The sequence below is a fragment of the Micrasema longulum genome, unplaced genomic scaffold (genome assembly GCF_059751315.1).
Source record: "Micrasema longulum isolate JH-2025_06_02 unplaced genomic scaffold, ASM5975131v1 h1tg000718l, whole genome shotgun sequence".
NCBI classification, from domain to species: Eukaryota; Metazoa; Arthropoda; class Insecta; order Trichoptera; family Brachycentridae; genus Micrasema; species Micrasema longulum.
This window is the reverse complement of record NW_028277914.1, coordinates 1-273,033: the sequence shown is the minus strand read 5'-3', so window position 1 is coordinate 273,033 and position 273,033 is coordinate 1. Positions and strand designations below refer to the sequence as shown.

Below are 273,033 nucleotides of genomic sequence, written 5' to 3'. Positions count from 1 at the left end.
TGAGGGTTAAATCCAGTCCTTGAGAAAAAAAATTGACTTATAAAAAAAAATGTGTAAGATTTTAGAATATTTCAGACTGATCATCTTTCCTTCATCCAACAGAAAATACGCTACTTTTACACGTAAAGCCCGATGATTGAAAAAATAACACAGGTGGCGATGTAAAGACTTACAGATTCAGTTAAAAAGTCGCTGTTCTGTGTTTTTTTTTTATAAAAAAAAAAATGAAATTTACATTTAGGCATTGAGATGACACGTCATAAGTTTTTTTATGAAATTTCTTACGTTTTTTCTAAATATAATTAAAAATATCGAAGCGACGCAAATAGCCTTTAAATACGTGCTATGCGCTGAGTTTTTTACGTCGGACCGCGTTATCTCATTATTGTCCAGTCGTGATACTTCAGTAATCATAAACATTTTTTATTGAATGCTGTGAATAACTTGTACTCTTATTGTTTTAACGTTATCTAAATAGATCATGAATCAGGATTAGCAAATTAGCATTTCATCTTTGGATGAGTTACATGAAACCGATACATTGGAAAAGAATGGTCTTAATTGAGTAATTATGTTTTCGTTGGTAAAAGATTTTCTTTAAACGAATTATTACTTAATCCTTTAGCATACTGTGTTCTCATAAGTATCGTCTGTGAATATTTTTTTCTTAATTTTTATTATTTTATGATTTAATAAACTAATATCAATATTACAAAAACTTGGCGTCAAAATTTGCACTTAATAATTGCAACACTAATATTTTCTTATTGACAATTAATGCGCTTTAAGCAAGATTCAAAACCTCTTTTAAAGAATCTTTATGTATACACGACGCAAAAACCTTTGCCATTTTGTCACGGAAGTCATCAAAAATATGTATTTTTTTACGTGTTGCTTGTGCGAAAGTTTTAAATACCCAGAAAAATCTGACTAGTAAGCAGTGGCTTAAGGTTTTTATTTATGCAATTTTGTTTGTATAAATGTAAGTTATTTCTACACTTCATGAAAATGATATAAGTTTTTTTTTTTATGTATGGTAGAATTTACTCTGCACTTTTTAGCCATTTTACTGTAATCATTTTACCATACTGTCCATTATTATTATTGTTATATTGTCGTTTATTCATTCATAAATTGATATTTTGTGAATAATTATTGTTATATTGTTCTTTGAAATCGGCAGTTAAAAATAACACGTGCCAAAGGTTGACAATATCTGCTAATCCTTATGGTGTTTTATCTTATGTCCGCGGTGGCGACGGTGGATGCGATAAAGATAAGAAATACGGCCGACGCGCGTTATAAAATTTGCGGGGACAATCGAACAAATATTTTTTTTCCCCATTTTTTGTGTTTTCTCTCCGAAAATTTTCATTTTTGTCTTGAACTGAAGCTCATTTTTTTTAAAGATTAGGCCTATCGAAAATTACGTATTAAATTTATTTATCGCGTAATTGATAATTTATGCGCCATTAAGTCAGGATAGAGAATTAATGATGATGATTGAACTACTTCTTGAGAACCCTGATATTTGTATTGTTTTAAGAGCGACTAATTAATTACCCTTTGTAAAGGTGGCGTCTTATTATTTATGAACGTCAACAAAGTTTCGTTTCTGATAACATTCTGTGGTGTTTTCATGTCGTAAATTTTTTACCGCTTTTCCGGGAGTCAATTAACCATCCTTTACTGTTACTTTGACACTAAACGTAAAATCCGAATGTGCTTTGAGCGGGATTTTCAAAGATCTTTTACTTAAAATAGATACGTAATACTTTTGAACCTGAACGATAACGTGAGTTAGATGTGTGTTGCCTCTAAACAAACTCATTGGGATGGACTGCTGTGACACAGTATAGCCCAACAAGGCTTGGGTAAATCTCACAAGTTAAATTAGTCAAATATTGGAAAACTGCTGAGAATCGAGTTTGTGGCAGCCCTGAAAGTTCTAAACTTATTTGATATATTCTTAATATTTAAAGCACTAAATTTATGGTCAAACATTTTACCAAATGTTATTAAATATTTGTTTATTTTTATTTAATTTTATTTATTATGTAAACGGTAAGCCAATCACAACAGTTAAACGAAGAAACATAAATACAAGAAACTGAACAAAAAGAACAATAAACTATGTAGTAAAGACAAACAAGGACAATACAATAATGGTATACAATATATTCATAAAAACGAAAGACAAAAGACTTCGAGCTAAACCATGCCAATCCAACTGCATCCCACACTGTTTTAGTCGGAAAGCTGGAAGATCTATCCCAAAGAATTCCAATTTGCGTGATAAATTGACTAATCTACACATTCTAAACATTGGGGTATAACAAAAGTAGGTCTTAGAAGATTTAATAAATAGCAGATTTTGACTTCTGGTGACATGGTTGGGAACATGAAAAGAAATTGATTGCAACAGAAATGGGATATCACTAACAGCATAAAGTACTTTGAAAATGCATATAAGGTCCATCTCAGTTCTACGTTTCTCCAATGAAGACAGATTAAGAGATTGCTCTATTTCAAAATAGGAATAATTACCTCTTTGTAATCCGAGCAACCATGCCATTTTTCTTAGAAAACGGTGTTGGATAGACTCATTATGGTCAATATGAGTTCTGTAGAATGGAGACCAAATAGGAGAAGCGAATTCTAGATGGGGTCGAACCAGTGAGCAATAAGGAATTTTGATGGTATTAATATTTTTAAAGTTCGTCGTCATTCTATTGATAAAACCGAGAAGTTTGAGAGATTTGTTTACATTATTATCAATGTGTTCACGATAGGAGAGTTGTCTACTTAAAGTAATGCCAAGTATGTAACCACTTACCAACGTTTCGATGTCTATTGGTTTCAAGACGTATCCGTTTATTTGTCAGGACAAAAATTTAACATACATACAAAAATACAGGAGTTAAAATCTTACATACAAATATTAAAGGGTTAAAAGAAAATGAAATGAAAATATTTCGTGTTATGAAAGCTTTAAAAACAATCTTCCTTTGATCAATAATCAATCAACCTTTCAATATAGCCCGTTATACAATGTTCCATTGCAATGATCCCTCTAAGCCTATTAAACCCAAGTTCCTCCTTCTATCCCCTCTCCCTTTTTTCAACTATTTCTTAAACAACATAAAATATTTTCATAATCTAATCAATTCATCTGCTTATTGAAACGCATGTCGTGTTGGTTTTTTATTTTTGTGCAACAACTATGGCGAATGTGTATAGTGGGTTTAGCGTGTTGGTTTATTTGTTGTCCTGACGAATAGACGAGTACGTCTCGAAACTGGTAAACATAGAAAATTTGGTAAGTGGTTATATACAAATTATTCTATGTAGTTATTATGATTAGTGTTTTATCATATATTATTTATTAGATGTATAGTTTTTATTTGTTGATTAATAATAATATTGATATGTTCTTAATGTACCCAAATTACCTGTGTAGGTACCTGCTAATGACTGTGAAGTGTGGTTGGATTAAGTTAGGTTATTATGATTATATGTGTATAATCTCAGAGTAATAATGCGCCAAGCTATAGAGGAGCCCAAATGTAGGAAAACCATTCTGTAAATATTGGGTTAAGTTAGCTACAGTTCGCAGCAAAACAATGGGCCGTACTCAGGTCGAGAACTGCCAAATGGATATTAATTTGCATTGTAAATACTTTTGAATATGTACCTGTGTATTTATTATGACAAGGTTATTCCAATTTATTTTTACAAGGTTATTCCAATTTATTTTTCTATAATTCGACTATATTTATTTTATAAAACTGAAAATAGATGTGTGTGTTTAATTTTTAATTTTTACTAATAATACTTACATTAAATTTATTAGGACATAAATCATAACTCCATGGAACCAAAGTCCTATGTTGAGTTTGTTTGTTTGTCCGTTACATCTCCGAAACGGTGAGTCGTAGCGACATGAAATTTGGACACGACATTTTAGATACGATTTCAAGGCTAGTTATTTTCGAGTAAAATTTGAATCAACCTCTACTCGATAAAAACTCACAGTTTATATGGATGCCTAGTGCGGCCCTGACATATTGCGTGTAATCAACTGTCATTATCAACAGTAAACGTATGTATTTCAATTAACAAATGTATCCCCTAAATTGAGAAAAATGGTATCTAAAGTGAATATGTTGATATAAGGGAAGTTTTTCATTAAAATAATACACATTACGTTGTCAAATGTCAAAATTATTTTGTCAAACAAAACAAAATGGTCGTCAATTTGTTGCTAACTTTCATCGCTTGCGTTCTATGAAACATAGTGATAGGGCTTCTTTATAGGTTGACGCATTATTACTCTGAGTGTAAACTTCATATTTTCAATGGATATGATAATGATATCCGTATATAAGTATTATTTTTTATTTATTTAACTTTTGTACATAGTGTTATTTGTACATTGGCGGGCTTATTGCCAAATGGGAATTTTTTCCAACCAACCAATAAAATAAAAGTTAAATTTTTATAATTCAAGTTAAAACATATGCAATAGAAAATATTGATAAAAAAAGCAAAAGATATATAAAAATAGAAATAAATGTATTTGTATATAAATGACCTTTAATCAATACTATTACTCAACGGGAAAACGGAAAAAAGCGGAAAGAGGAAAGGACGAGAGATTAAGGAAGAGAAAGGAGATGTTTCTTAAGATGTAATTTGAACAGAGATACTGATGTAACATCTTTGTTGGTGGATGGGAGATGTTCCACAGTCGAGCGGCATGGAAACTTCATGAGTTAGAGAAGAAAGAGGAATTGTGGATGGATATTAAGAGAGTGCCCTAAAAATTAGAATCAATAGGTAAACCATGAACTTATAAGCGTTAAAATTTTTCACGCAGGTATATAGAAGCGTCAGGACTATGAAGTACATTAAACAGAAGTAAGAGGGAGTGATAGTCTCTCCGCTGTCTAATTTTGAGCCTTTTTAGTTGCCCACGATAATCAGAAATGTGGTTATATATATATATAGTTGGATAATTTATATAGCGCCGTTTTTGTGAAAATCACCTTCATTTTTCTTTAGACCAACATTTTACCTTATGCATGTATTCTGAAGTCGTTCAAGTTAATTGAGTTGCTCTTAGCTTAAATCAGTCATGGAAACATCAGCGTAATCTAGAATGGGTAGTAGTAATGCGTGTACCAGAGTGCATGTAGTATTAATGGGTGAGAATTTTTGCAACCTTCTAAGTGCGTGTAGACTGAAAAATATTTTGCGGCTTAATTCATTAGTATGAGCTCGCCAGCATAGATCTTCATCCATTAGTACTCCTAGATTTTTTTCGGATTTCCTGTATTAAATATTGGTACCATTGACATTAAAAGGATTGAATAAAGATACGTCTAACTTACTAAGCAATCTTTGACTACCCTAAAATACTATTATTGATTTTTTTTGCATCACAACAGGCCAAGAAATTTAATAACAGTGATGAATTACAGCAAAGAACACCCAGTATTGAGAAAAATCCCATCGAATTTTTGTGTTCTCACTAGGAATTGGAGTGCGAAGGTCGATTATCTCTAGTTTTTTTTCATGTAAAAACTAAAACGTTTATTTATTTATATTTTCATTGAAAATGTTAGGAGATATCAATTATTATTTGTCTGATATAGGAACTTGAACAATCTTTGCTAAAACGTAGGAATGAAATTTAGAATTTTGAAATTTTTGCGTTATTTTTAATATTCATTAAGAAAATCCTACAAAACAAACATGTTTCAGCTCATAGTATTGTGAATGTCTAAAGTCTAGATGAAATTACATTCTCAAAAATGTCTGTATCTCCTTGAAATTGAAGTTGAAATATCCATCAATCGTGATAAATTTTCATTGAGTTTTTTTTTTGAAAACTTTGAACTTAACGAAATGCATAAAAGTCTTCGTGTACATGGAATTGAAAAAAAATGTATGCTTGTTACCTACATAAAAAAACCAAGTTGGGTATTTTTATAGCTCTTAATATCTTCAATATAATATGTAGAAAAACAGTAAGGAGTATTAATATTAAATCCATCGACTTACCAGGGTTGCATTCGACGAGAATGCATATACCGTACTAAACAATTGAGAAAACGTTATTTTTTCGTACATGAATAAAGTTTGTATTTAAATGTTTTTTTTTGTTGATAAAAATACATAATTTCGTTCTTATAATTTACTCAAATAATTCAATTCTGGTGCCATTTTCAATGAGTTGTAAATATTATTAATATTCAAAGCATTAACTTTGTGGTCGAAAATTTTAATATTATGTTAATAAAATTTATATAAAACCACTCACCGACTTATCTGTCTACCGGTTTCGAGACGTAACCCGTCTCTTCGTCAGGACAACAAGTAATATCAAACCTGCCTTCTATACTAATAATAATATTGGTAGATTTTTACATAATAATAAAGACAAAAATAATGTATTTAATAATTCGGGTGTCTACCAATTAAATTGCATTTCTTGTTCTTAAGTCTACATTGGAAGAGCGTTAAGAAATTTCGTTCTTTCGTCTTAGTAATAATAACTTCTCAGAATTCGCCAACCACATTATAGACTCGAATCATGAATTTAATAAAGATACCGGTGTTCAAGTTTTACACATAAATAATAAAGGACTGAAAGTAAATAATATGGAGATTTTTTACATAAACAAGGCTTTGAAAAATAATGTCCCATTAATTAATAATCAAGTAACTTTCCAATATAGTCCATTATTCGATATTTCATTGTAATGATCACCCTACCCTCCCCCTCTCTTTTTCCTCCTTTTCCGATTGTTAATCCTTTTGAAATATTAGCTTCATAAGTCATTAACCCTCGGTGGTGGCGTAGTGAAGCATGTGTCTAACCTGCATGTCGATTTTATATTTTTGCAAATCTTCTATGGTGAAGGTGTGTAGTGATATTTGCATGTGGGTGTAGTGTTGTTGTCCTGACGAAGAGACGGGTTAGGTCTCGAAATCGGTAGACAAATAAGTCGGTGAGTGGTTTTATACAAATTGTATTAACATAATATTGAGTTGTATATAACTCACTATTAAAAAATGGAAATCAAGTTGGGGTAGATTGAGGCTCGAACCTCGGATCTCGGACCGCAACAGCTCAATTTAATAACGATTTAAAAACAACATTTGTTTTTTACGTATTCCAATTTATTTCTTGAAATTCCCTATTATATCTACCCATTTGTTTCTTTTTATTGGATTTTTTGTAACACTAAAATATTATCAACTGATATTCCATACATTTTTAAAATCATATTCCTACATTAAGCGCACCCCTGTTGGCGAAAGAGCAGAGTTTAATATTTACAAAAATAATTCTATATTTAAATATTTATTATTTTAAGTAATAGAATTCAATCATAAAAAAGTAGCTAGGTACCTTCTTACAAATAAAAAGTTACATCATATTTTTAACGTTTATCCGAACGGTTTCTACAGGCTATCACTACACAATCAGGCATTTTGGTTTCGATTTAAATGCCAAAGTTACGTCAAAACCTAGTTGGTGGTTAAAGAACGGCTAAATACGCGTTGGGCATGACTGAGCGTTTGGGTATGAGTTGAGCGTCATTAAAGGGCTCAGAATGCATCTATGTGTATTATTAGGTCGATGGTTTTATTAAAAAAACTCCGAATCTGATTCTATGGTTACATAAATGCATTATGTAGTAAAGTTTTGTGAGTATACTTAAAAATGTTTAATCTTAAAAGGAAGCACGGTCTAAATTTTCTTCATACAAACGTTTTCACGTATTTTCTCCATGAATTCAGATACCAGAGAAGCGATTTATTTATTTTATTTAGGCATAAAAGGCCAGACATGCATTTATATTTGTCAAATGCCTATTAATCAAAATTCCTTGTCTCGCAAATCCTCACAATTTACGTAACGTAATCCGAAACACGAAAATAATATAGATTGAGTTTTTCTACTGACATTTTTTGATGCAACTGCATTTCAATTAAATGATAATGTATATGTACATATTCAATCTGAACAAAATATAATAATTGAAATAAAATTTTGGATTGTGTTCATTTGATCTATTTACGAGTAAATACTTAAATCGAGAAAAAGCAAAGCATTGCCGGGTTCAGCTTGTATTCTATAAAGTGTATTGCTCACCTGTACAGTTGGACTGACGGCACTCGATTAAACCAACGAATAACGAATTGGTCTCATCATTGGTTGAAAAATCTGGAATCAATCCGGAAAATATAAATTTGTTTTAATTTCGTTTTAACTACTGGTTAGTAGTTGATCTTACGGTGTAGGAATAGTGTCAGAGTAGTACGAATTGCCGCAGGTTAAGGGTTATAGGTGGTTTATTTTCCCCCCTAAACAACTATGTACTAATATGTTTGAAAGTTGTAAGTATTGGGGATGTAGAGAATCCTGCCTGAACTAAGCGAAGTTTGCCTTGTTGAATCCACAATCTCTTGTTTGTTCAACTTTCAATCTTTGGCCTCAGAAAGTTTTGATTTCAAAGCCTATATGTATACTCGTATATACTTAATATATTTGACAAAGAATTTATGAATAAATATTTGTTACGTTCAACAGTATTTTGTAGAAATCTTTGAAGAGAGTAAATATTATATTCCTGTAGGAATTTCAATAAAATTGAGTAATCAACAGACGAAAAATTTAAGTCTCTTCTTTTCCAAGAGGAATAAGCCTCTTGTAAGGCCAATTCCCAGCAGTTGATTCATCGTTTAGGTGGTCTGCCCGAGAGTCGTCTTAGGGTCTATGAAATACCATCGAGTAAAAACAAAATTTATTTGTACTTAGTAGCATATAAAACGTTTTTTAAAAGGAATATATTTAAAATCCCGCAAAAACGGTTAATTGCATTGGTCACGCCCCTTATACAGCACGACTCGGTTAAACTTGAACAGAACATCGTCACAAATCTTGACGTCACAATCGTCAAGGCCTGATTTTGGAAACCCGCAAATTTTTCTAAATCCGTTTTTTCGGTATGCGTAGTATGTGATATTTTCAAATTATGTTTTTAAATAATCATCAAAATAAAATAAAGTACAAATAAGCATCGCAATCGTATTTATTGACAGTTAAATCAATCTGAATGTTGCGATTAAATCGATGTGTATGGAAAAATAAACACAATAATAACAATGACAATGGTTTATCAACAAACAATGTCTTTGTCTAATACACTTTTTTTTTGATAATAAATTACTCTCTATTATGCATAGTCTGCCTAACAAGGTACAACCTGTTTCAAGGCAGACGTTTTTACGTGTATCTACTAAACAAAAACTCCTGGCTTCTCCATCAGCTGCCAGCTGCCCGCTAATCTGCGTCTTTGCTACGGTTCAGCCATGAATTATTGCTGACAGACAGACTGTTATCAGTGGTCGTCTAGGGCTCGAGAACCGGACGCATAGTAAAGTATGCAAGCATGTTTAAAGCTCTCAAGAGGCATCCGTAGTATGTGGATTAACCAACTGAATCGCTTCCTCCTAATGGTAGTAATTATTCGTTGTCTTATTTCTACATTCATTCTTGGTTACTTGGCGTCTATTCTAAAATCGCAATAGTTTATACTTCGGACCCTAATAGATAGTTAAATATTATGTAATTTTTGGAGACTCGTTAAGCGTTTTCAAGAGGAAGGTTTTCCAATGAGGAAGTTCAGTGCTTTTTTTTTATTTTTTGTTAAAAGACTATTAAACTAATCCAATATTTTTTTCTTAATTTTTTATATATCGTATTATCAGCGCTATGACTTTTTAAAGTTTTGTATTTCCGAAATAGCACCGCGTGTGACGTCAGAGGTTTTTAACCGGTTATTCTCGATCAGTTATTTCCGTTGGACAATCAGCGGCAAGAAAACCGGAAGTCTTTCTAACTCTCTATATCATAGGTTGGTTTATATGAACTAGTGACGTTGTTAAAAGTAGTTTGTTTTAATTAAAATGTTTTTTTTTTTTTTTTGTACATTTTCAGGAAAGTTTGGTGTACAATTTTAACAGCGCGCAAGAAAACATCTATCGTATCTAATTTCCCGGAGAGCTAAAATTCCTCATTACTGCACCCTAAACCAGTTTTTGTATAAAGGTACTCGTATCTGCCCTTTGCTTTGATCTTGTTTCATTTTCAACATGGGTGTTTTATTTTTTTATTTTTTTGTGTTGGTTCACGAATGTTAAAAAATGTGAAAAATTTGTATAAAATCACGTACCGACTTTTTTATGTCTACCAGTTTCGAGACGTATCCGTTTCTTCTCAGAACATTCTTCAAATATTATTTTCATAACATTAAACATTTTAAAAACTTGCACATCGTTGTAAGTTTATAATTGCATGTGCCCAATCAGCACATTGGTTTGTGTAAGTTCAGTGAATGTGTAAAGTAGGATTTGTTGTGACATTTTCATGTAGATGGCTTTAGCGATTAGTAGTGGTCGAAATAAATAGATCATACACGTCATGCAATAAACTTGGGCATTTGTCAACATATTTTCAAAGAAGAATTAGTCGATTTGTGTCCGCATCACAAAGTTATTATCGATTGAAAATGTCAGTTTTTTGTCGTTCGCGGGATTTTTTAATTTTCTGCTTCAATATAAAGAAATTTCTAAATGAGGCTCATAGAGTGCTTTCAAATCTTAAATGCTTACGGTAAGGCCATTATTAGTAAAAAAACGCTTCGTGCTGCGTTTTGGAAAGAAATTGGCTGCAGTACGCGTAGAAACCGAGAAATCTGGACAGCGTTTGTTTGTTTTTGGACAGTTGCATGAAAGGAAAAAACAAGAAGGATTTATGCTTCGCATTGTGACTGGGGACAAAAAATGGGTCTATTACGATAATCCCCAAGCGAAAAAGTCGTGGAGATTTCAGCCAAACCAAATACTCACGGCTCTAAGGTCATGCTCTGTATTTGATGGGACCAGCTTAGCGTAGCGTATTGTGAACTGTTAAAATGTGTAAAACAATTACAAACGATCGTTATCGAACGCAGTTGCATTTGAACCGAGTATCGACAAACGGCCGCAATACAACGAAAGACATGACACAGTAATTTTGCAGCATTACAATGCTCAACCCCAAGTGGAAAAAGTGGTCAAGACATACTTGGTAAGGTTGAAATTAGAAGTCCTACCTCATCCGCCGTATTTTCCAGACGATGCTCCCTTTGTCTTATTTCGATCAATGGCACACGGCCTGGCTGACCAGCACTTCCGGTCTTATGAAAAAGTAAAAAATTGGATGTATTCGTGTATCGCTTCAAAAGATGACCAGTTTTTTCAACGCAAGGTTTGTACGCTACCTAAAAGACGGGAGAAAGTAGTGGCCCGCGATAAACAACATTTTCAATCATAAATGTTTAATCATTTGTTTACAATAAGGCCTTGAATTTCGGAAAAAAACAGCGGAAGCAAAGTTGTCCAGCTAAATAATAATAAGCAAGGTAAAAAATAAGTAACTCCCATAATTTTTCTTTTTTTAAACTGAAGTGGACAGTTATAAAGAACAACTGCCTTTTGTTTTGTAGGTATTTTTGTAAGTGTTGCTAGTAATTAGTTTCAAAAATAAATAAATAACGAACTAAATTAGGATCTCTAAGACATCTTTTTTTACTTTGAATATCATTATTGTGGGGATATTTTGATGATTATCCAATGGCTGTCATCAGAACTGAGATATTAGAGGTTAACTTCGGATTAACGAAAATGATCAAGTAATGAATAGGCAAAGCTTAGATTAGGTTGGGCAAGGTTAATCAAGTCAAGTAGGGCTTAACCCAGTTAAGGGACATAGTTTACGTTCGTATTTAAATTATGTAATTATTGAAACTGATATTATTGTGATCAATTAACCCTAAAAAAACTTTGCTAAATAATTTCTTTACATTCGGTGATGTAACTAGAAAAGTAAGGCGGTTAATGTATCTCGGTATTTTACGGTAATTTTATCCGATTTTGGTAAAATACGGTATTTAACGGTAATTTTCCCTAGAAAAAACGAATATGACAAGAAAAAGTAGCTTAGTTTTAAGACACGTTACATGACAGTGAAAACCAGGTTTAAATCCATCGAGAGGTTGTCAAGATTTATTATAAGTATTAGAGGTTTTTCACTTTTTTTTATTAAAAAGGTTATGATATTTTGAAACTTGACAGGATCGGTGGACATAGGACCCTTAGTAAAACTTTAAGTTTGTGTCCTTGAACGACTACCGGTTATGCCATGGTTTTAAAAAAATCATAAAGTCATTTGCGTATAATTACGTCCCTATAGATTTCAAAGAAAAAAATATACAAAAGTCTGCGAAAATAAAATTTATTGAAAAAACATTTTTTTTCTTCAGACCAATACTATTCAAGATTCACGTTTGAACATCAAATCGATTTTATCAAAATAGCAGAAAAGCGGTATTTGCAATAACTATTTACTAATTATCCGATAGTTGACCAACCTTAAGTCATCATTATCGTTATCATTTCATGTCCGCCCTCCAGTTGGAGCATATGATGTCCAAGAAGATCCTCCAAGCGTCTCTGTCTACTGCCAGCTCCAGTGCATCCTCCCGAGTCAGGTGCGCGCTCCGTAGTTCTGACACAAATTGCCGAAAAACCGTCAGCAGTGCATATCCAGGACGTCGAGAGCCTGATGCCTTGTAAAGCAGGCAAACTTAAAGTATATAGAATTAATTTTTATATTATGATGTACACTGTTTGAAGTATTTGTAATACTTACCACCTGTAAATTTGTAAATTTCGATTCTTTTATCGAAACACGTGACTGCGAAAAAAAAACTCTTTTAAAAACCACAGGCGGAACCTTTTTTTAGATGCACTCGAAAGTATAAAAAAAATCATCGTGACATACTCGTAGATTATAGATCGTCAACGTCTTGAAATATAATTGTAAAAAAAGCTAAAAACTTAAAAAAAGTAACGAAAAACAAATAAAATGATTTTAACTTCGCAATTTATAAAAAAGTACGTCATCTTAATCGTCAGTAAACATATTATAACAGAGATGAAGAACATTTTAGAGAACGTAAAATAGAAGTCTAGGCCTAAGTGGTCTTTTTAAACCAGCTAATGACAGGTCAAAAGCCCTGCCAATGCCCAAATTTCAATTTTCCCTTCTCAAATTGTTTTCCTCTCTGTTGCAACAAATTTAGTTCTATATTACTTCCGAAGGAGGAAATCCAGCCTGTCTGGAAACATTTGGACATACTCAAAACATTAGAGAATTAACTAAATAGTTTAGGAAGAAGCATAAAAATTGCAAAATTGTTTTCAGGTGTTGCCTAGTAGGTGAATTGGTTCAGCCGGATGAATCTCACCGACATGATAAAGGTTTTACAAAAGTCAACAGATGGAAAAGTTGAGGAAATGTGGATGTGGATGTTAAAACATAGGCAGAATGGTGTGTAAAGTGGCCGCTCAAACCAGAGGTTATGAGTCTTGTTAATGCTTAGACTTATAAATTCCTTTCTCAAAAAAAATTTTCCCTCTCTGTTGCCACAAATATTATTTTATTTTTATATTAGGATACTTAATGGCAAAGAATTGCTTATTTCATTTGTTATACTAACTTGAAAATAATTTGACTACATGTTAAAGGAATATTTGTAATTTTTTTAAGTCTGGCTGACCACGCAACCTAAAATCTGCATTTTGCAGAAACATTTAGATCCAATATTGAATAATACCCCATTCAAACTTTTTGAATTAATGAATTTATAAAATTAAAATATATATTTTTCAACTTAAATTTATTAAAAAGAACTAAATTTTTGGAGGCATTAATCTTCCCATCAGTATCTTTATCGTAATATTTTCCTAGTGCTATGGTTGTTTTCAGCAAATTGAGAAATGCCGTTTTTAATCAACACTTTTATTAAAGGGGATTATCACAGTCTTTTTTAAGAAAACGGTCAGGCTGTTTTTAGCAGAATATCAAATTGACCTTACGGCACCCGATAACACATTTTTTTTTTTTTTTTAATTTGTGCACTGGCTGCTGTCTGCATAACTACCTTGATTTTAAACGCTAAAGGGCTACTAATCATACGTAACGGACCAATGACTAATTCCCTTTAAAGGTTTCCCTTTACATCCCTCATAAACCCTTTTCCTACTCTGCCGTGAGCTGCGCAGTCAAACCATTCCGAACAATAACCCTACTCTCGAAACCAAAAAAATGCAGAACAAAGAGGCGTTATTTTAAGATTTAATTAACAACATAATAACTTCATCATTTTGTAGAATGATTGTCGTAAAACGATCTACATGAAGAGAAATAAATCTTGAAGAATTCGAAAATTATGGTTACGAAATTCAACATCTTAAAGTTAGTGTATTTTATTACTTTTTTACAAAAGCTAGTCCAGATACTATTTTTAAAATTATTATTTATTCACAATATATTTTTTATCAAAAACATTCAAAAATTAACACAGAAATTATCAAGTCTTACTGAACTGCATAAAATGCAGATCGTCATCAGGTGCTTATAGTTAAGTTCTATTATATATACAAAATCTTATCTCTTACATTCTATAAACAAATAAAAACTCTTATTACTATGGAGAAAAAGAAAAATGTGTACATTGAAAATAAAAAACTGACCAAATAAAAGAGAAAATACAAAAAAACTTTAATGTAAAAAAACACGTTTTTAAAGCCAGATTCTCAGCAGACGTCTTTCTCTTGGGCAAGATAAGTTTTTAATTTTTTTATATTTAATGGGAGCACATTATACATTTTTCTTATATTGTACTCCAGTGTTCTTTTCCCGATTTTATTATTGAATTTAGGGAGAGCTAGTCCATCTACACTAGTGAACCGAGTATTACTCGTATAAAAAATATTCTCACATCTCACAAAATCTTCGAGATTTGCACTGGTTAAAAAGCCCAGAGAGAATAAAATACAAGCTGTGCTGGACAGTATTCAAATCCCTTCATGAAATGGCTCCAAAATACCTATCGGACCTTTGTATTAGGGAAAATACATGTAAAAGAAAATCTACTCTTAGGTCAGCATTTGATTCAGGAAGAGGAAAACTTATTGAAATCCGGCGCTCTCCAAACACTGGATTTGGAGATCGTGCTTTTGCCGCCGCCGGCCCCTCTGTCTGGAACCAATTGCCTTCAAACTTACGAATCATCGACAGTCCCAGTCAATTCAGATTCCAACTAAAATCCCACTTCTTTAAACTATCATACCCTTAATTTTAAATCTAGAAATATAATGTATCACTTAAGTTTAGTTAGAATGTAAGTTTAGATATACAATTGTAAAGCGCCCTTGAGGTGATTTTTTACAAAAATGGGGCTATATAAATCAGCCAAATACTATTATTATTATTATTATATATGCCCCAATTTATTTATATATTTATTTAACAAGTCAAGTCAACAAATCCCAACTGCATGGAACTAAAGTCCCGTGTTAAGTTGGGACTATGAATTATTCCAGTGAACGATTTATAAATAAATGTTTCCCGGTGACCTTGCCGGTAATTGGACTAAGGACTTGCATGTCAGGTAAACGTGGTAAGCATGCTAACAATCTGAAGCGAAAAACAAATAATCATGCCTCCATGTAATATTTATTATTATACGCTGCTATCTCTGCCAATGCAATGCCCTATGCACAATTAGGTGCCAATAAAGGATGATGATTGTGATGAATAATTAGGTAAATAAAAATATTTAAACTAATTTCGGAAGCAATAACATCGTTGATTGTCAACAACTTTATGATTTTTACACGAAATTTATTCTCAATAAATAAAATCTGACCTGTTTCTTTGTGTATTCTTCACGATGCAATAAAGTTTTTTTTGTAAAGGGATAGCCGAAGAGCTTAGAAGTGACATAGGCTACTTTATATCGAGAAAAATAAATACCACTACCAAGGAAGATTCTTACTGGAAAAATGAATCGAAATTAAAACAGAATAACGATGCTTCTTTGCTATAGACTAAAATATATTATTTTTTTTGTAAAGCGATAGTTGTAGGAGCGGCAATCGATACGGGATACTTTTTATTCGAAAAAAAAAATATTTTTCCGTCGTCAAAATTCTTATTGTTCAACGATTAAACGAATTAGTAAACTTATATCTCCCTAATACCACGCGGGTGAAAGCTAGTTAAAAATCGAAATGGTGTTTTGAAAATGATTTGGGAATTGTGTAGTTTTTCAATGAAAAAAAAAAAATTTAAACGTTGTAAATTCCTCAAAACTGTTATAAAGTCATATTGGTGTAAATGTTACTGACTGCGTAATATTTGTCAACAACATTTGCAATTATTGATACTTTTTATTGCCTTTATTATGTCTATCATGCATGATGTCACCTCTCTTGACAAGTCCTTATGACTAATTACTTCATGAACACCGGATAAATTCTCATTTACGCTTCTGCATCGCGCCACCGGAAATCAATGTATGACAGGGTTACGAATGACGAAATCAGGCAAGAGTGTAAATATAAGTCAGGTTTAATTGATAAGATTAAGAAAGGGTCTCTGAGATGATTTGGTCTTGTAGAACGAATGCATGACAAAAGAATGGTAAAACAAGTATAATTGGCAAAAATAAACTGTAACGTGAGACGACCAAAGAAGACGTGGTATGATCAAGCAGGCAAAACCGAAGAGCATGTATTTATTTATTTTATTCACTTCATTCACTTCATTCACTTCATTCACTTCATTCACTTCATTCACTTCATTCACTTCATTCACTTCATTCACTTCATTCACTTCATTCACTTCATTCACTTCATTCACTTCATTCACTTCATTCACTTCATTCACTTCATTCACTTCATTCACTTCATTCACTTCATTCACTTCATTCACTTCATTCACTTCATTCACTTCATTCACTTCATTCACTTCATTCACTTCATTCACTTCATTCACTTCATTCACTTCATTCACTTCATTCACTTCATTCACTTCATTCACTTCATTCACTTCATTCACTTCATTCACTTCATTCACTTCATTCACTTCATTCACTTCATTCACTTCATTCACTTCATTCACTTCATTCACTTCATTCACTTCATTCACTTCATTCACTTCATTCACTTCATTCACTTCATTCACTTCATTCGTTTCATTCGTTTCATTCGTTTCATTCGTTTCATTCATTTTATTTATTTTATTTATTTAATTTTATTTGGGAAATCAACAGTTCTACATATATATTTTTAGTAAACAAACAGATATAGTGTATAAACTCAGAACTAATAACAGATTTCCACATAGTATACAAAGTTGGTAAAGAAAATATATTACATATAAAATAAATGTTATACATATAATAATGTTATTTTCATGTATTCAATAATCAAAGATTTTTTTGTACATTGAAAAAGTCCTACGAAAAAAAGCATTTTTAACATACGATGTTTTACTTATTGGTACATGAAACTGGTGGTACCGTCTACAAATCCTGGCTGGCACATGTATTGTTATTAAACCAAGCAGATCTGTACAGTCAACCATTCCTGTCATAATTTTGTAATGTATGACATGTATGTTCATTCTCTCTGCCTACTCCTATAGGGAAATAGCGTGATGCTAGTAGTAGTAGTAGGTGTAAAGCTCTTTATTACAATTTTATGAAGTACCGATTTTTGTGCAAAATAATATTTTTTCCGAAAAAAGCTCATTCATATTTTGTAATTACCTATTCTTTCATACAACCGATAACGATGTCTTATTTTCCACAGTGAACTTCCGGTTTTTGTAAGAAAAGAAAAATCATTTTTCTAACATTTGACATTACAGCCATTGTAAGAGAGAGTATTATTATAACAATGAATTCTTACTTTTTACCGTTTTTATTTACCTGCTCAGTTTTATCACTTACATTTTTTCACTCACTTACAGTCTGGATTTTTTTAATCTAATAAAAAAAACAAGTTCTTTTCTGAAACTGGTATATATTATATTCTACTATGAAGCGTCAATAACTGCTCAAACTTAATCATTTTCTAGGTAAGCATACAAGAAAGTTTATTTTGTATATGTTTTACATTGATGTATAAGAATTAAGGATGTGTTAATATTTTTACGTGTTATCAACTAGAAAGATCATTGAAATAATTAGGTAAAAAAAAGTACTTTAAAAAAAAAAAAAATATATGTGGTTATTCTGCTTAGTAAAAAGTTACAAAAACATTTTGTCGACCATTAAAAATAGTATGAATACTTGGTAAATAATAAAAAATACATAATTAAGATTTTAAAGTGCAAAAATTCAAACCAAACTTTGTATTTAATTAATATACGTTATTCTTCTTTCTTCTTCTTCAGGCTTGTTCTTTTCATTGCCTATTCCTAATGTTTCCATTCCTTTCTACCACTTGCTTTAATCATCCATGTTCTACCGGCTATCGGGGCAAAGTCGTCGGCCTATCTTTTTTGAGGCCTTTCGACACCTCGTTTCTTTGGCTATGGTCTCCACTTTATTATTCTGGATGTTCACTGTCTACCTGTCATAATTTTGGCTCACTAAATTTCCTGCCTACGGCCATTTTGATTTTGCTGTACAATCCATGGTAATATCTACGACTCCGGATCAGCGCCTAATTTTTTCATTTCTATTCCGTCTCTAAGACATTCATAAAAAATCCGTCTTTCCATAGATTGTTGCGTGCATTTTAGTTTCTGACTACTTTTCTGTGTCACAGACATGCTTTTAAGTTCGTATGTTGTTGCTGATAATATACACAAGTCGTTGACTTGTTTTTTAAGCATTTGTTTAAGGACTGGTGTAACATAAATTATTATAATAAAATTCTACAGCAAGCTGTCAATAGTTATGGGTAAATTTGAGTACTCTATTCAGTACACGAGGTTTCAATGTGGTGAATAATCAAAGGATACTGAGGTGAGATGTGAACAGTTGTTGTGAGTAAGAAGGATTTTGAAGTAATGAAAATATTTTGATGCATACCGACATAATTCGCAAACAACTACGTTTAAACATAATTATATATTATTTTCCATACTGCAGATTTGATGAAATAAGGTTCATTCTAGCTAAGTTCAAAATTTAGTCCAAAATGCCCAGGCTCAGCAATAACTCTTCAAACATTCCAACGTGTTTAATTCTTACATCTGTTGATTTTTGTAAAGAGCTTTAACTTTTGTTTATGTAAATAAAATTCTTCTGCAGGCGATTACTAGTACTTAATTTAACTCGGAAGAGTCTTAACTACATAAAATAAAGTAATCTGCTTAATTAAAAATACTTAACTTCAATATCAATACATAGATGGCGCTCCAACTCGCTTGTGGATGGTTTCTCAATTCGTAACATAAATACAAAAATCAAAAATGTTACCTGGTGTGGATATTCGCTAATAAGCGGAATGGGGAATGTTGTAGTACTTAAAGTGGCCACTTAACTCAGCCAATGACAGGTCATAAGCCCTGTAAACGCTCGAATATCCATAACCCTGAATTTGAAAAAAATCTACCTCATCTCTGTAGGGATATAACTAAAAATATATACCCACTTCCCCCTTGGGAGAAAATCCAGATTTGTGTGTGTACAAGTACACGTACCAAAAATAATGTTGTGTAAATAAAATTCTTTTAAATTCTTTCTCTTACTATGAAACACCCGAAACAATATTTAAAGATGCAATAATTTTTGTAAAAAAAATTGGAGTAACTTGGAGAAAATATTTTTGTAGCACCTGTCATTGATTGTTTTAACAGGTTAAAACACCCGTGGAATACAGAGGCAATATTTTAATAAAACTAAATTCAAACGTTCAAAATGAAACTGTAAAGGTGTAAGAAACTTACAAAGGTCACAGTAAAAATAATATTCAACCTTACAAAATAATATTTGATTACATCACAGGCACAGAATTCATCAACTATTGGACCGTGATTTTACACCTGATCGGTTTCAATATTTGGCTGACTACCTGTTTCATATTTTAACATTTATATTGTGCGCATATTTGCATAACTTTAGAAAGTATAAAATTGTTTCTATGAATATTTTTTATGCACGTTCCAACATTTTGTAACCTTTGAATTACATTACAACAAAAAGTACTATTGTTAAAATTTTTTCTTTGCCCTTATTAGGTACCCATGTACAAGACGTCTAAGTCATGATAATGGAATTTTGCTGACACGTCTTCTCTAAGGGAAAAAGATGCTCGTTTTTAGAGAGGTAGACCGTTTTACAATGTTTAAAAAACATATAATATATATATATAAAACTCAAGCTCTTTTTTGAAAAAGCTATACAACAATGTAATAAACAAAATTAATGAATGCTGGAAAAAGATAGGTTGGAGTGAGTTTCATGTATTTTTTAGTCCGAACTTAAGTTATTTCTTATTTTCAATTCATTTAAATTCAGTGGGTAATTTATTCAAATATTTTTTCCCCGAAGGAATAATGGTTTTGCGGTACACTTATAGTAAATTATAAGGATGTCTAGTTTTTTAAGGATATTTTATTAAAAAGTTTTATTGACACTTTATATACATATACAATAAATATACATATAAGGGCGGGCATATTGCCTTAAGGCAATTTCTTCCTACCTACCCAAACCGTTCAGTTTGAGAAAATTATAAATACATGGACATATTGAATCTCAAAAAAAAAACAAAACAAAAGCAAAAACAAAAGTTCATCCAACCATATATATACTTTTTTTACACAGCTAGTAATAATTTAAGGAATAGGCAGAGAAGAACGAACGCCATTTCACTCAATATGTGCATACGAGTACATACCTCACTTCCTTTACACTCATACGTCTTATCACGCACCGACTTTTGACATGTTTATTTTCAAGTATTTGGTGCATTTGGTCAAGTCATATCTTTCTCGGTCTTTATGTATACCGCATTTATCAACATTTGCATTGGAAATATTTTCAGCCGTTTTTTCGCCATCCATTTGCTCTACACGTCTAAACCGACGCAGAACTCTTTTCTTGATTTTGTCGACAATGCTTGTCTTCTCAGCCGTACATAATGTACGGATTTCGGCATTTGTGCACCTACCGTAAAAAGTTTTACCACGCATTCGTCTGAGGGATCGTACTTTTATCCTTGTTTTCCGATTCTATACTCCGCTTCCATACATTGGGGTTGACACAACTCCTTTGTTAACGTTGTACATCTGTAATATTAATAAAGGGGGTGAAATGAGTGCACAATGAGAGTAGGTATATTTTTTAGAGTACTTAACATTTGATTGAAATAAATACAATGAGGAACTTCAGCCCTGCGGGAAATTGGATACAAAAAATGTTTTCTTGCTCGAGGTAAAAATTCGAGCATTCAATTGCATCGCAAAGTTTCTTGAAAATGTACGGAAAAAATAATAAAAAAATATTTCAATAAAATAAACCAACTTTGTTTTTTGCCACTAATTTTTATTTTTCACCGACCGGTTTCAAAGCAAACAAGCTTCTTTGTCAAGGTTTACGTAACTGACAAAGAATCTTGTTTGCTTTGAAACCGGTCGGTGAAAAATAAAAATTAGTGGTTAAAAACAAAGTAGTTTTATTTATTTTATTATAATGAATAACCACAAAGTTAGTGCTTCAAATATAAACTTTATATTAAAAAATATTTCAATTAAAACGCACTACTTAAAATGACGTCACTGGTTCATATGAAACAACCTATGATATGAAAGCTATGGAAGGTTTCCGGTCTGTTTGTCGTTTCTGGACCAATGGAAAGAACTGAATGAGAATAGACGGAAATGAATCTCTGACGTCACACGCGGAGTTCTTTTAGAAATACAAAACTTCAACAAATCATAGCGCTGATAATACGATGTATAAAAATTTAAAAAAAAAACTTAGTTTAATAGCCTTTTAAAAAATAATAAAAAATAGAAAAACCACTGAGCTTCCTCATTCAGTCAATACAGTTTAAAATACGTATTGTTTTTGCCTTTAATACTTGTACGTATAGTACAGGAATCTCATTTGCACCGAGAAAAATTTCGCAATGCTTCTGGAATCATTAAATTTTTCACGTGTAACGTAATATCTCTGTGAACTTTTGCAAACTGGTAGAAATGCACGCTCGTAAAAGTACCTATTTTAATAATAAAAAGCACACGTGTTGCATAACGACAGATGGATGTGTGAGTGTGACAATCCTTATTGCAATCCCACATACATATAGAGCGAGAAGGTTCCACCCAGTTGAGTTACCCAACGCGGATCAATTTGAACTCCCCAGTATTAAGGGTAGTCAAAAGCATTTTGATTAATTATTGTATTTATTTTCATTACAAATATTTAGGTTGATAATACAGTCTATATCACAAACCACACGAGTTTCGGAGGTTTCACCCAAAGACATTTTGGGTGACACCCATCGCTTACGGACGATCTGCGTTCTTTTGTAAAACCTTTTCTTCGGAGTTCTTTTATATGAAAACAAATAAAAAGACACCGTCTGACTGATAAAGTTAGTGAAATTTGTTATATTTTAATTTACGAAATAGGTTTGTGGAAAGGATGTTAGTTCGAGGCATGCTAACTTTGAAAAGTTACATACAAAATACGATTTAAAAAAAGCCTTTAATACGGTACATGTTGAGACCATGATGGAAAAAAAAAATTGTCATTGGAATAAAATTTCAAGAATATAAACTACTAAAATCAATATAAAATTTATTTCAAAAGAGAGGGAAAACATTTTTGAGAAGGAAATATAGAAGCAGTCATTGGCTGGTTTATGTGGCCACTTTACACACTGTGTAACCTTCACCATTCTGCCCATGTTTCGGTATCCACATTTCCTCAAATCTTCCATCTGTTGACTTTTATGAAGTAAGCAGCTCTTTTAATTCACAAAAGTCAAGAGATGGAAGAGTTGAGAAAATGAGGACGTTGAAACATGAACAGAATAGTGAATGTTACACAGTGTGTAAAATGGCCACTTAAACCAGCCAATGACAGGTCATAAGCCCTGTAAATGCCTAGACTTCCATATCACCTTCTCAAAAATGTTTTCCCTCCCCATTGAAATAAATTAATATATGAATTACTCCCTTGAGAGGAAATCCAGCCAGTCTGCAAGCATTTGGACATACTCAAACATTACTGAAATCATACTAAAAAATCGGAACCAATATACATACATTTAAAAATGAAAAAAAAGTCTAATAAAAACAGTGAATTTTGGAGTACCACAAGGATCTATTTTGGGTTCACTATTATATATTTTATAAATGGATGACTTATCACTGTAAAATTTTACAGGAAAAATTATGATGTATGCCGACGATATCAGACTATTCTATTAAAATCAATCTGACGTATTAACAAACAATGACATGAACGAAGATCTAACTATATTGACTAAATGGACAAACACAATCTTACTTACACTTAATAAAAAAAGTAAAATCATCATTTTGAATACGGAATTTTTTTTTATAAAATAGATGCTTGTATAAATGTTGAACTATTTACTGAAATTGAACATGTAAAATACTTAGGACTTACGATAGACATACACTCGGACAATTCATATCAATAATGTAATTAGCATTTTTTTTTTAAATCAAAAACTTTGCTTCAAAATTGGAAAAAAATATTGTGTATTATTTAAAAACTAAAATATGTTATATGTAACTACTATGGGGAACAGGAAATCAAAATGACATTAACAGACTACAAATACAGGAAAATAAAATTGAAAGTAGTATATTATCTCCATTATCAGACTGCAACTAAAGAAATCTTTCCACAAACAAAATAATTAAATTAATGTAACTGAATTCTTTCAAATAGAAACTTTAAAATTTATTCATAAATAAGCTACGGATGTAATTGTAAACGAAAAACTAAAATTTGAAAAAAGTTTTAGTAAACATGGACACATTACGAGAATATCAGAACGATATCATATTCAACTTTCTAAAACGAGACACGAAATCGAGACTAGTAAACCAGGGACTGAAATTATATAACAAACCACCAGAAAAAACTAAAGAAAAGACTACGACAACCTTTACAAAATATGTTTAAAATATTATCATAACAAAAGAAAATTAATTTTAAAAATACTTTTTTAAATAAATGTAATCTGTAAGGGCTTATAAATATTTTTTTTATAAAGAAGGGGAGATAATTAAAATGATCAATGTTGCTGAGTCTAGACTTAGACGTGAGCTTAGACTTAATACTAGAATCATTATTGCATGTCCTTAGCTTGATAACATGTTAAGCATATTCTCTATGAAGAAACTTCCCCTTGGTAAACATTAACCTTACACGCTTGTAACCTTCGTCACAATCCCTTCAACAAATAATGTTCCTTCACATACTGTTTGTTTAGAATGTTTAGGCTGAGCCCGTACGTGGAAAACGTGTTAACATTGGTTGAAAATATTATAATATTTTTAATTGAATCGGCATTCACTTCGTATTATATTTTATTTTGCATAAGTACGAAGTTCGTTAGGTTTCACGTTTCCCTAATTATTATTTGAAATTTTCTAACGTGTCTGGTCAATTGCTAAATTATCCAATCTCAACGTATTCGTCTATCTCTAAGCAAAACAAGAATACAGTTTTATTTGTGAAATAAAACCAGAACCTTGGACATGTGTTTGAGACTCGATGGGTAATGTCGAGGAGTAGACGAGGTGTAAAGAATACCCCGTCTTAGGAGGAGGAAAATTTAGTAAATGGACTGTATTGTTAGAAAGGAAGGTTCCGCAACTCCACTAACCTGCTGATGATGAGGCGTGGTGAATGCTGGAACCTGGCTGGTGAAGCTAGCGGTCGTGAGACGCTGGCACAGCTTGTATAGAGCTGGTGGTCTAAATGGACGCTCACACAGCTCGCTTGATGAAAAAAACCGCACTTCACTCGTAGAATGTTATTTGTTTAATGATAATGTAATGTTTTTTCTTGAACTCACACGTAGAATTATTGTTACACGGAGTGCGCTAGGAAATGGGAAAGATGGATAGGTAGATATGGATTTGGTTGAGAATGAGGAACTTCAGCCCTACGGGAAATTGGATACAAAAAATGTTTTCTTACGCGGGGTAAAAATTAGAGCATTAAATTGTAGCGCAAAGTTTCTTGAAAATGTACAGAAAAAATAATAAAAAATATTTTGATAAAAACGCACTACTTTAAATGACGTCACTGGTTCATGTGAATCAACCTATGATCTGAGAGCTATGGAAGATTTCCGGTCTGCTTGTCGCTTCTGGACCAATAGGAAGAACTGAATGAGAATAAGCGGAAATGAACCTCTGACGTCACACGCGGAGTTACATATTTCAGAAATACAAAACTTAAAAAAATCGTAGCGCCGATAATACGATATATAAAAATTAAAAAAAAAAAAAAATTGACTTAGTTTAACAGTCTATTAACAAATAAAAAATTTGAAAAAAACCACTGAACTTCCTCATTGGTCAGCTGAAACAATTAATCTCCTAAAAAAGGAAATTGAGTGAAGTTAACCCAGCCTCGTAGTGTTTGATTCCTGGCAATACGTGAAATATTTGTTTTAAATGTGGTTCAACCTTGCAATATTTCATTGTCCCTGGACCTGGACTAGTACTTGAAGCGTAAAACTGATCACCTTACCTTTATGTACCAAGTAATTAAAGTACGCTGCATTTTATGTTCCAATGGAGTGCGCTTTGCACCACCGGGTGCGTATAGGGGCGTGATGATGATATATGACAATGCATCTTACATAAACAATGATATTTCAAAGCGAAATTATGCCGATATGACATCTTATTTAAAAAAACAAAAAAGAGGTGTTATTTTGTATTGAAAATTTTCTGTTTAATTACCAATTCTCCGATTTAATTTTGTTGGCCACTCTTTTACATTAGTAGCTGCTTGATTTTGGAATAATCTTTACAAGTCCCAGTATGCTTAAAAATACAAGTCTATGCATTATATATATTGCCAGTGACGATATGCAAACTAGAAACCATGTCTGCGACTGAAAAGTATTCAGTGACCAAAATGCACGCAGCGATCAATGGAAAGACAGATGCTTGGTGTACGCCTAAGACATAAAGTCAGTAATAAAGAAATAATGCACCAAGCCGGAGTCGTAGATGTCATGGATCGTACAGCAACATTAAAATGGCAGAGGGCAGGACACATGGCTATACAAAATTATGACGGGTGGACTATTCAAAATGATAAAAAGGAGACCACGGGCAAAGAAAAGAGGTGTTGGAAGGTCACAAAAAAGATGGGCCGACGATATTGCCTCGATAGCGTGTAGAACACGGATAAAAAAACGGAGGAGACAAAGTAATGAAAATATTTGGAAGAGGTCTTCCAGCTGTAAAGAACAAGGCTTGAGAAGAAGAAGAAGAACGATAACGAATATGGTTTTATTTAATGCATTATCAAATGTCTATAGTAAACTATCCGAATTTTTAAGATAGCTTTAAAATACATCAGTTATCCAGTATTTGTTTAAGAGATTTATTGCCATCACATTCAACCCCAAATCTTCTCTTTACGTCGTCGTAATCCAAAGTATCCACATCGCCATTAAATGCGCTATCTGCCGAGCAATTAATGCCCTAAAGCCAAAGGGTTTATAGAAGATAAATACATTCATTCGAACTTGGGAACCTAATCAATGTTTTGATAAATAGTTTACCAAATAAATAACAATCCAGCAAAGTTATAATTTCATTCGGCTCAAGCTAGGCTGGTATATTTTAAAGTTGTTTAATTTTATTAAACTGTAATCAGGAGAAACCCTAAATATGAGATTAAAGGGTCTTATTGAACATCGTGGTTACGTGGTAAATATTTAACAATACTGTGGTAATCAATTTCCCCAAGATTCAATTTATTTTGAAATATAAATGAATTATTTTCATTATTTTTACAACATTAATTAGTTTTTTAGGCAAGTAAATATGCGCAAACAATAAAAGTACTGTTTTTTTATCCCCTGTTTTATGTTGAGTTTTATTTTTCACCTTTTCTCTAATTTTGTAAACGAAACAAGCTAGGAAAAGGATTCGTGTTGTTTGAAAAAGTACAATAAAAATAGTAAAAGAGGTACATGAAAAATAGTATTGTTTATTTATTTATTTTTGCATCACAGTTAACACAAATAGGATATACATATATATTTTTTTCATTCTAAACAAACATTAAAATTCGTATCCCTCAGCGCACAACTCGGCTGCAGCAATTGTTTCATGTTGGAAGATCAAGCACAAATAACAACAAGAATGCACCTTTTCCCAGAATCTTAAATAGTTATAACAAACATTTTTTTGAAATTGATATATATTTTCTAACTTTAATTAACTATAAGAAAAATGCCAAGGCTATAATTGCAGATAATAATCATTTAACTTAATCAGTACTATCTATTTAACATTTGTAATTTGTTATATACTTGGACATTTGTATTTATGTCTAAGAGGAAAAGCTGATCTGAAGCTACTCCGTGGGGATCCGTAAAATGATTTTTTTTTAAAAATTATTTAAAAATTATAATAATAAATTAAATTTTGTACCTTTAGTTATTATTAATTTTTTTATTTTTTGCAAGTGATATGATACGGAGTAGCTTAATACAGGTACGCTTTTTTTTAAATTTTTTACATTTTATTTAGTTTTTATATAGAAAACTATAATTGGCCTAAAATTTTGGTTTATTTGTATATACTGTATTTTTTGTTGTAATGGCTGTTGTTTTCTTTAAATAAATAAATAAATAAAGAATAAAATTGATTAAAAAAATGTAACCTCACTATTTTAAAAATTTAAAAGTAAGTTAATTTTTTTTTACATGTGAGAATAAACAAAGACATTTTAACATACTAAGATAATTAACTAAATGTTCAGACAGTTTCTAACACTACGCATAATTTGCTAACTATAAAAAATAAATATAAGAATACTTACAGTATTTATATAATATATTATTTCGTAGTCAGCAGGTAGTTGAATATATTAAGTATATAAGTACCATGGTACGCAGATACAAGAATGTATCTATAAGTAGTAGCAACTATGTAGGTAGGTCGAATATTGGTAACAATTTGTGATGAAGGACAGCTCAGAATAACAACTGTCAATGCACTTTTTGAAACACACTTAACTGAACTGTGCTGTAGTTTTTTACTACAGAAAATACACTGGTTTGTAGTAGAAATCACACTGATCAACTACACAAAAAATAATATTGGATTACTTGGATAATTAACTTGAAATATTTGTTGTAAATAAATATAAATTGACTTGAAATACTTTATTTTGTCATTTACATATACATATATGATTAAATAAAGTCTTCTTCTTTTCCACATCCACTCTTAAGTGGAGCATGTGGACATCACCAGTTGTCTTCAGGAGATCCTATCGCCAGCCAGAATTTTTGCCTCACCCCACGTCAATCCAGCGCTCCTTAATTCCGTCGAATAAAGTCTAAAGATCGTCATTGACGGCCTTCCGTGACGGCATGAGCCCGCAGGCTTGAAGAAGAAGGAACTTTGGTTTAGGTTCTCCTGAGGTATGCGCAGCACGTGTCCAAGCCCGGTCTACCACCGCATCTTAGAGACGCTCGTCATAGGAGGCTGCTAACATTGAAGTCCAAGAACGAACGTCTTGGACTTCAATGTTGGTTATAAAATCGAACCACCTTATACCCAATATTCTTCTCAAGCACCTACTCTCAAAACTCAGAAGTTTGGTATTTTGAGCTTTGGTAAGGTGTTAAGATTCGCACCCATATAGGAGTACTGGCCTTATACAAGAATTCAATAATCGACATTTCAAGCAGTAAAAATTTTAGTTCTAGACAACACGTATCATGTTAAAAGTTGCTCCAGCAATTCCTAGGCGGATTGCGAGCTCTTTGTGCATGCTTCCATCCTCAGTTATGTGAACTCCCAAGTATTTAAAGCTGTCAACTTTCTCAATCCTCTGCCCATTATTATAGAGAGGTTGATCAGGGTCAGGACAGGATTTGTTGCACATAATCTGAGTCTTTTTTGTATTAATATTAAAACCCAGACGAGATGAGTTTTCCTGCAGTGTGTCAACAATTTCCTGAAAATCACCAACAGACATTTCAAAAAGAACTGCATCATCTGCATACTCCACGTTGCACAACTTTAGGGGGGAGTTCACTTCTATACCTCGATCAGGTGGTATTGATTTGCATAATATAAAATCCATCAGTATGATGAATAAGAACGGTGCAAGGACGCAGCCTTATTGGGTCATATAATAAGTAATAATTGAAAAGAATAAAAAAAAATAAGCATAATAATTAAATAGCTTATTATGGAGTACTCTAGTAAGTTTTTCCGAATTTTGATTTATTTCTTATTACGTTAATGTACAATTTATATGTACTTACCCTTTTTTGGGCCCCAGTAGGATAATACCGTATGTGTTTCAATAATTTGTGAAATTGATTTGATTAAATTTACGTGACATATAATTAATTAAAACACTTGGTCTCTTTAGAGTAGTTATTTAAACGTTTCCCTCACTTAAAGGGGTTTAAATCAGATTCCTGGCAAGATCACTATAGTTTAAGATTTATTTTTTCTATCCCCGAATTTTCTGTGTGTGAGTGTGTAATTTTTTGCCTGTGTTTCGACGTATGCAGAATACCGTTTTGTATAAAACCAGAATCTTTGACAAGTGATTTTAACTGTGAAAACTACTCTCAGGTAAAAATATTGAAAAAGAAAATCGAATGAAAAATACTCCGCTTTGCAGTGTAGTGATTGTTGTGTTCACCTACCACGGCAGAGGTCCTTGATTCGACTCCTGGGAGGATCGACAGATGAAATAATTGTTTATAAGGTGGTTTTACACTGCAATATATCCCTGTCCCTGAATTGGCATCTGAAGTGTAAGAAAGATCACCTTATCTACTAATCAAACCTGGAGTCAAGTGTTTTATCTATTATACCACGGAGGCCGTACAACTATGCTTAGTTGGGGTCTAAGTTCTAGGCGCACGGAAGGAATGCGGTATTGTGTTTTGACGCTGCCCGTTTGAGGTTCAATAAAAATTAGCTCCTTAGTATTTAAGAATATACTATATTTGAGGGGACTATTTGCAAACCTGAAAAAATCTATCTTTTTTTATTTTGAGCAAATCACAAAAAACTGATACAATACTTCACTTCAACTTTTTTTAAACTTAATTTTTTTATGATAATCAGTTATTTTTATATACGTAAGCAGTCGTAAAATAAGCATGATTATGTTAAGAAACAGTAGTGATATAATAAATTTAATTTTATACATTCCAACTTTACAATACTCAAGTAAAGGTTGCCATGTTTGCAACAACCTTGATTATTTAAAAGTCAAGTTCTTTCAAATAAAGCCGTATTTTTAACTGACAATGTTTTAATTATTGTAAAAAAATGTATTTTGAATAAGTTTCAATCAATATCTATTTTTTTTAGATTTTGGATTTTGCCGGGTTTGCAAGTAGTACTCTCATTTGTGAATATCTACATGCTAATTGTTATTTAAACTCAACCGGAGAGCGTCGCAACACACTATCGCATTCCTTCCGTGCGCCTTAAACACAGATTTCGGCTATATTTATTGTAATGATATATTTGTATAGTTATAATTTGTCGGTTTAGAGTAAAAATGATTGAAATAACACATGTTTACCATACTTAAATTGAGCAGGAGTTGAAAATGAAAAATGAAGATAAATGGATTTATTTGATGAAATATTAGCTATCTTTCATTTGAAAATATAATTAAAGAGAAATAAAAATAATTTTAGATCTTCTGAAGTTTAATTTGTTTTCCAATATTGAAACTGCCCAAGGCTAATTTATGACTCATTGAGAGAAAAAGTATTTGTAAAATAAAAAATACGGTTTTTGTATTTTTGATGATTTAAACAAAACCACATCATAAAATAAATAAGCATTTTAACTTTTGCAGCAACCTAAAAAATAATACAGAAAATTAAAAAAAATGTACATCAATATTTTCCCTTAAATATAAAATAAACCATTTTTAAAAATGAATCATGGAATTATTTTTCAGGAAAAACAGACAATATGAAAACTATTCCATAGATTTGAGCAATCGTGATAAGCGCTATTAACAACCAACAAACATTTTTAATTTCCGTTTTTAAAACAATAATCTGTTAACTCTGGATTTTCAGTTTTTAGTACTGAGTTATTTACAACTCGTTAAAAATGGCCACAAAAATTGAAATATTTGGGTTGTTTTTTTAATAAAAAAAAGGACTTAACCAAGGAGTTTTTATTGATAATTTTATCGAAATAATAGACTTATAAACTCTGGACGCTTAGATTTAATATTGAAAAGAGACTTTAAATATAAAAGGATAATATTAATTACTAAATAACATTTTGATAAGGAGGTAAAAAAATATAAGCACTTAAAAACGCAGTTGTTTAAAAATAAACTTTAGTTACAACATCCAAAAATTTTAAATGTAAATATATGGATTGTTTTCGCCTAATTTCTGGTTTCCTTGTTGACAAAACAAAGCCTTGACTTATCCTTACAAGACCAGAAAAGCTGTGTTTGTATTCCCCGGTGCGCACATCCTTCGCGATATAAATAAATAATTACCATTTACCCTCCCATCCACATGAGCGGCATGAAATTGCCTACTGATCCGTGTGTCAGCCATTAATTCTACACTAACCTTACGTAAAACTGCTGTGCGAGGAAAATCGATACCAAAATATATTTGGAACACATCAGTAACCAACCTCCGAATGGATTATGTACAAGAGATACATTATTAAAACGAAGAAAAGTCTCTCCGCCAGCGTCCAATCGCGAATCGAAAATAAGATATTCACGAGACTGTTTCTAGTTTTTATTTATTTCCTTGCAAATACGAGTATACACCTATCCATTTTAAAGCCTTTCATAATTTCACCGAAATTATTATTGAGAATAGCATTCCGGCGCTCTCCAACATACTCATCAGAACAGTTGTTCCAATACATGAAGGTGCTGGATATGAGACAACTGTACCTAAAAGAGCACTTACACACTTCTGATCGTAAACTAAGGAGAGGTCTCAGCAAAATGTCCGTACGAGGCTTTCCTAGAGCATGAATTATGTCATACCCAAAATCCGTACAACTTTCGCTCAGAGACATCTCTCATTTATCACACTGAGAGTGTTCAATATTTCGGATGAGCGTATTAAGCTCTTAAGGACAAAAACTATTTTCAAGAAAGTAGTTCAGGACTGGATTTTCCTTAGTGGGAGGGATTTGAGTAGGAAACTCCTTAATGATTTTCCGAATGTTTGAGTTTACTGTTTACCATATTGATATGTCATATATATTGCCGTATTTCAATACGTATTTAACAACAACAACAACAACAAACCATCACGCCGTTTCCCCGTAGGGGTAGGCAGAGAGGATAGAACGCTATAACACTCTATCTTGGCATACAGACCTCGCTTCCTCTACATTCATACATCTTCTCATGCACGCACGCCGATTATTCCTTCTTTTGACATGTCCATCTTCAAGTATTTGATGGACTTGATCGTGCCATGTCTTTCTCGGTCTTCCTCGTTTTCTGCATCCATCAACATTTGCATCGTAGATCCTTTTAGCCGTTCTTTCGCTGTCCATTCGCTCTACATGTCCAAACCAACGCAGCACCCCTATCTTGATTCTGTCAATAATGCATGTCTCAGCCTTACACACTTCACGGATCTCGACATTTGTGCACCTATCATACATCGTTTTACCACACATTCGCCTGAGGGATCGCATTTCGACAGCATTCAACCCACTTTCATCATTATTTTTCCAATTCCATACTTCGCTCCCATACATTAGAGTTGGAACTAGAGCTCCGTTGTGAACTGCTAGTTTAGCCTCCTGCGATAAACATTTGTTTGCCAAAGTAGATTTTAGTGCACCGTTTACCCTGTTCCCGGCACTCACCCTCCTTTCAATATCTTTCTCGGCCTTTCCGTCCCTAGTAAACATACTTCCCAGGTACACAAATTCTTCTACCTGATTCAGAATATCTCCGTTCACGCTGATCTCACATTTAGTTATATTTTCATCCCTTTCAAAAACCATCACTTTCGATTTATCAACGTTCATAAGCTAATCGCTTTCCTTGCATACGTATTTAAAATAAATAAATTATGTTAGTGATCCTATATTTGTGGTGATATACTCATGTGTCTGAATCAACTAATTGCTAGTCCCATCTCAACACCGGACTTTTAGTCCCATGGAGTTGGGACTTATGTTATAAATAATGTACAATAAACTTTTGAATGTAAATAATTTAATAACTAAATTAACAAAAATACTTCTGTTATACACATTTTTATGAGGAATGAGGGATTTTTATTCTTATTCTTAGAGATAAGGGGCAGTGCAATGCAATCTCCTGATGTCACTTGGACCTGTGAAAATCTATCGTGACGGGTCCCCGTGAAAAGATCTCGGCCTCCAAGCCCAGGTCTATAAAGAGTGTGGAAGGCGAGAGTTCTCATTTTGCTAAATCACCCTTTCCAAGCACATATCCGTAAAGTATCGGGCTATTAGGTAGAGGGTGAGTTTTTTAACATTTAACCAGTGGTCCCCTGAGGATGAGGCACCTTTTATGATGTAAATCATCACATTCCCATAACATATATAGGTATAGGTGTTTCCTTTTCTGCAATGCAGAACCTACACCTAAAAGTTTCGGAAAAGTTTATTCTAGCAAGGTGTTTGTTCAGTTTCAGTGCTGCAGAGAAGCGTTTATTTAATAATTTAGAATACATATATTACAATTTGTTACCCACTTAGTCTAAAGACTTTTCGGTGTTACACATTTTTTTGTTTTTATGACCGGTTTATTTCACAATGTTTTATTTATTTTAAACAAATTTATTTATTAACAGACACTATAAAGTATTTTAAAGATATTTCTCTAGTTATTTTTTTTTTGAAGATCTTTCATGTTAATGATGGTTTATTGTAATAAAAATAATAATATTTGGCTGATTTAAATAGCGCTATTTTTGTAAAAAATCACGTTAAGGGTGCTTTACGATTGTATACCAAGCTTCCATTTTAACCAAACTAAAGTGACATATTATATATTCAGTTTTAAAATTGAGGGTATGATAGTCTAAAGAAGTAAAATTTTAGTTGGGATCTGAACTGACTGGGACTATTGATGATTCGTAAGTTTGAAGGCAATTGGTTCCAGGCACAGAGACCGGCAACGGCAAAAGCACGATCTCCAAATCTAGTGTTTGGGGAGCGCCGAATCTCAATAAGTTTTTCTCTTCTCAAATGCTGACCTAAGAGTAGTTTTTTTTTTACATGTATTTTCCCTAATACAAAGGCCCGATAGGTATTTTAGAGCCATTTCAAGAAGGGATTTTAATACTGTTCAGAAAAGCTTGTTTTTTATTATCTCTGGGCTTTTTAATCAGTGCAAATCTCGAAGATGTTGTGAAATGTGAGGATATTATTTTACTCCGTCAATGATTTTAGCTGAGCTTTATTAGGTCAATAGCAAATCTTTTCAAGTACTCTTTTATCAGTTCTTTTGCGTGATGCTGACCAGGTACTTTTTGTTCACTCTGCTTCCTGGCCGATGACCTAAGCTCGTTACGAGGAACAGATTCGGGCAACCCACAGTAGAGCTCAGGGCCTATCAGGGCTGTCTCAATTCATCAGCTTAATTTTTTTGTTACTAAAGATATAACTTAATCGCACAAAAAATTCAAACTCGTTTTAAAAGTACCGAAAAGCAAAAAGCACTCCGCGGAACTAATTACAAAACAAAGTGCAACTCACGCCCTTAGATGTTTATTAAATAAGGTCAAATGCACATTATAAAATTTAATTGGACTGATTTTCTTAATTAAATACGAAATGACAGCCGGTTTTCGAAAACTTAAAGCTCTGGTTGAGGGTCAAAAGTAGAATAAAATATTTAAAAAAACATTTTTTTGCATTCCGAGTAATCCAAAAGGCAACTTTTTACGAACCTTTCATTTCAAAATTTGGGAAAAAAAATATTGGCCCACCCTCATGTACATATTGTACATACATGGAAGCACACTTGGCAAACACAATGAAAACGTGAGTATTTAAAAAAGTGCATAGTTGTAAGCAAATTTAAACACGATACATAGTTAGAGAGGAAGAGTCTAATACTGATAATTCTAGCTTGGAAAAGATTCACCTCTCTTTGTAGGCTGTTCAATAGATCAATCATCCACCTCACAGGTATCATTCAGGGAATACAAATTATATATGTTGCCTATCTTGTAAGCTGGTTGGTGCCAATAATTGTATCCACTCAATGTTGGGATTATTATTTAAGTTTGTACTAAGGATACCAGTATTAAAGATGACGCGAAAGCGATGAAACCAGTCACTGGTTATTACGAATTTGTAGATTTAAGTATAACTCGTTTTCTATTTCTTCAACAAATAATAATTTAATATTAAGATAAGTATTCTCTCCTCTCATATAATTTCATGAAGGTTGTTTATAAACAAAAATGCCCCAGTAAATTAAAGTTGCATGTGAAGGAGTAGGAGCGGACTTAAGATGGTGGAAAAAGTTAAAAAACAAGTCACGTCCTGTAACTTGACGGTCCTCAAGCCAAGACGAAGCGACGTTTAACTCAGTTAGCTGTCAAAAGTACGTGTGGCAAAACTTTTTATTTACTGTTTCAGACTTTTATGAGATATCATACCGAATAAAGTATTATTTTTCAGAAACAGACGGAACCGTTTGCGAGAGAGATACAGAGCTGGTTATTATTACTCGTGAAAGGAATTTAACTTCTGGTGTAGTGAAAGAAAAAATAATCCATTTTGGTTGTTGAGAAAAAAAGACGAAAAAAATATTTTTATATCAAGAAATGTTTTAGCGTTTTGATTATATTGAAGACGGAAAGGAAATACCAAGCGACAGAAGATTAAAGTTTTTTTCGTTTTTTTAAATTTGATAAAAAAATCTCATACGTACGTATTATTTTGGTGTGATTCATAGATAATTTAGTAAATAACAGCATTTATCGATATTATTCCTGACCGATTACCTTTCTTTCCCATCTTTCCTTTGACCCATCCTTATGGTATCTACCTTACATCAAGATAGAAGAAATACAAAATTAAAACATTTGAATTTGGAACAAAACAATTTGACATTACAAAATATGGCATACAAATTATTGAATTCGTCGCGCGTCGTTGTAATAGTTATTATAAATCGTTACATAATTTATGGTGAATTTCATCATCAAGTGCCCAAAATTGAAGAGCATCCTTATCAAATTAAAGGTAGGTCCATTTACATGTTCTTTTCCCTTTTAAAAATATTTCTAACCTTTTACAAAACTGAAATAGTCAAATTTTTAATAAACATGTAATCTATTAAGGAAACACGCCCTCCGGTCCTTTTTTTCTGGATGTCTCTATGATGGAGACGAAGTTGATGCATTCCAGAACGTTGCACTGGAATTGTCATGCGATTTCGTTACTAAGAGTTAGCGTCCTAGGCCGCGATTACAATGCTAAGTTAAGGACGTCATACCTTCTCCGTGACGGTATAAAGATAAATTCTCCCAAACGTTTACGAAGATACACCACCGACCCCTACCTTCAAGTTTTGGGTAAGTACATCGATATGTACCAAAAGATTGCGTACGCCACGTTACACATATCTACGCACTTAAGTGACATACCTTCATTGTGACGTCATGGTTGAAGATACATTCCCGAGCGATTACGAAGATACACCACCGCCGCTCTGTTTTCAAGTTTTGATAGGTACATCGGTATGTACCGACGGGTCTAGAATCCCTTGGTACAAATATTGAATTAAAAGTGAAATTTTTATCCACTGAGCAATTTTTGTACAGCAAAATATAATGTATTTAATATTTTAATCGTTCTGAGATGGCCAGTTTTTTTTCTTAAAAGCCTATTTTAAATATGAGACAGAAATAAGTATAATTTCGAAGTCGAATTAAATTTTGACGTTACTATCAGTTTTGAATGCGAACGACTAGATACAGTGGCTAGATGCAACCCTATTAACATAAGTGCATTTAGCCGTAAAAACATTGTGACCATAGATTTTCTAGATCTGTGGAAGAGATGCTAGTCCGAGACATTAAGGATCGTCTACATTTTAAAATAATATAAATACGTTCTTTAAAAAAAGAACAGAGATTTTGAAACACCGTGTATAAATCCCCACTAATTCCTTTGTGAATATGTTTTTTAATAAAATATTTTATGATTACGGATTGCTCGCTTTACACATTATGTCAAATGCAAACAGTAGAGAAGTATTTCATGTTATAATCTTCAAAGAGAATGTTTGTATGTATTTAAGTGTAGCTATATGATATGCATACATGAATAATATATCGCAGAACGTCGACATTGTCCATTTACATTACATTACCTTACTCAGATTAATTAAATGAATAAGATATGTTCTTTGGTAATTTAATAAAACATGGATCCAATAAATTGTTATAACAGCTTTCAGAACTAAATACGTAATGTAATGAAAACATTTTTTCAATGTAAAAAACAGATTTTTTAGACTACAATCTGAAAAATGTTTCAAGTTTGTGGATACTGAGATTATTTATAATAATACGTGTTATTAAGAATTCCTAGTTCTGAGAGAGCAAGCCTCGCTTGTTCACTGCTGACGGTCCTGAACGACTGCAAGTAGCGACATTTCTGTGAGAGTTTCTCAACTTCTTTACTCTAACAGGATATCTTAAAAAATATATTTAACATTTGAAGTAGATTTTTACAATCCGAATGATAAAACCACCAATGCATAAAAAAACCAGTTTTTATTTAAAAAAAACGAGTTTCAAAAGAAGTACCTACACACAAAATGGCTACCATTTTAACGTTACACGTCATGCCTGCCGAGTGCGCTTTTACATAATATTTCGCACAAGTATAGCGCAGTAACGTAACACGTTCCGTTTGTCTCATAAGTCACAAAACGTCTCGTTTTAGGAAGGTAATTCAAATATGTACATTTTAAACCTTTGTGGAAAATTTACCCCATCATTTTTTTTCTAACAATTCTTTTTAAAGGAATAACCCGCTGAGCCTCTATTTTAGAGGCTTGTCAGCAGGTGGAAAAAAGGGAATATGGAAGGAGGTTATAAAAATACACCACAACACGTTCAACGTCCAAAAAAAATCTTAAGGTATAATATTTAAACTTAGAACCAGTCATGCATTTTTAAATTACGATTTTTTATCAAAAACATTAAATTTGTTAAAACTTAATGATAGAAAAAAAATTATAAACCTTTTAAATTTATTCAAAATTGTAAATTCAATATGGGCATGCCTTAAACTGTTATCTCTCATCAACTTCAGGGTGCCTGGAAGAATGACTAGACAGGTGCCACCGTTTTGTAGCAACAATTCACGGACAGTGTATACTCGTAATGCCGTTTTAAATAGACTTCATGAACTCGGCAATAGTTATTCCCACGTATCTGATATATTTAGTGTAGGGTATTGTTCCTATAGAACAAACCTTTTGAACTTTTTTAAAGATGGTGCATGGTAATTATATTTATTTATTTATACATTTCATAAAAGCCACAATTTTTTGTTCACTTTGCCTGGCTGTATGAAACAGTACTACGATTTTTTTGTTTTATTACTTAAAAATATTTTATGACATAATTTGTTTTTTCCTTTATTCTTAAATTGTTTAAACTTTCTACCAAATATGTTGTATCATTTTTAGGTTAATTTTTTAAATATAAATCTTGGGTAAAAGGAAATTTATGTTTTAAAAAAAAAATTTAAGCCAAATATGTTAGTATTATTAATTTTGGTAAAAGGCAGATATGCCTACCAACATAAACATGTTAATAAAATAAATAAATTAACACCCAGACAAAAAGAGAACATATTTCTTGGATTTTTTTGCAACTGCGAAATCGAACCCGTAACGCTAGATAGTTAGACCTTTAACTAACATATAATTCTGTACATACGTCTGTTTTCTATGTATTTACATTTGTAATGTTATTTTACTTGATATTCACGATCTACACTACGCAATGAGTCGAATTACTCCTACTCCTACCTTACTCCTAAAGTCATGCTGACTTCTTTTTTATTTCCTTTTCCACATCCGCTCCTAGGCGGAGCATGTGGACATCATCGGATGCTTCCAGAAGACCTTATCGCCAGCCAGCACTCTCGCTTCTCCCACTTCAATCCTTTGTTCCTTAGTTCTGTCGGACAAAGCCGAAAGATCGTCATCGACGGTTTTTGAGGACGGCGAAGCCCGTGGCTGCAAAGGAGAGGAACGGGTTTAGGTTCTCAAGAAGCATGCGCAGCACGTGTCTAAGCCAAGTCCATCGCCGTGCCGCATCCTCAAAACGCTCGTTTTAGGAGGCTGCTTTGCCCGTTCTCGGACTTCAATGTTAATAATAATAATAGTAATGAAATCAAACCACCTTATGCCCGATATTCTCCTTAAGCACTTACTCTCCCAACTCAGAAGTTTGGTGTTTTTAGTTTTGGTAAGGTGCCAAGATTAACACCTATATAAGAGTACTGGCATTATACAAGAGTTGAACAATAGCTGTGTATAAATAAATGCTGATTTCAATGCTCAAATAATCAAATTAACCAACAATGCTTTGAATATGTCCAAATGTTTGTAGACAGGCTGGATTTGAATTAAACTAACTAGTATAAGAAGCATGAATAATGAAAAACTGTTTTTAAGCGTTGCCTAATAGGTAAAATGGTTCAGCCGGATGAATCTCACCCACATGATAAAAGATTCAGCTCTTTTACTTCATAAAAGCCAACAGAGGAAGTGTGGATGTTTAAATATTTTCAGTAAAAAAATTCAGTGGTTTAAATAGGTAAAATTTATGATATTCAGGTGAGACTGTTGAGGGGGATTGTACCGGATAGCATAATCCGTGAGACGAAACATATAGGCGAAGGTGTATATTTTAAATTCTGCAATGTCCTGCCGGTAAAACCACTTTGTGACTACAAATTGATTGTAGATCACTTTGTTGATCCGGAATATAAAAAAAGAGTTTCCCACACTCACAACACTAGATGAAAAACTAAGGGCTCCCTGTCTGTTCCCCGAATTACAAATTACTTCGGAGAGCGAACATTAAATTGCGTTGTTCCAAGATTGTTCAATAATCTCCCACAAACCACCATTAACATGAAAAATCTTCAAATGAAAAAAAAAAGAACTGAAGAAATATCTTCTAGATACTTTATAGTGTCTGTTTATAAATAAACCTGTAAAATATAAATAAAATAAATGTAATATAAACCTGTCATAAAAAAAATGTGTCCCACCAAAAAGTCTTTAGACTTAGAGGTAACAAATTATTATATGTATTTTTTAATTATAAAATAAACGCTGCTCTGCAGCACTGACACTGAAACTGAAATATATGGGGAATGGTGAATGTAAAACAGTGTGTAAAGTGGCCACTTCAACCAGCTAATAACAGGTCGCACGTCCTGTAAATGCCTAGATTTCCATAATCCTTTCTCAAAAATGTTTTCTCTCTGCTGCAACAGATTTAAATTTAAATGAATTTTGCATCCTAACAATGTAAGGCGTTCAGTGGTTTATTATTTAATTTTCATTAAACGATCGGAAATCGATCAATCAACCAGTTGAGCTATTGAAAAACGTATTTAGTAAACAAACACCATTATTTTGAGTTTTCTCTCCCAGTTGAATAAAACATCATGTATGAATTTGTCAAAATAAACACACTGTGTTTTATAAACAAAGATTTCGTATCGTCTGTGTCGGTTTTACTATGAAATATTATGGCTGTCATGAAAACAAGGTTTCGTACTTAAATTAAGTCGAATGACACAAATATGGTGATTTGCTTACTGAGAGGAAGAGTAATGACATTTTCCTGTGATAATGACATGTGAAGAAAATACACCGTAATTCAACTGAAAAATAATAACATCTAAAATTTTACAAAAATCAGCCTCGGATATGGATAAAAAATACACCACTTGAGAATAAATTAATTCTTCGATTTTTTTTTTTGCAACTGGCAGGAATCCACGACACCTGTTTCACAGTTAGCCGTTGGACTAACAGCGCCACGGCGCTTGGCATTCAGTTCAATTATGGAGTAACAAAATATTTCGTAACGGCAACGTTCCATGTTAGAACAATTATTTTCATTACTCGAGTACGATGTAAATTTAAAAAAAAAACACATTGTTCCAACTTACAGCCCGTGCACGGGAAGAATAAATAATCCAGGCTGTGTAAAATAAAATCGCAACTCTGAACGTGTATTTTAATTTCAATTACAAATCCTGAAAAAACAAACCACTGAATGATTGCATTACGTACCTGAAGATCAAAAGGCACCAATTAACAGGTCGCTGGTTCGTAGGTTTTTTAATTAAGGTTGAAAATTGTTACAATGCTCTGAACTCCAATACAAAATAACAGGCACACAGCTTATACTGGGGTCCTCCATCTTCTTGTTCAAATGCTCTCGCGATCAGGCGCGTTAGGATGACGATTTGAACTGGGTTCTTGTTACTTAACTCGTGCGCGACTACACGATGGATGTGTGCAGCAAAATATCTTATGAGCGATGGTGCAGCGATGCAGAATCACGAGGACGCGTGGACGCGTAGCCTTTCTCTTGGTCAGTACCTCATTGCCAAGAGAAAGGCTACTTTGCTACATTTTTATCAGACTTCTGAAGGTAAGTCTAATTTTAATTAATGGTTTTTTTCCCTTTTCTTGGCAAAACAACCAAATTTGAGTGATGCATGCCTTAATTTACCAATGTTTTTGTTGCAAGGTTGCAAAATTGTTGCAAATTAACGGAATATTTGACAACATTTAACGAGCAGATCACATGTAAGCAACCTATTGAACAGGGCTGAACAATAAAATAATAATAAGTAATTTATTTAATTTAAATTCACATCATTTTAATTTCGTAAATTATTTAGTTTGTAACAATACATACTTCGTGTCTGAGACATTTTTTTTGTATTTCCTTAAATGTTTGACTATCACACTATTGACTATAGAACAGTTCAAGGAAAGAAGATGCTGAATATTTAGTGAAAAAGATAGACCCAGTAAGCAAATGTTTTTAAAAAATTCGTCATTAGGTAACAATCTGCAGTTAAATAGAACGTAATCTGCAGTCTTCTCTTCCTCTTCTTATTCACTTTAATTTTTAGTTAAACATATAGAAATTATGAGTTAACGAAATCTTTTAACTGCTTTTAATATACAGTTTCAAAACAAATTATTAAGAGGAAAGTTGTCAGTATATGTTTTATGGTGATTCCATTTTATGAGAATTCTATTTCAATGGTATCATCAACATGACATTTTCCCCGCCCGCGACCGTGAAAAAAATAAATTAACTAGGAATCAAACACGGAGCCCGTGAGTGAGGAAAATGTATTTATTATTACAAGGCGAGTCTGTTACCTACCTGTGTAAAGTCCATAAAACCGATGAAAAAAATTTAAAACTCGTTTTAATTTAAAGCGACTTACATAAATTCAAACCAAAATAAACCAAAAAGTAGATTTATCATTTATTATAATAAGTTGTTCATGTTATGGGGCTTTTTATTAATTTCCTAAGGATTCATCAAAACTTGTCCAACCGTAAACGTTCATTTATTTTATTTGTAAACATCTAACGGAGTAAAGTGCTTTTATTTGCAAAAACAGGTATACGTGATAAAGATAAAATAATAAAATCGTGGGACTTGTGATTTGAACCAACATAAAATGCCACTATAAAAAACCATATTTACAAAAAATCGAATACTTTTAAAACGATTGCTTGAGCTGCTTTTGACATTCATTTCACGTTAGTTATTTGAGTTATTTTATTGCAAAACATGCCAAATAAATTGAACTTCACTATGAAATTTTCATTTTAAAAAATTCATTAGTTTAGTATACCTTGAGAAAGAAGCTTGTTAAGCTATGAAACCGGTCGATAGGTAGAAAAAAAAATGGTTAAAAACAAAGTTGTTTTATTTGTGGAATATAACTGATAACATTTAGTTTTAAATAAAGCTTCAGACTGAGTGGAAGTAAAAAGGTTGTGATGTAAATTTAGATTTTTCGGATTGAATGGAACTGATACTAACATTTGAAACGTGAATGATAGTGAAATAGCAATATTTTTTGTTGGTATTAATTTATTAAATAATATAAGTATGTACATACTTTAACAATATTTTAATTGGAAAATATTTTAAAAAGGGAAGACGGAAAATTAAAAATTTCAAAGGCATTATTCAACTTCCATTAAAATAATAAAACTGTTAAGATAATATGCGAACGAATTTCAAATAATTTATCCAAAAACGGTTTATTTTTTCCATACAAAACGTCAAAATCTTAGGTTAGCACAATTAGTATTAGAATTGATCCAAACTATTAAATTCACTGCTTTTCGAGAAAAATAACGACTATGGATGGCTTCAGCCAGACGACATAAGGATACGGCACTACCCGATGTAAGGAGTACCGCTTTACCCACCGTTAAACTACTGGGAGTCATCCTTAATTCTGACCTTTCTCTTGACGCTCAAATTGGTAGAACTATAAGTTCATGCTTTTACCAGCTGAGACAGATTAAATGCATACGCAAAAAAATGCCAGTTGATGCCGCCCGTCAATTAATAAATGCGTTTGTAGTGTCTAAAGTCGATTATTGTAATGGTGTCAAAGCAGGTCTACCAATGAATAAAATGACTCGCCTACAGTCTGTATTGAATGCCACAGCGAGACTCATTTTTGTTCAGTCATATCACTCCACTACTTCGGAAATTGCACTGGCTACGTTTTCCACAGAGGGTGGAATACAAACTATGTTGGCTTATGTATAAGTCACTGCACAACTCTACTCCAGAATATCTAAGGGAACTCTGCATTCCAGATGAACTAGCTGACAGACGTCTTACGCTTAGATCAGCTACATCTATGTCGAAAGGAAAAGTTATTAAACCTCTACGCAAACAGCGCACTAAATTGGGCGAACGTGCATTTGCGGTCGCAGGCCCTACGGCACGGATTGTTCTCCCAGCAGAAGTGTAAAACTGTGAGAGTGAAGTGATGTTTCGGAAGAAACTTAAAATCCACTTGTTCTCTGGATCATTTGAATAAATTCTTAGCATGTGGTGACAAAGTACATTATTTTTATTAAATTAAAAAGTTAAATTTATATCTTTATATAATCACTTAGTAAAGCGCCCTTGAGGTATTATATTACGAAAATGGCGCATTATAAGTTATCCATAATTATTATTATTATTTTTATTATTATTATACACTTGAAATATTTTGGTAATCAAATACGGTTTATTTATTTATTTTTGCACTACAACAGGCCAGGAGGCCCAATTACAGTGGTGAATTACATCACAGAACACCCAGGCTTAAGAAAAATCACATTTTAATTTTTGTGTTCTCACCGAGAATCGAACCCGGAACCTTTCGTGTGTGAGTCAAGCGTCTTGACCACTACACTAGGGAGGCCGCTTGATTGCAGATATATCTGTGCATTACATCAGCCGTATGGTTTTATGTAATTTAATAATCATACGCGCAATTGTTCTAAACCGCACATGATCAACATACAGTTGTATCGGTCAAGGCTTACCCCCTTTATCACTCCCTAGCAAGTACGTCATTACCATCAAAGGGTTGCCACACCACCCTCTCTCACAGCTAGCGCAGGATGTGTTTCCTAACTCCCTTCAAATAGTTTAGCAGGGTTAACTACATTGTGTCGTAACTGAAAATCCTATTTCCAACAGTTATGTAGCATTGAAAGGGGTGTTTCAATTTAATTCCTATGTGTTATTTTATCGATCCTGGAAATGGAATCACGTAAGAACTTATTTCAAATAATTATTTCATTTTCTCGCAACAAAGTGACAAATAAAATATAATGTTGCCATTTCCATTCTTGAAATGTTTACGTTTTAAGGTTTTTTGAAAGAAAATAATAAAGCTTTGGACTCTTCAGCTATCAGATCTTCATGATTTTTATATTCAAATAGCGGCATATTTTTTTCATCACACCGCATACATCTACCTTGTTTTTATATGAAAACAAATTTTATCGTCAAAATGTGTTATAAAATATTTATATCAAGAAATTTGTAAAATTGTTTAATGAGAATATATTGTATCTGAACACTGAAATAACAAATTTAATTCCTTTTGCATTAAAAAAAACAGTTAAACATGCTATAAATATTTGTATCCACACTACAAAATTCAATAAAGGTTATTAGCGTTATAAATATTTTTATTTTTATTTCGTTTATTTAGAAAAACACCAGCAAAACAAATATATACATCCAACAATATAAAAAAACGTCAAGTTTTCTACATAAATACAATTATAAAGATTCAGTTTAGTTAGATATTAATATATAAATGCATATATGCGAGTTTTTGTGTGTGAGAATGCGTGGGTAATGGGAGTGGAGTGTGGTTTTGGTAGGTATGAGAATATGAGGGTGAGTGTATTAGGGTATAAGGGTAGGTTTATAAACATGATGAGTGTGTGTTTCATACGAGTGAAAATAAACATCTTTAATTTAACAGATTCTTAAAAAAAATAAAAAATTGAATTTTAAATTATCGTTGCCCTTAAATAACTTAAAAAGGTACTATAAAATATTTAGGTATAATGATTGTCTAAATATAAAATGAACAGAGCAAAAACGTTTTATTTTAAATATAATGAGAAAATCAATATACGTATTTATTAGATTAAGAAATATAATTACAATCGAAAAATAAAAATAAATTTAATTTGCATAAGTCAAATCTAAAGTATATAACAATAAAGGATAATCGGTTGGGGTGATGCTTTAAAAAAAAGATTTTGTCAGTCGGAAAAATACAAAAAAATCATAATAATCGCTTATTTTTCACACTGTCTACTTGTTTAAGAAATTTGGGGTTTTAGATATAAAACCGTTGTTTAAAATTATTTGTTTACTTTTAATCCATAAATACTAAATACCCGTACAGAATAGTGTTTCTACATAGCAAAACATAAGTGCCTACGAGACCTAGAACAATTGGTAACTTCTTGATTCGAAAATTGAAAACAACAGGAAAAAGCATATCATACTCGCACATGAATATTTTTATTTAATAAAATAAACAAAGAAATTAAAAGTGCAGTCATGAATACAACAAGTTTATAAAAGAGGTGAAAAACTGAATTCAAGATCATTTTTTACGTGGCACTAATTAAAAACACTATATTTAAAAAAAATAAAAATATATTGTGTATTAAAAATAAAAAAGGGGTGCTGCGTTGGTTTAGGCATGAAGAGCGTATGGACAGCGAAAGAACGGCTAAAAGGATCTACGATGCAAATGTTGATGGATGCAGAAAACAAGTTAGACAATTAAGTCCATCTAAATACTTGAAGATGGAAATGCCAAGAGTAGGAATAATCGGCGTGCGTGAGTAAGAAGATGTATGAATGTAGAGGAAGCGAGGTCTGTATGCAAAGACAAAGTGATATGGCATTCTATCCTCTCTGCCTATCCCTACGGAGAAACGGCGTGCTGGTTTTTTGTTGTTGTATTAAAAATATTTACTAATCAAAAATGGAATAGACCTAATTGTAAAATGTCACGATCTATTATTTGGAAACGTTAATTCAAATATATATTTTTTATAAATGTCAAACTGTATTTCGTTGTAATATAACATATATGTATATCATATTTTCAGAATAAATAAACGAAAAACATATGAAAAGCTATATAGCAAAGTTTGAAAAGATTCTCGAGTAGCTTCGAATATTTTTTTTAAAAATAATTCATGCCATTAGACTATATTTGTTTTCCATACCAAGTAAAGTTTATGGTTCAAGATCAGCTCTAATCAAATTCCCTAGTAAAACCCACCAAGAAATTGTTCTAACGGGGGCTTTGTACAATCTTCCGGAATCACGTATTTTTATTTTACTCGATACAACTTCTTAGGTTTTTAAGGATTATCTTCGCTCCATTATCTTGTTTTTGTTTTTTTTTCTTTCAAATATTTTCGAGGTTACTGTGAAATACGCAAAATTCAATAAATATTTTTAGCGAGTAAACTCTCTTATTGTGATCACATTGATATTATTGTAAACAAATCTCTTAAACTTGATTTTATCAATAGAATGACGACAAACTTCGAATATATTCATACCATTAAAATTCTTTACAGCCCACTTGTTCGACCCCATCTACAATATGCTTCTCCAATTTGGTCTCCATTTTAAAGGACTCATATTGACCTTAATATGGAGTCTACCCAACACCGTTTTCTAAGAAAAGTGGCATGGTTGCTCGGATTGCAAAGGAGTAATTATTTTTATTTTAAGGTAAAGGAACTTTTTTATTTTTATAATATTTTTTTAATTATTGGGGATATCAACAGTAATACATGTAACAAAAATATAACAAATAAAATATACATAGAAGAAAACCAATGACAGATATCCACAGAAATACATTAAATACACGTACAATACATACTAGTGTGTATGTGTGAGTGTAAGTGAGTGAGAGGGTGAGTGAGTGGGTGTTATATTGGAATGAGGGTGAACATGTGTGCAAATATTATTGCACAAGTGTACATAAACGGCATAAATTGCCTTTAACATAAATTAACATAAATATTTAAAAAAAATACATTTATAAATACATAACAAAAAATGATAAAATTGCATAACTTTATCATTAGTAACAAGTAGGTAAATACACATAAGCAATCAAAAATATTAACGAAATAAATACATAAATATGAAAAAGCAAAACAGGACACATTTTTAAATATAAAAAAAGTTTAGAAATTATATTGCGAGAGAAAAAAGGATATCAGACTCCTTTTATAACTATCAAGTCCAGAACCAAATATATCTGCCTTGTCTTCATACTGATTACCATATCTGTGGAGCCTAGGGATAGGCAAGTGCATATGATAAATGGTCCTAATATATTGTATTGTTTAGAACATAAAATGATGACTTGATTTATCGGTCGTTGATCTATATTTCGACCAAATGATTTCACGTGTGTGTCATCGATCATAAATTGGACCATAAAATCCACACTACAAAAAACATACATTTTTTTTTTTTGTGCTTGTTGATTTTTTAAGAATTTGTCGGATCATGGTTCTATTTTCGAAACGCAAATTGTCAAACTATTTAATTATCAGAGTATATTTCTCTTTTAAGTTTTTATGTACAGTATTGAAAAAAACGCTAATTCATATAAACTTTGTACTTACATTCATAGGTAGAATGTTGCAAATGGCCGTATAATTTCAAAGGTTTCCTGGCCAGCTCTGTATGTTTTTTTTCTCTTCATCCAGAAGACGCCATGCGAATAAAATCAATTTTAATGAAGTTGTCAGCAGCAAAATCTATAAGCTGCCCACCGCGCCTGCGATTCTTCATTGCATTTGATTTCCCGAATAATAATATAGTATCAATAGTAAGGACAATACGTTGTCGATGAAAGCAACAAAATACAAGTAGGAAAATAAAATGATGGTCCTAGATGGTCGTCAGATTTTTTAACTCTTAACAGGGTCGCGCATTAAAAAATATCTTAATACCACTGATTTAGCCATTGGCATATTAATACATTTATATGCCCTGAACCCCTTAAAACATTATGATGCTCCGGCCCAAACGCTCAGTCATGCTCAACGCGTATTTAGTCGTTCTTCAACCTCCAGCTAGGCGTGACGTTTAAAATCAAAACACGCCTACTTGTGTCATGAAAAAGTGTGAAAACCTTTCGGATAAATACTGTTATAAACATTGTGTACCTTTACATTGGTAAATATTTGATCATGAGTGATTAACAAAGCTTAAAACAAATAATAATCATTTATGAATATTATTTTTTGTAAACGTCAGACTACGCCTAGCGAGGCAATTGCGAAGCTTTTTTTTAGTTAGATTGTTGCGCTGATAGAAATACGTTTTAAAATATAATAAACGTGAGTTAATATTATCTTTTTGTTCCTAAAAATCCAGTAAATACAATAAATGGGTCGAAAATATAAGGAATTGAAAGAAAGAACCTTATTGTGATCCACCAAAAACAAATGTTGATTGTTAAGATTAAAATACAAACTTTTAATCTACCAAAAATGAGTATCCTTCAATTTTTAGTAGCACATGCATGTTCGTTGAATGCAGCCTTGGTATAAATAAACAATACTTAGTAACTATGGGTATGTTTTCGTATCAGTACTTTTTAAAATTTGTTAAGGTATCCAAATAAACTACTTTCATAGAATTGTAATTTTATTTGAAATGTACAAGAGTGTATAATGGGACGCGTTTCGCCATGTAAGGACATTTTTTTATTATTTTACTCTATAGGGCATGTTTATATATTATATGTCAATGGATCTAGGCAAATAAAACACCGATTATCAAACAGGGCTACTGCGCTGCTATTTGTATAATGAATTAATAACCAAATATCCCGTTTTATAATAATCTTACCCCTGCGAAATACATTATGTGTACATCGAACAGGTATTCGATTGAAATGAAATGAGTCAGCAATTAAAAACAATACTCAATGAATCAAATAAATACAGACAAAGATATATTTTAACATAATTAAAGGCATTATTGGCAGATATTATATAACTGAGATGGAGAATCAGGTATTTTGAGAGGGGAATATGGAACATAGGCAAAATATTGTAAAAAGGTCATTCAAACTAACAAATATTAGTTAAGAGGTAACCTTTAAATTTTTAGACATTTTTACAGAATTAAAAAAAATATCCATTTAAATGTCATAACTGTATACTATATCTTACCATCTTGTACTAAACCGAGTACTTCTCTACAAGAATTCGAAAATATTTTTAAATTATTTTTTTTATTTTTTTAATTTTAATAAAAAATATATATAATAAAAATAAAAAACGAGTAAAACTTTAATCCACAAACTTGGAATATCCAGTGACTGGTTTTAAAATTAATTATAAATTATTTTCGTCTTAATGATCATAACTAATAAGTTCATATGATGATATTTTGATGAGTTTCAAGTATTTTATATTAATGGTTTTTATTGTCCCATCCATCATGAGTTCGATTTCTGTTAATTTCTGAAAAACAAAGGGTAAAAAGTCATTAGTAAAATTATTACAATGGGTATAGTAATGAGAAATACACGTGTGTTAGCTGTTCGTTAAATGATTCTACGTCAGGTTTATTTTTTGTATATTAATTTTGAGGATTTAGGTGCAATATGAATTATTTTTAAAATCAAAGGAATGTTTATGAAATTATTGGCAAAGCAAGATGTCACGAAAGCGATGAAACCGGTCACTGGATATTTCAAATTTGTGGATATTACTCGTCTTTTATTTGTATAGTTAATTAAAATGAACTTTTATCAAGAATTTTCACTTATAATCGTATTTTTTTAAAAATTGCCAGAGAAATGATTAACTAAAGACGGGATATAGAAGTTTTGGCATTTATTTATTGGTTGATTTAAGCTATAACTTCATAAACTGTAATTTTCACCATCCTGTGGATATTTAAACTTCTGCATCTCCAAAATAATTGTTAAGGGTGATATTAAAAAAAATATTATACCTGTTAAAGTCATCCGTCATTTTACAATCGGCATTGGAACGCAATTTGTTCATACTTGTCAGGTAAATAGAACAGATTTCTTTATCAGCAAGTCAAAAGTCCTGAAAATACATTCACCATCTTTATCATTCCCCTTCAAACACGCAGTGGTGCATAGGGCACTGCATTTGTAAATCAAATGCAGCGTATGTCGATAATGTGTTACCTGAAAGAATGTCCCATGCTTTAGGTACCCGTCCAGAAATAATGAAATATTGCAGTTTAAACAACCTTTAAAATCAATATTTTACGTCCACCCTGTCAGGAATCGAAAACAGGGCCTCAAAAATGGTAGGCAAACGCGCCAAATAGACGGATTTATTTCCACTAGATTATCTTATTCAGGATTTTCATCTGAGAACTGCCATCGGGTCGAAAACACTCGTCCAAGGTTGTATATCTATTTCAGAGACGCAAGTGATTCCGCCTGGACACGGAAACACAAATGCATTCACTCCTACGTAATTTATTCATGCCGTCGATCAATATATTTATATAATTAAGTTTCCTATTTAACGGTTATTTATTTTATTATGATCATCTAGAGTTCTCACTGCCAATATTGAGTGTGTAGTATCATTGAAATCAACAAAATAATAGTAAAATATAGTAGTATCGAAAAAAAAACAAAATAATAGTATGATGGAAATCAATAAAAAAATAATATTTACATAAAAAAAAAATCACAATGATAATTGAGATATGGTTTCTAGAAACTCACTCCATACTATAGTAAGAAATAGAAGGAATAAAAGTAATAAATATTATGCCAAATAAGAGTAAGTACTTAATTAAATTAAACAAAAATAAATTATAAAAAACATTAAAATATCACTATAAAATATCAAAGTATGGAAGGAAAGCAAATATATCAATTATTTCTAATTGTTGATCTTGAACTTTAAAAAAATTGACAACCTCGTCCGTATTGATGTGCAACAACCATATCTAAATAAAGACTTTGTGATCGCGCCACTTGCCCGTTAGCAGATGAACGCTCGAAATGCTGGTTCGCGGGATGCGTTATACTTTATTTACTTTGATACTGAACCCCCAATAAAATGACTGCAATTACCTGCCTTATTCTGGATTCTGGCACCTTTATTGTCTGGAACTTCTGTCGTGGCAGTCAGAATCAGATCCGATCTTGTGGTCAAGAAAGAGGGGCACTTGATGATTACACAACACGGTAGATTTAATAGTTACTGATCGCAAAATATGCTCTTTGCGATCGCAATGAAAATATAAAAAGCACATTTAAGCACAATCAGTTCAATTGTTATTCTGGCGCCGGAACAATATAGGTACCCGTGGTAGGTAAATGCAACATCTTAAACAGGGCCCCGTAGGTAGCAAATAAATTTGAACGCCTCATCCTAGTAATTGTGCTATGTATATGGGTGTGTACACATAGAGTAAATATGGGGTAACCACTTTTTATATGTATTTAAAGAAATAAATAAATCAATGTAAATATGAGGCATGTAGTCCATTAAAACTATAATGAACGATGGCAACTAAATTGCCGATTCATACGGTACATATTTAGGAAGAGTCTAAACCTGGTAATCCCAGCATGGAAAAGATCTACCTCTCTCGGTAGGCTGTTCAACAGACCAATCATTCTCCCCACAGGCATCGTAAACGGTAAATTGGTCCTGCATTCGGGCAGAATAAATCATCCGTGTTGCCTAGATCTTAAGTACTTGCTTGATGTACATAATTTGATGCAATCCAATTAATCGCAAATTATAAATTAACAATGATTGTGATACCAAGAATTCATAAAAGGAACAATGATGAGTCCTGCAATGGGTAGTATCCATTCTCTCTCACGTACAGATAACGAAGAGACTTCTTTTGTATTTTTTCCACCATTAGTGAGTAAGCAGCTTCATCTCTTGATGCATGTCCGCTGTTGGGAGTTTGCGATCACGATGGCCAACATAACTTTATGGCTGCATAATATAGAATAAAATAAATAAAACAACTTTGTTTTAAAACACTATTTTTTTTTTTGCTTTCGACCGGTTTCAAAGCAAACAACCTTCTTCGTCTTCATGTTGAAAATAAAATATCAAAATTAGACAACTTAGAAATCTTAAAAATTAAAAAAGGGATTCATAATAAGAAAAAAATAATTAATAACCAAATAATCAATATTTCTTTTAGTCCTCTCATGTCTAGCTTCGAAAATATTGATATCGAATTACCACCCTTGTATGAAAAAAAGACTTGATTTATTGGGTCCACGTGTAGTATTTAGTTAACATAATAAAAATAAAATAGGAATTAATTCATTGGTTACGTAAACCTTGTCGAAGAAGCTTGTTTGTTTTGAAACCGGTCGGTGGAAAAAAAAAAATTAGTGGTATAAGACAAAGTTGTTTTATTAATTTTATTATTATTATTTTTGTTGCATATATCTAAGTAGGTAAACCCGTACCAAGATAGATGCACGTTGTACATTATGGTGTGGTAGCGGTAGGGTATTGCACCCGCAGGCAGTTCAGCAAGAAGTAACAGCAAGGCGATGCACGGTCACTCTCCTAAATACTTTTACATTCACCCGAACGACAGCGGACCACCCCGCTATCGCCACTCACTTTACCTCTCACAAGTACATAATCATTTACATAATCATATTTATAATCATAAGTACATAATCATATACACATATCTGCATGAAAAAAATATACATAAAAAAATACTTTGTTTTAAGGGCATTGTGCCTTGTCCAAGAGCCACATAGCCGCAGCTCTTGAAAACCTTTGTAATAGTTTTATAACTCTAATTGATGTAGAAAGTTAGTCGCATAGTTTTATTCCACTACAATAGTAGTAGCGCTGGGCCGATGTGGTCCTTAGTTTGGTGACAATGAGGGATTAGTTTGAGATAGTTCTAGTGTGGTGTGAGTGGTCTGTATATTTCTGCGTGTGTATGTTTTGTGTATAAATGCAAATATACATTTATTGTAAAGTTTGTTAATGGTTAAGATAGAAAATTCTGAAAACAGTTAACTTGAGGGATAACGATGGGGTTTTTTTATTGATTATTCTGATTATGGTTTTTTTGTGATTTACTGATGGGATCTAGGTTCGAGGTGTTTTTTCGAGGTTGCTGCAGCGCCCTTACCGATTATGCCATAAGAGAATGTGGACTGGCATAGAGCATAGTAGGTGTTTTTTAGAGTACTTTGGTCACAAATATTTCTCATCAACAGGAAGAAATATTTTTTTTGTTTTTAACGTAATTTTGTAAATGTGCTCCTTCCAGTTTAGTTAACTATCAATTAATTAACCAATTTATTTAATACGGGTTACATACTTTATTATGTGGCACGAGCACGGTTCATCCTTGCTGTGGTTATCATGAATAAAAATATCTTTTTGATAGGCATTTAATGAATAAGTTCCTGGACTATATGTAGGATTTTTAGTTTTTGATATATTTAGAGTAAGTAGGTTCCTGTCAAACCAGTATTTAACTTTTTGAAGGTTATCGTTGGAATTTTTAAATGTAGCTTCCCACGTTTGACCTTTGAAAGTAATGTTCGCGTCATCCGCAAAAAAATAACATTCGCACCATCTAATTGCATATTGCAAAGATCATTTATATAAATAAGGCACATAATATAACTCTCTTATTTCATACTTCCCAGATTGGATAACGTCATTTAAATATCAAATTGGAAAGGTGTTTCAAAAGCATCAATACAAAGTCATTTAAAATGTTCACTATGCTCTAGTATGGTAAAATAGAGCAACTCGCAAATCTAAAAATTTAAAACAATGAGATCAACAAATACTTATAAAATCTTTACTTCTTTTTTTTTTTAAAGACGCATTTGCGTTCTTATGATTGACACAAATGCTTCGATTCTAGTGTCCATTTTCAAGGAGTTGTAATTACTTACTATTAGAAAATGAGAAGAGACGAGTGTTTGTATTTTGTTAGGTTAATTTGACCTCACTAAATTTATCTTAAAATTTAAGTAGAAGGCACCTCACAAACAATTGTTTTACATTCAATATCTTTAACTCAGCGATAGATCTTCCGTTGGATAACTCAAGGGTTTTTTGAGAATGATCTTCATGATCCATTTTTGTGCTATTTTTGCTGGTTCAAGGATTGAACGAGAGCAACCTCCCCAAGCTCAATTGCAATATGATAGTTTGCTTTGGCAAAAAGCAAAATTAATTTGTCTCTTAAGTCGAGCATTCAAAATATTTCTTAGACTTTGATAAAGTATGCTGATTTCCGTATTTGCTTGGATATTTCTATAATTTGATCTTTCTAGCTTAGTTTAGAATCTATTAAGACTCCTTAGTATTTTATTGAATTTATTTGTTGTAAATTTTCACATTTGCACAAAGTATTAGGTATGCACGAATGGATCTTGAAAGAAAAATTTTCAGGTTCTGTTTTTTTGTGATAGTTAGTTTGATCCATCAGTTCACGACACGACGAACCACAACCCAATTCAAAGTAAAAAAAACTATGCGGAATTTTTAAAAATCCTTTTGAAAGATCCCACACCACAGAACAGAAAAAACTATGTTTATTTTCAATGTGTATTTTATATTGCTTTATTTATATATTGATAATTTTTATGTTTTTTTTCATTGTGTATTTTTGTTTAATTTAATTGAGTACGTACTATTATTTGGCATATGATTTATTGCTCCTATTTCTAATATTTCTTATTATAGTATTGAGTGAGTTTCTAGAATACCTATCTCAATTATCATTTCAATTATGCTTTTATTTATATATTCTTTTTCTGTTAATTTAAATGATACTTGGTTTATGCAAAAACGGACCATTAATTGCAAAACAAACAAATCCACCGCCGCGATTATAAAATACGTCTTCATCGGTACATATCAAGACGGTATAAACTGAAATCGATATTTATGTACAAAAACGAGTTTATTTGTATGAAAATTCAAATTATCTTCGTCAGTAACCTCTAATTGAACATGTTTAGAAAAAAACATGACTTCCATATTCCCTTATTTAAGGTATTCTTCATCTCTGTTGTAATTTGTTGATCTTAATGACTCTCGAGGGGGTGAAATCCAGTTTTTTGTCTACGAACATTTGAACAAACTCAAATATTGTAATCTATTTAATCGTTTGTATAAAATTGTATTTATTTGGAGTTCTCCCTCTTTACCCAAGCATGGCCGATAAGTTTTTTCGTTAAAATACCGTCCAAGTACTTATCAACTTAGTAGTATTTAAAGGTCCAATACATAAAAGTAATCAATGTGGTTATATGGTGGGGAGCGAATTAACAAACTAATCCAAAGTTGGACGGTTCAGTGCAATTCCGTAACTACTTGCTACAAAGTGGATTACTTGAACTGAAAATACGTGTACTAATTTATTTTCCATCTGTGCACATAACAAGACTTGCACTATAAGTATGCAGTATTTTTTATCATCACTTCGCTGTGTCGCAACGTACCAACAATTTTATTTTTCTGTTTTATTTAGGGCGCATATTTGTGATTTTGGAAATGCACATACGATGCATTTAGATATTTTTAACTGCATGTGTATTTATTCATTTTAATCTTCAAGTACAAAGCCTTGTACTTTGATAAACTGATCGCTAAAATCAATATATTTTAGCCAACTAAAAACATACTGGTCAAAAAAAAAGTTGGTCAAAAATTAGTACTAAAAAACAAAATATCCATCAAAATACAAATTTATAATGAAGAAAAAAAAAAAATTGAGATGAATGAGTCACTCAGATACCAACATAATATAAAAATTCCTGAATTCCACACAAGTCATGGTCAGATTAACTTTGTCTTCAAAGGTGAACAAAATTATAATAATCTCCCCTATGAACTAAAAACTAGTTAAAATAATATATCAATAAATAAATTTAAAGTAAATCTAAATATTTTTTTTTGAACACGTGTAAAAACAACATTGAATTTTACTTAGTATTAATGTATTATTGTTTTATGTTTTTCTTCATATATCATATGTTTTTATTTTGTTTTTCATGTACTCGTATATTACAAATTAGATAAACTCTTATCTTATAAACAACTACAACAGTGTTAGTCACTCTCCAAGCACAAGAGTTAGTCTCTTTTTTTAGAGAGTTACAGTGATAACATTTACTAGATGTATAAAGTAGATCTATAAAGGATTTTTTAAAAACATGTACTTATTATGAAATTCATTAAAACAAGTAATAATAAAGACATATACATGAAAAAAATCAAATTAATTAAAGAAATCTTTTTTTTTTAATGGGGAGATAAACTTGCACAAGTTAACTTAAATAAAATAACAGTATGTTTTACATATTGAATGACGAGGAATTAGGAAATCAGGTAATGAGTTTAAAGGAAGATAGAAAGTGAAACCAAGGGAAGAAAATCAGGTTATGGTCCGTGGCTAATGGCTAGTGTTGCAGACTCATGGATCAGAGATTCAAAATTCGAACCCCACTCTACCTTAACTTGATTTTCATTTTCTAATAGTGAGTTACTTACAAGTCATTGAAAATGGCCATTGAAATTGTTGGGAAAATTACACGAACGCTAATATTTATTTTTCATTTTAAAAAAAGTAACACAAATATTTTCTAAAAATAAAATGTTAGGGTACAAAGGATATATAGTAATGTTTTAGGTGCTTTACGAAAAGGTAACTCATATCAAAGTCTAGCACCTCTGTAAAAACTATAAACCGAACTTAAGCGATTTTACCTAATCTTATCTGCGGGAACTATAGTACAATAATATATGTGCTAGATTAAGATATTCTAAGAGAAATAATAGTTTATTTATTCATTCAATATTACACTTGTTTAAATATTAATGAACTTATTAAGGCTTTTTAGGCTATGCCCGTGTCAAGCCATAATAAATAACAATGAAAATACATAGTAAAATTAATTTGAGTAAATTATAATGACATGTGCTGCAATAGAATAACAATCTAGAAAAAAAAGTTTACGTGATAAATAATAAAATTCCAAAGAATACAATGCAAAAAAGATAATCAGAAATAATTTTTAAAATATAAATTATACAAATTAAGAATCACACATAGTCAAATATACAAAATAATGGTATCATTAAAATCAACAAAATAATAGTAAAATATAAATCTATTAAAAAAAAAACAAAATAAGAGTATCATTGAAATCAACAGAAAATGAATGTATACATAAAAACATAGTTGAAATGATAATTGAAATATGTTTTGTTTTGAGATAATAATAAAATGTATTTTCAAAAATAAACAATATGGCTGAATAATGGAACACATACTACTAGTTTTTTTTTGTATTTCAAACTTTTATTAACAATCAAATTAAATATAATATTAAAAGAACACAAAAATTAAAATGGGATTTTTCTCAAGCCTGTGGGTATTCTCTTTTGTAATTTACCACTGTAATTGAGCCTACCAACCTGTTGCGGTGCAACAAAAAATAATGTTTTTTCAGAATATATTGAGCTAAACTTTAGTTGAGGCATTGGAAATATGCATCGTTATAATTTTTAAGATATTTTTTAATTCAAATATTGATTTATTTATCACAAAGCTACATATTTCATAAAATAGTAACATATTACCAACTCCATGGGAACTGAAAGTTCTGAGCCGAGTTAGGATAAAACATAATAGAAAGTCGAAGCATACTTATTGTAAAAAAAAATAAGTAAAAATATAACATAAATATGAATTTTTATCAACATTTTTTTTTACAACTCACAGCACTATTTGTGCGTGCCTCATCAAATTTGGTAAAAGCCAATGTTCATAAAGGGTTAATTAAGAACATAATTAAATCATGTAGTTTTTGCTGTTCTGCGTTTGTCTTCATTTATTTATTTATTTAATTTATTTATCATACGGAGCAAGTGCCGTTTATGATATAAAATATATTAATATAATGAGATCAGTTTGATGTTCTAAAATTAAAATAAACAATAACAGATAATTTAAAATGGGAAGAAATAAACATAACCAAAAATCCAGTTCAATTATCTACTTGATAAAAAACCCTTCTCATATATAACACCGAATATGCTATTAAAAATATACAAAATCTTTATCAGACATATTCTCAAATACAGGTTTCAGATATGGGATCCCTATTTTGTTAAGGATATCAACTTGTTCGAAAGAGTCCAAAAAGGAATTACAAAGTTTCATTTCATTTTTTTTTTGCACCACAACAGGCCATGAGGCCCAATTACAGTGGTGAATTACATTACTGAACAACCAGGCTTGAGAAAAATCACATTTTAATATTTGTGTTCTCAACGGGAATCGAACCCGAAACCTTCCATGCGTGAGTCAAGCATCTTGGCCACTACACCGCGGAGGCCGCCGTTGTCGCTGACCTTAAAACGGCTTCCATAAGTGGTGAGAATGGAAACTCTCGGTCTCACAACGCTGCAGGAACGGCGAGAAAGGGGCGACCTGATAGAGACACACAAGCTACTCAACAGTCACTATAGCTAATTAGGATCCCATGTTCAAGCTTAAATGAGATGTTCGTCTTCGAGGCCACAGTCTCAAGCTGGAGAAAACAAGATTCAATCTAAATCTACGGAAGCGTTTCCAAAGCAATGGGGTTGTTAATGGTTGGAATAAGCTGCCATAACAGTTGATCTCAATGTGGAGTCTCAATGGGTTCAAAAATGGACTAGATTTGTTTCGGAGAAGTTAAAACTAACATTCGTTTTAATATTAACATATAACAACAGAGATAAAGAACATTTAAGAGAAGGTAATATAGAAGTCTGGGCATCTACAGGGCTTATGACCTGTCAATGGCTTGTTTAAGTGGCCACTTTACACACTGTGTAACATTCACCATTTTGCCCATATTTGAACATCTATATTCCTTCAATTCCTTCATCTGTTGATGTTTGTGAAGTTAAAAAGCTGAAACCTTTATTTATGCGGGTGAGATTCATCCAATCGAATTATTTTACCTACATACTAGGCAACGCCTGAAAATATTATTTTTTCAATTTCTATACTTCTTCATGGACCAGGTGAATTTATCAACAATATTCTTATGTGAATGTTACACAGTGTGTAAAGTGGCCACTTAAACCAGCCATTGACAGGCCATATAGTATGTTAATATAAATAGCTCCTCGGGGAGTTGAATACAGTCCTTGACTACAAAAATTTGGACAAACTCAAAACATTGTTTGCTTTAATAGATGTAAGCGTATTAGCTTTAAGCTGTTCGCTTAAAATTAATTTAATAATAATAAAAGTAATATTAAAACCTGGAAAAATTTATTTGCTTTGCTTTTTTAGTGAAAACTTTTTAATTGAGAACTTTATTATGCACACATAAACAAAGTTTATTAACTATTTGAATTGACTGTGCGTGTCACGACATTGCTGGCCTTTATTAGATAACTATTGTAATGGCGGCCATTGGTAATCAATTGACGTGACTGTCATGACTCAAAAGATTAATTATATTTCCCCCCTCTGTATTTGACACAGGCTTTGTGGTGCTAATAGTGCCGAGCACGTTTTTAGATTAACTAATTATCTGCTAATCACACTATTTGGAAAATATAAGAAAAATATGTTTTATCTTAGAGCTAACTTTTTTAAAGCTTTTTAATATTTTTTTATATCTAACAGTTGACTATTCGATTTAAGTTGATATTAGTACATTATGCATGCACTATAAATATTAAAAACAAAAAAAATAATAATGAAGGTGAAACGTGAATCGGGTTGTGGTCCCGTGGCTAGTGTCTCTATCTCACGGATCAAAGGTCCGTGGTTCGAATCCCACTCTACCCCAACTTGATTCCCATTTTCTAATTGTGAGTTATTTACAACTCGTTGAAAATGGCCCTCAAAATGAAATATTTGAGTAAATTATAAGAACGCAAATATTTCTTTTTCTCAAAAAAAAAATCTTTTTCGATAGTAGTTTATTGCATTATTTATTTATTTTATTCCATCATAAACAATGATTAATGAAAAAAGAATGTGACCTCACTGGGGTAACCCATGAGGTCACATTATTTTTAACTTAAAATTTTATCAAGGACACTTAACGGTATACTTTTTTTATATTTTTATTTGTGATAATATACAAAGAAGACTTAATATACAGAAATGATCAACAAAATGTTTTGGGAGATTCTAATACTGCGTATTTAAGTTTACACCTTTATTATTTATATACACACGCACAATGCACAACGCACAAAACGCACAATAAAGGAACAAAAACATAACAAAAACTATAAATTTGTAGAGCAGTTGATCCAGCATTGGTTTGTTCGAAAAAGAGAATACATTTTCCTTCTACCCAGCTCCATGTTGTTCTGATCCAGGAGGAGTGTTTTTCACTCTATAGCTATTCTCGTATAAATTGAGTGAAAATAAGCGCGCCATGTTGTGCAGTGGTTGGCGCGCTCTCCTGTCATGATTAAGATCCCTTGTTTAATAAAAATCAAAATACAAAATATATTATATACGGTGGTTTTACGCAGCATGTCTCATGACTGGCTCCTCAAGCGTAAGCTTAATCACCTTCCTTCCATAAAACAGATGATCAAGATATGCTGAATTTCGTTCCGATGTATTGCCTTGTGCACTACTAAATGTGAATAAGGGTGTGATGGGATAAAGATGAAATAATTCGGTTGGGTGATTGCAAAAGGGAATATTTTTCCCTTTTTCCAAAACAGACATTTTTACATAAAACGCGCTATAATCTAATGCTCCTTTGAATGACAAAAGGATGTATCTTTTTAGAGCTCCTTTAAAACGACAGCATTCAAATATGGGGTTCATCTGTTCTTTTAACATTTTAAGTTATGTGACACGGAATTATTTGCTTGTAAAATTTTAGATACACCCCTTTGCTACTCCACTACCGAATTTCAAAATGTCTACAAAATAAAATTACTAAGGTCCGGTTGTTGGAACAATTCAAACTAAAAGTAACAAAATTTATTCATTTTTTTATTTATAAATACTGTTTAAAAAAATAATTCTATCAATTTAGATATTTTAACTATTGAGTATTAATGATCAAACAACCAGCCGTAAGTATTTAACTTAAACTTATATGATTGTGATTCTAAAGTGTGGGTATGTTAGGATCCTCAGGCTGAAAGAAATTAAGGGTTTTAGTATAAAATTGTTATTTAAAAATTACTTCAAATCCATAACGTATAATAATAATCGTTAACATATTTTTCCAAAATTAAAAACAACTGCAGTACAACATCATTATTTAGAAATATTTTTTTTAATGAAATAAACAAAGGAAAATTAAAGTGCAGTCAGAAATGCAACATATTTAAGAAAGAAGTCTAAAGTTATGTACACATTTATTTTTGTGTAGCTCTGATTGAAAACACCGTTTATATTTTTTCGTAATTACTGAATACACTGAAAATATTTACTAATCAAAAATAAAATGAACCCATTATTGTTTATTTATTTATGTTTTATTAAGTTAGTTCATAAAATCTTAAAAACTTATAAGAAGAACTTTTAATTTATTGTTTTTTGGTTTTATTTTTTTAAACTACCTGAAGCAATTAAAATCCGTCCAACTTTTCAACCTAATATAGTTAATCACGCGAACATTGAGGTAAAAATTTACTTAATTTACTAACGGGTACTTACACTTAGTATAAATGGTGTAATAAGTAATTAAAAGTGTGTATGTTTAAACTTTAAAAATTCTCCTTATTTTTAATTTTTTAACGTATTTTGTAATTTATATTTGAATAAACTTTTATTGTTATAAGTAAATATGTTCAATTTTTTTATTATAATTGATATGTTTACTAATTTACTTTTAGTGTTATTTTTTATTTATATTATTTTTATTGATTTGAATCATTTGATGGATAAAACACATCCTCCAAAGAAGGTCCTTCCTTAATAGAGGAAATTCCTGGCTAGTCGGGACTGAAAGAAAGAACCTCTGTTCATTATAAAACAAGGGAATAAATAAATTAAATCGAATGCGAAAACACACAGATGATTAAAAAAAACGTATTAGTTACAACATTAACAAATTTTAAGAACCAATTATTCTGAAAATTTTTAATTTTAATGAGAAACTTTAGCTTTACGGGAAATTGGATACAATAAATATTTTTTTTGCGCGTGGTAAAAATTGGAGCATTAAACCGTACGGCAAAGTTTCCCGAAAACGTGGGAAAAAAATTATAAAAAATATTGTAATGAAAACGGACTACTTAGAATGATGGCACTGGTTCATATAAATCAACCTATGAAATAAGAGCTATGAATAATTTCCAGTGTGCTTGCCATGGATGGACCAATAGGAACATAGGAATGAAAATAAGCGGAAAAGAACCTCTGACGTCACACGCGGAGTTATTTCAGAAATACCAAACTTGAAAAAATCATAGCGCCCATAATACGATATATAAAAATTGTCACCAAATTTTTTTGGCGTAGTTGAATAGTTTATTAACAAATAAATTAAAAAAACCACTGAACTTCCTCATTTTTAGTATCTGGTATTTTTATTTGTTTTTTTAAACACTTGAAATTTTTGTTTGGAGTAAACAATCAATAAATAATAATAATAAAAAATGTACAAATATTTTTTAATACTTTTTACTTGAAAAAACAGTATGTTACTAAAATGAGATTTTTCAAATACCTTGTCGTAATAAATTCCTATCTGTCGAAATGTGATACTTCGCATTTTTATTTTAATAGGCAGCGTATTCAAAAATCTTATCTTATCAAATTTTAGCCCGTAAAATTAAATCTAATAGACGCAAATTCGCCCTTAAGCCTCATTAGCTTCTGTCGGGACATACAGCGCCGTACCGCGGAATTTTCCGAAATTAACACAAAAACAGTCCCGCGCTTTTCCCTATATTTTTTTTTCTCATTTTAGTCTTAAATCTAACCAAAAGACAACTTATTAAAAACCTGGTCTAAATTTCCACCCCATAAATCTAACACTTATACAAGAAAATAACATTTCTACCAATCTCTGTTTTCCTTTTAGTGAAAACATCTGGGTGTATATTTGCTTATACACCTGTTCCGGAAGTACGAATGTTTTGTCTCTTTCCTTCTGGACGGAAATCAATATAAACCTATCTCATCAAAGCGCTTTTCCACGGAAGTAGTAAGAGAATTTATAGAAAAGTACTCACTTGTTACAGCAATACTTGGTGAGCGCCCCAGTTAAATTTGACACTTTTAAATGACATTAGTATTGACATGTTCACCGTGCAGATCATTGTCGTTATGTAAAATTATCAGATTTTTGACTATAAAATGTTTTTTTTCCTAAACAGAAATTGCAATTTTAATATTGACATTGAGTTTATGTTAAAGCGAGAAATTTTATTACAAAAGCATGCCAATTCAGCAATAAAATTCCAAACTGTATCATGGAATCGTATCTTCAGGTTTTTAAAACTAAGTTAAGCAATCGGCAGTTCACAAAAAGGTTTTTTTTTCTTTTACTCTTATTATTGTACATATTGCAGTGGTTAAGAACGTTTTAGTGAGATACCCCAAGAATTCTCCTCTTGTTAATATCTAACGCAATAATGGTTTGAGATTGACCAAATCGACCGATTATTTTGGCTCACTAACTTCGATAATTACTTACTCAATCACTTATCAGTCTAGATTCTATAACAATGTTTTTCTTTTGAAATTATTTTTGAACATTTATTGTTTATTAATGAAGGCATAACAAGGTGTTCAAATTTGGTTTAAATAACAATATAAAATAAATGCATTACGATTGTCCTAATAACTGAATCATGAAACACAAAATATCTTAATATGTACATCGAATTGAAATAAATGAGATGATTATATTTTTATACTACATTACTGTAATTATCGTATTTTTTGGAACATAAGACGCACTTTTTAAATCCAAAAATTCAACCTAAAATTGGGGTGCGTCTTAATTTGATGCGTATTATCGTCCAAAACTTTTTTTTCCCTAAAAATTGATTTATAAACTTTATAAAATCGTCATCAAAATACGCTATTCATTTGTGAATAAAAAAGTTATGCTAAGTAAAAATATTGTAATAACTCGTCTTGTTTGTTTTCACTTGAGAATATTGCGTTTAAGATGGTTCGATTTTATAACTAACATTGAATGCAACAGCCTCCTATAACGAGCCTTTTGATGGTGCAATGGTCGACCTAGCTTGAACACGCGCTGGGGATGCCTCAGAAGAGCTTTAATCCAAATTATTTCTTCTTTACACCTGTGGGTTGCTGCCATCAGCCGAACACATCCTGTGGCATTGTGTGCTATTGAATGATGCCAGAGATGAGATGCTAGATGGTTGGACAGAGGTCATGCGACCAGCATCTGATGGCCAACATAACAAATTTTGCACTCTTCCGTTGGTTTGTATCGCGTTGGGAGCTCCTCAGATGCGCGGACGTCTGAGTGGGTTAAATGTGGTGGGATAGGCAACTGTTCCTGAGGGATGCCGATACAGCTGGGACTGTACCTTTTTCCGAATGGAACGGATACGTTCTCTTGTTTTGTCCTTCTCTTACAACGGTGGTCTTTGAATCCTCTGCTTCTGTTCACCCAGGAAGTCCTTATTTATTCAAAGCCGCGTTCTCATTGTTAATACTCGTGTTTAAAATATTGTTTTCTAGTAATTTGTATTCACTCGTACATCTTGTTTCTTTGTAAAGATGAAATCTGTTTTGTTTTCGATTACGTACTTATGTTTTTGTAATTTTACTAGGACAGTATATTTTGGTCGTTTCAACAAACGTTTGATAATGTCTTAATATTAAGCACTCTTGCATGTATTTTTGAAAAATGAAAGTAAAATTTAATCCAATAAAAGTGTTTTATTTTTGATACCTAATTAAATTTGAATATGGAATTTTACCAATTAACTGAATACAAAATAAATAGTTTATTACGCGCATTTGTATTTATTATCTTCTAACCCCTATTTAGAGTATGCATTACGCAATGGATTAAACAACCCGTAAAATAACGCCATCTACAATTGCCAAATAATTATTTCAATTTTAACATGTGATAGACCTTGATATGTACTTATTAATTACAAAATTATGTATTTTCTTTTTTTGTAAAACAGTTTTTCGTTTGCTTGCCCACTAAAAACATTTGTTATTACTATAAATTCGATTGTAAGGATTTTAATGAATTATGATCATCATCATACGTACCTCATGGTACAAAATACATCGCATACGAAATTAGTTTCTAGTAACTTGTTTCATAAAGGTAAGGTAATCCGTCTTAGGATTATATTTAAGATACCAGCCAGTCCAGGAACAGTGTATATTGCAGTATAAAATCACCTTTAAATACAATTCTATCTATCTTGCTAGGAAATTGAGCTCGGAACCGTAGAAACCAAACGTGGTAGAAAAATGCACCTTTGTACAACGCTACGAGGCAGACTTATCTCCAATCAATTTTCTTTTTCTAAGAGCACGATTTACACTGAGAGAAGTCAATCTGAAAACACTTGCGCAGGCTTTTTGTTCTTTTTCAGACAAAAAATGTATTCACTATCCAGCCGGACACGGATAAATAATGAACTATTTTTATTTTTTTATTTTTCTCTTTAATAAATTATCTTCCACCGGAATGTTTTACTTACTATTTGAAACGCTTTCAAAATACACGCATTTGAAACAAACAAACTAATATTAACTTTGATTTTATGTCCAGAATTTTTACGGCATGCTTACGTTAGAATCAAGAAAATACGATGACATAAAAGGCTTTTCGATTTAGAAAGAAAATAAAGTTCAAACCGAACAAATGAAAGTTTTAGTTGGGTACGCTATCTCCCATTATTATTTATTCTACTTGGAACATTGTCGGAAGCGACACAATGATAGAAACACACAATAATAGTCAGAAACACACAATGATAGTCAGAAACACACAATGATAGTCAGAAACACACAATAATAGTCAAAAACACACAATAATAATCAAAAACATACATAATAGTCAGAATCTCACAATCATAGTCAGAAACACACAATGATAGTCAGAAACACACAATAATAGTCAGAAACTCACAATCATAGTCAGAAACACACAATGATAGTCAGAAACACACAATAATAGTCAGAAACTCACAATCATAGTTAAAAAAAGACGGGATAGTCAGAAACACAATGATAGTAATGTTGTTTTATATTTTTATCGCTATAAGGTATATTGCATTGGAACTACTTCTTCTTCTTCTTCAGCCTTCTGTCTTCTACTGCTGGATATAGGACTCTTCCATATATTTCCATTTTTTTCAATTGGTTGCTGCTTGCAGCCATTTTTGACTTTTCACGCTGCTATGTCGTCGGACCATCTTTTTTTATGTCTCCCAACGCCTCGCTTATTCTTCCAAGGGATTCACCTTAATATTTTAGGGGTCCATCTTGTGGAGTCATGTCTTGTGACTTGTCCTGCCTATTGTAACTTCAGAGACCATTGCCCTCACAAAATAAAATGTAGAAAAGCTCAAATGCACACAGCGATCCACAGAAAGATCCATGCTTTCCAAAAGCCTAAGAGACAGAATAAGAAATTAGGAAATTAGGATCAGGACCAGAATAACGGATACCATGGATCGCGTAGCAGGACTGAAGTGACACAGTAAAAGAAACACACAACAATAGTCAGAAACTAACAATCATAGTCAAAAACAGACAATGATAGTCAGAACTGATAATATTGATGGTTTTGTCAATATTTCTTGATAAAACTCCGTAGTTAATGATTATGATAAAATTATAAATAAACTTATCAATGAAACATCTTGGTTTAGTTTTACTTATTATTATTCTGACCAACAAGCGCTTTCGCCTTAGAAGGCATTTTCAAAACTGGTGAATTGTTTACAACGTTTACCGTTTTTGTACTATTCTTAACATATTTTGGAGATAAGATCAAATAATTATTTTAACAGGGGACAGAAAATATAAATATTTACAACTAGTTTGCCAAACAGTTTATTTTTGGAATTTTTTAGACCACCTTTTAAATAATAAAAAAATAAAATAAATAATTAATAAAATAAATAAATAAAATAAGAAAAATAAAAAATAATAATAATAAAAGCTTTATCCCAATTTCGGTCCAAAAACTCCCAAAAATAAACTGTTTAGCAAACTATTTGTAAATATTTATATTTTCTGTCCCCTGTTAAAATAATCATTTGATCTTATCTCCAAAATATGTTAAGAATAGCATTAAAACTGTAAACGTTGTAAACGATTCACCAGTCTTGAAGATGCCCACTTAGGCGAAAGCGCTAGTTGGTCAAAATAATAAAAAGTAAAACTAAACCAAGATGTTTCATTGATAAGTTTATTTTAAAATTTATTATAATCATAGTCAGAACTATTTTTTTATTGCTATTAGGTATACTGTAATAGAATTTCTTTTTCTTTAATTTATTTATGAACATTGTATGATTTAGGGATACATTTGAATTCAAATAGTATTTTAAAATCAACTAACTGCGTTCTGTAAAAAAAAAATAGAAAGTTAAAGCCATGAACTCACATATTCACGTTGAATTAACATGCTTTCAGATTATAATATTATTATATTCTCATACAAATACACATAAACAGACCCTTTTGTTGTACCACAATTTAACATGTATGATTTTTATTTAGAAACTTCGCTGGTCTATCCTGAAACCGTATCTTTTTTAGGTTAAAATATCATTGTCGGCTGTTTGTTTTTGTCATGTAAATAAATAAGATTATTTTGTGCTTTTATTGCATCAATTCAATATTCTTTTTTTTGCACCACAAGAAGCCAGGAGGCCCAATTACAGTGGTGAATTACATCACAGAATACCCAGGCTTGAGAAAAACCACATTTAACTAGTCGATTCGCCTATTGAGAAAATAGAGTTTAATACTAAAAACGATTAATAAACATTCCTCAAGTTGTGAAAATTGTATTAAAAGTCAAAACATAAATCAGTAGGTACTAAATTATAAAATTATTAAGAATTCTGTACAAACAAAAGTAATTAAAGCAAAACGAATCCATCAATTTTGCCCTTGTTTGATGTTAAAAATTGAGATTGTTATTTTTCTTTAAATAAATAAACTTGTATCTTTTGACATCAATAAGCTTTTTGAGCTGTTTGTAAGTTCAAGGCCTTTTGTCAAAGCTCAGGTCACTTCAGCACGATTCAGGTGCACTTTTTTCCATGTTTTCCATATGTTTACTGTAGCCATTCTAGACTTTGCACCTTGTGTGTGTTCATTAGTTCAAAGTATGTCAAGGATTTGTCAGTGTTTAACTGTTCACTTATTTATCTTCTAAACTCAATACATTTTCTTCTCGAGGATATTACCCTACTTGCCATGTTCCTTTAATATTTCTTCCTGCAATACTAATAAAACTTCGAAAAACTGTCAAAAGACAAACATTTTCATCTAACTAAGTGCAGTAAATAATAATATGATATTTAGTGAAATAAGAAATTTTCTATCATCATCTTCATTATCATTTCCCTTTCGCAACTAATGGTGCATAGTGCACTGTTTTGGTACACCAATCGCAACGTATCTCAATAATTTATGTTACCAGAAAGTAAAATGATCAGTCTAACGTTACGGGTGTCAGTCCAGGAACTACGTAAAATTCTAGCGTAAAAACACATTTTGCAATCAATATTTTATGTCAATCATCTCGGAAATCAAACTCGAGACCTCTTGCATGGTAGGCAAACGCGCTGACCACTATATCAGGAGGCCGAAAAGTTTCTATAATAAGTATTTTCAGTCCATATTGAGCTGCATTGTTTTTGCGATACTTAAAGACCGATCTAAGATTGAATAATATTTTATTATTTTATTCATTTTCATTTTTAGTATGTTAAGAGGAAACGCGGTATGACTTTTCTTCATTCTGAATTAGTAGCCTTGGCTCACGCAAGGAAGGTTCCGGGTTTGATATCGGATGCGGACACAAAAATCAAATGTGATTTCTCTCAAGCCTGGGATTTCGTGATGCAATTCATCACTATTATTGGACCTTCTGCCTGTTGTGGTGCAAAAAAAAACGAATTCCAGTATTTTATCCTTGGATTATAACACTAGAAGAATATTTTTTTACACTCTAGATATTTACAATTGGCGTGTTCTTTTTGTTTTCGTTTTCTATAAATTGTTTCTTATGGGAGCTAGAACCATCCAAAAACGCTTAACACTTTGTATTCCGGAGCCGTGTAAACACGTGATTATATAACCACGCGTTGTGTCCCCGTCCCGCTTTTCACGTGGTTTACCAGCTGTCTAAAAAAGTGCATTTTATTGATATTTAGTGACTTTTATTCGTACTTTTTCGCTGCTGGTAAACCACGTAAAAACACGGGACCGAGATACAAAGCACAATAAAAGAAGTGAGACCCTGTATATTTATTTATTTATACTTTTACTTTTTATAAAAAATAATGTACAATAGTACATCGGGGAGTCCCGTGCCGAGGAAAACATTTTACAATAAGTAAAACATGCCTTAAATTAGTTATTTAGCAAAGTTAACATAATAATAAAATAATAACGTAACTTATCTATTTAACCTAATTATCATTAACATAATAAGCGATATAAACTGAAATTATCATTAAAAACATGTTGCCAAAACTATCCTACAAAAATGATTTTTTAAATGGTTTAAAATAAATACGAGAAGTTTCAATTGATTTTTTTAATTTTTAATTTTTATTTATTGGGGATATCAACAGTAATACATGTAACAAAAATACAACAAATAAAATATACAGAGAATAAAACCAATAACAGATATCCACAGAAATACATTAAATACACGTACAATACATACTAGTGTGTTTGTGTAAGTGTAAGTGAGTGAGAGGGTGGGTGTTATATTGGAATGAGGGTGGACATGTGTGTAAATATTGCACAAGTGTCAAGTGTCGAAAATATAAATATATTTAAAATATTAAGAATTAGAGATAAAATATAATAAAATAAAATAAGATAAAATAAGAATTTATTATTGAAACTAAGTATAAGGCAAAAAAGTATGTTTTAAGACGCGCATTTTAAATGTTATTTTTTTACAATCAAATGGATCAATAAGGGGAAAGTTCAAATTATATTCACTAACAAAACGTATAAGTGGAGAATTCTGGGCATAGTTCGTACGAACTGCTGGCACATGAAATAGAGAGCTCGACGTGTGACGGGTGCGGTAGCCGGGGACATTTAATGATAACTTCGACAAAAGAGCCGGACTATCAAGGCGTCCACTAAGTATGTCATGAAGCACCCCCATGTTCAACAGTAGACGGCGATCTTCTAAAGTAAGCAAGTGGTGTTTTTTGCAGGAAGACATATAATTGAGATCGGTATACCTGCATCTCCAGTTAAGATGTCTAAGAAATGTCCATTGAATTTTCTCGAACTTTTCTTTATGTGTGACATATTGTGGAGACCAAACAGAAGAGACATACTCTAGCAAACTGCGAACATGAGCAAAGAAGACCATTTTAATACACGCGATATCTTTAAATACAATGGTCCCAAATGAGATCCCTGGGGTACTCCGGAGGAAATATTAGCAAACTCAGATCGAAAACCACCAAAAACAACAACTTGGTTTCTATTGCTGAGATAAGATAAGATCCATCTGTGAATGTCTCCTTTTACACCCAAGTTTAAAAGTGTTCTCATAAGAATGATGTGATCCACTCGGTCGAAAGCTTTTTCGAAGTCTGTATAGATTACTTCAACCTGGTCGAGTTTGTCCATGCAATGAAAAACGTAATCTAAAAATTCTATCAAATTGGAGATAATAGATTTGCCTTTCAGAAACCCATATTGTTGGGGAGGTATTCCTTTTACTATGATTGAATGAATCTGAAAAACTTTCAAATTAAATTGAAAAGTATTATGTTAAATAAATAATATATATAACACAGCATTATTATATAAAGAACATATTTAGATGTAAAAAAAATACTAAACAATGTGTGCAGATAAAATTTAAAAAGGAAAAGAATTTTTACATTTTTTTTAATTAAGAGGTACAAAATATAAGTATATAAATTCAGTAAAATTCTTTACTTTAAAAAAAAAAATAAAATGTAATAATAATAACAATCAAAAATATTTTAAAATAAGCATACAAGTAAATATGGTACACAATAGTACCCATACAAAAATAAACATAGAAAGCACTATAATCTATTAAATATAAATTACCGTTCACCATTTTTGAATGATTAAATAAAGTTGATTTTTATAAAATATCAGCAACGTCGAAATAGTTATTGCCGAGTACATGGAGTCGATTCAGCTTAGCATTACAAGAGTATACTGTTCGCAAATTGTTGCAACTAAACGGAGGTACTTGACGAGTCATTCGTCCAAGTACCTTGAAGTGTTAATAGATTTGGGCAGTTCCATGTAAAGTAAATTAAATCTTATATTGGTGAAAGTTGCTTTAATATTTAGTTTGTCCACAAGTCATGCCAGTTTAGAACGAGATACAAACACTAGCACCATAAAATACGTGTTTCATTATTTTCTAACTATAGTTAAGGATGATGGGAAAACTCGCAATATCCTTTATCCTTTTGTAACTCTACTTTCCTTAAGTTCTGTGAAACATCCTTTTTACGTCACAACCACACATGTCTGATTCCCTTTTATCCTTATCGATTATATTATAATAAAACCATGGGTCACAGTTCACTAATTCAAAAGTTTAGGTGAACAAAAGACTTACAAAATGGAGTTTGGGTAAGTATGCACAGTTATAATAACCAAACCAACCGTTTTATCTCAATATACATTCTTATTATTTATTAGCTTAAAATAAAGTATGCATTATTGATAATAACTAATGACAACATATACGAGTATATTCGTTTAAATATATTTTTTCTTTATTTGGATAACCAACAGCTACAAACTCGGCACGTTTTTATGATTATTCGCAAATAAATATATGTTTAATGATTTTGTTATAACATTGAAATTATTGAAAGTTCGCTATAAATATGAATGTTACCTATAATTATAGACAAGAAGCTTCTGCACACAACGGTCGTGCGTATTACGCACGAGAGAATCACCCTTTCTGGACAAGATCTAAGCCGTTCATTTGCCGTCCATTCAATTTTAATTATTCGCCCAGCAAAAAAAATACAATTTAATTTAAAATGTACGCATACAAAACAAAAGATGAATAAATGAAATAAGTAAATAAACCACCAAAATAAATTCAAATGTGATGTGTATTTATTCTTATCTTTTTTTTGGCATTTACAAACATTAAATTAGTGTGTCTTTTTGCACCTTTACACTTAAATGGACAAAATAGTTTTTTTATGTCAGGAGATAATATCTCGGCTCTTAGTATCATAATTCCATGTCCGCTTCCTAGTTGAACCATATGGTGTCTACAAAGATCCTCCAAATATCTCTATCGGCAACCGGCTCCTGTGCATCCTTCCAAGTCTGGTTCGCGTCCCGTAGTTCTGACACAAACTGCCAACGAACAGTCAGCAGTGGACGTCCAGGACGGACTTCGAGAACCTGGTGTCTTGTAAATTAGGCAAGCGAGGTGAAGGATCTTAAGAGGCATCCGCAATACATGACAAAGCCAACCGTATCGCCTTCGCTTGATGACAGTTGTCACCGGAGTTTGCTGTGTCCATTCTTTTATTACTCCATTTCTTGCAAAATCAACCCCCCCCCGCACACCCAAAATTCTTCTGAGACACCTTTTTTTAAAACTCAGAATTTTGTTGTCTTGGGCCCTAGCGAGGTGTCACGATTTGCATCCGTCGAGAAAAATAGGTGTTATGAAGGCGTTATATAGATGGCATTTGGTTTTCACTCAGTAAATATCCAATCTCCAGACAGCTTTCATACTGTTAAACGTGGCGCCTGCTATTTCTAGCCATACTCCCAATAACTTTTAAAAGCTGCTATTTTCCGAAACATACTCCCAGGTATTTGAAGCTCACGACCCTTTCGATGACTTGGTTTGAGTCAGGAAATAATGGGCATCAAGACATGAAGTTTTACATAGTACATAGGTTTTGAAAATATTTATTTTTAAAGCTATGCATGCGAAGTATCTATTTAGGCTTTCTACAGTGGCCTTAATACCCTTGACTAAATTATCAATTATAACCGCATCATCGGCATACTGCAGGTCGCAGTTTTTTGGAGGAGTTATTTTTTATTTTATTTTTTTATTTATTTATTTAGTTATTTATTCATATTTTTTGCTTACAAACTTTAATTAATAATAAAAATAATGTGACCTCACTGGTGTTTCCCGCGCCTAGGACACTTAACAATATACTTGTTTTTAATTACATTTGAGAATAAACATATAAGACTAATACACAGTGTGTAAAGTGGCCACTTAAACCAGCCATTGACAAGTCATAAGCCCTGTAGATGCCTAGACTTCTATATTACCTTTTCTTAAATGTTCTTCATCTCTGTTGTAATATGTTAAAGAAGACTAACTTAAAAAAACGAAGATAATTAACAAATATTCAGACAGTTTTAAAAACAAGGTATTTATGTACATCTATATTATTTATATTACCAAACACACAATGAAAATAACAAAAACCTAAGATTAGCTGTACACCTGTGGAGCAGTTGATTCAATATTGGTATGGGTGAATGAGACAATCCATTTTACTTCTACCTAGCTCAACTATCCATTTTTTTATAGCCTTTTTAAATATTTTCTCGTTATTAATTGTTTAAATAGACAGTGAAAGTAGGTTACATATTTTGATTGAATAATACTGAAATTCCCTTTGTCCTAAAGTGGTTTTAGTTTGTATTTGTTTAAGTGGTCTATGTGTTGAGGATCTAGTGATTATATCATTTGTATGTATTCTGGAGGTTATGTCTTTCATTTGATTAATAGTAGTTTTTGAATCTATAAGTGAGTATTGTTTTAGCGTATAATTGTTTTGGTTTCATAAGTTGTGACTTATGGAATATTTTTTCAGTAGGTGGATATGCCTCGATCTAGTCGGTATAATCCAGTTAAAATACTCCTCTTAAGAGTATACCACAAGCGTTTTCACTGGCATGAAACAAATGGAGAAAATAGTCCAATATATACAACATTGATCTCCAAAACCCACTTAAGCAGGAAATTACGCTACGAAACAAAAACAGGTATGAGAATAATAACTTTTAATTTATGTAGTCCCATTGGGAATCAACGTTAGAGCTCCCGTAAGTTAGATAAGCGTCTTAACTATCATCACAATTTATTTCAACATAAAAATATGCGTGAGACGGCGTGTTGAACACTTTTATAATAATACTAGCAGACCCGACAGACGTTGTCCCTTACGTTGGCTTGCCCGCTATTACCTTGGAAAAATACTTTTCATTGATAAGTAGGCACCTAGGTATTTGTTTATGATTAAATTCCAAAACGAAAAATTATTATTGTTCATATATTGAATTTGGTTGAATTCCAAAACACAAAATAATTTATTTTCAAATATAGAATTCTTTTTGCAAATGTCAAACTTGGCTTTTCTCATCAACAGTGAAGCACTTTATTCATGAATGCGATTTTCAAAAATGTATTTAATGTCAGTTTATATTATTTTAGTATTACCAAACATCCAGTTAAAAAAAATAAATGCGAAGAAATTATGAGGAATGTAAGGAATGAATCTGATTGGGATCCATAAAAAGTTAATGTTGTTGGTAAATATTCAAAAACAATATTTTTCAAACACGTAAAAAAAAACATCCTTCCTTTTTTTGTAAATGCATTCTCGTCGAATGCAACCCTGATAGGTCGATGAAAAAAAGACTTATGCTTAAAAAATTTTTTTCGATTGAATTTTTTATATTTACAAACACGCACAGCGCAAAAATTTACATTTCGATCTAAGCTGCACGTAAATCGGTTAAGCCATTCAGGAGAGGTTCAGTGACATCACACGTACAGAAGAATTATATATGTATAAAAAATCTTTAAAAAAGAGTTTTTCATCTTGTGCTTCCTACAAATTCACTGATAAAAGAATTAAAGAAAGATGCACAAAAAAGGTCATGAGCCCTGTTAATTCCTTAACATAAGTATTTTGAAATATTTGTTAAATAAAGTTGTGTATTTAAAATTATTATTTATTTTATCAAAACACCTGAAATTTCCGGAAAATGGAGGGCTGAAGAAAATTTCCAGTTAGTATTTTTTAAATAGGGCAATATTTCACTACTTTGGATCTGAAACCATGTTTGTAGGTACCTAATTTAGATAGGTCAAATCGGCATGTTGCGTCTTTCAACAATTTCAACGTGCGCATGCGCGGAAAATCTGCATTACCGCCATATTGAAACCATCATGGCGGACTAGGTGACAGCGCTTCTGTATATTACTTGATATAATAATATTAACTGTAAAACACATCACAAACATGAATTGATTACATCGGGAATGTTTTATTTCGTGGAATGAACTTTGTGCCGCAAGTGCGTTGACGTTAAGGCGGGATTTCAGGGGATGTGTCAATATTTTTGTTCGTGAAAAGTAAATGTCATGTACTGACATTTATTTAGTTTTTTGCAGATAGAAGTTCTCTGAAGCCAAAATGTTAAACTTTTTTTGTTGCCTCACTCTAGTATTCTGCAATTTCCACTCAGGTATGTGTATAATTTTAATATTCTAATTGATATAACTAACGTTTCATACATATTAAAAAAGAAAACTAACCTCAATCTTATGATATTATTAAAGTGGAAATAATTCTACTAGAATGTATTAATTAGGGTTTTAAAATAAATTTGATACGATCTTTAATTATGCGTGTATAATTATAATAAAGATTTTTGTTAATTTATATTATGCTGCATAGATTAATAATTTATTTATGCGAACGCACCCCTTTCTAATATTTGTTACATACAGACAATATTTTGAATAATGTTCATAGACAAAGGCTGAATTCCGCCCCCTCGGGAGTTGACGTCATAATAGACATTTATGCTTCTCAAAAGTCAACAGACGGAGAGTTGAGTAAATATAGATGTTCAAACGTGCATAGGCGACATTGATATTGTTACGCAGTGTGTGAAGTGATTACCTTAACCAGCCAGTGACAGGTCGTAAGCCCTGTAAATGCCTAGACCCTTAAATAATTATAAGCAAAATATTATATAACGTATTATACATTTTGAAGTAGTGTAATTTTAATGTTTGATGGGCTCTGAAAAATTAGAATCTTACTTAACAAGCCTAATAGTAGATGCATAAAACATTTATGTCTTCAGGATTCTTTTTCGCAAAAAATATTTTTTTAGACTTCCCTGACATATTATATTTAGCCATCTTTCAACAGGCATGACATATCATCTTCAGAAATAAAATAATAGTTGATGAAACAAAATATGTTTTACATATCATATTTTGCTATCTAAATTGAAAAGACGGCAAAATAAAATAAGACATAATTGTCAACTAGTAATCCATTTCTAAAGATAATATGTTACGTCTGTTGTCAAATCATGTTTGTTCTTAAGTGACATATCTCAATTTTCCATCTTTTTTTTTTTTTTTTTTTTTTTTTTTTATACGCCTCCACTCGTTTGCGAGTGATTTTGAAAAGATTTTCCATCTTTGGAAATAAAAAAATATACATATTGTTAGGTGACAAATAACCCTATTCAACGAAAACATACCTTATTTTGCCAGATTGTATATCTCATTGACACTAAACCAGTAATATATATGTAAATCAATATGCCTAAAAAAGTGACATTTCATACTTAGCCTTGTTTCCACTGAAATGTCTATCGTATTACAGACAATTACAATTTACCCTCGGTTTTGAGTTGATTATAATTTGCAATATAACTAGCTGACCCGACCGAGGTTGTCCTGCCCGAACGTTGGCTTGCCTTGAAAAAATACTTTTTATTGATAAGATAAGGTACCTAGGTACTTGTTTGTGATTAAATTCCTAAATTAAAAATTGTTAATATTCAAATATTACATTTAAGTAGGTACTTGTTTATGGTTAAAATCCAAAACATAAAATATATATTTTTTCAAATATGGCATTCTTTTTGCAAACGCCAAACTCCGGTCGTCTCACCAACAAAGTGGTGTACTTATGTAGGAATACCATTTTTTTTAATGTATTGAATTTAATATTATTTTAGTGTTACCAAAAATCCAGTGAAAATAAATAAATGGGTAGAAATTATAAGGAATTTAACGAAATGCTCTGATTGGGATCCATAAAAAAACGAATGCCGTCTTTAAACATTCAAAAATAAACTTTTATTATACACAAAAAAACATCTTTATTTTTTTTTGCAAATGCATTCTCCTCGAATGCAATCCTGGTAGATCGACGAATTAAACATTTATGCTCCTAACTTTTTTTTTTACACATTTGATTGAAGATTTTAATATATACGAACATGCACAGCGCAAAGATCTATATTTCTCTGAAAACCGCACGTAAATCGGTTAAGCCGTTTAGGAGGAGTACGGTGACAGCACACGTACAGAGGAATTATATATACATATATATAAAGATAGCGTTGTTAATAAAATTGTTTAAATAATTGTTTCTACCTTTAAATCGTTATCGATATAACAAAAAACGAACAACCCATCACGCCATTTCTCCGTAAGGGTAGACGGAGAGGATAGAACACTATATCACTCTTTCTTTTTCTCGTCTTTTCATTCAGATCCTGCTTCCATACAAATCCATCTTCATATGCACACGCGCTGAATTTTCCTACTTTAGACATGTCCATCTTTAAGTATATTTTGAATTTGGTCATGCCATGTCTTTCTCGGTTTTCTTCAATTTCTACCTCCATTAACCTAACAAACATTAAAATATGCTATCAATAATCTCCATCTGTTTATTAATTGTATATATTAATATTTCTTTAGCTTTTTGATAAGGACTTGTCCTAAAATAAAACGACCTGTAAAAGCACTTCCTCCACATACCTGAAAACCGTTTTAAATACCAAGGGTCTTCCAATCGGTTTTGCTTAAACTAAAATGTTATTTTTTTCAAATATCTAGATTTTTTTTTTTAAATTTTGATTTTAACAACCGCGATATAAATTTAATTTAAATCTACAACTTTCATTATCCCTTTCACTGTGAGTTTCATTCTTCCTCGTGTCGATAAGGAATAAAAACTATATTTAATAGAAAAAGATTGACAGGCGCCGTGGCACAGTTGGTTAGATAGCCAACTTTAAAACTGGTGTCTCGGGTTCCATTGCTGCCATAATGCTCCTAGAAAGATTCTTCTCAATTGGTCTGGGTGTAGGTGGTGTATTTTCCTGAACTTCATTCCATATCCTATCTTTCCTACCTGCTAACAAGCGTCTATCTAAAATAGAGACTGAGAGGGTTGTTCACCCAAGGCGTAAGAATGACCCTCTTACCTATATCTGACAAAATGTGAAGATTTAATGTGGTTAATGTATCTATGCAGTGCCTTATGCAACATTAGGTGCAGAAAGGAAATAAAAAAATACATTTGGTTTTTTCACTTAATTTTTTTAAACTATTTACATTTCTTTTTCATTTTTTTTTTTCATATTATGCAAATCTTAATACCTGACTTTCCTCCTGATCATTTTTTTTAAAGGTGGACAAACTTGCCATTGAAATATATTTTATCACTTAATATTATTACGGTTTGTACAACTCAAGAATCTAGAGAAGTGAAAACAAACCAGAAAACATTTCTCTGAATTTAGGTCAGACCTTCTGTCTGTAACCTCCCTTAAATCACATTAGTTTCTTAAAAGTTATCTAAGGGAAGTATCTTATTGTTCTATTTGGGACATTTACCACCTTCTTAAAATATAGAACTTGGGTTTTCTTTGTTTTTTTTTCTTTTTTTTCTGTTTTTCTTTTGTATTCCATCTTTGGGCAGAATCAAGGGTTTGTTTTGTGATTATCAGGTAAAAAGCAGTTAAATATTTAATGTAAGTAATGAATTGTTTATATAACTTGATTTTCAGAACTATAAAAAACTTTTTCTAAAATAAAGAGTAAGAAGTAATGAGGAAGCTCAGTGCAACGGAAAACTGGATGAAAGTGCCTTTTTACGAGCGAAGTTTCTCGAAAGTGTATGAAAAAAAAAAAAATATATATTTTTACAAAAATGAACTACTTTGAACGACGTTACTAGTTCCCCGAAATCACCCAATGGCAAAGTGTTGTGATACATTTTCGGTTACTGGAAAGCCAACCCACGAATCATGACAACTCACCGTATGAACTTGAGACGTCACAGGTGGAGTAATTTCAAAATCACAAAACATTAAAAGGTCATTGCGCTGATATTCAATATATATATATATATGTATTTATTTTTTTATTTTTTTTACATAGACGACATTAATTGCCTTCAACATATATGGAACATAAATATGAAAGAAAAAAATACATACATAAATACATAGCAAAAATGAGAAAATTTCATAACTAAAACAATAGTAACAAGTAGGTAAATACACATAAGCATAAGCAACCAAACATATTCACGAAATAAATACATAAATACGAAAAAGCAAAAAACGAAAACATTTTTAAAGGTCAAGAAAAGTTTAAGAATTATAATGCGAGAGAAAAAAAGAAATCAAACTCGTTTTATAACTATCAAGTCCAGAACCAAATATATCAGCCTTTTCCTCATATTGATTACCATGTCTGTGAAGCCTAGAAGCCTAGGGATAGGCGAGTGTATGTGATAGTTGGTCCTAGAACTTGCAGAACAAAAAGGAGATCTGTGGCGGGTATGTCAACCAGGTACACTGAAACACACCAACTCCATACATGTTCTAGCAGTGATTGTCTCATTCACAATAAGTTGCCCTTTTTAAAACGAAAAAACATATTTTATTTACCCTCGCACAATTAAAACCAATTAATTAAATTTCACAACCTAGTGGTGTGATTCGTTAGGCATCAGTTGTTCATAGGCAGATGGCAATATTGAAATAAATTTATATTACAATGTATAAATTAATTGTTGTATCAAAATAGGCGCAGTTGGTTAAACGGCTAACTATAAAACTGGCGTGGCGGGTTCGATTCCCGCCAGTTGCGAGAAAGAAATGCTCGAAATATTTTGGGTGATGTGGTTTATTTTTCATATCTTCCTTCCATGTATTCTCTTTCCTACCTGCTTACAAGCCTCGAAAATAGAGTGGGTTATTCCCTAAAAAGTTTTTTTTTTTTATATTTACAAATTTTTTTGTAAAATTTATGGATTAAAAAATAATTTATTGTATTATTAGTATTTAAAATATTTAAATAGACGCACTTTTTATAAACAGGATTAGAGTTAAGTTGAAAAGTTGATGCATGCCACGGATTAGAGAATCTTACTGGATGTCAAAAATAAAATATACAAAATAAGGAATAATTTTAAAAAAATATATTTATAGATGACAACCATGAAGTTTCGCATAAATAAGATGTTTTTATGAATGTATGTATGTGTATGCGCATGGGTGTATGTACGTGTGTGTGTATGTACATGTGTGTATATGTGTATATATATGTGTGTATATATATGTATGTCTGTATGTATATGAATCAAAATGTGTATCCGAATAAGTTTATATTTTGTTTGTCTATGCTCTATATAAATTTGTTAACTTTTATATTATATTAAAATGTAGTTGCCTAGCTTGGAACGGGGTATGTACCCTTGTTAGCTGGGCAAATTGAACATGGAATTATATTTTGATAAAGAGTGTGAATAAATAAATAAATAAATAAGTTGATTCAAAATCTAAGCCTCACTATAAATCACGTTAATTTTCAATTACTGTAGCGATTAATGCTAACACGCTTATGCCGAAATATTATTTTTGCTTTGCTAATTTCATAATCATTGTATTTTTTTTTTACTTTATGAGTTTAATGTAACGGGATGTTTTTAAAACCTTTGTTTAATATCGCAATTATTTCATTTTCAAAGTTCTTTAGTAATTTACTAAAAATTGTGCTAACTTTTCGGGTGTAGCTTTGTCAAAAGGCAACATTTTATTTGTACGTAAACCATCCCGAGGGCTTATCTCAGATTATAATATTCACAAGAGAAGACCAGGAATAAATACCTACGTACTTTACTGAGAATAAACAATATTATGTGTTGTACATGACAGCCACGAAAATAATATTTCACGTCTCGAGCTAGCTGTATAGTATTTGTCAGGAGTATAATGTTATATTTCTTGTTATAAGACGAGTGACAGGTGATTTATGTTTATACACAGCATGGTGTCAGTCAATATCGGAAAAATCAATATCACAAAAAATATTTTATAAACTTTTTCCATTCTAAATATTTGTACGTACGGAGGATATAACACCTTTTTTTGCCGTTTTGAAATAATAATTGCAGAAATTTTAGCAATAAGCTATTTTATACGTGAATAAAACACCGAAGTTCACTTTCACCAAAAAAATGCTTTTTTAAGTAGAAATGAAAATCTAAAGTACAATTCATTTCAATGCAAAATACATCAGTAGTTTCAGATACAATATTTTAATATGTACTTTTGCCATTTAAAAAAAAAACGCTATTTTTCATTAAAAGTTTTTTATAGGTTGAAACGATCTCATTTGGTTAAAAATTATCATGTTTTGGAAATAACAAAATTACAAAATCTTGTTCTTCGAAAATTTCGTTCAGTTTATCCTTTAAGGTACATATATTTTGACTGTGTCCAGGCGGATAAAGAACCCAGTTTTGTGAATGAAATAGAAGCAGAATCCTGGACAAGTGCTTTCGAATCGATAGCTACTCTCAGGTGAAAATTCTGAAAAAGGAAATCGAGCAAAGATACGCCGGCTTCGTTTTGTAGTGATTGGCGCAGCCTCTTGCCATTCTTGAGGTCCTGGGTTCGATTCCTGTTAGGGTAGATGTGAAATATTCATTTCAAAGGTTGTTTAAACTGCAATATTTTATTGTTCCTGCACCTGAGACTTAAGACTGATCTTCATAAAACAGATGATCTTAACACGCTGCATTTCATTTACAAATGAAGTGCCCTATACGCCACTGTGTGCGGAAAGAGGAATGATGATGCTGATGTATGTTTAAAAAAACATATTTTACATTTTTATTTATTTAAATATTTCCCTATTCTGACCTTATTCGAATAGTCGTTGGTAAATTACCATGCTTGAGAATGGAAATTAATTTGTGGTAAAGCGAAGTTCGAGCTGTGAACCGCAAATCTGTGGGTTCGCAACAAAACCACGAGATGGCCACCATATTCATATATTATATTGGTAGCTTTTACCCATAGGTTCGCTCACGTAATATTAGGGAGAAATTATTTAGGTGCCTAATTAATTAATTGTGTCGTTTATCAATAAGGATTTTCCCGATGGAATGATATATTTTATCATGATTGAAAGCAGCTTGGTCTTCTAACTATCGCTAGCTCTAAATAACTACCGGACCGATTCACGTGCGATTTTTAGCAAAATAATGAACTTTGCCATGGGCATATTTATAATTTTTAAAATCTTCAACTTATTAAATAGAAAAAATGTTAAGAGCGCAAATGTTTTATTCATCATTAACAAGGGCTGCATTTGCATACATATACAAAAAATGGAAGAATTTTATTTTTTTGTGCAAAAAAGTTTGTTTTTGAAAAACGTTAACTTTTTATGGAATGCCAATTAGGCACGTTTGCCTACCGTGCTTGAGGTTACGGCTGAATTCCTGGTAAGGTTAACACGAAATGTTGGGTTTAAAAGTGGTTTTTCACTGCAATATTTCATTGTCCCTGGACTGGCACCTGAGGCGTAAGACTGATCAGCCTATTTTCATGTAATAGATGATCAAGCAATTAAAAGTGGCAATGGAGCTTCCTATGCACCACTGGGAGCGAATAGAGAAATGATGATGACTATTTTATTTATTTATTCATATTTTTCTCTTACAAACTATAATTAATAATAAAAATAATGTGTCCTCACTGGGGTTACCCGTGCCGAGAACACTTAACAATATACTTTTTTGAAATGTTTTTACATTAGAGAATATACAAAGACTAAATATGATATCAAAGAACAAAATATATTATTTATTCTTTCAGTTTTTGCTTAGTAAAATTAAATATATTTAAAATAAATCATTTTGTATATACCACACACGAGTGCACAATCACAGATGTTTGTCAAGTCGATTAAAAGTCTTTAAACAACACTTAACAATACGAAATTTTCAATGCGGCCATTGTGATTGAGCTACGAGTGTCCATAATAGTTGATTTGTACACCTGATGATGGGTAATTCAGAATACCTGAAACTTGTGTTCGAATATTAATCGCGTGTGTGGTAGACAGAATTTTTCGGACCATAAGACGCACTTTTTTACTTTGAAAATACAATAAAAAATCGCTGCGTCTTATGGTCCGATGCAATGCGTCTTATCGTCCGCAAAATACGGTTTATGCGAGCAAACTTATTGTTTTATTAAAACTGAAAAAAATCCCCTTTTAAAATGATTATTCTTTGTAAATAAGAATGATAGGGCCAAATTGGCCATTTTAGGGATAATGTGAAGATGTTTTGTTGTTTTGTTACAGCAAACAGCCAGTTACTACAACCCAACAGCGTCCACAGAACTCCCGCTGCAGAAAGACCAGCTAACGATCTCTGGTGTTACCGCTGCCAGACGATGGAACCAGGAGACAGGTGTTCCGACCTTCGGGGAAACCATACTGTCCTTAGCCACAAATGCAAGGATGATAAGGAGCGTCTCTGCATGGTAAAAAAACTTAGATTTTTTTAAATATATCAACATCGAAACTATCACATAAAAATGTCGTCGAAATATTACTGCAGTTATTATCTATTTTACTATCTTTCTAAATTGATTTCTTAAAGTGGCAACATTTTTACGACTTGGTGCTCTTATATATAAATAGTCTTAATCTAGCCACTCGTTTTCAAAACTCACAGTAATGTCAGATATGTTTTTTTTTTGGGTGATACCGTGTGTGTTGGATTTGTTCCGAAGTTTTGGCTACCATTGCAGGATCTTCAGGGTAAACTGCGTGTTTTGTAGAAAAAAACATGTGTTTAAGTAAATTTTATATAGAATATTTTTAACACGCTTTTAAGAAAAAAACTGGCTACCTTAGAAGAATTAAAAACATTAATAAATTGTAATAAATGCAAAAACTGCTCGGCGGAATATTTTTTTGGTTATTTTTAATGAGTAGGTAGTAGACCCGTTGGTACACATCGATGTACTTACCTCAAAATTTGAAGGTGAGGGGTCGGTAGTGTATCTTCGTTATCGCCCGGGCGATTTTAAAAGTCATGGTGAAGGTATGACCTCCTTAGCTTTCCATTGTAATCGCGGCCTTGGTCAACGATTATAATATTATTATGAAAATCTTTTACATGAACCCCAGATCCGATACCTTATACCAATACCTTCCTTCGCTAATTCTTAGTCATCTATACAAATTTTTATTTATTCTTGCATTTTTTTAGGTTAAGAGATTCTCTTACACGACATCCAACGAAAACTCCACTTCGACGCTCAAGATGTGGTCGCTAGAGAGAAACTGCACTAAACACTGTGAACCGGGATGCATTATCATTGGAGAAAGAACCAAACTGTATGCCTGCACATCTTGCTGTGATAGTAACTTATGCAACAACGGGACTGGTACGGCTTCTAGAATATTCAAAGACACCAACTCAATGGCTTCCATCTTGGCCGCCATGTTGTATCTCAATTCGCGATATCAAAATGGCGCCCATGTGTATTTATTGCTAATTCTGTATTTTGTAAATAAGGACCAAAGTATTTTGACTAATATTTTATGATACTATGCGAAATTGACTACTAGTTATGTACTTTCCTTCAATTGTGGTAGTGAATTTATTAATTGACATTCAGGGTTGCCCAAAATAAAATCAATTTTAAATATTTCGATTTGGAATGATTGATATTCGTGAATATTTGAATTTTTTAAGTACACATTTCAAATATATTATAGATAATTAAGCATGTCATGATATGTAGATTCCATTTGATTTTAAGAACAATTAAGTTTATTATGTATTTTTGACGATTTTACTGATGAATTTTAGCAATTTTTAGGTATATCTATCTCTATTGGTTTGATATAAATTTTCTGATTCATGGCCATAGTGCAGAGCGTTTGCGTTTGCGACGCGGGAGACACGACGCGGGCCAGGTGTCAACAGTGTGATCAAACCGGTTTGACTTCCCTGCAAACTGCGGGGTTTATTCAATTCAATTCATTTATTTAAAACGGTATATACCAAAATTCGATACGAACATATTTAAAAGAAAAAAAAAACACAGACTATTGTCAATATAGTAGGAGAATTCTGCTCCGGAAAATCCTTTCGGATACATGGAACAGATCAACACCCAGAGCGATGTAGTTCAGCATAGCGGTAGCCCTTCCAACAGGCATAAACATCGACAGGTTAGTCTTGTATATCCGAATCTGAAATGATCTAGGCTGACGCTGTCTTAGGTAATTATCAGAAACATACAAACCAATGCTCACCATAATCTCAGGAATATCGACCATACCGCGCAACAATCGATATTTTTTTTTTGTCAAATACACATTCCTTCTAGTCTCTAAACTGTTGTAGCCAAGCATACCCTGGAGAAATGTGGTCGGGTAGAGCCAAAGATAATACCTGAGCGAATCCCACGCGGCGCCCGCGCGCGGACACTTGGCCCGCGTCGCGTTGCCGTGCCGCAAACGCAAACGCTCTGCACTATGGCCATGCACTCATGTGTTTTTTATTTGACGTACGAAATTTTCGTTATTTTTTTCTGTTCTTTTTTTTCAAATTGCAAAACTAGAAATATCGACACCGGCTAGAAATATAAAGTCCGGATAAAAATATTTATGTCGCAGTTAAGCCGTATATCAGTATCTAACTTTTTCCATAAAATCCTGAATTGCGAATGTCGACACAGGATGGTAAAATATAAATTATGTCTGTAAACAATAATAGTTAGGATTTTAACAATCTATTGGAGAGAAACACACCAGATCTAATCATAATTTTTTTAGTATCAAATCTACTTAGCGTCGCAATTATTAATCTTTTGACGTTTTATTTAAATATTACAAACTTTTCTCCGCAGTAGAATTACTGTCGTGTCATCTAAGTCTGTTAAAAATGTATAACTTGATTATCTCAATCAAAATGTGAAAATAAACTGCCTTAATGCTAACACAGTTGGTAATTTGAGATTTTTTGTTCCAAAATTGTATATATTTTATTGCACTATTACATTTATGGATAATGGGAGATTCCAAGTCTCATTCGATTAAAATATAGTTTATTATTGTAATTAGTATAATCTAATTTTAATATTTTTAATGATGATTTAGTTAATAAAAAATTGCTTATGTATAAATTTTGTGCCATTCAATATTATACTTGTTATGTACATAAATAAAATGAAAATATGTTTAATTTCCAATGTATTTGGAAAAACAGTTAGATATTATTAACCCTCTCTTTAATTTAACATAGTTTTTTTGAAAAACTCAAAAAGGCTTTTTATTTTGTGATGCATTAATATTTTATTAAGGCAGCCTTCTTTAAATATGTATCTTTTTTATCGGAACGAGTCCAACTTACACGGAATCACTAAAAAAAGATACCCATTGATAACGTTCGATAGCCGTATATATATGGTAGTTTTTCACAATATTGTTTGTGGTTCGATCTTCCATAAAATTACAAAAATTATAGTTATAGAATACTAATTTATTGTTTTCTGCTGTAATTTGTCACTATCCAAATATTTTTTTGATCCACACACTTTTTTGAGGAATTTTATTTTTTTAAGGATTCCTGACTTTTAACGCAGTTTTATAATAATTCACTACAAGACTTATTCATTTATTATTTATTACACATAACTTTACAATGTACAATTTTTAATTAAAATGATATATGATTATAAAGAAAATAAAATGTTTTAAAAGCAAAACAGAGTTTCACTTATCGGCTACCCATCTAATGACTAATACATTGATTTCTCGTTCATTCTGGATTCGATTTTAGGGCAAATCATTTAATATATTTTAATTACACCTTGATATATTCAAACAAGTGTTCTGAGCTTTTGTCATTTAATATGTAAAAATAATTATATTCTTTTCCCTTTTTGTGATACAAAATAACTGTAATGACTGAGAAACAGTATTTTAACTGACAGTAATAATTTATAAAGTGTAATTTATTTCATTAATGTTTCTTATTAATTAACGATGTAATGTACTTTTTCAAAAAAAAAATTGTTTATGGATTCTGTATTTTTTTTTTTACAAATAAACATTACAGACAAATAAGGTACAGTACAATGGTGCGAAAAATTCTTCGAACAAAATGTATATTAGGGGAAAAAAAATATTAAATACGGTTTTATTGTGGAAACACTCACATTAAAATAATATTACAAAGAACATAAATATTAATATGTTTTATTACCGCTTTGTTTTATTTGTTTCTTCTAAGTGTTTGCGAATGCTCAACATAAGTTTTTTAATGATTTTTTGTAGTATTTTTCCCCATTCTTTGACGGCCATCCAAGTCTTTTTAATTTATTAGAAACCTTTTAGTATTTCCTATTTTAATATCCACAAATTTCCTAATAAATTAGGGCCTGGGCTCTGAGGTAACCAATCAAAAAATCGAATTTCCCCTGCATCCTTTTCGTGGGTCAAATAAGTTCGTACTTATTGGCCGTATGCTTTAGATCATTATTCTACCACAGAACAAAATTATTCCCTACAATTTTTTTCCGGAGGAGATGTCATTCTCCAGAAAGTTCAAATACCCCTCGGCATTTAATTTTACTCGTATTCTTACGAGGTCACCTATGCTACATTCAGAAAAAACATCCCCAAACACAGATTGAATCTCCCCCGTGTTTGACAGTAGGTGCTAAATATTATTCTCCTGGTCGGGTCGTTTTCTCACATATTGACGACGCCGACGGTTGGAACCGAACATTTAAAATTTTTACTCACCAGTCAACAACACTTGATTCCGTTTTTCCACAGTTCACAATTCAGGTTTTTTTAAACACAAGCTTTTCTAATAAAATAAATAAAACAACTTTCATTTAACCACTAATTTTTATTTTCCAACGACCGGTTTCAAAGCAAACAAGCTTCTCCGTCAAGGTTTACGTAACTAATGAATTGATTTCTTTTTTATTTTTACCATGTTCACTAAATACTACACGTGGACCCAATAAATCAAGTCGTTTTTTCTTACACGGGCGGTAATTTGATATCACTATTTTCGAAGTTAGACAGGAGAGGACTAAAAGAAATATTGATTATTTGGATATGAATTATTGTTTTCTTATTATGAATTGCTTTTTTAATCGCGATTTATTGGGTTCATGTGTAGTATTTAGTGAACATGATAAAAATATAAAAGGAATCAATGCATTAGTTACATAAACCTTGACGAAGAAGCTTGTTGGTATGTGGAAAATAAAATTAGTGGTTAAAAACAAAGTTGTTTTATTTATTTTATTACAATTAATAACCACAAAGTTAGTGCTTCAAATATACACTTTATCTAAGCTTTTCTGTTTATTCCTTTTTCGTAACAAAGGCTTTCTTCTTGCAACACATCTTTTGAGGCCCGATTTTATCAACGTTTTTCAAACTAATCTTCTAACCCTTTTCAAGTAAAGGAGGCGATAACGGATTTCATCGAATTAATTTTCGTAAATGAGGACAAAGATATGTAAAATATTATTTTCGCACTATGGCATTAAGAACAGTATAACCTACAAATTACGATAAAAAATATCTTCATTTATAAACAGTTTAATAACTATAGCCTGTAAAAAAATATGGTGTAGCTCTTATTGTGATATTAAAAATAATTCTAATACGAGGTAGAAGATTGAAATTTTAGGATAATTGAGTACGATTTGAATATTCAAATCTCCCTAATATTAGGGAGAGGAAAATTGGATAGTTCAGAGAGAAAAGAAGGAAATAGGAATTTGTGGTGAAGATCCTCTTCAGCTTAAGGGCACGGACACAGCTTTCCCACCACATACCGCACACCGCATCTGAGGACATAAGTCTCCTTAGCAGTGCCCACATGCACGGAAAAATTGCTCGTTTTCAAACTAGAAAAGCTGCCCGAAGGAACTCTCTGAAATCTGGTAGCCTTAGCATCTTTGTGCTGAGAGAAAGTAATCCAGAAGTACATAATATGTACTTCATTGGATTAAAAAGAGAGGGAAGTGAATTCTTACTGAATGGGATTAAATTGATTGGACATGATCGACGAAATGATGACAAAACTTTTTAAAAGCCTTGAAATTCTTTTTGAAAGCCACCAGATCTGTATATCCGACAGGACCTATAACAGGGCCGCGGATAGTAGCAAGAAGCTCCATTTGGTAATCATTTATTTAGATTGGTAAGGATATCCACAGCAGCACGAAGGGGAGTCAACAATATTAAAAACAATCAATTTTTGATTAAATTTACCATGACCTGATAAAACCTGAGTAGTCCAGTGATTGGGTATAACCCAAAAAGATTCTAAGCGCTGATCGATTGAAGGAAAAAAAAGAAAGACAACCCTCCCTGAAGGGGAAGATTCCCATTCCCAGGCACTGACACAGTTATTTTATTACTGAGTTAGCTAGCAAAACCATTAGGTGTTAACATTAGTAGTGTCCGTTTTTTCCCAAACTTTAAAATGAGCACCAAAAGTAAACCAAAATCGTAAAAGTTATAGGTACGTCGTTCGAAAGAAAATTTTCTGTTCTGGGAGATATTGTAATTGCTTTTACGTTACATGATTACAAGCCTTCAAAATGAAATGTCAAGTAGACTAATTTGAGCAGTTTTGACATCTTCTGTTCGCTTTCAATTAAGGGAATCAGCTGCCAAAGCGGGTCGCGGTATTTACGCAGCGTATGGAAAGATGTAATGAATTATTAAACATTTTTTTGTAAAAAATGAAGGAAAATACAATACTAACTAATTCGTTATTTTCTTGGTTTGTACAAAAATTTGGACAAACTCAAAATATTGTTGACTTATTTCAAACTTTTGTACTTTGTATTTTTTTGTAAATAAGAGAGATCTGCCCAAGTTGGCAAATTGGCTAAATTACCAAATATATATTTGAAAAGCGGGTATTCAAGCAAAATAAATATGTACTAGAAAATTACAGATAATGTTGTCCCGTACCCCGGACAACAGTTTCTGGCGGTTTAATTGATACCGATCTCTTTTACAAAATAAATAATTCTCATAAAATTCTGGTTACTCTGAGGTTGTCCTTTTCATGGTTTATAATATGATCTGAGTTTATTGGTCGTTTCGTAATTTACGAGTTTCGTTCGAGGAAAAATAACGACCTCTCGGGACTAAAGGATAAATTTTCTTCTGACGTCAAATAAGACCCTATTATTTTTTTACCGTTACTTTTGGACCACCCTGTCACACATCCTCACCATGGCGCAAAATGCTTTTAATATTATCTAACTACAGGAAAACTATAATAACTTCAATTATATTTGTTTATTGCATATATTTAAGGAATTAACTTTGTGGTCAAACATTATAACCATATAACCAGTGAGCGTTGGTGTTAGCTTCTAAAACCATCGGTCCTATCAAGATGTTTGTTTTATATTCTTGTGTTTCTACTACTATGGCAAAGTGGGATTAGTGTTTTGACGAAGAAATGGGTCCGTCTCGAAAATGGTAGACAGAGAAAAGTTGGTAGTTGCAAATATTTACTCACATTTATTTACTTCAATTACCTCAAATATATTATTTTAACTATTATCATAAATTTAGAACTTGAAAATCATCCTCATTCCCTTTCCACACCTAATGGTACATAGGGCACTGCATTAGTATACCAACCGCAGAGTGTCTTGATCATTTGTACATTAAGGTAAGATGACCAATCCTTAGCTTCAGCTGCCAATCTAGGGTCTATGAAATATTTCATCTCAACCATGGCGGGAATCAAACCCGAGACCTCTTGCATGGTAGGCACAAGCGCTGACCACTACACCACGAGGCCGACGCATTTGAAAATAATCGTATTTATTGATTTGTCATCTAGTCTTAGAAAATTGGTTGGCTGGATGATATTGCTTTTAGCAATAAGTCCGCCAAAGTACTTATTTTTCAAACTTAAAGTTTTTATTAAATAAAAAATAAATTAGCTTTAACAAACCAGTATGACGCTTTGAGAATAGTAAATAAACATGTAGGGTCGACGTCACATCGATGTCACAAACAAGTGCTAAATAATTTCACATGAAATATAGTGTAACGACTCCAAGAAAAAACTCAGCGTTTTCTATTGAATTAAATACATTATATTCTGCAAAACACGAGAGCAACGTCCTGCAGTTCGTTAACATCGTTCCTACTAGGGAGACAAGTAGAACAAAGGAACGCGGTCTATAAAGAGACCGCAGGGTATGGTAAAGCCAGTCAGTCAGCCCAGCCAGCCCGAAGACTCAGCTCAACGCAGTCACTCAGTTTCAGCATTTAGTTCAAGTTCAGTCAATTCAACTCCTCGTCGCCATTACTCTCACGCTTCACAACATTGTGTCGTATCTTATTTAATAGAAGAATGGGGAATGGGGAATGTTGTAGTACCTACATAAAAGTGGCCACTTGAACCCAACCTATGACAGGTCATAAGCCCTGTAAACGCTCGAATATCCATAATCTTGAAACAAAAATTCTACCCATCTCTGTAGTGATATAAATAAAAAATATAAAAGCATGTCAATGCAGCAGAGAATAAAGAAAGAATAACAGGTACAGCAAGTAATCTTTAAAATTTGAAAAGGCAATATAAGGAGAAGATTTTAATCCAATAGTAGTCGATAAAATTTCATTAAAGCAATTTTAGCAGTAATACAAATTTCAGAAGAGAAATTTATTAAAAATAATAATATTAATGTATGTAATGTGAAATGATGTAAGAGAAAAAGGGATCCACGGGAGTTTTATTCAAAAGTTTTCAATACACTATTATTGAATAATTGTAATCCTGTATGATAGGTATCTATATGGTTAAAAAAGCTGTTAAAAGTGTAACACAATCTGTGTAAAAACGAATTCTGACAATAGTTCGTATTGACGCTGGGTATTTGAAAGGTTGGGTGATTTCGTAGGGCACGTGATGGACAGTTAATTTGAATTCTATTAAGGAGCGGGGACGAATCAGCTAGACTGTTAATAATTTTGTAGGGGAAAGTGAGGTCTATTAATGTTCTCCTTTTCTCCTATATCCTACATTACATTCTACCCTGTGTCCAGGCGGATGAATAATACAGTTCTATCTGTGAAATAGAACCAGAACCTTGGACGAGTGTTTTCGACTCGATGGATACTTTTGATATGAATATTTTTTCTAAAAATATTTTTTTATAAATTTTAATTAGTCGATATGAATATTTTTTTTGTTGCAGAAATTTCATATATAAAAGCAAAACATTATTCTTCAAGAAGGGAAAAATAACGTGATTCTTTAAAAAAGGGCTTGCACCTAAAAATAATAACCTAATAGAGTCGCCCATACGGAGAAAAAACATTCTATGATGATTTACCACAAAGTTAGCTACAGATTACAGCAATACAACGAGCCGTAGGCTAACTGAAACCGTTTGTGACACGTTTATTGTTAAATTATTATGCAATAGAGGTTAAGGGCTTCTCTAGAGAATTTTCACTCTGAGGTTTGAACTATGTAAAATGTTTCATACAATTGTACTGTTGAAGGTTTAATTTAACTAAGAATTTATCAAAAATAGCGCGAAATTTAAGTGATTAAAATTTTATTTAGATTTTTTCTTCAATAGCTTTCCCGTTGCCCAAAATTAAGTTTTAATCGTGCAATCCAAATTTCAAGAGGCGCAATTTGCCAATCGAAAAATACTCAAAAGACTTGTTCACTGGTGAGCAATAATGTAATGAAATATGTTAGTCAAATATTGTATGCACAAGGAAATGATCACTTTCAAAACAATTACCAATTGATACATTTGAAACTTTTGAAGTTGCTAGGTTGTTTATCGACTGAAGATAACAGAAGACATACCTATGCGATAAAAGTGTCCACTGACCGGAAATATTCTTGGTCAACCGGTAGATAAAATTGATGAATAAACTTTTTACATCACATTAAACCGACATCTTATCGTTATTCGTATTCATTGAAAATGTTATTTTGGAAAACGGAAATCCATTGAGGCAATGAATCATTTTACGTATTGAGATACATTTTATTATCGAGAATAATAATAGAACAATAATTTAAGTAAATCATCATTTCCAACCATTAACTTTTCTATGTCGACCGGATTCGAGACTTGCCCGCCTAATTACGCTAAGATGATAATTCCACCATACACTTTTACTTTTGTAGTTGCACAATAACATAAAACCAACGAGCTGATGAGACTCATGCCGTAAGTAACTAACACTAACGTGAACTGATTATGATTTTTTGACTTATTAACTGATTAAAATGATCTTAATATTTAAAATAGTTCAAACAGTTTTGAAACTGGTTTATTTTGGCAGCTTTACAGCTTTGTAAAAATATTTTTAATCAACAACAAAATAAACTTTAATTGCAGTGTAGTTGTTAGCTTTAAAGACTGTTCATTTTTTTAGTTTGAAAATTTATTTATAAACCCTTACGGATCATTACATTTATTTTACAAAAAATAATATAAACAATTTTCATTCATACTCTGTTGTTCAAAATAATATTTTTTACATCTTTTGAAAAGTTTGTCTTTTGTTTAGTTTTGTCTGGTAGTTTATTGTATAATTTCAGTCCCTGGTTCATTAGTCTTGATTGTCCTTGTCTTGTTTTAGAAAGTTGTATATGGTATTTGTCTGATATTCTCGTATTATGTCTATCCCTAACCACGTCTAATTACTATTTTATACATATTATATGTAAATAATAGTTTCATTTCAAGTTACAGCTGATAATTTATTACCAAATGGCAACTTCTTTCAACCAACTGATGATTATGATTTAGTAAATTTAAGTTTACTTTAATTAAAAAAAAAAAAAAATAATTTCATTTTATTGCTCAAAAAACTTATAATTTTTTAAGTACTAATGTACTCGGCCTCGTGGTGTGATGGTCAGCGCATTTGCCGACCATGCAAGAGGTCTCGGGTTCGATTCCCGACATGGTTGATATGAAATATTGTTTAAAAAGGTGTTTTTACTCTAGAATATATCATAGTTCCTGGACTGGTACCTGAAGCGTAAGACTGATCACCTTACCTTCATGTAACAAAAATGATAAAAATACGCTACGATTGGTGTACCAACGCAGTGCCCTATGAACCATTAGGTACGGAAAGGGAATGATGATGATGAATGTTGTATTAATTTTTTAAATGTTATTATTATCTAGTTATTCTCAACTTTTCTGTGTTATATTTACATTTAGAACAAGATTTTCTGATGTTTATTGTTATCTTTTATTTAGAGATGTTTTGTTTCTTTTTTACATTTTCGTTTTTTGTATTATATGTTCACTATTTTTTTTGTTTTAATTGTTCTCTCGTTTCATACTATGTAATACATGATTACTGCGCACTGCTGTGATTATTTCTGTAAATTGTTATTTCTTGGTAAAAGGTTCTTTGAATCATTGATGTATAAATAAATAAATAAATACTTGACTTCATGAAAGACAACACTTAAGTCATAATAACCATCAAACCCCTGTCCGCGGTTACTAGTGCATAAGTCACTGTATTAGTTCACCAAATGCAGCATATATAAATAATTTATCGCACGAAAATAAGGTGAACAGCATTACGCTTCGGATGCCAGTCCAAGAACATGAAATATTGCAGTGTAGTCATGTCGACTCTTTCCAGGAATCAAACCCGGGACCTGAAGTATGGTAGGCAAACGTGGCTTATATCTTCACTCGGTTTTTATTATTCAGGACGTTTACCTAAAAGAAACCCTAAAGCACTCTTCCAGAATTTTGTGTCCGGGCTGATTATGAATACAGTTGTGTGTGAATGTGCAAAAAAAAAAAACGAATTTGGGCATTTATAATTAACTAGCGGACCCGACAGACGTTGTCCTGCACGAACGTTGGCTTACCTGCTATCATCTTGGAAAAATACTTTTCATCTAGATACTTGTTTGTGATTAAATTCCAAAACTAAAAAATTGTTGATATTCAAAAAAATATGAATTTAAGTAGGTACTTGTTTATGGTTGAATTCCAAAACGTAAAATAAATACTTTTTCAAATATGGCATTCTTTTGCAAACGCTCCAAACTCCGGCCGTCTCACCAACAAAGTGGTGTACTTATGTAGGAATACCATTTTATTAATGTATTGAATAAATATTATTTTAGTATTACCAAAAATCTAATAAAAATAAATAAATGGGTAGAAATTATAATGATTTAAGGAATGAATCTGATTGAGATCCACAAAAAACAATGCTGTTGTTAACATTCAAAACAACTATTTTATTTTAAAACAACATCTTTCCATTTTTTTGCAAATGCATTCTCCTAGAATGCAACCCTGGTAGATCGATGAATAAAATATTATGCTTCTAACTTTTTTTTTACATATTCGATTGAAGATTTTAATATCTACGACACGCACGGCGCAAAGATATATATTTCTCTGAAAACCGCACGTAAATCGGTTAAGCGTTTAGGAGAAGTACAAGGAGTAAAAGTAAAAAAGAATTTCAATTCAAATAAAAAAGTAAACCAAAAATTATAAAATTAGGATATTAAAATAAAATTACACATAAATTTAATATGATTCCACGACACTCTAAAACATCTGGAGATAAAATAAACTCAACTAGCAGTCAAACACTAATTTCTTAATTGATGAAAACATCTCCATGAACAAATTATTATTATATTAATTTAACCACTTAAATTCAAGTGATCTGGCTTATTTACAATTGCATTGACGTCGCACGAAGCATAAGTTTAATTACTCTGCTACCAGCAGCCGTATCGCAGAACAGAGAGCAGTGTTCGCTTTACACAGCCAATGTTTATCTGGTATTCAACACAACCGTTCGTACGAGACACAAAGGTCTACATTCATACCAAACGGTTCAGTAACGAGATTTACCCGGGCTTGAAACAACATTTTTATATTATTCAGCCGTTTACACTTAAACTGTTCACCGTACTAAAAGAACGAAATACAGTGAATTATTAGAAGCAGATAAAAAATGCTCTCGAGCTGGAAAATGGGGCTTCATTTGAACATCGTATATTTTTATTGCTCGTCGCTTTAAGTGTAGTGAAAACTTCATACAGTGGAATTAATTTAGATAAATTTATTTAGTTCTGATAGTGAAAATGTTCTGAACAACATTATTGTTCAACCTAAACAATTATCTAGTGAATATTTCGAAGAGAAACTAGAATCAAAAGATCGATAAATGACAGTGAATCAGATTTACAAAATGATTAGAAAAAATCGTTTTTTGCCCCCAACGCTGTCACCTTAGAGATTGAAGACTGGATTCTTCTACTAGAAGAAAATACACGTTCTCATTCGGGAACAAATTTTCAGAAACATGGATTTCTGATAGCAAAGATTATGAAAAATCACCGAAAGGTGAACAGACTTCAGGTTGCCATTTTACACAGGACTTATTTTTAATGACCCAAAATCAAAAGCGGCCGTAACAATATGTGACTTTAATTTTTACTACGGGTTTTTTACAACTGATGGTAAGTCTTACTTTATAGAACCAACGGCTTACCCAGTGAATGGACACATTGTGTATAAACCCAAATTGCCAAATATAGAAGAATTTTCCGAACAAGGTGAAGTTAAAGTATGATCTAAACGCCAATGTCTCAATATTAGAAAGTGGCCCGGATTCAAGTCTCCTCGTCCCGGTAGTAAAACTTCCCAAGGAATTCACGGAGTGGAACCGGAAATTGGCAGGGAAAAGATAAAAGAAAAGTATCATTAACTGGGGAAGGAAAAAGGAAAGTACTTAAACGAAAACGGTGCACGCATTGTGAAAAACGGGGGTATTTAACCTTACAGGAGATACCATCTTGGATGACGGGAATTTTAATTTTACGGAGGAAGTTGAAAGAACAACCCAGAAAGAGAATAAGAGCTTAGTTGAGAATAACAGTTACGATGATTATGATTATTATGAACCGCGGGTTGGTCAACGTTGGCATAGAAACGACGATGAAGAAGCTCTTGGGTACTTCTCGGACATCGCTTGGCAAACCAGACCATATCCAGGTGAGTAGAAATACAGAGATTACACAAAAAATATATAGTTTATGCAATATTACTTACATATCGTCATCATTCCCTTTGCGCACTTAATGGTGCATAGGGTACTGCATTGGTACACCAACGCAGCGATCTAGTTCATTTTTGTTACATGATGGTAATATAACTAGTCTTAAGCTTCAGGTGTCAGTTCAGGGACCATGAAATATTTTAGTGTAAAAACACTTTTTAAATAAATATTTTCTTATGTCAGCCGTGTCGGGAATCGAAACTGAAAGCTCTTGCACGGCAGGCTAACGCGCTGACCGCTACATCACGAGGTCTTATTAATTAGATAAATTATTTAAAAATCAGTTAGTAATTTTTTTTAGTATAGGATTGCCTTTCTGAAAGAACATTAATATAAAATTACAAGATTAAGTAGCTACCTTCGTGTCAAGAGATACCTAATATCTTTGGTAAATCTGCTAATGAAAAAAAATGTTAATTGAAATAAACAAAACCCAAAACAAATAGTCTAATTAAAATTAAAAGGATGGAAAAAAATAATACCTAGCAAAAAAATATAAAAATTAATTTCACCATTCCCCTTTCCACATCCAGTGGTGTATAGGGCACAGCATTGGTAAAATAAATGCAGCATAGATCGAATAATGGTAACATTAATGTAAATGCTTCAGGTACCAGTCGTGGAAAAAATAAATGTTTCAGTTTAAAAATCTTTAATATCAATATTTCACGTTTACCCTGCTAGAAATCGAATCCAAGACCTCAAGAAAAGTAGGCAAACACGTCAACCACTACAAAACGAGACGGACTTATGTCCACACGATTTCCTTTATCGGGATGTTCACCTGAGCGCAGCTTTTCTATTTCACACACATAAATCTGTTCTTCGTCCGCCTGAACACAGAAAAAATACGAGTATACCAGTTAAATTATTAAAACATTTTTCCATTTTTGATAATTAAAATGAAAACAATTTTTTACATGATTTAATTTGCACCTCGTTTTTGACAGAGATGTTTTATTAATTTGACAATTAAACAATATCCACTTGATTTTTAAAATAATTTTCAGTACCTACTGATTCCCACGAAAATTGCATGTAAAATTGGCATTATGTCATAATTATGTTGCACAAGTATGTAATTAAAAACATATATGAAGAAAATAGTATTTGAGTAATGTTTCATGCATGAATTTTTTTTTTTCAATAAAGTTGTGAGACGTTTTTTAATCTCAGTTTAGTACAATGTTTTCCAATATTCTTTTCTTTATCAGTGAATCCAGTTAAGGAAAAATGGTTGGAGATTGCTCTTGCTGTGGATTATACAATTATTGAATTCCATGGAAAGGAAAGAATAAGGCAGTACATAATGGCTCTACTTAACATTGTAAGTAACAATAAAGTAAATATAATATATTGCACAAAAAATAATGCTTAGAGTTATGCTTCGATGTCCACCCGATTTGTATCAGATACCATCTGATACATTGTTTAAATTTAGAAAGGGACTGAATTTTGGTCAATTTTTTACAAAGAGTCATTGACACATTTCTGGTCATGCGATTACAAGATGGAATCTCAGCAAAATGCTCGTACGAGGTTTCCTTGTTATTTAATATTAATTTATTTTTATAACTAACGGACGCATCCTATTTGTACAAAATAAAAGTTTCATTCACAGTTAAATAAAATGGAACAAAAACAAAGTTAGCTGTTATGGTTAAACTCAATAGAAGTAATGTATAGTAAAAAAAGAATAAAAGATTTGTAGTAGAACAGTAAAGTTTAGAAGAAAAGTAAAAAATAAGAGATACATTTTAGGTTTGTAAATCTTACATAGGCACACATTATTAGGGACACAAATTCAGAAACAAAAAAAAAAGACCCTTATATGAGTATATTATACAAACAGACGGCATCTCTGGTTCATCGGTTATTGTTGCAAAGTCAGTAGTACCCACTTCTTATGTACAACCTAATGAGCATGAACCTATCAAGGTAGCAAGTATGACTGCTTGTTTTTATAATGTTTCAGGGGTCTCAAACTGATTTTTTTATTTATTATATCTTTAAATTAAAGAAAATACATATTAAAAATTAAATTAAAATATTGTAAATCCACAAAAACAAAAACAAATATAAATATTTTATACATGTGTATACCAAGATACATACATACACACATAAACACATATAAAAACACACATACACGCACATATGCATCCACATACATACATATACATAGCTAAATACATATTCTTACATACATATACATGCACACACATTTTTTGATTTAAAAAAAATAAACACAAGAAGTAAAACAGTGTATTAAAAATAAAGAATAATTACATAGCGATGAAATACATATAAATAGTAAGAATATACCTAACATATCAAAATAAGGGTGAACAAGACATTAAACATTATAAAGAAATATTGCAACCATCGTCTCCAATACTAAAAACACATATGACTTTTGCTCAGATAAATTTCTCTGTTGTAACCCCAAGAGTGTTCAATGTTCCGCATGACTATATAAAATTCTTCAAAACGAAAGCTATTTCAGCAGTAGTGTTTTCAGAATCAACAGATGGAGGAATTAAGGAGGTGTTAATGTTTGAGTTTGGGCAGGGTGGTGAATGTTGAACAGTGTGTAGGGTGGCTTCTTGAGCCAGCAAATGACAGATCATAGGCCCTGTAAATGTATGGACTTCCATGTTCTCTTTTCTAAAGTGTTCTCCATCTCTGTTGTTATTTGTTAACCTTAAATATAATGATGGTAAAATAAGAGCTCATTTCAACGAAGTTAAAAATAGGATCGAGGTTCATGTATAAGCTCTAAAGTAAAGCATTTTTATAAGCTTAAAATGGTGGATTACAATTTGAGAATTTAATATGGCCATGTATGCCGTAGTATTTATGCATTCTCAGCCGCAGACGAATTAGTTTTACTCATTGGATATGGAAATTCGGAACATTTTCTAATGGAGTCTACGCCGCACGTATTCATAGGAGAAAGCTATTCTTAGCCGAAGGAAAAAACCAAATAAAAGCGTATAAACGAATAGTCAATATGAAGGGAAAAATATTTCCAAAATGTTTTCAAACACTCATCGGAATTGGTAAATATGCTAAAAAAACAATTGCATTTCAAAAACAATTTGCTTTCAAATGGATATCATATTCAAATTAATCATATTAAGGCAATTTATAGGTAATTAGTAGCAAAAAAAATATACAATATTTTTTATTTTTAAAGTCTGATATTTACACAGTGATATTTACTCAGTAAAAACAAAATTCCGCTTATATAAGGTCTGCATAATACCTATTCTGTTCTATGAATGCGGATCGTGGCACCTCACTAGGGCCCAAAACAGCAAAATACTGAGTTTTGAGAATAGGTGTCTCAGAAGAATCTTGGGTGTGCGGTGGTTTGACTTTGTGAGGAATAAAGTAAAAAGAGAATGAACGCAGCGAACTTTGGTGACAACTGTCATCAAGCGGAGGCGAAGCGGTTGGCTGGGCCATATACTGCGGATGCCTCCTGAGACATAATCACGCTTGCCTACTTCATAAGGTATCAGGTCGACTTTCTGGATGTCCACTGCTGATTGTTCGTTGGCAGTTTATGTCAGAACTTCGGGACGAGAACCTGACTTGCGAGGACGCGCAGGAGATGGCAGTCGATAAAGATGCATGGAGGTACTTGTGGATACCATATGCTCCAATCAGGGAGCGGACATGGAATGAGGGAGAATGACTTTACGGGTTGTTTAAACCATTACGTAATGCAAAATGTAAAAAAAGGTAGAATAACATTACATATGGCAAGTTAAAGAGGAGAAAGCAGATAGTTGCTAAACTGCCGATTTATATATATATAAATATGTCTGTAGGAATAGGTTGTTGTGGGTAGGAGCTCCAACCTCTAATAAAAAGTTAGAGATTGACTACAGACACGAGGTTGCTGTTTAATGCGTATTTATAACATGGCCAATAAATAATGATTTATGTTGTGCGAGTGTTTTGGCTTTGAAGAGTTGAACTGGCTGCACTTGAACTACATCCTAGATCTGAGTTGTTGTACGACTGACTGGCATTGACTGGCTGATGCTGACGGAACTGAGGGTTGACTGCGCCCTGTGGTCTCTTTGTAGACCTCGTTCCTTTGTTGTTCATATCTCGATGGTAGAGACGGTGTTAATGTATTGCAGAACGATGTTTTCGTCTTTCTATGCAATACTATTAGAGTTGCAAAATTGTTGTATTCGATTCTACGGAAAATGTTGGAATCGCTTCATCGGTTGTTGCTCAATTTCAGGTGAAATGTTTTAACTCGTGTGTGTCATCGATTATGGACTATAAACCCCACTTCTTCTTCTTTTTCTTCTGCCTTATTTTTTCCACTGCTGGATAAAGACCTCTTACAAACGTCTTTATTCCTCCCTATCACCCGTTTTCATCATTCACGTTTTACCGGTAATAGAAGCAATGTCGTCGACCCATCTTTTCTGTGGCCTTTTAACACTTCTTTTGTTTGCCCATGGTCTCCAATTTATTATTCTGGGTGTTGACCTGCCATCATGTTGCCTCGCCAAGTGTCCGACCTACTGCCATTTTAATTTTGCTGCACGATCCATGTTATCCACGACTCCGGTTCAGCGCTTTATTTCTTCATTTCTTACTCTGTCTCTTAAACATCCACCGAGAATCTGTCTTTCCATGGATCGTTGCGTGCATTTTGATTTCTTGATACTTTTTTGTGTCACAGACATGGTTTCTAGTACGCATGTTGTCACCAGCAATATGCACCCCACATGTCCACATTATTTTTCGCAAAATTCAGCAAGCAAATTAATGGAAGAATTCTGACTTGCATTCGTACGGCTTCTGGATGCGTAAAATAATGCATGAAATTTCACTTTAGTATCGTTATTGGTAACACACCAACTGATCTCTTTCAGCAGATTTGGATTTTATGTATTTTCAGGAATAAGCTTTTAGAATTTTTTCTCAAAAAAAATATCAAGACGAGATTTGAGGGTTTGTAATCCAGCATTCCCGCTAGAAATAACGATGGATGCAAGAACGGATAATAATTGTATTTTCTAAGATACAAAAATAACATAAATCAGTTTTTAACCTACTCTATTTCAAGGGTGTGGTTTGACTTTACTTATGAGGGTACGATTGTCTTAAAAAAAATAAGGGTAGTTTGATGTTATAATATCAGTAAAACAAACGATCCGATTGAAAATAACGATACATTAAATGTTAACTCTTATCAATATTTTAAATGTATTTTTAATTAATGCAAAGTTTATAAGACCATTGTCTATATCGTATTCGGAAAACAAATTTTAGAAACTCGTCCATTATGATTCTTCTCATTCTAACTAGTTCTTTCACAATTTAAGCCTTCCCACCATTAATGATTTATGTTACATTTAGGCTGTACCCATTGAGTTGTGAATGCAATATTGGATATTTAATATTTTTTCTCATATCTTTAAAAATGTTTATGATTGTTCTGTTTTTTTTCCACCATTATTTTTTTGGAAATATTTTCTTGTCATTATATTTCAAATCAAAATTTAATTAAGTTTATTAAGTCCTTGATAATGTTCTATTTAATTATCTCAAAACACCTATTTGTTACATAGATCAGTAAGGGTGGGAACGCTTTAATTCTTGAGGCTCGCATGTTGGATTAACTGTCACCATTCCACCCGCTGATATAATGATATTTTATTTTATTTTATTGCACCTACTTTGCATAAAACGTTTTAGAGATACACATCTAAAAATTCCTAAATGCTTTCTCTTTTTTCATTTTCTTTTTTCCATTCCTTTCATTTAAATTTATATGACTAACAAGATTAAAGAAATTGTTTTTTCTCGTAGCGAGAATTGATGATAAAAAATCTAAATAAAAAAAATAAATAAATAGGTATTGTCAAAATATCTAACAATGGTAAATAATGTAAATAACTGTATAAAATGTCTACAGATACTGTTGTATAGATTGTTGTAAAATATTAAACCGCAAAAAGTTGCGGTTTAGTATTTTACAACAATACCTTTATAAAATGTCAAAGTTGTCAAAATTCATGCATAGAAGATGTACGAGTACGTTATGTAAAACTGCTTTTACTTATAATTATTCTAATACTTCAACCTTTTTAATATTTAACGTAAATATTTGAACAGGTGAGCGCTATTTACAAGGACCCATCTTTAGATGCAAACCTTAATCTCGTTTTGGCACGGCTGATATTTTACGACGATAAAAAGGATTCAATGATTGAAGAAGGAAATGCAAAGAAATCACTGGAAAATGTCAACAGATGGAACTATCGACTAATTGGCAAATTAAGCCCAGGTAAAAAACATTGTCTTATTTATTGTTATGAAAACTTATGCATAAAGGTCGTTCAAATTATAAATGCTTAAAATTTACTAGACATGATAATTATTCTTTAACTAGGGGCAACTCTTAAAATTATGATTGCACTTACAAATTTTTTGGATTCTATTTAATGTATTTTCATATATATGCTCACTTTTAATTATTTATTTTTTTAATAAAAAAAATACTTGAGTTCTTAATTATTTATTCAAATATTTAAATTTTTAGACCATTTCCCGAAAGTCGAAAATAACTTGTGTTGGAAAAATGGGAATCGAGTTGTGGTAGAGTAGGATTTGAACCTCGGACCGCGAGTTTTCAATACTACCATGGGACCACAACCCGGTTCTAAACAGTATTAAACACTTTTATACCCATGTAACATCATAGCTCATCATCATCGTTCCCTTTCCGCACCTAATGGTGCACAGGGCACTGGATTGGTACACGCATCAGTCTTACGCTTCAGGTACCAGTCCAGGGGCTATGAAATATTTTAGTGTGAAAACACCCTTTTAAATAAATATTTCATATCAACCACGTAGAAATCGAACCTCAAGGTTAATTTAAGGGACATCATAACAACCAAGGGTTAATTTATAACTTATGTATTAATCGGACCAATTCTCAACCAAATCTATACCTACCTACTCGTCTTTCCCATTTCCTAGCGCTCCCCATGTAACAATAATTCTACGCGTGAGTGCCGGAATAAACGTAATATTATCAGTACGCAATCTAACATCAACCGAGTGAAGTGCTTAACTAATCTTTCCTCGAGCGAGCTGTACATGCGTCCTTTAGGCCGCCATAAGCTTAATCACAAATAATTATCGACGTGCTTAAAAACATGCTAAGCGTTCAAGCGACCACAATGAGCAATAATGAACATGCTTAAGTTATCGCAATCATAAGTCAATGCGTGTGTAATCTCTAAGTCGACGCTCGTGTCGGTTTGTTTTCCTCGTAAATAAATACAGCTCGCTGGCAAACAATCGGCGTTAACAAAAAAAAAATTACAATATATTGCATTTGCAAAATAGTAAGAAGTATCTAATAAAAAAAGTAAAAATTTAATTACAAATACTATGGCAACTGCATTTTCTTGAAATTTGGCTTGCCAACCGCTGGCTAAATGCAGTAAATAGCATGATAAATAATTAATAAATAAATAAAAATGGCAGTTTTGGAATATCATCCATATTTACACCGGTGAAATTCAAATGTGTGATTGCGCAGCAGGATTATATGTCGCGAAACGTCAATATTTTGACATTTAATATTAGGTGTTCACGGATGTTCCACTGTGATTGCGAATACGATAAACAACCGTGGTGATTTGTTATTATCACGTCGCTTATTACCACGTGGAAAGTTATTTGTGATTGAGCTTCTGAAGCTCAATCAAGCTCCATACAAGCTGTGCTAGCGTTTCACGACCGCCAGCATCAACGACATTTAATATTAGGTGTTCACGGATGTTCCACTGTGATTGCGAATACGATAAACAACCGTGGTGATTTGTTATTATCACGTCGCTTATTACCACGTGGAAAGTTATTTGTGATTGAGCTTCTGAAGCTCAATCAAGCTCCATACAAGCTGTGCTAGCGTTTCACGACCGCCAGCATCAACATTCCATCACACGTCACGCCTCATCATTAGCAGGTTAGTGGAGTTGCGCAACCTTCTTTCCCCAACAATGCGGTCCACTTACAAAATTTTCCTCCTCCTAGGACGACTTTCGCGTAACAAGAAATAAGTACTGGTTCCATCTGCCAGTCTGTAGCACTAACTATGCACAACATTCTTTCTTCTATCGTTCTTGCTCTGAATATAATGCTTTTTTTTCATCTATTGATATATTTTACATGCCCCTTAGTTTATTTTAAAATAAATTAAGACTCCTTATTTCTAGCTGCGATACGATCCCACTTACTATTTAATAATGTTCACACACACACACACACACACCTGAAAACTTACTCCTACACATAAACACACATCTACATTTACTCTCATACAAATACACATAAACACACCCTTTTGTTGTAACACAATTTAATAATATGTTCGATTCTTATTTAGAAACTTTGCTGGTCTGTCTTTAAACTGTACTTTTTTCAATATTACTATATCATACTCGACAGTTTGTTTCTTTAAAAAAATATATATTCTCGTCCTCGTCCACCCTCAAGTCCACCCTCAACATGTATATTCAAATATTAGTCTTTATAATATAGTTCAATGGCATTCCACCAAAAATTAGCAGTAATTATCGTAAATCGTATTTATATATTTACTTAAATATTGTTTAAAAAGTATTTTTGTTAACAAATTACAACAGGGATGGAGAATACCTTAAATAAGGAAATATGGAAGTCAAGGCATTTACAGGGTTTATGACCTGTCATTGGCTGGTTTAAGTGGCCACTTTACACACTGTGTAACATTCACCATTTTTCCTATGTTTGAACATCCATATTTCTTCAATTCTTCCATCTGTTGATTTTAGTGAAGTCAAAGAGCTGAAACCTTTATTGTTGTGAAGAGATTCATTTGACTGAATTATTTCACATACTAGGCAACGCCTGAAAATAATTTTTCAATTTTTAAACTTCTTCTTGGACCAGTTGGTTTCATTACAATATTTGAGTTTGTCCAAATGTTCATAGACAAAAAACTGGATTTTACCCCCTCGGGGGTCATTAAGATTAACAAATTACAACAGGGATGGAGAATACCTTAGATAAGGGAATATGGAAGTCAAGGCATTTACAGGGCTTATGACCTGTCATTGGCTGGTTTAAGTGGCCACTTTACACACTGTGTAACATTCACCATTTTGCCTATGTTTGAACATCCATATTTCTTTAATTCTTCCATCTGTTGATTTTAGTGTAGTGTGATTTTAGTTTTATTTTGTATTTCTATGTGCAGACGAGAGTCCTCATGACGTGGCTGTTTGGTTGACCAGGGAGTTCCTCGGGGGGCCCTCGGGCTACGCTCCCGTGGCCGGGGCATGTGACAGAGCCCGAAGCACAGCGCTCAATAAAGACGAAGGACTAGCCAGCGCTTTTATCATAGCTCACGAAATGGCGCACATGTAAGAAAAATAATATTTGAATACTTTTGTAAAAAATATTGTTTGTAAAAAAAAATGACATATATTCGTTCAATGAGCAAGACACATGGCGTTTTGAAGTATCTTTCTGTTAAGTTTACATCATATCTGCATACTTTCAGACGAAGTGAAATTTAATGTTAAATAAACTGCCCGATGATGTAAATTCGTCAAGATTTGTATGGCCGTCAGCGTCGTTAGTAGTAATTTATTCATAATCATCATTCCATGTCAGCATATGGTATCCACAAATAAACTCCATGCATCTCTTTTGGCTACCAGCTCCCGTGCATACTCCCTAGTCAGGTTCGCGTCCCGTAGTGACATAAACTTGTTACAGTTGTAATTTATAAAATTTATATTTGAAGCCTGACTGTGTAGTTATTCATTATTATAAAATAAGTAAAAACAATTTTCTTTTTTACCATTTTTTTTTTCTACCGACCGATTTCAAAGCCATATAAGCTTCTTTCAATGTATACTTACCTAACGAATTCTATCCTATTTTTTTTATCTGTATTATGCTGTGTATGGAACTAATAAATCAAGTCTTTTTGTCTTGTACGAATGGTAATGTGAGATAAATACGCTTAAAACTAGACAGGCGTGGACTAAAGGAAATATTTCATTTTTTTCTTTTATATGAATCGCCTTTGTAATTAAATTGCTATGTTTTCCAAGTGGTCTTATTTCAATATTTTATTTTTAACTTTAGTCTTTATTGAAATTATTATTATTTTCTATCAGATGGTTAACGAATTTTGAAATTTTTTATTATTTAGTGTTCATTTAAAGTTTCTTTTCGTTTTTCCAATGTAGATTGAGTCGCAATCATTTGCAATCGTGAATTCGTAAGCCATCTGATAGAAAATAATCACAATTTCAATACAGACACTGGATTTAATTTTCTTCATGTTGAAAATAAAATATTCAATTTAGACTACTCGGAAATACAAGAAATTAAAAAAGCGATTCATAATAAGAAAAAAACAATAAATAACAAAATAAACAATATTTCCTTTAGTACACTCCTGTCTAGTTTTGAGCGTATCCATCTCACATTACCATCCTTACAAGACAAAAATACTTGATTGAGTTTTTTCTATGCACCGAATAATTGATTAGTTAAGTAAACCTTGATAAAGAAGCTTGTATAGCTTTGAAACCGGTCGGTAAAAAAATAAAATAAGTGGTTAAATATAAAGTTGTTTTTTTATTTTTTATTAATTGTAACCTTATTTGTAGATAATCTACAATGTTTTAGTATTTCCTAATATTTGTAGACAGGCTGGATTTCTATCTTCTGTAAAGAAATGCCACATAAACCAGCCAATGACAGGTCAAATAAATAAATAACTGCCTAGTCTTCCATATTACCTTCTCAAAAATGTTTTTCCACTCTGTTTCAACAAATTTAAATGTAGATAATCTGTTTATAATATAATTAATTTAAAAAATGCTATCAAAATGTGGTATCTCAGGCAAATGTATGGTTTAACTATGTACGATAGATGCACTTATGTTGAGATTCGTATATTATGTAAGGCTGAAATAAGCACTATCGACAAAATCAAGAAAGGAGCTCTTCGCTGGTTTGGACATATAGAGCGAATAGACAGCGAAGAACGGCTAAAACTAATTACAGTGCGAACATTGATGAATGCAGAAATAGAGGAAGTCCGAGAAAGACATGGCATGACCAAATCCAACAAATACTTGAAGATGGACGTGTCAAAAATCGGAATAATCGACTCGCGTGTATGAGAAGATGTATGAATGAAGAGGAATTTAAATCTGTATGCAAAGATAGAGCAATGTTGGGTTCTATCCTCTCTGCCTACCCTTTTTGTAAAACAGCGTGCTTATTTGTATGTTTTTATTTTGTTTTACTTATACATAATATACATACTTTTATATTATATTCATACTTTTATAATTTATTTTTCTCATAAAACAAAACATATAATAGAATTTGTATCATGATTTCAATATGTCGGTAGGAATATTTAAATGTAATGTGTCTCAATTACACCATGAGGAATACATTTATTGTAACATTTATTATAAGTAGGTTCTTGTTTTAGTGTATCGGTTTTATTATTGTACATGTTACTGATTGTGAGTATGTTATTTAATATATATTGTGTGAGGGTGTGTACATATGTGTATGGGTGTGAGTATTGTACGTAGGTGAGTATTGTATATATGTGACAATGTGTAGTGAATAATAATGGGGTTTTGCCAGCAAAAATCAGATCTCGGAAATACGAGTTCTTTCGAACAGAGCTCTAAGAAACATTCTTGGACTTAAATGGGATTCCCACGTCAAAGATATCTACCGACAAACAAAGATACTTCCTTTCAAGGTGATACCACTGCATGGCATAACCAATACTATTTTAAATATCATAAACCTTTCTGCTCACTAAAATTTAAAAAACACATTTGGTCGTGATATTCACAATAACAATACGCGTTATTCGGGGAATCTTCATGTGCCTAGGTTTCGCTCAACAAAATTAGGCAGTAGGTCCTTGGGAAATATTGGTCATTCCGAATATAATAAACTGCCCGATAAATTAAAACACGAAAAATTGAATAAAAAATCCAGAAATATCGCAATTAAAAAATGTTTCTTAAATCTTTTTGATAGTGATAATTATTAATGTAATTTATATAGATGGTGTTTTATGTTTCTTATAAAATAATGTTTTCTTTCTATTTTGGATGTATTAACATGTTTGATATTATGTATTGTCAAAAAAATATTTTTCATAAGTACGGTCCAAAATGAATTTCTTTAATAACTCCTGGGAGTATAATATGTACTTTTTGGTTATGTTTAATTAATAATAAAAAAAATTTAAAAAAGTGGACTTATTGAACAAAGATTATCAAAAATGTTCTGATTATATGTATGTACTCAAATTTCAAATACACTCATACTTACATATATGATTGCATACATTATAAATTTATTTCACAATATTATGTACTCATAATGATTTCAAAAATATAGAGCTGCTTTTACTTTTGCAAATACGTTCCTATTTATTTTTTTCCGCAACACATCGTTTCCTTAGAACAGGCATTGTCCATATATGATCCAATAGATTCGTTTAAGTATTCCGCCGTATACTGCTTCGCTTGTTTGATTTTTTCTTAGTGAAAGTAGAATATTGGGTCAGTATTTTTGCATTTGTGATATTTCAAATAAATAAATGAATAAAATAAATAAATACAAACATCGGTCTAGTAATATTATTGAACAAAGATGACTATATAAAAATTCTGCGCATTGAAAACTCTTGTATTAACCTAACGAGACCCCTAGAACGACTTCACGGTAAATTTATTACTATTCAACTCTAAATGTGAGTCACCCTTTAATTGAAGCAATGAATATTTATGAGGAGCCGCAACAGTGAAAATGTAGTATAATCAGACGCAATGTTTTAGCGGACAAAGTAATCATAACACTAAATACGGATAAAATTATTCGTAGGGTCGTGATTATTATTCATTGTATTTAACAATAAATTTCCTACACTAGCATGTCGATCGTTGTTTGGTATATAACAGCATTAATTGATATTATTCCTGGCCGATTACCTTTCTTTCCCATTTTTCCCTTGACCCATCCTTATGGTACCTACCTTACATTAAGAAAGTGGATATTCAAAATTAGAACATGAGGATGTTTTTCAAAACAAAACATCATTTTTGACATTAAATTGCATAAAATTTATAATATTTTTTATCATCCAGTACCCGGAAACATCCTAATCGTATCAATGGTAGGTCCATTTCCGTGTTTCTTTCCTTTCTTAAAATATTTCCAACCTTTTACAAAACGGAATGAAATTCGCCTTTTCGCTACAGTCCGCCTTCCGTTAACAATAGTTAAGAGCTTCGCCGATAGCCGGCATAAATTTATTTTAAGGGAGCTCACATAAAGCCGAATACGTAAATTGAGACGACAAAAATATAATTTATTTTTTTATATTCTGATCATAAAGGAGCATAAATGTTTTATTCATCAATCTACCAGAGTTCGATGAGAATGCATATTCAAAATAAATAGAAAGGTGTTGTTTTTTTGCGTATGAAAAAAGTTTGTGTGAATGTTTACAAACAGCTTTCGTTTTTTGTGGATCTCAATTAGATTTTTTCCTGAAATTTCTACCCATTTATTACTTTGTACTGGATTTTTGGTAATAATATTAACTGACATTCAATACATTTTTAAAAAACGTATTCCTCCATTAAGCGCACTCCTGTTGGTGAAAAGTGCAGAGTTTGACATTTGCGAAAAGAATTCTATATTTGAAAATGAATTATTTAATGTTTTAGAATTCAACCATTAACAAGTACTTAGGCACCTACTTATCAATGAAATGTCGTTTTTCTTTTATCCGGACAGTTTTTGCATGCTTTCACGACACAATCAGGCATTTTTCTTTTCATTTCTTTTGGTTTCGAATTGAATGTCAAGCTTGCGTCAAAACTCGATTGGCGGTTAAAGAATGACTAAATTCGTTTTGGGCATGAGTTGAGTGTCATAATTTTAGAGAGCTCAGGGTAAAACGTGGTCTGACTTTTTTTCGTTAACACGTAACTAAAACAACAACAGTAAAACAACTATCTTTGTCACTCACCTGTACCGCGTATAATGTATACAGACTAGGAAATGAGTTTACCTCTCATATCGACATTTTTAGCTCTATTCTCTGTGAATGGGGAACTTTAGCCTTACGGGAAATTGGGTACAAATAATATTTTCTTGCGCGCAGTAAACATTAGAGCATTAAATTTTAGCGAAAAGTTTCTTGAAATTGTACGAAAAAAATTATAAATAGTATTGTAATAAAAATGCACTACTTCAAACGACGTCACTGGTTCATATGAACCAACCAATGATATGAGAGCTGTGTAGGATATCCGGTTTGCTTATCGTCAACGAACCAATCGAAAGAACTGACAGAGAAGAACCTCCGGCGGAGTTATTTCAGAAATACAAAACTTTAAAAAATCATAACGTTGATAATACGATGTATATAAATAAAAAATAAATAAAAATACTTAGTTTTTAGTAGTCTATTAAGAAATGTTTATTTTTTAAACACTGAACTTCCTCGTTCAAATCATCTCTTTGTAAATATTTTGATGTTCTATAGTAACGATTAACTTTCAAGTTGCAAAAGCTACTTACGCTAATGATCTGTTGTTAACTCATTTTATGTTCATAATGTACAGACTTTTTTTATATCTTTTGTATGCTGACAATCATATTTTTAAATATATTTTTCTTGTTATTTTTATTTCTATGTATCCATGTTTTAATATTGTTTTTTATTTTTAAATGGCTGAACTCATTATAACGTTATATTTTATATTATAAAAGGCACTTGTGCCGTATAATAAATAAATAATCAATTTTGACAGTCCAAATGTGTGTAAACATGGACTAGATTTCACCGTATGGAAAGATAGGTATTAAAATTTACATACTGCAAAAGAGTATAAATAACATTTTAGAGAAGCGATTTGGGTATATAAGTCTAGCCACACAGATTACGACCTGTCATTGGCTTGTTTAAGAGGCCGATTTACGCAAATACGCTTTATATCTTCTAAGGGAATTTTGATTCCTGGCTATCTTTATCTTAATTGTGGGAGACTTAATACTTAAATGGGGAGGGAATTTCGTATTAATTTTAATATCCAAAATAAATAATGTTTTTCTTCTTCAGATTAGGGTTGACTCATGATGGCGATTTGAAGGCTGGAAACAGGTGTGATGATGAGGTCATTAAAGGAACTATCATGGCTCCGACAGTAACGGCCAACTTCCACAGATTCTCTTGGTCATCCTGCTCTAAAGAAGAATTCCACAGGAATCTGAAGTAAGTGTAACATCGTACATACACTGTCACACGTTTATATTTTACTTAAATATGGAATCTGATGTTGATGTATGATATTCATATTTTATTTAATTTCATTTTGTTTGGGAAACTAACAGTTCTTCATAAATATTTAAAGTAAACAAACAGATATAGTGTATAAACTCAGAACCAATAACAGATTTCCACAAAGTATACAAAGTAAGTAAAGAAAATATATTACATATTATATAAATACACATAAATTTATACATATAAAAATGTTATTTTCATTTACTCGTATATATTTTTCAATAATCAAAAAAAAATGGCGGAAATTGGGCGGGATTACGAGAAGGATGCTTGAAGAGAGGATACGGAGGGGAAGGGAGATGTACATATTTATTTTTATAATGTCTACTAAATTAAATAATGCATTTTTAGTGTAAGTTTTAAATCTAATAGAGTGATCTTTGTGTTGTCTATGTCTTTAAATTTTGTATTGTACACTGAAAAAATCCTACGAAAAAAAGCATTTTTAACATACGATGTTTTACTTATTGGTACATAAAACAGGTGGTACCGTTTACAAATCCTGGCTGGCACATGTATTGTTATTAAACTAAGTAGTTCTGCACAGTCAACTATTCCTGTCATAATTTTGTGAAGCAGTAGTTGGTCCGCACATACTCTGCGGCACTGTAGAGAAGTGATTCCATGGTAGGTGGAGGCAGCGAGAGGTTTTGTATTTTAGGTACTTAATAAATTTGTTTTGCATATTTACTATTCTTGTTATATGTGGCATACTGGGGATTCCATATCTGAAATGCTTATTCTGAATGACTTCTAACAAACGTATAATATAATGAAATTATATTTACATCACGCAAAAATGAATCTGAAGTCATGTTGGTTTTTGTTTCACGCTAACCATCGGCGCTGATGGGTCAATCAATACCTATGTACAGTAAAACTCTAACTGTTCGAAAACGTAGAAATAACATTGACTCCATATTTTTGTTTAATTTACTGAATTATTTGATTGATGTACCATCGCTACTGGAACTGATAATGTGCTGTTCCTCAATCATCACAGCACAAACTATGGCTTACTTGCACCAATGTCCCGATTGTGACGCATCGTAAACTCGAGACAAGATCTGGACTTTTTTGGTGTAAGTCTTTCAAAATTCAAACAATCACTCTGATGTACCAGATCTTGTCTTGAAGTAGAAAATAATTATTTATTTTTTGTCCAGGCTTTAATTTTCTTTTGCTGTATTTTAAGTTCATTGTCAGCGTCATTATGTTTTATTTCCTGATAGCGTTCTTGATACTTGGCAACCATTATGACTGGAGTTCGAATAAACGGAGTTTTACTGTATTATTAGGAAGAGTTTCTGAATAAGGCTGAGCCGTGCGTGGCCGTACGCGTCGCCACAGCCAATTAGCGTTTTCGTTTCGCGCTGATGAGTACAATCTAGTACAATCATGTCTGCGGTGATCAGCACGATAACTCGAGCTGACAAGTTGCAGTCGACTAGATGCTAGAAAAGCACCGACCGTCAGCGCCGACAGTCGGCATGAGACGAAAACCAGCCTGACTGTAACGTGTAAATATATTTCATTAAAATATGAAAAGGAATTTTTCACTCAAATATGGAAAGAAATATGAAGCAAACGTAAAATGTATTTTCAATTTACATTTCCCGCAATGAAATCTCAAGTAAGCGTTTAAAGTATATGTTTTCCATTTTGCTGGAATAAATATATTATTATGGTTATTATAATATACGTAAATACATATTTCTGAGATATAAATCCGAATTAAATGTATCATGTACAGTTATCAATTCACCAAAAGGAATCTGAAGTAAGTGTTACAATTGTTTACATTTCACTCTAATATTGACAAAAAATTTAACAGAGAATGAGAGATTTTGACTAGATGACTGCTCTCAGGAAAAAGTCCTGAATAAAAAATCAAGTAAAGTTAAGTCCGTCTCGTTGTGTAGTGGTTGACGCATTCGCATCTTGAGATCCTGGGTTTGATTTCTGACAGGGTGGAGGTGAAATATACATTTTAAAGGTTTTTTTTTGTTGCAATATTTCATTGTTCCTGAACCTGAAGCGTAAGACTAATCACCTAAATTTCATATAACAGATGATATAACCACTTTGCATTTAGTTTTTCAATGCAGTGCCCTATGCACCGTTGGATATGATAATGACGATAGTATTTTTAAGACGTGAAAATACATGCCTAGACTTACAAAGCTTATATAATGTCATTGGTTGATACAATTGATCGCACAGTGTAACAATTGCCGTTTTGCCAGCGTTTGAACAAACACTTTGATGATTTGTTGATTTTTATTATCGTAAGAACTTAAACGGGCACGTTTCGAAATCGGTAGACATAGAAAGTTGGTAATTTACAAATACTAACAGAATGCTCGTACGAGGTTTTTGTAATTTGAATGACTAAATACGAAAAAACGCGTACGAATTTCGCCCAGAGAAATTTCCCTTTTGTGCCTCTGAGAGTGTTTAATGTTCTGGATGAACATATTAAGTTCTCCAAAATGAAAGTTATTTTCAGGAGAGATGTGCAAGTTTCGATTTAGTCTAAATGAGGAGACCAAAATAGGGAACTGGTGTGTCACATTGCATATATTTATATACTCTGTCCAGATGTTTATTAAAATTTATGTTGAATGTAAAAGATATTGTTGCATAAATAAATACATTAGTAAAAAAATAAATTTCTATTTGGTTGAATTTGGTCACTAATGTAAAAATAAAATGAACAAAACGTCTATTAAATTAACAGAAACGGATTGTTGAATATTATTATTATATTATTCTTCTCCTTATATTGCTTTTTAAAATTTTAAATATTACTTGCTATACCTGTTATTCTTTCTTTTTTCTCTGCTGCATTGATATGTTTTTATACTTTTAAACTATTTTTAATTACTTATTTTGTATTTGTATATAAAATCAATATATTGCTGCTCTTACTCTGTGTCATTGATTTTGAAGATGTTTTTAAATTGACTTAAATTTTTTTATTTTATTTAAAGATTCTTTAAAGATTCGTCTCATCGTTTTTTTAAATTCATTAAAATATATATTTGTATATTTAAATTTTTCCTTTTTAAAAAAATGTTATTATTATTGTATTTTATTTTTAGATTTGAGCATGTTTTTCATTCTTTATTTTAATTCTTAACTTTTAATTACTTTTACAAATTTTCTTCATTTTTTTACTTTAATTTTAATTTTCTAACAACTTCTATTCATGTTTTTTTTCCTTCTCTTTTTTGTACTTTAGTTAATAACCTTACATAAAAATAATAAAAAATACTTAGCGTGTAAAGCAAACTAATAAATTAGGTAAACCCTGTAAAAACTTCAGTATTCCTTCCTCAAATTGGTTCTTAAACGGATATCTTTGAAATACCTAACTATTTAGAATTAATATTTCTGCTCATTATTGAAATCAATTTCACATACCCGGAAAAGAGATAAATTTCAAAATTAATTTTGAAAGCAATTCATTAAACTTTATGTTATATTTTACGATTAGTTTAAGCCCGGATTCTCATTTAAATCAAAAGGCAAAAAGGTGCCTTCTAAAATTGAAATCATTATTATTTTACCTACTTTTCCAGTAAATGGTCTTGCCTACTCAACGCACCTGGGAAAAATCACACAATTTTAGAAACTGGAACTACACACAAATTTACTATGGACGAACAATGCCGCATGGAGTATGGAGACGGGTAAGTTATAATTACAGATTAATTAATCGGGAGATTAAAATTCACTTGAATTCAAAATTTATATTCATTTGCCACTTTCATTACTGTAAATTAAAATTACAGTTATTAATCCTAAAAAGAACTGCTTTACCCTTTTCACAAAACTGTATTTTTACTAAAATCGTGATTTACAAAGCTTATAATATGTTAAGTCGGGTAAAACGTACGAAAAATTAGGAAATCATACAATTTTGCCGTTTTAAAACTAACGTTTTTTTAAAAAAATCACGAAATTATAAATAAACAATATGTAAATTAGATATAAACAATAGTTTTTAAAAGCATTTCTATTAACAAATGAATTGAAGAGTTTTATATAACAAAAATAGAATTACTTCTCGACCGGCAGATATCGCCATTTCAAATTTAAACTCAACCTTCGTATCTCAATTCTCATATATAAAGACTTCGTATTAAACTAAAAAAAAAATCAAATCGTTTAGAGATAATATTTTGAGATTAAGATTTAAAATGAGGATGAAAAATGTTTTTTTTTTGTTTTTGAAACGAAATACAAGCATTTAAAATCACATAAATTTTAATGACATTTTCTTTTATTTCTACGTAAAATTATGCTTTCGGTAATATTTAATTATTGTTAAAATTTTGTTATTGAAATATTTTAGTTGAAACCTCTTTTGATATAATTGTATTCTCTTTTTTTAAAAAGAAGATGATGAGGAACTGTAGCCCTACGGGAAATTGGATACAAAAAATGTTTTCTTGCGCGCGGTAAAAATTAGAGCATTAAATTGTACGGTAAAATTTATCTAAAAAATGCACTACTTTGAATGACGTCACTGGTTCATATGAACTATCTAAGGATATAAGAGCTTTGAAGGATATCCGGTTTGGTCACCGTAAACGAACCAATCGGAAGAACTGTCATAGAACAACCTCTGACGTCACACGAGGAGTTGTTTTAGAAATACTAAACCTTAAAAAATCATAGCGCTGATGATACGATACATAAAATAAAAATAAAAAAAACATTTGGCTTAGTTTAATATTCAATTAACAAGTAAAAAAAGAAGAAAAAAAGACTCTGAACTTCCTCATTCTGGTTGTAATATTCAATTTAAAAGAATATATTATTTAGGTTTTCATTACCTTTATACCGGTACTGGTAATGGAGTAAAAACATGTATTGCTTTTCAAAAACAAAAAAATAGATTTTGCTTCTGCCATTTTAATTTCATAACATACCCATAGGTATGTGGTTGTAGGTATATGAAATATACAAAAAAAACAGTTTAATGATTTTAGACAAAAGCAAACTAATATAATAAAAAAAACTTATAATATTAGAAATCAAACACCGGTTTGAGTCCACTGAACACTTTTTTTTTTTTATAAAAAGAAATATTTGCGTTCTTATGATTTACCCAAATATTTAATTTTGAGGGCCATTTTCAACGAGTTGTAAATAACTCACTATTAGAAAATGGGAATTAAGTTGAGGTAGAGTGGGATTCGAACCACAGACCTTTGGTCCGTGAGTCCCTAGGCACAGGCTAGCCTAGCCTAGCCCGAGACACTAGCCACAGGACTACAACCCGATATTTTTTTCCTTACAAATATTAAAATATAAAAACAAAAACTTCGTGACAATTATTTCACATTCGTTCGAAGATTCCTAACAAGGCGAAACAATTGTCACGAAGTTTTTGTTTTTATATTTTTATATTTGTAAAAATAAAATAATGTGTTCAGTAGACTCGAATCAGTGTTTGATTTCTAATATTATAAGTTTAAATATGTAGTTCTACAAAATAAACACCAAATCAGCAAACTAATATGTTATATTCCTAATGCTAATAAACATTTCTAAACATTCCTATCACGAATACGTAGATACTCGTACCTATATCTGAAACCTGAATAAAGATACCTTTATGTAGATACCTATGAAAAAAAAATGGAAAGTTTGGATTTTTTTTTGCACAGTTGATTTATTTTCAGTGTACGAGTTAGGATGTAGAACTTCTATAAAAGCTTCCCATTGTAATCGGTGCCCTGGAGTCACAAATCAGAGGTTTTTTTCAACAAAAAAGATCAAAGCGCACTAGAGCGTAACTGCACTTCAGCAGAGCGATCTAGACAAAATTTGTATGGAGTGCCGCGCAGTATAGCGCAGCTATAGTGCGATTTGTTTCATACAAATCTAAATTATATTTCGTGTTTCCGCTACGCACCCCGCAGTGCCGCTGTAGTGCGGTTTGACATGAACGAAACAGAGTTAAGTCGCCAACTTTTAGAACAGACCGTTTTATTTTAATTAAAACCTGAAATCGATTCTCAGTTATATTGTAAAGCTGATAAAGGTCAAAAACAAAAAAGGAAATAGACATTAAATTTGTCTTTGGAAGTAAAAGTTTTATTATTCATTTAAATACTTATAATTGAATGCAAAATTTGATCCGCGTTGGTTGTCTAATTCTTTATCAGTTTATTTCGGTATATTTATTTCTTTCCATCTTAACAAAAAAAACTTCCAAATGTAATAATTCCGTAAATTAATTAATCCATGGAATGATTTCCTAGAAACTTTTAATACTTTATGTAATAATCTTAACTAAGAGGATTAAGGACCGCTAACTGGATTATCGAGTAAAAAGGATGAATTTTATTCTTACAAAAACCGAGTAATGAGATAATCCGATTTTACCACTCGATTTATCTCTACAATTCGAATACAAGTTAAAATATCAAAATCTTTGTCACTCTTTTTTCTTACCAAATGGCGCATAGGGCACTGCATGGTATACCAATCGTTGCGTATCTCGGTCGTTTTCCTTGGACAAAGGCAAAATGATTTGATTTACGTTCAAATATAAATTTGCTCCGAGTGACGTACCAATGCAGTATCTTGTGCACCATTAGTTTGAACTAGTAGTTAATTGTTTACAGACAATCCATACGCGTGTATGAACTCTAACGATGGTCGCCCGCTCACGCCTCACGCCTTGCGGTTTGTTCGTGACTTTTTGACAAAAAATCAGACCGTTATCATGCCCCAGCCGCAATATTCGTCAGACTTGGCCCCCTGCAACTTTTTCCCCTTCACAAAGATAAAGAAGGCTATAAAAAACGACGTTCCGCGACCATAGAGAAGAGAAAAAATATCTTTATCTACCGAAGTGTGACGAATTTAAATCTACCAACATGTCTATATATGTTTTCAGAAAGATAAGACTATCGATTAATAGAAATTAAATGGCAATAATTATTTTTCATAATGGCAATACTTCTTCCGAAGAGTTGCCATTGCCATGTTATTTCAAATGTCGAATCGTGATAGGACACATGCACCGTTTTTAACCCGAGTTTTCAAATACAACAAATACATAGCACTTAAACTTTACTCCACGTTCAATGCTAAATCAAAATCAAATTATTTCTCTTCCATATTTTAGATAGTTTTCTGTGATAAAAGCAGCCATTTAAAATAATTGAAAATTGATATAAATCGCAATTAAAACAAAAGGTCCTAGAATAAACACGATTTTTTTATATTATTTGTCAATTTCCGAGACGAAATGCTTAACTTTCCATTTATTTATATCTACCTATGATGACAAAGTCAGCTCTATCGACGTGTTCATATGTGTTTTCTTATCTAGTAGTGTATCTTCGTGATCACTCGGGAGAATTTATTTTCAACTATACCGTCACGGTAAAGGTATAACTTTCGTTTTTTTTTATTGTAGTTGCCCTCCTGGGTTAAGTTGAGGGCAGCATTTAATAAGGACCTCGTCAATTTCTTTATTTGGTCTGTACATCTTCAAGGAGACGACTCTTACACTCTTTTCCATAACTGTCCCTGTTACTACCAACTTTCCAAGATTCTTCTCGATTTTAAAGTGCGAAACATTTTGCAGGTTGACAGTTCCTACAGAATAAAGACGTTTATGCATCTTGGAGTTCACGGAATGCATAGCACCTGTCTCTAGAATCATATTTTCAAAAAAAATAATTAATCGTTTAATTACTTAAAACTTAGTTCTTCCGTTTTAGATATAGTCTGTGCCAGAAGTTTGAACATATAGAACCATGTACCCATTTGTGGTGTGGACACAAAAACTCTTCGTTATACTGCATCACTAAGAAAGGACCTCCGGTCGAAGGAACACAGTGTGGATTTGAAAAGGTACGCTAATTTTTTATTTTTTTTAATATAATTTATACCCAAAAGGCTGAGATGAGAAATAATAACATTAAAAAACACACCAGCACATCGAGATTAAAGAAAAGTTGTGAACTATTATTACATTACTAGGAATCGAACCCGAAGCCTTAATTCTTGAGGTACACCTTTTAGCTATTACACCGCAGGTGGGCGGCAAAGCAATTTAATTTATTATGAATGCAGGAATATATTAACTTGATCAATGTTTTTAAGATATTTTTATAAAAAAAATATTCACAGTTCACAATATGCACGATTATATTGACTGCTACATTATTAGTTAATGTTTGCATACGTACAACCTGTTTCCATTATCCATTTTTGAGAAATGTGAAAGCTTTTTTTATTTAATGAGGGTAATAAAATATGTTCAAATGTTAAATAGGTATACCTGTTTTTTTATGAATTTTTTCTCAATTTTTTTTTTAATTTCCATTTAATAAATAAATTTTCCACTTTTCAGTAATGAAGGTATGTACTAGTTTGCTCTACCACTACAGAACAGTACCAATCGCTTGCCAAACACAAGTCCAACCTGAACTGTAGTTGCATATTTCTATTTGTTTATATTTTGTAATTTTTTATTCAGTAATGCTCTTATTATTAAAACGTCATGATCTAAAAACAATAACAGCTTGTCCACATACCACACACCGCATCTGAGGAAATAAGTCTCCTTGGCGGTGCTGACATACACGGAAAATTGCTCGTTGTCAAACGAGAAAAGCTGCCCAAAGGAGCTCTCTGAAATCTGGTAGTTTTAGCATATTTATGCTGAAATAAAGTAATCCAGAAGTACATAATATGTACTTCGTTGGATTGAAAAAAGAGGGAAGTGAATTCTTTACTGATTGGGATTAAATTGATTGGACATGATCAATTCGCCGAAATGATACAAAATTTTAACAATTAAGAAGGAAAATATTTGACCGAATAAACCTTTGTATTTAATTAATAAACATCATTGCAAACCAGATGACTTTTTTCATACAGTCCAAAGCATATTTCATAAGCGTTATAAGCAATTTCAAAATAAGAAGCGAATAATTTGCAGTTTCTAGTGTTGCGATTTGGTATGCAAAAGATTATGATGATAACAAGTATTTTTTTTTAATTGTGCACTCTCTAGAACAGACCTTTGTTCTATAAATACGACCCGACCCGTCTACGTTAGTAAAATTTAATGGGTAATATTTCAATTATTTTTTTAAATTCTAGAATATTTCCTACTCTCTGAACGGAACCTGAAACATAAAATTCATCATAATACCTTCATGTCACAAAAATAATTAAGACACAATACGGTTGATGTACCAATGCAGTGCCTTCTGCACCATAGTTGCGGAAAGGGAATGAGATGATTGAAGCAAAAGAAAACAATATATACGTATCCACACACGCACACACCCTAATTTTATCAGACGAGTGGATTGGTACGGTACATGGTAGAACAGACGTAATCAATCGTTTCTAGAGTATTAATTTTATAGATTATATCATAATGAATAATCAAAATGTATGTGCTTCAAATGTAACATATAAAATAATTTTGTTTCAGTGGTGTGTTGATGGATATTGTCAAAACGTGGACGTACGTCTGTCGGGCGGGGAGGCCGGGGTGCCCAGAGAAGGGAACTGGGGTAACTGGACAGAATGGAGTCCCTGCTCGCGCCCCTGCGGCTACGGGATCCGTATAAGGAAGAGGAGGTGTGACAACCCACCGTGAGTTTCCCTAATTTTACTAAATAATATTCTTAAACAATATTTTGAACGCATCAAAATGTTTCTAGAAGTCATCCCCTAGGGAGTTATCAAGATTTACATTTAAAAAAAAAAGGAATAACCCGTTAAGCCTCTATTTTGAGGCTTGTCAGCAGGTGGAATAGAAGGGATATGGAAATAGATAATCATTTTAATAAAGAAGAAAAATATTTTTGAAATATATAAGGTTTCTGTGATCACATTACACACTTTTTTTAACGCGGATCATCTACTTAACACTTTGTATCCGGAGCCGTGTAAACACGTGATTATATAACCATGCGTTGTGTCCCGGTCCCGTGTTTTCAAGTGGTTTACCTGCTGTCTAAAAAAATGTATATTATTGACATCAAGTGACTTTTATTAGTACTTTTTTGCTGCTGGTAACCACGTGAAAACACGGGACGCATAGTTATTATAATCACGTGTTTACACGGCTCTGGGATACAAAGCACAAAAAAAGGAGTGAGGCACCCTATATGTGCGAACATTGCAATGCGCAATGTGGCTCTCCACAAAGACCAAAGTTGGCAAAACTATCATACAAAAATGACATATTTAATTGTTTGAAATAAATATGAGTAGTTTGAATTGGTTTAACCCAGTATTTTCATGATTATGACACTTTTAAGAAATCCTTCACAAAGCATGAAATTTCACAAAAATGGGCCGGGCACAGGGTAAATTCTATGTGTATTCGGCCGGTGCTCAAAGTGTTAACATTCCATTTTGAAGGCTTGTAATCAAATAAAATAATCAATGTCATGTAAAAGTAAACAAAATATCTTGTAGAGCGGATAATTTGCTTTCGAATGAAACAAAACTTTTACCATTTTGTTTAACTTTTAGTACTCATTTTTCAAATGAAAAAAAAAAGTCTCAACTTGTGTTAACATCTAATATTTATCATCCTATTATCCTTACAAAACCCGTGATTTGTCTTGTTATTCGGTGTTGTTTTTTACGTCCTGTTTGATTCAAACATAGAGAGACAGACTGGTGAATATTACAAAGCGGAACTGTCAATAAGTCGCGCAAAGCAGTCAATGACAGGTTATAAAGCTAGCAAAATCTCCAATTGTGATATACTATGTTTGTTTATTTACATATGTCTCAATAAAATCCTTTGAGAATCGAATCCAGTCAAGAAGATTTTGATAAAAATGACTAAAATATTGATATGTATTAGTAGCGTGCGGTGATTTTTTTCATATTTAATATACAAAAAATATTCATTAATTTAAACGTAAGTGTAAGTACATAATATATCAGTAATATAATTTTAAACGGCCAATTTTTCTGTGGTTCTGCAAAAACCAACTGCAAGAATAATAATCATTAATTATTGTATTATATATTATTTAATTTCGCGATATATATGTAGTTTTATTCTACACTTTTTCAATACAACACTTGCACAAAAGTTTGTTAAAAAATATCACAATGATATTCCAGCTTATACATATTTCCATTATGATTGAAATGTCAACACTGAGGAGTTGCCGATTTCTTTTAAAATTAATAATGGCAAAAACAACCACTTCGAAACCCGTCAAAGAGAAATAGTCATTCGGAAACAATAATGTTTGAAATACCAGCTTTTAAATAGACAATCTTTAAATAATATTTGTAATCTACAAGCTAGTTTAAGTACTAAAAAACTGCAACCGGATTAAAGATGTAACATTAAATGTACTATTTGGTATGGAAAAAAAAAACTAGATATAATCGGCTAGTTTCGTCGTTCATTGAGAACAGGCTGGGCGCTGGGCGCACTTTATAGATTTTCGTTTGTGTTTTGTGGTGGTAATTTATAATAAATAAAAACTATTTTCTTAATTTCCCCATTAAAAAAGTTAATATAAAACATTAATACAGGAATTTAAATAAAATGTTTGACTGTGCATAATGGTTTATTTGGACGATTCGCCCCTGGTATGTATTTATTTTTAAAACAAATGATTTCCTAAAGTAACATTTTTTTTCACATTATTAACAATAAAAATAATGATTCCTCACTGGGGTAACCTGTGCCGAAGACACTTAAATTGCATTTTACTTTTTGCATATAATGCATATTTTTGCATTTTACTTTTTGCATATAATATAATAATATGAAAAAAGGACTTAATATATAGAGAGAAATTTCAGAGAAAAAAAAATCTAAATAACTTTAATGACATGACAACATATTCTCGAAATTGAGAGAATTTGCATATAAAATTTCCAACAACCTAAATGCCATCCTGACTTGAGAATTTTACTAGAAGAACTTTTTTGGGGAAACGATGATTTAGAGTGAGTAGGTTTTCCATTTAAAGTTATTAAGTTTCAAACTTAGTTTTGAATGAGTTAATCTTTTGGGAATAGTTTGGGTCTTAAATCTTACGACTAACTTTTCTATAACCAATGTTATAATCAACACCCTGACAGATCGATTTACCCACAGATGGTATTTACGACTAACAAAATTTCGTTACTTCAAATTTTCAAAAAAGTTAAGTAAATAAATTTTATTACTTTCATATTATAATTGGGTATTGGATCCTGGGCTCGTATTCTGGATCGTTTCGCGAGGCAGAAAAGAAAGAAATTTGTAGATTTTTTTTGCATGCGACTACACTTTGCTTCATATATGGCTACACCAATCGCTAAACGTCAAATTAATGTCAAACTATGAAATATCATTTATAAAACTGTTTATATAACGGAAAAAAACGAATACGGTTTTGTCAATTCAATGTTATTAAGTGTTTTGGGTAATGCCTCAAATCGCAATAATGTTGAAATGAAAAACGTTGGCCATAAATATTAATTTTGCCTAAAATTAGATGAGAAAAGAGGAGTATGAAGAAGAAAAGTATGTATAATTCCTTGGTAAGAAGTCGCCTGAAATTTAGTTCCATCATTTGGTCGCCAATTGAAAGCACATACTCCTTAATGATAGTGAGCGTCCAGAAAAAAAAACTGCTATATCTATATCTAAGGGAGTATAGGTATTGCCCGCGGCTTTTCCCGACTGACTTCTTACTAGCAAAGCTGGGCTACCAACCATTGTTGGGGAGAAGGGATATTCATTTGGGTGTTCACTTTTTACAACTCATTGGTGGTTGCATACATATTTCCGATATTCTGAATGAATTCGGTATATTTGCCCCTGATCTTCGACAAAGGCAACACAGGTTGTTCTACCTACCACGACGCAGAACCAACCTGCCAATGGTTATGCCCGTAGGTAGAGCAATTGAACGTAGTTATGCAGAAAGCAGCCAGCAATAAAAAAGTGAAACTGAGATAATAGCACCTTTGTGAGAAGAGAGAATTATAAAATCTACACTACAGTTGGAATGTTTTTGACTTTGACAAATGATTAACAATGAATACATTCGTTTTTTGGTATTACAAACAAGAATCTTATTATGTGTTTGAACAGTGTAAATGAATTTTAAAGTACCGTAAGATTTTTCTTGTCCTGTGGGTGTTTTTTGCAAATTGAGAAATGCCGTTTTTGTGATTGACACTATTTTTAGAAGGTGATTTTTAAAGCTTTTTGTATAAAAGCGGTCCGGCTGTTTTTAGCAGAACATAAAATCGACCTCACTGCACCCGATAACACCAATATCTATTTTTTTCTAAATTGTGGACTAGCTGCTTTCTGCATAACTACGTTTAATTGTGTTATTCAATTGTATCGCTTCGGACGCCGATATATTTCATGACATTGGGATTTCTCTTAGGAAGGCAATTTCCAAATTGTAATATGAATGAATTTCAAATAACTTTTTTTTCCTTTTTTTTATTTAATAAATCTGGTGTGTATATTTTGTAATGTATTGAGAATAAATAAGATACTCTGTAATGTTCTCAATGTAACTTTTTAGTGATGAATAAATAAAATGAAAAGAAAAAAGAAGGTTATTCCTAAGAACTTTCTGAGGAACATTAATAGAGAGTAACAATTATTTTTTTCTACAAAACATACAGTTTAACCTAAAGATGGCTCTTCCATTAGTAGCCGAAACGTCGGAACGAATCCACGGGATCACCCAAAACAGATACATATTGAGATGGGTGACTGTCAAATTTGTTACTTTTTTTTTTTTGCACCACAACAGGCCAGGAGGCCTAATTACAGTGGTGAATTACATCACAGAGCATCCAGGCTTGAGTTCAGGCTTGTTCTCAGAAAGCTCTGTCTATGGGCTAATTATTGACTAAAAATGGTATGACCGCTGTGCCCCACAATCCCTATTCAACCGATATAGTCATTTGCAATTTTTTTTTATTGGGTATGATAAAAATAGGAACGAAAGGATAGTTTTGCTGAAATTGCTTTGGTGGGGAAAAAAAACGACGGAGGCGCTGTCAAGCATTACGGAAGACGAATAGTGTTTCAATGATGAAAAATAAGATTAGACAAAGACATTAGCTCCAATTGAAAGAACATTAAAGGTTATTAAAGGGTTTTGTTAAATAATTAATAAACTCAATTTTACAAATATTATTCCGGTTTCTTTTGGGTACCCCCTCGTATGTACAAATATTTTTTTATTTTGTCTTAAAATAGTACAAACATAATAAATGAATGCCCTAATATTAACTTATATCTAATTATTATTAAAACATATACTTATTATTTACATTTCTAAACAATATACGTACACTTAAAAAAAAACTTCTATAAAGCTAACACGAATACAATTACTTTTTAAAAACTAACTTATTTGCTAAAATCATGTTTTTTTAAACTGACATTTAAATGAAAAAATACTTATTTGCTGTCTTATTTCTAATGGTATTTACTTATAATATAATTGTACAACTCGGTGCATCAACGAGTTCTGTGTATTTGTTTTCCTACAAAATGGTAGTTTTACTTCGTTTTATATACGTGTTCACATTGATTAGAAAAAACTTTTTTAGTCAACTCTTTTAAGGTATAACCATGAATCATTTTATGAACAAAAAACATTAAATTAAAATATATTAGTTGACGTACTGTCATAATTTTTGCTTGTTTCAGCATCAACTTTATACTAGGGTATTTACTTTTTCTCAAAATTACTCTCATAGCCCTATTCTGCAGATCAGCAAGTTTATTTTTTTCCCTTTCAGTTGCTAAAAACAAAATACTACTACAATTATTTATATGAGGTACAATAATGGAGTTATAAATCATCCTGCACGAATCTACAGTTAGATATCTTCTGATTCTTCCCATAAGAGAAAACTTTCCTTGCTATCCTATTTGTCACATATCTTGTATTCTGTATATCTTTAACAACATCTAATGAAATGTTTTACCGCAAAGTATTTTAAATATAAATAAAAACAATATCAACTATGAATACGTTAATAATGTGTTCTAAAAAATAAGAATCCGATGTGTTTCACTAATATATATATACATGTAGTTTAGTGTCTGATAATAGTTGGGAATGGATTTAATATTCCTTTAATACTATATCCGGTTCTCTAAGCCTTCAAAGTTGTTCACAATAGAGATTACGGGCTTAATGCTTCGAAAACTTTTGTGTTTGATGTTCAGTTGCCGCAGGGTGCACATTCACGGCTGAAACTTTTACTTATTTTGCTAAGATAATAAATAGAACAACATAATTAAAATAAATTCAGATTATCTGTTACCCTTAAGTCCGTGTCCAGATGGATGAAAAATACCTCGTTTTTTTAATATATTTTTTTATTATTTTTTATTGCAATCAACTCAGTCAGACAAAATTGCATAACATTTACAGAGTAACAACAAACCAGACAAAATATAGGTTTCACATAGGAACAGTATAAAACAAATGGAATATGTTCGATTAGGATAAATTGTGAAAATACTGAAAAAAGAGATGATGAAAAAATACGTAAGAGAAAGTAAATAAAAAAAATAACTAAAGTTATCAACTAGTCAGCACGACGCTGACGCCGACGCGAAGAATCTAATAAAGGGATTTTTGCAAAGGTTTTCTTTCGACATAATAAAGCTCAGCCAATATCAAGTGAGGGTTATCACTCGAGCCCTTACCAGGTACTGCAGATTTAATAAACATCTTGTTAGAACCTCTCTGGAACATCTAGATGTAGATCTGCAGTGCAGATGAGGAAACGCCTATACGAATATATAATTAATATAATGATGTCGATGTTTTATTACGGCACTGAGGTGATGATCTGGCTAAACTTGGACTAAATGCTGGAGTTAAGTGACTGTGTTGAGCGGCCTTGTTTGGGTTGACTTTTTGGGCTGACTGGGCATTACCACGCCCCGCTGCCTCTTTATAGGCCACGTTCCTTTATTCTTCGTGTCTCCATGCGTGAATGTACAGCAGGACGTTGATCTTAGGTAGACGGACGTTTTCTGTCATATATTGTTAGTCTTGCAGGATTTAATGTGTTGTATACAATTTAAATTGATGACTTCATTTATTGGTCGTCTATCTATATTTTAGGTGAAATCATCGCACGTTTGTGTCATCAATCAATGGACTATGAACCCCACACATGTATATTGTAATGTTTTGTACATTAGAGTTATTCAAAAGGTCGTCGCATTCTTTTGAAAACTTAATAAAACGAATATTCAACCGAATTTATTCCAAACAACCCTTCGTATTGATTTGAAAAGAGAGCAAAAGGAAATTATTTTCGTAATGTTTTCACATAATTGGCCTTGGAGTCAAGAGATTTCATTGGATTAGGGACCAATTTATTATACCTACCTAATACTGGCGTTTAGGTCCACCTGGGTTTGAACATTAGGAATTATATTTGATATTTACTCGCGTCCCATTGAATAAATGGAAATTGAAATCCCTTGCCCCATTAAAATAGCGCTTGAATTTTCAATTAAGAGCTTCGAAACGAAATCGTATTTCAAAACTTACAAACAACAATCGTAAATAACAAGTGTACTTACTAAAATAAAGTCAGCTCTGCAAAAACTGCACGATTCGATTATATTGAGAAAATAATAATACAGATTGTGATTTATAATAATCATCGCTACAACTGTACCTTTATAAAATAATTAAAAACACGGAAAAAAACAATATTGTGAACACATTTTTTAAAATTATAAATCAGATAATACAAAGCATAATTCATATGAATTACATTCCCGGGAGTTACTTCAACTTAATTCGGAATTTAAATAATATTAACAACAGAGGTACAAAGTAAGTTTAACATCTTTATAACTAAATATATCACAACAATATATAAGCCAAATAAATTTTCTTACACAAACAAAATTAATATATAACAACGCTTTTAAGAAGTAAATAAGTGGTAAATCTAGAAATAAGAGAGATAAAGTCGTTAGCATCACATGTTACGCAGACATGTAACCATAGTGACAATGGTAATTCCTAATAATTAGAACACAATTTTAAATATTTAAGTTAAAAAATCTTGAACCACAGCGTTCTAAACTTTGAAGTGACTGAATATTAGAAATATAATTTAAACAGAAAATCTAATTTTAAAAACAATACATAAAGTCCTACTGGATTGCGTTAATGCAACTTGTCAGCAGATTCTTACAAACTATGATATTAATGTATCTTTTAATTTTAAAATGATTAAAAAAATTATATAAAAAAATAAACGTTAGTACGTACACACAAGGTGTGTCCAATAAATACACGAACCGATTTAATATGGTGGATATGACGCAATGTATAGCCCCGCTCACTAACTCACGTGTTGCCTAACAAGCCAATGAGCGGTCAGTACTCGTATGACTGTGAAGCTGTAGGCACTGTGCCTCAAATTTTTGGTAAAGCTTGGGTAAAGTTCGCAAGAAATTACGAATATGTTGAGGACTGTTTATTGTGAAAGTGCTCTGAAGATAACATCAGTTTTTAAGTGGATAACACATTTTAAAGATGGCTGAGAAGACGCCAAAGATGATGAAAAATCTGGACGACTTTCAACTTCTTGTGTTGATGAAAACATTGATCGTGTGCAGTCCCTTGTCCTGAAAAACTGTGCGAATGATTGTTGATGAATTAAACTTAGGTAAACCAACAGTGCACACAATTATATCTGAACATTTGGGTTTTAAAAAAACTCTGTCAAAAGTTATTGACGCCGGATCATTCAGCGTTTGTTGTCTGTAAATTTTTTTTTAAAATTCGATCACTACCCTTGAATATCCTCCTTATTTGCCAGATCTCACTTTCTCTGACTTTTTCCTTTTCCCAAAATGCAAAATGGTGATTAAGAGACACTATTGGAAGGATGTGGAAACAATAAAACAAGAAATGATGAAGAAATTAAAAAGCCTAACTGCCCAAGACTTTCAGAAATGCTTTGAACAGTGAAAAAGATAGTGGAACAAGTGCCTAGCAACGAAAAAAGAGTATTTAGAAGGAGACAAAACTAATGAAGAAGAAATTTCGTAAAATATTTTTTTTATGATTCTAGTCCGCGTATTTATTGAACATATCTCGTATGCCAAAATTATGTAAAAGATAATGATAAAATTAAAAACAAAATGATCTAGATAAAATCAAAAATAAAAGCTAGGTAAAAAAAGCACGTTCCTAAAGTTAGATCTTAAGCATAGGCTTCTCTCCGTGGCTGATATATATACACGATTGTATTATTTTTAGGTATTTTGTAGTCTAAATTATTTTTCGTATTTATTTATGAAATTCTGGAGAGCTAGTGAATTAATCTATTCGGATAGAGACGTATTTTGAGAAACCAGCTTAGACTATAACGGGAAAAATATTTACAGATTTATACAATTATTCACATAAAAAAAATACAAAAACCATTTTTTTTCCATCAGTAGATTTTGATATTTATTTTCTATTCTTGTGATGGACGGCAATTATGGCATATATATACACAATGTACACATACTATACACTAAATAAAATATATTTTTGTAGGAATATATCTCCAATTTTATTTCCGTATTCAATAAACAACATTCAACTGGAAAAAGTCACAGAGATTTGAGATCTCGGTGTCATATTTGACGAAAAACTTGACTTCAAAAGCCACATCAACCGCATTACTTCTAAAAGTTTGAAACTTTTGGGTTTTATTCTTAGAACTACAAATGATTTTGAATCAGTTGAAATAATGAAACTCTTCTTTATCCTCGGTTAGAAGCCAATTAGAGTACAACTCTACTATATCACGAAATTTACATAAACGATATTTTTTGAGATTCCTATATTTCAAATTGCATATTCCTATAGAACAAATAAACTACATGTTTTTGTTAAATTATTTGAATTTACCTACTCCGGGTGATCGCAGGACAAAAACAGACTTAATACTTTGAAATAAAACCATCAGTTCTAAATTCGATGGTTGCAAATTCCTGGATTAAATAAATATTAACATACCAACACGTAGAACTAGACAAAATACTGTATATTATTGTCACCCTTCTCAAACCAACTATCTTTATCACTCACCTATACCGCGTATACACAGACAAGGGGATGAATGTACTTCTCATTTAGACATTTTTAACTAGAGTCTCTGTGAATTCGAATCATCTTTTTATAAATATTTTATCATGTTCTACAGTAACGATTCACGATTAATTTGCAAAAGCTACTTATGCTAATGAAACTGCTGTTAATTCATTTGATGTTCATAATGTACCGATATTTTTATATGTCCATGTTTGAATATAGTTTTTTATATTTGTATAACTGAACTTAATATAATGTTATGTTTTATATTGTAAAAGGCATTTGTATCGTATAATAAATAAATAAATCAAAGCAACATGTCCGTTAATTAAAAAAAACTAATTTAGCGAAAACGTAATGTTTTTTTACAATCAAACCGCGAAAAAAAACATAGAGACTTTAAAAGCTTTCACAGCACCTCCCACTGCAGTATTTTCAATTTGTGATCAATCAGATACATATGGTCAGTGCGTTCATCTTTTTCTTGTTTCCCTCCAAAAAAAAAACAAATAAAAGTTTACAATAAAAAACAGATGCAAGATTTAAAGAAATGTTAGTAAAGTGGCCACTCAACCCGGCATTGATAGATTAAAAGCCTTGACTTTTATGTTCCATTCTCAAAACAGTTATCCAACTCTGTTGTAATATGTTGATCTTGATAACTCTTTCGAGTATTAAATCTAGTGCTTGTCTATAAAGATTCGTACACTCTAAAAATATTGGTAATATGATTTTCCACCACAGACCAGCTTGGGGAGGGGCGGATTGCGTCGGCCCTTCAGAAGAGAAACGCGTGTGTCGTCAGAGCCGAAGTTGCTGGCAGTTGCCCACGTGGGACCCAAGGGCGGATCGCTGTGCGGCCCTGCCCTCCCAGGGCGGATACCAAGACTGGCTACCCTACGACACGGACGAAGGTATGATTTTATCATGCTTACTAAAAAAAAAACCTTCATTGTTAATGGTGCAATTATGGAAGATGAACTGTTGTGTAGCATTCAATGCGGATATATTTCTATAAAGGTCACCAGCTGAAATTCCGTCCCTCACCCAACAACAAAATTCAAACAACAACAACAAACTATCACCCCGTTTCCCCATAAGGGTGGGCAGAGAGGATAGAACGCCACATTACTCTATCTTTGCATACAGATCCAAATATTCTTAACCGTTCTTTCGCTGTCCATTTGTTTTACATGTCTAAACCAGCGCAGAGCTCCTTTCTTGATTTTGTTGATATTGCTCACCTCAGCCTTACATAATGTACGGATCTCAACATTTGTGCACCTATCGTACATAGTTTTACCACAGATTCACCTGAGAGATCGCATTTCGACAGCATTTGGCTTACTTTCAGCCCTGTTTTTCAGTCCATACTTCGCTCCCATACATCAGGGTCGGGACCAGGACTCCGTTGTGAACTGCTAATTTTGCCTCTTGCCCTGTGAAATATAAACCATTTACATTATAATTTAAAACTTTTATAAGTACAAACAAAGCTAAGTATATTCAATATTCTAAAAAAGAAATACAAAATGTAAAATTACTGGAAAAGTTCAGGATAGGCTTGAGGTCTTGGATTAGCATAAAGTATTCAAATGAACACTTGGTATATAATTATGAACGCAATTTTAACGCGCGCATTTAGTACGTAAATACGCGCTATAATGAGTGAAAATTGCGTTCATAATATCAGCCCTTTTGTGATCATTGTCCATACTGTAAAAATGATCTATGTGTTGTGTGTGTATAATATACGACATTTAAATGCACCGTACAACTTTATTATTTATAATGACAAACACAAATATTCTAGATTTGATTAAGTACTAAAATATTTATGTGTCATTTTTAGTATTGAATTTAAACGTACAGTGCATTCAAATGTTTAATAACCCTATGTTTACGTGTAAATGCCAGTTGGTCGACTTAAGCACACATAAAGCAGATATTATTAATTTATGATTTGAACATACTCTATGTTTTTGAATATTTGAAATATTACGATATTTTAGTTTGTCCAAATGTTCGTAGACAAAAAGCTGGATTTCACCCCCTCGGGAGTCATTAGGATTAACAAATTACAACAGGGATGGAGAATACTTTAAATAAGGGCATATGGATTCATATTCCCTTATTTAAGGTTTTCTCCATCCCTGTTGAAATATGTTAATACCTACATTTGTCAGCAAGTAAATAATAAATTTGAAGAATATTATAAAAACGGAATGACCCACGCAGAGACGTTTATATTTTGGTATGCACCTTTCCAAAATTATGCTTGATAATAAATTATTGTGAATGTTTTTTGTGTAAAGATACTAAGATTAAATGAAACATAACTCGAGTTTTGTTACATATGTTGCGTGTATTTAAAAGAAAGATACACTTACATATTACACGGAGTTTATTATTCATTTTAAAACTTACTTAGCTAGATCAGATTTTTTAATATGGTAATATGAAATACAGACAGTACTAAATGAATTTAGCCGTTGCGGTAAAATGAGTCAAATTTATTAAACTATCGAGTGTCGGTTGTGACGTTGTGCTTGACCACAAGTACCAGCGATGAACAAAGAAAGTCTGGCTTGGTTATTTCCGTTTTGTAGCGGCTGGTGGTGTGTTACATCGGTGATTGTAGACATCCTGTGTCTGGTGTTGCCAGAGGCGTCAATAAAACCATGTATTTATTTTTGTACAAGAATCGATTATCAATATTAGATATATCTAATTTAATTTAGACTGGTGTGCACAAAAAATGATGATAGGTATTCAAAATGTCCATTTTTTCCAGTGTTTGCAATTGGTTTATGTCGCGGCTTATTACTACTCCAGGATTTGACTCTAAGAGGATTTAGAATAGTATTATAAAACTACGAATTCAACTTTAAATTCAGATGTTAAGGTCTTCGTTCAAATTGCTTTGACAATTTTTCTTGATTAGTCGTTTTATAAATCTATATTAACCCTTTTTTAAATTTGGAGTGACGAATAAAAGATCATTTGTCTAACTTTCTAGGTGCATATTCGATATTCATGAAAAATTTATATGGTTTTGTTGGATTACGAGTGTATTGAATGACATATTCTTCTTTATCACATTTCAATCGCATGTGCTATGTATTGTAAACGAAGTGAAATAATAAAAAGCTGAAACCTCTAGATGTATGAGATCCCAATTAACCGAGGCCCAGAGAGCCGATTAAATGCGATCCATAGGGCGGATAATATGTAACAGTCAGCGATAGCCGTAGTATTTATATAAAAATGTTTCCTAATTCCCTAATGTCATTTTGCGACAGGAGGTACTTCGGATGATGTGGGGTAAGTCTTTGTGGTAGTGAAAAATTCAGTCTTTGAGACTGTTAGATACCTTAATATACTCTTCCATAGATCCTTAACACAGGATAGAATGAGATGGAATAAGCATTTTTACCCTTTGGTCCCTAGGGAGGTATTATATACTTGTAAAATGATGTATGTGTACGTAAATGCCTTAGGGAAAATGGGGATAAGAAACACGGCGATAAAAATACGCTTTGGAAACATGTAACTTTTCCTATTTTTGGAACAACTAAGCAACATATGTTCAATAAATGTGAACTCGTACATAAAAAAAAGAGTCTCTCCTAATATATTTATTAAGATAAACTAGAAGTATCTCAATAGAGACGGAATTCAATTGACAAAGTTACATATTATGATAAACGGCATTTACATATAGAGCTCATGAGTTTTTTTTCGCCGGTTCACGCGGTCACTTTACGCACTGCGCAACATTGGCCATTCTGCCCATGGATAAACATTTTTAATTTATTTTGTTTTTCCCTCTTTATTTAGTCAAAATACAGATGAATCGTTAATGGAAGGATGAAAATTTTTTCTGGTATATTTTGGAATTGAACTATTGGAGGATGATCATTCGTTTTATTTTTTTAGTATTACTTTCGATTCGTTCATCCCACCTCAAAAATGGATATATTTTTATTCTCAGATATTTTATTCAGCCAACCCTGCAAATTTTTACGCTCTTGCAATTTACCATCACTGCATAATTCTGCAGTTAGAATTCGTGGAAACTTTGTGTGAGTTTCATGTCAACAGGTTTTCGTCTAGTATTTTTATATTTTCCATAAGTCATTACTACCTTTACTTACTAGTCGTTACTGTTCATTCATCATCATCATCATTCATCATCATCATTCATCATCATCATCAGTGGTGCTACAACCCGTTGTAGACCCTTGCCTCCTCCAGAATCTCTCCCCATTCCTCTCCGCACCCCGCGGCTCTTCTCCAGTTCATCAGGCCAATTTTTATTATTTTTATTTAGTCTTAAAATAGTACAAACATAATAAATGAATGTCCTAATATTAACTTATATCTAATCATTATTAAAACATATACTAATTATTAACATTTCAAAACAGTAAAAATACACTTAAAAAGAAAACTTCTATAAAGCTAACACGAATAAGATTACTTATTAAAAACTAACTTATCTGCTAAACACGTGTTTTTTTTAACGGATATTTTAATGAAATAATATTTTTTTGTTCTCTTATTTCTAATGGTATTTCCTTATAATATAACTGTACATCTCGGTGCATCAACGAGTTCTGTGTATTTGTTTTCTTACGAAATGGTAGTCTTACTTCATGTTTATTAAAAACCTTTCGAGTTGAACCTATTTTTTAATATTTGCGTTCTTATGATTTACCGAAATATTTAATTTTGAGGGCCATTTTCAACGAGTTGTACATAACTCACTATTAGAAAAAAGAATCAAGTTGGGGAAGAGTGAGATTCGAACGACGGATCTTTGGTCTATGAGTCTGAGACACTAGCCACGGGACCACAACCCGATTGCTCTCATGCTACTTTCCGTTAAGGTTACCACTCATTCCAAAGTTTATTTCTATCATCAAAAACAGCAGTCGTCCAAAGTGGTATTTTGTGGGCACCAAATGAAACTTGAGTAGGTTTACTTAGGTCACTATCGCCTTTCTGAAATATTTCACTAACAGAGCGTGTATTTAACCAATTATGTAACTTGCATTTCTTAATTTTAAAATGTTTTCAGTGTAACTGTAATTGAACTCGTATCGAAGGCTTTTGCAACTCGAAGAGCCAGAAAAAAAGCCATTTTCAATTAACACGATGTTTGGTTATGGTCTAAGTTTATTTCGCTATTGCATTTTTATCATCATCAACTTAAGTTATTACCATCAAATGGTTTTGTTATATTTGTTTTAATTGATATTATTACCATTGAGTTTGGTTTACCTAGATCCATGGCGGTGAATATTTTTGAAGACTTTACAGTATTTTAATTTCACTAAGAGTAGTTTTCAAAATAACTTTATTATGAATAATTAAAATGATTACAAAATTTAATCTTCTTTATTTGCCGGAGTAACCTATCTATATTATTCGTAAAGGTATCTTCATCAGACTTCTTTTCATTAATAATATTTGGACAGGTGGTTTTCTAACATAATCAAAATGGTTTTTTTATTACTATACGATAAGAATGATTTTTTATGCAAAATTAGTAAAAAATCTTCCCCACAAGGGAAACCTGTTCTAGTTAGTGGATATTCGCATGGTTCAATTTTCGTGCCAGATTTTGAAGTTTTGCTGTTTATGTCAAAGCTGTCTATTTGGGTTGTTTTCGATTTATTTATTTAATTTTCATACTGCACGAGTACCTTTTACAATATTATATAAAACAAAATAATGAGTTAGTTAGATACACAAACCTTAAAAAACTAAAAAAACAATATTGAAACATGGGTATAAAAAGAAAATTAACAAGAAAAATATGTATGGCAGCATACAAAAAAAAATAATAATAAAACGATTTTACACTAGTTCAATGATTCATTAATCGTTATTATAGAACATCGTAAAATAATTATAAAGAGATGCTTTGAATTCACAGATGCTCGAGTTAAAAATGTCGATATGAGAGGTGCATTTATTTCCTAGTCTTTGTATACGCGGTATAGGTGAGTGACAAAGATAGCTGGTTTGAGAAGGGTGACAAAAATAAAGACTATTTTATCTAGTTCTATGTGTTAGTATATAATTATTCATAAAATCCAGGAGTTCACAAAAATCAAATTAAGAATGAATGATTTTAAATAAAAGTATAAGATCAGTTATTTTCCCCCGATCCTCTAGAGTATTACCTACTAAACAATTCAAAAAAGTTGACAAAGACATGTAGTTGATTTGTTCTATTTGAATATGCAGTTTAAAATTAATGAATCTTAAAAATTTTCGTTGGACTCTTTCAACATTATTTATGTGAATTTTGAAAAAAAAGGACCACGTAATAGAGTTAAACTCTATATTTTCAATTTAGACGCTCTTGAGATTTTTTTATTTGACACGTCTGTGTGCAGTTGTTATTTTCACAAATCAGCTTTTTTTTATCTTTCTTTGCCAATCTTATGTTTATTTGCAGTAATCTCCTTTCAAATTAAACAATTACATCGTTAGGATTTGTTTTGGCTTTCATGTGGAATTAATCCCGTAAATGAATTGTTTCTACCAAATAATTGGTAATCTTTAGATAATTAATTTTTATCTTTGCAGTAGTCAGTTGAAAAGTTTGATTTAGAGAAAATATGTAGATACCTACAAGAATGACACATTTTTTAAATTGAAAAATATCTGTTCGAATATCCATCAAATGTAGGCAATTTTTCATTTAAGATTTGAAAAAAACATGTCGTGTTTAAAGTAAAAAAATTGTATTTGAAATGTGGAAATCAAAATTATCCGTAGTTGGGGAAAAATGATAACAATTTATTGTTTTTTAGAGGATCTCATTTGCCGTGTGAGCTGTGTCTTGTGGGAATCCGGAGAAGTGGTCAGAAGTGGTGAATATCTTCCTGATGGTACACCATGCTCATACGAGACAGAACATCATATTTGTCTTGAGGTAATTTATTTATTCATAAATATTTTTTCTATAATAAACTGAAATAAATAGTTAAAATAATGTAATATCATAGCTATTTGGCGACCTCTGCGTGTATATGCTTTATTATTAAACTATTTTAAAATAAATAAATTTAAAAAATTAAAAATGATGAATTTATTATCGACGCCGTGCGTAATGCTATATCAATAATATATATTTTTTTTCAATCACATAAAGATTTACATAAAAAAAAAACGTTTAACTAACTCTATGAGGCCAAAATCCCTGTGTTGCGTTAGGGTACATTGTAATGGAATGTGAAAGCAGGCGTATTATTGAAGAATGACGATGTAAAAAATATTACATAAACATGAATTTTAATAAATATCTGTGCAACATGCTTAAAATTATATAAATCTAGGCAATGTCTCGCAGCAATTACCTGCAATGGTGTCTACCCGTAGACAATATCCAAACTTGTATACTTCTCTTGAAAATAGCTTTTAATTTGAAAAACCTTAATCCAGAACATTGAAAACTCTAGGCGCCACAATATAGTCATAATAATATGTTCTCCTAATTATAATATTCGTATGATGCTCATTGATGATCTTTTGGCCAATTTTTTTTTTTTTTATATAAAGAAAGCTTTGCGTTTTTATGATTTACCCAAATAATTTCATTTTGAGGGCCATTTTCAACGAGTTGTAAATAACTCACTATTAGAAAATGGAAATCGAGTTGGGGTAGAGTGGGATTCGAACCACGGACCTTAGACCTGTGAGTCCAAGACACTAGCCACAGGACCACAACGCGACTCAAAATTGATCGTGTCCAATCAGTTTAATCCCAGTCAGAGAAGAATTCACTTCCCTCTTTTCTCAATCCAATGAAGTGAATATTATGCATTTCTGGATTACCTTCTTTCAGCACAAATATGCTAAGGCTACCGAATTACAGAGAGCATCTTCGGGCAGCTTTTTTCGTTTGGCAACGAGCAAGTTTCCCGTGGTGGGCACCGCCATGGATACTTATGTACTCAGATTCGGTGTGCGGTTTGTGGTGGTCAAACTAATGCGGATTGAATCTGTTCAAAATATTTTCAAAAAATCGTTAACATTTAAAATTGGATAAACTATTATGATCGTCTAGAATACTTTTACCTTTCCAGTTTAGAATTCAAAAGCGTTTTGGCTGGTTGAATATTCTTGCGCAAAATAATTACTAACTTCTATAACTATGGATAATAGATACCCATGATATCCTTACTCAGATTTACCTAAGCGTACCTCACCGTAACTTGCGTACCAACGCGGTTTTTCCTATTTCAAATCTATTATACATTCAAATAGATTCTAAGATGGTTTCAGTAAATTTATTTGAACGTACATTATAACATTAATGCCAACCAATTACGGCTTTCATAAGCATGTTATTTGGCTTAAAATAAACAAAAATATTTGTATGGAAATATTTACAAAGTTTGATTGAATTGCAGATAAAAAATAATTACCTCAAAGTGGTTTTAAGACATTGAGAGTATTTTTTAGCTAAATTGATCTGGGATTAACCAAATACAAAGTGGTACATATGAATACCACCACAATTGAGGTCTTTATTTTCTTTAATTGTGTATTAATAATGAGTTACACATCACAAGTTATTGTTACAACGTAAACTGGTAGATCAGTTTACCATTTGGATTTTTAAATGTAACATGTTTTTTATCTTGAAAAATAACTTTTAATTTTTTTCTTTTATTATTATTTTTCTAAACATTCATATAAAAACGTAATAAATACGAAAACATACAATAATAACGTATCCCAAACTCTATGAGACCAAGGGCTCTGTATTGAGTTGAGATGCAACATAATGAAAAGTGGAAGCAAATACACAATTAAATAATAGCAAAAGTAAAAATTAAATATTATTACATAAACATACATATATTTCAAAGGACATCTGGACAACACGTATAAAAGTATATACATCCATGCAATATCTCGCAGCAATCTCCTGCAATGGTCTCTTCTCTTAGACAAAATACAGACTTGTATACTCCCCTGAAAATGTTTTTCGTTTTGGAGAACTTAATATGTCCATCCAGGACTTTGAACACTCTTGGGGCCACAAAAGAGAAATTCCTGAAATCAAGTTTTTGGAATTAAATAATTCAAATTACAGAAAAACCTTGTACGAGCATTCTGCTGGGATCTACTAATGAAGCCGCATGACCAGAAATGTGTCAATGTCTTTTTTTTTTAATTGTCTCATTTCCAGTACCTTCATGAATTGGAACAATGTCTCAGATGAGAAAGTGGGAGGACAACGCAGCATCACTCTTAGAATTATTTTTTGTACATTTATTAGGGGGTTCATGATAGACGCAGTGCAACCTCCCCAGCCCACTATACCATAGGTTGCTACTGACTGGAAAAAAGCAAAATACACAGTTCTGACAGTGCGAATGTCCAAGATGTTCCTAAGTTAGCAGAATACATGACACAATTATCTTAATCTGGAAACCAGCAATTGGACTTGGACCTCCCATCGTAGATTTTTGTCGATAATTATTCGATAATTACGTTTAAAAGACGTAAAACAACACAAAAAATGTGTCGTATAAACGGCGACAAGAAAGGAATTTCCGCAATTTTAAACTTAAGTTCCTGTATTCATTTATTAAAAGATTTAAAAAATTCAATTTGAGATTTCAATCTCCTTAACTAATCGCATAAAATAAACAGTTTAATCGTCAGTAAAATTGTTTCTGTTGGAATGATACGAAATGATGTTTCAAGTTAATATCCAACCGATAACTACACGATTAAATACTTACTCAAATAAAAATGTATCGAAATGTAGCTAGCAAAGGAAGTTGAAACATTTAAATGATTAAAGTTTAACATGGAACGTTAGTTTTACGATGTAATAAATCAATAATAAATTGTACGTCAGATAAAACGCAAATGCCATGAAAGTAATTATTTTCGTTAGTAACTTAACTGGAAAAAAATCCCGTTTCACCCCGAGGGAAATTTTTGTATTATCTTTCAAATTTTACTATATTTCAGTTTTAGTATACTCAGAAGCTTAACATTTTCTTTATCAGCTTAGTGTTTATTTCTTGTAATGTAAAAACCCCAATTTTACTCACATTTACTTTTGATATCAAAATGCAATTCATTTCTAAAAAAAACAATAAGGTAAATGTATCTGTCGCAAACAGGAACCCGCTTGATTGCCAAACACTATAAAAGATTATCTCATATCTAGAAATAAACATGCATAGTACAAATCTAACGAGAATGGGTATGAAATTCGTATTTTTAGAGGCTGGCCTTGTACTGAAATATCATATTTTCAAAAGGGATTTTTTATAGGAGTAAAAATTTCAAAACAATAAATTAGAGTGATGAAAATTATGAAAGAATATACGTATTATCTTATCAATGAAATTAATTTATCAGAGTTTTTTCACGTTTAGTAAATAAATAATTAAAAACACCAAACTCTAATATTTTTATTTTCCTAAAATATCATTTATTTCGATTTTGCACATACGGAGAAAAATTATCTGTATTTACTAGTGTGTTATACAATTTCGGTAACTATTATAATATTAGTGTTTAAGCCCGCCTCACGGTTTAGTAGTAAGCATTTTTGCTAATTTGCCATTTAGAGAACCGTTGCAGCTTTCGAAAGAAAAATCTTTAGAGTTGTTTATGGCTTTGTGAGAAAAAACAACGATAGGCGTCGTCGTTAAATAGGGAGCTATACGAAATCTACGGATTGCTAGATGTAATCAACTCCATCAAGGTGGGGCGCTTGAGGTGGGCTGGCCAAATTAGATCGGACGATGAAATTCCCATAAACTGCCAAATTTTCTCGACGACGAAGATCAAAAAGGCCCAAAATGAGATGAATGAACTGCATTAGTGCGGATATTACAACGTTAGAAGTGAGAAACTGGAGAGGAAGGGCAGCAGACTGGCAAGAGTGGAGGAGACTCAAGCTTATGATGATGATGATGTTTGCTAACTGTGCATTCTCATGTTTGCTCGGGTTTTATTTCCGACGTAGATATTTTGAAATATCTATTTATCTGAATTATTTCATTTCATACCATTTAAAATTTGGTAAGTGATTTTCAAACTCCAATAAAAGTAAACTTAATTTTTTGATTTAAGTTATCCATGTTCCTTTTAATATTGGAAAATCACATGTAGAAAATTTTGATCTCCATTGTCAAAGAATTTTGAGAAAAAAGAAGTTGTCACGTTAGGTTGTTCAACCTTAGCTCGGAAAAAGCAGTTCCGGCAACATTGCAAGTGCGCGCAGCAAATAACGGAGCTAATTGACATACATAGCATATGCGCATCAATGAATTTGTTACAATGTTTATTATCATAATTATTTTCCTCATTCGGTACCCAGTGGTGCATTAGGTACTGCGTTGTTAATTCAAGTGCAGTGTATTTTGATCATATGTTACATGAAGGCAAGATGATCAGTGTTACGCTTTAAGTAGCAGTACAGGAACAATGAAATATTGCAGTTTAAACATCCTTTGCAATCAATATTTATTTCACGTCCAGACTGCCAAAAATCAGACCCAGAACCTCAAGAATGGTAGACGAAGGTGCCAGCCAATACGTAACGAGGTGTACTTATATTTACTCGATATCCTTATTCAGGATTTTTGCCTGAGAGCAGCCATCGAGTTAAAAACACTCGTCCACGGTTCTGTTTTTATTTCACACGCAGAACTGAGTTCTTTGTCTAATAAACTTTTATTTGAATTGTTTTTTTTTTAAATAATTTCAGGGGAAATGCCATGAGTATGGATGTGATGGAATAGCAAATTCTTCCGCAAGAGAAGATCGTTGTGGAGTCTGTAATGGAAATGGAGATACTTGCTTTGATAACCACATAGTATTTAACAAGACTTTGAAAAAAGGTCAACATCAAAGTACGAAATTTATGTTTTTTTTCTCTCATTAGTGATAATGAAATATTTGTTAATTTATAAAATGAAAAATTTCAATTACAAAAAATATTTTTTGCTTAAACTATTTATTATAAAAGTTTTACAACGTTATCAAAAGAATCATTAAAAAAATAAGGACCAGAAATTATACATCTTTCTTATAGTTGTGGAATTTTACAATATTCTCAATTTTATTAAATATTTGTATATTACCACTTACTGACTTTTCTATGTCAACCAGTTTTGAAAGGTACCCGTCGCTTCGTCGGGATACTAACATGCAAAACCCACTTTACACCTTCACCGTATTTTCGATGGTTACCGGTACGTGTCGAAACTGGTAGAAATAGAAAAGTCGGGAAGTGGTTATATAAAAATATTCAATAATATTTAGTCAAATGTTTGACCACAAAGTCATTGCTTTAAATATTAACAATACAATTTCTTTTTGCGTTAATTCATTTACTTTTTCAAAACTTCTTATTTTGCAAAAAATAAACAGTAAAATCAACTTGAACGTCAATAGAAATGTAAGATAGTTTTATATCAACGTGTGTTGAATAATCATTAATTTATTTACCAGAAATTACTATTGTCAGTTATTCCTAATATTTGGATTATGAATTAACTATTAATTAGTTTATGAAGTTCCTATCAATTTGTCAATGAAATGTATGCCATAAATACTCACTATATGTGTCAATTTTTCGGCAGATCTCACAAGGCTTTTGGTATTGCCGCGTTACACTCGTGACGTCAACGTGAGGGTGAATCTTCATTCTTCATCAGACCCTAACCAAGTGGTGTCCTACGCCATGTTTCACTTGGCTCTGAAGGACAGGTCTAAGAAGGTATATAGGATGCTCATCAGGGATCCCAATGACATGTTGGAAATGTCGCAGCAAAAGTAAGATTTCTTAACTTTCTGTTATAAATAAAGCGTCCGACACAAATTCTTTAAACAGGTCGACTAGTTGACAGTTAAATCTTAATTTCTCTAACCATGCTAAAAGTATGGAGTACCAAAAAACGAACTCTCTTCAAAATCGAAGAATAATGTTAGACCAATTACTTTTGCAAAAATTAATTAACACTAAAATTATTACCCTGATCTACTTGAGAAAATTAATCTACAAGACATTTATTTCTGTTTCACACAGAAAGCGCGTCAACTTATTATTTTAAACAATGTTCTTATAATACCGCGAGAATATGCGAGCGATATAACTATAGATTTACCGGAGTTCATATTATTCATGACAACGAACGTAACTTTTTTTTTTTATTTTTTTATTTTTATTATCAATAAAATATATGATACAAAAATTACATATTATACTCCCAGGAGTTATAAGAAACTCATTTGGGACCGTACATAAGAATAACATTTTTTTGAAAAAACATAATATTATACAAATTAATACATCCGAAATAAAAAGAAAACATTATTGTGTAAGAAACATAAAACACCATCTTATATAAACTACATTAATAATTATCACCATCAAAAAGACGTCAACTCAAACGTCATATAAATATTGAGAGAAACACACATTACATTAATTATTAATATGTACATAATATGTCTTTGGTTGAAACAATTTTTTGATGTGTCCTACACTTATAATTTTCAAAAATTTGTAAATTTATTTTGTACAAACTGTTTACTAACCCAACAAAAATATAATATTAAAACATAATAAATATATTACGGTGAGTAGTTTTTTAATCCTTATATATAAAGAAATAGAGATTTTTTTCATTTATCTACATACAAATTAAAATCATTACTTTTTAATCACTTCTTTTCTAAATTATAAAAATGTACTAAGTGTTATACTTGTTTTACTGTTTATACATCGCTTCTGTTACTTCAATACTTTTTTGAACTCTTTATTTATTGTTAATTTGCTGCATACCTATGTTATAATTTCTTCATTAATTTTCCTTTAATATTTCTTGGTTTTCTGCTGATTTTATTTTATTTTATTTTATGTGTCTATATTTTCTTTACTTGTGTAGAGGTGTTTTGTTTCACCATACTTATTTTTAAATATTATTTTATACTTTGTCAAAGGCGTAAGCCGTCGAAATAAATAAATTAAAATTAAAATTGTTCACGTGCTTCTGGTATACTGGAGGGTTAAGTTTCTCGAAAATGTATGAAAAAAATAATGAAAATAGTTAAAACATAAAAAAATACTTATAACTACGTCACAAGTTCTTTAGAATCAATTAATCGTTACGGTGATGTTTTGCGTCGTGATAGATTTCCGGTTTCCGGTTTCCGGTAGCCATTTTTTTCATAGTTACATAAACATGTACATATTTCAATAAACATCTGGACAACAAGCTAAATAGTATGTAAATCTATACGATGTCTCGCAGTAGTCCCCTGTAATGTCAGATGAACTCTTTGACGAGAACTTGTGACCACCTGTGAACGCACGAGCGGAGCTTTTTCAAAATGGTAAAGCTTTAAAAAATCAAACGTATGATAAAACGACACATAAACATACATTTTTTTCAAATTTAGGTTTAGTTTAATATTCTATTAACAAACAAAATATTATTCAAAAAGCACTGAACTTCTTCGCTAAAGTTTATTGTAGTGGAGGCAGAGAAGGGCGAGTGACGCGTTGCGCGCCCTTTCATAGGTATATTGGCTTTCGCGCGCATAGACGATAAATTAATGTCGTCACCCACTCTCTGGTCCCCACGATACTTTAAAAGTTAACTATGATTATAGAGCCCCCTTTTGAAAGGTATTTTTTTTTTTAACACTTCGAATTTTTACAACCATAACATAAAAAAATAAGTAGAAATATATTTACAATACTAAAGCCAATCAAAAAAATCCACCGTAAATCTAATAATATATAAGAAAAGAGTTTACATATTATATGTGTGAGATGTTTATATTCATGCGTGTGTATGTGAATGTGTGTTTATGCGTGTGAGAATGAAAAGGTGAGGGTGTGGGTGCTTAAGTACAATTTAAAACAATATTAAAACGAGTATTTTTATTGAAAAGGGTTGGTGAAAGCTCGGTTAGAGGTTTGATTATCAAAAATATATACTCGTATTATTATACCTACTTTTGAAACTTTAAAAAAATATTTAAGTTTAATAATGTTATCATTGCATTTTTTAAAAGAATGGTGAATTTCAAAATCCTATTCATTCTGAATAAAACCATTTTGACCATTCTTGATACTTTGGTTAAGGTACATAAATCAATATTATGGATAATATTACGAAAACCGTATAGTCGTCCGAGTGAAGACCTTTTTAAATCCCTAGAAGTCCTTGACCTGGGACAAATATACATAAAAAAAGACATTCGACACTCGACGTTCACAAAAATAGGAGCACTCAGGTGATTGTGAGTCATGCGCACTCAACCAGGAGTACAGTGAGAAACGATTTGGTGATTCCTATAGCACGTACAGCGGTATTCCAAAAATCATTTCTATATAACGGACCTAAACTATATAACCTAATACCGTGTGTTTGGAAATCTGATAAACCAACAGTAATGCAAAACAGAATTACGATTTAGTTGACAGACATTGGAAGTAAGGAATTAGGAAATTTGTTAAGATTACTAATCTAAATATTATGCAATTCCATTGAATCATTTATAAACCTATTATACTTTACAATTTCATTTTTATGTTAACTTAAACTGTAAATATTTTTTTCTCTTTTGGGCTATAACAATTTTTTTTATTTCTTATAAATTATTTTTATTTATGGGAAACATATTTGATATACATATTTGCCGCAACAAATTGTTTTTTTAGAATTTGCTCATATAGGAACCAATTGCAACATAAGGCAATAGGCATACTAATATTTTTGGCTTGTCAACCCTTCATATACTGAGCCTACTCCTAGTTCAGTAGAAGCAAACTTTATCAGTGTTTTTTGTGCCATTTTGTCTAATACGAAATGTATGAATAAATAAATAAATAAATTTATGTATTTGTTTGGTTTACAAACAATAAAAAATAATACATAATACACAGAAATAAAGAAACAATACAAAAAGACACTACTTATTTTTCCTCAATTACATGTTAAAACATTGAATACGAAGTTGAATAAAAATTGAAAATAAATTATTATAAAAGTTTTAAAAACTTGTAAAAATTATACGAATTAATAATAAAATAAACATGAATAAAATACGCATAAATAAAATTAATAATACCAATTATTTGAATTAAAATTTTATTGATACATATTGAATGAATAATGTAAAACGAGTTCCATATAATACGGTAGGTAACTACAAAATTCAGTGAACACGATGCAACGATGTAAAGAAGGAAATAAGGAAATACCATATACTACGAACACCGATAAAAATATATTAAATGTATTTAGAATAATTAATTGAATTTCGAAATCAATACGAATATTGTGGAGAAATGTTTTCATACATAAATGTAAAAAAATAGCTAGAAAAACGCAAAATTCGTGATAATGTTCTAAACTAATTTGAATGGGCAGGAACAAATAAACATGAATCGTGACGTATTAGGAGCGTGGCCAATGGAATGACCATTTTTGCGGGAATTCAAAATTATAAATTCAAAAATATGTAACTAATAAGAAATAACTAGCAATTGTTTTTTATTGGACTGTATTTCATATACCTTTATTACTTTAAAAATTTTTAAAAAAGTCATATTTCCCTTTTATGAAATCTTTCTTGTCTATTTAAGTTTTGAATTAAAATATGAATTAAACTGTGAATATCATCCCCTTTTAGAACTGATCAGACAAGTCCCGTTTGGGCAGATTACCAGGACGGCCCGGCTGCGGTACTGGGTGGGTCGGCCTTGCGCGTGGGACGCCCGCCAGGAGCGTTGACACTCCGTGCAAAAGGACCCCTGCATACTGACATCACTTTACTGGTAAATTGCAGATCAGTCTATTAATCAAATCTATTGCTTCTGTAAAGATGAGTATGGCATCCACAAATTATTGTATACGCGCTTCTCTGCCGAAATATAGATCACGCTTGAGAGGTGCCGGTGATTTAAGCATTTTATGGGAATCTCGTAGTTTAATGATTTACTTATTTTAACATTTTATATATGTACATATGCAGTTTACATACAAATGCATAAGGCCCAGTATATTGCCTTCTGGTAATTTTTTCTTACCTACCAAAACCATCTGTTTGAGAAAATCAGTGGTATATGATCATATTGTAGGTATATAATAATATTTTCATCATAAAACAAAACATAAATGTAGGTACATATACCGGTTGGCCAGAGAAATGACATCCAAAGATTTTTCAAGTTTTTTTCGTAACTCATTTCGTTTTATTGTAATTTCACGCGTAAAATTATCAGTTTTGTAACATTAATGAAAACAACAAAAGTTTTCTTCCCAAAATGAAGAAAATAAATTCGAGCGAGTCAGACTTGAGCTGTCGACTTAAAATTATAAATCTAAAATGGCAATTCTTTAGTTTCTGAGTAACTTTAAAAACTACGCTAGACTCTAAGTTTTTGTGATAATACAATTATCATTCGCTGAAATCAGCCTTAATATTGAGGTGGAAAATTCCTAAGGATAATTATGATAGAAAGTGAATAAACAAACAAGAAATAACTGTTAGAGATAAAATGGCGAAACGAGTAGCAGTAAACACAATGTGAGAATGATTGAGGAATTTTCCACCTCAGTCCTGAACCAAAGTTTGGAAAAACCTTCTAGATGTTAAAAACAATAAATCAAAACAGATACCGTCGAAAATTTTCAAAAACCCATTTAAGAAATTATAACTCGAAAACTACGCAAAATCACGGAACATACATGGAGGTGATTTTAATATTCCTTAATATGAGGCACCTACGTTTTACCTTTGAACATCACTTCTGCGACCACCCTGTATATTTTTTTAAGAAATGAAAATCGACTAAATATCTACATTATGCTATTAGAAGAGGAGTGGGGGAGGTAAAGAGGAAAAGAAAGCAGCTACTACTATACTAAAGAGGAGATTTCAGATCGCAAAGTACTCTAAATGAAGCCTACGTTTCTTAAGTTTTCGGGCGACATCTTAGTTTCGATTGGAGCTTATTTTTTGCTTATAATGTACGAGGCTCTTATTTACCACCAAAGGTATGTAAAAATGAACATTCTAACTGATTTAACAATTGTGTGAGAGTTTGGTGGGATAATCGACTTAAGTATTGCCAATGAACTTCTCCGCATTAACGCAACTCTTAAAATATTGTGCTAAAAAAATCGCGACAAATAGTGCAGTAATATCGGCATACTGTTAGATTAAGCGTCATAAAAGACCCAGGCTTAAGAAAAATTACATTTAATTTGTGTGTTCTCACCGGAAATCGAATCCAGAACTTTCCGTGTGTGAGTCAAGCGTTTTGACCGATACACCAAGAACCGAGTATATTTTCATATTTAATATCGATAACGGTAAAAAAAGAACATTCAAATAATTTTTTTTTAAATCTCTCTTTTTAAATATATTTCAACAGAGAGGGAAAACATTTTCGAGATGGGATTATGGAAGTCTAGGCATTTACAGGGCTTATGGCTGGTTTAAGTGGCCACTTTACACACTGTGTAACATTCACCATTCTGCCCATGTTTGAACATCCACATTTCCTCAACTCTACCATCTGTTGACTTTTGTGAAGTAAAAGAGCTGAAACCTTTATCACGTGGGTGAGATTCATCCGGCTGAACCAAATCACTTACTAGGCAACGCCTGAAAACCATTTTCCAATTTTTATGCTTCTGCTGAAAGGGAAAACCCTCTCTGTTTATATGAATATTAATATGAACAACTCTCTAGGGAGGAAACCCAGCCAGTCTGCAAGCATTTGGACATATTTAAACATTGTTAAATCTTTCTTATTGGAAAGTCTTTTATTACAATTTATGCGAAGAGAACCACGGTAGTATGCGAATCATAAAAACGAAAAAAAAAGCCTCTTGAATTTACATACAAATTCCATTAAAAGAGATGTTCTCCTCTGCTAAGTACACAATTGCCTTTTATTGCTTCTTTTCAATTCTCAATGTCTTAAGGAACTCGTTTATAAATGAAACATGTTTAGAATATATTAAATCATTTCCTTTAATAGGTACATTACAAAATGTGATATTATTTTTAAGGATTTTATTCCGTAGCAACTTAAATTTATGTTTATTCACAAATCATGAATATTGTACTTTTTTGTATTTTGAAGATATTTTTACCAATAAAACTTACTCATTTGTACCAATTACGCTCCAGCAGCGTCTTCATTGACCAATGTTTTAGAAAGCATTTAAATTTATTAACAAATTACAACATTGATTTAGAACATGTTAGAGAAGTAAATATGGAAGTTTAGGCATTTACAAGGCATATGACTCGTCTTTCTCTGGTTTAAGTGGCCACTTAATACACTGTGTAACATCCACATTTCTTCAATTCTTTCATCTGTCGATTTTAGTTAAGTTTAAGAGCTGAAACCTTTATTGTTTTGAAGAGATTCATATGATCGAATTATTTATCATACAAGATAACGCCTGAAAACAATTTTCCAATTTTAAACTTCTTCTTGGACCAGTTGTATTCCAATTTCCAATATTTTGTGTTTGTCCAAATGTTTGTGGACACAATACTGGATTTCACCCTCTAGGGAGTCATTAAGATTAAGAAATTACAACAGGAATGGAAAACATTTTAGATAAGGAAAAATGGAAGTCTAGGCATTCACAGTGCTTATGACTTATCATTGGCTGGTTTAAGTGGCCACTTGACACACTGTGCAACATTTTGACTTGCCACTGGCTGATTTAAGTGGCCACTTTACGCAATGTGTAACCTTTTTACATTTGTTTGAAATTTAAAGATAAAATTTTATTATTTGATCCGCTCGGACACAATAATTTTTTGAAGATATTTTTTTTGCGTTCATTAAACCACATTCCATTTTCAGGTCTATTTTTAACAAGTTGTAAATCACTTCATATTCGAAAACGGGAATTGTGTTGTGGCAAAATAGGATTAGAAAATAGACCCCTTATACGCGAGTCTGCGACTTCCACGGGACTACAATCCGGTTTAAAATTGTAGTTCAACTCTTATCAATTTATTAAATATTAAAAAGGTTTCAGCTCTTTTACTTCACAAAAGTCAACAGATGGAAGAGTTGAGGAAATGTGGATGTTCAAACATGGGCAGAATGGTGAATGTTACACAGTGTGTAAAGTGGCCACTTACACCAGCCAATGACACGTCATAAGCCCTGTAAATGCCTAGACTTCTATATTCTCTTCTCAAAAACGTTTTTCCTCTCTGTTGAAATAAATTTAAACATTTTTAATATCTTTATTTTATATTCACGTATAGTCGAATGAATACAGCATACTCCAGTGAACCCACATGAGCGAATCCCTATAATAATGATAATATAGTTTACTTTAACTTTGTTTCAATGTATTTATTACTGGTAGCATCGATTGAATGAGATAGAACCTATCTCTATAGATTTGAGGTTAAGTATTCCAATAAATGTCATATGATTAACCTGCGTGAAGTATTAAGTTTGCCCAAATGACGCCTCAGAGGTGATATTCTCAAATGTATAGACATCATTAAATAGTTATTGAATATTGAAAAATCGTTCAGTTTTATATTTGTGAGCTTACTATAAAATATTTGAATGTTCAATTTCATAAATGAGCGCGCTCACCACATAATTCTCCTTAATTTTATTCTTCTTTTACTTCTTTTTCCCGTCTCATTCCAAACACTTTATTCGGCCGTTTCTTTTTGATAATTAATTATTTTTTATCATAAGGGTTGAGAAGACCAATAAAACGGTTTTTTTTGCGAAATTTACGGTAGAAAAAACTTTTGAGTTTAGGAAATTAGGACGTTGTACAAGCATTACTACTATCCATTCCAGATTATGCCAATGTTTCCATGACTGATTTAAACTGTGCGCAACTCGATAAACTTGAACGCTTTTAGAACACATGCATGAGGTATTTTTTTGGTTTTAGAAAACATGATCACATTTATGATCGTAGGCAACTAAAATGGCCCAAAATTAGAAAGCGAAGAGATTATCACTCCCTTTCACTTCTATTTGATATACTTCATAGTCCTAAAGCTCCTGTATATCTCCGTGAAAAATTTCGACGCTTATCAGTTCATGGTTTACCTCTTCGTTCTAATTCTTAAAGCATCCTTTAAATACCCATCTATAATGTCCATGAGGCTTGACTGTGGAATCATCTCCCATCCACTATCATACATGTTACTTCAGTAAATCTGTTTAAATCACGTCTGAAAAAATATCTCCTTTCTCTTCCTTAATCTCTCCCCCTTTCTTCTATTCGCTTTATTCCTTTTTCCCATTGAGTAATAGTATTGATTTAAGGTAATTTATTTACATATACGATTATTAATATTTTTGTATATCTTTAACTTTTTTTTTTACTAAATAAATTTTGCAGCTTGAATTACAAAAGAAAACTTTTGTTTTATTTGCTGGTTGGAAGAAACTTCTATTTGGCAATAAGCCTGCCAATGTACAATTAACATTTTGTTAAAAAGTAAAACAAATACATAAAATGTTTAAACAAAGGCAGATTGGTAAATGCCATAAGCCCTGTAAAGGCCTAGACTTCTTTATTTCCGTCTTTAAAATGTTTTCCGTCTCTTTTTACTTATATTTTGTTAAAGAATAAGTACATTTTATACGTATTAGAACTACATACCAAAGGTTTATGAAACAGCATTAAAAATCCCTAAGGGTAAGGAAAGTGTCTTAGCTTTTACGCCTAATTATAATCTTAAGTAGTTAAAACTTAACTCTATTAATTTCTGTGTCATAAAATATACTCATTATCCATATACCTATACTTTAAGAAGTAAAATTTTGTCATACAGTCTTGTACTGAAATAAGGAATATTCAAATCAGCGTGGGAAAGCTAGTTATAAGTTTTTAAGTGGTACAGTATCAAGGAACGTCAAGGGAATCTGGTTGAAATTATTTTAGTCGATCATTACCTTCCAGCTATTCTATAAATAGTTTCATGCAGTTCGAAACTAATATAATATATTATTATACATAAGGGAAGATTAATAAATGTAATATATATATATAGAGTAGTGTTCTTATCTATAAAATGATCACATGTCGACAATTAAATTTCTGTTCTTCCATTATTATTTTAAGCAATGAAGGGGAATTAAAAATATACAAATTCTTTAAAACAAGGATTCGAAAATTACGCTCAAAAGAAAAATTTATTCTAATGTAGAAAGAATGCACAAAGAAATTGACTCACTCCCAGTAAAACAACAAATAAAAGATAATGTAGAAGTTTTTAAGCATAAAATAACTAATGGGATAAATAAAAAAAAAAGCAAATTAAATTTAACCAACAATGTCATGCATATGAATCTAGGGATAAAACATTACCAATAAGGACAAAAAGAGTCTCAAAACTCATTGTACAGGGGGTTAAAGCTGTAAAATGAGTTACCTGAAGAAATTAAAGAAATAGAAAGAATTAAAAGATTTTTAGTATCAATCTACCCATTAATGTTAGAGATTTCTTTATTAACATTTAAATCAAGATTGAAATATCACTCTAAATATTTGAATTGTTCCTTTATTCTTCTTCTTTTCCTTTTTTCATAGAATAGTGTTAATTATTTTTCAGTAAATTTTTGTTTATAATTTTGTACAAAATTCAGTATGATTCCTTAGAATATGATCATGTAATTTTCTCAAACTGAACGGTTTGGGTAGGTAAGAAGAAATCGCTTTAAGGCAATATGCCCACCCTTATACTCGTATGCATATTTATATTGTATAAAGTGTTAAATAAATAAATGTCTTCAATTATTAATTACGTTAGTATTTGAGTCATCAATGTGTTGTCTTAATTTTTTTGAATGAAATATGTGTGTTGTATATATTTATTTATTACATTATACTTTTTATATAAATAAGTAAAAACTTCATGAAAAAGTAACGTACTTATTGTGTAAATTTTCACTTTTATCAGTCTGTTAGTTACATTACGATCCTTAACATTAGTTGGAATGTCTCTTTTATCCAAATTAATATGTTTAAAGTTTCTTAAAAGTATCTTTTGAATACCTGAGTGAACTACAAATGGCACTTATATTAAACCATCTTTGTTCTAGTTTGTTTCGAGTTACATTTTTGCTTAATATATTACACTATTACCACGTTAGTACGAATAAATCGTTTTCGTTATCGAGTTTGTTCCGGAAAATGTAAAAACGAAACAAATATTACGAAGACCAAAGGGTTTATGGGTTACATAATATAAAGGAGTTGGTATAATACGCGAATAAATCGGTCAGAGGTGAACGATAGTTTTATGAAAATAAAACGACTTCTCTCCACGTTGTAAATTTAAATGAATTTATTCCATACATTAATCTTTCCAAAGCACGCTCTCACTTTACGCCCTCCATCATCAAGATTGATACAATGGAAACAATAAATAGATACCGGATTATGTATGGATATTTAGATTCCTTTATTTAGATCCCTTTATTTATATATTTGTATGATTTGATGCTTGGAAAAAGCAAGAATTTTCTACATAATTGGAGGTGACAGAAAAAAACGATGTTGTGCATTAATGTTTTATTTATTACATTATAAATAAATAGAGTAACAGAGAGAGTAACTGCGTAGACGTTTTGCGTTGAGCCACTGAGCATTGAACTAGACTACATGTTGTAACTTAATGTATAAATGTCCGAACTACCTATTCTAACTAAGAATTTTACCACACGTATATATTGTCCAGTGTTCACTTTACTTCCTAGGGGGAACTTGATTTCGTGTACTACTTCCTTGGCTGTCAGTTCAGGCAGTTTGATATCCGTAGGCAGAAGCAAATTGTCATTAGTAATATGAGTATTTAGGTAATCAATTGTTTCCATACAGGAAATGTGTGATTTTGTTTCTGCACTGTCCTTAATATGATAGTAGGCTAGCAGACAGTATGCATTAATTTCCGGGTGAACTTAGAGTCCCACTTTTATTGATTTATTTACCTATGGTTTTATTTATTTACTTTTAAATTTAAAAACCCGTCAGGGGTGTATAAACATAATATAAGATAGAATCATGCTTCATGCTTTGTCTCGTCTAGTTAGTGTAGTCATCATGTTGATTTTAAATTTGTCTTCAATATAATTCTTCAAGTAGTCAGGTGAGTCATTGAACTGAAGTCAATTGTATAGGATTTTTGACTGTCCTACAATTGTCTTTGCTTTTTTAAAGTAGGAGTGTTGTCTGGTATTTTAATTGTGTATGTTAGCATTTTTGTCCGTCAATAATATCAGAAAAAATGCAACAACTATCGCTTAATAAGCCTATTGAATCACGTGCTGAAACTGTTTCTCAAAATTATCTTTCCATGAATTAGAAATAAATGCAAAGTGTTTACATGAACTGATGCAAATACTAAAGGAACGCAACATAAAGGACAAATATTGAAATTTTAAAAAAAATTGCCGGTACCAGACTGCCAAAATAATAATTGGTAATACCCGTTTTGATAAAATTAAAATCAGAAGAGGCGTACAGCAGGGTTGCATATTGTCGCCGCTATTGTTCAATATGTACTCTAATTGTGTATTTATTTTGCTTTTTGCGTAATCGTAGTGCATATTGAATAATACGGCTTTTGCCCTAGAAAACTCTTCAAAAAGAGTGAAAATTAACTCATACCCACCGGAGATAGAATTCTCAAACCCCATGAATACGAAAATTGTCGATTACGCGATAAATAAATTTATACATGATTTTCGTTCAGTCTATTCTTTTAAAAACTAATGGCACATATATCTAAAATATAAAATATTCCGATGACACTGTTATCTTGGCTGATAACATTTCTGATCATTAAAAACGCATGTTTTAAAGATAAATAATGCAGGAGAGGAATTGAGCTTAAACATTAACATTTAAAGGCAAAGTGGATGGCATTTGGCAGGGCATACTACTCTAGCATTACTTTACGGCTACGAAATGAACTTTTGGAAATGGTGGACAAACTCAAATACCTGGGCAGTATTATTATAAAGTCTTTAGACCCAGACGTAGAGATGAAATGCGGGATTGGTATGGCCCGTAGCACATTTTACCTAATGAGAACAATATTCTGCAATGATAAATTGAATTTTTAATTTACGCAGATAATAATGAAGTGCTATATTTATTTATTTATTTATTTATTCACACTCTTTATCAAAATACAATTCCATATTCACTTTGCCCAGCTAACAAGGGTACATACCCCGTTCCAAGCTAGGCAATTACATTTTTATATATTATAATAGTTAACAAATTAATATAGAGCACAGACAAACAAAATATAAACTTATTCGGATACACATTTTGATTCATATACATACAGACATACACACATATACACACATGTATATATAAATATACACATATATACACATGTACATACACACACACGTACATACACCCATGCGCATACACATACATACATTCATAAAAACATAGACAATTTATTTATGCGAAACTTCATGGTTGTCATCTATAAATATTTTTTTTTTTAATTATTCCTTATTTTTTATTTTTTATTTTTGACATCCAGTAAGGTTCTCCAATCCGTGGCATGCATCAACTTTTCTGACTCCCTACGACCAATGTCATGAAAGAGCGAGGTCTTGGTCTGTCTATTACCGGTTGAAGACATTCGAGATATGGTTTCACAGAAGAATATTTTGTATACTGTGGACAGATCTGGTCAGCAACTATTGAGGTCCTGAGGAGAACTGATTGTAAATAACAGAGAATTGTTAAAATGTATCAAAATCCGTAAGATCCCATCTGGGTCACATCCTGCGTGGTGACAATTGTAAAATCCTCCAACTTATACCAATGGGCAAGATTAAGGGACAATGTGGACCTGGCAGAACAACTTGGCTGCGCAACATAAAAGACTGGACCAGGATGAGATGTGGAGGAATTGTTCCAGCTAGCGCAAGACAGAGAGGTCTATTTAGAAGTGATTGCTAACGTCGGGGATACCTGATAGGACACAACAAGAAGAAGAAGAAGCATATTTGGTTGCTGTTATATCATTGTATTGTATGTTTTTTAATGCAATTTTGTATACAATATTTATAGTCTCTAACAATTAAACTTATAATTAAATTGTATGCGATTGAAAATGGGACCTTAAAAAAACAATCGATTGGTATACGGCACACACATTGGAAACGAAATGATTGAAGATAATATAAAAATAAACAAAACCATTCATTCTTCTTTCTTCTTCTTTTCCACATCTACTCCTAAGTGGAGCATGTGGATATCCCCAGTTGCTTCCAGGAAACCTTATCGCCAGCCAGCATTTTGCCTCTTCCCACGTTAATCCAGCGCCCCTTAATTCCGCTGAATAAAGTTTAAAGATCGTCATTGACGGCCTTCCAGGACGGCGTGAGCCCGCAGGTTTAAAGAACAGGCAACTTGGGTTAAGGTTCTTATGAGGCATGCGCAGCACGTGTTCAAGCCAGGTCCACTGCCGCATTCTCAAGACGCTCGTTAAAGGAGGCTGCTGCGTCCGTTCTTGGACTTCAATGTTAGTTATAAAATCGAACCACCTTATACCAAATATTCTTCTCAAGCATTTACTGTCAAAACTCAGAAGTTTGGTGTTTTGAGCTTTAGTAAGGTGCTTTAATTTGAAAAGGAGTACTGGCATTTTACAAGAGTTGAATAATCGGCATTTCGTTTTGACCGAGTATAAACAAGAGTTTCAGACAACACGCACCATGGTAAAAGTTACTCTAGCAATTCCTAGGCGGGTCGCGAGCTCTCTGCGCATGCTTCCATCCTCAGTTATGTGAACTCCCAAGTATTTGAAACTTTTCAATTTTAAAAATAAAAAAAACATTTTTTTTTCCTTGTGAGAAACCATTAATAGCTATACAAAAATATTAATATTGATGTTTTTTGTTGATATTTCTTGATAAAACTCCATAGTTAATGATTATGATAAAATTATAAAAATGAACTGTTTAGCCCACTAGTTTTCTATCCCCTGTTATAATTGATCTTATCTCCAAAATATGTTAAGAATAGTATAAAAACTGTAAATGTTGTAAACGATTGACCAGTCTTGAAGATGCCTACATAGGCTAAAGCGCTCGTTGGTCAAAATAATAAAAAGTAAAACTAAACCAAGAAGTTTCATTGATAAGTTTATTTATAATTTTATCATAATTATTAACGAAAATATTAAACTACATTTACAAGGCAAATTACACATTTCAAAAAGACAAGACATACCATTATTGATAAAACTTATTGATGAAACTTATGTTACATTAATTGAGTATCTTTGCTGTAGGAATACATCATGAATTAATGTAAGGGCTGTTACGTAAGATAACAATCATTTTTCTTTCAGATTTCAACCCCTCCCAACGATATCGGTTCAGTAAACGCTACCCTGATGGCCAACTACACTCTGAGCGGCGCGGAGCAGGGCCGGTACAAGTGGGCTCGGGCAGGGGCGCAGGGCTGCGGAGCCTGCGCGGCGTCCCGCGCCACGGCCGAGTGCGTGGACACCAAGAGGGGCAACCGGACAGTGCACGCCAGCATGTGCGCGCGAAGCGAGCGGCCCCGCCACAGCGAGCGCTGCAACATGACGTAAGGCAATACTCCGTATTTTACAGGCAATTCAAAAAGAGAATGTTGACGTTTACACGCTCATGAAGTTCTGTAAATATTGACAGCTAAGTGTAAGAAACAAATGCCGTACTTTATTTTTGTAGTCGCCGTGATAGTGACGTACCGCCGAAAACCGTCACGATCGATCGACATTTTATTTTTTATTATATACGCCTCCACTCGTTTGCGAGTGATTTTGATTGATCGACATTGTATGTGTTCATTTTATGGAGTTCGCAATACGATTAATTCAATTTAATCGTCTATAATTTTGACGTCGACCGGTTATATTCATGTGAATGTATTGTATGCATAGAATTAAAAATAGTCCTTAATTCTATGATTGTAAATTTGTTAATAATAAAAAATATGCCACTGGGCGAGACGACCAACTACTTTGGCACTCTAAGGCTCTGACTCTAAAATCCTTCATTTAAGGACAAAGATGGCAATTATCGTAAAGCGAAATAGTAACCAGTCACCGGTGACTCTTGCAGACATAAATGTGTTATTATTAAAATCGTATTGAACATGTTCAAAACCTTTTTCTTAAACAATTAGATTTTTAAAACAACGTTCCGTTTTTAAGTTTCTGAGTCCGCTTATTATCATAAAATGAAAAAACTCGCAACTCTGCGTATCATGTTGGATATGAGCTTTTTCTATTAAATTGCTAATAACCTACTTGATAGCCCACACATTGTTGGAAACATTTCATATCGAGTCCCTGTCTGTAGAACTAGTCATTCTGTACACTTCGACATTCCGCGCTTACCAATTGTATGAAAAATAGCACCCCTCGATGAATACAGACTACTTACAATGACAGTTTTAGTGACATCTACATATTACTGTAAATATTCTAGTATTATCAGGTCTTTTAAAGACATTTTAAATTCATGTTCTGCTTAACTTTTACAGATTATACCCTTGTATCAAATGAATTGTTGGTTGTAAAATTTTGGTTATAAATTATAAATGTTCATGGAAACAGAGGGCGAGGATAGGAGAGTAGAGACGGAACTATACCATTCCTTTCTCATTTTATTTATTTTTTAATGAATCCATACATAAGTGTTGGGACTAAAACTCCGTTGTGCACTGCCAGTTTAGCTTCGATTGACATATTTTTATTAGAAATTACTGTGCTTAGTGCTCCGTTCATTTTGTTGCCCGCATTCACTCTTCTTTCAACATATTTTTCTACTCTTCCATCTCTTGAAAACATGCTTCCCAGATACACAAATTCTTCTACTTGCTCGATTTATTTTTATTTTTATTATTAAAACATATAATACAAAGTTTACATATTATACTCCCAGGAGTTATTAAAAAAACTCATTTGGGACCGTACATAAGAAAAAACATTTTTTTGACAATACATAATATCATACATATTAATACATCCGAAATAAAAAGAAAACATTATTGTATAAGAAACATAAAACACCATCTTATATTAATTATATGAATAATTATCACTATCAAAAAGATTTAAGAAATATTTTTGAATTGCGACACTTCTGGATTTTTTATTCAGTTTTTCGTGTCTTAGCTCATCAGGCAGTTTATTACATTCGGAACAGCCAATATTTTCCAAGGACGTAGGTCCTTTGCGTAGGTGCAAAACTTTGTTGAGCGAAACTTAGACACATGAAGATTTTCTGAATAACGCGTATTGTAATTATGAATATTATGACCAAATGTGTATCTTAAATTTAAGTGAGCAGAAAAGTTGATGATATTTAAAATAGTATTGGTATTTGGAATTCAATTGTTTTCTCTCTCACTCTGCATCCATAATTAATATGAATGAGAAATCTGTTATTCTTCGGTCTTACTTATTGAAATTGTTTTATTATGCCTTTTGTTTATTGAAAAAACTGTGTTATTTCCATAATAAATAAAAAAACAATACGTTAGACAACCAAGTTTGTAAGTTAAAATTTTTAATGGAAGTTCTTTATAATTTATTATAGATATTGGTTGAGCCGATAATTTGTTTCGATGTAAAATACATTTAAAAAATAGTCAGGAAAATCGGATATAAGTAGGTACTGGCTAATCATTTATGGTGAATCCGTGTAAATAGAATTTATCTTTTGCCATTTAAATAAATTTGTGATAGCGGGCAATCAAATTATTTTCTCCAAAACTGACAATTTGAGTTAGCGGATTATGCAGCCAACAATCTATTGGGATGTTTTCAAACTAGATAAAAATGTAATAACACTGACTAACCCGGTGTTGAATCTTTTTTCTTGTCGGTGATCAGCTCACGCTATTAGGGAAACTGGTGGTCAGGAAAACTGAAGGCACACAAGTCAAGAAGTAGTGGAGCAAATAATGATGAATGGCAAAGGATGATTAAATGTTTGCGGCGTTGTGCGAGTTTAAGCGTTAAGTTATATTAACTTTCACGGCGAAAAAGCAAAAAATACTTTTCAACAATTTGAAAAGCGTGCAAACATCACTCATTGAAAAAACGAAGAGAAGAGCGGGGGACAATGTAGCCAAAACAAAAAATTTCCCCACCGACACTTAGTGATGCATAAGGCGCTGTATTGGCATTTATTTGCAGCGTATCTAGATAATTATTATTACATGAAAGGTAAGGAAAGAGTCTTACGCTTATGCCAATCCAGCAACATTTAAATACTGCAGCTTTAAATAACCTTTGAAACTGATATTTTACTTCCACCCTGCTAGAAATCGAACCCTGGACCTCAACAATGATGGACGAACGCACAAGCCATTACAACAAGGCGGACTTTTCTCAACTCGATTTCCTTTTTCGGAATATTTTTCCTAGAGAACAGCCACCGAGTTCAAATTCGAAACAAAAAAAATATTTCTCTAATCCACAAGTTCCCTATCAGTAGGGCGCGTCCTACTTGGGGGGCGAAAAGTGATTCACAGGGGGCACGACGGTTCCAAAAATAAAATGCATATTAAAAATAATGCCAGTTATCCGATCGGCAAAGTAGCACTGCGTGTCCTTTAGCTATTCTCAACTACCATTTTTGGGAACGTGATTTTTCAACTCAGTTGAGAATTAAAAAAAATAAATTAATGGACATGTTAAAAATGATCTCCGCTGAGCACTGACAACTATGAAGCCAAGGTCAATAAAGTGCAGCCCCAGTACTCTCACTAATTATAATGATTAACTTGTAATTATAATGAAAAATTTGTAAGTTGATTATTTATCTATCATTTAATTAAAAATAAACACGCCCATTTTTATTTTAATTGTTTGTTTCATTTACTTAAAATTGAGAATAATGGCAGAGAATGGGGTGGGGTAATGATTTTAGCAGAAAGTATGGGGAGGCGCGTATGGTAAAAGGTTAGGAACCGCTGCTATAATCAATGTTTTTAATTGTTTCAGATGCTCGTTTCACTGGGTTCCTGGCCCCTGGGAGTACTGCACAGCCACTTGCGGTACCAAAGGAATATCACATCGCCAAGTGTACTGCGTACCTCTAACTATTAAAAATGATACGTAAGTCGATTTCCAAATACAGAAACTTAAATTTGAAAAAAAAAACTGATGTAAACTATTGGCAATATAAATTCAAGGCATATTTTCGATTGAATCGGCATCCTCTTCATAACACTGTATGAGGAATTACTTTAATAATAAAATAATTATTAAAGGTGTTAAACGAGTGTTTTGTGAACAATATCATAGAATCTACACAAAACAAACAAATAAATCAGTCGTCGAAATTAAGGCTGGATTAGTGGGTGATTATTCCGCATAGTCAGAGGAGAGATAAGGAAACGTGATATTTTGCCTCCATTGATCCAATGGATTATGTTTCCTCTTCTCTTCTCAAAACTAGTACCCATATATCAGTGGAAAATTGTCCAAGTATGATATGTCACTTTTTTAGGTATTTCGATTTATATAATCACCGGATTTGACTCATTTGGAAAAATATGGTATGTCGTGGTTTAAAAGAGTTAGTGAAAATGTGCCGTGTCGCTTATGAAATGTCTTTTTTTCAATAAAAAATGGAAAATTGAGATATGTCGCATAACACAATTTGCCATCTTTCATAAGGCTAAATTATGGTAAATGAATTATCAAAAAGTATGTCTCCATGTTCTTTTTTTTTCAAATGTCTGAACTTTAGAATATTTTGTCTCATGCTTGTGGTACGAGTAACACGATGTTACATAACCGCGCAAAGGAATTATTTACCACAGTATATTTTAAGAGTTAGTATGTTCTACACCGGACACACGAATCGTTTAGTGTTGTAACGTAGTAGGTTGTGTCTGTTGAAAGGTAAATAATAATAAAAAGTCAAAGAAATCTTGTTTTGCCATTTATGTTCAAGATGGCTTAATATGTCAAGGAAGTCTGGAAAGAATTTTGTTTTCTATCATTTTTCGAACACACGTAAAATGGTGAAGAAAAATTCTGGAAAAACACATGTTCATGCATTTACTAACACTGGAATGTTTGTAAACTAAGGTTCTGATTTTTTTAAGCTCATTAAGCTATAAAATTTCTCTCCTTCGAAAATCTTCGTTTCTTCAAAAAAGATCATATCGGCAGCTTGCATTAATAATAAAAAATTAAAAAGACTTTAATGTACCGACACCATACTCTCATTTCCTACAAATTTTCTCAAATCGAACGAATCGGGTAGATAGGAAGAAATTGCCTTTAGGTAATATACCCGCTGGAGTGGGTAATAACGATTTGCGTGAGATTATTTGATTGAATTGTTGATTTGTGTTAATTTTGCGAGGAAAAAAAATTGCGGTGCGCAAAGATGGTAGATAAAAAAAAGTCTGCGACCAAACGAACTACAGCAAACAAAAGTCCTACCTTTGGGATATCGAGAAAAGGGATAAGGGACAGGAATCCGAATGCTAGATTCTCTAAGTTTTTTCTTGCGGATAGTGCGTCGGGTTCTCGGCGATCACAGAACTTAACACTTTCACTTAATGATGGCGGAGATTAAAATATATATATATGAATGCGGCGGCGCCGGCGGTCAGAAGATGTAAAGGTGTGCGGATGCGGCGAGACGATTAAAAGGGCGAGCGGATGCGGGCAGAAGAATTATGAAAACATGCGGCTGTGGGCAGAACGTTATGCAGAAAAAAAAACAGGTTAATAATGTTGGTTGCTATAGATATGGAAAATTGTTCTCATAGCAACTGTAGCTACCCATGGCCATAGCGACGAGGAGAATAAATATATATTTGAAGAATGGAAGTTGGGAAATCACAGGGTGGGATGTAGGATAGGTGGACCTTTATCAACTGACGGTTTATTCAGCCGCAGACCACTAAACCTCACCAACCACTCGCGCAATCACTGGCTCTTATGATCCCGCCCGTGATTGTAGAACAACGTCGGATGTGCAAAAAATGCGACATTGACTTTCTTTTATATTTGATCAAACTAAAAGCTTTATTTTCCAAGTTTAAAAAAAAACAATATATGTAACTAACCCAAGTATCAAATATAATAAATGCTGTTCGGGTTAGTGCGTTTGTCTGCAATTATATTTTTTTTTTTTTAATACAAAAACAAAAATTCCACTCTAATTTCACCGTGATATGTGGATTTGTTACCAACCTTACTCTTAAAATGTACAAACTACGTTAGCAAAATAATTCGATACGATTTTTTTAAATTTTCAAATGATTCCCTTGGTGAGCCAGAATTAAAAATTATTTAAAGATGTCTCATTGAATACTTAAAAATGCTTTTATTTTATTTTTAGGAAAAAGATTTGGCGCTATATGGTAGGAGCTGATAAATGCACAGATGATATTCCCATTCGACAAAAACCCTGTAACAGATTTTTATGTCCTTCTTATTGGGTGGAAGGACCGTGGAGCAAGGTAATTACATATTATACTAGGGGATGTTTTTTTTAAATTCATAATTTAAACATAGTTTCCTAAATAAAAGAAAAAAAATAAAAATAGTTAAAAAAGACGCTATATGTTCCATCAAGAGAACGGACACGGAAAAACGATGTAAATAAATATTCCAATTAAACCTAGGTAGAATGCTGCATGTTACATAATGTGTAATTAAAAAACATAAATTAAGCAAACTTAGGTCATGAGTCATGCCTAGACATCAATCAGATCGGAAATTGAATCGGGTTGTGGTCCCGAGGATAGTGTCTCGGACTCACGGCTCAAAGGAGCGTGGTTTGAATCCCACTCTATCCCAACTTGATTTCTAATGTCTCATAGTGAGTTATTTACAACTCGTTGAAAATGGCCCTTGAAGTGAAATATTTGGTTAAATCGTAAGAACGCGAGTATTTCTTTTTCTCTTCAAAAAAAAATATTCCCGTTTCAAAAAAATCTGTAAATCTTTCTTACTAATTGACATTTTAATGTAAAACGGTTCTTTTAAACTAGGACAAAGATTCAAAAATTTAATGTTTATGTTTAGTATTATCAGAGCTATAATTTTTGTTTTGTAATTTTTTAATAATTCCGCGTGTGACGTCACAAGTTCTCATCGTTGAGTTCTGTTGATTGGTTAATTGGCTTCCTGAAAACCGGAAATCTAACACAACACTCGTTTAAAGTAATTCGTTTTGATTATTTTTTTCATGTATTTTCATGCTCCGCATTAAATTGTGTGGCGTAGTAATAACCGCGCGTAAGAAAACATTTTTTGTCACTGAAATTCTTTATTGTAGTGTCGTGGAGTATCGAATCAGAGGTTCAAACCCCTCCCTACAATAGCTTGTTCTTTATTTTATAACACGAGTAACAGCTAATAGCACCAAAATTAATATAATTTGTTTGCATAAATAAGGATAAGCATGGCGTAGCTCGCATTCTTAAATGTAAATGTTTTTTTTTTATATCTACTGAATACCGTTATTTATTTTCCTCGTTTGTTTTTGTTGTATTATTGTAAGTGTTGTAAGTGGATAACAATACTTAAATATTTTTTTAAAATAATCGTAAGAACGCAAATATTGAACGCTAAACTAAACTCAAATGATAAACTAATATGAAAATTTATTTAATTCCAGTGTTCTTCGTCCTGCGCTCCTGGTGTCTCCTCCCGTTCGCTGACCTGCCCGGGGGGCGAGGGCGCGTGCGGGCCCCCCGTGGGCGCGCCCTATAGGGCCTGTCGCGGTCCGTGCGCGGGGGCCCCGCCCTGCCGCAGGGACCGCAGCCCCTATTGCGCCCTGCCCGCCCTGCTCCGCTACTGCCTCATACCCACGTTCCAGAGATTCTGCTGTCAGTCCTGTAAAGTGTGGTTACTGGAAAATAAAATTAATTAAATTGGCCCACATTTAAAATAATTTCTTTTAATTTTAAATGTTGAAATGTTGTTTTTGTATTTTCTGTTAGGTATGTTATTTATAATTGATTGTATTTCTTATTCTTTTTATAAAAGTTCGAGTATTTTTATTTTATTTTTGAATTATTTTTTTTTAATTATTATTTTTTTGTTTTTTTACTATCACCCTCTCAGTTCCAGCGAAATTTCTCAGGTACTCGAAGAAAAATAATAAAATCTCGTTATTTTCTTAACCAATCTGCCCCATTTGTTGCATGCATCTTGCTAAAAATATTTTTTTTACTTTTGCAGAGATAATATAATTTTAAAAATAATACAAGTTTTCAAAATATTTTTTATGCTGATAGCCCACGCTTGTTTTGACGTTTGTAATAACGATGTTTTTTTAAAATTATTTTATAATTTAAAAAATCATTCTGCCTATGTTTAAACATCCACATTTTCTCAACTCTTTCATCTGTCGGCTTTTGTGAAGTAAAAGAGCTAAGACCTAATTCACCTGTTAGACAACGCCTGAAAACAATTTTCAAATTTTTATACTTCTTTTTTTACAAGTTAGCTCTACAACGTTTTAAATATGTCCAAATGTTTGCAGACTGGCTGGATTTCTTCCCTAGGGAGTTATTAAGATCTAAATTTGTTTCAACAAAGAGCGAAAACATTGTTAAGAAGGGAATGTAAATGAAGTGAATAAATAAACAGGCAATTGAAAATAACTTTGTTAACTTTCCATTATAAAACGGACCTTAGACCTTATAAGTGTAGTTCACTGCCCCTTGATTAATTGATGAAGATAATGACTATTTATTAAACAGTGTTACATGCATAAATAATTATGAATTTTATCCTATGGTGAATTGTATGAAGGTCATCGGATCTAAGAAATTGAAAAATATGACTATTATACTGTAATTTGATGTTATTAAATTTATAAAAGCAATATTACGGACATAGACTTTTGTAAGTAAATTTGAAACAAGTAAACACGGTTTTGCTTTTAGGAAGACCCATGCTTTTTAAAACAGATCGAATATGTGGAGGGAGTGGTTTCACTCAGACTTTTATATTCCCTTCTCATTGTTCTTTTTCTGCGTTGCAATTTATAAATCTTGATCCCTCTAGAATTCTAGTCCAATTCAGTATCTGTTTTCAAAGATTTTAACATACCAACTCAAAATATAGTTAAATACTATTACTACCTATTATGAGTTATTAAAATCTATTGGAAAACAAAAATAAAACAATTTGGATTTAAGACAAATTTTATTTAAGTGATCTGAATGAATTATTTCTTCCAAAATAATAATAAACTATATCATTTTACTAAAAGTAAGTATTAAAAACAATGCAACAATGATAAACAAACTAAAAGAAGCATCCTATACTTAAAATATTATATAAATTTCAAATGATATGTTGACAATATTTTTGGTTTTGAACATAATATTAAAAATAACACTAATTTTATGATTAACACAAAATACTAACAAATAAATAAACATTGATTTCTTTTAGACAAATTATTTAACAATAATCAGCAAAATTTTAATAACTACGAAACTATAAGGGTTGGTAACATTTTAAATATTATACATATAAACACAAAAATATATGAGTAAACATTCGGTTGCGTTTTAAACTAATAAAGAGATTAGATGTCTTTTGTTTGTATATTTATTTAAAAAGAAATATTTCCGTTCTTATGATTTACCCAAATATTTAATTTTGAGGGCCATTGCAGTTGTAAGTAACTCACTATTAGAAAATGGGAATTAAGTTGGGGTAGAGTGCGATTCAAACCGCAGACCTTTGAGCCGTGAGTCCGAAACAATAGCCACTTTAAATTAAAAATCAATATATTTACTGATTTTCTGTTTTAAAAACAAAATGATTTGGAATTATACATAAAAAGCACACGTTTCATTTGAAATTTGAAAAATAAATAAATATGAAAGTTAATAAGCGTTATTTTTAATTTGAATATATTATGTATTTAACAAAATTTAATAAAAAAGGTATTTTAATTTATGAAAGCAATACTTTAAGACTTCCTTATTATAATAATAAATAGTATGAAATGTTCAATTACCAACATTTTTTTCTCAAAAAATGTTAAAATTTTTCTCTTTCAATTTGAGTTAAAAAATGATTTGGTTATATTACAACTATTTTTCAAATACATTATAATCCTTATTGTAATATTATATCTTTCTCAAAATGTAAAGCATTTTGAATTAATGTAAAGTATGTTAGTTTTTAGCCGAATTGGAAGATAAATGTGATTTGGTTATCAGTTATCAATAAATAACCAAAAACGGACGCGTTTGAAAAAATTGTAAACTCGAATGTAGAAGTTGTATGAAAAATGTGTAAGAAGGCGATTTTATACATAAATGTTTTACATTCAGCTACAAATTATTATATTGGCCTTCCACCTTTCCTCTAACCGTATGAACCGCGTAGATTAATTTAATTTAGTTAATCAAATGAAATTTTTTATACGATTTTTTTTATTTCATGACCATTACTTTTATCCGTTATTTTGAAGTTTTCTCGAAATACCCCTTTATAAATTTATTGAAAATTTGTCCCCATCATGCGGTTTATAATTTTTTTCTAGTCAATTGAATCAAACGACTGTAAATACTTCCAACCAGCTTATAAAACTACAAATCATATATTTACAGGATAATAAAGTTTATATTCGAGGTCTTAATTAGTACAGTTTTTGGTATATTAATTTGTTATCATAAGATGAAATTTTGGTAGTCCTTATGTTAAATATGAAACATACAATACGTTTAAACTTACGCTATAATATATTATTAGTATTGTCAACAATCATATAACCGATTAACAGCTTTCTGAAATGATAAATAAATAGTGATGACTAACAAAATAAAGATGATATGCAAATAAAACTATAAAACTTTTTATTTTAATTCGCCAATGGCAAGCTTTCTCAAGTGAAATTGATTATTAGAAATGCACCGAGTATTTTGAAGATAACCGATTGATATATGCAGCAGCACTTTTGCATAACCGATTGAGGGATATGTTAAATAGATGGTTGTAAAATATTTGTTTGTAACACTTATAAAACGACTCCAAAAATAAAGTAAAAAGGGTATTTCTGGCACAATTGTCTATGATTAATAATGGTTATAATAATAAAAATCTTTAACGAAAACAAGAAAACACTTTATAAAGAAACAAATGCTTATATAAATGATATAATAAATAGTAATGTGTGGGAGCCGTGAAATATTGTAACAAAAATATAAACTTCTGCACAATGCTTAAACATACACATTGTGTCTAAATTGTAATTCTCAAAATGGCTAGTAAAAAGCGGAGCCGATTTTTTTTCGTAAACGGGAAGCTCGTTATAATTTCCACCGCTTAAACAAGTCAAATTCAACATTTTACTACCTAGTTATAAAATTGTTAAAAAATGTTTCGCCTATGTACGTACGTACAAATTTCATCAATTGTCATCATGAATATTATTATTATGATTTGGTGCACTGCCATAATTATTTCCTCGAGAGCCCCTTATTCCTCAGTGAGTTTCTTAATCCTGCCAGCATTCTCCGAGGCGGCCAGAGGTATTTCACCCTGGATGGGTGTTTGGGTGTTCCCTATTTAGCACACGGTCAGATCTTCTCCACATAGTTGCCGGGGAAGGTCCCGAAGCGACCAGTCCTCTGACTGGAGCCGACGTACCAGCCATCGTCGCACTTCTCGAGGACATAGACGGTATCGCCTTCCTGGAGCTCGAGTTCGTCAGGGTTCTGAGGACGGTATTTGTACATCGCGCGGTATCTGGAAAACAAAATAAAATACAAATAAATATGGTAACCGTGTTTAGAATTTTTGGCCAAAAAGGATTAATTTGTCAAATCAATATTATATAAAACTGACACTGAGTTAGGTTGTGGTCGTGTGGTTATCTAGGAGTATCACAAATCTCGAGTCAGCGGTCCGAGGTTTACTCCTAACTCATTTTTATTTTCTAGCACGGACACAGATGTTTTCTAGTTTGAAAAAAACAATACAATTTAAGTGCTTGGACTAATTAACACCAATCCGTAGAGCGTATGAATTATATGACCTTTCTATATTTCGAGATTTCGAGTTTTAAAAGTCTTAAGGGTCAATACGCTCAATCAATATTTTAAAAATTAAAATCAACAAACATTCTCTGTAAACAAGATAATAAAAAAATCAAAAAAACATATTTTTGCGTTCACAGTGCACAGAAATTAGATGATAACACTTTTTAAAAAATGGCATTTAGTAGATCAACAGTTATATAACTATGTTGAATTCAGACTGAAAATTAGTGACTAAATTTTTAATTTTAACTTAGAGATTTAAAAAACAACGAATGTATACAAAAGACAAGTTTATGAAAATATTCCTAAGTAATTCAGATTCAATAATTCAGATACACGATGATCTATTTTTACACCCAGTCATAAAAATTATGAAATTTGCGTATAAACGCGTTAGGGATTTTAAGGTAGGTCAAAGTTAAAGTTGTGTATTTAAAATTAATAAGTATAAAAATAAAGCTGTCCTGTGCTGTAAAGTAGGCAAATAAGCTCTCACTAAAGTACGAGCAGATTGTAACTTACGGCACAGCTTCAGCGTTGGTGTCTACGTACAAGGGTTCATGGTTGTTGAGGTTTATGGGGGATGGATCGGAGGCTCGCGGGAGGGTGGCGCTGGCAGGGCGGGCGTGGTGGTTGCTTATACCGTGACCTGAAATCATCACGTTAGAAACGGTTAATCTAGATTTGAAAATGAAATAACATTAAGATGGTCAGATTGGCATGCAGGAGGTATTACGCCTGTCGCTTCTGAAATTATAATAATATTGTCAACAAACAGCCTAACTGCCTCTCTGTTAGCTGCCAAGTAAGATAGGTCTGACAAGAACTGCCGACATTACCTTTCATCAGTAGACGTCGAAGAATTGAGAACCTGGGTTTTTTAGACTTTTTAAATAAGCATGCATTTTTAATAATATTTAATGTTTTCAAGAAACGTTCGAAGTACATGAACCAAATTATTCTAGAAATAGTTAAAATATTATATTATTATTATTATTCATTATTATTAGCTAATAGAATTATCTTTTCATGAATAATTGTAATATTGTGATTACAACTCCTGCATATTGTATAAAATGTCAGACGTGAGTACTCTAAATTTATTTCAACAGAGAGGGAAAACATTTTTGAGAAGGAAATATGGAGGTTAGGCATTTACAAGGCTTACGATCTGAAGAGCCTATGAGCTAAAACCTGTATAGATGTAAAGTGGCCACTTAAAACAGCCAATGCCAGTTTAAAAGCCCTTTAAATGCCTAAGCTTATATTCTCCTTTATCCAAATTCTCTTCTCAAAAATATTTTCTCTTCTATTGAAATAAATTTAGATATTAATAACTCCTTTGGCAGTGAAATCCAGCCTGCCTTTAAACATTTGTACATATTCAAATCACCGACGGAGTAATGCTTATTAATAATACTGATTAGTAATATAAATCGTCCATTGTTTCGTGAAAATACATCGATATAACAGTTTTAATGTTCATATATAAGTTTCAAAGTCATAGAATAAAGAATAATCTCGAAGTATCTAGTCTATTGTCAGTCATGGGTTATTCTAAATTTGTGGATTTCAATATTACTCGTATTTTATTCCCAAAATAAAATCTGTATGGGTACTTACCCTACCAATAGGGTATGATGATGATCAATTAAGTTTAAAAAATCGATGAGGTGTTATTTGTTGATTTAAAAATTAAATGTACCGTATTTTGGGGACGATACGACGCACCGGACCATAAGACGCATTCCAATTTTTGGTTGAATTTTCAGTCTGCGTCTTATGGGCCGAAAAGTATATAAAATATGTAATATTCACTCACTGGGTAGAGTTAGAGGTGCAGTACTACTGGGGCTGTTAGACAGTGCTGGATTGTTGATCAGGGGTGTGTAGTGGTGCGCCCCAAGGGAGGCCGCTCCGGCCGCTCCTACCACAGAATGTGCTGCGGGAGAGGCTACTGGCTTGCCACTTGCTATAGAAGGTGTCAATTCTAGAAACGACAAAACGTACAGACCGTTAATTGGTATAAATTTAAAGTAGGTACTTGAAGGTCGCTCGCTGTGAACGGTGAAAATTCGGTATGTAAGGTTTCAAATCATATAGAGACAAAACAAAGCTATAAATATTTCAGATCACATGCAATACATTTCAAAGGTTAAAACTTTGGTTTCACTAACGATTTTAACTCAAACTTAGATCAATCAAATCAAAATTTTTTTTACAAGGTATGATATTGGATTCATCCCAAATTAAAAAAAAATCGAGACATGATAAAACATTGACTATTCAGATTTTAAATTGAAACCAATCTTAAAACTGATTTCCGGAAAAAATTAGATTTTGGCATTTTCTTTTTAAAATTTTGTGCCATTTGCATGACAACTTCAGATCCCATTAAAATCTTAAAACATTAAATGTTGCAGTTTCAATCACTATCTTCATGCTTACAAAATAATTGTGTTTTTTTTGTTTAAACTTAGACATTAATAATGTCATCAGTAATAAGCAAAGATAATAAATTTCAGCTTAAGCAACAAGAAAACAATAACAATAGTCCAACTGCACTAACCTAACAACCAAAATATATTACGTCTTCAGTATTCTTGACAGATTTGTATTAATTACCTGCTCTATTGGGTTGTGGTTCCACTAAAACTTCCACGTAGCTAACGGGGAAGATTCCCTTTCTTCCTCCGAGCTTGCCCTCGTACCAGTTGTCGTCCACCCTTCTGAGGAGAGTAACCAGCTCGCCCTTCTTCAAGCCCAGCTCCAGATGAGTTTGAGCCACGAAGTTAAACTTGGCGCGTGCTCTTCCTTCACTTGGTCGGCTAGTTGGTGTTGGTGGCGCATCGCTGTCGATCATCTGTAATTATTTATATCTATTATTTAGTATTTTTATTTGAATGACATTATTCGTCACATATTTTATTTAAAATATTCGTAGATTTTTATATTTCAATGTATCTCTTTTTGTGCGTTATTTTAATAATGTATAGCGCCTGTATCCTAAACTTGTCCATAAAGAAGAAAATATACATGTGGTTATTAAGGACTCTTTAAAACCTTATAAGTACTGAGTACTTAAGATTTTGAATAAGGTTGATATAATGGATATATTATGACAGTTAGTTTATTTAAAGGGGTGTTGGTGTGCAAGGTGTAGATATGTTCATTGTTACAAATAAACATATTAACAGTATTTACATACCCACTTATCTGGCAGAGTAATTCCACGATAGTCTCTCCTTCACTCAACAGTTAGAACTGCTAAAGTCATTCATTACAATAAACTATTACATTGAATCTAAGGGTTTTCACAATAGCAGTCAAAGTACCCAAAGTACAGTTAGAATATAATAATACTAATAATTTGAATTTGATTTCTGTGACCTACAATTTGTTTAACCGTAAATCACTAGCAGGCTGGGATATGGAGGATAGTAAAGGCTTTTGCTTAAAGATGCTGAGAATTTGTTATTTGGAATGGGCTTGGGATTTTGGATAAAATATCTCTCTTGTCCTTTCCCTTATGACTAAAAATGGCGGCTGCACTCGATCATTCTTTTCGTGGTCTGCTTCCTGGTCTTGTTCTGGGCAGGGCAAAGAGGATCGCTTACTGAAGACCCCAGTGTAGATTGAATTAGGTTGCTCCATCTGATAAAGGTGAGCAACCCTTAAATCGTTTCCCCTTTACTTTGCCCATCACAACAAGATTTTCGAAGCTGTCTGGTTCTCTCCAGGCGTGTGTCCAAAATATTGTAGGATTCGCCTGTAACCATATATATGACAGCCGATCCCCAAAATTTAATTAATTCGAAATGGACATATGTGTACTCATTGCCGTCTATGGAATCAGGTGCTTTTTTCTCCATCATTACATTTTAAAGGCATCACAATCTGTTTTCTCTCTGGCTCTCTCAATGCCTATGTTTCTACTCCGTATGAGAATATTGATAATATCAGAGTTTTGGCAAGATGAACCTTTGTATTTTTGGTAATGTTACGATCATTGCAGCTTTAGCCATAACGATCAGCTTTTTCATTTATTTGTCACAAGCACCGGGGTCACTGATGTTCGAGTCCAAATAGACAAAGTCAGTAACTTTTTGTGTATGTTTTTGCAACTTGTTTCTTCGAATGATAGATGAAATATGATAAACTGGACGTATTGCGAACTGTACAGATTTATAAGGTCGAGAAGAAATTTACCTCGACATAGTTAGTTGGGAACAATCCAACTTGTCCATCGCATTCTCCCTCGAACCAGTTCTGGTCGATCCTTCTCCTCACCAGAAGTAAGTCTCCCCGTCGGAAGGAGAGCTCCCGAGTACTCTGACCGGTGAAGTTATGGAGAGCTCTGGCAATCTGAAAATATTTAATAAATAAAAATTATGAAAACTTTTACATTTATATTTATTGTCACTTTTTGAGGAATTCCTAATTAAGTAGTAATTTATTTATTTAAATACAAGTAATAAGATATGTAATTATGAAAACTGTGTTTGATGAATGCAAGATAATAGAAATCACTTCGAAAATATGTAATTATATTATTTTTTAATTTTCAAAACCGGGTTGTGGTCCTGTGGTTAGTATCTTTGACTCATGGACCAAAGATCCGTGGTTCGAATCCCACTCTACCCCAACTTGATTCCCATTTTCTAATAGTGAGTTATTTACAACTCGTTGAAAATGGCCGTCAAAATTTTAAATCGTTATAAATCATGAGAACGCAAATACTTTTTTCATAAAAAATATCTAATAAATGATTTGGTGCCTACCAATAAAATATAAACTCACCAAAAAACCCAAATCAATAAAAATAAAAGTAATAAAGGTAATATAAAGCACGAAGCAATATAATGAAAATATAAATTAAAGGAAAAAAAATAAAGTGCTAAGAAAATGAGGCATTTTTTTATCCCATTCTAGAAAATAATGAACCTCCACCTAACAACATTTAATCAATACTTGATAATTACATCAGTACTTTCTTTCAACAAACAATACTTTTTGAAATTTTCAGTTTTACGCTACATTTACGACGGTCCTTTTTTTAATCTAAAAACACCTGAATTATCTACATTGCAAGAGAGAAGTAAAAAAGGCAATATGGAAGTCTAGGCATTTATAGGGCCTATGACCTGCCATTGGCTCATCCAGGCGAATCTCTCCCACAACTGTAAAGGTTTTCGCTTTTTCACTTCACAAAAGTTAACAAATGGAAAAGTTGATAAAATGTGGATGTTTTAGACGGGAAAAATAGTGAATTTTACACAGTGTATTTATTTACTACGTGAACCAGCCAGCGACAGGTCATAACTCCTTAATGCCTAGACTTTTATATTTCTTTCTCAAAAGTGTTTCTGGGAAGTGAAATTTAGCCTATCTACAAACATTTGGACACATTCAAAACATTGTTGACAACAGAATTGTTTTATTTTTTACAACCGGTTTTAGTGGCAGTATTAATTTCAAAGATATATGATACAAACTTAAATGAAACTGATATTTCTGTTTCAAAAGCAAGTTGCAAGGTATGTCACCTTTCTAAAATACTTCAAAATACATATCCAATTAGCACAGCTAGTGTTTTGTACCTGATGTGGTCGAACGAGCCCAGTAGAACCGAAGGTGTCGTATCGATTCAAGGATATAGGACTCTTCTGAGCTGGTGTAAAGTTGTCCGTATGCCTTCTGCTATTCATATCCTGCAGCTCCTGAAAGGACAAACTTACTCGGTCAATTACACGTGGCAAGTAAATGTAATGATCCAATTACAGTATACACAGATAGAAGGAAAATGGAAAGAATTCAAATGGGGAAATAAACCATAAGTCAAGCAAAAAGATGCACTCATATTATATGCTTACTTATATAATTTATAATATTATTTATCTAAAAACAATTAAACTACAACCTTTTTTATGTATTATTAAAATAAAACAATTTTTCAAATTTTTATTCAGATTGTTATCAGTATATTTTGTTTAGTATCATATTTCAACTTTTTAATTTTATTTATAATTTTTCTTCTTATTTGTGTTAAAAATATAAATATTTGATATCGTAGTTTTTTTTTTTTTTAAATATTATAACTTATAAATATATTATTATAATATAAAACATTTAAGTTTGTAAGTGAAAATTCTTGATGGAAGTTCATTGTAATTTTATATATAAATAAAACACGAGTGATACTTTAATCAACAAATTTGGAATATCCAGTGACCGGTTTCATCGCTTTCGCGACATCTTCGAGACTGGTATCTTTATTAAAGTTCGAGACTGGTATCTTATTATTATCTTTAATAAAGATACCAGTCTCGAAGATGTCGCGAAAGCGATGAAACCGGTGACTGGATATTCCAAATTTGTGGGTTAAAGTATCACTCGTGTTTTATTTATTTACTAAATTATTATAATATAGTAAATAAATTCGTATTTATTTATTCTTTAACAATGTTTGTATTATTATTTTTTATACAGAATAATATTCCCCCGCTGGGGTGGTGTCCCGTGTCGAGGGGAACATTTTACAATAAGTGAAACATGTCTTAAATTAGTTATTTAACAAAGTTAACATAATAATAAAACAAAAACGTAATTAATATAATTAACCTTATTATCATTAACATAATAAGCAATTTAAATAAAAATAATAATGTAGCTGTAGAACAAATATTTTTTTGTATCTAGTAAAGCTCCAATGAATACATATTTCTATGCAATTTATCTTGAATTTTTTTTTTGTAAACTACCTTCTTTATATAACGAATTTTCATTTTACATATTTGTAACATTTGTTGCCAATAAACGCCGTATTACTTATTTATTTATTTATTTATTAACGGACATTGTCCATGTATACAATTTATAAGGTTTAAATATTACAATAAAAGAGTAGTTTAAAACATTTAAAGAAAAAAGAAAGAAGCATTGACAAACATAAGGGACATCGAGACAAGATCTGGACTATTTATTTAGTGCTCGTTTAAATCGTTGTAAACTTAAACCAAAAAAGTCCAGATCCTGTCTTGAGTTAACAATACGACAAAGGCGGGTCATTGGAGAATTTAGGCCATAGTTTGTTCTATGCTGATCGATGAACAGTACTTCATTGTTTCTCAATCTACGAGTCGGAATATTGAATTTTACTTGTCCCAGTAATGATGGAACATCGATTATACCATTTAGTATGCCGAACATATATATGGAGTCAATATTAGTTCTACGTTTTTGTAGACTAGAAATATTTAACATTGACTCTATTTCAGCATAAGAATAATTATCTCTCTCTAGTCCAAGCATCCACGCTATTTTTCGAAGCAAACGATGTTGGACTGATTCAATGTGATTTATGCGATTGACATAGAATGGAGACCAGACCACTGAGGCATATTCAAGAAGAGGGCGAACAGTTGAGCAATAAAGAGTTTTGATTGTACCGACATTAGTCAAATCAGAGGATATTCTGTTAATGAAGCCAAGTAATTTCAGTGATTTATTTACTGTATTATCTATATGCTCGTTGTATGTCAGTTTATAGTCCAAAATAACTCCTAAATCTCTGATGGACTTGACTACATCAATTTTGGAGTTTTCTAATAGGTACTCGAAGGAAATTGGTTGTTTTGTTCTATGAAATGACATTATTTTGCATTTTTTAATATTGAGTTCTAATTTATTGACTTTACACCATCGGTTAAAAGAGTTAATGTCTGATTGAAGAAGAAAGCAGTCTTGTAAAGTTTTAATTATTTTGAGAATTTTGTTGTCGTCCGCGAAGAGCCAAAAACGAGAGTAAGAGAAAGATTTAGCAACATTAAGCAACATTACGGCATTTGTGTCGGAATACGGCGTTTATTTGACTGAAGATAATTTTATAAAATTATTTTTGTGTGAAGGATTTTTTCACTAAGTGTTACGAGGAAGATATCGCGAAAACGATGAAACCGGTCACTAATTATTCCAAACTCGCGGATTTTTGTATCTCTCGTCATTCACTTCTATAATAAATAAAATTAATTATCATCAATAATTTTCGCTAACAAACTTGAATGCTTTACATAAGACATTCGAAGAAAGGCGAAAATAACTTTTACACCAACTTCTACAATAGTTTTCATATTTTTATTTGCTTATTGAAAACTATTTTTGTTAATAAGTTTAAATGTTGATTTTAGTGCCTGGCGCAATAAAGTAAATGCCATTGAAAAATAATTTAGTTTGCGTGAAGTAAAATTATGTTGTTACTGAGTTACGGCACGCGTAAAAATATTTCATTACCTTCCTCCTGCATTTCCTTTAATAATACGTAGGTCACGATATACCATGAATAAAAACAATAAAACGCTTTGTACTTACAGCCAATCTGCCAAACAAAATGAATTTTTACCAATGAAATTAGACGCACTGTATCTAAATAATACTATTTACATAAATTATTAAAAAATAAAGTAGACTCTTTTAACCTACTCTCTAAAATTAATCTCAATGTCCCCTTTCGCGTGACGAAAAATAAGTATTTATTCCATCTGCCAGTCTGTAGCACTAACTATGCACAACACTCTTTCCTCTATTGTTCTTGCTCTAACTATAATGCTTTTTTTTCATCTATTGATATATTTTACATGCCCCTTAATTTATTTAAAAATAAATTAATTATTTAAAAATAAATTAAGACTCATTATTTCTGGCTGCGATACGATCTCACTTGCTATTTAATGATGCTCACACTTACACACACCTGAACACTTACTCCTACACTAATACACATAAACACACATCTACACTCACTCTCATATAAATACACATAAACACACCCTTTTGTTATAACACAATTTAATAATATGTACGATTATTATTTAGAAACTTTGCTGGTCTGTCTTTAAACTGTATTTTAAAAAATGTTATCACATTATTATCGACTGTTTGTTTCTTTAAAATAAATAAAATAAAGTGAATAAATAAATATATTATGGATTTTATAGGTATTTTGTTTTAGCCATCCAAACTTTTAAACATGTAGCAGGTAAAGAAGAGATAAGTAACTTCTATAAAATACAAAAACCCAATGTAATAGAACTGCGCAACAATATCACTAATCGGATTTATACGTACGTTCTTTGATGTACGAAATGACAATCGCGTGCGAAAGATTGCGCGTTTACTTTTTTTTTACATCAAGTATTTCAGAACATACTCAAAATGACTTATAATTTGTAAATACAATTCCACATGCATAAATGCATATATTTTCAATTACAGAATTACACACAAAATTATAGAACGAGCTGAATTTTGATAAATTCGAACATAGTTTTCCTGTCACTGTCTTGCAGATACCTCCACAATACTGTGCAAAAAAGACAACTACATGTCAGACATTTTGTTAGAACAGAAAATAGAATCGACGTTTTACTGTCCCGTTTTCCACACTTCAATACTGAACCTATTTGTTTTTTTTAGACAGAGTATCAGAATAACATTGTCTGTATCAATACGGTTTGTATATTTCAAAATAGTTATCATATGTGTATCCGTGCGCCCGAAGACCGCAGAAAAAACTGGACGGTTTTATGGATTTTTGGATGGTTCTAATTCCCCCAGTAAACTATTTATTAATAAAGCAAAACTATTGAGACACGATGATGGTTAATATGTAAAGTGCTATAATCCAGTGTGAAAATATTCGAACACGTTTGTATGAAGAAAATTTAGACCGCGTTTTCCCTCCAGATACAACATTTTTAAGTATGCTGACAAAGTTTGCTTCATAATGCTTCCAAAAAAATCTAATGTTGTTTGTAAACATTTAAAAACCAACGTTTTATAGACAAAAAAATAACATTCTTCTATTTTTTTATATGCATTCTCGGCAAATGCAGCCCAGGTGAACAATGAAAAAAACATTAACGCTTCTCACTTTTTTTCTACTTAATATATTGAAGATTTTAAGAGCCATAAATATGCTAACGGCTTAAATCTCAATTTCGCTGAAAACTGCACGTAAGTCAGTCCTGTAGTTATTCAGTCTATCGAGAATACACTTACAAACATTGCCTTTTGTATGTAGATTTCATTTGGTATTTGACATTTAAGTTAGTTAAAAAAAACATAATGGATTAATATAATTACTTAATTGATACATATTTTTTTTCTTTACAATCTTTTCTTATAATTTTAAAATGTTTCAGCTGCTATTTTCCCAAAAAGAGACTAGCCTTTGTGCTTGGAGAGTGATTTACACTGTTATATTTACTGGACGAATATATTTTTTGTACACAATAAGGTTTAGGAAGCTATCTGGCCATATGGATAGAATTAAAATGCTCTAGTGTGGTGTGTCGTAGCGCCACGATACTACTGGCAACAAGGTTAAGGAAACTATTTGGCCATATGGATAGAATTACAACGCTCTAGTGTGGTGTGTCGAGCGCCACGATACCACTGGCAACAGTATCCGTCGCGTCGAGGAAAACGCATGCGTATCCGGTGCGAAAACGCCCAACGGACAGATATCCGATATGCGAACAAGTATTCATACTAGGTCACAGAACACAGTCCAAAAAACAACGGTTCAGTACCAAAAATGGTCGTCAAAAACGGGTCCTACTGTACGCGCAATCCGCGCGAAAGAATGTGCGTGTAATGTCAGTTATTCAAATATTCCAAGTGTTCGGTATAGTCCGGGGACGTTACGCGTCTAATTTAAAATGTCGATAAATTATTATTTTAACAGTTTCTTTGAATATTTATTCTCCCGTGATTGTTTATGTCATTTTGTTAGTTTCCGTCGAACTACCAATAGCATAAATGGTAAAAGTATATTATGCTCTAAACACGATTCGAATCATCGATGCATACAAGTATTATAGTATTTGGAGCGTGTTGCGCGGAATACGGAATATCTTATCCACTGTTTATTACGTGAGATTATCAGATATTATCGAAACAAAAAATAAACAAAACAAAAAAACAGCACAAAGAGAGGATAGAAGGTCATATCACTCTCTCTTTACATACAGGCTTCGATTCCTCTACATTCATAAGTATTTTCATGCACGCGCGCCGATTATTTCGACTTTTGACAAGTTCATATTGTCCATCTTAAAGTATTGCTGGATTTGATTAGATCTCGACATTTGTGCACCTATTATACACAATTTACCACACATTTGCCTGGAAGATCGCATTTTGACAGCATTGAGCCTCCTTTCATCCTTATTTTTCCAAGTCTCTGTCTTGCAAGTCTAAAAACGGTTAAAACCATAAAATAAGTTTATTCCAACAGAAAAAGAAAACATTGTTGAGAAGGGAATATGGAAGTCTAGGCATTTACAGGGCTTTTGACATGTCATTGGCAGGTTTAAGTGGCCACTTAACACACTGTGTAACATTCACCATTCTGCCCATGTTTAAACATCCACATATCCTCAATTCTTCCATCTCTTGACTTTTGTGAAGTAAAGGAGCTGAAACCTTTATTATGTGGGTGAAATTCATCCGGCTGAAGCAAATCACCTACTAGGCAACGCCTGAAAATAATTTTCCAATTTTTATACTTCTTCTTTTACCAGGTAGTTAATTCAACAATGATTGAGTATGTCCTAAATGCTTGCAGACTGGCTGGATTTCCTCCCTAGGGAGTTATTCATATTTAAATTTAATTCATATTTATTTAATAAAAAAAGATTTATATTTAATTCGTAATCATACCTCGGTAAACAAGCACGTGTAGCTCCAAAACTGTGAGGTTCTTAAATAAATAGTAAATGGTCAAAACACAGTATTTTTAATTTAATTATATAATAAATAACCACACAGTTAGGGCTTAAAATTGATAAAATAAAAATTAAGAATTGTTCAAAAAACTTGTTGGCATAAGGCGGGTTTTCTATGCAATTTGGTTAAGCCAAAACTATCATGTCTGCAAAATATTTCAATGTTTAAAGTGATACTAATTAATGACAAAAATCACTAAGCAAAACGTGTAATTCATAACTGATTAAACTTTTATTGTATTCTTTGAATAACAGTTGTGTAAAATCTAAATAAAAATACTAGCGAAAAAGTCTGTCCTTTTTTAAATCTAACAATAAAGACTATACAAGCAGACGAACAGTGAATCTTGTCAACAGACGCTCTCAACTGTAACAAATCATGAACGAAAAGAAATAAATAAAACGTGATAAAATCTATTTGGTATGCAACCGTGCGAAATAATAGTACGTACAAAAATAAAACAGAGTTTTATCTTTCAACTTTCAATCCTTCGGTGTCGTAAATCAATGTTTTAATCTTAAAACAGTAAATCCCATAGAAAAACAAACCGAGTAAACCATTAATAATTATATAAATTAAAAAGATAAGTAATTTAGAACAAAGATCATAATAAATGCATAATTTTAAGCACAAAAGGAGACGATAGAATTTCTCAATATGGTCAATCATAAATGATCTAACGTAATCTTAGAACAGGCAGAGTCATATTAGATGGAGACTATCCTGGATAATAAATGTAAACAACGAATGTCTCGAGCAAGTAGAAGAAATTGTGTATCTGGGAAGCATGTTTTCAAGAGATGGATGAGTAGAAAAAGATGTTGAAAGAAGAGTGAATGCGGGCAACAAAATGAACGGAGCACTAAGCACAGTAATTTCTAATAAAAATATGTCAATCGAAGCTAAACTGGCAGTGCACAACGGAGTTTTAGTCCTAACACCTATGTATGGAAGTGAAACATGGAACTGGCAGAGGAAGAATGAAAGCCGAGTGAATGCGATCTCGTAGACGAATGTGTGGGAAATCAATGTATGACAGGGTTACGAATGATGAAATCAGGCGAGAGTGTAAATCTGAGTCAAGCTTAATTGATAAGATTAAGAAAGGGTCTCTGAGATGGTTTGGTCACGTAGAACGAATGGACGACGAAAGAATGGTAAAACAAGTATGTAAGGCGAAAATGAACGGCAACGTTATAGTTAAAAAGATATAATCCCCCTCACTCGACACCTTCCATTTTTACAAGAACAACATGACAAAAAAAACTTATTAGCCCCATATGTTCAGATTTAATATTTCGTAGTCACTGTTAATATAAAATAGGATAAGAATTATTGGTAAAATATACCTCGATAAAGAAGATGGTGTAGTTTTGAAACCAGTCGATAGAAAAATAAAAATCGTGGAAAAAAAAAAATCTTTACAATTTACGTAAATTTTTTATTTGTTGTGTGTTTATAATTAATTATAATGAACATTTTTGTAATTTCAGAATATATGCATTGTTTGTTTGCTTGTGTACATATTGTTATCCATTGTTTTTTTCAGGTTTTGTTGTTTTTATGGTGTCTCTTTGTAATTTGTAAAAATGTAACTTGTTCGACCGATACTGTCGCGTTAAAAAGCCTAAATAACAATAAAAATATTTTTTTAAACTCGCCCTTCATTTAAATCACCTTTTGACAAAGGAGGATAAAAGATTTTATATTTTAAAAGTCGTTTTTAGTCACCCTCGTTCAAAATTATCATTTACTCTCGTCTTACATGTACGAGAATGTATAGACCTGTTAAAAGATATTTTAATCTTAATTATAAAGTTTATATTTGAAGCACTAACATTGTGGTTATTCATTATAATAAAATAAATAAAACGAATTTGTTTTTAACCACTAATTTTTATAAAAAAACACAAAAACAAATTCCATAAATAAAATAAATCTGGGATATATCAATTAAATTGTAATGATTGCGATTCAATCTACATTGGAAAAACCAAAAGAAACTTTAATAATAGAGTAAAAGAACACTTAAGATGCTTAAATAATAATAATTTATCTGAATTCGCAAATCATCTGATAGAAAATAATCACAACTTCAATAAAGATACTGGATTAAAAGTACTTCATGTTGAAGATAAAATATTAAAATAAAAAAACTTAAAAATCCTAGAAATTAAAAAAGCGATTCATAATAAGAAAACAAAAATTAATAGCCAAATAAACAATATTGCTTTTAGTCCTTTCTTGTCTAACTTCGAAAATAATGATATCAAATTACCACCGTGTGAGGAAAAAACGACTTGATTTATTGGGTCCACGTGTAGTATTTAGTGAACGTGATAAAAATAAAAAGGGAATCAATTCATTAGTTACGTAAACCTTGACGAAGAAGCTTGTTTGCTTTGAAACCGGTAGGTGGAAAATAAAAATTAGTGGTTAAAAACAAAGTTGTTTTATTTGTTAGATCTTTTAATCATCCATTTGTTTCACATGATCAAACCACCATAGTGATACTCTCTTTTCAAACAGCTTACTTAATCATCATCATCATTTTCTTATTACCATCTGATGGGGTAAAGATCACCACATTGATATACCAATCGCAACGTATCTTGCCTAAATTTCGTCACATAAATTAGTTAATTGTATGAAATATTGCCATATTAATAATGCCTGCTAACACCTTTTCTCCTCTACGGATGCTATTCGTGGCACCTCACTAGGGCCCAAAGCAGCAATATGCTGAGTTTTGAGAATAGGTGTCTCAGAAGAATCTTGGGTGGGCGATGGTTAGACTTTGCGAGGAATGAAGTAATAAAAGAAAGGACACAACAAACTCCGGTGACAACTGTCTTCAAGTGTAGGCGATATGGTTGGCTTGGCCATGTGCTACTGGTGCCATCTGAGAGCCTTAACCACGCTTGCCTACTTTACAAGGCATCAGGTTCTTGACGTCATAGACGTCAACTGCTGATTGTTAGTCGGCAGTTCGTGTAAGAACTATAGGACGCGAACCTAACTTCGAAGGATGCACAGAAGCTGGCAGCCGACAGAGATTCTTGGAGGATCTTTGTGGACATCATATGCTCCAACTAGGGAGCGGACATGGAATTAATAAAATAATAATAATTAAATATTGCTACGTACTTACGTGTATTTTTTAAAGCAATGTATTATGATTTCATTTTCCCAGATACATCACGCAAGTCGTATATTTTAAGGCATAGACTAAGCAGCAAATTTTTACACTCAAAACACAACCGGCACAGCACAAAACCTAACCACTAATAGAATAAATAAAATTGAACTGAACTGATGAACATATTTCTTTGCTTGGCTTGGTACCGGTCTCATAAATAACGAGCAATAAATTAAAACTGGTATAGCATATAATCACATCCGATATTGATCTAAATAGAGCGCAAGTTCACGGTAAAATAACTAATTTAACTGAGCGTTTAGTGCCATTTTAGGCTGAAAGTTGCATTATGTTTGTTTGTTTTGGACTCAACGCGAGATGTGACAGCAGACAGCAAACTTTAGGAACTCGTCTGCAGTCTGTACGGTCCGTAGCATATAGCTCTGCTATAGAACGGTAAATACAGTAGCCTGTTTGTGAGTCTGGGTTTAATTTTGTGTATGTGTTTGTCTGTCACTACTTAAAAATGATTAACTCGACGGGTGACCACATTTTCTAAAGGGAATAAATTTTATTAAGAAATTTGAATTATTTGGCGGCCTCCGTTGTGCAGTGGTTAAGACGCTTGACTCACGTACGGAAGGTTCCGGGTTTGATTCCCGGTGAGAACACAAAAAATACCATGTGATTTTTCTCAAGCCTGGGTGTTTTGTGATGTAATTCACCACTGTAATTAGGCCTACTGGCCTGTTGTGGTGCAAAAATAAAATATATTTATTCATAATTTTAAGAAACCCGTTAGGATACTATAAATACAGTAACACGTAAAGTCATATTTTGTCTAATCTAGTTAGTGTGGTCATCATGTGCTACTCAAATGTTGCTTTTAAATTTGTGCCTAATATAATTTTAAAGTAATTAAGTAATAGTCGTTTTAGTGTTTTGTATATTATTTGTCCATTGTAAACTAAGTATTTTTGACAGTCTTGCATTCACCATTGCTTTTTTAATATGATTGTATTGTTGTTGTCTGGCATTTTTGGTTACTGTTATGTTACTGTCTTGTATGTTTCCCAATGCAATTTTGTGTACAATTTTGATAGATTCAATTTTCGCCGTTTCGTTTCAAAACTACAAACGGTCTTTATGGATGCAGAAATAGAGGAAGACCGAGAAAGACATGGCATGACCAAATCCAACAAATTCTTTAAGATGGACATGTCAAAAGTCGGAATAATCGGCGCGCGTGCATGAGAAGATGTATGAATGTAGAGGAAGCGAGATCTGTATGCAAAGATATAGTGTTGTGGCGTTATATCCTCTCTGCCTACCCTTACGGGGAAACGGCGTGATGGTTTGTTTTTGTTTGTTTTTTTGTCTTTTTGCCCATGTGTACTGGTGCATAAGGCACATTATTTATTTTCATTATTTATTCTATTTTATTTGGAAAACCATCAGTTCTACATACACATTTATAGTAAACAAACAGATATTTTTTTTTTGCACGACAACAGGCCAGGAGACCTAATTACAGTGGTGAATTATATCACAGAGCACCCAGGCTTGAGAAAAATCACATTTTAATTTTTGTGTTTTCCCCCCGGGAATCGAACCCGGAACCTTCCGTGCGTGAGTCAAGCGTCTTGACCACTACACCACGGAGGCCGCCATATTATATTATATAAACTCAAAACTAATAACAGTTTTCCACAAATTGTACAAAGTTAGTAAAGAAAAATATAATACATATATTTTATATGTAAAAAGACATGTAAGTTAATACGTATAAAAAATTTGATTTCAAGTACATATTTTTTTAATAATGAGAAAATGCATTTTTTGATTTTGATTGAAATGTCACTATCTAAATAATAAAATTGTTCCTTTATCCTTTTTCTTTCCTTCCCATCCCCTGTCCTATCTTCATAGTATAGTGTTAATATTTTTTTAATATATTTATTTTTGTTAATCTTTGCTTTTAATTTTTGTAAAAAATTGTAAGATTCAATATGTCCATGTATTTGTAATTTTATCAAACCGAACGGTTTGGGTAGGTAGGAAGAAATTGCCTTAAGGCAATATGCCCGCCCTAATACGTATATATATTGTATATGTATATAAAGTGTCAAATAAATAAATATAAACATATTTTTTTAAATTAATAGTTATTGTAAATGGGGCGAGATTGAGACAAGGATGCATTAAGAGAGGATAAGGAGGGGAAGGGAGATGTACATATTTATTATTAAAGTGTCTATTAAGTTCCATAATTAATTTTAAGTGTCAATTTTAAATTTGATAGAGTGATTTTTGTGTAGTCTGTCTTTGAATTTGGTATTGGACACTGAAACAGTCCCACGAAAAAAAACATTTTTAACATACGATGTTTTACTTATTCGTGGTGCCGTCTGTACAAATCCTGGCTGGAACATAAACTACTATTAAACCAAGTAATTCTGCACAGTCAACTATTGCTGTAATAACTTTGTGAAGCAGTAGCTGATCCGCACACAATCTGCGGTATTGTAGACTCTGCAGTATTAAATCTTGTGTGGCTGTGATGTCACACTAGTCGACATAGGACACAAGATTTGATATATCTCTCTTATTTTTTTAAATGATGAATTCGTATTTTTTGTAATCTTCAAATGGACGTTTTCACACCCGATTTGGAAAGTAAAATTTATATCACTATGCTATATGTAAATACAAAAAATATTTAACCTTGCTACGCGAAGCATGAATGTCCGCTAATTCAGCAACACATATATACAGAGACCTTATACAAGACAAAGCACGAAGATAGAAGTTATAACTAGGAAGACTGAGACGCTGTTCTGCGGTGGGTGTCATCTAAAACAGATTTAGTTTTCAGTTGGTTAATGACGATGATGGGGGACGCACGCGCGTAACATGAGCGGCGTATTTGTGATTTTCAATTTATTTTGCTATACCAGGGTTAAATTATATGTTTATTCCCATAAATTATGGAAAAGGAGTTATTAAACAGTAGTTTCCATTTTTTTCAAATGTCTGAACTTTAGAATATTCCGTTTTTTACTAGTGGTAACACGATGTTACATCACCGCGCGCAAAGTGATTATTTACCACAGTCTTTTAAGAGTTAATACAACAAAAGAGAAACTATCGATCGCTTAATATAATTATGAAGGCAACGTAAGATAAATCCTATGATTTACGTGCCAGACCAGGGATTATAAAAAAATATTGCAATATGTTCTATAATATTTATTAAGTTTTTTCTTCGCTATTTTTAGCCAGTAAATTCTTTTTTGATAGTGCAAAGGGCACTAAATTTTGTTTGTTACACAAAAAATATTTTTCAACGTGGTTTTCATTGGCTCCTGGGACGTAAGATTAATCAGCATACTTTCCTGTAACAGATGATCGAGATATGCTACAATTTATTTAACAATAAAGTGCCTTATGCACCATCTTATGATGATTTTTAAAAATGTTTACCTTTTAAGCATCAAATGGCAACTATGTATGGTTATAAAAGATAACATAAAATAAATATTTATGGAATCACTTTAATAAAGTGCCCCGGAGGTATTAAAACTACGAAAATGGCGTATATACGTTTTGCATCGTTATAATAACAATAATAATCAAACGCGGTAATAAGTACACTAAAAAACGGACACAGAATGTTAAGTAACGTACCAATGAAAGCAAAAAAAACACTAAACGAAAACAAAAAAATATGACATAATATTGTACTTTAATTTTGAATGGAAGATTTTTATTTTCATTAAAACTGACGTGTTTCAATATTAATTGCTTTATTTAACATTTTTTTTGATATGAATACATTTTAAATACATATGAGAGTGGGAATATTGCATTACCTTTGTTATACCAAATTTTAATATGCATGATTTTTATTCAGAAATTTCGCTGGTCTGTCTCTAAGCCGTATCTTTTTTGTTATTTTATAATAATTGTTGACTTTTTCTGTGGAATAAATCCATTAAAAAAAACTTCTTTCTACCTTCCAAACCGTTTAGTTTTAGAAAATAAGAAGTATATAGACATATTCTAGGTATATTAACACAGAAACTTTAAATTCTATACAAAATTTGAAACAAAATAAACTGAAAATGTACAACAGAGATGAAGAACATTTTAAAGAATGTAATATAGAAGTCTAGGCATCTACAGGGCTTATGACCTGTCATTGGCTGGTTTAAGTGGCCACTTTATAAACTGTGTAACATTTACTATTCTGCCCATATTTGAACATCTATATTCCTTCAATTCATTCATCTGTTGATGTTTGAGAAGTTAAAGAGCTGAAACCTTTATTTAAACGGGTGAGATTCATCTAATTGAATTATTTCACATAGGCAACGCCTGAAAATTTTTTTTTCTTTAATTTTTATACTTCTTCATGGACCAGGTTGATTTATCAACAATATTTTGAGTTTGTCCAAATTTTTGTAGACAAGGACTGGATTCAACTCCTTGAGCAGCTGTTTGTACTTACTTATTACAACAGAGATGAAGAACATTTTAGATAATGTAATATAGAAGTCAAGGCATATACACGGCTTAAGACCTGGTGTGTAAAGTGGCCACTTAAACCAGACATTAGCTGGTTTTCTTCATCTGTTCTTTATCTCTGTTGTAATATGTTAATACAAACAGCTTCTCAGGGAGTTGAATCCAGTCCTTGTGTACAAAAATTTGAATAAATTTAAAATATTTGTGAAAGTGTACACTTTACTTTAAAGATATAAGGGGGATGGGAAGAAAAGAGGAAAAAGAAAAAAAAAGAAAAAAATTTAGAAAGTAAATAAAGACGGGGCGATTCTGATATAAGTGGGTGTAACCGTTGGCAAAAAATGGCTTCAAGCATGCGTTACGAAAGAAATAAATACAATAATTTTAACAATGCGTGTTGCATTTCCTATGGTTAAATGATTTTGTACCTACAGCATACATTATTATCTCTAGGAATCGTTTGTATCGTAAAACATTTAACTGTAAATTTTATACTTTTTGCTGTGCGGTGCAATATGGAAACTGATTTTTTAAATTTGAATACGTCCCAGATCACTACTTCCGGTTCAGAAGAATTACACGGAGAATTTAAACAATTTATGTATTGGTGCATAAATTCCATTGCATCTCCCCTACGTATATTTGCCTCTCTTTGTTTTCTATGCTTTTCTCTTTTCCTCTCATTATATTACGAATTACGAGTGAGCGGTTCGTCGCGTTTTAACAACAAGGTACTTTTATTGTAACATAAAGTCGGATTCACAATCGACCGGAAGCGCGTTGAAAAAAGTCATTGTAACGAATGGAAAAAAAATATCATCAATATTTAAAGCATTAACTGTGTAGTCAAATGTTTCAATAAATATTAGTAAATATTTGTACCCGACTACTTACCTACTATTCTATATCGACCGGTTTTGTCAAGACACTAATTATTACACTAAAATGCAAATTAGACTATACAACTTCACCATGGTAGTTTTTTTTTTTGCACCACAACAGGCCAGGAGGCCCAATGACAGTGGTGAATTACATCACAGAACACCCTGGCTTGAGAAAAATCACATTTTTAATTTTTGTGTTCTCACCGGGAATCGAACCCGGAACCTTCGGTGCGTGAGTCAAGTGTCTTAACCACTACACCACGGAGGCCGCCAATACATAAAACCACGTGCTGATAGTAAACTAGAAGCTAACACCAATGTTCATTGATTATAATTTTGAAAATGTTAAATCCTGTTGTAGGAATAATGGAAACCATTGGATGGGAGGAAAGAAGGGGTATGGATTTACCAGATTTAGGGTGACCATTACAATAGAACATCAAATGCTGAAGATTTGCACGTTAGTGTAATAAGTGTCCCGACGAAGAGACGGGTACGTCTCGAAACCAGTAGACGTAGAAAAGTTGGTAAGTGGTTATATACAAATAATAATTTAATGTTGAAAGGAGAGTGAATGCGGGCAACGAAATGAAAGGAGCACTAAGCACAGTAATTGCTAATAAAAATATGTCAATCGAAACTTAACTGGCAGTGCACTACGGAGTTTTAGTCCCAACACTTGTGTATGTAAGTGAAACATGGAACTGGCAGAGAAAGGATGAAAACCGAGTGAACGCGGTTGAAATGCGATCTCTTAGTCGAATGTGTGGAAAATCAATGTATGACAGGGTTACGAATGATGAAATCAGGCTAGAGTGTAAATCTGAGTCAAATATAATTGATAAGATAAATAAAGGATCTTTGAGATGGTTTGGTGACGTAGAACGAATAGTCGACGAAATAATAGTAAAACAAGTAAATATGACGAAAATAAACGGTAATCTGGAAACGGACGACCAAGGAAGACGTGGCATGATCAGATAAACCAAAATTGTAAGTCTGGTCATGTTGAAAGCAGACAGAACCGAAGGGCATGTACGACAAGATGTATGCATGTGGAAAAAGCTAGGAATATTTGCCAGGATAGACGTGTGTGGCGGTCCATTCTCTATGCCTACCCCTGCGGGGAAATGTGCGTAATGGTAGTAGTAGTAGTTAACTTACATTTCTAAAATAAATATCACTAGGATGTTCCAGTTTAACGTTCCATGGTAGTGTCACGGAGCCGGGGATCAAAGGTCCGAGGGCAGAACACCGCTGAATCCTAAATTGATGCCTATTTCCTAGCTCGGTTATTTACGACTTTTAGAAAATGAATCAGAGGTTTGAGGTTCTCAGTTCTACAACTATAATCATAATTTCTATAATCGAATAATTTACAACCGGTCGAAAATATAAGACGCATAGGAATATATTTATTTATTATTTATTTGACACTTTATATACATATACAATAAATATACATAAAAGGGCGGGCATATTGCCTTAAGGCAATTTCTTCCTACCTACCCAAACCGTTCAGTTTAAGAAAATTATAAATACATGGACATATTGAATCTTACAATTTTATACAAACATTAAAAGCAAAGATTAACAAAAAAATACATACATATAAAAAAAAAATAACACTATACTATGAAGAGAGGAGAGGGGATGGGAAGGAAAGAAGAAGGATAAAGTAACAATTTAAATATTTAGATAGTGACATTTCAATATTGACTTAAATGTAAATAAAGAAGGGGCGTCGCTAACATTAGTGGGTAGATTATTCCACAATCGAGTGGCAACTACTGTGAATATACTATAATATACTATTCACATCGAGCATATGGTAAAAAGTATAAAGAAAATCGAAAAATGCCATACATAAATATACAAGTCATCTATCTTTAGGCGAAAATGTTGAATTTATTTCAAATAAAACACTTGAAAATTGACCACACTAGAGTTTTATACATTAAACCACGACTAGTTTCGGGTAATCAGTATTACCCATCCTCAGGTGTAAATATAAACTAAACTAAAATACACACACAAATTAATTTTGCGGTACTGATAGGGTCGGTCGGTAGGGGGAAGGCAATGTGAGGTGGAGGGAGTGGGGTTGTCCTAATTATGGGGAATATTGATAGCAGGGGTGATGCATTTTGAAATATAATAATATTAATTAAAGTTTTCTCTGAATTTTTTTTTTTTTAATATTTCAATATTTTCTAAATTGTTCATTATGATCCCTTTATTTATGACCGTACGCAAAAGTTTAATTTTGTGTGAATGAAACGAATGGTTTGTATCCATAATATGGTTTGCGAATTTGTTAAAGTGTGAAAAGTGATCACTTACCAATCCGTTGACAGATTACAAGTTCTGTAAATGCTAAAATTTCTATTTTATCAACAATTTCTGTTAAAAAATATCAGTAGTAGAAAATTGCAAAAAAAATAAGTTTGTGGACTGCTGTGGTGCAAAAAAAACAATGAAAAATGATAGAAATAATAAGCGAAAAATGTGTTTGACGTTAAAAACATTCTTATTGCGTATTTTTGCAAAAACTTCTTTAAAATTAACACATTAAAAAGTGTAGTGTATAAAAACATTAGAAAATATATACATGTCGCCGCCAAATATTTAAATCAGTTACTCAACTAACCTAGTCAATAAAAAAATAAAAAAACTTTTTTTGACTTATTTGTGCATGTTGTGACTACATGTAATTAATGAGCAATATGTAAACATAACAAATTGAGATTATTATGCCAATATCGTTTATATTGTTTATTGTTTAAATAATAAATAAAGTAAATAAATAAAAGGTTCGATCTCTTCTGCGAAAGCTGCTGTGAAGCAACTTTTCTTGGAGATGCAAAGTGCATTTCATTCACACAAAATAACTTTGTATGTATGCGAAAGTATTCTACTACTGTATACTATTACTGTGAGAAACGCATCATTAACTGAAAACAAAAATCAAATAACTTCATTGGAAGAACAGCGATGTTCATGCCAAATTATTTTTTTCATAATTTCTTCGACTGCTACCTGATGCGAAAGGCAAATAGTATTTCTTTATCCAATATTTAGCGAACTATTGATAATTAATTCTAAACGTTGATTTTGGTTTTTTAATGTACTGCTCTAAACACTATTTGCGACCAATTATGATGAGAATAAGTTTGCTTTTTGATTTTATTTCAGAATCGCTTTTAATTTGATAAAGATTTTTTTAAAAAATCATATGTTTTTGCTCGATTGATTTTGTAAGGAATTTGAAAAAATATCGTTAAAGGAAATTCTAAATGATGTTAAGGACAAATATCGTAAATTGTTCAAAAGGAGGGAAAAAAAGCAATTTCTTATTTTTGTGAATATATTCATATGAACTAGAAGGTACCTCGTCGCCCTTAGTAGAAAATTGGGGCTTTCTAGCCTTAGTTAATAATTGAAATCTCGGGCACCTGGTAAATATTTTTTTTTTTAGCAATATATTTTATAACGTAACAAATATTAATACATTAACAAAACTTTAAAACGATTTCAAATTTCCGCCGAAAGTATGTGTTTTCGGAACAAAATATATTTTTCCAAATATTTTGACTATGTAGGGTGCCATTTTCAACGAGTTTGAAATAATTCCCTATTGAAAAATGAAAATTGTGCTGGAGAAGAGTAGGGTTTTTTAGGAGTCCTAAATAAGTGTGTTAGAAAATAAAAAACATGCGGAGAATCTTATCAACGATTTCTAATTAGAGTCCACGATACTATCACGGGACCAAAGCTCGTTTCGAAATAAATAAATATTTAGAAACATTAATAATTATTTTACAAAAAAGAGCATCTCACTAAATTTTATTAAAGCAACTATAATCTTATTATTAGTACATTAATTCCTTAAAGATAAAAAAATATAATTTTGAATATTTATGCATGTCGCCGCCAAATAGATAAATAAGCCACTCAACTGGGTGGTTAGGTTTCTTCTTCTTCTTCTTATGGTTCCTCTCCCCGATGGAGGTTGGAAATCATCGTTGCGATTTTTTATTTATTAGCAGCTGCCCTGAACAAGGACAGATTATTGCAATGGAACCAGTCACGCAAGTTCTTCAGCCAAGAGATGCCTTCTATCGGCACTGCGTCTTTCTTCAATCCTTGCCTGTAGAATGACTTGTAAAATTTTATGTTTTTCGCCTCTCATTACATGCCCATAGTAATTAGGTTTTCTTTTCTTTATGGTCTTCAGTACCTCTTTATCTTTTTCCACCCGTCGGAGGAAGACTCTATCCACCCAGCAGATTTTTAATATCCTCCTGTAGCATCACATTTCAAAGGCTTCGATCTTTTTTAAAATGTTTTGGGTGAGTGTCCACGTTTCGACGCCGTGGTTAGGTTTTATAGAATAAATATTTTTTTACTCAAATTTATCCTTGATTTAACTTAACAATCAATCCTTAACTTAGATCAAAAATTAAAATTTTATTTTTTTATTAATTAACATAACCTATCCTTAACCCAACCCGGCGGCTTTTGGTTCGGCCTTTATCAAAGGCCTTGCTTTCAACCAGCTAACACGTTGAACGTTAAGATATATTAATTCATTCAGCAAACGGCCTAGCCATTCAGTTGAATGTCGGCATTTTTAACTGTTTGGCGGTGACATATACATATCAAAATTACGTTCAAGATAAAAAATAACAAAATAAAAAACAAATATATCAAAAAAATTCGATCAAAAATAAAACAAAATAAAGAAAAACACGTTCCAAAAGCCATGTTTTGAGCATTCGCCTCTCTCTTGTGCCTGATATATTTTTATGTTTTTTAAAAAAATATTTTAATGGGAGCATTTCCGTAGATTATTTTAGTTTAAATAAAAGAATATCAAAGTTACACTCTTTTCACTTTAAGTCGACGCCGATGGTATACGTATACATCGCACAGTGTACTGTCTTAAAATAATTGTTTTGTATTACTCGGTTGCTGAACTTCGACCTCCGACTGCCGCTCGTAACGCAAGAACCGGCAATAATCATCATTTTAATTCTTTACAGAGCATTTTATTATTATGCATGGTGAAGCATTACAAAACCAAAACTCAATGAAAATATAATGCACCTACAGTTGATATATTTATTTAAAGTAAAAGTACTTTCTCGAGAATATTTCCACACGAAACGTTAAATGGAAGGGAAGGTGATGAATCTTACGCTTCAGGTGCCAGTCCAAGAACAATGAAATATTGCCGTATAGAACCACCATTAAAACCAATACTTCACGTCCATCCTGTCAGAAGTCGAACCCAGGAAGTCAAGTAAGGAAGAAAACGCGCACAACTACTACACTACAATATTGACTTATCTCTACTCGATTTCCTATTTCAGGATTTTTAACTGAGAGTCGCCATCAAGTCGCAAACACTTGTCCTGGGTTCTGTTTATAATTCACACACATAATTGTGTTCTTATCTGTTCGGACACAGATACAGTTTAAATATAGTTATTTATAATTTTTTGCATAAAAAAAATTCACCAAAAAGGCCCGATAAACAAGTATCAAATAATGTAAAAGTACGCATAAAATCACATCCCTTGATATTTATTTACAACTTGGTGAAGATGTACAGAGAGTTTTGCATGTTAGTTAAATGGTCTCCTGACAAAAAGACAGGTACGTCTCGAAACCAGTAGACATAAAAAGGTCAAAAAGTGGCTGTATACAAATATTTAATAACATTAAGAGTCATTTTTTAAGTTCGAATTTATCCTTTTTTTGTCTAATGAGTCTGTTAGCTGCAAGATAATTATTTAAGCAATAGGCCTTATTGAATTGAAGTTTGTTAAATAAATAATCACTAAATAAATATAATAATAAACTTATTTAATACTTAATATATATTTACATATTTATGCATATAAGGGCGGGCATATTGCCGTAAGGCAATTTCTTCCTACCTACGCAAACCGTTCAGCTTGAGAAAATCACATGTACATGGACATATTCTAGTATATCTAATAATTATATTTATATATGAGATTCTGCAAAATTACCTGTAGTATATATTTGATTTTATGTGTGTGTATATGTACATATTATATGTATGTATATATGCTTGTATATGTGTGCATGTGCGTGTATGTATGTGTGTATGTGTATGAATGTTTTTAAGGGTGCATACGTGTGTGTGTATGTAAAAGGAAATAAATAAATAAACATATATGTTAGTCTGTCTTAGCACGGGTCTTCTCCTACTAGGCATTACTTAATAATATATATGTTTTTTTTAAATATATATAAATTTACATTTAAAAAATTTAAACATAAATTAACTAAAAATTTACAATTTTCTATGAAAAGAGGAGACAAGATGTGATGGGAAGGAGAGAAGAAGGAGAAAAAAAGAACTAAAGCATTTAGATATTGACATTTCAATTTTGATTTTAATGTAAATAAAGAAGTAAATATATATTATTTATTACCAAACGTTTATCTATTTTCATTTAACAGTAGCGTCTAGTTGATTACAGAAACTCCATTACAAAATTGTCAACAAACAAGTATTATGACTATGCGGTGATAATTGTTTTTTAACATGCCAGTGTTATGTAAATATAAGAATGTAAATGTGTCGAAAAGAGTATGAAATAAGCAGTTGTGAAGTGTGAGGAATGGATTGTGAAGTATGGACAGATATTTATGTCTATGGATGTGCCTATTTCGGACGGTCGTACAAATCCATACGGCACGGTAAAAATACCTCGGGTGTATGGCGGATTCATCATCATCAAACTTTTATTCGCACACAACGGTGCAAAAGTCACTGTACTGGTAAATAAAATGCAGCTTATTTCGAACATTGTTACAGGAAGGTAAGGCGATAATTCCTACGCTTCAGGTGCCAGTCGAGCCGAAGGACAATGAAATACTTCAGTGAAAAAAACAACTTTAAAAACATTTTTTTTTATTTTAACCTTCCCGGGAATTAGATTCGGGACGTCAAGCATGGTACGCAAACGCGCCAATCACTACACTAAGAGGCGGAAGTTTATCCACTCGATTTGTTTTTTCAGGATTTTCACCTGAGAGCAGCCATTGAGTCAAAAACACTCGTTTAGAGCCCTGATTCTATTTCACAAACAGAACTGTATTCTTTATCTGCCGGATGGAGACAAAAAATGATCTCCTACTCCTTAAAAATGCCTCCCGAAATCGCAAATTATAAGATGGCAATTTTTTTTTCAATGAAAAAACAATGAAAATAATACCCGTGTGCAGAGACAAAACTTAAGGTAAGGAAAGTACATTCTAATTTCAAATGCAGAGAATAAACCGAAGGTGAAGACAATAGAATGTACTTTCCTCACCGTAAGGTTTGTCTCTGCATACGGGTATAAGTTTGTCTTAATGTTTCCGTGTCACGTGGATTTCTACGGTGCGTGTGGAATGAGCCAAAGAGTTGCAGAATCTGGCAATTAATTTTGGAATGTGGTTTTACTCTCTCCTGGGCATTTAATTTAATTGTTTGTAAATCTGTTAGGCCTCACGTGTGAGATACAATCGCTAAAAATGTAATTTATGATTATAAAATTAAAAATAAACAAATGCCATATATCTAAACCAAAACGCAGAAACTCTTAGGAAAGCGATTGCATGGAAGTTGAGAATTTTAAAATATGTTTATATTTTTACAAACACCAAAATCGGGCAACTGTTTTGCGTATTAGAGCATTTTCAAACAAATGACATTTGTAAACATTTAAGTTTGTAAGTGAAAATTATTGATGGAAGTTCATTGTAATTTATTATATAAATAAAACACGAGTGATACTTAAATCCACAAATTTGGAATATCCAGTGAATATCCGGTTTCATGGCTTTCGCGACATCCTCGAGACTGGTATCCTTATTAAAGAGTTAAATGTATTTATACAAAACAGAGGTAAGGATAGATAATTCAAAGTTATATGTAAGTAAATTAAATAAAGTTATTTTTATCTTAAGAATCATTATCAATTTTTTTTATTTTTTTTGGGTTAACTAATGAGTTATAATAGTTATAAATAGCATTATATCAACTCATTAGTTAACCCTAAGAATTTTTTTTGATAATGATCCTTAAGATGAAATTAACTTTATTTAATTTACTTACATGTAACTTTGAATTATCTATCCTTACCTCTGTTTTGTATAAATACATTTAACTCTTTAATAAAGATACCAGTCTCGAAGATGTCGCGAAAGCGATGAAACCGGTCACTGGATATTCCAAATTTGTGGATTAAAATATCACTCGTGTTTTATTTATATTATAAATGACATTTGTTTTTATATTTAAAATCGTCAGATTTTTTGTTGTGTAAAAAAAAAATTAGGATTTGTAGACTCAAAAAGCGTTTAGTTTGAATATAAGGATTCTTATGTGGAGTTCTACAAATTAAACGCCAACTCAATAGTTAAGCCTATGATTTTTGTTCTTTGCGCGTCATAATGTTTTTATTATTTTTTGTAGACGGGAGTTGATTTTTTTTGTTCCGTGTTCGAGCAAACAAAAAATACATTTCTGTCAGTTAAATAGAACAAGAACCTGGACGACTGTTTTGGAATCCATGATTAACCTATGGTAAAAATTAGTAACATGTAAGTATACGTCATAGTGCAGTGGTAGGAATGTTAGCCTATCACGCTTGACGTCATAGGTTCATATATATTGGTATTAAAGTTGATTCTTCATTACAATAATTCATTATTCCTGTACGTTCACCTACCATGATTAAGTTTCTCGTATTGATTCCTGGCAGGGCGGATATGAAAATTTCAATATTTAATATGGATTTTAAAGATGGTTCTACATTGCAGTATTTCAATATTCCTCGACTGGCATTTGAAGCGTAAGACTCACTTTTCCTTTCATATAACCAAAAACATCTTGATACGCTGCCGTTTGAGTGCCTATACCAGTTGTGGCCAACCGATGGATCGCGGCTATTAGGCCTGTCGATTGCAATAAAGCTTAGAAATTTCGGGGTTGATCGAACTCATCGGTTGGGTGTCCGTTGAATTATGATACTCGTATTAAGGACGCTTTAGAGATGTTTCATAAAATTGCAGAGATGCTTCGAACATCTATATTCCTTAAATTCTTTCACCTGTTGATGTTTGTGAATATGGACAGAACGGTGAATGTTACACAGTGTGTAAAGTGGCCACTTAAACCAGCCATTGACAGGTCATAAGCCCTGTAGATGCCTAAACTTCTATTTTAACTTCTCTTAAATGTTCTTCATCTCTTTTGTATGTTAATATAAACAGCTCCCCAGGGAGTTGAATCCAGTCCTTGTCTACAAAAATTTGGACAAACTCAAAATATTGTTGATAAATCCACCTGGTCCACGAAAAAGTACAGAAATTGAAAACATAAGATTTTCAGACGTTGCCTAGTACTTGCGTGAAATAATTCAATTGGATGAATCTCACCCGCATAAATAAAGGTTTTAGATCTTTAACTTCACAAACATCAACAGATGAAAGAATTGAAGGAATATAGATGTCCAAATAAGAGCATAGTGGTGAATATTACACAGTGTGTACAGTGGCCACTTCAACCAGCCATTGACAGGACATAAGCCTGGCCGTGGTCCTGTGGCTAGTGTCTCGGACTCACGGACCGAAGGTCCGCGGTTCGAATCCCACTCTACCCCATCTCGATTCCATTTTCTAATAGTGAGTTATTTACAACTCGTTGAAAATGGCTCTCAAAATTAGATATTTGGGTAAATCATAAGTACGTAAGTATTTATTTTTATATTTAAAAAATAAATAAAAAAATATGCCTAGACTTCTATATTACCTTAAATTAAATGTTCTTCATCTCTGTTGTAATATTTTAATATCAATAGCTCCTCGGGGAGTTGAATCCAGTCCTTGTCTACAAAAATTTGGACAAACTCAAAATATTGTAAATAAAACAAAAGTCAGATATTACTACTAGTGTAAATAAGTACCCTTTTGCATATCTTATTTCGACTTTTACATGAAAGTTGAAATAAGATATAAATTAAGAAAAGCATATAAGATATATTGTTATTAATCTCTTAAACACGAATCGCCGAGTAAAATTGATAATTATCGGTGTACCAAGACTTTCCCCTTGAAAAAAGTTACTTATTTAAAAGAAATCACCTAACACATCCGTTGGCTAAGAAATTGCAACTTTCAATATGATAAGAACTTGAATGTTGAATTGCTCTAGCCAATGATGTAAAAATGTGGTTTGCGAGAAGAAAGTTCAATTATCGTATATGTACATTGTATTTTAGCCCAGAACTAAGAACATGGCGAAGTTTACTTCTTTTAATCTTAAAGATTCAATAATGGAGGGTATGGATGTAGAATACGGATGTTCAAACGAATGCAGAATAGTGAATGTTACGCAGTGTGTAAAGTGGCCAGTTAAATTGTGTATTTTTTATTCTGTGATGTCCTGCGGGTAAAACAACTTTGTGACTTCAAATTTATTGTTTGTAACTTTTTTTTATCCATAATAAAAAATATGTATATTTCACACTAACAACTAGAAAATTAACGGTTTTCTAGTAGTTTCCCGAATTACAAATTAATTTGGAGAACGACGCAGTGTGTAAAGTGGCCAGTTAAATTGTGTATTTTTTATTATGTGATGTCCTGCCGGTAAAACAACTTTGTGACTTCAAATTTATTGTATATAACTTTTTTTTATCCAGAATAAAAAAAATATTTATCCCACACTAACAACCCTAGGTAAAATAATTAAAGGTTTTCTAGTCGTTTTCCGAATTACAAAATAATTTGGAGAACGAACATTGATTGTTCAATAATCTCCCGAAAACTTTTATGAGCATATAAGATCTTCAAATGAAAAAAAAAACTCTTTAATACATTAAATAATTGCTGAATATTAATAACTTACAAATGTATTTTATATGTAAGTGTGTAAAAAAACCTGTTAAAAAAAATTGTGTCACACCGATAAGTCTCTAGATATAGTGGGTTCATTAAATGATATGTACCTAAATATTATATCATAATTCAATCTTGAAGTTAAGACTTATACATTAAACTATTTATATTTTCTCTAAAATGTTTTGCATCTCAGTTGTAATATGTTATTAGACGGAGGTTATGAAATTGTTACTAAATAAAGCGTCTTTTTATTCAAGGAGAATAATTACTAATGTTAGATTCGCAAAATGACTCTTTTTTTTGCACCGCAGAGGATTAATTACGGATGAAATATATTACTTAGTACCTTATGATAAATCTAAAAAAAATTGTGGTAAATAATTCATTTGCGCACGGTGATGTAACATCGTGTTACCACAAGCAAAAGACGGAATATTCTGAAATTCAGATTTTTTTAAAATTTAGAAAAAAAAATCATAGACATAGGTACTGTTTAATAAATCCTTTTCTATAATTTATAAAAATAAACTCATAATTTAGTCCTGTTTTGGCAAAATAAATTAAGAATCATAAATACGCCGGTCATATTACGTGCGTGCATCCCCCACAACTGACATAAACCGACTGAATCTGTTTCACACATACACCGGCCACAGAACAGCGTCTCAGCTTTCTTTGTTATGAGTTATATCTTCGTGCTTTCTCTTTTACATATTTATTGCTGCATTGGCATCACATTCATTCTTCGCGTAGCAAGCATAAATATTTTTTGTATTTAAATCTAGCAGAAATGTAGAAATTTTACTTCGCAAATCTGGTGTGAAAGGGTGTTCATTTGAATATTTATAAAAATACAACATCATAATTTTGAGAAATAAAAGAAATATATCAAGTCTTTTATCGTATGTAGACTAGTGTGGCATCACAAGAGTTAAATAAAATTCTTACTCTGGAATTCCGCAAATTTTTAATTGAAATTCTATGCAAACAAAATTTATGCACTCTCTCAAATATATTATTTGTTCCGTTAGTATTGCCCATAATCGTTTTAAAAATCCAGAAACCTAAAATTTAATTTTTTATTATTTTTATTTATGATTAAATTTTTTAGTTTTTTTTTTTACAATATACATATGTGGTAAAACAGAGTACTAAAAAAATTAAGGATAATTTCATAACAATGAAATACATATTAATAGTAAACAAAAAAAATCCACAAAGGCATGGCCTGTTCGTGGGTAAACAAGATAATGTAAATTTTTGCTCATATAATAAATAGACAGTTAAAATATTTTTGTGAAACATAAGATAGAGAAAATAAAATATTCTGTTAAAATTATATGGAATTTTATTTTTATTGTAATTAAAAAAGGAAATATAAAATATTAAAAAAAAAAACATAAAAATATTCCTTATTATTAAAGGGCAACAAAATATATCATAGAAAAAAAAGTTCATATCTTTAGTTTGTATCCAGGAGACTGCCTGTTTTTTAAAAGACGGAAAATTTTGAAAGTTTGGAATCAATTAAATGTTATCAGTAAAAAAAGAATCAAACATTTTAGGGCCTATAAAATATGTATGTCTCTGTGCGAGCCTTGTTTTACAATGTGGTATTTCTAAAACATGACTCCTTCTTTGACTTGATCTATTTGAATTATTTGTAAATTAATTTTGGTTCTGAAATATCTGTTTAAATTTAAATATACATTGTAGCTTTTGATTCGTTAACTTAAAAAATATTTTGTTGTTAGCCATAACGAATTATAATCGAATTTATTTCACTAAAAGGGGGGAACAAAATGAAAAAAATATATGTTAACTGTTGTATTTTACTGGTAGTTATTAGAACACGAGAACCCGGTGCTTATATGGACAGGGGTCGCTATGAAATATCAAATGTTAGACCTTATTCATTATCTGCACTGACCTGCAAGTATTTCCTTCGCCTCTCTTCCTGGTAAACTCTCCTCATGTGGTCCGCTTGTCTCCTTGCCAATTCCTCTTCGGGAACTAGAGGACGGGGCTCCTGCCGTACTGGGACACGGTAATGGATGTTCACATCGCTCTCCACGTAGCGGCGTGGTGACTCTGTAAAACACGATATAAATCAGACCACTTCCATCGTAAACTGATTAGTCAAACCTCCGCCTTTCTTTCTGCTTCGTCACATTTGTAAGGACAGTTTTATAATATTGAGATTTCCTTCAATTAAGGTACCTACGTAAAACGAAAAATTAATTATTTGTTCTTGTCACAGAATGTAGGTAATTTCATTTTAATTGTTTTAAATCAAGGAGTTTAATAAACGAACAATTAGACGGTATACTTACGTACATATTTAAGTTATTTTATTTTTATACATTTGCGGACAAAGTCACATAACAAGAATAGAATATAAAAGGTATTTAAGGTCAGGCGAAAAAAGTGTCATATCCTTTAAGGTGCCTACTTTTTGCCGTCAAAAATAGAGCGTACTTTCTTTAGAGTAAAGTAACGTAAACATGTTTACAATACATAGTTTATTACGAGCGAGTTCACTAAAAATACTATTTATTTTATACCAAGATGTATTGGAATTGCTTAAGAATGGACTAAATAATATAAAGACTTTTTTTCTGTCTCGAAAAATACGCGGGATCGACGCGCACGCGTCGAGCAATTCGCTATTGCCGTAAGGTCATGTCCGTGCGCGTTCACACAAGGACGATGCGGCCGCACGCGGTGGTGGAGGTAAGCATTGTTCCGCGGAGGGAACCTGCTCCAGTCTGTCTCGGTGACACTGTCTCGGAACAATGTTGTGCTCTACAAATTGCTGTTTACACATGGGCAATGATCAAGTCTCTGGAAGAAAAATAATATTGTATTTTCCACCTGTAAACGGCAATTTTACGGCCTATTTTTTCAGCATAATTTGACGTTCGTCAAAAAACGAAAGTATCTCGTATTAATTCGCGACATTTGACTATCCACTTATGTTGCACCTTAAGAGGATATGCGGTGGAGTGAATTTTTGTGATTCGATTAATACAAATTCATCCAAATTAATTAGTTCTTTTTTGTTTTTGTCGTTTTTTTCTGTCACTATCTCGCAAATGCCTTATGCTAAATTAAAATCTAAGTTCGTTGGCCCGTTATCTGCACCTCGCACATTTAATCTTTTTCTTAAGGTAGGTAATCAGAATCAAGTTTTTTGTGTTTGTAAATATAGAGTTTTTAAAATAGTTATCATATCTGTATATCCCACGTCCAAAGACAGCAGATAAAATTGGGCTCGTTTAAGGGTTTTTTTGGTTGGTCTTAGTTCCAATAATAAACAACTAATCAAACAAACAATACAATAAAGACTCGCTAATGGTAAATACTTATAGTATGTAAAAAAAATAAATCTTTAGTGTCATAATCTAGGGAGAAAATTCGAGAATACGTTTGTACGAAAAAAAGTGAGACCGCGCATTACTCTATGCACAATTAGGTGGAGAAAGGGAACGATGATGAAAATTTGCATGTTCAAATGGTGATTATTTATTTTTTAATTAAAAAAAACGATAACCGATAATATTATGTTGGCTGACTCGTACATTCTTGTATTTCACAGACCCGATTTTTAAATCGGTTTGTGGTCCCGAGGTTAGTGTTGCGGACTCATGGATCAGAGGTTCGAGGTTCAAGCCCCACTCTACTCCAACTTGATTTTTATTTCCCAGTGAGTTAGGTATTTACAACTCATTGAAAATGGCAGGATAGTAAAAATATTTGGCTAAATCATAGAAATCCAAATTTTATTTTTAAAATAAATAAATTGGAATGACTTGACGGTAAACGTTTCAAAATCGTAAATGAATCGATAAAAATGTTGATCATTCCATTAAAAATAAAAGATTACGTAAAATACGAACAGCTTATGAAAATCGATTAAAAAATATTATAAATGCTTTTTTTGTTAAAAATATAACATTAGAAATTCGCACTATCGATTAGCTTTGCACTTAAACAGTATAAGCATAAATTTATACAGAATTTTATTCAAGAAACTACTGTGAGGAAATCTTATTTAAATTACGAGCACTGGTAATTTTTTAACGTAGATTCAAATTTGTTGGAAAAGTTTCGTAATCTTTTTTTATTTCCCAAAAAAATTGGAAAAATAATGCGAGTATGCAATTTAAAAATAAAGGAATTAGTAAGAGGTTTAATATTGTACAAAATAAAAAGTTATCGTATAACACGTGGATAATAAAATTATGCATAATTTTTTACGAATAAAATGTTACACATAGCAGAACAATTATTGTTAAAATTTTCTTTTATTCAATTGGTTTACTTTTTTCAATGTTATTTATTGACAATTTATTCTTGATGGTCAATTTTCGTCGATGGAATCACCAGTCTGAAGATGCTTATTAGAGAGTAAAGGCGCTAATTGGTCAAATAAATAGTTGGAAAAGCACCGAGCATTAAAAAAAATTATCACTGAAATTTAAATTCAACTTCAAATCAATTTATTTTTCCAAAATATCATTACCAATAACATAGTATTTAAGGCATTATACTTGAACAATGGTTCGACATTATTAAGTTAAGAGTATTTGTCTCTTAAACGTAGTTTCATTGATGTGAAAGATGTTGATATCCAAAGTGATAATGTTCAGCTGTCTGACTGCTTTTCCAATTGGCATAACCAGAGGCAGGTTGGTTCTGGAAGCCGGGAGAGAAAACAGTTTGTGCTGACGCTGTCGGAGATAACCATCAGGAATATAAAAATGGATATTCTCTAAAGTTGACGATAAAACCTTATATCAGTCTGACGAAGTGGTCAGTGTGAACCCATCCCTTCTAAGTTGCAAACCGTTGGGCCCAAGCATGCTCGAGAGGAATGCAGTGGAATAAAGCCACGGATAACTACCATATTCCCCCATGTAGAAGATACCTCAGAATTTTTATCTGAACCCTCTCCAACATAAGATAATATTTCGCATCTTGCGGACTCCATATCACCACAAATATAAATTATTATATTGTTTTTCAAAAATTTTACAGATGCCAAAATATTGGATACTTTTGGGTGGACTTACGATCTAACTTAAATGCTTTCAGGTCATGGTGCTTTTCGGAAATATCTTCATAGATTTAAAAAAAGAGACAACGATTGATGCCCTTGCGATGGACTCAGCTTTCAGGACGTCCTCCACATATTACACGATTGTCCTATGTTTGACGCTGAGAGGTTGAACTGCATACAAATGTGAGCACAATACGGCCAATTTTTTTAAAATCCAGAAGATGTAATAAAAAATGAAGCCACTGCCAAAAGATACATTGGCTTTCCATAAACGGCCATACAAAAGGCCATAGTTAAAAACATAGTTAAAAAACACACAAAGGCCATAGTTAAAAAAATGAAAATAATTAATGAAGGAATGGACTCAGACCCGTGAAAAATATTTACTGTACAAAATATACATGCCAGGAAAAAAGCTTTGCATGCATAAGCAAAGCAATAAATAACGAAACAAGAGGAGAAAAAAAAAAAATATAAAATTGGTTCACATTTAATTGTTGCGTTTTTAATGCCTATTCTTGCATCACGATGTAAATTATTTTTAAAACTAATGCTAATTAGAAAACTTGGAAAGAAAAGAAAAAGTAAGTTTTTTAAAGCATTTTGTCTGTCTTTTTTACTTTGCGGTTTCTGTCCGGTAGAGTTCTATGCGATTTCTAATTGCTTTAAAGCTTCGATAACTATTGCTACTTATTTTTCTCAATTGGAGTACAATTTTTTTTCGTTCGTCAGTTCAACCTTTTCGTTTCATTTACAGAAGGAGTCTTCGTAAATGAATTCGCAATTCAATAGTCAATTAGACTAATTTAGTAAAATGCATTATACTAATTATGGTGTTATCAAGGCAGGATTTAGATTGAACCGTTCAGATGTTTTAATAAATTTCCATGAATAATTTGGTCATCTTAGTTGCGAAGAAGAAAAAACACTATGAAAACCATCGACCTTTTAATACACCTAGACGCACATAATAGACTTAAATATTCAAAAAAGTAATGAAACCAAAACGTACCAATAGTTATTGAGCTTCTTTATTTATACAACGGCTGCATTCAACAAGCATGTATGAACTACCAAAAAATGTAGAATACTCATTTTTGGTTTATAAAAAAGTTTGTATTTCAATGATAACAATCAACATTAGTTTTCGATGAATTCCAATCAGATTATTTCCATAAATTCCTTTAAATTTTGACCCATTTATATTTTATTTCACTGGATTTTAAGGAATGAAAAAATACTACTTGCTCGAATTTATTGTATTTCAAAAACGTATTCCTATCAGTGCACCCTTGTAAGTAAGCGAAGCTTCGCAATTGCGCCGCTAGGCGTAGTTTGACGTTTACAAAAATAACATTTTTCATTCATGAACATATGAAAAGAAAAAAAAAGTTACACAATCCTTTTAACAATGTTCATATGAAAGGTTTCGATTCTAAACGTCACGCCTGGCAGGCGGTCGAAGAACGACTAAATATGCGTTTGGCATGAGTTAAAGGTCCACAGTTTTTAGGGCTCGGGATCCGTCTATGTGTATTAATAGGTTGATGGTGAAATATGTAATTTGTGTTACCTATATATTTTGACCTACCATAAAATTTAATTATCTAGGAAAAATAATAACGCTTTTAGGTATAATACAAAAAAAACTGTCATAATATTAATGTTACCACGCTTCTTCCAATGTAAGATATTTGTTATTGCATAAAATAATGAAGATTTAAATATATAAAATAATGTGTTTTTACGTAATACGCTAATTAGTCAAAAACACAGTAATGACGGTTGTTACCAAACTTTTCGTAGTTCAAATTTTCTTCTAAATATTAAATAGGTTCCAAAATCATTAGCTGGCTTATTATGAAATGACATTTACTAAAATATACTTCAAATAACGAACGAATTAGGAAATGGTTATAATACTAGATACCCTGTGTTAGTAAATAGAGATAGGTACCCTTTGTTGAGTAGTTAAATTATGGTCATTTGTGTATGCCGGAGAAATCAGCACACAAACAATTTGCTAAGAGAAAAGACGCGTGCGCTGCATATGGTATATAAACCTTATTTCGCAAACTCGAGCCGGCCATTTTAAACCCTGGCACAATGTAAAAAGCGACGCCATTTTGTTTTTCCTCCAAACAATACGCGCGGCTCTTTTACTCAATGCGAGAATGTTGATGGACGGACTGCATTGAACTTACAGCGAATATAATGATTGTTTGCGACGATCGCTATTCACCATTATTGGCCGTACTTATTTCACCGACGACAAATTACTGGTCATTGATATTTCATTACAGCTTTGTAAAGACTAATGACCAAAGACAATACAAAAAGAGAAATGCCAGCTATCGAAATGAAAGGTATGGTGATACATTACAATATGTTACGAGACAATAAAAAAGAATAGCGTTTTAATTTAACTGTAGTCAACTCAAAGAAGTTAGTAATTTCATACCTTCGTTTTGCAAGTTCGCTCGTATCCCATACAACTATTTTACTAAATCGTGTTTAAGGGTAATTGTTGCGTAACCAAAAAGGGCAAAATGACTTGTTCTAACATACATTTTTCATGCAACACCTTTTGTTCATTTTGACGAAAACGCAACCATTATTTAACTTCACAGTCTTATAAAACCCTTTAAGACCTGAAGTAATTCTTGTGGAAAAAAAAAATTATGTGTGTAGGTACTAAAGGAATTACTTGAAATGTTTTGGAATTTATAATGGTTTTTTATCTTTCATACTTTATAAATTATTTCACGTTTGTTTTTTTTAACAATGGGTCCTAGACTAATAATCAAATGACAAATAATAAATTTGTGAAATGTGTTTGTTCAAAAAATTAACTAAATTTTACTAAAATACGTTTAAAACTTGCATTACATGTAATTTATGAGAACGACAGGAGTTCGCTCCAAAACAAACAAATCAGTCAAAAGCCAGTTGCCAAAGTTAAAACGAACTTCTATGTGTAATGCTGATTACCGACGGATTAAAAAAAAATAGTTACGTTCTAAGGGGTTCCAGTAATTAAAATACAAACTCGCCGCTTTTGAATTTTGGTAGCTACGAGAGTAGGAAAATCTTAACCGGGCTGAAATGGTAAACTAGTTTTTTTTTTGTGTACTCGACCCTTAATGCTATAAAGATAGTATTTAGGCATAGTTTTGGCTACAAGTGAACAATTCTCGTTGTGACTGTGCTAAATACACCGGCCGATTTGGTGGGGAAAAAAATACAATACACTGGTAGTAATAAAGACCCAAGAGGTAATGGTTTTGTATCACAAGGTATAGATTAGGGGACAATGACAAAAGTATGCTTAGCATTAAACCTTCGTTTTACTTCTTCAAACTTCAACCTTTGAAATAGTTGGCTGGGGGGGTTGTGCGGCATCCATCTTAAAGCCTCTTATAATTTCACAGAAACTATTATTGAGAATAACATTTTGGTGCACTCCAACATACCCGTCAGAACAGTTGTTCCAATACGTGAAGGTGCTGGATATGAGACAACTGTACCTAAAAGAATGACTTACATACTTCTGGTTGAACAATAAGGAGAGATCTCAGCAAAATGTCTCCACGAGGTTTTTCTAGAGCATGAATTATGTCATACTAAAAACCCGTACGATTTTTTCTCAGAGATACCTCTTCTTTATCGCACTAAGAGTGTCCATTATTTTTTGAGAGCGTATTAAGCTCTCAAAGAAAAAAACTGTTTTCAAGAGAGGAGTTAAAGACTGGATTTTCCTTAGTGGGAGGGATTTGAGTTTTGTTTCTGATCCTATATAATATTTTTGATAATATATTTGACAAATGACATAAGTGTCTGTTAATTGCTCGTCTCAACTCAACATAGGGCTTTTAGTCCCATGGAGTTGGGGTTTATGTCTCAAATAATGTGCAGTAAACTATCTTTAAGTAAACAAATAAAAACATTCGTTGCCTATGACTGATTCTATATTTTTGAGGGCAATAAATAGGAGACTTGTTAAAATTGCATCGTCAACTTTTTGTTTTACTTTTATCCTATTTAAATTCCTTGTGAACAATAATAATATGATTCCGTTGTAATACAGTAAACATCAACTTCCGTTAAACATGGAGGTTATGCATTATTGTATCTATTGTTGTCTGTGAGAAAATATTTTAACTCGTTAAAGGGTATGGTAAACAAAATGTAATTATGTGTAAGCCATGTGCTCAACGAATCAAAGTAATATTGCAATAAAAAATAAATAATTATAAAAGAATCCAAAATATTATCATTCTTATCGGGGCTCATTTTTAAATAAGGTCCAGACGTCACTGCGAACTGTAATCTAAGACACACTTTTGTCAAAATAAACTATTTCATCGCGGGCTTTCATTCAAATATAAAAATAAGGATTCGTCTACATCAGTACCTATCGAAATTAAAAAGCAACGATTTTTTTAATAACTGATATCCACTGGTGTCTCCTAACCGAAAACATTGGCAGTGGAATTTCTTTACATTTTGTCAACTGGTATATTAAGTTCTATAATATTATAATAATATGATAGGTCTGACGTGATAAACGAGCAATAGTATGACAGCCCGCGCATCGGAACCAGAAACGCTAAATGCGTCCAACATGATACGCACGTTATAGGTAACTAAATTTGTACTAATATTATGTCTTTACTCATGTTCAAAGCGACATTAGAAACGAACTTCAAACTTCAAAAATGCGCATGCGTTGGCAATGCCTGGAATATGTACATTATCTTTTCCCTCTAACGCACCATTCATCGGTATGAAGCGTTGTCTGTCTTGCTCAAGTGTCGATTTTAGGAGATATATATATAGTTGGATAATTTATATAGCGCCATTTTTGTGAAAATCACCTTAAGGGCGCTGTACAATTAATAAATATCCCAGTACGTCTTGCAGCTATAGAGCGCATGGACTCTAGTTCCTCGTTTTCAATTGAGATCAATCAAAAATTATAACAGATAGGAGCTAGATTACAGGACGTCTTGCAGCTACAGAGCGCATAGACAGTTAGAAATTTAGCCCCCATTTACACATTTTAAAAATTGACAAATAAATTTAGTGTATTAAAAAATAATAATAAAATGAATAGTAAAAAGGAGTAAGATTACCACACGTCTTGCAGCTACTAAGCGCATAGACGATTGGAATTCTAGACCCCATTTACAAAATTAAGGTATTTTAAAGTTGATATATGAAAGCTAGATAACCAATCATCGTGCAGCTACAAAGCGCATGGACGAGAAGAATTCCAGCAAAGTTCCAAAAAACAATATCAATAAATTTATAAAAAATAGAGTATAGTAGTAAATTGGTCAAGTGTTCATGCCAAGAAGTAAGCAATAAAAACTAAATAAATCAAACACTGTTTCAGATAGATGTCCGAAGAGAAGCTTTTTTAGACAGTAGGTAGATACCGTCGCCATGTGGGCTGCTGGCTGGTAGATAGTTTCTGGAAACGCACGTGTGTAGTGCTATTATGCTTTTTGTTCCAATGACTTGGTGTCCATTTTGGTCCGTATTATTTCGTTTTATGAGACGCAACATTCCTGTTCAAATTCACTTTTTTACATGAATATTACACAAACGCGTGTATGAGCGGTTTGATTTATCATTTTATATATTATTAGAAGGCAGATATGTTATATTACATACAAATTCAGGGTAAATGATTGTGCAAAATAGAATATGCACTGGGGCGATTGCGCATGCGTAGACATGATGTAAAATCGTCCGCTTGAGTCGATTTTGCTAGATCTTTTGGCAATAGTATTGAATGTTATGATGTTTACGAGTATAATATTGCAACGAATCCCTGTTTCTTTGTAGCTAATTATAACATTTATTTTTACTATCAATAAAATTACTAATTTATTTACACAAATTTTTACTTGGCAGTGCACTGCACTTATGCACATACTAAGGAACCGCATCTGCTGGTATCCCTAAGTACGTCTTTATTTTTTCTGATTATGCAAGAGGTTGAAATTTCACAAAAATGTTCGTTTCAATGAAATTTATTAAATATGCAGATAATTCGTTTTTTACAACAATTTTAGAGCACAATAATATTAACGCTGACAACCAGCGTTGTAGCTATGATAACGAGTTATGACACACATAAATATGGAATAAAGAAATATATAAAAGGTAGATCTTGCTCTTACACGAATGATTGCATGTATTTTGATTTGATATCTATTTTTTCAAATTGTTGAAAGTAATTTTAAAAAAATTAAATCTAAGATGCAGCTAGTAGTGATAAAACGTGAATATTTATTAAATAAATATCGCTGCATGTCGTAGATTTACCTTTAATTTAACGTACACTATATCAATAAAAAGAAAGTCATGGTCTTTTGACTAGATAACCTACGATTCTCAAGTGCCAGCAAAAAATATATCGGCGACAGGAAGAGAAATCACGAACAGCAGTCGAAATCAGAACATTAAGTTCTTAATAAAATACACAAATACGGTCTCAAGAAAATTCGTTTGTGGTGGCAACATTGTTTGTCGTCACGTTTTGTAGGTCAGTGTTGCCAGCAGTTAGTTTATTATTTAATTTAAAACCAAGTAGGGTCAGTGACCAACACTTTCACTGGTAGACAAGACCTATGTTAATTTACAAAGCGCCCAGAACAGGTGCCCGAGGTGAAAGATGATGGCTACACACAGAGAAATTTTATGTTTGACCAGGTAAGTGAACGCTGTAATATTTTTTGACGTACCGTTTACAATTCGAGTTATTTTACGACCACTGTAATGCGAGAAGCAATCGACTTTTTAACACTGAGATATAAAAAAATAACATGAAAGTCTATGGATTTACAAGACTTATGATCTGTCAATAGCTAATTAAAATAAATAAATGATTGATTTCTTTTAAAATATCGATAAATCTTAATAAACTCCCGAAGATCTCAAATCCAGTTTGCCTTCATAGATAAGGAGATTCTCAGAATATTGTTTAATTTTCATACGTGGCTTTCAAAAGCGTATTTTACAACTAAAATATACAAAAGTATAAAATAATAAAAATATGAAAGCCATGCTAACAACACACAAGTGGCAATTCCAACTTGATCTGTATTTTTGTTTTTTTTATGCTTTGTGAATTATTAAAAAAATATTTTTTTTATGTTTGACCTTCTTACGTTAATTTTCAAACTAATTAAAAAGTGGAAAACTCGTATAAATTGGTATAAAGATTAAAAGTATATGGATATAATAGCTTACGTCATGATTTTTCAATAAAAAACAATTGTTTGAATGACACGTATTTCTTATAATGCGTTTTACTGTCTGTAAAAATATGACCTTTTGTAGATTTGCGAATTGTACATTCTATTTTTAAGAATAATAAGCCAAATATAAATTAATGAAATATAAGGTACCTACCATTGTATCATAAAAAAATGACTATTTAATCCATTCATCATCATTATCATTCCCTTTTCGCACCTAATGGTGCATAGGGCACTGCGTTGGTACACCAATCATAGTGTATCTTAATATTTTTTTGTTACATGAAGGTAAAATGATCAGTCTTACGGTTCAGTTACAAGTCCAGGGACTATGAAATATTCTAGTGTAAAAACACCTTTAAAATAAATATTTCATCTCAACCATGTCGGTAAATCGAACACGAGACCTCTTGCATGGTAGGCAAATGCGCTGACCACAGCTCCACGTGGCTGACATGTAACCATTAATTACCGAAAAAAATCAATGATCATTAAAAACTACTCAATACCTCATCGGTTAAAACCAAGTATACTTGTTGTTTATTTGTAGATATTTTCCTCTTCATTTCCTTTTTATATATTTCCTATATTTCCTCTTTATTCCCTTTTCCCATTGAGAAAGAGTTTTGATTTAAGGCCATTTATGAACATATACAATTACTTTTAATTTTGTGTATCTCTAGCTTTATTATTTTTATTTACTATTGAATATGTTTTGAAACTTAAATAAAATAATAAAACTTTTGTTTTATTGGTTGTTTGGAAGAAATTGCCATTTGGCAACAAGCCCACCAATGTTCAATTAACATTATGTACAAAAAGTTTAATGAAAAAAAAGATAGATATAAATGGGCATTCAATGTTGATTTTCCTTGAAAACAATTGCCATTTACCCCATAAAATTTCTAATAAGATTTTGATTACTGATACTGTAACGCTTATTTAATAACGTATTTAAAAATCAATTTATTATGGATAAAGAAAATGAACTCGATGAAAATGAAGTCGTTTTGTTTGTCCACAAAAATTTTATTTAAAAAATCATTCAAACGAATAGTATTATAATTAACGAACGTTAGGCATGCATCCAGCCGGCCAAATAATCTGACTATAATAATACATTAAAATAGGTTTAAACCTGAGATTAATAATGCGTGAACCTATAGAGAAGCTCTATTTCTATGTTTCATAGAACGCAACCGATGTTGGTTTGTTGGTTAGCAACCAATTGGTGGCCATTTTGTTTTTTTTTGACAACATAAACATAACGGTTCGATCGGATGCTTTAGTCGATGTGCTTGGCTTTGTTTGTAAAGTTATTAGATATTGACGTTCAAATAAATAAAAATCGATTGTGGTGACTTGCAGTATGTTTGGTTGCAGCAGTAGGAGCGTCAAAGGTGTTAAAGGAATCAGTTTTCACATGTAATCACAGGCAGGTAAATTTTATAGAGCTATGATGTTTTTAACACTTCTGCGGGGGCAATAAGGAATACTTTTCCTTTTAAATACGCAGTTCGCCAAAAATGTCGCATAAGTTTCCAGCTTATTAACAATTACTTTTAAAACATTTTAGTGTAGAATCAATATTTTAATTATGTTCTTTCTAAGTAAGCATTGAAAAAGTTGTTACTGTATATACTCCACTGTAAATACTTATGTATGTATGTAATGTAAAAGGTACTTGTACCGTTAATTCTTAAAAATAAATAAATAAATAAATAAGTTGTTCTGTCGATTATGGCTCGATATTATCCATTCACCTCTGACTATGTATAGTGTACCTATAATGGCCCTAAGCGTAAAACTTTCGTTAGCGCATCTAAACCGGTCAATTATAAATAAACTTTTACTTTATCCGATTTTATGATAAATGCGTTTTCTAATGATTTGTGAGACCAGCATGAAAAAGGGTTTTGTGAATGGTTTTACTGGGATTAGCATGCCTACTAGATAATCGACGCTTGTAATTAGAGATAATTGATTGCGTGGTTTTGATCTGATAGTGGGCAATTACTGTGGCTATTTTGGATCAGGCATAGCGAATTAAATACAAAATGAATAAACTTTTGTCAAAATTTGGAGTTATTTATATTTTTAAGTTTCAAAGCATATTCTACAAGCATGAAAGTAGCTGCCGCATCAAATTTATAGTTGAATGTATAAACTAATAATTATTATTTCAATTAAATTGGATTTAAAAAAATAAAAAAGCCTGTAAATTGCATTCCCACAGAAATGTTTCTGTTTTGTGTTATAAAAATGTTGTTCTTTGGATAATAAATATTTTTAGGTTTTTAGGAAGTTAAAGATTATTATGTTCCTATCAAAAGAAATATTTAATATATTTGTGATGATTTTTAAAAAAATAAACGTATTTTCACTTTATTCCTTATCAAAATGCTACGCAAATAAATATTGTTTACAAAATGAATGTGTGCGAAATCAATGTATGACAGGGTTACGAATAATGAAATCAGGCGAGTATAAATCTGAGTCAAGTATAATAAATAAGATTAAAAAGGGTATCTGAGATGGTTTGGTCACGTAGAACAAATGGACGACGAAAGAATGGTAAAACAAGTATATATGGCGAAAATCAACGGCAAAGTGAGATGACGACGACCAAAAAAGACGCGGCATGATCAGATAAACCTAAATTTTTAGTCTGGTCATGTCAAAAGCAGACAAAACCGAAGGGCATGTACGACAAGATGTATGAATGTGGGAAAAGCTAGGAATGTTTTCCAGGATAGACGTGTGTGGCAGTCCCTTTGCCTACCTCTACGGGGAAATGGCATGATGGTAGTAGTGGTTCATAAAATATTTGGTGGAAATTTATTGTAATTTTTTTATCGAAATTATTGAAATGCAAGTGAAACATCCACTATTTTTTTTTCATCACTCTTCTTTTAAGTCAAAAAAGTGTGGGTGAGAATCTCACCCACGTGATAAAGGTTTCAGCTCTTTCACTTCACAAAAGTCAACTGATGGAAGAGTTGAGGAAATGTGGATGTTGAAAGATAGGCAGAATGGTGAATGTTACACAGTGTGTAAAGTGGCCACTTAAACCAGCCAATGACAGGACATAAGCCCTGCAAATGCCTAGACTTCCATATTCTATTCTCAAAAATGTTTTCCACCTCTGTTGAAATAAAATTAAACAAAAAAGTGTATTCAAATTTAATTTGTCTTTAATTTTTAAAGTATGTTATGACTTGAGTTAGGTTATATTTTTTTTATCTCAAGCACAAAATAATAATTATCATTTGTTTATACTGTAGTTCTTTTTTATCGACTACATCATGTACAATGTATAATATAGTAGATACATACACACGTGTCTTAAATTATTACAAGTATAAGAACAATGCATATCGTACACGTGTTCTTTAGCTAAAGTTTTTAAGTGCCCATTCTTACGAATGCGTGGAGACATTTATATTTGAAACACAATTACAAGAAATAGACGTGTTTAGGTTTCCAGTGCTTAAGTATTTGCTATTTGCTTACTGTATGCATCGCGCCATTCCTAGAATAAAGCTACCTAACTTATAATTTGACTCGCGTCTTCTAACAGAATTGAGATGCGATGCTTCACAATGCTACAACCTTAATGCATACACAACATGAATAGGCACCTACTTATTTAATTATAGTGCACACAGTTGTTGTTTCTATAAGGTAAATATAGCGCAAGATTAAAATTCCATTATTTGCACGAAGGCTGATTGTAAAAAAAAGCAAAGTCAAATTATTAAAAGTAGGCAAAAACATTTTAAGTATCACTCTACAGTTAAAAGTCATGAAGTTTTTTTCGTTGTTTTTATAATTAAATATCAAACTGATGAATGAAAAATTAAGCAAAAAAGGTCAATAAAAAAATTATACTATAAAAAGGAACAGGAGCCTTTTGCTAGAAAGATGTGACATTTTGTCGCCCACTCGACAACAGTCGATTGAGCGTCTCAATTGCTTTGTAATGCTATTCTTGAAAACCCCCCGACAATTTAATTACAGAGACGAATGAGAAAGTGGCAGCACTAACGAATCCGTATTTATCTATGGCCTATGGCTCTCTTGCCACACGTCAACTTTTATTGTTTCTTGTCAGACTTCTTCTGTTAAATATTTTATGCATGGATATTATAAAAAAATATGAGAAAATGTTTAACTAAGACACTGCAACATTCATAATTATTATTTGCCTTTGACATAACACACATCTACATATTATTAGAAATATGTCAAATGCATTTAATGGATTTTGAAATTATTGAATAATATACGAGTATATCTCAAATACGACGAGCGATAAAATAATTTAAAAATCACGTTTCTAGTGAAACTTCATTTGATGATGGATTGAAAATAAGTACTGACTTGAAAATATTGATCAGTGTTGTAAATTTTAAGTTAAATACAACAAAAATACATACTCGTCATTCAAACATAAATGCCGAGCTTTTTACGAGAAGGAAGTTTGACAGCTGAAGTGACGATGTCGCATTCGATTGTCAATGTCGGGTGCTTTGGGGCACTCGAGATAAAATCGATTGGTTTTCAATCGACTGGATTCGCATGGGTGGTTCAAGAATGCTGTCACTCGTCGAATCACGGAAGTCGCATACGATTCTAAAGACGAATGAGTCCAGCATAAGGTCCCTGGTATGAAAAATTAGCAATGCAATTATATTTTCTGTGTAAGTTCTTATTTTACCAGCAAAAAGGTTAAGTAATAAAATTCTGGACTAAGAATTTAATTATTTGATATTTTCAATACCATTTTGAAGTTTAAATGTTAATTGACATTCATAATTACAATACGCGCAACTTCAAACAATTACACCGAACGAAGTTTCGGTGAACAAAATTAGGTAAAAAGTCGCTTAATAAAATTGTCCGGTCGTTTTACAATACACTACTTGATGAAAAATGCAAAAAAAACTTCAAAATCTGAAAGTATAGCGTTTTTCAATATTTTTCAAACAATATGAGTGATAATTATACATGACGATTAACAATAAGTATGTTCCTTGTATCATGCCACGATTTTACTATTATTTAAACTTAATTTATAAATAATTCCTTATTCCCCGAAATGAGTTTAAACAATTCCTGAGAGTGTGGTGTATATTTGTATATTACATGTATCAATAACTTAAAATACAATACTTCCCATAATTGTTGAACAAATCTAAAACCAACGAAACCTAATATAAAACAATAATGCGTGAATACTTTTTTTAATGTGAATATTGCATTTAATAAAGCTCGTTGAAAATGGCCCTCAAAATTAAATATTTGGGTAAATCATAAGAACGCAAATATTTCTTTTATTAAAAAAAATAAAAAAAATGTATGTTATAATTTGTAAACCTCGCTTATGCAACTAGTCAAATGCAATTTAAAAACAAATAAATAATAATTCGCAATACCCACTGTTTAAAAGAATGAAATAAAGTCATAAATACACATATACACACACCTTAAATATATATACTCTCCGTCACTAACATGTACAACAATAAAACGGATACACTATTTTTTGTGATTAAAACTAGTACTTAGAGTAAATATTATGTTATAGTAAAAGTTATACTCATAATGTAATTGAAACACATTTAATGTATATATTTCTACCGGCATATTGTAACCATTGTATAAATTCCATAATGTGTTTTTTTTTTATGAGAAAAATAAAATTAAATAAAATAAATAAATAAAATAAAATAAATATATGGAGAAATTCAATTACTTTCTGTTTTTTGAAGGTGTCATAAATTCATTTTATTGAGCACAAAACCGGTTTTCTGGAAATAATTTATATTTATTTAGTTAATTACATTGGTATAAATATCTTCTTCGGTTAAATTTCTTAAGTTTATTTAATTGAACTAACTAACGTTTTCGGTTTCCGGACTGTTAAAATTCGTTATGGCCACTTTGTTGTATTTTTTCTCGGTGTTTTTTCTTAATATTAAACTAAAAAACATCGTTTTTTTACATATTTAGCGCAATTATAGAACTTTATAGCAAAAATCAATTGATAGTTTTCTTTACATATTGTCGGTTTCTAAAATAAATATACTTATATTACATTAGACGCTAAAACAAATATGGTATACTTAATTAAAAATGTTTTAGGAAATACCATTGAAAATACCTTTCAAATTCCGAAGACCGTTACGATTTTATTTGTCACGATTAAAATGACTCTGGAGTCATTATTTCTTGTTTTTATATCAATACCGGTTTCTCGAATAGTAAACATTAGCTTTATATAGTAGACGCCACGAGCTGCGAGACAATGATCATTGATACTACTCAAGTTATGATAAGACATGAGAACCACTCAAAAAGGCATTCTCAGACCTAGACCTTGAATTTTGTTCCGATAAGTGAATGCATTTACGGTTAACAGAACCACACAGACAATGGAAGTAAAGCGATTATTATTTGTGGGGAATTTAGAATTTATCTTAAGTTCCTACGTTTATGGCAGACATTATCATTGCAAATGTATTCATCATAGAATTATAAAATATACCAGAAGGCGCGTAGAATCATAATCACATACATCGCACCGCGTCCAAAAATCTGACATCCCGTCTACGCGCATGCGTGAAGTGACTGCGAAATGTTACCAGACCGCGATGAATTTATTATCATAACACAAATATAAGATAACTTATTATCTGATCCCACATTTTCCCCATCATTTAATACGTACCTATAACATAATGTAAACAAAAAATATTCATGTTAATATGTGCAAGCCTTATCTCTCAATTGAAGAACAGCTGTTATTTTTAATTAATGAGTTTTTTTTAAAATATTTTATTTTAACATGTGCATGTATCTTTTAATATACATATATTTTTGTATTTTTAGTACGAAATTTTGACCAATCTCTTCTTTTGACCAGTCTGTTTTTTAGTTGGCTGGAAAATTGTATACATTATCTCTGTTTAAATCACGTCTGAAGAAACATCTCCTTTCTCTTCCATAGTCTCTCCTCCTTTCCTCTTTCCTCTTTTTTTTTTTTAATTGCAATTTGTATACAAATTAAGTAAGTTATATTTTTGTATATCTTCAGCCTTTTTATTTTTATTTTCTATTGAACATGTTTTGTAACTTGAATTAAATAAATAAATCTATTAATTTATTGGTTGGTTGGAAGAAATTGCCATTTGACAATAAGTCCGCCAACGTACAAATAACATTATGTACAAAAAGTTAAATAAATAAGATATTGGTTTAAGCAATTAGTCCGCCAAAGTACTTGTTGTTTGTACTTGAAATTTTAAATAAATAAATATAAATAAATAAATTAAATAAATCAATACCGTTTAATGTTATACGAAGGTTTATCAATAGAAAGCTGGGTAAAAAAAATCGACAACCCTGGCAAGACTAAAAAAATGTCTGCTTTGTGTTATTTAACAATATGACAGACGGTAAAATAATCGAATATTTGAATAATATTATTTGTGAATTCGCTACTTACACCTGAAATGTGATCCCGCCGTATTCCCTTTTAATCCCAGGAGTATTTTGACACTTACGGACGACGCAACACAGCATAATTGAATTTAAATCAGCAGTTGCGTACTAAGCGACATCTACAGAGTAACTAATGGCCAAAACGTAAAACTACTCATTTATGAGTAGTTTAGTCTGCTTCAGTTTGATGCGCGTACGCGGTTTCTGGACTATTATAGTTCTATGGTACTCATTATGCATTCACGATTGTTATCTACATTTTGTACGAAGATGAATGAAGAAAATGTACTGGGAATGAATAATTATAAACGAAATAAATTAATTGTTAACTCAAGTAGCGTCCGCATTTTTCCAAAATAAAAAAAAAGTTTTAAAAGCAAAAATAAAATGGTTAAGGTGTACAAGGTGTAAGGGTACAGGCGTCATTTGAAAAAAAAATTGCTATACAATATATTGTGTGTGTTTTTATCAATAATGTATGCTTTATTAAGTTAGTTCATAACATCTTAAAAACTAATATAAACTTTTAATAAAATTGAAAAAAAAAAATTTTTAAAATTAAATGAATATTTTATTTTTTATTGTATATTTTAAATTTCTCCTTCATTACATAAAAAAGAATGGAAGAACAGTAATTTATGTGTGGACATATAATTGTTTTATATATAAGAATAATACTTTTTATATCTATTACATTTCGTAATCTTCCCAAATATACATTTTTTTGTTACATATTGAGATTGTGTTTTGAAATTTAAATATCTATCCAAGTAGACCCTGAGATACTTTATTTTTTCCACAGAACTTTATGTTACAAATTTTATTTTATTTTATTGCAAGCCTTCGAAATGGAATGTCAAGTAGACAAAAGTGAGCAATTTCGACACCTCTTTTTTTAAGTTCAATCTGGTAAAGCTGCGCGCGTTACTTTCGTAGTGCACGGTTATGAATTATTGACCAATTTAAGTGAAGGAGAATAAATACATTATTGACTAATTTGTTGCAATTTTTTTGTTGCGGTGTCATCTTGTTCTGATCAAACTTATTTGAACACCTAATAAGTTGCATTTCAAATAAAGAACACATACTAAAATTAATTTATCACGAGTAAATACATTTTAAAGATAATTTAAACAGTTTCTAAGACTGTTTATTCAATTAGATTAATCTCACCCGCATAGATAAAGCTTTCAGCTCTTTAACTTCACAAACATCAAGAGATGAAAGAGATTAAGGAATATGAATGTTCAAATATGGGCAGAATGGTGAATGTTACACAGTGTGTAAAGTCGCCACTTAAACCACCTAATGCCTAGACTTCTATATTACTTTCTCCGAAATGTTTCTCGTCTCTGTTGTAATATGTTAATACTGTTAAGGTAAATTTCAAAAGAGCTTTGTTAGCCTGTCGACTGACTTTTATAAAAAGGAAATATTTGTCGGTGGTTTAATGGTAAGCGCGTTGCCTATCATACGAGAGGTCTTGGGTTCAATTCCTGACATGTTTAACGTAAAGTATTTATTTTTAAATTCATACTAGAAAATTTCAAAGCCCCAGTACTGGCAGCTGAGTGAAAGATCTTCCCGTTATGTAACAAAAAAAAACAAGATACCCTGTGGTTGGTATACCCTTACAGTGCCCTATGCACCATTAGGTACGCAAAAGTAATTTCATATGCATTTATAAAAAGCCACAGTGTAAAAATTTACCAAATATACTACTCATAATAATAAAAACGGAAATGTCATTTCATTATGAAAAAATAAAAAAAAACGAATTAATACATTTTTTAAAAACTCACCAAGTGTCGCCAGTTTTCTAAATTGTTTAACACGATCATTTTAAAAGGTTGTGATATTTTTTTATTGTTATTAAATTCAACGTCTAACTTAATCCCAATAAAATAACCTGCTTTAAAATATTTATTTCACAAATTTTTAGTTTATAATTTATAATGAAAAATATTTTAGTTTTTATATTTCAAATCGTCCAGTAAGCAATTTTTCTCCGAGTCGAAACGCGTCTTAAGGTTGCTTTGAGACAGCGAACACTGAAGGTTCTATTTTCAAACAGCTGTCAGATGTGAGTGCCTTCTCCCGCCAATTTTCCGATACTGCGCGCGCACTCTGTGAACGTCACGAGATCACGTGACGTCTTATTCTTCGGCCAGTACGAATAAAAACGCATGAAATGACAATAAGACAATGGTTTTGTATGGTAATGACTGAATGGGATACACTATTATATTTATGGGCGTGTCAGATAAGTACTCGTGGGTTTGTCAATGGAATGCAACACAATTCCTACATAATAGGTGTCTTGAAAAAGGGCTAAAAAGGTTTGCGATGCAAATGTTGAGTGACGCAGAAAATTAGGATGATCGAGAAAGAAAAAAATCAAAAATCGACGTCCGCGCGTGAAAAAATGTATGCAAGAAAAGGAAACGGTGTTTGACCTATATTCTCTTCCTCAAAAATCTCCGTCTTTAATAATATCTTCGATTTTTCTTCTTGTAAAAATAGTGCAATTTTTAGCAGGGTAAACGCGAAATTGCTTTCAATGGTGTTTCTTCACTCAAATATGTAATTGTTTCTGGAATGACCTGGAGTGTAAAACTGGTTACCCTTCCATTCATGTAGCAAAAATGATCTAGATATGCTGCATTTGAAGTGTCGATTTAGTACTCTATGCACCATGTGCAGATAGGGAATTGATAACAATGAAAAAAGGGTTTGAAATAAACACTTTCATGACAACAATTATCAGCAATATTTTGAGTTTGTCCAAATTTTCGTTGACATGGACTGGCTTCAACTCCCCGGGAAGCTGTTTATATTAACATAATAGTACATATTACAAATAAAAGTTTCAGCGCTTTAACTTCACAAACATCAACAGATGAAAGAAATGTACTTGTAATTTTCTTAAACTGAACGGTTTGGGTAGGTAAGAAGATATTGCCTTAAAGCAATATTTTTTATATAAATAAAAGACGAGTGATACTTTAATCTACAAATTTGGAATATCCAGTGACCGGTTTCATCGCTTCCGTGACATCTTCGAGACTGCTATCTTTATTAAGGAGTTCGATGTATTTATACAAAACAAAGGTAAGGATAGAGAATTCAAAATTATATGAAAGTAAATTAAATTTAAAAAAATTGGGTTTACTAATGAATTGATACAATTCTATTTCAATGAGTTTAAGTATTTTATTTTTTACTCGTTTATCACTCGTCTTTTATTTATATAATAAATTACAATGAGTTTCCATCAAGAATTTTCACTTACAAACTTAAATGTTTTAAGGCAATATGCCCGCTCTTATATGTATATAAACTGTATATGTATCTAAAGTGTTAAATAAAATAAATAATTGAAGGGATATAGATGTTCAAATATGGGCAGAATAGTGGATGTTACACAGTGTGTAAAGTGGCCACTTAAACCAGCCAATGACAGGTCATAAACCCTGTAGATGCCTAGACTTCTGAATTACCTTCTCTAAAATGTTATTCATCTATGTTGGAATATGTTGACAACAATTGTATTTTAAGTGAGCTTCGCTTCAATGCAAAAATATACGCCGGCCGCGGGAAAAATCGTAAAAGAAAAAAAAAAAATATTTATATTTATATTGAAAACATCTAAAATAACAGATATTTTTTATGAAATTTTGAATACACACTGATCATAAACTGTTCTGCAATATTTTATTACTTTTATGGAACTTGAGTTAAAGTGTTTAAAATAACATAAACCCACAGTATTAATAACACATTTATAATCATGTTTTTAACAGTACATATTTTTGTAAAAAAAAAATAAAAAAACTTTTCTCAAGCATAGCGAAAACAGTGATTTTATACTTAAATAAGATATAAAATTGATGAGTCACATAATAGTGATCAAACGTGGATATGTGACCTTGCATTCTCGAGGTGTAAAAACGTAAAAGCCAGTTATCATAATATTACATACCTATTAGTAAACAAATACTGCTTAAAAAATATTACGTTTTTTGTTAACATAACCTTCAAAGAAGAATAATAATTAACAGTGATGAAATATAGGTAAACAGAAAAAACAAAAAGATTCAAATGATTGACCGAAAAAAATTCGGCAGCAAAATTCAATTGACATATATTGCAACAGAAATGGAGAACATTTTGGAGAAGAAAATATGGTATTCTAGATATTTACTCAAATTTAAACAACAAATACGGGTATTGCTTTCTGTGAAATTAATCAGAAATACGACAGCTTTATTAATTAGCTTTAATTATTAATTTGTAACTTCATTAAAGACAATTATTCAAAATTTCAATTAAATATTTTTTTCATGGCAAGCTGTGGATAGTGATAACAAAATTGTAATATATTACTATCACACTCATTGTTAAATATTGCAGACTAATACAAAATCACTATCACCTAAAAATATAATATAATAGGATACCCGAATAGAATGTGACTTAACGTATTCTATGGTTGCGAGGAATCTAAAAAATAAAGAAAAAAAATTTCCGCGAATATTGAGCGATAAAGACAGCTGCACGTCGGACTAATTACGCCTAAAAATATAAAAAATCGAGGTTTTATTGTCCTGTTTCCAGCACTCTTAAAACTGAACCGATTTTTAAAAAAATAAAAAGTAACAGAATTCAATTTTCTGTTTCGTTACTTTTTCATAATAAATATCTTGTTTGTATACCGCATTTTCGAATACGGGAGATAAAACCGGGAGCTTTTGCGGATTTTTGAATGGTTCTGGGTCCCATAAGAAGTCGATATTAAACATTTTTTTCATGCAATTTTTTCTCTGTTCTTGATGTGTATATGCGTAAATGTCCTTAGCTTTTTCTTAAATTATTTTTTCAAATATTAAAAAAAAAAAATATTTAAGAAAAAATAACGGTAAAAAAAACATATGTGGCTAAAAACAAAGTCTATTTTTTTTTTTGTATTTCTTAACGTATAATAAAAACGTGTAAGTCTTTTATTATTATTTTTTGTTTATCTCCGATTCAAACTTTAGAAAACATACATATGTTTATTTTTTTATAACTAAATGTAATATAAATAGTTCATTGTTTGTCTATCCTGAACATTTACGAAGGGTATTAAAGAAGGAATACTAACGATAAGGTTTTGGCCCATATAACACAGGTAACGCTGATAGTCTTCCGTCCCTCATGGAAGATGTCGGCATAGACCGCCTTTGGAATGCATTGTTGTTCTCATCCCTGTCCCTAGTTCGGGATGCCTTATCGTCCAAACCAAGGTACTGCAGTCTAGCCAATGTCCGGTCCGTAATATCACTACTGAAGGACTTGGGAACAGTGCTATAGTAACCATTGGAGATGATATCTTTATAGGTGTAGGCGTCACTGCTACCACTTACTGACATCTTAACAATAGTTTAACGTTCTTCTGCACTACACACAAAAAAATATTTTGAAAAATTCCTTTCAAACACTTTGAAATTCTGAACACTTTACACCAAAGCACTTTTAAATATAGTTTGTTCAATCAATTAACACGCAAAAATTATTTGTCAAACGTGAACTAATTAAAAAGCAAAAAATAATCCATTATTCATTCTAATTTTGATAGAAAAATATACGAATACAATATAAAAATAAACAAACAGGGATAAAAACCGTTTAATGAGGATACGAGCTAAATAACTGTTATAGAATAGGATTTTTATCCAGTGATTCGTGTCGAAAACTAACAACTCAGAGGTCTGAGGTTCGAACCCTGCTATGCGAAAACTAGATTTCGGTAAATCATAGAAACGGAAATATTTATTTTCACAGACAGATTTCCGTTTTAGTTTGTACGGCTGTCAATGAGGAAGTTCAGTGGTTTTAAAAAAAAAAATATTTGTTAATAGACTGTTAAACTCGGTAAATTTTTTTTTTTTTAATTTTTATATATCGTATTATCGGCGCTACGATTTTTCAAAGTTTTGTAATTTTGAAATAACTCCGCGTGTAACGTCAGAGGTTCATTTCCGCTTATTCTCATTCAGTTCTTCCCATTGGTCCAGAAGCGACAAGCAGACTGGAAATCTTCCATAGCTCTTAGATTACAGGTTGATTCACATGAACCAGTGACGTCATTTAAATGAGTGCGGTTTTATCAAAATATTTATTATTATTTTTTCCGTACATTTTCAAGAAACTTTGCTGTACAATTTAATGCTCTAATTTTTACCCCGCGTAAGAAAACATTTTTTGTATCCAATTTCCCGTAGGGCTGAAGTTCCTAATTTTGAAAACGGGTGTTTTATTGACATATTATTAAAACTTTAATAAGAAAAAAAAAGTACAAAAATTTTAGGTAACGTGATAAATATGATAAAATGGGAATTGCATACATGTTTTTTTTAATCTGACGTAAAATCAAACTTTGGCTTTTTTTGGTATACTAAATGAAGAGCTTTTAAACTAATTCATTACATTATGATATAATTAGTAGCTAGCGCAACGACAAACTTAAGTTAAATCATATTGTTCCGAGTAATTTAGTAAGAACGTTATCATTTATAAATATTTAGGAATTAAATTATAATATATTTGCAAATTTTAACTGGGATGACGCATTGAGATATTTCTGGTTTCGATCTATGGCTAAAAACGTAGTTTACGTAAAATCAATACAGATAAAATATTGTAGGATCCAAATTAGTCAGTGATAAAAACGATTTTGATTACACTGTATGAACCTAGATGGACCGAAGGGGGGGATTTGAATCCCCCATAGCCCGATTTTAATTCGATAACTTAAGTATTATTAAAGCTATTTGCGGTTAATTTTTTGCAATCGCGAAATTAATAGAAAGAAGCATTAATCTGTTTTTGTTATTTAATTTTAAAATAACTGTTTTTTTAATTAATATAACAAAAAAAGACGTAAATAATACTAGGATCAATTTTACTAAAAAAAATGAATAAAATACACGAATGAGTAAAATATGTTTGTGCTAAAACATGAATAAATTATAGCACGGTCATAAACACTTCCAACGTTTTATTCTCCTGACGCTATATACAAGTAGGCACTGGGGTCGTTTGGTCCCCCGTTCGGATCATGTCTAATTTTTGGATGATTAGTGAGGGAAAGGTTAAATAAAACTAAATCAACAATGTTTTGAGCATGGCCAAATGCTTGCAGACTGGCTGGATTTTCCAACAGGGAGTTGTTCATATTTAAATTTATTGCAACAGAGAGGGAAAACATTTTTGAGAAGGGAATATGGGAGTCTAGGCATTTACAGAGCTTATGACTTGTCATTGGCTGGTTTACGTGGCCACTTTACACACTGTGTAACATCCACCATTCTGCCCATATTTGAACATCTAGATCCCTTCAATTTTTTATTCATAAGCCCTGTAAATGCATAGACTCCCATTCAAACATTGGTAGAATGGTGAATGTTACACAGTGTGTAAAATGGCCACTTTAACCAGCCAATGACAGGTCATAAGCCCTTTTAATGCTTAGACTCCAATATTCCCTTCTCAAAAATGTTTTCCCTCTTTGTTGCAACAAATTAAATTAAAAACTTAATCTGTTATTTACCGAATAATAAGTTGAACGAAATATGTTGCGAATTTTTAATATATATTTTTTGGAAAGCATACGTGACATGAAAACAAGTTTATTTAATCAGCTGGTAAGTGAATACATACGAGCATATACTTGCAAAGCGACAGCTGTGACTGACTGTTTGTGGGGCACTATATGGAGAAAACAACACAAACTCGAAAGTAAGGTCAAGATATTAGGGAACAGGACTAAAATCCTTCTCAGAGTGGCGGAAATGAGAACCCGACTCTCCATCGTAGGCAGAACTCTTAGAGATCGGATCGAAATTGAGACGATATTATAAGGTCTGCCTGTGGTGTTGAAGACATACCGAGGTAAGGAATAAGTAGAAGGCGGGAGGGACCATGTGGAGATATGAGACCAAGATACGAGACTCGCTAAAATTGCTAAGACTGAAAACCCTAGCAGCAGGAGATTACCAGGAAGGCCGCCGAAAAAATGGAAAGACAGCTGGAAGGATAGTCACAGACAGGTCATACGACCTAGACCTAGAGGAAGAAGAAGTTTAAGTTTGAGTTAATTAGTCTACGATAATAATCCATGCGTGGCCAAGGCTAGATTAATTAAAAGATAAAATTTGTTTATTGACAGTTTAGTTATGAAATAATCACACAACTTCTTTAAAAAACCTTATGCCTATTGAAATCGGCCTTAAACGTGCTAAATGTCTATTGGAATGTTGATAAATAAATTCACCATGTGTATTTTCCCACATATTATGTGAATATATTGCTAATGTGTGTTTAGGTATTGAGTTTGTTAAGATAAGGAAAAAAGCAAACCAAACCGAGACATTTCGATCTAGCGAAGAAAATTAACAGAATCGTTCGACATAAAAAAATATTAAAAAATATATTTATTTATTTATTTATTCATATTTTACTTTTACAAACTATAAACAATAATAAAAATAATGTGACCTCACTGGGGTGGTTACCCGTGCTGAGGACAATTAACAATATACTTTTTTGAATTGTTTTTACATTTTAGAATAAACTAAAAAGACTTACTTAATAAACAAAGATAATAAACGTAAATGAAAAATGAAAAACAAATGTTTACTTTTAAAATAAAATAAGAATGTACATCTCGTAGAAAATCGTTTTAATATAGAATGGTTTATGAGCAATATTAGTATTTTTTTCTAAACAAATAAATATCTTCTTGTTGATTAAAAAACAAAAACCATCTCCTACGGAATAAATAAATATTTACGTTGCGTAATTTGTGGAACTACTTTTGTTTTACGATAAAGATCGGTATAATTAACACATAAAGACGAACTTACATCCTTAAAATGTGTAAATATCTAATTAAACAAAGAAAATATATTTAGAGGTTGAATAACGTAGGTAAATTATTTAAGTATGGATTACGGATTTGCACGGTTCATGTATTTAAACCTTAAATGATTGACGTCAGAAAAATCGAGCGGAAGGTCGAGAAATACCAAAGATTTTTGTCAGTATAAAATAAATCATTTACACATTGGATGATAGTAGAAATTATAAAGCAAAGTTTATAGTAGGATAAAGTTTTGTAATTGAAGCTTGTTAAGGCTGTGGTAAAGAAATCCTTTGCGCACGGTGATGTAGCATAGTTTTGTCTCAAGCAAAAGACGGAATATTCTGAAGTTCAGGCATTTGAAAACAAAAATCACAGAGACCTACTGTTAAATAAGTCCTTTTCTATAACTTATAAAAATAAATATTTAATTAGCTCTGTTATAGTAAAATAAATTAAAAATCATAAATCCGGTCATATTGCATACGTGTGTCCTCCACCACTATCAACAACTGGCAGAATCTGTTACACACAAACACCGGCACAGAACAGCATCTCTGTCTTCCTCGTTATGAGTTCTATCTTCGTGTTCTCTCTCACACAGATTTATTGCTGTATTGGCATCACATTCAATCTCCGCATAGCAAAGAAAAACATTTTTGGTATGAAAACCCTGCTAATTTATGTAATTTTAAATTTCCAAATCTGTTGTAAAATGTCCATTTGAAGATTGAAAAAAACACAATTTCATCATTTCAAAAATAAGAAAATATCTCTCTGATGATATATCATTAAGTCTTGTTAAGTATGTAGACTAGTGTGACATCTCAGTCACACAAGAGTTAAGATTCTTCGGAAGAAAAATGTGATAAAAATAAGTGTCAATGCCTATACAATGTCTAGGATGTCGAGTAAACATCCATGTTCTCTTCTTAGAAATGTTTTCTATCTGTGTTGCAACAAATTGAAATATTGTTAAAGTTTATAGCATTAATTTAGTGGTCAAATACTAATATTTACGTTAGACAATGAAGAAGTTCAGTGATTTATATATTTATATTTTATTTTAAACCAAAAAAAAATATTATGAGCAACCTCCCCAAGCCTAATTGCAATAAAGAGTGTACATTTATTTTTTTAAAACCTAGAATGTAATCGATTTAACAATAAAGAAAAAAAGATGTCATATGTTCTGTGTCATTATTATTGTACTATTAATAAAAAAATCAAAATGGAATGATACGGAGTGACTTTAGGCATGTACGATTTTTTCCTTATTTTTTGTAAATATTGTATTTTTGTGTTATAAAAACTGTTGTTTTTTTTAAAAATAAATAAATAAAATTAAAATAAAGGCTCAATAAAACCATTAAAAAACCAAATATAAAATACACGATGTCGCATTTTTCACACATCCATCGTTGCTCTGCGATCGCGACGATTAAACGCATAACACAAATGTTTGTTTTTTTTCTGTTTGTTTTCACAAAAAAAAAAATGATTTTTAATTAATTCGTGTGCCAAAAGGACCGAACATGTTCTTTTTTCAAATTACATTTCGAAAATAAGATTAATTATTTTTTCTAATAACAATTATTAATTGAATTAGTCAAACTATTCACTTTCACGTGGAACTTGTGCGGTATAACATAAGCTTCACTTCACGTTTCAAACTTATAATAAAACATTATGTTCCAGCAAACACTTATTTTCTTAGACATTACTTTTTTGAAAGACAAAATAAAACATAATGGTTTGCAAACACTTTGTTAAAGATAAATTAGAAGGTTACGTAAATTCACCTAATGTTTTTCAAACATAGAATTTCAAACATAGTGTTTCGGTATCTGATTACGAACTGATTTTTCACTACGTAATGACTATAATCTGTCCTTATCGGTTATGTCACATTCCAAATTAATTCGCGCAGTCACCGCCAGGTGAACGAATTCAATTAGTTTTTCAGGTGCACGTGTTTTAATTTCAAACTCTTTCAAGGAACTGATTTGAGAAACGTTCACTCAAGGTGAAAAAGAGTGGCATTTGAATTAGTTGAACTGTTTCTAATGAAACAATAAAACAATTGAGTTCAGGGCCGGAGGTAGCCATTTAGTTTCTACCTCGTACTGAAGTTAGTGCGGACATTGCGAGTGGAAAGGGATTACAGCGTGGCTTTTTTTACATAAAGGATGATTTTTTCAATACTTTTATTCAACTCAATTAAACTGTTTGAGTAGGTATCCAACATTCTTTATCCAATTAACTTAGGACCCGATTACAATGGGAAGTAAATGGAGTTATGTAACTTCAATTGTTAATAAAGCAAAATCTAAATATCCGCAGAAAAATTTCCCTAATTGAATTTTTTTTTAAACATATTACAGACGAAAATACTTTATTAAAATAATAAACATGCAGATTTCCCTGGATAAAATTAGATTCCACTTATAGGAAATTGAATATTATTCTGATAATTTTCCACTGTAATCGGGGCCCGGGTGGGTTTTGTGGATCTACCTAAAACTAAAAATATTATGAAATACTACTATGACAATCATTGTGTCATTTTTTTTAACGTTGTATTTATGGCATTTAACCTGGAGTATTTCTGGTACCCTCCTCAGCAACTCACGGTTTTTTTAAGTTCAGAATCGGAGAGGTTAAATCGATGGAATCGAAAACTGTAAATTGTATTGCCGTACCTGACCATGTCTTACCCTAATTATGAATTTAGTAAAAGCCGTGCCGTCTGCATTAATAAGAGCAGGTACATAAAAACCGAAAAAAACCGTGCTTGATTTTTGACCAAAATAAAACCAAAGGCGCATTAAACCTTGATTAAAATCATCCTCCTGTATAAGGGAGGGTTGACATAATCGCATTAGCTATTTTTAAATAGAGTATCGAGCGAGGAATGATGGGGTTGTCTACATTGACATTTCCGCGTAATGGTAGATATCTATCTATTGCATCATCATAAAAGTACCTATTCACATAAAGTGGTGCATAAGTTACTTCATTTGCATGCCGATTGCAGCGTACATGGATCATATCGTTACATGGAAGGTAAGGTGATTAGTCATGTGCTTCAGTTGCGGAGGAAGTGAAATATTAAAACGTAAAACAGTATTTAATGTTAATATTTCCGGTCGAACCCGCCAGAGATCGAACCCGGGACCTCAAGTATGGTAGATGAACGCGCCAACGAGTACACTACGAGGAGACTTATTTCCACTTGATTTCATTTTTTTCTTGAGAGTAGTCATTGAATCGAAAACATTAATCCTGGGTTCTACAGGTATTTCACTCACAGATCTGTATTCGTTATCAAGAATATTGAAAAATAATGAATTAATATAGTTCTAAAATGTGTTCATTTTTTATGGAAAAATTTTATGAATCGAATTTTTTTAAATATATTTTTTTCAATTGATGGAAAAGTACTTTAAAAGAGCAATACTGTTTGTACGAATTGAAATAGTTTTTTTCACTTTTACTCACTATTTATTATTTTTTTGGGGATCAAATAAAAGAAATTGAAAAACAATAATGTTTTGAGGATACTCAAATGTTTGCAGAATGTCTGGATTTCCTCCCAATGGAGTTATTTAGATCTTAATTTGTTGCAATAGAGAAGGGAATATTTTTAAAAAGGGAATATAGAAGTCTAGGCATTAACTAGGCTTATGACCTGCCATTGGCTGATTTAAGTGCCCCTTTTACACACTGTAACATTCACCATTCTGCCTATGTCCCAACATCCACATTTCCTCAACTCTTCCATCTAGTGACTTTTGTGAAGAAAAAGATCTGAATCTTATCTACTAGTTTTCAGGCGTTGCCTAGTAGGTAAATTGGTTCAGCCGGACGAATCTCATCCACGTGATAAAGGTTTCATTTCTTTTACTTTACAAAAGTCAACAGATGGAAGAGTTGAGAAAATGTGGATGTTTGAACATAGGCAGAATCGTGAATGTTACACGGTGTCTAAAGTGACCATTTAAACCAGTCAATGACAGGTCATAAGCTCTGTAAATGCCTAGACTGCCATATTCCCTTTTTTTAATGATTCCCTCTCTGTTGCAATAAATTTGGATATTGAAATGTTTTATTTCACGTAAACAAGTAATTTCACGAATTTAGTTTTACATTTTTGTAATAAAATATTACTAGGACAAATGAAACAAAAATATATAGTTTATTCTGTATGACGATTATTTAAAACCGGTTGAAAATGGTTAGAAATTTGAAATACTTGGAAATAAAGAAAATTTTATTTAAAAAATAGCGCTTGAACAATGAATGATCATATTATTAATACAGTACATAATCATGGCAACATAATCCCAGTTCGTAGCACAAATGACAAGTTCTCATGAAAATTAATTTCGGAACAATGGAACAACAATACCTCTAATAAACCAATCACAACTCGGAACAAGAGTTCTTACTCAAAATTTAAAGTGAAATGATTCTCATTCTCATCTGATAACTATATTACCAAGATTGCTCAAATCCGAATCAAACAAAAATAACAAAAGTTGTTATGCACAATAGAGATTGGCGTTTCGATTATTAATAAAAGAAGCAGTAACAGATATTCGTTTCACAAATTAAAATGTATCGCGAAACGGTTTCTAAATAACAGTTTAGAGGAGCTTAGACAAAAATCTAAGATCAATTGAACTGTTTAAATTGAATTAAACTGTTACTTGTAACAATTCATACTGATTTAAACTATTATAAGAAACAGTTTCACAATTATTTTTTTTTTACAGGGGGAACGGCTACGATTTTACCCTTACTGAGACTGTTATAGCTGTTTTCATAAAAAATCTTTTTTTTACCCAGTTACAATCAACAGTTTAAGTTTTCGAAGAATAACTGTTAATTGTAACTTAAATGTTAATTTAAAATAAAGGTTCTTTTTTATGACCTCTAATGCACACCATGATTGAATCGGGTCGTGGTCCCGTGGCAAGTGTTGCGGACTCACGGATCAGAGGTCCGAGATTCGAGCCCCATTCTACCCCAACTTGATTCTCATTTTGTAATAGTGAGTTATTTATAACTCGTTCAAAGTTTTTTGGGGCCGTTGCCCCAAAAATTGAAATATTTGTATAAATCATAAAAACGCAAAGATTTCCTTTTGAAAAAAAAAAAACCTTTTTTTCATTTTATGCCGACAGAACGGTCATATTTCAATTCAAATTACATTCCAATTTCTTAGAGACATTTTTGTGCGTACCGGTTTCGAGACGTACTCGTCTTTCCTTCAGGAAAATATATCATTATTGACATTTATTAAATCGGAAACATTATAAAGTTGGTAATTAATAGCACTGGAACCTTTTTTTTAACACGGTTTTGAAATAATACGAAACTAAATGATAAAAAAATAAAGTTATAATAATAATTGAACACACGTTATAGTAATATACCTAATTATACTTTCCGTTTTTGGATTCTCCACACATCACTCTTTTATTTACTAGGCGAAAAGAGGCATACGCTAATTGATACGATTTTTCAAAGTATTTTACTATCATCATTGGCATATTAATACACATAGACATGCTCTGAGCCCTAATAAATGATGACACTTAACTCATCCCCAACAACTCAGTCTTGCTCAACGTGTATTTAATCGTTTTTTAGCCAGGCGTGACATTTAGAACTTATACCAAAATGCCTGCTTGTGTCATTAAAACGTGTGAAAATCATTCAAATAAATATTGTAAAAAGGATTCTGTAATTTTTTATTGGTAAATATTAGTTCACGAGTGATTAATAAAGCTTAAAACAAATAATATTGAAATTTTTTGTCTACGTCATCATACTACACCTAGCGGCAGGATTGCGAAGCTCTTACTTTGAGTGCTACTAAAATATTATAAATGTTTGAGTTAATATTATTATTGGTTTCTCCAAAATTCAGTGAAAATAAATAAATGGGTCGAAATTATAACGAATTTAAGAAAAGAATCACATTGGAATCCACCAAAAATTAATATCGTTTGTTATTTTAAAATACAAACTTGTTTATCTACCAAAAATGAGTATCTTATAATTTTCGGTAGCATGTGTATGATTGTTGAATGTAACTCTGGTGAAAATAAACAAACTAAGTAACGTTTCAGGGTACGTTTTCGTGTCACTACTTTATAAAATATTTTACCGTATAGGGCGTGTCTATGTATTAATATGTCAATGGTCGTCACGGTATATTTAAAAATAATATTAAAGCACAATTAATAAGAAGCAATTTTTATATTTTTTTTATATTCCGAAATGATTTTTATAGAAGAAATCTAACCACCTTTTTTACACGGTGCTGCGTAGGACGAAAACGAAACCACTTTTAAAGAAGTAAATAAAATTGCTTTGTTTTATAAACCACTTTATTATAAAACCCAGAAGAGGGCAACGTGAATTTCCGAAACAAGTCGGTTGCGACAGTAAATAAGTGGTTTACAAAACAAGGTATTTTTTTTTATTTCTTTGAAATATAACAATGAACTACAAAGTTATTGTTACAAACATCCGAAACCTCTTTTGACTGTAAAAAGAGGTTTCGGTATACTAATATGTACTAACGTAAATATAAATTTTTGACTACAAAGTTGCCTTAAGGTTCTTAACGAAAAAATTAAAGTAATTATTCATAGATCATTTAGAAAACTTTGTTTTGCGGAAACTTTATTATACTGTTATGGTATTTGTTACAATAAATGTATTGTAAAGTTTCCGCAAACCAAGTTATGTAAAATTTCCATTGAAAATCAACGTAAAAATGGCATTCTTCATTAAAACATTATAAGAACGCCATTTATGAATAATTAGTTTCATACTTATGTTTAGAATCACCTTAAATAAGGAAGTATTTCAATGATCCAGTAATTTTTTTTCATTTTTAATAGTTCATTTCCTAACATTCATATGATTAATGTGATTAAAAATCATTGTACTTGTTTTTTTATTATTTTTTTTATTTTTGCACCACAACAGGCTAGAAGGCCCAATTACAGTGGTGAATCACATCACTGAACACCCAGGCTTGAGAAAAATCACATTTTAATTTTTGTGTTCTCACCGGGAATCGAACCCGGAACCTTCCGTGCGTGAGTCAAGCGTCTTAACCACTACACCACGGAGGCCGCCAAATGTAGAAATGATCATTAACATAGGTTTGTTCACAAAGATTTTCAATTATCACAGTTCATTATTACATTATTATGATTGACGGCACGTGTTTTGTTATTGAAAAAATCAACTGTCCCAATTTCTAATAAAATAACAAAAAAAGACCTTTTAAATATGATACCTGTGAAGGCAGTGGCGAATTGCATTAAATAATGTGCTTTGCTTTTTTTTATGGATCGCCATAATAATCTGTCAAGTAGAGTATATTTTTAAAGATATTATATAAATCATGAATTATGTATATATGTTTAAAATATGTATAAATAAATGCAAATGTTCAACCACCTGGTAAATTAAAAACGATGCAAAATAATTTCTAAGAATTTTGTTCTATTTCCTATGCATTCAACGAAAATCGTGCAATCAAATTTTACAATCACTAAATTGAAATTTCGAAATCATACCATTGCTGTAGCTATGTTTTTGAGACAATTCTAGAAAATGTTTTAAGAAATAATATGCATTCCTCACCTGGATCGTAACGGTTGGTCGATATGCCTTTCGGTGGTGGGATGGGAGCCAGCTCTGGGTCTACAGTAAATGTCAAGCAAAAAAGGAATAAAAGAATAAGGAACAAAAGAAAACAGTTTTAAAAAAATATATGCTTGTGGTAAAAAAAAAATGACAAATAGATTTTAAATAAGAAAAATTGATAGCCTTACAAAAAACATAGCACACACATTTTCAAATAAAAATATTATTAAACCGATGATTCTATATATTTAAAACATATATGTGCAAAAACTTCACGGTATATGCTAATATTTTTTAGTCAGTCTATAGTCATATTTCCGATTCTAATTATGCATATACCGTGATTCATTGTGTGTATATTTGTTAGAAAATGAATTATTGTAAACCTTTGAATGTGACTGTAGGTTTTGCCGAGTATGTTTGGGGAACTACTGGCCAGGAAGGTCGCGGTGGTCGAGGAGGGGAGGTCTCTTCCATTGGCGGTTGGTAGCGATACCTAGGTCTGTGTTTCGTAGGGTCAAATTCTTGATCAGCAAACACGTCACGCACCTTTGAGCTCGGCTTCAATATAGAGCATGGCTTGGTATTTTTTACTCTGACAGGAGATGCAGACTTAGGTCTTGTTCGATCTCGTCTTACGGGAGAGTATTTATCTTCCGAAATGTAATCAGATGTCGAAAGAGATCTGTTATTATCCTGCCTTTTTGGGAACTTGTGAGCCGTCCATGAACCAGATAGGTACGGAGCTATATCACGTAGTTCGTGAATATCAGGAGCAGATGTAAACATTTGTCCTAAGAGAGAAGTGTTTTCTCTTTCGAACCTTTGACGAATTCGTTCGACTTCTCCTACGGGGCATTCTGAAGGGTATTCGTTCGTTACTCGCGAAGGAGCAGTCAATGATCGTGGTTTCAAAGAAGCAAGTTTGGATATTACATCAATATGTGGCATATCTCTATTATCTAGTCGTATGGGCGTCTTTGGGATTGGAGAAGTCATTGCATATCTCTTATTGCGACTTCTACCTCGACTATTTATTTCGTATTTGTGCGTAAGCCTATCTACATCGCCGCGTTCGTGTCGTTTTACGTCGAAAGTATTTCGTTTCTTCCAGTTATGTTGTAATATTGTTCTCACTATTTCGGGATCACTTTGGTGCCTTTTTAGCGCTGGAGGATTAAAATCGAGTTCATTTAATATCTCCGAAAGCTCAAATTTATTTTTTAATTTTCCGACTTCGCCAGCCTTTACGAGGCTTAAATATGCACGCCAATATCGTTCCGGATCTGGTGATAGACTTCTACTACGACTAACGTTTCCTAATTCGGAGTTGTTAGAAACTAAAGAAAGGTTTCCACTGTCAGATTTTTGTTCAAGACATTGAGTAGCCGGTTGCATAGCGGATGAACTTGAAGGGAGAGATGGATAGCTGTTTAATTGTGTCTCTCCAAATAAGTCCTTAAGACTAGAATACGACTGAGAGTAATTAAGTTTTTTACTCATTGGGTGTTCTTCGTTTTCTTTATAAGGAGGTGGAGAGGGTATTTTCGGTTCAACAATCGGTTCACATGTATCCTGTTTTTCTTCAGAAGAATCTTCTCTAGCGTGGTATATCACAGTGCCAACGGGGTCTTGTCTACTTTTTTCGAAAAAATCTACTTTCTTCTTTACTTCGTCTTTATTACCACAATATATAACTGTTTGGTTAGATGTGTCAGAACTTCCAGTTTCAGTTTCACTTGCGGACGATGGACGTACGGGTGACAGCGTTTGATAAATTTCTTCCCCAAAAGAGTATGACATATTTCTGATTCCTGTATGATCTTGATTGTTTTCCTGATATGTTTTATGACTATTTATATTTGATACACTTGGATGATCAGCAGATGAGCTAGGACTTGCAGTTCCAGATCGGCTGTGAGAAATTCCTCTGATTCTCGCGGCAGCAGTTGCTCCCCGAGTTTCTTTGGCTAACACGATTGGTGAATAATTCTCCTTGTGTTGTTTGACTCGCTCCAAAACTTCTTTGCTCAAAGTCATTGAAATCATTTTCTTATCTTTTTCAGATAAATTTTTAAGAACATTAAATGAGTTTTTCAAATCCTTGTCCATTGGCAAGTGTTGAATAGAACTAATAGAATCGGCTTTATAAGTTTTGTTTGTACTAATTTCATCATAATTTTCTCCCGCACTAAAAGAGTTGCATCGTACTTGAAGTGAATGACGATTGTCAATATTCTTAGAAGGAACTGTAATAACATAATCATCATTACTTTCCGTCATTTCTTTTTGTCTAGAACCATATTCTTTACTGTAAATGGAGTTCAATTGACTTTTTAAAGTACTAACTTGATCCATGGATAGACTACTCCAAAGCCTACTGCCGATTCCAAGACGCTCTCTAATATTCGTCGTAGTAGGTTCAACTCTAATTTTGTTTGACATACGACAAGATTTAGACATTACTTCAGGCTGATTTCTTTTGGACATGTTAGTAGCTAAATTAACAACCGAGTTACCTCTCCAAAGAGGCGTATACGCATCTCCGTAAATATATTTTTTGTAAGCCTCTCCCTCATATTCGCGGTCTGCCATTTTGACAAAATGATCTTTGAGGTCTTCCACTGATTTTTCTTTAGCTCTCAAATTCCAATCCTTATTCTGACTCCATCTCAAATTTTCAGAATCATTAGGCGAAAATAACAAATCTTTTTCTTGTTGTTCAATTCTCATTTTTTTGTAGAGCCTATTCAATTCTTCTTCGGCTCTTTCTTTAGCTCGAATTAATTTCCAGTGCTCAAAATCTATAATTTCTTCATCTCGTTTTCGGGGTCGTAAATCACTAGATGAGGTCGTTCTTTCTAATTCTCCGATTCGTTCAAGATACGAGTAAAATTTATTTAGTTCCTTAAATCGTTCTGATTTAGTCCTTTGATGCTTTAATTCCGTTATATATTCCTGATAGTCTAAATGTTGTCTAATACGTTCTAAATCTGCAGATGAACTGCATCGTTCCAACGAACGATTCTCTTTTATAACTTTAGACTCTGCATCTCCAGCACTCTGTGTACGGATTATCTTATTTCTTAAATTACTAAGGCATTCAGCTCCTTTGGATTGTGAAATTCTAGCACTGTGTATACGTCTATAAGATGGAGATCTCATGGGCGATGGAGATGGAGATGGAGAGTGGTTTCGCATTTTTGGTACTGAATTTATGTATCTTTTGGGTGATAGAGATAACTTTCTTCGCAACTGTTCAGCAGTAGAAAAATATGCAGATTCACTTTTTGATAAATTTGGAGACTCAGATCTGGACCGGCTGTCGTAATAAAACTTTTTAGACACAACTGGAGTTACTGGTCGTGATGTTTGGGTTAAAATAATTTTCGAAGGAGACGACATACGGATTGGTTCTGATAGTATTTTCCTTTTGTTATGCAAAACTATTGGCGACAAAGGCCTAGACGTTTGTGAGAATATCATTTTTGCTGGAGGAGATGGTAGTCTTTTATATACTACTTTATTTGGAGACACTTCCCTTTTTGTGACTGTAGGTGATTTAGGCCGTACGGTTTGAGAAAGTATAATCTTATTTGAAAATGGTGGTTCACTCTTACTTCGAGGGTCAGTTTTTGAGAAAATAAGTGAGGATCCAATTGGATTAGTTGATTTTCTTCCACTTGATAAACTATCAAATTTCCGAATATTAGAAACACTTAATCTACCAGGCCAAGATATCGATCTTGGACTCTTAGATCTAACAAAATCATTTTTATCCCACGTTCTAAACTTAGATTCACTAACAGGTTTCTTGTTAGATAAATAACTGTTAGAATATCTATTAGATTGGGAAGGAGCGGGACTATTTTGGAATATTTTAGCTTTTTCCAGTACAGTTGTGACATGATAGTCATTTACGTCTCTTTGAACGGGTATATCACGTAAAAATAAATGTTGAAAAAATGAGTCGCTCATAACGGCATCACGTCTGTCGTAAATTTCATTGTAGTTAATACTTTGATTATTTTCATAATGTTTAATATATGAACCCAATTGGTGGTCGTTGTTGTTAATAAAAGAAAGTGCATCCTTCTTGTGCAAGTTTTCAATTTGATTTTTATTTTTTAAAATTTGATTTAAGCTGACATATTTTTTTGATTTATCTGCATTGATTTTTGTCTTTTTTATCAGTTTTTTACCGTTCAACTTTTCAGGTTTATTTTTAAGACATTCATTTTCATCTTTAACTTTTTTTAATCGGTTTGTACTAAAATCACGATCAGATGACTTACTTTTAGCGCTTTGTGAGGATTTTTGTTTCAATGATGTAGAAATACTAGACTTCGAACCTTTTTTTGACAAGTTACGTAAATCTGGATTAGATAATGTATGCTCCGTCTTAAAAATAGGTGAATCAAAAGCAATGTAGGTTTGAGAAGATAGTTCAGAAGAAGTAGGTGATTTCTGTTTACCTATTCCATAGAGTTTATCTGATGTTCGCAGAAGATCTCTCCCTCTTGGTGACATAGTAATCTTCATATTTTTATCACCACTATTTTTACAAATGCTTTTGGATAATTTTTCTGGCTTGCTTGCGCTTGTTTTTTGCTTAGTTGGCGTGGTTAGAGAGGGTTTAAGTGATTTGGAAACATGATTTTCTTTAAATGTTTTATTGATTTCAGTAGGAGAAATAAGTTCTACTGATTTTGAAAGAACTCTAGTCGGGGACTCACGTATACTTTTTAAAGGCAGATGCTTCTTTTCACTGGCAAAAGTTCTATCCAATGATGTCCCCCGATCTAATACTCCAGATATCGGGGTGCGTCGTCCTGCACCTCCTTCAATAACTACTCTGCTGTATGGAGGTGGTTCACCAAAATATCTGTTTATATTAGGACTGGCATATTCAACGGGAGACATCGTTCGTCGAGGAGATCCAAAACTACTCGTTCCTTTGAATGTTTCCGTTCGCTTTTTTGAATCAGGTTTAATCTTGCCAATTTGCGAGGGAACGACACTCACCGATTTTGTTGTTTTGATTCGCTTTCCATCAGACGACTTCATTTTAATTTCCCTCATATCTTTTTTACGAACATCTTTCGGAGAAGATGAATTAAGTTTGGTTGACAGTCGTCCTTGTAAGAATTTAATATTTGTATCATGTTTATTTCTCGTTTGTAACAATCTCGAAGATGTTGAGTTCCCAGTAACAGAAGAGACAAGTTTCAAAGTTGTATTGGCTTTAGAAGACAATCTTCTCGGCGGGGCGGGTGGATTATAAGCTGAGATCTTTGGAAAATCTAGACTAAAAAATGAAGGCACGTTGTGTTTGTAATTTTCGAACACTTTTTGAGAATTTGTCACTGTCGATGTGATCGGGTAGCACAAAATGTCGTTACTAATATTCTTGGGAACGTTTTTGTGAACTCGGATTCTGGTGAGCGTCGGCGATAGCGGGAAATATTCAATCTCCGTGTCTTCTGTGGGTGATCAACAAACACAAATCTTATTAATTTAAAACAGTTAACTTCTCTTCCATCATAGCGACGTGCTGGTGTCTTGTGCTGGAACACGTGTGGCTTTACGTGATGTTACTCTGTGTTTCCAATTTTAATTGCACTACAATTGTATCGTGCCAGTGGTTTCTAAATATAGTAGAGTACAATTAACTGTGAATGTGTGTGCTAATATTTTTGTTTGAACGCAATTATTTGATACAGTATATAGGTGTGCGATAGTGGTAACATGCTTAAGTTTAATATTTTTTAAAGAAAAATAGATTGAATAATTACCTCGAAGCAGAGCAAAGCGATGAAAATTCAGAAGACTGACACCATAAGGCAGAGAGATTATTAAAATAAATAGCACTCACCTTTATCGTTACTCCAGATCAAGCGTAATTGTTAAGTATCCAGTCCAACAAATTAATTATGGATGCGTGATTGCATGCGATCTATCTCAAGCACTACAGTATGGCTAATGAAGCAATGGGAATAGATGAGACTAGAAATAATCAATATGGTTTGAATTTGTTATTCTGGCCTTCACATTTGACAATAGAAGACCAGCTGTATGATACACATTGGCTGGTCGACAGCGGTGACAATAGACTGACACTGACTTTGATCATTTACGGTTGGTCATAGTTCCGGCGAAGCGGAGAGAATATTCCGTAATGTTATGCAGGATGTGAAGGGTGCTATTATCTCATGACACGAAACGAAATGGGAAATGCAAACGCGCATCAGTTGCGCTCTGATTTGATTGTTATAAAAATCGATTACCGAAACACATTTACAATAAAAATTGTTATGTCTACATCATGAATAAAACAATATGTGTCATGGCAGAAAGATATTTGGCAAATGGAAGTGACACACCGAAAAATCAACTCGAATAATGAATGACCAACATTTCTTTTCTCTGATATTTTTTAATTATTATTTAATGAGTTTAAGCAATGTAGCAAAATGCTGTTATTGACACTAGCATGCAAATATATTTAAGCTGTCACACAATGCAAAATATCATAATAATAAACACAGTAGTTATTTCAGTATAAATAATTGTATTTATTGATTTCTAGTGGGAAAACTTATAAATTAATCTCATAAAATATTTATATTCATAAATGAGTTAAAAGTTACTTATAGACCATTTAAAATTTGATATTATTATAGAGCCTAACATTTTAAATTACACACACCACCATTTTTGTTCATTTCAACGAACGTACATTTTTAATATACCACGTATTTTTTAGTATCTGGGTACTTAATTTTTTGTTTCTTTAGAGTCGACTTATTTTACAAAAATACCGCTTAAATTCTAATTGTTAACCAATGTTAATTAAACTATGTGGTTGTCAGTTTTATGGTTGCGAAAAATGTATGATTTTGTGATTAAACTGAAAATGAGAGAAAACTGTTAAAAGATATGAGAAACTTGCTACCGAGAAACCGAAAAAATAGCAAAAAAACTGTAAAAAATTAATAAAGAATTACGCATCTGTAATTTCAGAATAGTACTTTATACATCAACAAGTGTTATAACAATTTTTTGCTGGCGTGGCTAAGATTTTAGAAGTACTCTCTTGAAACTTAAACTGTGTAACAAAAGAAACATCTTCTTTCTCTTCCTTAATCTCTCCTCCTTTCCTTTTTCCTCTTTTTTCTTTTTTCCCATTGAGTAATAGTTTTGATTTAAGGTAATTTATAAACAAATGCGTTTATTTCTATTTTTTTATATCTTTACCTTTTAAATCTTTTTTTCTATTAAAAATGTTCTGTAACTTGAATTATAAAAATAAAACATTTATTTTATTGGTTGGTTGGAAGAAATTGCCATTTGGCAATAAGCCCGCCTATGTAAAAATAACATTATGTACAAAAAGTTAAATAAAAAATAATCCACACACACTGTTCAAACATTTTTTACAACAGTTTACCTTTAAGTGTAACAAAATTAATGCGGATTGAATAAATCAGATACATTAACAATATTTTGTGGATTTTTATTAAACGAAAATAATTTGTCCAATAACTTAGTTTAAATATAAAAAAAACTGTCTTACATTACGAGAAGGATATTAGAAAGAAGGAACGCTTATATTCTTTAAATCATTCAATTGATTTTTTTTTTTTAATTTTCAGGTTCCAAACGTGTCACTGACCTTTGGGTCTGTCAGGAGCTGGTTTCCTGAATCCTTGCAGAGGTGGTTCGCCTCCTGCCTGGACTTCCCTGTAGGCCTGGCGCTGCTCCCGTGGAGACAGAGGAGAAGATGCTCCGTCGATTCCATCTCCACCTAATCCTCGCCGTCGAAAGACGAGGGTCGAATCGCTTTCGTAGCCCGATTCTTTCAGGGCGCTGGAAAAAATAAGAGTAGGCTTGAGAAAACATACTTAAATTCTGTGGTCCTACAGAAATTTAATCTGTTTTCCTCGTGTGTGAAGAAAGCGCATACCTTAAATGGTATATGGTCAAATGGACAACACATTGCCCCTTTAAACTTTGTGGTTTTTTTTACATTAAAAAAAAATATGTTTTTAAAAGATTCACTTGAAAACATTAATTTTCAGGGCCATTATTTAATGGGAGCTAAAGTTGATGTAGAGAGGGGTTTGAAACTCTGATCTCTGATCCGTAAGTCCGGAGCAGTATCTACAGGACCACAGCCCGATTGATTAATTTATCTTATTAATTAATATCTCAACAGAGAGAAATCGGTCGAAAAATGTATAATATTTACTATTAACATATTACAACAGAGATGAAGAACATTTAAGAAATGGTAATATAGAAGTCTAGGCATCTACAGGGCTTATGACCTGTCAATGGCTGGTTTAAGTGGCCACTTTACACACTGTGTAAAATTCACCATTCTGCCCATATTTGAACATCTATATTCCTTCAATTCTTTCATCTGTTGATGTTTGTGAAGTTAAATAGCTGAAACCTTTATTTATGCAGGTGAGATTCATCTAATTGAATTATTTCACCTACATACTAGGCAAGGCCTGAAAATTTTATTTTTTTCAATTTCTATACTTCTTCATGGACCAGGTAATTTATCAAAAATTTATCAATAAACAGCTCCCCAGGGAGTTGAGTCCTTGTCTACAAAAATTTGGACAAACTCAAAATATTGTTGATTTAATATTAACATATTACAACCGAGAAGAAGAACATTTTAGACAGGGTAATATAGAAGTCCAGGCATCCACAGGGCTTATGACCTGTCATTGGCTGGTTTAAGTGGCCACTTTACACACTGTGTAAAATTCACCATTCTGCCCATATTTGAACATCTATATTCCTTCAATTCTATCATCTGTTGATGTTTGTGAAGTTGAAAAGCTAAAACCTTTATTTTATAACACTTAAACTAGTCTAAAATGTTCTTTATTTCGGTTGTAATATGTTTATATGAACAGCTCCCCAGGGAATGAATTCAGTTCTCGTCTACAAAAATTTGGACAAAATCAAAATATTGTTTCAATATTTACATTTAGTTTCAAATTATTTTCAATTTAATTTTTAAATTAGGATAAAAAACACAAGTTATGCTAAAATTAATATAGCATTATAGCGTACCGTGCCATGTAAGACTTTGAAATAGCAGACGTTGACACACTTTGCTTGTTGTTGATTTGCGGATGGTTGACAGATGCATTCGCCAATTGCTAAAAAATCAAAACAGAAATATAATTATGGATACTACCAACAATCTTATAAATATTATATAAAATTAGTTTACCCTCCGCGAATAAAAGGAAGGTTATTTTTTATGTTCAAAGCATTAACTTTGTTATCAAACATTTTAAGTATTGTTAATAAATATTAGTTTTCAACCATTTACCGACTTTTTGTGTCTACCGGTTTCGAGACGTATCCGTCTCTTTGTCAGGACACTCACTGCACCAATATGCAAATACTCAAATACACTATCATCTTTACCGTCACTGTGGCATGGTATTTATGAAAAAATACAAAAATTACATGCAGAGTCAAAGATGATGCATACACCACTATGTTTAGGATAAAAAATGTTACATTCAAATAATGAAAAAGCTATACCAAATAATCTTTTACAAAATATTTTATTCTCTCTTTTTTATGTTACACAAAAATATTGTAACTATCGATTTTTTTTTTATTTTAAGAGCGAAAATTCATTAACATTTTCTTGTATACCCACGAACAGGCCATGCCTTTGTGGGATTTTTTGTTTACCATTTTTACTATTAATATGTATTTCATTGCTATGTAATTATGCTTTATTTTTTTAATACTCTGTTTTACCTCTTATGTATATTGTAAAAAAACAAAAGAAAAAAAAAAAAAAAAAACCTTTTCAATAAAGCCCACTTTTTTATTCTAAAAATTAACCAATCGTGTAACGGCGTGCAACCACTAAGCAACGCGCAACCCCTTCCTTACCCCTTCCTAACCCCTTCCCCACAAATTCTGCGATATATCCCTGAATGTTCCGACATGGTGGTGTTTGCATCCCCTTTAACTCTGCAGGTAATTTATGTATTTTTTCGTAGATACTATGTATACTATGGTGACGGTCAAGGTGATATAGTGTATTTTAGTATTTGTATGTTTATGTAGTGAGTGTCCTGACGAAGAGCCGGGTACGTCTCGAAACCGGTAGACATAAAAGCCGGTAAGTGGTTAAATACTTAAATTTACTAACATTAATTTAAAGGAAGATTTTTTATACTTTCATATTTTTTAATTCATTGGTAAAAAGAAGAAAAAAAACATTGCTTAAGGCATCGAATTCGAATTAATATATTCGGGTTTTTCTGATGTTTTCAAAAAGGAACATGCTTTCAGTAAAGAACATTTAGAAAATTTTCATAATTAGTTTTGTCAATTAAAATATTATTTTGCCTGTTTTGTGTTAAAAAATAGTAAAATATATTTTTTCAAATCAACCTACATTAGAACTTATGAAAATAGATTAGTAATGAAATGCATGCATATTTTTATTGTTGATGACAATAACAAGATAACAAACAAACACATTTTCATTCCGTTTAAAAAGTAAAATAAATAAAATATTATAATAATATTAAAACGAATGTGTAAGCCCAACGTGCTTTAACCAAGAACATTTGCAATGTAGATGTTCATATTTTATTAGTGCAATAAAAAAACATAAGCATTAATAATGGAGATCATGTCGAAATATAAGTTATGGCCACCGGGTGCCATTTTGAATCATATCTACCTAGAGAGTGGTTTAGTGGATATCATTTTTTTGCGTGTGACTAAACTTTTCTCCATATATGGCCACTCTGATGATCAAACGTCAAATAAATACGAACAAGTAAAACCAAACAAAATGATTTCCTTCTTTACTTCCATATTATAAATTTCCAGCAAATCCACTTATTATGACCAAATAAATAATGACCGACCAGAGTTTCGGATTTGGCCGGTTTTGACCAATAAAATGAGTTTCGTTCGCGGTTTCGGTTTCGGACCAAAATTGGCTGAATCTCATCCGAAACCTGCGGTCGGGATGTGTCGGGTTACGTTCGGCTGTACTCGGGTGCATCTTATGGCTCATAACTAGGCCGCATGACCCGTGATTTGTTGACTATAATTAGTAGTTCTGAGATCTTTCATATTTATATTTTTGTAATTCCTTAAAAGTTAATAAGTTAAAGTGCTTATAGCGTACATTGAAGAACTGTTACATATAAGCATTACATGAACCGGGTTGTGGTCCAGTGGTAGTATTTCGGACTCACGGACCAAAGGTCCCAGGTTCAAATCACAGTCTACCACAACTAGATCTCTATTTTTCCAGCAGAAGTTATTTACAACTTTTAGGAAATGGTCTGAAATTTAAATGTTTGAGTAAATATTATGAGCTCTAGAATTTCTATTCAAAATATATATATATATATATATATGATCGTAGTATGTAGCATAATGACTATAATTAATTTTAGTTTGGTACTTAGTCTTTATTGAGATCCCAAATACCTAAGTTAAGTCTAAATTTGAAATGGCGTAATCTGCCGGTCTAAAAAAATATGTTTTAGTTACATAAAACTTTTAAGTATATTTTTTAACCGAAATACAATTAAAAATTATTGTTTTTATCTAGTTTATGTTATTTTATTTTTTTAGTATTACGCGATTAAAAAAAAAGATTAGTTTTGAAAATGGCAAAATCGCATGATTTCCTTATTTAGCGTTTGTTTTACCAGACCACAGCCTAAACAATAAAAACGCCTAATTTTAGACGTTTTGGATGTGACTTTTGATTTGTTGAAATAAACGTCGGGTTCGATTTCGGTTTCAGCCGAAATTACAACAGAAGCCAAAATTCGGTTTCAGTTTTGGCTGAAAATCTGGTTACGGTCAGTCACCTCAAATAGAACTCAAACTTAGCACAGTATGTTATTAGGTTAATATTCGTTAAACAATGTTTTAATAGTACCTTGCATAGTTACATAATATAGGTATAAATTAGAACAAATGTTAATTATTTAAGTGCTATTTGTACTTAGTTAACATTATAAAATTATGGTTGACATGCGATAAAAACATTATTTTACAACTTCCAAATGCGTATTTTGTACCTGAATTAAAATAAATCATGCCTTTTATAAACATGCACATCTAGTGTTAGATTAAGTGACCAAAATGTCTGACTTCACTTATTGTTTTACAAATACGTGGTATGATTGGGACAAGATCTAGGGTAATTAAACATAAAATGCGCATGGACAATAACTGGTATGGGACAACATAGAAGCCACATGACATGACATGACGTGTAAAGAAGTGGTGTTAAGGGAAAGGTTAACATTATCTTACACTCCTTTGGACGGCCCTCGCAAAAAGGGTGCTGTAGGGCGGCAAAGGGGAATTTTCATCCAACCACTTAATACGGACCCGTTGAAAAAGGCACCACCAGTCCAGGTGAAAGGGACAAACCAATCGGGTTAGGTGACACAAAATTTAAAAAAGGAACAACATGGACTTATGTGTGTATTAATGTGAAGATTTTATAGTGCTGTGAGTAACAAAGTACAAAAATATGAATGATAAAAAAAACCTCTTATTTAAAATGTATAATGCTAATAAAATAGTGTTAGTTATTTATTTTACAATTTTTTTATTTTACTTTTTTATACTTTTATTCAAAAATAAACAAATTGATAAGATTCTCGATCATTTGGAATGCGAAGGCAAAATAATGAGTTTTTTGCTTGATTTGCCAGGATAGTATAACTTTTGTAATATACATATACATATAAGAATTAAGAAACGTTTTTAAATAATTTAAATTTTTTAAGTACTGTCAATAATCAACCCTGAAATCTTCTGCATGATAGCCAAATGGCCCTGCACTACGAGGTAGAAAGTATTTCTACGTAAAAAAAATAATCTTTTTCAAATGATTGCATCGGCTAATAAACCAATTGAGAGTGATTTGCTGGGACTTTTGATACAAACTTTTATAATTTAATCTGATAAAATGTATATAATTAAAACATATTGTAATTATATTTTTTTTTATGTAAATGAATTGTGTATGATTAATGACATATTTTCCAAAACCAATGAATTAGTACCAAACCAAAAATAAAACATGGATTACAGATTATTTTTTGAACAAAAATACGAAATTAAAATACGTCATCTCATTAAAGTTGAAACAAGTATATTAATGTGTATTACACAATATTATGTTTTATAACATATTACAACAGAGATGAAAAACATTTTAGAGAAGACAATATGGAAGTCTAGGCATTTATAGGGCTTACGACCTATCACTGGCTGGTTTACACTCTGAGTGCGTACATTCACCATTCTGCCTATGTTTAAACATCCATATTTCTTGATTGGGTATTATGATTTAGCTGATATACAAGCAATTGTTAACAAGGAAAGCAGAATAGTGTATCTAGTGTAATATTGTTATAGTTGCTAATAGTTTATTTAAATTTAATACAAATTTCCGATATCGAATATTTTATTTAATTGTAAAGTACCTTTTCACGAAATAATTCAAAGTGAAATGTTTGGTTAAACTACGTCATTCAATTTGTTATGAATTTGAAACATAGATATTTAATATTTTAATTTAAGGAAAAAAACATCTAGTTATAAAATAATCTTCGTAAAACATTTATGGTAGGTATATGTATATAAATAATTTCATCTACAAAAATCTAAATCTATTCTTGACAACAAAAACGTGTTCTTACACTATGTGTTATCTATTTGTGCTTTGTTTATTTCTTAATTTATGTAAGTATATATTTATGATTGAGTATAATAATATTATATTATATTAAAGATATCGTACCCCATCAAATATGTCCATAACCTCGTCCCACCACTAGAAAGAAAGACACGAAAAAATGTGATTTACCATAAAATAATCACAGACATACACAAAAAAGCCTATGTGGATTCCCATGACTAAAAAATAAAATTCAAACGTATGAGTAAATGTGAAAGTGACAGCAAAAAAACATGTGTATGTGTATTAAAAGTACTCGTTTATCTCAGCATACAATCAATTGACCAATGTTTCGTGAGGATATATGTATATATAGTTGGATAATTTATATGGCGCCATTTTTGTGAAAATCACCTCAAAGGTATATTTGTTAAAAGTATAAACACTGAGCTAGATAATAGTTTTAATATTAAGTATGATTGAATATTATTTGCCACAGCATTCTTGATTGTTAATAATAATAATTCAAGAAACAGTCTTAAACGTTAGGTATGTTTACACTTAGTCAAATGTGGTAATTATTGTATTAAAAGACAAAATGACTACCAAAATAAAATTTGGTGAGTAATATAGTCATTGACTATGTCCATAATATGAATACGTCCAACAACTGGCAATCTACCCTATACATTTCATTATTTTAGTAGAATGTATCCGTGAAAAAGTGTATTTTTAGTCAATATAATTAACTACAGAATGAATGATTGCATAAATCAAAAGCACTTTGCTTATTAAAAAGCTTTTTTATTATTTTAACAATATTTATATGCCACATTTCAGGCAACTGTGTAGTGTAAATATGTTAGGTGATTTAGTTGTGTGGTTGCCCCATTGAAAGCTATTGTTAAGATGGTTTACCTGTTTCGCTTCTTTGTCAACAACAGACGATCGTCCTGGTATATAGTCCTCAATGCGACCTGGCTGGTTTTTGTAGACTTCTTGACTTGCCTTAGCTGACGCGAGAGTGCTGTATCTTTAAAAAAATGTTTATTTTACGTTAATTACTTCAAAATTTTCGAAAGGTTTTTTTGATTTGGAATTATTTTATTGATTATCAAACAATTTTTTTAATATCTTTATTCCTTTTTCCCATTGAAGACAAGTGTCGATATTAATCAATTAACATAAAGTGAAAGTACTTCCTCCACATACCCGAACTTTTCACCGGTTTCACTCATATATAAAAATTGACAGTTAACTAATCATCTAATGTATTACAATTTTCAATTTCATATTTCGCAATTTTAATTGAACTTAACTCTGTTACTTTCACTGTCCCTTTGAATGTGAGTTTGTAAAATTACATGGAAAGCCTTGGTCAGACATTCATCCCCATGACCATATTGAATGATAGCAAAAACTATATTAAATTGTATCACAATAGCCTATGACCATTGTTGTAATTTACCAAATTTAATAACAAAAGATTAGGTTATTATTTAAATACACATTGCTTGTTCAACACTGTTTTATTTTATTTTGAATGGTCACAAGAAATTTCTGTTTTTAATTTTTATTTAGTTCTACGATAAAAATTGTCTAATAGAATTAATTTGTAGGCGGTACCAGGTGTTTCATGTACCAATAAGTAAAACATCTTATGCTAAAAATGCTTTTTTTCGTGGGACTTTTTCAGTGTACAATACAAAATTCAAATATATAGATTACACAAACATCACTCTGTCAGATTTAAAACTTACTCTAAAAATGCATTGTGTAACTTGGTAGACATTATAATAATAAACATGTACATCTCCCTTCCTCTCCTTATCCCCTCTTTATCAAGCATCCTTGTCCTAATCCCGCCCAATTTACAAAAACTTACCGTTCTTAAAAAAAATAAAACTTTGATTATCAAAAAATATTTACGAGTACATGAAAATAACATTTTTATATGTATAAACTTATTTGTATTTATTTAATATGTAATATATTTTCTTTACTAATTTTGTGTACTTTGTGAAAATCTGTTATTGGTCCCGAGTTTGTACACTACATATATCTGTTTGTTTACTATAAATATGTATGTAGAACTGTTGGTTCCCCAAATAAAATAAAAATAAAATAATGTTTGCAACGCAATATCTTTACTTATTCTAACATTATTTATCACTATTGCACACTTACTATCCTAATTTATAATATTCACACTGTCCTTTTGTATATGCATTTATATTAACTTATGTATATTCACTTTTTATATTACATCTAACCTAGTATTTTTTACACATATACTCTTTACATTAAATTTTAAATATGTTTGCACTATCTTAATTTTTTACATTTTCAGACATTTCTTCAAACAATTTTATTTCCTTGTACATAAGGCAGTTTTGAGACATTAAAAAAATATATTTTCCAGTTTTATATTTTAAAATCCTCTTGTTGCATGGTTATGAAAGAACTTATTATTTTTTCAATTGTTTTGGAAAATTTGACAATAAGTCCCTTACCAAACCCACCAATGTACAAATACGTGCGTACAAAAAGTCAAATAAATATATAACAAAATAAATCGGCATCTTTGTGCGGAAAAAAAGGTTATTCAGAAGTACATATTCCACGGTTTTTCAGGGCCAGATCGTGAAACTTCATACGAACATTCCTCGTGGTAAGCTTTAAAAAAATACTAATATTTTTTTCCAATAAGCCATTAAAAATATAAATACATATTTATACATTATGTCGATACGTCGTAAATCCTTAATTTCTCGGACAAGCAGTCCCTCCACAAACTCCTACCCCTCTTCAACCCAGTTGCTTCACTAGTCCGCGTCTGGTGCGTATCGCTTCGTTGGTCAAAAACGTTTTAACCTCTTTTTTTTGTTGAGGAGAGGTAGGGGTTTGCGGAAGGGATGGTAGCCCGAGAAATCAAAGATTTACTACATTTTGGGATTATAAATTTATAAATATTTTCTAAATTACTTTCTGGAAAAATTTTATAGAGATTTTTTAAAAGTTTACCGTGAGAAAAGTTTCTCTGAAGTTTTGCGGTCTGGCCCATAAAAACAGTGTTTATAATAATTATAATAATAATTTAATAATAAAATAATAACGATTTACTTTCAAAAATTACAATTTTTTTATTTACTACTTACATACTAATGTAATAGATTTCTCTGGATTAGGCCTAGGTACAACCTGTTTTAAGGCAGACATTTTTATGCAAAAATAAACAATAACATGACCACCTTCTAGTTAATTTATTATAAAGTTATACAATATGTATACCATTTATTATTTTAGAATGTTTTTTAGTAAGTTTTCCGATTTTTCTCTATCTAAATCTAGTAACCATTTTATTACAAATTTATTTAATTGAATTCGGGTCACGGTTTTGTAATATTTAGGTAACATATTGAATATTTTGGTGCCCAGAAACCTGATTTTTTTTTGCCTGAATTCAGAGTTTGTGGTAGACCCCATGACCCATCCTTTAGTTTGACTTCTGGTAGTGTGGGAATGTTCTTTTGGGGATTCGGTAGAATAATTTGCTTTCACAAACATAATTATTCTAGATATATATAATTGCCTTATATCTAATTTCTCGAATTTAACGCTGGGGTATCTGAAAGGCTTTTTAAAAATTATTTTAATAATTGATTTTTGAGCAGATTATAAAGGTTTTAATATTGATTTATGCATTGTATTTCTATGTTGAAGTAGATTATAACAGTTAAATCTACGTCTTAAACTTCTAGATAGATGGCTGTCTCCACAGAAGAGGTGCATAGTACTTTGATCTACTTACTTCCCAACACTAGGCATATATTCGCTGACCACCTCATTCTCCTTCCCTCTCCTATCCAGGGTAGAATGTCTCCTGCCGGGAACTTTGGCAGATGCATCACTGTCGTAGGCGTCGCTGACCCAGCCCTTACCTCCCTCTGGCTCGCTGAGGTACCCCGAGCGGGGGTCAAAGTACGCGTACTGGTTGGTACGCGGCCCGGGGTGCAGGGCGGAGGGGTGGGCTGAAGACAAATAGAAATTAAAGAAATCGTTTGGAATACGAAAAATACTTTTTTTTCTTCCAATTTAATTTGATTTGATTTTGTGATTATTTGTCTAATATTATAAACGGTTCTTTTCAAAAATATTAGAAGAAAATCCATTTAATTTACTGACTTTTTTGTAGTATACCCATATTTCAACACACGAAATATTTTCATTGATTTTTTAAACAAAGATTATTTGACGCCATTTATGAACCACATCTAATTTTTCATAAAAAATTGCATATCGGCTTGTGCCAGAAAGCCGACGAGTTATTGTTTACGTTTATTTTTGAGACTTATTGTTTACAAAGTGGTATGTCCTTATGGATAGTCGTGGTATTTTCATGGGGAATTTTAGTCAGATTGCGGTAAACTGTATTGTATTAACAATATATTGTATTTAAATAAAAAAATGTAAACGATAAATATATATTAAAATTTTCAACAATTGAAAATCATTGGTGACAATTAAATTCATATTAAGGTGTCTAATTCTATTTTTTTAATGTCGAAGATAAAAAAACACGCGTTTTTAGCACTGCAACTCTGAGTAAGAGGGCCCGTGGCAAATTGTTACACCCAGAGCCCCGATCACAATGGCGAGTTAATGGATTTTGAAATAAAATTAAACCAAATTTCCTGTTGAAAATGTGCATATTTGTAAAAAAATATTTGCCAGTTATTTGTAATAAGGAACTTCAGCCCTACGGGAAATTGGATATAAAAATGTTATTTTGCACGCAATAAAAATTAGAGCATTGAATTTTACTGCAAAGTTTTTTGAAAATGTAGGAAAAAAAATATAAAAACGCACTACTTTGAACGACGTCACCGGTTCATATGAACCAACCAATGATATGAGAGGTGTGAAGGATATACGGCTTGCTTACCTTAAACGAACCAATCGGGAGAACTGACAGAACCTCTGACGTCGGACGCGGAGTTAATTTTTTTGGGTTAGTTCAATAGTCTATTAATAAATTTTAAAAAAACTAAAAAAAAACATTGGTTTTCCTCATTGAACATGTTTTTTTTTTTAATGTGGGCACATTTCATTTTTCGCTTTAATTTAAAGATAATTTATAAATAATGATATACATTATAATCGGGGCCCAGGTTTACAAAAAAACCTTGCTTACAAAAAAACCTTGCTTAAAAACTACTATGATTTACGTGAGTTGACTATGATTTTTAGTGGAATCTTAGCGGCCGTTAAAAAAATAAAATTGATAAAAATTTCGGATGGCGCGGCGTTTCATAATATTTAATAATTATAATAAAAAATGAGCCGACGCAAGTTAAGTATAGTTACTTTACTTATGTAAAACAAATAAAAAATACATTTATTGGTATTAAAAATAAAATTGGAAAATGTATTTGAAAAACTTGATTATGACTGATATTTTGATGAACGGCATTACTTTTAATAGTGTTGTAATAAATATAATAAAGAGCTTTAAGCATTTATGTACATATACAGGCTGAAGCATTAGAAAAATAGTTTTAAATATTTTACTTTGTTGTATAAAACGCATTCTTCTTATTACTATTATTGTGCATTCACAATACAATATGCAATTGTTGCATTGTTAGTTTCTTACTATTTTTTATAGTGAATACCTACGTTTATTTCTAAAAATGTGTATTTATTTGTTTGTATGATACAAATTAGTGTAAACAATAAACAAAAGACTATAGTAAAGTGGTACTTATGAAAATGCACTTAACAACAATGAGATTCTAGGTGACAGTTAAGGAGAATTTTTTTAAATGATATTATTTTATGTAAGTATAATGATCAAGTATTTGAATTAAATTGGGATAGTAAAAATAAACAAAAAGCACTTATTTTAATTTATTCGAAGATATGTTTCTATCTTTATATGTATAAATTGTTCCAAAATATTACTTTTTAGAAAGTTAATGCACCCTCCGAAAGATTTTTAATAAAATAACAAGTATATTGTATCAGTTGTATAAAGACTGCTTACAAAATTTCATAATTTGATTATGAAAATATAAAATGAAAAAATTAAATCAAAAAATAAATAAAACAACTTAGTTTTTAACCACTATTTTTTTTTCCACCGACCGGTTTTAAAGCAAACAAGCTTCTTCGTCGAGGTGTACGTAACTTATGAATTTTTTCCTTTTTTAATTTTATCATGTTTACTAAATACATCAGCAAATCAAGTCTTTTTTTCCCTAAAAGGGTGGTAATTTGATGTAATTATTTTCGAAACGAGACAGGAGTAGACTAAAAGAAATATTGTTTATTTGGTTATTAATTATTTTTTTCATTGTATGAATTAAAACAAAGCTGTTTTATTTATTTTATTATAATGAATAACCACAAAATTAGTGCTTCAAGTATAAAATTTATATAAAATAATTCGTTTTAAAAAGAAAGGCAAACAGTAAAAATCGAATGCCTAGGACAGTTTTCACAACGAATACATTTTTTTTAATTGATAAAAAAGTGGTTGATAATGATAAAAAAAAGATAATATTAATAAATCACCAGTAAATTATAATTGAAACATAAATCACCATCAAAATAATCGAATTCTATAAAAATAGCTCTCGTAAATTCCAGAACTTAAGCCAATAAAGCATAAAAAATCGCACACCAAAAAACACGGGGATGAATTCGCTGAATCTTAGGCATTTTTTAAAAACATACGTCATTAATTCGTAATAACACTGCGATAAATCTAAATATTAAATTTAATCACAGACCTCATTGTTATAATTTGTAAAATCAACGTTCAAGAATCTTCTCAAAATTATATTTTAGCAGTACGTAGTGATGAATTTTGCACCTTGAGTCAAACCAACAAAGCACTGTTTGATAAACATTTTTTTGCTATGTCTAATATTAGTTTGTAGTTTTAGTAAAACAATTCTACTGAATTATGTATAGTGATTAAGTTGAATGTTAACTACGTTGTGTTTACTTTTAATAAGTAATATTCATGAATTCAACCCCTAATAATCTACCACCGATGCGTAAATGTTAGAAATTTAAAAAATAGTGGAAATAATTTCCAATGTACAGCATATTCACCTCTACGCGATTTGTATCGGACGGTCACATAATCGTCTGGAAAAATAAAATAATTCGGAATAGTGGGTAATGTGAAATTTTTTAAATATTTGTTGGAATGTCAATGGTATAATTCGTGTAAAAAGATCATTACCGTCGAACTTGTTTCTGTGGATAGTGTCGTACATCTTCTTGTACCATTTTGATTGATTGCCCTCCTTTACTTCCTGAAATTATTTTTAAAATATTTTAAAATACACTTTTGAGTTGAAAACAAACATTACTAAAGTAAAGTGTAAACAAGACAGAACATCAATAGATATATGTTTTATTGGAAGTGTTAACTATTCACTGATCATAAATATTAATTTTTGGAAATTTTCATAGCGCTTTACCTCAAGGGCGCTTTACAATTTTACTCTAATGAAAACATTTTACAGCTTTAATTTTGACATAGCATTTTACAAATTAAACGATCTGATTATGAACTTAACGGTATGTCAAACGTAAGGAGTGCAATTTCAGTTGAGATCTGAACTCAATAGGTGTAAAACTTGATTTTGACATTTTATTTATTAATTATTTATTGTTTTTGGATATTGCGCAGTAATATCAACACTTTTTTGACAAAATTTGTTAAGAATATTATTTGTTTGGGAAAAAAACTACAATTTTAACATACAACGCATAAATAAAATAAAAGTATTTAGAAACGAAAATTGAAACTAAAACAGTGAATATATTTTTTCCATAGTGATATAGCTCATTAATTAAATACATTAGAGGTACTTAGTCTAGTAATAAAATAAAATCAATTTTTATAATTAATAAAGATGCATGTCTATATGAAAAAAAAAATATTATTGGCTATTTAAAAATAGTTTTAAGAATTTAACAAAAAAACTCAGATGACTCGTTGGTTATTTTAAATTATTACTTATAGTACACCACAAAGCCGACTAACTGTCGGTGAAATATTATTTAAAAGGGTGTTTTTACGACTAGAATATTTCATAATCCCTGGACTGGTACCTGAAGCGAAAGACTGATCACCTTACCTTCGTGTAACAAAAATGATCAAGATACGCTGCGATTGGTGTACCAATGCAGTGCCCTATCCACCATTAGGTGCGGAAAGGGAATGATGAAGAATAGTAAAATTTGGCACTTTGTTGGAAACATCTCGAAAATTTCCTATAACAGCACACATTTTTACCAGTCTATTCATAGACAATACGAAACCAATGATGAAAAACTGTTTCAGTTTTTAAATTAATAATAATAATGGTTTATTAACAAAAATTACAAGTTCTTTATCTACTTCATACATACTTAGATAATAGATTTCTCTGGATTATGTCTAGTCTGCCTAACTAGGTACAACCTGTTTTAAGGCAGACATTTTTATGCAAAAATAAACAATAACATGACTACCTTACTAGTTAATTTATTATAAAGTTATACAATATGTGTATACCATTTATTATTTTAGAATGTTTTTTCGTAAGTTTTCCGATTTTTCTTTACCTAAATCCAGTAACCAATTCATTACGAATTTGTGTACTGGTTTTGTAATGTTTGGGTAACATATTGAATATTTTGGGGCCCAGAAACCTAAGATATCTTTGCCCGAATTCAGAAGTCGTGGTAGACCCCATGATCCATCCTTTAGTTTGACTTCTGGTAGTGTGGGAGTGTTTTTTTTGGGATTCGGTAGAATAATTTGCTTTCACAAACATAATTATTCTAGATATATATAATTCCCTTATATCTAAAATATCAAATTCCTCGAACAACTTGACGCTGGGGTATCTGAACGACTTTTAAAAAATTATTTTAATAATACATTTTTAAGCAGATTCGAGAGGTTTTAATATTGATTTATAAGTTCCTCCCCATCCTTTTATGCCATTAGTTATAATTATTAAATTGCGACTTTAATTCACGTCTTATTTAAGAGATTTTTTGGCCTTTGCCAAAAAAAATTGTTTTAACCTTTTTAGTATCGTATCTATCACTAAATTTAATTAACATATACTCGTATGCCATTAAGCAGTGCTGCTTTAAGATATGTTAATTCATAATTAATTTGACTCACAGATCTCAGCACAATTGGCATCCCCTCTTTGGTAGTTGGTCCGATCCCGTCATACTTCTGGGGTTCTACCATTTTGCGCCTACTGCTACTCTCCGTATCGCTGGCGTAATCTCTTCTCAAGGAATATACTAAAACACAATTAATAAAATGCTTAGTGTTAATCTCTAACAAAACGTATATTAGAATATATCAATGATTCGCTCGTAAACAATATTTATAATTAACAGAAAGAAGTATTTATTTAGGCTTTTTTGTCATAAGTTAAATTTGTTTACTTGTTTATTCACATTTTACAAAATATGAAACATTAAAAGTAATGTGTCCCCCCTAAAGTTACCCGTGAATATACCGAATATATTTTTTTTTACATATGAGAATGTCAAATATAATATATTGAGAGAAAATTACAGAATACAAGTAAGAAGTTACGATACTTATTTTTCATCCTGGATTTAAAAAAAAAAAGATAAATCAACAATGACCAATACTATTTCAAAATAAGTATGTAGGCGGTAAGGTGGGATGACAAATGGAATTAATATGAAATGATAAATGTAGGTTAATGTAAAGGAACATTTAATAAAGTGTTTGACTGCACAAAGTTAATGCTTTCTTTATTAAAAATGACATTTTGTTTTATTTACGAACATTTAAGTTCTAGAATTATTTCGGCTAAATAAATTTACTTAAAATACATTTAAAATACACAAAGTTCTTCATAGTTAAAAGGAGAGGAGAATCAATAGTAAATTCGAAGTCATTCAAAGTTTAATTTTATTCCTAAAGTATCGTTCACACGTGGACAATACGATAGATCGGACAAAATCATCCTGTCCGAGCTCCATGAGCAGCGACCGGGTAGGACAAAAAGAGAGGACAATAGGAAAATTCTTCCGCAGTTCACACGCGAGGGCTGCGAAAATGAATACACGACTGCCTTTATTACGAGCGAGTTCACGAAAAAAATAATATATTTTATACCAAGATGTATTTGAATTGTTAAAGAACAAAATAAATAATAAAAATGATTTTTTCCGCAGCTATTTTCATCTGAAAAAATGCGTGGGAGCGACTCGTACACGTCGATCAAATCGCTATTGTCCTGAGGTCATATCCGTGCGCGTTCACGCGAGAATAATGCGGCCGCACGCGGTGGTGGAGGTAATCATCGTTCCGCGGAGATAGCCTGCCCGTCTATCTCCACGACGATGATTCGGAACAATGTTGGGTTAAATGCGACAGTGAAAGGGACATTAAGAGTTGTAAATGTAAATACTTGCTCGCGGTTTTCCTAAATAAATTTGGTTGGTTGAGAAAGAAATGTAATCAACTCATAATGAAAAAAATAATTGCTTGCTTGTATGATTGAATCGGAAGACAGACATTTTTCAAAAAACTCTGGGACCTAGAGTATGCCAATGATGCGGTTATAATTATTGACGATTCAGTCGGAGGTCTTCAGGTAACTGTAGATAAGCTAAATAGGTACACTATGAGTTTTAAAATCAAGACTGAAAAAACCCATCACAACTTTGTGCCTTGATGCTCAAAATCCCCTAACTTTCAAACCAAATCATCGAAAGGGTCGAGAGTTTCCAATACTTGGGAGTATATTTTACACCATGGATTTCTAGATTTAGTATACTTACGCACAGGCTGTGTCCATGTGGGATTTTTGTTTTCATGTAAAGTTATATATTATGTGATAAAAAATGAACCATATGTTAACCAAAAAATGGTAAATAAATAATAAAAAAATGATAAAAAATTCATCGGTCTTACCAGGTTCTCCCTGACCGTATCTTGGGGGTGATCTTCTATCTCTTGGTGGATCCCTCTCCCTTTCCTGCTGAAGATATGCAGCTCCTCGTGGCAACTGACCCTCTGAAATCACCTCGAGCATTTTTACCAAAAATAAAAGTGAAAAGTTTGGAGGTAATCAAGTTTTGAAAGAATCGCTTCAATTTTACTAAACAATAAACACCCCAACACGTCTTGCAGCTACAAAGCTCATTAACGGATAGATAAATAAAGCCTTTATGTACATTTTACAAAACAGGACTAAGCCGTGTTTTGGATTAAAAAATAATCGTTTGCATAAATGTAGAATCTAGGTTACAACATACTGCAGCTCCAGAACGCACGGGCAGTTGAAAATCTAGACCCCTTTACAGTTAAAACCTAGGAAAGGGATAAATTCTTTTTTTGTATTTTACATTATTCCAATTATTCCAAAACGAAAGACACGTTATTTTTATACTAGCTCTAATTGCAATGTTTTGTGTATGTCCAAATGTTTGTGGACCGGCTGAATTTCCTTCCTATGCAGATATTTAGATTGAAATTTTATGCGACAGATAAGAAAAAGATTTTTGAGAAGGGAATATGGAAGTTTACGCATTTACAGGGCTTATCACCTTCCATTGGCTGGTTTATGACTATGTATAAATATTCACATTTCCTCAACTTTTCGGTGGTAAATTGGTTCAACTAGATGAACCTCACCCACATGATAAAGGTTTCAGCTCTTTTACTTCACAAAAATCGACACATGGAATAGTTGAAACATGGATGTTAAAGCATGGCAGAATGGTGGATGGTACACACTACTCAAAGCGGCCACTTGACTGGTCATAAGGCCCTGTAAATGCCTTTACTTGCATATTCCCTTCGCAAATATTGCGTTATTAAAAAAAATATTTGTTTGCAAAACAGTTAACTAAGAAAAAAAAGAACATAGATAAACATGCAGGATTGCAGGTCAAGAGTATAAATATACATTATTTTTAATTTATTTATTTCCTTTTTTATTGTATCTTTGCCGTTATACAAGAGTTTATACCCCGTACAAGACTCAGACAAGTGTTTTTTTTTATGTGGGTACATAACTTTTTTTAATTTTTGTGTTAACAATAGCACAACTTTTATTATAATAAAATAAAACAAACCATTATGACGAAAACGCGACAATTATCGAACCCTTTTTTAAACCTTACACTGGTGCAACTAGACTTTAGATTATCTATGTCCGGGCGGAATCGGAGTACCGTTTAGTTTGCGAAATAGAACCAGAATCCTTGACGAGCGCTTTTAATTAAATAGTTACTCTCAGGTAAAAATCCTGAATAAATAAATCAAGTGTGATAAGCCCGCCTTGTAGTGAACTGATTGTTTGAAGTCCCGGGCTCGATTCTTGAGGAGGTTGACATGAAATATTGATTAAAAGGGTGGTTCTTCACTGTTCTGGCACCTAAAGCGTGAACCTATATGTAACAGATAATCGACACTCCTTGAATTTGGTGCACCAGTTAAGTGTTCTATACACTACCGGATGCTGACAAGGGTATTATGATGAGTCCTTCGACACCATTTCTTAAAACTAATTATTTTGCCGTCTTGGGCCCTCGTCAGATGGCGCGATTCTTGCCTTAACTTCTTGAGGCTCAAGACAAACCTGACCACCGTAAAAACTTACTTTTTGTTTGCTTATCATAGGGGTGGTGAAATTAAACTAAAACTGTTTTTAAAAAAACTTTAAAAAATAACTTTTACAAAATAAATATTACTGTATTTATTTATGAAATAAATAACTCTACAAAGATTCAAAAGTTAAATTATGAAAGCCAATTAATAATAAATAATCTCTCATTGGTTTATTCACCCAAATCTTAAAAAAAATAAAAATAAACACAAAAGGGTTTTAAAATTGAATGTAGTTTTGCAGAAAGCAGCCATTCCACAATTTTCAAAAAGTTAGATATTGGTGTTTTCGGGCGTAGAAAGAGGTCGATTCGATGTTCTGCTAAAAACAGCCACACCGTTTTCATACAAAAATAACTGTTATAATCACCTTCTGAAAATAGTGTAGATCACAAAAACGACATTTCTCAATTAGCAAAAAACAACCACAACACTAGAAAAATCTGACAGTACATTAAAAATCATTAATACTGGTTAAACACAGAATTAGATTCTTTTTTGTTTTATAAAAAATACTGATGTATTCATTAACATATTACAACAGAGATGAAGAATATTTTAGAGAAGGAATATTTAAGTCTAGGCATTTACAGGGGTTATGACCTGTCATTGGCTGGTTTATCTGGCTACTTTACACACTGTGTAACATTCAGCATTCTGCCCATATTTGAACATCTATATTCCTTCAATTCTTTCATCTGTTAATATGTGTGAAGTTAAAGAGCTGAAACCTTTATTTATGAGGATAAGATTATGTTGTTATATGTTAATATTGATAGCTCCCCGGGGAGTTGAATCCAGTCCTTGTCCACAAAAATTTGGACAAACTCAAAATATTGGTAATGTATTTATTGTTTACAATTTGTCAAAGTCAAAAACATTCCAACTCTGGCGTAAATTTGATTATTCACTATTATCATAAAAGTGCTTAAAGAGCTGAAACCCTCATTTATGCGGGTGAGATTCATCTAATTGAATTATTTCCCCTACATACTAGGCAACACCTGAAAATTTTATTTTTTCAAGTTCTGTACTTCTTCATAAACCAGGTGGATTTATCAACAATATTTTGAGTTTGTCCAAATTGTTTATCATTTGTCAAAGTCAAAAACATTCCAACTGTTGTGTTAATTTGATTATTCACTCGTTTTATAAAGGTGCTATTATCTCAGTTTTACTTTTCAATGGCTGGCTGTTTTCTGCATAGAAACGTTGGACGTCATTTTGAGTAATTCGCACTCCAGAATATTGGCTGTAAAAATTAGCCTTTAAATTCTCCCAAATAAAATATATGTGCAGCTGTTGCAGTCAAATAATAAACTATTAAATTAAGTCAAATAATATACTGTTAAATTAAGTCAAATGATAATATACTGTCAAATTAAGTCATATAATATACGGTTGAATTAAGTTAAATAATAAACTGTTAAATTAAGTCAAATAATAAACTGTTAAATTAAGTCAAATAATATACTATTAAATGAAGTAAAAAAATATACTGCTAAATTAAGTAAAATAATATACTTCTATATTAAGTCAAATAGTATACTGTTAAATTAGGTTAAATAATATACTGTTAAATTGAGTCAAATAATATAATGTTAAATTAAGTCAAATAATATACTGTTAAATTTAGTCAACTAATATGCTGTTAAATTGAGTCAAATAATATACTGAATATAAGAGAGATGTTTAAAAGTATTTCCAGTGTAGAAAAACAATAAAAGTGGTAAAAAAAATACCTGAAGCCCACATATGCCTACCCGAGGACGCTAGAGGTTAAAGCAACATCATGTAATAAATTTCTAGTATACAAGTTCAACTTACCTCTCGCCTTTTGCAGTAGGGTGATGGTAGGGTTCTGCGCCCTGGGGAGGGTAGGGGGCGCGGGAGGCGCCGGAGGGGCGGCGAGCCCGCTCAGGCCGGGGGCTGCGGGGGCGGAGCGCGAGCCCGCCAGGCGAGACTCCCACGGGGGCGGAGGCTGGAACACAATTCCTCGCTTATTTTAACTATCTTAATTTTGATGGAAGTAAGCTCGAAAATGTAATGAATCTTGGGATTTAACTACATCTAAACATCTAAAGATATTGTTTATATATTACAACAGAGATGAAGAACCCAATATAAGGGAATATATAAGTCTAGGCATTTACAGGGGTTATGATCTGTCATTGACTGGTTTAAGTGGCCACTTTACACATTGGGTAACATTCACCATTCCGTTTTTTATTTTATAAAAAAAACGAAACGAACAAATCATTGCGGTATTTCGCCGTAGGGGTAGGCATAGAGAAAAGAACGCAATATCATTTTGTTTTTACAATAGACCTCGCTTCCTCTACATTCATACATCTTCTCATGAATGCGCGCTGATTATTTCGTCTTTTGACATTTCCATTTTCTAGAATTTGTCGATTTTATCCATTTTAATATTGTTTTATATTTTTTTTAATATTGTAAAAACTAATCACAGATTTTTGTTGTTTTAGTTCAATCTAAAAAGTCTGCACTGGTAATAAATATATGTGTAAATACGCATATTATGTTCGTCATGTACGATGAAAACCTTGAATGAAAAATGAAGCGAAAGTAGTTGATTTATTTTTTATAATATTACTCTACAAGCACTTGCCTCAGATTTCGCCTCCTGTTGGAAATTTTTCCTCGCAAGAGTTGGAGACTCGAACGAAACAGGCTTAAATTGCTTCTTTTCTTGCGCTGGAGATGGTGGCTGACTTCCTGGCTTCCAAATTGGCAACGGAGGAAGTGGAGGTGGTGGTGGAGCGTTGGAAGGAGGAGAATCTTGCTCAGTCCGTGAGCTCTTTGGAGCAAAAGAGCCACCAGAAATTCCGTTGCTGACGACAGAAGTTACATTACTGCTAGACTCATTGATCTCAGTCTTAAAAGAAGCTGAGGGTTTATGAACAGATGGTGGAGCCGATGACTTGTGAGGAGAAACACCGCCGTTCTGGATTATAGAAGAGGTAGAAAGGATTGAAGATGAAGCGGGCTTTGTACTGGTAGATGGTGATGCAGTGTGGGTCGAACCGCCAGGCGACCAAACGCCTAAAAAAAAAGAGATATCGTTTAATTAATACATTAAATAACTTAAATGTTGGCACTGAGATACATATAAATAACATCTCATGAATTTTTTTTATTTCAAAACCGATGAATCATGCAGAAAACTTCAGGGGTTAATTTTGAAATAGGTACTCGTGTATTGTGATGCCAAAAAATTGTTTAACTACTCTTGGAATTTAAATTAAGAAATACTAATAATGCTAATCAAAATATTATGTATATGTATCAACGTTTGTTTCAACTAATAGATTATTTCATACTATCGTAGGTCACTGTTTATAGCGATTCGAAAATCAATAGATTACAAAAATCAAACAGAGTCAACAATGTTATGAAAATGTCATCTGTCAAATCACTGACAAGAATTGCTATCAAATTTATATTATTTACTAATACAATTAGGAAACAGATGATTTTATTTTGAGAAAAGTAACTAAAAAAAAAACTCACATTCTAAACTAGGATAATGTAATTTGATGTTTTTCATTTTTATAAACAGTTGTACTTTTAACATGTTTTTCCTACATTTGAAATAATCCATCGAAAGCAGAAGACGTGAGTCTCTTTTTGTAAATGCCCATTATTATTTTATCAAAATTGAGTTCATTATTTTTAACCTTCAAAATAAAGAACATATATTCAATACCCGTTTTCTAGGTCACATTAGACGTTAATTAAAAAACCATTAAAGCAATTATATTTCTACTTTTATCAATATATTATTAAAATAATCGAGAACTATAGTTATTATACACTTTTAACATAATCGCTTTATCTTTTGAGAGGCTGATAAACGTAAAGTTGATTTTATGAATTTTAAATTGAATTTCAATTTGTCTCGCTTCTCGAACGATAGCCAATTACGAGCGAAATAAGCTAAGCTCATTGAAAACTCATTTCACCCCATAAGGAATATAAAATCTGCTTTACAAACTTAAACGAAAAACTTCGTCGGCGGTGACAATTTAAAATGTATACAATTACCCGGGGAAATTGAAAAGTATGATATCGACGCTGCAAAGGAAAAAGTTACCGAGTGACAAATAGCAACTTTTCAGAAAAGCCAACTCAAGTTTTATGTTTTTTTTTAATTAGTAAAACATCTCAAATACACGTATAATTTGGCGTAATTTCTACATAATTTAAATTAAAAAATAAAATGCTAGCTACCTCATTATTAAAGAAAAAAAACTTCTTTAATTGGTTTCAACAAAACTTTGATTGGCTCATCCGTAAAATTGCTACATGTCACTTGGTAACTTTTTCCTTTCCAGAGTCGGTATGATATTTATGTATACTAACTTATGTCATCGCATCATCGTTCCCTTTTTTACATGAAGGTAAGATGATCAGATGATCAAATGCCAGTCTAGGGACTATGAAATATTCTAGTGTGAAAACACCCCTTTAAATAAATATTTCACATCAACCATGCCGGGAAACGAACCCAAGACCTATTGCATGGCAGGCTAACGCACTGACCATTACACCACAAGGCTTTATGAGAATTTATGTACGCGTTAATAAAATGTCATTACTTGTTTCAAATTGCAATTAACACCTTTTCAATCGGAGATATTTTAAAATTATTTGCGAAATAAGTACTGACCTCATTTACTTGTGGCTTTTTTAGAATTGACTTAATGAATCTTTTCTGACAACACTGTTTTGATTGTTTTGTTGAGTTTACTGCACGTAAACTGTATACTGTAAATCAACTGTCGTGTTCGCGTTTTTTGAAATTCTGTCATGCCAGGGGGCTGTTTTTGCCAAACTTCACCGATGTATATTATTTGTCGACAAATCTTGATAGAATTCTGTTTAAAAAAGGCTAATTTATATTATAAATAAGTTAAAATTTAAAATAGATGTCATTGCCTAAGTCTTGGGATGAATTTCATTCTATATTTTTTTATTGTAAATAAATGTTCAAATAATAAAAGTTATTGCTTATTCTGATTTTTTATGTTTAAATTGAGAAGGGATTGGCGGCACAGGATATTGCAGTTATGACAACCCAGGACAGAAGATCCGGGAGCTTTCGTGCACCATCCCTGGATGAATCGGGATAGAAAAACAGGGAGAAGAAAATTATGTATTAAAATTATAAAATAAAACATCTTATATATTTTTTTATGATTACAATTTTTTTCATTTATAATACTAATAAGTATTTTGCTTCTCGCAACCACAGTTGTTTTAGAGCAACAAAAAAAAAATGTCTTACTGTTTTTTAAAAAATACTATCAAATAATACCAGCATAATAATACACACGCAAAAAAAAAAAAGTTAAAAAAACATCATTTTTAATGATAAAGGTTTAATTCAACTGGAAAACTGTTTTATTTGATTGCCATCAAAGTACAAACATATAAATTATATTAATGATCAACAGTGATAATTTGTAGAATGAATAATTCGTAGTCTTTTTATATTGTTTCATATTAACATTTTGTTTGGCATTTCGTATTATCAAGCTAGATTCCATACGCCTAAATATCTACAAAATTCTAGCACTACTCTTCTAGTGTTGCCCATGACAAATACAAGGCGTATATGATAAAGCCTGTACAAACTGAATGCTACATGGTAGAGATGAAAATAATCTAATGATTGGTAATTGAAGTAATTAAATAATCAAATGAATTTATTGAATAAATCATTCATTTCCGTTAAACGAATATTTCAAATTTGAATGATAAATCCATTTGAATGAATTTAGTAATCGAATGCATCCGATTATTTTCATTCGAATGAACATTTCTATGCACATACATTTAAACGCCTAGTTGTATGGAAAATTTCAGCGGTATGCTCTTAGTATTGCGTAAGAAAAATATAAGGCGTTTATGACTCCGTCCCAACAAAGTTAATGCTCTCGTTAACACTTGGAGTTCTCTTCCATCATTAGGTCTTTGAATTTTACAATTCATTCGTATATAATTGAAACTTTCCAAAAAAAATCGCACTCTTGAATTTTGAGATAGCTTGAGTGACACACATTTAATAATTGGTTAGTACATTTTTATTTAATTACTTTATCCAACAAGCGGAAATTATCAGACTTAATGTACTTGTACAAAACATCCGTAGAAATACGAAACATAAATAATGACTTCGAAAATGTCGGTTGCCGATCACTCCTACCAAGAATTCAATAAAAGTTCAATCATTTATACAAAAAGGATTAGGGTTTAGATATCCTTGAGAAATTTTGAGAGAAATTAAAAAATATTTTTATAACTGTCATTATATATTAATTTGTGTTTATTTCAAACTCTAATGCTAAATGTTTTGTGTCTTTAATATTAAAAACTTGAGGGCTATATGCCTGTTTTTCCGATTATACAGAAAAAAAGGGTAATAAAAAACACTGTTATTACAACAAATTGTATCAAATATTTCATTTTTATGTACTCGTATTCGATATTACTTTGATTTAAAAAAAAATAAAAGATATAAAATAAATCACGATTTGTTTGTTTAATTTTTTGTTGTCATTTTACTGTTTATAACCTATTATTAACGATGGGAAATCACACAATTTAAAATGTGCGCACGCACACCAATCACCACGCACTCTCATTTGTGGCGCACAATTGTCCTTTACAAATGTGTAATGTTCAGCGCAACCTGGCGGGTGTTTTAATAACTAAAATTTTACTGTGCGAAGTTAGTTTCAGTGTGCGGTATACTCATTATGGTACCTAGCGGGTGTTTTAGTAACTAAAATCGTGTTGTATGAAGTTAGCTCCGGGGTGTTGTTAGCTAGGAATGTATTGCATGAAGTTGTAGCGAGA

At 31.8% G+C, this 273,033-nt stretch overlaps 3 protein-coding genes across 3 annotated transcripts; 2 read left to right on the top strand and 1 right to left on the bottom strand.

Moving 5' to 3' along the window:
• The first annotated feature begins 76,244 nt into the window (after nt 1-76,244).
• Nucleotides 76,245-86,251, top strand: LOC148279494 (uncharacterized). The gene is made up of 3 exons (XM_088229844.1): nt 76,245-76,566; nt 84,530-84,711; nt 85,446-86,251. The coding sequence occupies exons 1-3, from the start codon at nt 76,515-76,517 to the stop codon at nt 85,782-85,784; spliced, it is 573 nt and encodes a 190-aa protein (XP_088085970.1). The 5' UTR covers nt 76,245-76,514; the 3' UTR covers nt 85,785-86,251.
• Nucleotides 86,252-95,882: 9,631 nt separating this feature from the next.
• LOC148279493 (A disintegrin and metalloproteinase with thrombospondin motifs 1-like) lies at nt 95,883-168,050 on the top strand. The gene is given in 19 exon segments (XM_088229845.1): nt 95,883-95,925; nt 98,012-98,056; nt 98,059-98,289; nt 99,568-99,680; nt 104,507-104,678; nt 107,646-107,811; nt 113,583-113,735; nt 117,392-117,502; nt 121,559-121,691; nt 123,289-123,452; nt 133,685-133,854; nt 139,771-139,892; nt 144,705-144,849; nt 145,582-145,774; nt 149,648-149,792; nt 160,367-160,608; nt 164,021-164,134; nt 166,383-166,503; nt 167,667-168,050. Coding segments are annotated over 19 exon segments (2,838 nt in total). The 3' UTR covers nt 167,922-168,050.
• A 1,135-nt stretch (nt 168,051-169,185) lies between these two features.
• Nucleotides 169,186-269,214, bottom strand: CAP (Cbl-associated protein; the record flags this gene model as incomplete). The annotated part of the gene is made up of 19 exons (XM_088229843.1): nt 169,186-171,766; nt 172,582-172,708; nt 173,882-174,049; nt 174,685-174,922; nt 176,269-176,424; nt 177,660-177,779; nt 205,256-205,416; nt 239,741-239,800; nt 247,419-247,612; nt 248,840-248,928; nt 253,593-253,625; nt 254,388-254,502; nt 257,281-257,500; nt 260,592-260,627; nt 260,725-260,797; nt 262,669-262,796; nt 264,451-264,552; nt 267,976-268,129; nt 268,781-269,214. Coding segments are annotated over 19 exons (2,777 nt in total), but the record flags the coding sequence as incomplete, so codon positions are not given.
• Between the last annotated feature and the right edge of the window lie 3,819 nt (nt 269,215-273,033).

What these genes read in the sequence shown, in the direction of transcription:
- LOC148279494 (XM_088229844.1), top strand. Translation starts at nt 76,515, where the DNA reads ATGTTAAACTTTTTTTGTTGCCTCACTCTAGTATTCTGCAATTTCCAC. An exon ending in ATTCTGCAATTTCCACTCAG is followed by an intron (nt 76,567 to 84,529) that starts GTATGTGTATAA and finishes GTTTTGTTACAG; the next exon opens with CAAACAGCCAGTTACTACAA. An exon ending in ATAAGGAGCGTCTCTGCATG is followed by an intron (nt 84,712 to 85,445) that starts GTAAAAAAACTT and finishes GCATTTTTTTAG; the next exon opens with GTTAAGAGATTCTCTTACAC.